Below are 283567 nucleotides of genomic sequence, written 5' to 3'. Positions count from 1 at the left end.
CTGCACTTCCTGGTGTCTACTGCCAGTCCATGGCTCTGCTCCGAGGGCATCCCCTGTGGTGTTTTTTTTCCCCAGGCCTTTTTCTCAGAGATCCACCCCTTTTTTTTCCAAAACAGGCTGTTTCCCCTAATAGCAAGTGCCCAGCAGCCAGCAGCTGACGGCTCAGTTGCTTTGCCTTATGCACAAAACTTTCCACTTGTGCTTTTCATCTTCCCGGTGGAGGAAGCGCCTGCTCTCCCCGGCCTCTTGCCTGCAGAAGCGTGCGGGAAACGTCTGCCCTCCTGTGTTCAAAGTCCCCTCCAAAGAGAAGCCAGGGGTGCACTGACCTCATGGAGTAAATGTTTTCCATGACGTCTCCTTCGGACATCTCCTCTCGGGCTCTGTACCTATAGCTGAGCCGGCTACAGGTTTGCAGCCAGCTCTGCTGGTGCAGGGCTAAATTCTGCCCTCTCCTTGTTTCCTTACATGTCCCCATACAGAGTCACCACCTGAAGGCTTCAGTGACCTCCCTGGACCCCCCTCCAGGGACTGTGCTGGCCAACGAGGCATCCCACGGACCAGTGCTGCTCCCTGGAGACACCGGATCCTTGCTGTGATGGTTTCTCCAACACTTCCCCTCTCCTGCTCACAGCTCTAACATGCCTGTGGTCATGAACTGCTGCCAAGCCAGCTGGAAACTGGAACCAGCAGCCTTGGAGCAGGCGCGAAGCATCCGTGGGCCTGAGGTGGGATGCAGGGAGGTTGTTCTGAAGTTGGGAACAACTTGTCACCAGGCAAAGAGGAGAGACACTTATTGACTCCGTATCCTTGCTGCTCACCCAGCTGAATGAGAAGAGGAGCATGATCCAGCAGGTGTTTTCCACATCCAGCCTCTCACTGTTTGTGCTGTACAGAGTTCTCCCTCCTGACAGTGTTCTTCTCAAGGAGACAGTCACATCTGGCACTGATCCCCAGAGGGTCTTGGCAGCTGGATTTGCAGCACAGGTGCTGCAGAGCCCAGGGCTCCTCATGGTCAAGGTCTGTTTTACTTGCAACCATGAAAAATCGGTGTCTTTCCCCCACCACTGGCTTGCTAAGACAAGATGCTGTGGTCATTCTCCTGCTGGGGCTTTTCAAACCACGTGCTAAGTCCCAGCTCCAGTGCAGTCTCCTGAGGGGGACTGGGGCATTTCATGGATTGGATTCCTTAGGACTAGATCCCTCTCACCGCCCCTCTTGTGGAACAGCGAGAGAAAAGACAATATGCTGTCAGAAATAATGCCAAGCATATGGCACACAGCAGGAGGTGTCAAAAGATGCTCCCTTCAACCTCACAGGCAGCCATGTGCCTTCTGCATTAGCCATGTAGAGAAAATTACTCAAGCAATTTGATGTGGGCATTTTATAGCCCTTTATTTCTGGGGGCAGGTTTCACCTACAGCAAAGGTGCCTCTGCAAGTGAGGCAAGGAGAACAGCTATGCCTGTTCTCTGGCAGCTCCTCCCCATTTTGTATAAGAGATACCAGTTTTTCCCAATTCTGCATGGGAGAAGTGCCATTCTTACCTACAGGGTTGTTAGTGCTAGAGTTAGAATGAATATTAAATATCTATTAACCTGGGTGGTTCTTTTTTTTTGTCTTTTTAGCAATATTTTTTTGTTTTAAAAGGCTCTCTTTTTGGCAGACAGGGAAGTGTCCTACACTTTCTCCACAGCTTGCCTGGTGGTAGCTTCACAGGAATGCTGAAGGATGCATTGGAGTGCTTGGCTGGACTAGGGCTGGACCAGCCTGTGATTCCATACATTATTCTGCACCTGCTGCAGAGCAAGTCATGGATCTCCTCCCTTCACCCCATGCTCCTGAAGAAATGTGTGTGTCCAGTGAGGTTCCCAGCACTCCCCTGTAGCTGTGAGCCACAGAAGCATTGAATGTGCAGGGTGCATTTACAGGTGAGCTGTAAAAGAGGGTGAGCTCTGAAGATGCACGTGTCAATGGCACATTTCTGCACCTGTTTTTGTCTGCTCCTTGGAGAAGACATGTATCTTGCCTCTTCAACAAGTGCTGTACTCCTCTGTGCAAAACCCAGAGGTGGATATCTGTTCCTGGGAGGATGCAAAGGCACATCCCACCTGAAGGTGACAGCTCAGTGTTGGGGAAATGATTCTCTGCTGGAAGTGCCTGCCTGTTGGACACAGCAGAATTTTGGAGGGGGTGGGTGTTGCATCATATACTGGAGGTTGACTTCTAGCTGGATGTATAAATCTTGGCCTTCCCAAGGCCTGGGTCTTCCCTGGGACTGCTGCTCTGTCTCCTTGCATTTCTGGGGAGAGGAAACTGTGGCTCACCTCTCCACAAGCACAAATTAGTTGGGTTTTGTTGCTTTGTGGGTTAGGGTTTTTTTTTTTTTACTTTTTTTGGGGTTTTGCATGTTCAGTTTGAACAATAAAACATCTGTTCCTGAGGCCAGCAGCTGGACCAAAATGAAATGACGTTAGCATCAATTATCCTCCGGGATGGGGAGGCTGGCGGGAGAATGGTGCAGATTTCCTTAACGCTGAATAGCAGATGAGAACAACAGCTTGGCTCAGTGGCTCGTGTTCCCATGTTCCCAGAGAGCCTCCAAACAACCCACCTGCTCAAGCCCTCATGTTGGTGCCACTGCTCTGGGTACCACAATCCGCTGTGGGGTGAGCTGGGGAGATGCTTTTGCAACAGTTGGGGAATAAACCCCATTTTTAGTGGAAGGGCTTATGGATACCGAGGTGGCAAAGATTTTTCTGAACACACCAAGCATCAAAGTGATTTTTTTTCTGTGAGCACCCTCCTCCTGCGGGGCCAGCACGAAAAGAGGCCCCAGTGGGGACATCTCCTATGGTGGGTGCAGGCACCCAGCCTGGAGCAGAGCTGGGGTTCACAGAGGGATGGGATGATGCAGAATCACATTCCCTGCGTACAGAAAGGGGCTATTAGCAGGGAGAAAGGGGGGAGCGATGGAGCACAATGGCTGTGATTTGTTGGCAGTCGCCGACCTACAGTCCCTGGCAGCACCTCAAAGCAGCTGTGAAGTGCCAGTCGGTGGCGATGCTTCAGCGCGTGATGTGGGGCGCCTGACCCTGGCATAAGGCTGGGACACGGGCTGGGACACGGGCTGGGACACGGGCTGGGACATGGGCTGCCCGCTGGGGAGGGCACTGACCCGGCTTCTCCTCCCTGGATGAATCCCAAGCGTGTTTGTGACAGGCCAAGTGCTCCAGACACATGGTGGCTTGGGTACCATCCTGTCCCATCCAGAACACGCTCACTAAAGGCAGGTTATTTCCCTGCATCCCAGTAGCACAGAGAAAACTGTGACTGTGGGAAAACTGAAGAAAATTATCAGGCAGAAGCGTTTTTATGAGCGAACTGCTTTGTACCTGCGCAGCCAGATGCCTGAATAACTTAATGCAGGCTTCAGGAAATAATTTCAGCTGCTGCAATTTTAAATCCTCTAAAATAGCTTTCCTGTTCCCTGGAGAGCTGTGAATTTTTTAGGCCTGACAGCTTCCAGCACCCCGCAGGTGAGGTAGAGCTGCTCAGTGGGGCAGGACCTGGGGAAAGTGGGGCTTATGGGGCTCACGTGATGCTCGTCATAATTTTTTGGAAGGAAAATGAACGTTTGGGGTGAGCAGCAGGAGAGAATGCGCTCATTTGGGAATAACAGCTTGCTCCAAAAATCCAAAAGAATCAAGCACCCATTTTGTTTGGCTTCTTTCTTGAATGTCATGGGTACCACCATAGGGCAGCGTGTCAGTGATGGGCTGTGTGCCGGTGTCCTGGCTCTGTCCTGGTACATCAGCACTCCTGGGTACACTCCAGCACTGCTGATCATGTGGGAGCATCACCCACATATCATAGAATGGTTTGGGTTGAAAAGGACCTTAGAGATCATCTCATTCCCATCCCCTGCCCTGGGGAAGGGACACCTTCCACTAGACCAGGTTGCTCCAAGCCCTGTCCAACCTGGCCTTGGACACTTCCAGGGATCCAGGGGCAGCCACAGCTTCTCTGGGCAACCTGTGCCAGGGCCTCCCCACCCTCACAGGGAAGAATTTCTTCCTAATATCTAGTCTAAGCCTGCCCTCTGTCAGGTTGAAGCCATTATCCCTTGTCCACACGACCCAGCAAAGACACTGCTGATATAAACCTCGTGCTTTCTTGCCTGAGCCATTTTACTCTAATCCCTTATTGCCTTTGGCCTCTAGCCTTGGTTGTATCAACACTGGGCCAGAACTATCCCAGGTGTCATGTCTGATGTGCATCACCTCTCTGCTCCCAGACTGGGCTCTGCAGGCACTCCTGCCCTGGCCTCTCCTACCAGAAATGGAGTCCAGCTGGGAAAATCCCCAAAACTTCACTCAGAAGAGACTTGGCAGAATTAGAAGCAAAAGTAAAGGAAGCTTTGGTTTATAAAAAAAAAAAAGAAAAATAGATCACTTTGTCCCAAAGCAACTGAACTCAGCCCAGTATGTCTATTTTTCATTACTTTTTGTACTGTACTCCAGCCTGTTTTCCCAAGCTTTACAAAAGCAAGTGGATTCTCATTCTGTTTTCCTGTCCCATCCTTCAGTAACATGCTGAACTAGCTGGTAGGTCTGGCAAAGGCATTAATTCCTCCCAACATTCAGGTCTCTCTGGCTGTACGAAAATAGGTGCCAGTGCTGGAGGTTGGGTTGATCTCTAGCAGTGAGGAAAAGGCTTGTTGGGTCCTTGGTTTCCCAGAAATTCCCGTCTGGCAGGAATTAATCAGCTGAGCATTGGGCAGCCAGGGAGGTGCACATGGCAGCATGGATGGGAAAGGGATGAGGATGGTTAAATCCACTGGCAATTGATTTAACAAGAAAAGCTTTCTTCTCCCCCCAGGGCTGGATTAGGGAAGAGTTTGTCAACCAGACACAAAACCTGGTAATCCCTTTGCATTGGGGTGAGGTGGGCTATGCTGAGAGCATGTGTGATGGGGCTGCCTTGACTCCAGGCACCTCTTTCCCCCTCAGCCTGGCAGCAGAAACAGTTTGGGAAGATCCTCTAGTGCATCAGGATCCAGATGTATGGAGCCAAAATAAAGGCCAAGGTCCCTGCACCTTGCCTGATCCACCTGAGGTCTCTCCCTTTCTCTTTTCCTCCAGTTTGCAGTGGCCTGCTTTTCCCAGCCTTCTTGGTAATCCTAAGGAATAGGAGGCAGATGCCTAAATGTCTCCTGAGGAGCTGGATTTTAATCCCTCCCTGTAGCACTGCTCTGGCTCCCTGTAAGCCATCACACCTCTGCAAGGACTGAGCCTCCCATGCATCACCCTTCCCTACCCAGGGCAAAATGTGCCCTCAGGAGGACGAGGTGATTGGAAACAGGGGTTTGTGACACCAGGCAAGCTGGGATACACATCAGCTGCCTATAGATCATCACCTGGAGAAAGCTTTGGAGGGCTGAATGGGAGAGAAAACGTTGAACAAGGCTCAGGAGGATTACAATCTGTGTGCAGTGCAGTTGAATGCCAAGGAAAAAGGAGGTGGGATAGGGGAAGAAGGGAGGAAAGCAAGGCAGTGGCAGCATTCTGTGCACCACACAACATCTGAGACATGAGTGGGATGCCCTGTGTGGGCAGTGACCAGGCAAGGGGTGCACAGCTCTGCCTTGTCCCAGAGGTTCTGTGGGATGGCTCTGGAGCTCTTCCTGCTGCCAGGGTAGGGCACAGCCTCAGTCCAGGGCTAAAACTGTCATAATCACATCTGCATCCCACCTCGGTGGGGGTTTGAGCTCTGCTGGGCTCTCATTCAGCCCTGCTCACCCAGAGGCTGCTTCCACCCCCAACCCAGGGCCAGAATCGCTGCCTGGGTAGCTCGGGATGAAGGAATGGGGGGCTCTTTGCTTCTGGGGCAGGGAGCTTTCCTACCCCCAGACCTTCCACTCCTTCATTTCAACACACTCACCCACCTCTGGTTTGTTTGCACAGCTCAAAATGTTCCGAGCATTATCAGTGTTTGCACTTTTGCCACTGTTTGTGCTGGTTGCATTTTAAAGGCAATAAAGTCAAGCTTTGTTTGCGTAGAAGGAAACTGTATTTTTTCTCCTCAATGCGCCAGAGCTCGCCCTAAAACATGACACCAACCACCCCTGTAAGCCCTGGGCCTGCTTGTACTCCCGAGGATGATGTTCCTGGGGGAAAAGGGCCTCGATGTGTGCAAACACACCAGGCTCACGCTGTGCATCAGCCCATGGCTCTGCCGGCCGAGTTTGAGCCTCGTGGGGTGGAGGGCAGCCAAGGTCAACATTCCCCCCTTTCACCTTTCGATGAAGCTGGTGCCAAGGTATCCTGGATCATACAGACCCAGCAGGCCCTTTTCCAAGTGAACTGGCATAAAGCCACTTCACCCCCACTGAGTCCTGGGGCTTATGGGAGCAGCACAGGAGCCGGGTGCTGCTGATGACGTGGGGTCCCACCAGTGCAGGGAGGTGACCTCTTGTATGCCCAGCCACCCACAGCTGTCCCCACACACTGACACCACCTCCCATGTGCTGTCTGCGACAGGCTGTCCCCATCCAGAGGTTAAACATTAACAGGCTGGGGCCAGCACAAGGCCAGGGGAGTCTCTGGAGTGGCTTGGGGAAGGGTGTTATTTCTAGAGAAAGCAATGCTAATAAAGTGCCCTCCACTGTGCTGTCCAGTGACCCACTCTCCCATCTGGCTGCTCCTCCATCCCTGCTCACAGAAAGTCTTCTTCCATCATCCTCCTCTGTTCCCTGTTTGCTTTCTCCACCTCCTGGAGTCTGAGCTGCCCAGCACATCACTCCATGGGCAGGATATCACACACCCTGCCTGAGGCTGACCTGGCTGGAGATGCTGCTGGGGTGCCTGCTCACCCTCTCAGGGCGATGCCAACTCCACCACTGCCCCACTGAGCCCTTGGTACTGCTCCAGCACCCTCGTGATGGGGCAGAGCCCATGGCAAACCCTGTTCTCCACACCTTGGTGGCCAGAGGGTGACCACAGCTGTGTGTTTTTCCTGGAAGGGCAACAATGCTCCTTGCAACCTATCCCTCGATCAAGGCATCCTATCCTATCCACGCAAGGCATTTTCCCCACCCCTGGGGCACATATCACCTCTTGAAAGAGTACCCACGATGGCTCAGCACCAGGAACACGCTGTAAACAAGGTGCCTGTCAGCCCCTGACTCTGCAGGGACACCTGGGGCTGCCAGGGGCCAGGAAAGGCACAAACCTCACAGCAGTAAGTGGGGTTTAAGCTGGCAAAAAAAAAAAAAAGAAGGTATGTGGCAAAGGCAAAGCTGTCTCTGGGCTGGAAATAATGGCTCGCCATAACCCAAAATGTGGGTTCTGGGCTGTGTGGCAGCTAACCCTGCCCTCTCCTGGACACCACCTCGCTGACAGTCAGCCCCCTTTGGAAAATGTCTTGGATTTTTAAATGCTCCCCCTGATAAAACAGCCTTAGCTGTTTTAGGGGTGCAGCTCACACGAGTCTGCTGGGCCAGGGAAGGATGGTGGCATGGAATCATAGAATCATGGAATAGTTTGGTCTAGAAGGGACCTTAAAGACCATCTAGTTCCAACCAGGGAAAGGCCATCATTTGGTGCATCCTGATGCCTCCTTGGCAAGTAATCACCAATGGCTCCCTGCATTTCCCATTTTATTCGTGGGGACCATTTTCCAGAGCAGGAGTGAGTGGCTGCAGTCTGCCACGTTGTGTCCATGTGTCTCCATCTCGAAAAAGGGAGATAGTGCAAAGCAGAGTGAGGCTGTGGCAAAGCCTGGCTGCCTGCAAACCCAGTGCTGTGGCCTCTCAGTCATGCTGAGGGGGGTGTCTGGCAAGCTTGCCCTGGGGAGGAGGCACCTGCTGCAGCTGGAATCCACAGGTCTGGAAAGCATCCCGGGACGTGCCTGGTGCCGCCTGCTCCCACCCAGTGTGGGCTGAGCCATGCAGGTGGGCACAGGGCACATGCTGGGGAACTCATCCTCACCCAGCACAGCCTTGGCTGCGGCTCCTATTCTCCTGTTTCCATTCTGCCCCTCTGGAGAACGGAAAATTCTGGAGAATGGAGAATTTCCATCTCTCCCCCATCTCCTGCAACTGCAAACAGCTCTCCCCTGCTCGCAGTCCAGCCTGGCATTCCTCGGAGTCATCCAGGCCCAGCAGTGCTTTTTCCTAAGAAACTGTGATGCCAGCATGTAGCAGGCACTGCAGTGTGGTGAGAACAACTCATGGGTCTAATCCTGCCTTAGCCCAAACCCAGGGTCTGTGGCATGAGGTGCTTGGGCAGGAGACACAATCCAATCTGTGTATTGCATCCCAAACCCTGCAGAGCACAGGGTAACATGAACATACCCACAGTGCTAACTGCTGCCTGTAATCCCAGCATTATGTTTTACTGCTTGTTATATCCTGGTACACTCCCAGCTCCATTCCCTACCCCAGGCCAAACCAGAGCACAGCAGGCTTTGGGATCCTCCTAATTAAATGCTATTATTATTGTTTTTACATCACATTTTTTAATGCAATTTAAAACCAGCCTCCAAACACACCCAGCATGTCCCTGGGGATTAGAGCAGAGAGCCTGAAAAACTGCCACTGGGATTACTCTGAATACCCCAACACCTTCGCTTGGGATGGGTATAAAGAAAGGGCCCATTTTGTGGTGCATCTGGAGGTGCTGGGGTCCATCCTGCAGTCCCTGCTCACCCCAGACAGAGCTGCTGTCTGCAGCATCCATCAAAACACAGGCACCTCTTTGGGAATAGCCCTATTTCATCCCCGGGTCTGGAGCTGCTTATGAAATTATCAGGGCCAGACGAATGGTAATTGTTGTTCCTGCACTCCAGGCACCTTGCAGGAGACAAATCTCTGACCCAATAATTGTATTTCTTTGCCTTCCTCCCTCCTTGGCTTCAAATACATGGGCTTAAAATGGTTCCAGATCTCTGAAGAGCTGCTGTTGAGAGATTAGAGGAAAGGAGAGGCAGAGGGCAGCAGAAGGTTCTCCCAGTCCATGGGACCCATGAACCCAGGTGCCTACAAGATGCTGCAAGGAACCCCATATGCTCATGCTCTCCCCTCCTGTCCACTTCCAAGACAGACCAGAAACAAGAGGGTCTGCTGAGGTCAGGGAGGTGGGACTGGAGAAAACCTCTCACCAGCTCTTACTGCTCTTCTGCAAACCTTTTCTGCCCGTAGCTTTCTTTCTCTATTTGACCTTACCAGGTCTGATTTTAGTGGATATTTCTGCCTTTTGCGTGGCCCAGTACTCAGAATAATTTGGGAGGATGCTTGGTCCATACAGACATCTCCATGGATGATATAAATGCAGGGTTAAGAGGTATATAAGAGAGAAGTGGGGGGATTTGCTTTATACTCCCACTGTGGTCTGTGGGGCACCAGGAGTAGGAATTTAGGATCTGCTTAATACAGGATTCCAGGTTTCTAAAAGGCTTTTCAGGTTGTCTTGTGCACAGCCTCACCTTTTGAGCTCAGCTCCTCAAATGATGAATGTTTTAGAAAACACTTCTCTAAAAGGAAAAAAAAAAATCCATATGTTGATATCTCCTACACGGCAGCCGATGGACACGGGCACCAGTTTTCAGCTCAGAAAGTCCATCAGGGTGGGTCTCTGCTCCCTCTTCCTCCACGTGACAAAAATTATTGAGATTCTTCTCCTCTAGCAGCCAGCCAGCGATCCTGTGCTGCATGGGCCGAGGAGCAGATGCAGCCCTGGCAGGCAGTCAGAAAAACACCAAGTGAGCAAGTTTTTCTGCTGCCTCTCGCATCTACACCATTCCTCAGTGCTTGAGAGTGCGTGGTGTAATCAGCCTCCATTTGTTTGCATAGATTCAGTTCCAGAAGAGATGGGAACAGAAGCTACAGTAAAGTCTGCTCCTGCTGCTGGGGAGAAAATAGGGATGGGAAAGGTGCAGTTATTACCATCTCCTTGAGCCTTCCTTGTTAAGCATTTCATAACTGAGATACCCCAAATAAAGCCTTGCAGGTGCCAAATGGCAAAGGTGCCCCTCAATAGACTCGTTACTGTGAAACCACAGACGTTTGCTATGATCTCAGTATCCATGAGCTCAGCCTGCTCCTCTGGCTGATTTACTTCCCCAGCTAAAATATATCACCCTTCCCGACTTCCCATCAGCTGAAGAAGGGAAAGCAAGCTGCATGTGCCTTTATACAGAGCACTACACCCCAAACAGCCTGGGAACATTGGTGAGGCTGTTGGACACCAACCTCATTCCCCCAAAACACAGACTGAGTTATGAAGGATCACAAAGTAAAAGATTTCTTTCTTGGAATGGAAAAAAACCCCAAACAACACTTGCACTAGCGATGAGGAAATGCTTGAAGAAAAACGTATTTTTTATTTTTGGATGATTTATGCAGTTCCCTTGGTAACTGAGGTGATGGAGAGTGTTGGTGTGACCCAGGCACCCAAGGCACAGTGCAAATATTGCAGGACAGAACATGGAGGGTGCCTCAACTCTTACCTTTGCACATGGCTGATTCATGCCCTGTACCACTGTGCTGGTGAGGACTGACTCTTTGAGATAACTCCTCCTCATCAGGCCAAGGACAGCACAGGGGGTTTGCTCATCCTCCCACTTCAGCCATGCAACCTGCCCCGCACAGCCGCCCTGCTCGGACAGGCTCGGCACGCCAAAAGCGAGTTGTTGGCAAACAAACACAGACAATTTCCTCATCTCCAAGTGATTTATCTGCTGAAGGAAAAGCTAAGCTCAGCCTTGACGTCCTGCTTTTTATTCTACTCGGTTTCCCAGCCAGGCGAGCCGGGGCCCGTGGAGTTCAGTGAGTGTGGCCGAGGTCAGACCACAAATCAGGGCTCCGTCAGCCCCGGCGCGCAGGAGCCTCCTGGCCAGGGGCCCCTGCAACTGATTTATCTGCTGCCTGCTGTTTCCTTATTTTTAGTGCATGTCCTGGAGTTCCTTATTACTCACAAAGAGCTTATTTGGAACTCCCTGTCCCCAGGGATGGTCCCTGCCATGCACTGTGCAGGATGCCCAGGGTCTCCAAGCAGTGGGAGGTGCCTTTGTGCATCCCACTGCCATCTGTAAGCAGCCAGACACTGAAGAAAGAGCTGAGTTTTCCCTTGCTGGGATTGTGGTTTTGGGGCAGCATGGTGGGTGCTGAGTTAGCGGGGGCTCTGTGAGTCTCCCCACGTGTCCTGGGGCTGCAGTGAGAAGGGACAAGCTCCACATGCCTGTATGACCAAGGTCTTTACCTCAGCCATGACACAGCCTGAGCCTTCAGGTGATTCATTTCACCTACCCTTGCTTCCAGGCAACAGATTCATGTTTGGGGCAGGGACTGCTCAGCACTGATACAGCTCTGGCCATGCACTAACACCTAAAAGCAGCACCACAGCTCATAACACTGTGATGATCCAAGTACAGCTCCAGCACAGCCTCTGCATGGGAACACAGCTAATTTTAGCACATCGGAAAGTGCAGTGTGGTTGCACAGCCAAAATCAGATGCAGCTAAATAGATCCTGGTGGAGGGGGCTCATTTGCTTAATACTCTTCAATATTCATCATCCTTAAGTCCAGCTTAAGTCCAGGAGCTTTGCTCTGTGTGCCCTCAGGGGCATCCTTTGGACTCAAAGAAGATGGACACAAAGAAGATGGTGTCCTGACAAGCAAGGACTGTGCAAAGTGGAAGTCAACATTTAGCTGGGTGTTGATCCCTGCCTGCTGCTCACTGTGTTTGAATCACTATCTTGGGGGAATTATTCTCCAGGCCCACACAAACACCCTGAATATGGATCAGGAAGAGCAGAGGGGTTGCCTCACTCCCTCCATGGGCAGAAAGGCTGGCATCCAGTGTCTGGGACACAGGCTGTGGGACTGGACTTTGGCCAGCTTCTGGAAGGTGTTTACTGCTGCCATAATAATGGCAGCTCAGCAGCTGGCACCTTCCCACAGAGCCAGCACCCCTGTGTGCCAGGCTGGGGGGGGACAGGGACCCCAATGGGCAGAGCCTGCAGTGGGGAAGGTGGAGAGGCAGACAACCCAGGTTGTCTGAAGACAACCCAGAAATTACAAGCAGATTTAAAGATGTCTTTTCTCAGGACACTGATGGCTGTGTGAACTGCCCCCTCTTCAGGCAGAAGGGTTTAAGGTCGTGTCCCTGGGCCTGTTCCCCCAAATCAGAAGAGTTCAGTACACAGCACTGCTATCAAATACAAGTTGAGGTGCAGGGAGGTGGGGTTTTCTATTTGCAGTGTCAAATGCTGCCCTGCAGCCAAAAGGCACCACGACCCCCTGGAAGTGCTGGCACCAATGGGTGATGTCCATCAAGGATTTCTAGGTCCAGGACTATAATTCAGCAGATTAGCTGAGCATGGATGGGGAATCACAGGGATCACAGGAGGAGATGTGGCCATGGAACAGCCCGGTTCCTAGAGAGGTTCGTGATGAATTTGCTGTGCCACCTTTGGGTATGGACTCAGCTCCCATGTTGGGGCGCAGAGGTTGCTCCATACCTATTGAGGGCATGGTCTGTGTCTGGTGGTCATTGGAGACTGATCTCTCTCTGCAGCCACTGTGCCCTGTCACGTCACCAGTCGGACTTGTTAACTGCCTGGGAGCTGCACAAAATGCTCAGCTGGTGCCTCCCTGGCATGATCCACCCACCCCTTGGGTTTTATGCTGGGAAGCTGTTTCTTCCCTTTATACAGACTGCCCAAGCAGAGATTCCTACACCAGGGATCAGATGACACCAGGAGGGGGACAAAGGGGTTGCATCCTTCTTTTCCTGCAAGGATCGCAGGCTTGTAGCCACAGAGGAACCTCCAGCAGAGGCTCCTTTCCGTGCGGAATTTCTCCTTTGTCACTTTTCTCCCTCTAAATATTCCTACTTGACCCTTTCTGTTGGATTAGTTGGTGTTAAGGCTTCAAGAGCCTATGAGGAAACATCACCTTTCGTCTGAGAAGGAGTGACAGGCCCTAAGAACTCACAGCCCAGTAACACTGACACGGAGTGAACAGATTTAGGATGTAGGAGATGCCTTTTCTGCCCATGGCTCCCTCCTCCTTTTATAATTCAGCTTCTCCCTTATGGCCCACCCTCAGCAGTGTCACCAGACAGGAGCAGGCAATGGCCACCCTTTGCTGGGCCTGAGGGTGGAGATCAGCAAAGAAGAGCTGGGTTCTCACGTGTGGATTGTGTGCGGATCAAGGGCCATCCGTTTGGAGCTGATGTCAGTGAGGAATCATGAGGAAGGTAAGTGTCACCTGCTTCTCCAGCAGCTGGAGACTGACCTGGACGTTGTCAGTGGGGTCCAGTCTCCCCCAGGCATTGCCCACGGGCAAGAGGTCTGGGCACAACTGGGAATGAATGGGGACCAGGGAGACTCAGGGGTTTTGGCAGACCTATCTGTGTAGGTTACTGCAAGCTTCCAGGAAAGAGGAGCACGGTGGGTAGAGCTGTAGGGCATGGACATTTCTCATTTGCAGCAAAAACCCCACATTTTCCCTTTTTTACTGCTGTAGGAAACTTCATTTGGAAGAAAATATTAGAGCACATTGCCCGGATGGCTCTGCAGGACATGGAAAACAAGGAGGAGGGATGGGAGCAGCAGGGAAGAGAGGGCAGAGCAGAAGAAAACCTCACCCCAAGCAGAACAGTGCAAGGGCTGGGGGGAAACTTGCTGTATGCCATTTGCCAGAGTAATGTCTGCAGTCCTGGAAACAAGGGCTGGATCCTGGAAATGCTGCTGGAAGAGAAGATGTACCATAAATTTTGACTGTAAGGCAACCCTGAAGAGGTAATAAATACGTATGCACACACATCCCCATGCCAACCTTCACACCTCTTCCCATTTTGACACCCAGACATAGTATCTGACCTCTGGGATCAATCCTCTATCACCACAGGCCCCATCTGAGTCCTGTCCAATGTGTCATTCTCAAAGTTCACCCTCCTGTTAATCTTATTTCCCTCTTTGATCCTCCTGCCCCGCCCAGGCTGGTTCCTGTCCGAGTGTCCAGGGCAAAAGGTGGCAATCAGGAGGGCATGGGAATCCTGAGGCGAATGGCAGTGATTTACAGCTCAGACTGCAGTGGCTCTGAGTTCAGGAGGGTGGCTGGAATGGGCAAAGAAATGGGCAGCATGAGATACCAGCCTACCACTAAATAATTTCCTTCTGACTAGGCACGTCCTGTACTCTGTAAATCCTTCTTCCAAAGGATTTAATAAATCCCATGCTTTTCCCATCCCCCCCAAACCAGACAGTCCTGTGTATAAGATGGGTCCATCTCTCCATGTCCTCTGCAGCCCACAGCAAATGGATGAGAGCTCATCCCAGCATCATCCCGGTGGGTCCATTGTGCCATTAGCCAAGGAGGAGCTGAGACCTGTCCTGGGAAGGTCACTGCAGCAAATCAAGGGGATGGAGATGGGGAGAGCCACTTCTCTGGCTCCTGAGTTGCTTTTCAAGTGAACTGGGAGGCAGATGAGAAGCCAAAGCGATAAAGGCACAGTGGATACCACACACACCTTTGCTCCCGTCTTGCTTCCAGTTCCTGGAGGCAAATGGTCTGGTTGACACTGATGGGATCACTCTCTGCTGATCAACTTCTCTTGAATCCCCTTAGCCCATAAATAAGAGCCAGCATCACAGCATGGCCAGCAGCTCCCAAGATGAAGGGGCAGAGCTGACATCCTTATTCCAACCGGGTTTTTGCCTGCTTTGGAAGGGAAGAGACGTGAGTGGCTCTGTTGCCCATGTGCACTGAACGGGGAGGCTGAGCAATGCCACGGGATGCTGGTGGCCTCAGTGATGCCCCTTAAAATCCTGAGCAAAATGGATGCCCTTCAGGGCACTAGCAGCAGCAGGCAGGGTTTAACACAGGCAGTGCTGCTTCTGCTGCTCTCTCCTTGCTGCTGCCTTGCCTTGAACAGATTTCAAAGCTTTTGTCACCCCCCAAAAAAAAGAGTGACAAAGACTCAGCCCTGGAAGAGGGACTACAGCTAAAAGAGCAGATGCTGTTTAGCTCCTCTGTGCTGGGGGATGGCTGGGAAGAGGAGGCCAAGGAAATGAGGGTGTATTTCATGTTGTCTTTGCTATTTGGTGCGATGCCAGAGTACTCGGCAGTGGAGGAGGAGGGGAAGAGTATCTTTGCTCCAAAGAAAACTTAGTCCTTCTTCGAGGGAAGTCTCCTCTGAGATTTGAAAAGTGAAAGGAAGGCCACCCTTGATGCTCTAGACCAGTCACTGCCCTGCAGTAGGTACAGCTGGGATCACTGGCAGTGGGGGGGAATTACCATAGCCCCAGGGCCATGCCACAGCTAACACCCTTCTAAACATGTTTTTCCTCCTATAACCCTGATTGGGGTGTCCCTCTCTTGCCCACTCCCTGCCTGCCCTTTCCCATTCTCTTGGCATAAAAGGCTGAGCTACAGCTAAGGTAGCCTCTGCCCTGGCTGCCTCATGAATATGGGGCTGTCCTGTACAAGGAGGACCCTCATCCTACTGCAAAACCCATCCATATACCTGACCTGAACCTGAGTCAGAAAGAGAATGAGCCTCCCCTCTCTCTTTTCTTTGAACTAGAGCAAAACCAGCCCATTTCCTACCCCTGCAGCTCTTGCAACACCCAATATGAAATCCAGCTCTTGAGCTGTTAGTTTGGCAGATGTTTTCTACAGCAAGCCATACACGTCTGTGTCCTACACTGTGGTATCATAGAGGATATCCTATATAATGTACTTGCACCCCACTTCTCACTCCAGCCTGAGTGAGCAGGTGCCTGGGAGGACCAGTTTTTCCAGTGAATGCCATAACCAGCCCGGGGGCAGGCAGCACCTGCCCTCTCCCTGGCTCTGCACCCGTGGGTGAACAGAGCAGTGTGTTTGCTGAATGAACCTCTGTCCTGCCTATGATTGAGTCTACCTTAAGACTGTACCTGTCCTTCACCTGTCTGAAACCAGCCCTCCTCCCAGCTCCACTCTCCAACCTGTCCTCACTGGCAGGGCCCTGGCTGCTCTTCTGCCACCATGTGGGCATCGTGTCCAAGGGTGTCATTCAGAAGGGTTGTATAAAGCCTGGGGCTATGAATCTTCCAGGACTCCTCATCTGGCTGTGTGCTGGAGGTGTGCAGAGCCAGGAAGCAATGGTGTTGCTGGTTATCCATGCAAGATTTGTGGGTTTGGGGCAGATACTCTGTGTCCTGGTACAACTCAGTGGAGTCAATGAGAGGAGGAGATGTGGTGAAACAGATGAGGGCAGAGGGACACAGGACAAAGACACCCTGAAGGCTTTTTAAGAAATGACACCTATTTATGGACAGCCCTCAACGGCGCTGCCTGTCCCATCCCTGCGGAGGGGAGATCCCATGGGGCTGAGCTAGTCCAGCTCGCCTGGCAGTGTCTTTGCCCTTGGGAGCTGTAATTCCTGGTGTTTCCCGCAGGCAGCTGCAGCACAGTCCCTGCCCAGCTCCAGCAGCTGTTGCAGGAGAGCTGCCATGGGACGTCCCGAGCTGCTCCATGCCCCTGGGCCCCGGCTTTCCTCACCCTACGCAAACAGTTTGTGCAAGAAGCCCTGGGCTGAGCCTCTCCCTGGGGTGGAGCACCACCAGCACACACAGGAACATGGTGCCCTTGCCAGCTCTCCCAGCCACCCCCCGACGACTGGCACAACTCGTACAGCATTCCCGGGACATCTGCAGCCCCGCACAAGCTCTGTCCCTGTGGTTTACCCAACACTCTGCCTGCAGGATACAGCCTGTCCCCTCTCCTACAGGCACTAGCTTACAGCAGGCAGATGTTTTCTCCTCAGCCATTTAGGACCCCAAAAGCCAGGCAGATGTTTGTCCATCCTCCCTTCACAACACCCAAAATAACCAGGAGAGTGTGGCATACCTCTGGAGGTGGCTGAAAAATGTTGGGATGTCATGACAACCCCCTCTGGATGGTAGGATTGCTGGCAGCAGTTTCCCCGCAAGACATAAGGTGTGTAGTGACCTGGTCTTCTGCTTTCCACCCTTTGCAATAGGGCCACTACCTTCAAATCCTCAACTTACTGAGATTCCATGTGGTTGCTTCAAGCCACAATGCAACGTCCTGGGCTGAGGCTTCAGCAGGATGCAAATCAGCAGAGTACAGAACCATAGAATCATTTAAGTAAGAAAAGACCTCTAAGATCACGGAGTCCAACCATTAACCCAGCACTGCCAAGCCCACCATTAAACCATGTCTCATAGTGCCACATCTACATATCTTTTAAATAAACCCAGGTATGATAAGTCCTCCACTTCCCTGGGCAGCCTGTCCACTGGCATCACTGCCAAGGACACTGCAGAGCTCCTACAGCTCCACAGAAGAGCAGCCATGAGCTGGCCTCCACCTCTCATTGAGCTCTGCTGCATCTCAGCACAACTCTGCATCCAAGCAGACAACATGGGACATGTTATCCTGCCTGTCCCACTGGTCCTGGGTCCAACCACCCATTCCTTATGTAAGGCACTGGACATCCCTGACACTTCTGTGCTCTAAGTGTGTCTTACACCTTGGCAAGCCCATCCTGAGGTGCTGCCCCAGGAACATGCTAGGAAAGACCAAAATCTGATTTATTATTTTGCACCCGGTCACCCTAAGCTCTTGCTCTGTGGCTCCTGAGCCTCAGGGACCTGCAAAAGCCCTGATGGAGGGAGGAGGCACAGGGACCGGCAGCTCCCCTGCAAAGCATCCCCTAAAATCCATCATGTTCAGTGTTTTCATCCCTGCACATACCCCAGCCCCTTCCTGGGGAGTTTCGGAGGGCAGCAGGCAACCACTACCAACCATTCCCAGTGCTTCAGGACCACTGGAATCACACCAGCTTGGCCTCTGCTCTGCAAACACAGCAGCTGCTGCAAGAACCGGCAGAGAGGAGGAAAAACAGCAAAACAAAGAGGAGGGGGAAAACCAAACCCCTCGGAGCAGGCAGGAAAGGCTGAAGAGATCTGCTTGGACCCAGGGAGGACGAAGCCCTGCTTTTCCTGCGCTAGCCCCCTCCTTTCTCCTTCGTCCCACCTCTGAAAAACCGCTGATCTGCCCGTGATAAGGAACAAGGCTCCCCCTTGAGCAGCGATGAAATCTCATCTCATGTTTTTGAGGGTGTTCTGCGCTACTGGGAAAGGACGGGAGCTGCCTCCAAGCTCCAACCCACGCCTCCCCTCCGGCCCCGCGTTAAAAAACAAGCGGCTCCGGAGGAAGAAGGGGAGAAGGCAAAACATGCCGTTCCCGCAGCTCCAGCAGCTCCTGCCCCTCGCATCTCCGCGGCGGAGGCCCTGGCTCGCTGGCAGCGCTGGGATTGGCCGGGGGTGGGTGGGAAAGGGAGCCCAGTTTGGTGTTACTGGGCAGACTTGGAGATTTTGGGGGGGGGATGAAGGGAGGGGGACACAGGCACACGCGCCTGCGTCGGGAGGGGAGCGTGCACAGGGCTTGTTTTGTGATGCTGGATTCCAGTTCGCCTCCGCCGGCGCGCTGGGACACGGCGTCAGCTGCTTTCTGTCTCATGCTGCTCTTTGGGCGACAGCGATAGGGGAGAGCAGGGATGGCGGGGGGGGTCTCTCTGGCGCTGGGTTGGTGCTGGGCTACGCGGTGCCCGCCTGAATGTCCCCATTGTGCTGCCAGGGAGGGAGCAGGAAGCGCTGGCATCGCCCCTCTGCGCGCCTTGGCACCTCCCCGGCACCCTGCCAGGACCAGAGACCCCGGGAAAGGGCCAGCGGCTGTGCCCCCAGGGGGGTATTTGTGGGGGGAGGGAGAGGAAATAGGAGGGGAAAGAGAAGTTTTAAAATAAAAATATATTAAAAAAAACCCCAAACAAACAAACAGGGTCTGGAAGTAGAAAATGTCCCCATGCAGAAAGAGGACTGAAAGGAAAGGGAAAAATGCGGCCAACCCCTTTGTCTGCTGCACTTGAGCAGTAAAAGTGGCATTTTTCTAGGGGGACAGTAAAAAAAAAAACACTTGCCACTGCCCCCAAATGCTAATTTCATCCCAGGTGGCTGGCCCAGCACAGGGCTAAACTAATCCCAGCAGAATGTTTCACCCCAGCCTTGAAGCCCAGTCCCTGTGCTTTACTGCTGGGGATGTCCCCATTTCCCAGCCCCATCTACCCAAAATGCCCCATCTTCCTCCCTGCCTGCAGGATGGGTGCTGGGCAGAGGCACCCTGGGCATCTACACCCATCCCAGCCACATGCAGGTGTAGCTTGGGTTCACCTGGATGATGTCTCGTCCATCACCAGCACGGGCTGAGAAATTCCAAAGCTGCTCAGCGCTTCCACACAGCTTGACAGTACGAAATTAAACCCAAAAGCAGGAGAAAAAAACTTAAATTGCAGCAGAAAATTAATTCTTTTTTTCCCTTTTTCCTTAAAACATGTGAAAGTAAATTGATTTATTCAGGCTAGTGTCCAAGAGAAAAAGTAAACCCCTGTGCCAGATGCCCACTCCATCCTTCTCCATGAGGGTCTGAGGTGCTTCTGGAAAAAGTCTGAAGGAAAGGTTTAGGAGTCATTGCTCAGTGCATGGAACCAAGAGGGGCAAGTGGGAAAGAAGCAAAAGCCCCCTCCAAATTACCTTAACAATCTTAGAAAATAAACAGGAATTTTGGAGTAACATTTTGAAGAGCATCTACGTGCCCTGGTGTCTTGTAGGTTGGTAGGACTCTTGTGGTGGACTTCAGGTGACAAGCTGTGGGGCTAACACCTGCTCAGTTTTTTATAATTATTAATTTTTCTTGCTCATTAGTGTGCAAATCAGAAAGTTCATCACCCTGTCCTGAACAGAGGGAATATCAATAGGCCCACAGGGCTGGCTACCATGAAAGCAAGTAGGACTTGCTCCACACAGACAACCAGGAAACCCATCCTGGTTCCAGTTTCTTGGTGCTTGTCATGTGATGTTTGCATTACTGAATGCACTTTGACATGAGGAGGATCACTCCCTCTGTCACTAGAGTAGCACCTGTGGTTACAGCATTAGCAGGGAACACCACGCACCAAACAACGTGCCCGTTTGTCCAGAGCCCAGCGCATCACCAGCAAGCACGTGGAGGGCAAGTTCCACCCAGGGGACACCGACCAGACCCCACCACATCCCACCAAGTGGGTATCTCACCCTCCAAAGACTTTGCTTATCCATGCCACCATCATGAATATACTGCAGGTCTGCCTTGGCCACCCGGCACCTTCCTGGTCACCAGCTGAGAGAAAATGGGGTAGGAGGCAGCAGCTTGGAGGCCAGTCTGAAGATGCAGCCCTGGGTACCTCTGAAAGCCAAGCGAAGCCCCACATAAAAGGGTTTGGAGAGCCACACTCATTAGAGAAGGGAGTGAGGTGTTTTTCACTTGTAGATGTGAGCTTCCATTCATGGTTCCTCATTAGGACTCAAAAAACCTGTGGACCTATCCCAACTTTTGGTTGGCAGTATCTGCACTCCTATCAGCTTGGAACTGTCCATTGGGCAGGTCACTCAAGGGAAAAAAAAACCATAAAGCCCACACAATTATAAACCAAGTCCTTCCTTGCGTTCAGTCTCAGCTCAGTGGGTGCTCTCCTAGGCTGACCCAAGTCACTGACCTGGCCCTTCCGCCCTCTTCCCATTCACTCCACAGTCTGGCCAAAGCCAATACCAAGGGATTTTAATTAAAACTTCTTTCCAACCACAACGGTGGGCATTTTGTCTGTTAATTGCAGAACACACAGCCTCTCAGCAAACTGAGTGGCTGTCCAGTTGGCCAGTGCACCCTTTCCAAGAGTTGGGAACATTAGTATGGAGCACAAGAAAGGTCTTTCATAGTAAGGACACGTACAAAACAAGAGGTGAATGATGATGATCATCATCATTAGGAGACAAAAATGAGAAGAACATCTTCTTCTGCTGGGTAAGGGTGGAAACTGGGCTGAGAGCCCACCTCTGCCATGTTGAAAAAAACAAAATGGAAGAAGAACACATCCTGATCCCACAACAAATTCACCTGTGGTGCAGCCAGGACAGTTGATTTGCTTTGTACTCACTCCACTCAACATTTTCTAGGGAAGGAGGATCAGATTTCTCTCTGCTGTTCTAGTGGAGGTCTTGGAGGCTCTTGCCCTGAGGGTTTTAAGGTCAATGGAGAGGCCTCATCCTCTGAGTCCTCTAAGGGTGCATCTACTTTTGCATGACAGTATTCAGGCAGTGGCTCACAGGCACTGTGAGATCAATAGACAGACAGAAGCCCTTCTCTGGTAGCTCCATAAAATGCAAAGTCCTATCTTATCACACGTTTTTGCTTCTCAAGCTCAAAGACATTGTGTTTTACACTGCTGAGCTTCATATCTTCCTTTTGCTCTTGGTCATCCAACTCTCTTTTTATAACACCTGTAACTTACTTACTGTATCAGCTTACTGTTGATACCCCCTCAGCTCTGCCTCGTTCACACATCTCAATGTTTCTCTTCTACTTTTTTTGGGTCATTCACAGAAGCATAAAACAAGACAGGCCCTGAGGCAGACATCTGTAGCTTCAGGGAAAACCTTCCCTTCTGCCTGACAGTTCCCCTTGCAACAGCAGCCACGGCCACCTGACAAGCAGCCAGTCCAGACCCACCTTCATCCCATCCTCCAAACACATACAGATCATTTCATTCTTCAAAATCCATTGGAGATCTTGCAGCCTTCCCTGAAGGAGAACAGTTTGGCTCCTTCATTGCAGTCCAACCTTCCACAGCAAGGACAGACATCCTCTGCAGAAGAAAGGCTCTGGTGGGGATGTCAGAGATGTCTAGGCCAGGCTGGATGGGGCACTGAGCAACCTCGTCTAGTGGGAGGTGTCCCTGCCCACGGCAGGGGGATTGTACTAGATGATCGTTAAGGTCCCTTCCAGCCCAAACCATTCTGAGATTCTAGGAGAGGAAATCTTCTAGCTATGGAATTTCTCTCTGAAAACAACCCAAGGCACACACACAGTAGGCTTGGGCTGTTTGTTGCTACAGCACCCAGCTCGTACAGCACAGAGAAATCCCATAAGACCCTTGCCAGGAAAGAGCATAACACAACTCCCTATAACAGCCCACCTGGGCTGGACACCACCCAGCTGCCAAAACCACCTCCCTCGGGCCATCCAGTCATTAGGCTGATTATAATTACCTGCCAAGTTAATTGAACCCTTTTCCTAGGGAGAAGGAACTCAGAGATGCTGAGCACATCTGGGAAGCTACTGGCAAATAGAGGGATATTTTTATAAGCTGTACTCAGTGCCTTAAATCAAGAGAGCAGAGCAAAAAGCTGCGGTGTATATCTAAAACATGCTGCTCTTGCTCCTCATGAGCACAATTCACTTGGCAGACAGGAAAACCACAGCTTTGCCTTTGAGCTCTGCAAGGGCTGTAGCTTCAAGGGGGACATGATTTCAAGGGTGTCACATTGGTTTGCTTGCTCAGAGTTTAAGCCTGGCTTTGCCTATAAGAGAGAAGCACAGAAAAATGATATGTTCTTTAGCAACAGCACAAAAAAAAATTCACCTTGAAGATAGAAAGGCCCCTGCTCTCCATTCTTAGGCATGGCATATGCTTCAGGAAGCCATAATTTGGTCTTTCTACCCTAAAATCATTGCCAGCTTTGCCCTGGAAAACAATCCCAGTGTATTTGTAATTGAAAGATGTTGGCTGGAGGGTGAAAACAAGCTGGTAATGAAAGTTTTCACTTTCAAATGCTACAGCTTTGCTATTTGGAAACTTTCTCCATTTCATGTTCTCCTTTCCAGCCAATTCACATTTTTGTTTCAATCTTTACAGGCCCAGCCAGGCACTTGTGTGTGGAGCTGTTGTTAGTGTGTCATGGATAGCAACACATACCTAAGGGAAGGAGTCAACATTTGCTGGAAACGGGCCTGGCTGAACTCCCTTTCCCCCTCCCTCATCCAAATGGCCCCCAGCTTTGGAAAAGTTTGCCTCCAACTCTGAACTCGCTTGGCCTCAACTGCTATAAATAGTCGGAACAAAACCTCCCGGGCCAAATGCCCCAAGTGTTTAGAAAGCTTTGATCCTGTGCTGCTTTTGAGAGCTTGAGCCTTTTCAGCTCGTGCAGCTGGAGCCCATATTGCTGCTCAGAGCAGGGGCAGGGAGAGCTGGACCCCAGGCTGGGAAGGGGTGTGTGTCAAGCCCTGTGTACACCCCATGTGCAGACCCTCCTGACTCTCCCATGGTAATCCAGCATCAGTGCAAGAGCAGAGGACAGGGTGTAAGGATTGGAGCCATGATACTGGCCTCGAGTCCAAGAATCTTCCATTACCTTCCAAGAAGGCTGCAGAAGGACTCTGGACAAGGGCATGGAGTGACAGGACATGGGGGAATGGCTTTTAACTGACAGAGAACAGAGTTAGATTAGACATTAGGAAGAAAATCTTCCCTGAGAGGGTGGTGAGGCACTGGCACAGGTTGCTCAGAGAAGCTGTTGCTGCTCCATTCCTGGAAGTTTTCAGAGCCAGGTTGGACAGGGCTTGGAGTAATGTGGTCTAGTGGAAGGTGTCCCTGCCTATGGCAGGGATTGAACTAAGTGATCTTTAAGGTCCCTTCCAACCCAAACTATTCTATGATTCTATAAATGCCTTTGAGGAGAGCCATCCCTTGGCTGGTGCTGGTAAGCAAACCCTCCTCCTCCTCCTCACTCCTGTCACCGTGTGTGCTTTCTGTCTCTGTTGTCCTGCGGGTTGAGGGCACTTTGCCTCTCCATCCCTCCCTCTGGCTGTGCCTGGTCCTTGTGCCTTGGCACTGCTCGCCTTGGCCAGAGACAGAAGTGGAAAGGCACAAACATCAGGGGGAAAAAACCAAAAACCAAAACAAAACAGAAAAAGGGCTGCTCTTGCAGTATTTCCAACCCATCAAGCCCAGAGTGGGAATCCTGTGAGAAAGACAGCTCTCACAAAACCCCAGGCCAAGAGGTTTGGATAAGCAGTCCCAGGGTTTGCATCCTCCCTGCCACCAAGATCACAAGGGTTTTGGAAGAACACAGCTTGGGCACTTGCAGGGGTGCTCAGCAGCTACCAACCAGCAGCCAGAGCAGGTACCAGACACTGCTCCTCAGGGCAGCACCTGCCTTTCCTACCTCTGCATTTCCAAGGGGTTAACGTGTATGTGACTCAGAGTCCCCAGATCCCAGCCAGGAAAACAGCTTTCTGCCCAGATGGCTTTTCCCCTGCCACAGCTCTTCCTTTTGGGAGCAGAAGTTGGCAGTGCCATTGCACACAGCAGCACAAGGAGCGTGGCAGGGCTGGGGTGGGGCAGCTCAGGATAACTCACCAGCCTGGACTAGAGGGGACCTCACTGCCCACCATGGCTGGCAGAACAGACAACCAGGACAGAGGTGCAGCACCAAACCATCCTCCCTTGGTGTTCTTTTAGCAGCAGTAGTGTTTTGCTACATCCTTGCACTTGGCCAATGCTTTTCCCCAACCAAGCGATTCGTTACAGGACACTTTGTTCCAAAGCAAATCCCACTCAAAAGTCTCGAAGTGTTCCGAACCCCAGCCGCAATCGTTTGCCCCTCTGCCTTCTCACCTTACCCTGCAACAGGCTGGTGGTGGTGAAATTGTGGTTCTGTGGAAATTTAGGGGAGCTGGCATGAGTTCAGGTTGATGTGTCTCTGAGGAGCCAGCTTAGCTAATACTGCGTTGGGAAAGGGCTGAGGTCAGCCCCATCGCCCTCTGTCACTGTCAGGGTTCTAGTATGGGGGCAAGACAGCCTGGAAATTATTCCTTAAGAGAAGTGATAAATAAATCAGCCCAGTTTTGGAACCCTCAGATAGAGTCCATTGCAGAGGAACAGAGTTTGACCCCCTCCTTGTCCCGCTGCATCCCATGGTGGGCCAGACAGGGCTTGATCCTGCTGCCCGGGAGTCTGCCTTGTGGGGCAGCTGGGCAGGTGACACCCAGCCCAAACAGTGGCCACACAGTGTCTAGCCTGGTGTCACTTCTGGAGAGCCCATCCTGGGCTCTCCAAGGTCATGGGACTTGCTGCCTGAGTCCTGTCAGAGAGCTTTGCCTCCTTTTTCCTGCTCACCGATGCCAGGGGGCAACCCTCACCCAGCCACAAAAACGGCTGCAGCACCCAGGAACCCCCCTGGGTGGGCTCCCTTAATCTCCTGCATTCCAGGCCATGTCACCCTGGAAGGGGTGGCTGCTCCCCAGGCAGCAGACGGGGGGGACAGGCTGTCCCCCGGGGGGTTTGGCAGCACACTGCCTCCGAGGCGAGGGCTGGCTCGGGGCTTTGTTTTATGTCCTGTTTATCCTGCCGAGAGAAACAGAGGAGTTCAGTGTGCAGGAATCTCGCGTCCTTGCCCCGCTCCCCCGCCGCATGAAAGCTGCTGAGCAAACAGGAGAAAATCAAAGGCGATTGCGCCCCGCTGGGTTTCCGCACCGCCGGCCCCGCTGCCAGCTCTTACATAAGCCCTCGGCTCGGCCCGGTGCTGCGCTCGGGGCTTTTTTTCTTGTAAACCAAGCAGCTGCCCCAGCACAGCCCCTCCGGGACCCTGAAGTTCTGCCACCCCCTCTGCCAGTCGGTGAACAGCTCTCTCCTGCCTCCTCTTGCCAGCCTGCTGGTTTGTTTTTTTTTTTTATCCTTGTCAAATAAGATGTAAGACCTGGGCAGCCTCTCCATACGCAGCCGTGCTACATTCAGCAGTTTGTTGGCATTGCAGGACATGGGCGGTGGGTGACAGCCAAGCCAGGATGTCCCCACAGTCCCCAGACTCAGCAGAACACCACGAGCTGCCACCATTGAACGTCTTCAAACTGAAAAAGAGTAGGTTTAGATTAGACAGACAGAAAAAATTCTTCCCTTTGAGGGTGGTGAGGCCCTGGCACAGGCTGCCCAGAGAAGCTGTGGCTGTCCCTTCTCTGGAATTGTCCAAGGCCAGCTTGGATGGGGCTTGGAGCAACTTGGTCTAGTGGAAGGTATCCCTGCCTATGGCAAGGAAACTAGATGGGCTTTCATGTCCCTTCCAACCCAAACCATTCTGGGATTCCATAATTGATCTCATCACACCCCTTTCAAGGCTGAGCACTGGGTCATATCACCTGCTGGGGAAAGGAGATGCTTTGGCCCAAATATCAGCTCCATAACATGAAACCTCACCTCCCTCTGCTTTGCTCCCAGAGCATCACAGGTTTGTCACCACTGGCACAGGTGTGTGTCTTCTCCACCAAGCACAGCCTGAAGCACCAGGACAAACTGTCCCTGCTTTCTTGTCTTGATCCTGTGATCTTTGGCTGTCGAGCAGTCCCCAGGCATTAAGGGTGTCCCCAGACATGTGCCCTGCATGGCTTATGAGGATTCATTTCCCCAGCTCTCCTGGGCATGCTCTCAAGGCTCCTTCCCCCCAAACCATTCCCCCAGCCCTGTGGGGCACCCCAGGAGCAGCTCCTCAGACCATCCTGGACCTGCCATCCATCACTCTCCAGCAACATGCTATCATCCTCTACCATGCAAAAGTGTTCTTACTTCCTACATCTTTTAACTGTTTAATATTTTCTAATTAAAAGCAATTTTAAAAAGTCCAAAAAAAAATAATTTCCTGAGTTTCACCACCATTTAAACCTAACAGCACAGCAGTCCTGTTTACCTGCATGCTCCCCGAGCCCCCAGTAGGGAACTCCTCACTTTCCTGCATGCACAACAGCAGAGGAATTAAATCAAATTAACTCACACTTGGAGCTGTGGCAGGATTGGGCAAATCCTGGCTTGGCTATCTCACTTTAGACTACATCTTGCAAACAGAAGGGCTGGAAACAATTTTGCTTTAATTGCTTTTTAAAATGCAGCCAGCAGATGGTTTGGTAACCTGAATTCATGACTCTTTCCACAGCTCCAGGCTGCTGGCTGGGAAACCAAACCCAAGAACAAGCCAGGTAGTGAGGGATCCATCCTGCCTGTTTTACTGAAGTGCTGGTCATGATGCCCAAGACAGGGCTGTCTGGGCTGGCCAAGAGGGACAATTTGCAAGTGCACCACAGCCAGTGGCATCAGGGCCACCATGCTCAGAAGCACCCTGATAAGCCTGGAGAGCCCATGAGTATATAACATGGTCCACAGTTTCCCTGGAGAGTATGGCATGGTCTCTCTGTGGCACAGGGGACAGGCCCTGGCCACATGTCCTTTGACCCCGGGGGCTCTTCCCATGAACCCGTGCCCAAGAGCATCCTAACTGCTCCTGAAAGGTTCATGAATCAGGCAGGCAGAGTCCTTTTCTTTTTGGCTCTTGCTCTGACCCACTGTGTGACTTCCCACTAGTACCTTCACCTCTCCGTGGCAGTCACAGGATTTCTGGGCCAGTGACCATGATGTCTCCATGCCTGTCAAACTGGGAACAGGGACTGCCAGGGCTACACACCAGTTGCAGACCTGTGCACTACAGCAGGGTTTGAACACACCCAGGCTGACCCTCCTGACCCGAGTGGTTTATCCTTCACGGGCTAGTCCCCACCTCTGCAGGAACACCCAGGTGTTCCACATCCCACAGTACCCAGCCACAGGGCTCTGCCCCAAAACCAGCCAGAGAGGAACTAAGTCCATCCCGAGAACCTTGCAAACGTCTCGTGAAGCCGGCTTGTTTTTCTCTTACCAAGTAATTTGAAATTCTTGGAAGGCAATCAGGAAAGTACAAAGTATTCCAGCTCAGGACAGCCTGGGACTCATTCCTTAGAGGCACAATGGTTGTTTACTCAATCACTCATACATTAATATCTACAAATTCATGAGTTCAATTGTAAACAAGAAGTACTGGCTTTACAGTGGTGTCTATTTAACAATAGTGGTTCCAGCTTGAATGCTGATTTTGTTGTTATGGTTCTTCTAATCTGGCTATCAGAGGGTCGAGATCTTGCAAAATTATGGGAAATATTTCAAGCCCATTTATTTCTGGTTTTGAAATGCATCCCTCTGAAACCCAAGGCCAAAGAAAGACTATTTCAAATCAACATCGAAGAGCACAGGCAGGGAGAAGAGCTGTTTGTGCCAGCACTGTCCTCTGGCTAAAGAATAAATGAGGGAAAATGTCGGCCGTGGATATGTTTGTGCTGGAAATCTGTAGAAGATTGAGAGGGAAGGTTCCCAAGACAGTCTCCTAAGGGGACCAACAGAACAAAAAATATCCCAAACCAACCATTTTCCAAGACAAAGAACAATTGGCTTCTGGAAGCACTTGTACTAGTGGGTTGCGTATGAGCAGGTCTCATCTGCACTCATCAGCTCAAGGACTGTAAGCCCAAAAGTCCAGGACTCTTCACAACACTCCATCTGTGGAAAGCCTCTGAAACTTCATCCCAAGAGAAACCTGGCAAGACCAGCTCCCTCTCCCAGAAGGATCTGTGGGGGACGAGTATCCTCAGTCAGTTTGCAGACACCATCAAGTTGCGGGGGAGTGTTGACGTGCAGGGGTGTAGGAAGGCTCTGCAGAGGGATCAGGATAGACTGGATCAATGGGTAAAGGCTGCTGGTATGAGATTCAACAAGGCCAAGTGCTGGATCTTGCACTTGGGTCCCAACAACCCCCAGCAGCGCTACAGGCTTGGGGTAGAGTGGCTGGAAAGTTGCCTGGTGAGACCAGGACCAGGGGGTGCTGGTTGACAGTGGCTGAACAAGATCCAGCACGTGCTTAGGTGACCAAAAAGGCCAATTTAACCTGGCCTGGATCAGCAATAGTGTGGCCAGCAGGACCACGGCAGCGACTGTCCCCCTGTTCTGGGCACTTCTGAGGCAACTCAAATCCTGTGTCCTGTTCTGGGCACCTCACTACAAGAAGGACATTGAGGTGCTGGAGTGTATCTAGAGAGGGGCAACTGAGCTGGGAGAGGGTCTGGAGGACAAGTCCTATGAGGAACAGCTGAGGGAGCTAGGGGGACTCATCTTGGAGAAAAGGAGGCTCAGGAGGGACCTTCTCACTCTCTACAACTCCCTGAAAGGAGGTTGTAGCCAAGTGGGGGATTAGTCTCTTCTAAGTAATAAGGAATAGGACAAGAAGAAATAGCCTCAAGCTGCACCAAGGGAAGTTTAGGGTGAGTATTGGGAAAAATTTCTTCATCAAAAGAGTTGTCAGGGATTAAAACAGGCTGCCCAGGGAAGTGGTGGCATCACCATCCCCGGAGGTATTTAAAAGACGTGTAGATGTGGCACCTGGGCACATGGTTTAGTGGTGGCCTTGGCAGTGCTGGGTTAACGGTTGGACCTGACAATCTTAAAGGTCTTTTCCATCTGAAATGATTCTGTGATTCCATCTGCAGGATCAACATGGTCCAGAGCTCATTGGAGCTTACCTTTCCTTCCCTGTTTACTGACTGGCACTGCCACAGGCCCTTCATATGTCAGGTCTGTGCAGCCTCAAGCTCCCCAGCTGGTCCTTCCTACAGACATCTCTCCCTTTTGGGTCTGATGCTTTGCCACAGGGAGTGAGCTGATACCCTGGCTGTGGGCTCCAGGAGGTTCACCAGGACATTCATGGCTAGGCTGGCATCACTTCCCAGCTCCTGTACAGTCCTACATGCACACGCTGCTGTTTCAGGCATTATCATGCCAGGGAAGATGGTTTTAGCTCAGCCTTCTCACCTCTTCTGAGCAACAGTGACTTGTTTAGGTAGCCTAAGCAGGATGAAATCCACCCTCCTGCTTGCAGAGTCAGAGCAGATCAGTCAGCTTCATCCCAGTGCTTTCTCACACTTAGGCAGAGCTCAGACACCTCCACACAAGCCCTTGCTCTAAGTGGGTGAGGAGAGACAAGTCAGAGAGCACTTTCCTGGATGATTAGGGCTTGTGTGAATCCCCAATGGGTTGTTCTGGGGACAGAGCCTCAGGAGCAGCAGACTGCAGGCTAATCTCAAGAAAACCACTCAGGAAGAGGAGGGAGGTTTCCTGAACAGGAGGTTCATGTATTTTTATCTTTGCTGCTGTCAAAGGGCAATAGCTGAGATTGCAGTGTCTTGGAAAGCCTCCATGAAAGCTATCTCCCGAGGACATCAACAAATCTGGAAAACCACCTTCACTCTCTTGATAAAGGTTTCAGCCAACAACTGCACTCCAAGGCACGTTTCCAGGCAGCAGTCACTTCTACTGGCTAGAAATGCATCAGCCTATGTTTCAGCGAAACCTTTGGCTTGCTCAACCCACAGGTACGTCCTGGAGGTGCACAAGCCTGCTCTCCTGTTGGAGTTCACACTGCTCCAGCTGTGACTTCTGCCTTGCAGGAACCAGCCAGACAGGTGGAGGTTAGAGGGTGGTCACCCAAGTGCTGACAACTCACTATCCAAGGGCAAGAGCTCTCAAAGAAGCCCTGATTTAAACCAGTGAAGAAATCCAAGAGGAAACACTCCAGTATTCAATCACTTTCCCTTCTTGCCCCATCAAAGACAGCAGGACATGCTGACATCCAAGAAAACCCACGAGCCTTTGATCTTTACTGCTGCCTCTGCAGCCAGAGACCCGCACTGAGGAAAAGTCACTACTGCATAAAACCTGCTGTGCTACAGCAATGCAAGAGGGAGCATCTGGCTCCCTGTTCACTCCACTAAGCAGCTACTTCCACAGGCGTCATGGGAACGTCCACTCTGGGACATTTATCTCTATGTTTGCACACAAATACTCTCCTTGGAGGAGCCCAAAACCTGTCCAAACAGCCCACCTCACCAAGGAGGAAACCATCTGCACCAAACCAGCTCAGACCACGCTGATGCCACTCAGGTTGGTAAATATCTGTTAAATAGCCACCTATAAATATAAATATCCACCTCAGGCTACGGGGGGAAAGGCTCCTTCTGATCCTGCATGGGCTGGGGGTACTATCTTGCAGATTGGGCAGGGTGGGAGCTCCTCCCTGACCACCTGCAGGGACTACAGTGGAGCACAAAGCCTTTATGGCTTTGCCTGCCCAGATCCCCAGCTCTCGCCCATCCTGCCTGTCAGCCAGTCCACCCCAGAAGGCAGCTCCCTGTTTGTCTTGGATGACCTCCTGCCAGACCAGAGCTTCCCACAGCACAGCTCTTCTGTGCTACCCGGGAGTGGATTTCCTGCCGTTTGATCTAAATTTTCCCATCGTTTCACCAAGTGCCTCCTGATTTCCTTCATCAGAACCAATCTTTCCATCAGGGAGGCGGCCCTGCAGCCCGGGGCTCTTTGGCAGGGAGCTGGGGGAGAGGTTTGGTGGTCAGCGAGTAAACACTGCTGGTTCATGGCTGGAGCTGGAACAGTGGAAAGGACCTTCCCTCCTTTCCCAGGTGGATCAAGCATGAACATGCAGTGCCCTCTGCTGATCTGGCCACTGAGGGAGATGCTGGAAGGAGCAGCATCCAGGGCTCAGCAGCTTTGCAACCCTCCGAAGGGGCAGCCAAGCCTCCAGCCTCCCTGCAGGCAAGAGAGGGACAGCACATTCCTCTCTGCTGATGATCTGCCATTTATCACAGCTCTTGAGCAGGTGTTTGAGAAGCTGAGCTGGTAGGAGAGGCCCAGGTGGGTTCCATCAGCTAACTCTACACCTGAAGGGTATAACTACACCTAAAGAAGCCAGGACATCTAGGGCAGGTTGCCCAGAGAAGCTGTGAATGTCCCATCCCTGAAGGTGTTCCAGGCCAGATTGGATGGGGCTTGGAGCAACCTGGTCTAGTAGGTTGGGGTCAGGGGTTGAAACTAGATGACCTTTAAGGTCCCTTCCAACCCAAACCAGTCTAGGATTCTATGATCTTCCCTACTCTCTGCAGTGCCACTCACTATGCTGAGCAATGCTGTCCTCCCCCAAGCAATGGGGAGGGGGGACAGCCTGGCAAGATGGGCACAGCATTAAGGGACAAGGAGCCACTGTGGGAGACAAAATAATGCTCCCTTTCCCCTTGACCTGAGGCTCCCTCTCCCAAAAGAAATGGGCTGCTTCATCTTGAAAAAGTGGAGGGAAGCAGACACATGGGGTGGACAGGCTGGTGATCCAAACTGTCCCAGGGAGTGGAAAACTCTTTCCAGGAATTGTACAAATCAGGTGTGAAATGGAGACATCACCCATACCAGGACCTCAGTGAGTTACTGCTCTTGCTACAGAAGCCTTCGTGGGAACACAAAGACAGAAATTATTTAACCAAAGGCCCAGAAATGTCCCTGGCAATGTTCCTGTTTGCAGGACTGGAGGCAAGGCTAGTTGTAGCCCAGCATCATTAGCTGCAAGTCCAGTATCAGTGGATTTAGCAGCTGCAAGGAGTGTTAGGTCTGCAAGTGCCTCTGCCCAACTCTTCTGAGCCAGCCAGGAGAACTGCAGAGTGAAGGCAGCTCCAAACTTGGGAAGAAAGAACATCCAGAGCCCCTGGATCCCCACCATTGCATCAAAGCAAACCTGCAGTTGCTCCTGAAGCTGCATCCAGCCATGGGCTGGCAGGACACCCACAGCTCAAAGCAGCTCACACTGGAAGGAACCACTTTGTTTTTCTTTTCCTCCCTCCTGCTAAAACCCTCCCCAGTTCACTTGAGAGTGAAAAACTTTGAGTGACGTTTAAAGACCTCAATACAGGCAGCAAAGTCCATTCCTGGTTAATAAGATTCTCTTTAGGAGATAAGTCTAATTTGCATCTAGGGAGTGATAGGGGTTTATAACTGCTGGGAGCAACCTGAGCCCCAGCAGGTTTACGTGGCACAAGCAATCTCCAGCCTGATAGTCATCTCCTGGACTGAAATCAGCTCTTTCCCCTGACTGCAAAGACTGCACATTCCTTATCTCCACTGCCAGGGAAGGTCCCTGCTAAGATGCAGTGCATTCAAGTTTTGATGGCATTCCCCTCGCCACTAATTTTTCCAGGACTTCTAGGTGATCAGGACACAAAGCAAGTGAAAAAGGATCTGGCTCAGTTTGTACTGGATTCCAAGGCAGGGTTTCCTTCCTCCTTGTTTCTAGCCATGGCTCTTCAAGCACTGCCAGTCCCCCCCTTCTCCGGGTACCCACATCCCCTCTCTGCTGTCGGTCTCCACTTGTTACAAACCACACTTGACATCCCCTGGGACAGAGGGGACCTCTGCACCTTCATACTGTGCCTCTGTCTCCTTGGAGCTCCTCCAGCTGAGACAAGTGACTCAGCTTAGAGCTGATGCGTGAAGTCAAGTCTCTCCTGGAAACCAAAGCATAATTCCAGAGGGGAGGAGCACATGAAACCACACACAGCATCAACACAGACGCCAGACTGCAAACCTCAGTGGCTCTCTCGGGACCTCTTGTCCAGTCTGACTTCTTTCTCATGAGCACTGTTTGTGATGTTTCATGGATGTATCAGCCCAAGACACTCCTCCTTCCCCCAAAACACAGCTGCCCTGCAGCAGAGCCCGTCTGCTGTCTAACTGATGACAACAGTCAGAAATTATATGCTTTAGGTAAAGGTAAAAAGAATACAGGGCCACACAAATTCTTCTGAGGAAGAAATTAAGCTCAGGCCACACAGACCTGATGCCTTCTGGCACAGAGCCTAAATTTTCCTAAGGAGCATCCCAAGCCCAGCGCCTTCCAATGTACTCACATCCTTTAGCACAGAGCCAGGGATACAGCTGAGAGTTGGTGAGAAGGGCACCACGAGGACACAGTGTGGTGTCCATGACCCACGTACTCTTTTGCTAACCCACCTCTAGCCCACGTGTGCTGAGAATGCACAGCCAGTGTCTCTCTAACTGCACCTCATCAGGAGATACCTGGCTGGGATGATAGGCTCCCCTCTGCACACTGTACCTTTGTGTTATCTCACATCCACTCTAAAGTGCTGACAGAAGAAATGCTGAATCAGGAGTGCTCAGATGGAAGAAATTAATTTGGTTTTTAGCACCAGTATGGCCCTATACTGATTTGAGGCGTTGCTGCTTGGGGAGCAGAGGATGTGAGATTCAGTGCCTGGCGCCCTGAGGAACAGCTTTTTTCCAAACCACAATGAAATGTCCTGGATTTGGGAAATGGGGAGGCCAAGGGGACCCACAGTACCCTTTTTGACAACTCAAAATTATTTCTTAGTACCTTCTGGCCTCTTGTTCACAGGCCTGTGATGAGGTGCCTTGGCTGCTGACGGCACTTGCAGTGGCAGCACTCAGAGCTCCCACCTGCACCCAGGGCCAAGGCCAGCCCTGTTTTCTGTACCACTGGTGCAGTCACCAGTAAGTTGTTACCTTGGAGAAGTCAACAAAACCCACAGCCACTCTTCAGGAGCGTGCCCCAAGCAGGCAAACAGCTCCTGTTTCCCTGAGCTCAGCAGCCCTGCCTGATAAAAAATGGGATGGAGCTGCTCGGAGAAAAGGAGAAGAGAACGTTTCCAGTGCTGGCTCTGCTCCCATCGGATAGAGAGTGCATGGCACAAAGTCCTGGAAGTATGGCTCTGGGGTGGCCCCGGGACATCACCAAGCCAGGCAACCACAGAGAACAGCCCAGCTCTCCATCCCACTGGGGCGCTGTGAGGCACAGGAGCAGTCCTTGAACTTGGGGAAGAGCTGTGGCCATCCAGGCCTCCTCCGCCTGGAAAATGCCCACTGGCACCACAGAGAGTTGGGGAGAGGAGGCACAACACCCTGCCAAAGCCCATGTCCCAGCCTTTCCAAGGCTCAGCTGTGGGAGCAGCTTCACCCCCCTGCTGAAAAACAACAGCTAACCAAATCCATGCTGTCCCCAGTACCCATTCACAGGTGCTGCTCCCTGCCTCAGTTTCCCCAGCTGTCAAAATCATCCTACACCAAGGCCTGGAAAGAGCTATTTTACATCTGAAGCTACTCCAGCTGTGACCAGGATGGTGTGGGCAGCCCCAGAGGAGCCTCTGGCAGGCAGAATGGAGGGCAGCAGGCAGAAAGGGGTGCCCCTGCCTGCCCCCTCGCTCACCTCTCCTGTCTGGGTCCTCCGTGGGGAACAGGGAGCTGCACAAACCCGGGGCCAAGGAGCATCTCCACCAGACACCCAATGCGTCCTGAAACCCTCTGGCTTGTCTAAAGGAGCTGGACCCACTGCCACGAGGGGGTCTCGTGTGTCCCCTGTCCCCAGGCTGTCAGCACAGCAAACATCCACCTACATCCCCGCGGTTCTGGCAGGGCGACATTGCCATCTGCTGCCTGCTGCTCGGCAGGACACGCCAGCCTGCCTCTGCCACCACGCATGGCCCTCCTCCAGCCATCCCTGGGGGGATGGACGACTGTCCCTGCGGGGACCCTCCAGCACCGAGTGCCACAGGCGCTGGGGCAGCAACCAGGCCACCACCTCCACACTGAGCTCACAGCTCCAGCCCAGCAGCAAGGAGCACAAGGCAGCTGTGCTTCATCCCACCACACACCTCTGGGTCTATCCTGCTCCAGGGTGTGAGGTTGGTATGCTCATTTGTGGCTAATGAACATGCAGCCACCCAGCAGCACAGGGATGGCAGAGCAGAGTCCCAAACCAGGGTCATGTTCCCTGCTTTCATAGCCACAGAACTATAGTTCTATGATTATGGAACATAGTTTGGGTTGAAAGGGATATTTTAAACGTCATCTAGTCCAACGCCCCTGCAATAAGCAGGGACCTCTTCAACGAGATCAGGTTGCTCAGAGCCCTGTGCAACCTGACCTTGAACATTCCCAGAGATGGGGCAGCCACCACCTTCCTGGGCAACCTGTGTCAGTGTTTTCCCCCCCTCACAAGCACCAGTTTTAACTGTTCTGAGCTGCTGTGTGACAAGCCCTGGCACTGAGTGCTGCCCTCAGCCCTGCTGGTGACTCACCCACCAAATGGGAACACACACCTCCGGCTCTTGTGCTTCGGGTTCTTCATCTGGAAACATAAAGATGGTATTTTTTAGCTCACAGCCACACCAAGAGATGTTCACTTATTTTAAACTTGAAAGTACCTACATACTGTTTCTACTGCTCAAGATAGGAGATGCCATCAAAGGGAGGAGAAAAGTAGTAATTATCTGTAGTTCAAAAGTTTAGCCTTCAGAGAAGGAATTGGGTTTCCAGCTATACTAGTCAAATGCTTTTAAGCTGATCTTTTCCAAGAGGCTGTGTAGTTTATAATTGAGATTACCCACCTGAGACAGGTTTCCACATCTGGCTTGGATTTATAGGACAGACCACCTGGACAAACACTGATGGCTGGACAGGTCACTTGGCTGCACACCTTGGTACTGGTGTGCATGTGGCCACGATGGACAGGCTGAATGAGTGAAATCAGGCCTGCCTGAGAGAAAAATCACCTTTTCCTCCCCCCATCAGGTCTGGCACTGAGATTTGCTGTGCCGTTCCTAAATATTGAGGTATTATTTCCTACATTTTCCACCCATGTGGCCTCAGACTTGCAGCCTGCCCAGTCACTCCCCCAGATCCCAGTCTCCCCAGTTACTGGGAATGTGCCACAATTCCATTGTAGCTGTGGCACAGACCCCCAGGAGCTGGTCTCAGACATCCCCTAAAAGCAGCACATCCGTGCCAGCAGTGCTCAGGAAAGCTGTCTCAGCTGCCTTGTCCTGACAGCCCATGGGACTGGGGGTCTCCCAAGACAGCCCCAGGGAAACCCTGGATGTCTCCTCCTCTGAGCCTGTAATTTGGGCTTCTACCTGCCTTTGTACCTTTGACAGCTCCTGCAATGAGCCTGGGAGCAACTTAGACAGGGTATTATTTGGATTTCCTCCCACTGTTACTTCTCTGTGGGCAGGCAACATGGTGTTTACCCCATAACCTAATTCTGGTTACCACGGAAAATACCAGGCAGATTTCAGAGCAGTCCAGGGACCGCAAGGAAAAAAGGAAGGACTTTACAAAGAAAAATAATTTTAAAAAGCACTTACCCGCACGCTATAGATTTTGTGACATCTTTTTCTTCTTAAATCTTTTTCTCACCCAGGTCTTATGACTTTGTGCTTTCTTATTATATACAGCACCTCTCAAGGCTTTTCCTTGGCTGCGTGTTCAGCCCAGAGCTCTGCTGCAGGGAGAACCAACCCAGGAAAACGTGTTACTCACAGACCCAAGCAGGGAGGACAGTTTATTTTACCCTGTTTCAAAAGACTGAAGGGGAGAACAATATTAATAAAAATTACCTTTTTTCTTCTGCAGCATTTCTTTTTTGTCCGTGAAGGAGGTGGGCATGGGGAGGGACCTCCCCCCCATGCCCCCAGTACCCCCAAAACATGCAGCACAGCTGGAGAGGGATCAGCAATGCCGGGGTCACCAAGGGAGCACACTAACCCAGCACTACTTTTGGGAACTCGTGTTGGAGAGAGGGCTCCAGCCCTTCTCCCTGCTCTCTTTATAGCTTGTCAAGGGCCTCAGCTGGTCCCCATGATGATGCTCCTCTCACCATAACAAGATGAACCTGTGTCTGTCTCCTGCAGGTCTCTTCCCATGGCTTTCTCTTGCCCTCTGGTTTTTAAAGCGTGCCCATTTTATACTCAGTGACAGGCTTCAAGTCGTAGAATCATAGAGCCATAGAATTGTTAAGGTTGTAAAAGCCCTTTAAAATCATCCAGTCCAACCATTAACCCAGCACCCACCACTAAACCATGTCCCCAGGGGCCACAGCTACACATATTTTAAATCCCTCCAGGGTGATTCTGTCACTTCCCTGGGCAGCCTGTTCCAGTGCTTGACAACCCTTGGGTTTTTCCTAAAATCCAACTCAAACGTCCCCTGCCCTATTATTTCCCCACCCCAAGCTAAACCCCTCCACTTTGTAGAGATGCTGCCAAGACCCAGCGAACACTTTTTGCCGGTGTGCTGGGGTTGGGTCCAGTGCAACAGGAGGTTACATGGGAATAAAACCATTTGGAGGAGGATTTCAGGCTACTGTGAACAGGGATCCTTCATTTACATCACATCCAGGCAATAAATAATGGTTTCAGCCCCTTGGAGAGCAACAGTCCCCCCGCTGAAGCAGCGGCTCACGGGCGCTCACGGACGCTGTCACTCAGCAGTGACCTCCTGGCCCAGTTGGCTCCAACTTCAGAGAGAAATGGATTTGCACGTCTCTGGTTTCCTGTGGCGTCACAACATTGATTCCTTTATTGGATCTAAAGCCGTTTCCAAGGCATGTGCTCTCATCTACTGCATGCAAGTTATCCAAGAGAGGAAAACCAGAGGAAATGAGCACCTGGGGAGGAGGCAGTGGGATGGTGACAGCTTTGTCAGGCATTCACCTGGTCACTGGTGCTGTGCTCTGGGCCATTTTAAGATGCTCCAAGTGCGGCCCAGGGGTAATTACCCCTTCTCACATGCTCTCCCAGTCCCTGGCATTAGGATCATACTCCCATCTTTTCAGGTGTAAAGTCCTGGTCAGCAATGCTGAAGGCTAAAGGCTGCTCTGTAGTGTTTTTGCCGAATTATTACCTGTTGCCAGGGGTTTGGGGGATTTAATTTCTGCTAATCCCAAATAAAACAACTGTAGGGCGAGAGTCCTCAGTGCCGAGATTGCCCATGAAGTGAGTCAGCTCAAAATAAGGGGAAAGGTTCGATCCTGATGCCGGAGAGGAGACAGAAATCCCCCCTGTGAGGAAAGGAAAGCTAAGCAGCATGTGCGAGACAGGCAGTAAGGGAAGCAGGGAGGAAATATCCCTGCAGGAAAGCTCACACAGTGGAGAGAGACAGAAACACACGTGCTGGACTAGTGAGGAGGGAGAAACTGCTTTCACAGTGGCCAAGGACTGACCGACCAAGGACTGACCAGACAGTGACAAACACATCTTGAATGGGAATAAAACCAAGGATTTATCACAAGGTACCGGAGATGAAAGTCACAGCATGAAGTCCTGTGAGGAAAGTGGAGGAAAAGTACTTGAGAGCTCTGCTGGGGCTCTCTCCAGCAGAAGTGGAAATAGTATCTAAAAGCCAGGAGCAGGCAAAGGCCTCCTGGTAGGTGTGGTGGGAGGCACAACTCAAGCAGACAGCTGGTGCTCTCCATCACCAGCAGGGAGGAGGGTGGGAAAGGGCTCAGGCAGGTAGAGCAGCCCTCTTGTACTTCCCAGGCTGCTCTCTTTGATGCAGGCACCAAAGTTGGGATGAGGAAAGAGGTCCCAGCTTCAAAGGCTCTGCAGCTGCTCTGCTGGACACAAAAAGGTGACCCGGACACCCACACACTTGCACGGGATGCTCTGCTCTCCTACACAGGAGCCTGGGGGCTGCTCCTGCCAGGCTGGCTACCCACCCGTGCTCACCCATCAGGGTGAGGGGGGATACTAGTAAATCCAGAGAGGAATTGAGCATCCAAAGAGGTATTTGCTGCACCTCTTGTTGGGGAGAGGAATGGGGCTTCTCCACTTCTCCGCTGGGGTTTGCAATCAGATTTGCCTTCCTGAGAAGCAACTGCTCAGATGCCCTCCTTCTCCAGCATGGGGAGCAGGCACACACTGCTCTTCAGACTCCTCACACATCCTGAGTTCCCTGGGCAATGTTACACATTCGCACAGGAGCGGGGCAGAGCCTGCTGACCTGCTTGCAAAACTGCAAAGAGCACCGGTGAAAATAAAACTGTCGTAGGCCAGCTCTCAGCACTGCATGTCCCAGAGACAGCAAACCCACTGGGTGCTGGCTGCACCTGGCTCGAGGTCAGGGTCTGATTTTAACTCTCTTTAAGTGGTAGAAATGTGCCTGCACTGCTGTGTCTGTGCCCAGGGGCAGGAAGCAGCTTGGCCTGCCCACATGCTCTGCCAACAGCTCGCAGGGCATCTGCTCTGCTGAGCCAGCCTAGTGGGATGCCAGGCGGCTTTCCCACCTTTCCCATCACAGCTCCAAGGTGTTGTTCTTAGATTCTCACCCTCTTGCTATTTTTATTTCTCTAGAAATGCTCTGTGTGGCCAGGTGACCTTTATTAAGATTGTATTTTTTTATACTGCATGACTCTGCGTCTCTGCTGGGCCCTCCAGGAATGGAAGCAGCAGCTCCTGCTTGCCTGGTATTGGAACATTTGAGCTCCTCAGCCATCAAGAGAAACAGCCGCTGGATCTGAAACCTGGCAAAGCCCCAGGGCCTCTGTAATTAATAACTTCTGCATTTTGTTTCCTGGTAGTTCTGTATTTTAAAAAGCAGGAAAATAGTTAACAGAGTGCAGAAAATAAAAATCCATGCTTTCAAATAAGCACTGTAGCCATTAGAGGGATCAAGAGCATCATATCTAAGCATAAATCAATGTGACCAAAGACAAAACCAGCTACATTAAGAAACAGCTGCCCAGTTGCTCTGCTCCTCATGCCTGTCATCCCCTCCTGCTCTAAAATCCGGGTTCCCTACAGCAATGGCCCTGGGAGTGGAGGAGCTTTAGAGGCATCCCTGCCTGATGCAAGTGAGGAGAATGGTAAGCCTGAAGCACCCCAAATGCACACAAACAAAAGCCCAAACGCTCCTGTGCTGCCAGTGAGACAAGCACTGCAAAACACACAACCTTTTCACACAGAGCATGCTGGATACAGTAATTATAGGCAAAATAATTGCACCCCTTGCTTTCCCCTCGGTAGAGCCCCTTTCCAAAGCAGAAGTGCAGAGTATTTCTACAGCAATAACCTGCTTTCTGAGCCCAAGAGCAGTTGGTAAAAATGGCGTCTCTCAGGTATCTGATAGTTGAGGCAATTAAAAGAGAATTAAACTGACATTTCTAACTTGCAGTGCAAGAGGGATGTGCAGTGGTGAAATAATTAAGAGCTACTGCTGGGAACATACTGTTTTCACCTGTCTGCTGCGAAGAACAAAAGGTCAAGAAGCATTTTTGGCTTTTTATTTTTGTCTTCCTTTTTCGGTAATTAGTGTCTAGTTACTGCTGCATCCCCAAATGCCAGAGCCCAAGGGTTTTCCAAATGACGAGAGAGGTATTTAGTGGTCGGTACCTGGTTTATCCAGCCTCACTTGGTGACAAGCCCCATTTTGCAAGTCAGATTTCCCTGCTCAAGTGACGCATGTGAAGGGCTCAGAGCTTCATTTTCTGGTTTATGAAATTGGTTTGAAACGTCTTTCCAGCACCTGCCTGGGAGCAGCTCCACAGTGGATCTGCAGTCCCATCCCATGCTGTCCTCCTGTCCAGCATCATTTGCTTCCCCACCAGTCACACTGGTGCAGCAGCTGCATCTGAGCCTATTGGGAAGGGAAGGTGATTCTCTGGATAGCAACCCACCTTGGAGCATCCTTGTGCAGGCAGGGCTCGACACTGCGGGGACTCCCAGCTGTTTTTCACAACTCCATGAACACAGAAAGATTCACCCCCCCCCACCTGAGTGTCCCATGGGAGCAGAGGTGGGTCTGAAAGATGAGGGGACACAGCAGATGTACCTCTTCAGTGCAGCAAGGGCCCCAGTGTGTGTGAGAAAACAGAAATCACTTTCCACCTTTCCCATTAGCTAAAAGAAAAAAGTGATATTTATTTACTGGATGCCAATCCGATCAGGATCCAAGTCTCAGCATGTTTTTCACATGAAATTCATGCCTGTAGACACAACCCCAAGTCATCCTTGCCCTCACCATCATCTCCACCAGCCATGTTTGGCTTATGCTTCAGCCCATCACCCCAGGGTACCCCTGCCTCTGGCCCTTCCTTCCACCTCTCCTGCTCTGCCAACCCAACTCCAGGTTCATTTGCAGGAGACAGCTACAGTTTAGGAATGTTTCTGATGTTTTCCCAAGTCAGAGTATCCCAGGATTTTAGTCTCTCTCATGCAGAGTGAACCTGAGCACACCCTGGGCTTGTGTTTACCACTGACCTTCCAGAAGGGAGAACAGGGCTCTGTGTGGTTTTAGGACAAGCACCCCTTCCCTCTCAAGGTGAGCAGGTGAGGGATGAAACCCAGAGTAGTGTGCTTCTCCAGAGTCGGTATCATTCTGCCTCAGCCTGTCCCATCTCTTGCCCTGTCCAATCTCCTGCATGCAAGCTCTTCCAGGAAGGATTTGAGGACCAATCTGGAAGAATACTGAAGGTACATGCCTGGCTGACTCCATCCTTTCCTCTGCCAGGGGTGGCAGTCACGTTTTATAGGTCACTGTATCTTGCAAAGGAGTTAATGGAAGTTTCTTTGAAGAAGTTCAACACACTTGTCCCAGAAGCCATCACATTTTAATTACTCCTTTCACACATCCAAGCACTTTATATGCGAGTCAACCTTCCAGGCAAGTGTCTTTTTAATAACCTTTTAGTTAAGCCAAGTGGTTCTCATTTCACCATCCATTTCCTCTCCCCATATAACAGACCTTCATTCAAAATACTTTCACCATTATCCTATAGGTACAAATTCCACCAACTGCTAACATCGAAAAGCAGAATAACTGGATTTTCTCAATTACTGCAACTGCCTAAGCAGAACAGTCACACAACATAAAGATGTGCATAGTGGTGCAGTTTAATTGGATATTAAAACCCCCTGCAGCAAGAGCATTGCATACCCAAGGGAGAAGCAGGATGCTGAACGGGGGAGGCTGTAGATGACAACTTCAAAATGGGTTTAGAAGATGAGCGTGGAAACTTATTGCATGAAAGCTTCTAGAACAGCTTTGTCACCTCACTGTCTGCCCTCTCTCTCTCTCCAGGTCACTTCAGAAGGTGTTGGACATCACAGTCCCCACAGAACAGCACTGTTGACCTCTCTCTGCAGATGTCTTACCCACAGTCAGCCAGGATTCTTGTCATGCAAAGATCTTTCCTCTTAGAGAGGCTAAGCAGCCCTCAGATAAGACTGAGCTGTTGCTAAGGGGCCCCAGCAAAAGCCCTTTGGAAACCTAAAACGGTAGTGGAACTTCCTGCCTGGAGGGGAGTTTGGAGAAGTCTCAGTCCCACTATAGTGAATGCACATGGTACACAGGGTCCAGCCACCCCAGCATTACAAAAGTACACAGACAACAGAACACATCCTCAGAAGCAGGATGCAGATCAGTTCCCCCATCTGGAGGTTTCTTTGAGGAATTAAATAAAAATGACCCATCAGTGATGCCAGGAGAATTAGTCTCCAATTCATAATCTAGTTAAAGTTTTGCTGCAGACAGTGGTTCAGCTTGATCTGAGCCAAGGACCTCACATCAAGCACAGCAGGACCCTCAGCTGTGTGACACCTGCTCAGCTCTCGCACAGGTGGAAGGTGCTGAACAGCCATCATTATTTTTTACTCCATGGAATAAGCAAACGAATGGCACAACTAGTATTTTATATTAAATAGCCTGGTAGTAAATGCAAAGGTACGTTACCCTGAAGCTTTACCTTCACTCTGCTGCACAACTTCCTACTGAAAAGGCAGAAAGCACTGGAAAGGAATTAGTGAAATTATGGCAGCTGGCAGGCGAAAAGGAAGCTGATATGGAAAGGAAATTCAGGCTGCAAATTAAGGACAAACTGGATGCTTCTACCACAGTGGTTAACAGCAGATAAAAAAGTCATTATAAAGTTTCAAAGTTAAAACCCCACTGCCATAACTGAGGCAATACCAACCTCTTTGGAAGTTACAGCCTTGGAGTATTTGGCAGCACCTGAATCTGCCAGGCTAGCTTGTAAGGAAACTTTTATTCACTAACCATCTAAATCAAAGTGAAGAGTCAAGCAGACACTTCAGTAGCACTCAGACACATCACAGAACGCAAAACAAGGTTTTGTTATGGGAAGCTTCCTTATGTGTGAAAACATTTAAATTAAGGAGATTCCCATGCGACGAGTAGCAAAGGTGGCTTAAATTTGGTCTTTTGCTCTTTGAATTTTGTGTTCTCAAATGCTTCTTAGCACAATACTCAGCTGGATAGAGTGCATGGTTCCATTAGAGACATAAATGCATTCCAATCCTTCATGCCAAGAGCATGCATCACCATAGCCAAAATAAAGCTTTTCCCATTATTAACAGACATTCAACTCATCATATAAAAGTGCATAAAGTATCGGTACTCCCTTACATAATACCACTTGTGAAATACAGCTGGTAACTGTTGCATTTATTAAGGAAGTGGTTTGTAGGTTTTTTTGTTTTGTTTTTTTTTTTTTTAAATAACCAACATGATATTCCCCCTCCAAATAGAAAAAATGTACTGGAAAGAAAAACTCAGCAAAATACAAGGACAGAAGGGATAGAGGGACAATTCTGGACTGTTTTGACTTAGCAAAGACCTGCAACAACAGATCTCCAAACCCAGTGCCAGAGAGCCATCACATTCAAGAGGCCAGGGCCAATTTATCCAGTGACTGAGGCTGTGGAGAGAAGTCTCACAGCCTGTGCATCCTTGCACAAAGCTCAAGCTGATGCATGGTCAGTCCAGCAAATTGAGACAGCATGAGCACATGTGAGTGATTTCAGTCTCCCCACGTGCAGTAATTTCATTACTCAGTGGTAATTAGGTAATTTGTTCATACAAAGCAGTTCAAAGCCAGTCAGTGCAACCTCTACCAGTACGAGTTCCAGAGATCCCTGTGACGCAGCATTCCCCGCTGGAGCAGCGGGTCTGGACCGGGCAGAGCGCTCGCCGTGGGTGCCTTCTCCAGCCCAACAGAGCAGACCTCGCTCAGGTGAGAAGCAACCGAGGAGACCGCAGCCACAAATGAGCCAAGAATTAAGGTTTGTCCAGTTTGTGTGTGCGCTCGTGCCTCCGCAGGGTCCCCGACTCAGTGAAGGAATGCCCGCAGTAACCGCAGGAGTAGGGCTTCTCTCCCGTGTGGATGCGGTGGTGGCGCTGGAGCGACGCCAGCCGGGTGAACGTCCCCCCGCACTCCTCGCAGTAGAAGGGGCGCGCCCCGGAGTGAGTCTGCTGGTGCCTCTTCAGCCTGAGCAGCTGGACAAACGCCATGCCACACTCCTGGCACTTGTAGGGCTTGTCTTCCCGGTGGATCACCTTGTGTTTGGAAAGCAGGTTGGGCTTGTCGAAGCCTTTGCCGCACGTCGGGCAGGTGTAAGGTTTATAGTCGTCTTCCTCGGGCTTCTGGTTTTCCGCGCAAGGCCGATCGCTGTACTCAACAGCGTGCTGGTTACGGTGCACGACGGACCAGGGGTTCCTGGCCATGCCGTTTCCCAGGATCACCATGGAGCGCTCGATCTTGTGCACGTTGCGCAGGTGCCTCCAGACGTCGGCCGTGCGGATGAAGCCCTTGTCACACTCTGGGCATTTGTGCGGCCTGTCGCTGGAATGGATGAGCTTGTGCATCCGCAGGTTTGCCGCGCGGAAGAACTCTTTGGCGCAGGTGGGACAGCGGTAGGAGTTTTCCACGAGGTGAGTTCGCCTGTGCTCCTGCAGCTCGCTCGTACCCTGGAAAGAGGAACCACACTTCTTGCACCGATACGGCAAAGCTTCCTCGGAGACAGGCTCCAGGTCCTCTGCAAACATGTCACCAAGAATGGTATTTTCGTTACCATCGTGGAGTCTTCCCCGTGGTTTCCTGGAGCAGTCAGAGGAACTGTGCTCTAAATCTTTTTCTTCACACCGCAGGTCAAAGTTGGTATCGGAAGGGACAAACACCCCAGCTGGACTCGCACCTTCTTTCTGGTAGTAGGTCTCACAGGTTTCTTTATCTTCACACTGCAGCTCTGCAGGAAGCTCCTGCTTACCTGAAGGTCCAGCAGAGTTGCAAAGAGGACTGAACATCTGTGAGTAATTCATGTCTACCTCTTTCTGGATGCTAAGTGTGTGGCCTTCCTGCTTAGTTGTCTTTCTGGAATAATTTGAATGCTTCTCACCTGTGTCACAAATGTTATTCCCAGAGCCCCAGTCCACACTCACATCCATCTTCTGAGGCAAACGCTGTGTTCACCTGCAGCTCATCAATGATGTGCACACCCAGAGCTTTGGGCCATTCATGGTAAGGGCATCTCATTTTCAGCTCTCTTTAAAGTCCTCCCTAGACAATAAAACACCTGTTTCATCAGTGATTCTTCTGATATTAACGTGAGATAAATATATAACACTAAAGGTAATTTTCTTATTATAAGAATGGGACAGACTACGGATAGTAGGAGAAACAGAATCATCTACTATTAGATATGTAGAAAACATACATTCAGCATATGAAACACAGACTATATTTAATGAAGTTAAATCCTCTATCATCATCCAGCCTTAACTATAAACATAAATTGATAATTTCCAATTTAAATTCATGTAAAGATAAAAAATCATAGAATCTCAGAATGGTTTGGGTTGGAAAGGACCTTAAAGCTCATCTTATTCCAACCCCCTGCCATGGGAAGGGACACCTTCCACTAGACCTGGTTGCTCAGAGCCCTGTCCAACCTGGCCCTGAACACTTCCAGGGATGGGGCAACCACAGCTTCTCTGGGCAACCTGTGCCAGGGCCTCACCACCTGCATCATAGGGAAGAATTTCTTTCTAACATCTAATCTAAATCTCTCCTCTTTTAGTTTGAAAACCTTCCCCCTTGCCCTGTCACTATCTACCCGTGTGAAAAGTTGCTCTCCCTCTTTTCCATAAACTCCCTTCAAGTACTGGAAGGCCGGGTAAGACATCTCCGAATACAACCATATATAGGTAAGAACACACATATATAAAAACATACACATTTCAGTATTTGCACGCATATATAAATATAAAACTTGCCTATTTACTTTCAGAAGGCTTACCAAGGACAGTTACCAGGGCAGTAGAGCGATGTGCATCCAGAGAAAGGTCTTATTCACATCTCAGAAAGGCCGGCTTCATCAGCCACACAAGCCGCGCTTTCTTCTGCTGCGATACAGAAAACAATCTGGATTAGTCCTCGTTAGTCACTGCCTGGAACAGCGTGGCTCGACTCACCCCCCAACTTCAGACATTTCCTTTAATTTAATAAGGAGCTGGGTAACAGGAGTATTCCTCACCCTCCAGCCCTCTAACTGACCTGCTGCTGCCTTTGGGGAAGGAAAACTTTCCAAGGGATGCTGGCGCTGCGTGGCTTAAGAGAACTCCGTAACCATGGCCGTGCGGTCCCTGCAGCGGGGGAGGGGGATGTTCAAACCGCGATGTAGGCTGAAAAATAATAATAAATATACGTATAAAAAAGAAAGGGATTTATTGTTCCCGGCAGCACGAACTCCCAACTTTTGCCCGCTCCGATGCCCCGTTCCCCCCGCCCTACCTGGGGGGCTCCCGGTCCCCGCGCATCCCCCGCGCATCCCCCGCGCCGGCGGTCCCGGCGCAGCGGCGGCTCGGCCGTGCCCGCAGCGGCCGCGGCTGCAGCGGCGGGGCGGGACCGGGCGGACAGCGCGGCCCCTCCCCGGCGACAACGACAGCGACAGCCCTCGCTCCCGGCTCAGCTCCGCCGCCCCGTTCAAATCCTGCGACCGCGATTCCTTCCCGGCCGCCCCGGCGGAGCGGTTCTGGGAACCCCCGGTGCTCCGGGAGCCTGTTCATAGAATCATGGAATGGTTCCTTGAAGATCGTCTCCTTCCAAACCCCTGCTATGGGCAGGGACATCTTCCGCTAGATCGAGTTCCAACCTGGCCTTGAACACCTCCAGGGATGGGGCAGCCACAGCTTCTCTGGGCAACCTGTGCCAGGGCCTCGCCACCCCCATAGTAAAGAATCGTTTGCTAATATGTAACCTAAACCTACTCTTTTTCAGTCTGAAGCCATTTCCTTTTGTCCTGTTGTTAACATGCTCTCGTAAATAGTCTTGTTCTATCTTTCCCATAAGTTCTCTTCAAGTACTGGAAGGCTACAGTTACGTCATGCCAAAACCTTATATTTTCCAGGTTGATGAATCCCAGTTCTCTCAGCCTTTCCTCATAGCAGAGGTGCTCCATCCCTGTGATGAACTCCAGGAATATATAAGGACATGCACCAATATCCACAGCCAAGCATGTTTGTGTGGGGCACAGATGATGAATGGCCAATTTTTAAAAATCCAAACTGTGGTTTATTACAACTACCAAGGATTTCTTATTGCACTGAAGGTTTAGCAGGACTGGAAGGTGGTGAGTAATCTTCCTCCATGTCCAGCTGTCCAACCTTTGCGAGGCTTCTCTGGAATCACCTGAGCGTTCCTCACCTGTGTGACAACTGTCAGCACCAGAAACTAAGCCTGCCTCCTCTCTGTGGTATCATACAGTGCTTATTTGTTTGTAAATGTGGAGACAGGCAGTACAAATTCCCATGCCCTCTCATGTCTGGCTTCTTTCATGTCAGCTTCCTTGGAAAAGAAACAAGAATTTCATTATCTGCCAGGCAAAGTTAGTATTTAATCTGTCAGTTTAATTGAAAATACTTCAGTAGTGATAAATAATGCAGAACACTCCAAATGATGTCTCATGGGTTAGATCAAAGAACCAGGGCAGTGCCAGTCAGTGCATTGTGTCTTCTGTTGTTGATCTGAGATGAGACAGAAAAGGGCTTCTGTGGCAAGGTAATAAAACCAGCACGTACACACCCCAACACTCAGACTGACAAAAGTGTCAACACACTCATCAAATTCATGAGCACAGTCCCAAACCTCGCCTCTGACTTTCGGTAACAAAGAACAGGCCTCTCTGCTAATGTTTCCCCATTAACCTAAAATGACAAACAAAATTCAGAGATCTTACTATACTGGTCCTCAGACAAACATACTCAGCTCTATCAAGTTCCACATATTTTAATTTTTCCTCCTGGTATTAGAGTATTTAAATGTACTCTGCCTTCCCTTTCATATGTTGCCTCTGCAAGCACATGTTTTTGTTAAATTCCACGTTCTAAGACTTTCCCATCAGCTGTAATCCTCAAGGAGAAGGCAGAAAAATAAGAGAATCACCCATTTCATTACAATATATGATTCCTATTAAAATTACATTATTGGTGCTTTGTGCCTGTCCTAGATTTATATTCCCAGTGCACATATATGGATGCCAAATCCTTTTTATTTATGCCACCTCACTGTCATGTGTTTTGAAGAGTCTGTCAGGACAGACGAGGACCTGTAATCAATTTGTCAGCTAGATCTACTTTGGAGTAATTTCTTAAATTTTTTCCCCATTAAATTCACTAAAACATGCAAACTTGCTTGCTGTCACAATGGGAGTGTAATATATTTTATGCAGGGTTTAACATCCCAACCCATCAAATTTGAATTTTTTATTGGCCACAGAGTTTTCTGACATCTGGCTACTTTGTTTTAGGACTGTCATAAGCACTTTAAAACATCTGAGAGCTTCAGACTCTTTTACATAGAACAACCAAAAAAAACCCCCTAAGTAGGAGCTGAATTCAGAGAGGCTTAAGTGATATTTGGCTGAAGGTTGAGATTTTAACTCCCCAGGGGAAAGCTGGGCTCCCTTTAGCCCACTGAACTCTGGTGACAGACTTGCAATAGCTGTTAGAGACTCTGAATTTTGAAAGAATACCAGCACAGAACCCTAGGAGTGCCGTTAAAAGAAAGTTCAGGATCTCCAATGCTGTGCTCTCTAAAATCACCTGGAGCAAGGAATCGTTTTGCTATCCTAGCCAGCTCCACCCTGGTTATCCTAACATGCTTTTTCCTGTGGTGCTTGCCAGGATCTTCTACATCTCTGGGTCTCAGTCAGTGGGCACCTCAGGAGTGAGGCTTTTGGAAGAAAGATTGAGAAAACAAGTTCTAACTACAGTTACAAAATCTAGAGTCAAGCTCTAAAGACCATGGAACAACTAACAGGAAAAAAAAAAACTACGCAAGGACCGTAAAAAGCAGGCTGGTCATGCTTTAGTTTCCCAAACTTGCATTTTCCTGGCAGATATTGATGCAGACTCTCAGCAAATTTCTATGCAAAAACCACTGTCTGATTCTGTCAGCTCAACTCCCACAGCTCAATTCAAGGGCTGGAGATACAAGACTCTAAAGGAACCTGCAGGGCAGTAACTTCTGGTGCGGGGCAGAAGGTGATTGTGCAAGAATGGCCACACTCTGTGGCTTCCTGCCACGACTGGCCATGGGTTTGGAGATTTGTCTGCTGCCTGCACCTTACACGTGCTTAGTTTCGAAAATGCACAGGTGAGCTTGTTAATGAATTAAAGGGGAAATCTTCACCTGCTGAGCAGTTCTCTGTACTCACTGGTTTTTGTTGTAACTCCTGGATTTCTAGGTTGGCTCAGAAAAGCATTTGATAATCCGTTTGATAATCTATTCAGCACAAAGGATTTTTTAACGCAGCACCCGATTAAGCGTAAATACTAAGTTTTTAGCGGTGCCCCAGGAAAATACAAACTCTCGGTGAGTTCTTTTTCTTCTTCGTTTTCACAACCGGGGAGGCGGGACCAGATGACCAACCGTGGTCCCTTCCAACGTGAACCACTCTGTGATTAAAAAGGAAACAAAACGAGCAGCTCTGACTGCACTGGGAACACCCCAAAACATCCCAACCTGTCCCACCTTCGCCCTTCGCTCCTCCCAGAGCTGTCTCGCAGTATTGGCGTCACCAAGGGCTGGGATCAGCCCCTGTCACACCCTCCCTGTGACAGACACAGCCAGAGATCAGCCCCTGTCACACCCCCTGTGACTGCCATAGCCAGAGATCAGCCCCTGTCACACCCCCTGTGACTGCCATAGCCAGAGATCAGCCCCTGTCACACCCCCTGTGACAGACACAGTCAGGGATCAGCCCCTGTCACACCCTCTCTGTGACAGACACAGCCAGGGATCAGCCCCTGTCACATCCCCTGTGAGAGACACAGCCAGGGATCAGCCCCTGTCACACCCCCTTGACCGGTCCCTCACACCCCCGTGACTGACACAGCCTCTTTTCACACTCTCACGGGACTGCCATTCCCGGAGACCATTCCCGGTGCATCCCCGGCATCACTGACACAGCTGGGGGCTGGCCCCTGTCACCCCTCCATTGTGACTGACACAGTCTGGGACCTCCCTCGTCACATCTCCAATTTGACTGACACCACCAGGGACCTCCCCTCTCGCACCTCCAGTGTGACTGACACCACCAGGGACCTCCCCTGTCACACCTCCAGTGTGACTGACACAGGCAGGGACCACCTCTGTCACACCCCCAGGTGACTGACACAGCCAGAGGCCAGCCCCCCTCACCTGCTCAGTGGGAATGACACCCAGACACCGGTCCCTGTTATTCCCCCAGTTTGACTGACACAGCCAGACACCAGTTCCCATCAAACCTCCAGTGTGACTGACACAGATGGGGACCGCCCCTGCCACACCCCCAGTGTGACTGACACCAGCAGGGACCGCCTCTGTCACACCCCCAGCGCGAGTAACACTGCCCACATCACACCCCTAATGTGACTGACACGGGCAGGGACCGTCCCATCACCCCCCACAGTGTGACTGACACCGTCAGAGATCGTGACTGACACAGGCAGCGACCACCCCATCACCCCCCCAGTGTGACTGACACCAGTCACACCCCCAGTGTGACTGACACCAGCAGGGATCGCCCCTGTCACACCCCCAGTGTGACTGACACCAGCAGGGATCGCCCCTGTCACACACCCAGCGTGGCTGACACTGGCAGGGACCAGCCTTGTCACTCTCCCAGCGTGACTGAGACTCGGAGGCAGCGCTGCTGTCACACACACCTGCATGACTGTCACAGGCAGAGACCAACCCCTGCTCCAACCCCCAGCATGACTGACGTGCTGAGACCACCCCTGTGTCCCCTGGCTCATCGCGCTCCCATGAAGCTGACACAGCCACTGCAGCCATGGAACACATCTTGTCAGAGCATAAAAACCTGCAAAATTAATAAAAGTGCCCCATCTCTGCTATGTGTTCAAGCCCACCTGCTCAATCCCTCTCCAAAACACACCTGGAAGGTGTATTTTGGGATGGAAAGGGTGCTTGTCTGCTGGAGGTCTTTAAATTAAACACTTAAATGTCCACAGACTCCTTAGATACCGGGTGAAAATCATTGACATCCAGCTGTAGCGGGGTTAGGGATGCTGAGGCATGGGGTGACACAGCTCCCTCTCCTGCACCTCATCCCAATTCCACGCTGATAACTTACATCCCAGCTTCTCTTTTTTTTTTTTTTTATCCCCCCAAAAGTCTCTCATAGTTTCAACAAGCTCCTAATTGAAAGTAACGGCATCTGGGAGACTGAACACCCTCCTGGGTCATCAGTTCCACCAGTTTATCAGCACGGCCTTCGTCCCGGTTAACGTGATGAAATATTCCAGCTGCGTGTTAACACACCCTTTTGACACAGCTCAGGAATGCCTGGATACAGCGTGGGGATCCAACAGCAGAGGCCACGTCCCCACGCCACGGTGTGCCACGCTTGTGGCACTCTGTGATTTCTTCTCCAGCCAGCTGAGCTGCCCCCAGATAGCGGAGAAATGACTGCACGGGAGAGCGTGAGCGCGCCGTGTATGCGAGCAATCCCCTGGATATACAGGAGATAGGGGAGAAGCCTTTGGATCCAGGACTCTTTGCTAAATCGAGTCGGGGGAATGATGCCTGTGCTATGCAGATGAGCTGTCATATTGTCTCCCACACAAGACCGTCTCCAAAGGAACCTACACCTACTGCAATTATCCTGCAGCATATGGACATTTATAGGTCAACCTGGAAAAAAAAAAAAGTGAGAGTAATGGTTGTCCAAAAAAAGCAGGAACCCAGATGATTTTCCAGTGTTATTTTGGAAAATGTGGACGTGGAGCAGGATAAATTATACATACCTGAGAGCCATTAGAAAATGTCAGATTGCCTCTAAAACGCATTAGAAGGGGAAAAAAAGCCTCTGGCTTTCTTGTGAAAGAGGAGCATGCAGTATTTAAATAAGATTCCCTAATAAAAATCAGCACTGGAATGAATTTGCCAGTTTATTCCAACCGTCTCTTGTGGTGGGGACAGTCTGGGGTTGCGTCCTGACAGCCAGAAACATCATCAGGCTGAAACTCCTGCTGACAGAAGAGCTGCATTTTCATTGCGGGAGCAACCATGATGGATAATCCAGGAGCTCCTCCCGTAATGATTTCAGAGCAAACCCAGAATATTTGTTACCCTTCTCTAAATTGAGCTGGAAAAAAATAATAACTTCTGGTGCCAACTCTATGAAAACAACACATGTGTCTTGACAGCAGAGCACTGGATGATTTAAAAATGAAGACCAACCAACAAATGCAATATTCTGGGTGTTGGGGGAGGAAGAGGACTGGCAAATCCTGAAGTCTGTTTGCATTTCCAAACTCTCAGCATTCACCTCCAGCACGTACCTGTCACATCCCCCACTTTTATGCACCATCCTCAGTATATTTTTCCAAAGATTCAGCCTCTGAAAAGAACCAAACCCTCTGTTGACTGATGCTTCTGCTGGAGAGATGAGATTTCTATAATTAGCATCAGAGAGAATTTGGGGAGGGATCTGTTTATTTTGGTTTGGGTTTGTTTTGGGTTTGTTTGGGGTTTTTTTTTGTAAATTTGGATGTTGCACATTTTAAAACAAAAACATTTGCCTTAAAACATCAGCACATCATTTCATAATTGCAGAGTGGAGATGAGGAGCACGTCAGTAGTTGAAAAAACATTAAATTTGCAGGAAGTGATTGAAGCGTTTGCACAGAAGGGGGCAAATGGAGATAAGACAGGCAGCCTGCTTGCATTTGGCTGTGGGAAACTAGTACAGCAGAGACTTATCCTCTACAAGGGAAGTAAGAGGGGGGGAAATGGTTGCAGAACTGTGCTGGGAACCACATTCACAAAATTCACATCATTCAAGGGGTAGAAACCGTCTTCCCTGAATATTTTATGAGCAGCCCAATATTTTGCAATGACCAAGGTGCTGGTCTTTGCACATTTGGCTTGTTTTTGGTTTACTTTACCATAATCTTCAAGAAGGGTCAAGGCATAAAAATCATAGAATCATAGAACAGTTTGGGTTGGAAGAGACCTTAAAAACCATCTAGACCAACCCCTCTGCAGGGACACCTTCCACTAGACCAGGTTGTTCAAAACCACACCCAACCTGGCCTTGACTGCTTCCAGGAATGGGGCTTTCCAGGCTGAACTGTTCCAGCAAAATCCTTTTGCACTGCCCACAGCCACATTACTGCACAAAAAGGACACCCAAATTATATTAAAGATACAAATAGCTCAGCAAAGCCCCTCTAACCTGTCAGGCACAAAAGGTCTGGTTTGATTTGCATTTCGCAGCCTTCCTGACCTGAACTATAACAAGCACAGGATCATCTTCTCACACCAGGGAGAGATCACAAAACACTTACCTGAAATAGGGGCATCTATTCTCCATCTGGTAGGAAAACAAGCTTAACATTTAAGTCTGTCTGCAAGGTGGGAGCAAATGAAGTCCTGAATGTCTGCATGAAGGAACAAGAGCATAATAAAACTGAACAGGTAATTGCTGATACATTATCTGGAGACAAAGGCTAACACCAGGAGACCAAGCTTAAAAATAACTGATAGCCAAAGCACAGCTCCAGTGCAGAGTGTGGTAACAGGCAATCTCATCCTTGACACCTCTGTATCTACTTTTTTTTGAAACTCTGCACTTATTCAGATTAAAAAACCCCACTTGCATGAATCCAGCTAATGTTATTCATGTCATTTTGCACACAGATAATCTACAAGTGCCTCTGTTACCACATGGAAAGTAAACCTTATTTTGTATAAAACAATTGACTTGCCCAGTAAAATATAGGTTTTCCTACGTTTTTTTCCCAGAGAACTGAAACTCGAGCTAATGAATCAGAAAATGCGAAACGATCTGAAAACACCTGGAAAAAGGAGATTAAAATAGTTATCTGTGTTCAGCTGACGAATCTATTGGTTGTCTGTCCCAGATTTAATTAGAGAAAACCCAAAAGATTGACTAGCTCAGCACAAAATTCCTGACCCGAGCCAATTTCATATTTGACAGGATAAAATACTGCTACTCAGAAAAGCTAGAAGAACAACACCTACGATGTGTGCATGCTGATGAGCTTTCAGAGGGGAAATGGCTTTACAAACCCAGCCCTGTGTTGAGGAAACATATTCGAGAGATTCAACAAGTGCAAGGAGTAACCAGTGCCTTTGGGCACCCAGGATTGCCTTGGGGTGTGATTCTGGCTGCTCTATCCTTTTGGGTGGCTTTTAAACTGAAGGATCAGGGGCAGCACAGAGCAGCCAACATAATCAAAGCCACTGTCGCAGGTAATAACTTCAAGATTCCCAAACCACTTATAAGTACGTGATACTCATATAAAAATTAATGACCCATTGACTGCAAACAGCAAAGTACAAGGCAAAAACACATTTGTTGATATATCTATTTGCCATTTGCTGCCTGTCCTCACGCTAAAAGTGTTTCTGGTTATGGTTACTGTTAATTGCTTTTTATCTAACAGTGGAGCTAAGAGGCTTCAGCTGAGATGAGGTTTCGCACTGTTAGGCAATTACACAAACATCCAGATGCACAAAAATTCCCTGGTTTGTAATCTGGATGAGGCAGAACACAGTGACTTATCTCGGGCCTAAAGAGGTTTCTGATCTGGAAAGAAAACAAGTTCTGACTGACCAAGGAAGCATCTAGGAAGGTGAAAAAAATGACTCACCGCCTCCTTGAGCTTCACCTGTTACAGCTCACAGATTAAAAATTCAGCCACGGCTGCTTGAATTTTAACTCATCAACAGGAACACACAGAAGCATCGTGTTTTCAAACACTCCACGTCTTCTGAAGACATTCCTCCTAAGGAGGGCTTCCTTGTGCGGTGTCATTATCTCCGACAGATCTGCTTTGGAAATTTCCTCTCGGGGCTCCTCCAAGTTGACAAGTGAATTCTCTGCATCAGAAATATTTGTTCAGAGGCTGCCAGGCTCATCAGTCACTTCCCGGCGAAGGAGGCGGTCCAGGGGGGATTCTGCTCTTCCCCTTCCCATTGCCCCTGCAAAAATGACATTATTGAGGAGACAATGAGTACAGCCACATGCCTGTGCCACTTGCCTCTCTGGGACACTGCTCTATTTCTCTGTGTCAGGGCTAGAAACAACCCTGCTGCCTCGTCCTGACTCTCACAGCCAAATCACAGCATGCCAAAAGCAAGAGAGTAACCTGGGCTGGCCCGAGCAGGACCTCCAGCCTTTTGGGCACCCTCCTGCTCTGGAGGGCTGAAACATCCCTGCTGGCTGTTATCCACCAACACAGAGCTAATTATCTGGGACCCATCCAGGCAGAGAGGGAACACAGACATCCCAGCATGGGATTGTTTAACATGCACCTTTGGACGGATGGCAATTCTTCATGGAGTGTACGAGTGATTTATGGCGTCTCCGTGTAGCATTGTGGGTGGATGAGGAAGGGATGGCTGGATCTCAGGCAGCATCTAGACTAGTGGGTTACCAAAGGCCTCAGATGGCTCTTGACTTACCTAATGTAGAGTTCCTTCCTACAGCTTGACTGCCCATTCATCATTCATCATTAACAAAGCACTTCGGTGTCTTATCTCGGAACAGGGAGATTTCTTGTGTACACATAAATCAACCTCTCTCTAGCTAGGAAGCTCAGTTTTCACCTAGCCAGCCCTTTCTGAAAGTGAAGTCTGTACCACAAGAAGGAAAAATACCCTCCCCTTTTCATTCTCAAACATGGTACAGAACCATCCTTTCCCTTTCAAATACTATTCGCTTATTTTCACCCCTTGCTCACTAATTATGAAAATGATTTTGCCTACACAGAGACAAGCCAAGTACAGTGTAGCTCCTTCTTGATTCTTTTTTTCATCTTCCATGTTTTTGTCACTAGTGAAGGTTTGATTTCACCTTTTTGAAAGATTTGTCCTGATTATTCCACTTATAAGTTGCTGCTGCTCTCCTGCACATCGGAAACCAGATGAGCCCAGTGGTGAACATGTCAGGTTTTGAAAGGTGTCACAGGAGAAAAAGTGTTATTAGTTCATCCTGCTAACAAAGGTGTCATGATGGATTTTCAGCCTCACCGTTACTGCTGTATCTACGGTTTCTGAAGCCAAAAGACGAAGAGTCATTAATTAACAAAAGAAGCTGGGAGATAATCTCGTGATTAAGTTATTGGAGTGGGACCTGGGTTGATTTCTCAGTCCTGGGCTGGTTGCTATGTGATATTATTCAAAGCACTGCATGGAGACGGGTGTGGAAGGCTGGCAGTGCCAGCTCCCCATAGGCTGCCGGCACTGTGGGCAGGGGCTGCTGAACAGCACATTCCTCATTATTGCCAGCTGGAGTCACTTCTGCTGGGAGACAATTGGAAATAACTCCCCAACTCTAAATGCACTTCACGTTCTGCAACTGCCCTTTGCTCAATCTTGCTATTTTTCCAGAATTTCCTGTGATTGACTTAAATCACTCCTTTTAATGCTTTTTTTTTTTTAAACTCCCTTTCTTCTGTTTCCTAGTGAATGTCTTTACCTTCTGTCTGTTGCAAATGTGAACAGTTTTAATTAGGTGCTGTTGAAATGTCTTTTGCAGTTTGGCATCCTGTTTGGTTTCATTCCTCTCGTTCTCTTTGCAGTTCTGTTCCTTCCCACGTTGCTTATGTTTTCTTGTTTGTGGAAGCTTTTCTTTATATGTATAATTTAATCATGCTGAACTTCAATTTCATCTCTAATAAGTATAAATAGGGAAAAGGGCATCTGAAGCCCATCTCTCCAGATGCTCCTTAAATAGTTGTCTTTTCCTCTAGAGTGCCCCTCAAATGTTAGAGGTTTCCAGCTGAACTCAAGGACAAAGCACTCAGCTCAATGGATTTGTTGTGTTTTCAAAGCATATCCTTAAATGACATCATTTTTTTTGTACAGCTTTAGGCTGTACAGACTGAGACTACACCTTCGACTGAGGTCCAGAACAGCAGAGACCTGCTCAAGAAATCCAACAAAGAACAAAACCCCAGGGTGGGTACCATTAATCCAGTTTCTCATCCCTTCTTTTTCCTGCTCCAGGGTTGAACTACTGGATTTTGCTTTTGCTCAAGTTATCCTTTTTGCGTCAGCAGCAAATCTACATGGTCTTCTTTCCCTGTGGATCTGCTATTGGTGTCTCATTACTCCATCCTCAGTGCTCTAATCTGTGGGCACTGGATATCACAAAGTCATTTTTTCTGTATTAACCAGATCACTGTTGATCGAGTTACATCCAGCTTATTTGGGGAAGTCAGTAATTTCAATTAAGCTGCATTATGTATTTACTTCTAGTTATATAAGAGAAGACAGACTTTCCCTTTTATTTTTCCTGATCTCCAACAGCAGTATTACAAAAATAATGAAAAATAGGGATGAAATGAATGACAGAGATCTAAAAGCTCTCTCTTGTTGTTAGGGAACACAAGGGCATGGTCATCTACACCTAAATCCACTCCAAAGACAGAATTTTGACAGGCTCCACACACAACCTTTTCAGATGCAGCCTCTGCAATCTCTCCCACGATCTGCTCTAGCATTTACCTTGTACCTATCATGACCATGTTTTCTTTCCCTCCTCTGTAATGCTCAAACTGCATCTGTTTTGCTATTGTTTAAGCCTACTGATTCTCCCACCCAGGAGCAGGATTTTTACAAACGTGCAGCCTGTTGTCAGATCTCCCTGAGAAGCTGTGGATGCCCCATCCCTGGAGTATCCAAGGCCAGGCTGGATAGGACATTGAGCAACCTGGTTTAGTGTTAGGTGCCTGTGTCCATGGCAGAGGGGTTGGAACTACACGATCTTTAAGATCCCTTCTAACCCAAACCATTCTGTGTTTCTACAATTCCCTCTTTCCACTGCTGACCTGGGCCTGTCCCTGTAGAGAAGTGGCGCTCTCTGAGCAGCTGAAGTCAACCCCACCAAAAGAAGGTATTTGAGAAGCAAGGATTAGCAAGATGAAATTTATGAGAAGCGGATAAATTAATAGGGACACATCCTCACCATTCATTTTGCTGAGATTTGACATAAGCCAGTGAGCCATCGCCCGCTATCGCGTTATCGGGGACAACTGCCTTGCTGCAGGGAAATCATTTAGCCAGGCGTGGAAGAAGAGAGGATTAGGCAGGAGAAGACTTGGTGTGTGATGAATGGGATTTACAGGCAAACCTGCACCCTGCACAGTCGCTGCCTCCATCCACGGGAAGGGGACACATACAGAGCTGAGCTCATCTCTGCAGCACTTTGTCCTGGTGTTGATTCTCGTAGAAAAGGTGAAGGACGCTGCCAGTCTCCTCTTTGTGCTTTGGGGTTTCAACAAAACCTTTTGAAGGTGCTCTGGGGTGGGATACGTGGCTTTATCCTGACCTTGGGAAGTGCAGAGGGTTGTCCCTTCTTGCAGACCTTCTCTGTGGGAGCACACCAGCAGGGCTGTCCACAGCTAACTTGGTGCAGCGATTCCATCTCTGCATGGAATTAAACCAGGACTCTCTCTCTGGAACTGAACCAGGAATTCTGGTTAAATGCTTTTCAGCACATATAAAGATATTATTTTTTTACTTTTGTGTCATGAAATAAGGACACAGAAACAAATCAGTATCCTGTAGCATTTTCCACAGTGAATAGCACTTAATTCACTCAGTGCTCCTAGTTCAATCCCAAGGGGATACCAGTTGAATTTGATTCCCTTCTTCTCTTAACCACTTGCTGGAAAAGCTACAGCCCTGCACTGCAAGCCCAGAGGTCTGTTCTGGGCCCACAGCAAAAGCCCCAAACTATTAACAAGTGATCTTTCAGCTGCAGCAGATTAAATCGGTACCCTAAAAATCAATTCCTTCAGCCACATTTTTCAGGCTTTCCTAAGACACTTTGAAGGATTTAGAGCCCTGATCTAAATTGTGACTTCAGTCCTTTTTTCCAAAACCTGTACATATCCTTTTTAATTCCAGCTCCATCCGGAGACAAGAAGGGCCAAAACACCAGCAAAGGCTCTGGGGTTGAGATGGCTCAGCCAGGAGAGAAAGACTTTCCAAGAAACCTTTCTTAGCACAGTTTCCTGCTCAGATTTTAACCCCAGCATTGAAGTGACCTCCAAAATTATCCAGCATGCTGTTTACCTAGTGGAGGCTCTGACACACTGTAGGTTTGCTTATGCTTAATTTAAGTAGGAGAAGCCCTGTGTAGCTTGGCTCTGACAAGCACCATGACATTTTCTTTCTACAAGGGGAAACCTCAAAGATGCTCATGACTGATAAGGTCTGACTGTTTCCATGGTTCACATTTACAAAAGAAATAGGTTAAAATATCTACACAGCTACTTGAGAAGAAAAAAAAAAAAAGGCCTTTTTACCCTGTAGAGTGGAAACCCTGGCTTCAAAATTAAGGCAGCTAAAATCACTAGTTGCTTTTCAAAATGCTGGCCAAACAGCTGCTGTTTGACGTTTGTGTGTGCAAAGTTACTGTACAAAAAAAGGAAAGAGGAGAGACGTGTTTGGAAGCACAGTGGTAGCTGCATGCAGAAGAAAACACATGGCTCCTTCCAGCCTGGATTGTGTCATTGGATCGTGGAGCTGAAGGCATTGCATCCAACATGCTCATTGGCTATCAAAAAAACCCACTCAGGGTAAAGCAGGTCATTGGTGTTAATGCTGCCAGTGGGATCATCCTGGCTGCACTGCTGAGCTGCACCAGCTTTGGGTCACCCCACGTGCCTCCCATCAGCGCAGAAAAGCTCCAGAGAGGGTGCTGCATAATATGGAGGCTTTTTTTTTTTGGTCCTGGGTCAAAGCCAGGACTCCTCTAAGCCCTTACAGCGAGTCTGTTCAGTGTCACCACGTCTGCAGGACCGAGCTCACTCGTGGTGGCAGAGATGCTCCATCTGGGAGGGCTGTAAGGAAATCAGCAGCCAGAGCAGAGAAGAGAAGGATGCCAGCAGCGTTAGTGTAACGTCCAGGGAATCCTTATAGATGGAGATGACATGGTTAGATGAGTTCAGAGTAGGACTGCAGATTGAGTGCATGGCTCTGAGCTAATGAAAGCACAGCCTATGTGTCAAGAGGACCACATTGCAGCGTCAGCAATCAGCTCATTTCTGCTGGTCAAGGTAATGGGAATGGTGGGGCAGCAGTGCCAGAGCAAGAGACACTCTGAGGAATGGTGACAGATGATTTCAGGAGGCCCTTGAAAATAATGTTAAGGTACTAGAAGCAGGAGAGAGGTGTGGATTAAGCTACAAAACCTGACCTGGTGGATCAAATCCCTTCTTCATCATAGTAGAAAGTCCCACAGTCACCAAGATGTTCAGCTACGATGCAACAAGATTGAAAGGTGTTTAATTAGAATGAAAGATGGGGAAAAAAAATAAGAGACTAAACGCTTTAAATGAATGGACAGCAAAGCTCAGCAAGCACAGCCTCTAAAACTACACATGGGATAGAAAACAGGTGCTGCTGAACTGGCAGTGGGAGAAAAGCAGAAAGGAATGTGTGACAGACATCCCAGCCATTCCATCAGTACCTGGAGTCAGGCTTCTCCTGCTACTTGCTCCTGAGACGTGAGGTCTATTCTCTGGGAACGGGAAGCTTGTCCTGGCTATGGCAGCAGGGTGAGGATGTCCAGCTCTCCCTCCCATTCCTTCAAAGTTATCCCTGACTGCCAGCTAGAAACCAGACACCACAAACTCCTCAGCTTATTCACCTTCATCAATATTTTAATAGATACTGGGTTTTACTGTAAGAGACATCACTTCTTGTTAATTTGAGCACTGGAATGGCACTGGCAGGCAGAATACCTTGGCTCCAAACAAACCCTGAGGGGGAAAGGGAAATATATTCCTAAGAACAACAATTGGAAAGAATCTAATTCAATAATATATTTTGTTTGCTATCATTCTGGCACCAGCAGTCATCTTCCTGTTATTTTTAGGTTCTGATGACGCTAACAGGTTTTGTTGGCTTTTTTTCTTTCTTTATGGGGTTTTATTTTTGCTGTTATGCAAAAAAATCCCAAGGAGAAAATTTCCATAGTTTAATCACACTGAATAAAATTGCAATTATTTCTGGAATTTACGACTTTGTGCCTCTAGATCTTCAGCAAAATTTATGCAGAGTTTTCTGGAGTCTAGAGAGGAGGATAAGGACTTTTGGTTGGCTTTTGGGGAAGGAGAGAGGGATGGGACGAGGACAGAAAACAAACACATATTTACCTAGTGAGAGACTAACAGGGTTTTAGATGAAGCATGTTACACAACCCAAGAGGCAGAATTTGTGTTTAGGAATATAAAACAAACATCAAAATCATCTTGTTTCATGTGTCAGCCTCTTTCTTTGTGTTTTTCTTTCGAAGGGATTAGTCACGGAAATATTTATTTGGGATATTAGCTATACAAACCAGGCACCAAATATTATGAATTTCTGGCCCAGTATTGTTTGCGCTTTCCGCTAAAGTCGTGAAATTCTTGATCTGTAAAAGAAGTCTGTTTTGAAGAGTTTTTCCCCATGATTGCCTCTGCTTTGTGCATCACGAAGACTTATTTTTTTGTACACCAAGTGCCTCGACAGCGGGGTGGGGATTGCAAATCCAGACTAAGTCAGGAGAGCCCCCAGGAGAGCGAGGGCGAGAGCAAGAGTCGCGGCATCAGCTGTGTGGCCCTGAACCCAGGGTACCAGGACAGGGAAGAGGTGTACCTGCTGAACCCCAAACCCCTTACCTTTATCCTGAATTCAGGAGCTGTCACGGGCAGACACAGTCAGTTGATCCTGGCGGGGCCGTGCGGTTCCTGAACTGTGTTACCTGATGCTCACCGAGGTGCAAAGGGATGCTCACCAAGCACACCTGCAGCTCAGGGACACAGTCCAGCTGAGACCCCTCCATCCTGTTTCCAGTTCATGCAGACTTTGTATTCTTCAGAGAAAAAACCCTCTTCTCGTGTTTCATTGGAGCAAGCAGGGAGGGGTTTCACTGAACATCCCCGTCTCTTCCCAGGACTGCCTGGCCAAATGAAAAGCAAGAGGGAAGCAAAGATCATCAGATGATCCTCCTGGGAGATGTGTGGCCCACGGTGACAAATTCCTGACCTGAAAGAGATATTGTTGTTCCAGGGCTGGCCAAAATGAGAGTTAACCAAACCCTTACAAATTTGTACTTAGGGACAGCAGGACCCATATCCCTTCACTGCATTTACTGACAGGCTTGAGGCATTTTCTGTTCTTGCTTGAGCACTTGGGATAAAGAAACATTGGTTATAAAACCTCTTGGCTATGAGGAATAAGATACAAACTATAAATCCCCGTTTTCAGTATTTTTTTTCAGCTTAGATGTCACTTCTGGGCTCTGAGTTATACAAGGTCCCATATTTTTCAATGTTTAATAACTGGTGAATTCTTTCTGGGTTTGGGTTTCAGGGTTTTTTAAATTATTATTTTATTCTTACAATTACAAAAGGTATTTGCAAAACATTTGTTTTTTTTCCCAGATATCTTCTGGCTGCTTTCAAGCTGAATTTTGGCAGTCGGCACACATTTCTTATTCAACAACAGACACAAATTCTGCACTTTAAAACTTATGGTGGGTACAGGCCCAAGAGATTTTTTTTTTGTCCTTTTCTTTCAAATCTGCATTAAAATCACATATGATTTTTGTTTTGTTTTCTTTTTAAAGCAAAAGCTACAGCAGAAAACCTGAGCGTGTGTATTCACAGCAGCCCATCAGCCACATACTGCCCAGGCAGCTCTTGTAGAAAGGGTTTTATCAAAAATAAAATCATGGAAGCTGATGAATTTTACAGTGGGATGTTTTAATATTGGGGAATCAGATTGCCCTGGATGCAGAACAGAAGTGAGGACGTGTGGTTTTCTGTACCTCTTCAGCACTGGTCCCAAGCCAGCCCACACCATCTCTGCCTGGTGCTTTTCCTGTTGGGGTTTGATGATGGTGAAGGATTTGGAAGAGGGACGTTCATTAGCATTGCCAGAGGGGAACCCCTTGGCTGATCCTGCTCCCTCCAGCCTTTTGCATCCATCACCTATTTCCCTGGAGAAAGGTACATCAGAGAGGAGGGAAATGCACACATCTAATTTTAACTTTGAAGTGGGGGAAATGGTGGCGGATTTTTTTCCTGGAGCTCCTTCTTATTCTCCCCCCTCCCTCCTAATCCCAAATATCTTTGCAGACTTTTTAAAACCTGGTTGGTTTGAATATGCACAGGCTTCTTAAGTGTTTGCTCGGGCCAGTGCCTTTGGGTAGTTTTTTGAAAAACATGAGAAATTAACATTTGAAAAGGTATTCCCACACACTCTGAGCAGGAAACAGTGGCTTCCTTCTCCACCCACTGTATCACTAAGCAGCTTGGAGATAAATAATGGAGACTTTCATGGCCATTGTGGTTAAAAACCATCACCCGAGCTGGGATAATCTCTCAAGCCTGTCTTTGCTGAGCAGGGAAATTAAACAGCACCTAGATATCTCTGTGCTGTCTCAGCCATTGCAGGCAGTCGCCCACAGAACTCTGCTTAAAAGAGGATGAAATGGGAGATCACGGAATCATAGAATGGTTTGGATGGGAAGGCACCTTGGAGATCATTTAGTTCCCACCCTCCTGCCCTGGGCAGGGACACCTTCCACTAGATCTGGTTGCTCCAAGCCCCATCCAATCTGGCCTTGGACACTTCCAGGGATGGGGCAGCCACAGCTTCTCGGGGCAGCCTGTGCCAGGACCTCACCACCTTCACAGTAATGATTTTTTTCCCTAATATCTAATCTAAATCTTCTGTCTTTCAATTTGAACCCATTCCCCCTTGTCCTGTCACTACATGCTCTTTTAAGTAGTCTTGCCCCATCTTTCCTGTAAGATCCCTTCAGGTACTAGAAGGCTGCAACTGGTCACCCCGAAGCCTCCTCTTTTCCAGGTTTAACAATCCCAATTCTCTCAGCCTTAATGGAGTAAGATGGAATAAGACAAGAAAGCCATGTTCAGAAACACTCACCTTTAAACCAGTGCTGGCCCTGCCAGATCTCTGTTGCTGGACACCACAACAGCCACTGGGCACTCGGTGAGGCTGGAGAAGATGCTCTGGTTCCTTTTTACCTGTCCTTGGGTTCAGACAGACAACCAAGTTATTGGCAGTTTAAAGCAGCTCCTAGCATCTATATGGGCAGGTTGAACCTGGTGGGGGCAGAGCAGCTTGTTTAAATCACGGTCGCTTAGGGTATCATCATATGAAGATGTCAGGCTTGGGTCTAGGACCCAAGTTAGTATCTGTCCCCAGACTCTATGTCTGGTGCTGACAGACCACCTTGCTTTGGGGTAGCACAGGGAAGGGACCAAAGGCCCTTGCAGGAGGGACATATCTTGAGATGCAAAGCTTGGGAAAGGGTCATGAGAAAGTGTTCTTGATCAAAAGCCAGGAAATATTTTAGGTGGCCTACTGCACCAAACGTGGAGGCAAAATTTAGATGGCTAGAGCACAATATCTGGAAGGCAAAGCTCTCCTGAAGGGCACACTTCAATGCAGTTGTAACCAGGAAACTGTGAGCAGCACCTTCACACACAAAAAAAAAAAGAGGGAAAAAAAAAAAGAAGGAAAAAAAACCAGACCCAATTTGCCATCCAGGCCTCAGTGTTTTCTCGCCCATTTTTGCATGTGCACCAATCTGCCAAGCCAGATGTACAAATGAGCTGTGTGGGCAAACAGGCACTCATATGAGCAAACATCGCCTTGACGTGTGTGCTCTCGTGGGCACGGAATCAGGCAGTGCACAGGGGAGGGAGCAGAAGTGGGGCTGGGGGAGGGCTGACCCCTATCCTTGGGTATAAAACCGCTTTCTCTGCTCCCTGACACCAGCAGACCATGACAACCAAGGTCAACAAGGCTCAGCACTGCTGCAGGACCTCCTTCCAACCAGTTTCCCCGGCAGGTTGAACCATCCCACCTTGCTGACACGGCTCCCACGCCGACCGTGAAAGCTGTGCTCGTCTGAATCACATCCAAGGTGATGTGATCAGCTTGGATGTGAAATGAATCACAGCAAGGTGCTTACCTCATCTCACAGATGAATTCCTGTCTTCCCCAGGCTAAGAGAGGACACCCAAAGGAAGCAGGAAAGTGCTGTACCACCCTAATATGACTCGCAACACTATTTATCTTCTACTATCTATGAATAACCTTGTCTAAGCCATTGAAATGAGAAGTAATGCATTTGCCACACAAGCTATTCAGGAGCACTACAACGGATGAGCAGGTAATTAACCAGCATCCCAATCCTGATAATCACGTATTGTAGTTCCAGCAGAACAACAAAGACTCTGTAACAATGACTCCTTTTGGAAGGAATCACAATTAACATTATAGACCGAAACTCTGTTCTTAAAGCAAATAAAATCTTCGCAGAAAAGGGAGTGTTTTCCACGCTCAGTGCCCTCAGAGCACCCAGAGCTGATGATCTCCAAATGTCAGACCTGACAGCTGAGCAGCACTTGGGCTGTGCCTCTTGGTAGAGTGGGGCAGGGAACAGGTGAGATGGAGTTCACCTGGAGCAAGTGTCAACTGCAGGGTGGCTGCATGGCTGGTTTGGGCTGAACACAAAGAATAACTTATAGAAAACCAGGGGTGGGAGAGGGGCCTCTTAAAGCACATGCTTCCATCCTTCCATCCTCCAGGGGCCCGTGGCTCCTTAATGGTGGGCTTGGCAGTGTTGAGTCGATGGTTGGACTCAGTTCCAACATAACGGGTAGCAGGATCAGCTTTCAATGAGGAGAGGACACCAGCTCCTGCTCAGGGTGGAAGACCTTCATTCCAGACCCAAAGAGCGAGTTGCCACCACGGATTCGTCTTTGTGTCGAAGGTCAATTACATCTGCCTCAGGGCCCAGCTCACTCCCACTGGGTGGAAAACAGAAATAGCTTAGAATGTCCAAAAAAAACCACCCCAGGATCTGAGCATTAGTCTACTGCAATGCTTTGGATTTAGTAGCCCCCGCAGCCAGCGCAGCCCCTGTAAAGGCCCAGGGTGGCTGAATATCAAGGGCGACTCTCAGCAGAAGGAGCTGACAAACGCAGCTCCCTCCTGCAGCTCTGAGCACGCTTTGGTGCACTGCTCCGTCTGATGCAGAGGATGCCAATCTGGCACTAAATTCCTCCTTTTAAATATTCCTCTCTCAGCTCTTAAAACGTCCCCCTCCCTACCCAAAATAAACAAACAAGTTAGAAAGCTCACGAGCCTGGGAACCGGCTGCAGGCAGGAAGCTCTGCGAGATGACGGAGCTCCAGCGTCCCACGAAGGCGGGGGTTTGTGCATCCTTCTGTCTCCTGGTGGTTTCCGGCCCCTCTGCGTCACACCCCACAGCTCCCGCTCCCCCCACACCACAGCGAACACGGAGGCAGCTCACATGGACCCCGGGGCAATGTCACAGTGGGTGCTGTCAGGACACCGGGAGAGGACTGGTGCTGGGTGACCTTCAGGAGACCCAGGGTGCTGTAGGGCTGTTGGTTCACTGGGGAGATGTGAAATCTGCGTTATTAACTCGGCACAAGAGTGATGTACCCCCATTCAACACCACAGTGCTCCCCTCCTTCCAACTGGGACAGGAATAATGGAATGGTTTGGGTTGGAAGGGACCTTAAAGGCCATTTAGTTCCAAGGCGACTGGAAGAAGGGCCGTGTAAGCCAGGCATCAAGTCCTAATCAAAATCAAGGGAGCCAAGAAGATCTAAGCAGCTAAGGCTGCTCCCATTTGTGCCAAGGGCTGAGGCAGCTGAATCATCTCTTCCTACCTAAACCTCATCTGCCCTTTGTAGGTTTCTGCCCCCCCTCCTTCCTCGACAGCAACAAAGCAAAGTGAAAAACAGAGGCTTTATAACAAACAGTACCTGTTTCCATAGAGATTTGCTTAGGAAATTACATGAGACAAAGATGGAAGTTAGCAAGGAAAATGCAAGGGCTTGTCCTTGTGCATCAAAGAAATGTCTCACCCACCTGCAGCACTCAGCAGCCTCCACTCTCCTGGATGGGGATAAGTGTGTGGCAAGACCCCCAGCCCACTCACAGGACACAGGAGCTGCTGTCCTCTGCCACAGCGGATCTTCTGGCAGGTCCTGGCATCCCTATGAGGATATTCCCAGCCAACCCCCTCCAGAGCTCAGTGCTAAATGAGAGGAGCCTGGCTGTAAAATGGCAAGGGGAAGAAAGGCAGAAACAACATCTTCTTAAGGGAGAGGATGAAAGTATGAGGCAGAAAACTGAGAGGGGGGCAGGTAGCACAGGGCCTGTCCCTCTGGGAGACTCAATATCTCACCCCACCACTGCAGCATTGCCTTGCAGCACAGCAGCTGCTGGGAGAAACATTCCTGCAACCTTCTCAGTGCTGAGCGATGCTCGGCCTGTGATTCCCTAGCCTCCTTTGCTTTTCCATGTGGGACAGGCCAGTGTGACCCAGCACTGGTAGCTGCCTCTGCCCAGATCTCCCCTTGTAGGGAGAGATGAGGGTCTTGCCCATCTCTTCTCACATGCTCGACTCAAGTCAGGCCAAAATCAGCCCGGGTACGCTACTGACACCAACACCCCTGGAGCTGCTGCTTCTGTTTAATAAGGGACACAACAGAAGTTTATTCAACCCCACCAAATCCAGGATTTTCTTGTTCTCCTGGCAAAGCGTGATGCCTCGGGAGGAGATAAAAGCATGGATGAAATTAGATTCTCTCCTGTTCGCCTTTAATCAGCTCTCTGAGAAAACGGGCTCTGTAGGAAATTGTTGCAAACACTTAATTATTTCCTTAGCTTTCCAGAGAAAGGAAAGAGTTTCAAGACAGGCAGGGCACGGAAAAAAAGAAAGAAGTGAGAAGAAGATGGAGCATCCACAGCTTCTCTGGACAACCTGTGCCAGTGTCTCACCAGTCTCACAGGAAAGAATTTCTTTCGATTATCTAATCTAACCCTGCCCTCTATCAATGTGAAGCCATTTCCCCTTGTCCTGTCACTCCATGCCCTTGTTAAAGTTCCCTGTCCAGCTCTTTTGGAGCCCCTTGAGGCACTGGAAGGCAGTCTAAGGTCTTCCCAGAGCCTTCTCTTCTTCAGGCTGAACAACCCCAACTATTTGAGCCTGTCTTCATAGGAGAGGTGCTCCCACCCTCTGAGCATCTTTGTGGCACTCCGAAGATGGATTTTATTGCCACACTTGGCTGCATGGAGTCTCTCACACGTGTACTGGGCTAATCCATGAACGAAGGTGGAGCTGCCTCCTAACAGTCCACCCCCGGAGAGAAGTGGCCATTTTTACACAACAGGGATATATGACTGGCAAAGAAATGTCTCAGCTAAAGAAATCCATGGATTCACAAGAAGAAAACAACAGCAGTCTGGTGAGGGACACTATTTTTGCTGCACAGGGAAAGGCACCGTCTGGGGGCAAATGAACCTTCTCCTCGAAGAGCAGCAATGACTCAGCTCCACCAGCCAGGAAAAACCACCAGACAGAGCCAGGCACTTTCTCAGCACAGGAAAACCCTGCTGGGGAGGGGGCAGGAGGCGGCTGCCACTTGTATCCAGCCTCTGCGAGGCACACGGGGAAGAGAAGCCAAGCATCCTCCTGCGCCTCCCATCCGGTGGGTCAGCCTTCGGTGTCGCAGCACCAACCCTCTCCTGGCCACCCTGGAGCCCTTGATGTCACTTTGATCCCACTGCTCCTGACAGACGGAGCGGTAGTCAGGGTAAGCCCAAGTGCTACTGCTGCCCTCCGACAAGTGTGTTCACAGGCACACACCACCCACGGAAAGGGAGGACAGTGGCATTGCAGCTTTTCCCAACAGGGCTGGGAAATCGAAATGCGAGCAAGATTATTTGGTACCATCTTAGCTGAGCACATGGAGGAATCATCTGGCTTTTACATTCCTGCAGAACACGAGATGCTCTCCACTGGCAGGGCCTTCCAGCTGCCTCTGCATAGCCTCTGCTTAAAAAGGAAAAAAAATTCATCCACCCTTGGCTCTGTTTGCAGGATCAGTGCCCGAGCAGGCACACAGCAACAGATACCTGCAGAGTGACAGAGCACTGCTGCAGAACGGCGAGGACAAGCCACGCTGCACATCCCCGCAGGCTTACGATGCCCACACAGGACAGCGGTGGCATCACAGGGAGCAGAGCAGAAACTCAGCCACTTGGTCCTCCAGGCAGCAGCTGGTATTCCCAGGGGATGAGAGCCAGGATCCTGGTTCATCTATCCATGACAGTCCTAGTACTCAGCAGACACATGAGGACAGCTGGGAGTGCAGCAGAGCGAAGGGAAGAAGGAGCAGCTTTCATTTAAGAAACACAGACATTGTGTTTGCTTGAATGGTTCAGCTGAAGTGTCCAAAGCCCAGTAGGACCCACAGCTGGATGAGCAGGCTGTCAGCAAGCTCTGTGACTCAGCCCAGAGAGCTCCTCTTCCTGACTCAGCGATGAAAGATCCATCAGGGTTCCCATGGGAGAGGCACTTATGAGACACTCATGTTTGTGACTGCTGCTGGAGACCTGCGAAAATGCCAGAATCCCTTTGTACAGGGGATCCTTGCGCCCTGCTGCTCCATGAAGCCCCTGCTGAGCGAGCTCCTACAGCCACTGGAGCATCCTGAGTCACCTTTTTCAGCCTCAGAGCCATTACCACAGAGCCTCTTCTGCTGACAAACTTCTGCGTGACTTTCTGACTGGGCATCCTGAGACTGTGACACCCCAGATTTCACCAAGTCACAGAGCACAGGCTGATTGCTGGGTGCACTCAGACTTTCTGCGGGAAGATTTTTAGATTCCGTCAAAATCTCTGCGGCCCTGCTGCGCCCCAAGAAGCATCGCCCCAGCCAACACGAGGCACCGGCAGCCAAGCAGGCATGCAAGCAGCCAGTCTGCAGGGAGCCAGCCCTGTGCCAGGCGAGCTCAATCTGTGGTGGGCAGGCAAGGCAGGCAACCACTGCCTGCATGGCAAGCAAGCTGCCTGCAAGCATCTGCTCTCACCAAAGACACGCTGCTCTCTGCACCGCTGAGACCTCGTGCCATCGGGCAACTCGTGCCCAGAGCCAGAGCTGGGATGCTCAGGACTCGATAACCACCTCTAGTAAAGTCTCCTTCTTCCATCAGTGAAGCTATTTGTGCCACCATAAAGCAGGATTTGCTTCTTCCACCCCGAGCTGACACATTTCAGGGAGCAAAGGCTGTCTCCTCCTGTGCGCCCAGATGGCATCGTCCCCAGGAGCCCCATCCCCACTGAGAGGCAGGCTGTTACTGCAGCACACAGCACCAGCGAGCCCAGGGCTTCTTGACAGCCTCAGAGCAGCACTGAGAGAGTTTTTGGTGCAAGAGTGACAGCACCTTGCAGATATCTCACATTCCGTCCCTGGAAATGTTCAAGGCCAGGTTGGATAGAGCTTGGAGCAACCTGGTCTAATGGAAGGTGTGCCTGCCCATGGCAGGGGGGTTGGAACGAGACGATCTTTGAGGTCTGTTTCAACCTAAACCATTCTGTGATCTGTCACCATGACCACATGAGCATCACAGCTCTATGAATGAGAGTGAAGGGGCAGCTGTTAGGCTGCAGCTCCCTCCTTTTAGTTTCTCTAGGAGCAGTTCATCCTCACATTCCTGGGGACTCTGTTTCTTAGGATGTGTCTGCATGGGTCACCACCAGCCCTGCTTCTCTCTCCCCTCCCTTTTGATTTTGCCCTCCCTTCCTTCTTACACCCATCACCCATGTTGTTGCACAGTGACATTTAATCCTGTGTTGCAGCCCATTCAACCAGGAACCGAAGAAGTCAAGCCAAGCTGAGGTTTGGATTTATAGACCAAAACCCACTAAAAAAATCCCTCCAGCTGGTCCACTCCCCCATTCCCAATCCACTTCTTGCAACCATCACTGCTGAGATAACACCAGGAGAGCTATTGAGTCTGACAGCTGCCCAGACTGCCCCAGTATAACAGCAATATAGAAACTCATGGCCATTTAGTGCATCCACTGCTGAGTACACCACAGGACCCAGGGTTCTGCCAGAGCCCTGGAAATGCAAATTAAAACATGGCTGTTCAAGGGAGAATTTGCTATTCCCATGTCCTAAAGAGAGATAAATTTCACGGAGCCACATTTCACATCTGTCCCCACATGCCACAGCATCAGGCACAAAGCACAGGAATAGACATGAGATAAAATTCCAGCTGCATCTTGAAATAAATCTGACTGCAGTTTTACCACTCACCTCTCAGCTGTCCCCTTGGTCCTGCTGTAGCCTCTCCCACTTCTCCGACTGCCAGGAAGGGTGATGGACACTGCCAGGGTGTGACCCTGTTCACAGTAAATCCTTTCTCTGGGGGAGCAGGAGAAAATGGTGAGGACCAGGGGAAGCTGAGAGGGAGGAGGATGCCAAGGAGGGTCCCCCTGGCAAAAAGAAGCTCTCCCTCCTCTCCACAGCACATCTTTGTCAGTGACCCATGGCACTGACACCGGGGTGGGAAGGTTGGTGGCTTGGCCACCAGCATTACTACATGACCTCTTGGCTTTACGACATCAGGACAAGGCTCCATGACATAGGACCAGGCAACATCAGGCCTGTGCAGTCCAGGTACCTCATGGGAACATCACTGCCATCCTCTGTGCCTGTCTTCATGAGGATGCCAACAGCCCGTGGCCTGGCTTCCTCTCCAGCAGGACCCAGCCTGCAGGTGCCGGGTCTCGCTCCTGCATTTCTGTGCACACGGGAGCCCTGGCTTTGCTTTGGGCTTCTGGAGGCTCTTATGATCTACAGAGAAATGGGAATTTATGGATAAACACAAACACTAAATAAGCTCCCTCTGCCAAAGCTCCTGATTTATATTCAAGCTCTCATGACAGGCGTTTGTCAGGAACAGAGGATACAGTGTTCTCCGTCTGCAGCACGTCTCCGTATGGCAGTGCTAGCAAAATCAACTTGTTCTACTCAGGGCTGTGAAATTCAGCCTGGGAGGTCTGTCTAGTCCTCCTGACCTCCAATTTCCCAGCTAAAATAAGTTTTTATTGCTGGGAGAAGAGCCAGACTCCCTCCCAGCACTGCTGGAGCCTCTCCGCTGACCCAGCCTGTGGGACAGCATCCTCCCAGCTCCCTTGTGCCAGCAGTGGTGCACAGGAGTGACAGAGCCACCCCCCTTCACTGTGAGCCAAGGGAAGGGGCAGAATATGGAAAAAAAAGCCTGATTTCTTGGCCTGATTCAGTCAGGAGATGATTGTCAAACACTACTTACCCACTTCCTTCCCAGACTGAAACCTGACCTGTTCTCATGGCTTGTAATAACATCTCCGAGTTAATTCACTGGAGTCATTTGTGTGCCAAAATAAGGCTTAACCTCTTCCCCTTGGCACAGAGGCTGGTCTGAGGGGCAAGTAAGAGCCCTGGGGGCAATGGGGGCAGCAGCTCAGCCCCACCAAGCACAGCCCTGACTGAAAGCCTCCTGATCCCCAACCCAGCAGAGCAAAAAAGGGTTGCTGCAGGGAGAAAGTGTAAGAAACATGATTAAAGCACTTAGCAAACACCACCTCCTGCCAAGACCAGAGGAGCAATGCCCAACCCAGTAGGAACTGTTATTCTCAGCCCTGTGATCTCATGCCTCAGTTTCCCCACCTGTAAGCAGGACTGGACTTGGGGACAGTGGAAGCCTGTGCTGGCCTAAGGGCAGCAGTAACCAGCTACAACTCCCCCAGGAGAAGGGCAGGGAGATCCCCTCAACCTCCTCACTGCTATTTCAGAGGTGGCTTATAGGCCACACCTGGGCACTGCAGTAAGCCCACCCTGCTCAGGTGGGGATGGGCATCTGAGCTTGGAGCTGGCACCAAGTCCTCAGCTGAGCATCTCACAGGAATCCCAGGGAAATGCTTGATGCCAGCAGCTCTACCTCCAAATGATCAGGGTCTGGGAACAGCTAATCCCAGCAGGGGCTGCAGATTTTATCCACAAAATCTCCTTCCACAGTTTCCTGCAGCACATTTGCTTTGGCTGAACGTTTCTAAGGGGTCCCTCCAGCACAGGGCAGGGGTGGAGACAGAGGTTCTGAGGGCAGCAGCAGTTTTACAGCCAGAGGTGACAAGGCAAAAGGCCTTTTCCCTGAGAGCTGCTGGGCTCTCCAGCACCCAGGGAGGCTTTCCTGACGGGATGCTCCCGGGCACAGTGCGGAGGAAGGCCGGCCTTGCTCAGAAACATCCCACCGGGTGTGTTTAAACACCCACCAGCCTCTCACAGACAGCGGGAAGGAGCCGACTGTGTAAAACATCAAATCGCTGTCGTTAGCACAGGCTGAAAAACCCGCTCGAGGAGCTGATGCAGGGAAAAAAAGGAGCTAAGACAAGGAGAGAGTGGTGGCACATGTGACTGATAATCCCATCTGCCCGTTTCTCTCTCAGCCATAGGTCTTCATCCCTGCTGGCGCCGCTGAGATGTTGCAGGCGCGGAAGAGCAGGGTGGGAATATTTCCCTCTTCCCAAATCAACACCGGGCAAAGCAGGGATTTGCCAACATTCATCACAAAAATGCCCCCAAGAAGCAAAGAGGAGCGGGTGGGCTTTTTCTGCTTGACTTGCACCCTTCCTTGCTCTCCTTCCCTGCTGCCTGACCCACTGGAACATCTTCCATCCCTAAGTGATCACTGAGACCTGGGGATGAGGATGTTTGTCCTTGCAGAGGGGTGATCCATCCTCCGTGGGACATGCATGGCTGGAGACACCAGGCATGTGGGGACCACAGCAAAGCCCCTGTTCCCAGAGCTGGTGTGGACAGCCCAGGCTGTGGGTGGCAGACTGGCTGTGACCCAAGGCTGTGTCCTTGAGAGGATGCAAGGATTCATGGCTTGTCCCATTGCCTCCCCCCCATCACACCCTCTCTGCTCTCACTTCTGCTGCAGAAAGCAGCTGTAGCTATTCCTGCTGGGAGGTGTAAGACGAGGCTTTGCCAAGGGGCAGGGGAGGCTTTGCTAATTCACAGCTCCTTCGCACAGCTCGCGCTGGTTTCCTAATGTGCTCCTGGCTGTTAAGGAGGTGAGACTTGCTGATACAGCACAATATCACATGCTGGAGGAAGAAGGGCTCAAGCTGGGACAGGTCCTTAAAAAATTATGGCTGTGTAAATGGGGTCCACCTTTTGATCAGTGAGAAGAACCTAAAAAAAAAAAAGCTTGATTGCACTTTTTTTCTCCCTAGAGTAAACTAGCAATGAAATAAAGATATTTGCAGGCCCCTGTCAACACTTCAGAGACCAATGGAGTGGGCAGCTGGGAGTTGTTGCTCTGGCTGATGGTCCTGCACGCTCCATCCCTTGCCCAGAGGACCCAGAGATGTGACACTGTTGTCTGAAACCCAGATACCATAGGATTAACCTTTGATGGGAAATATAACCTTGGATTTATTTTCTTCTCTGCTCTTCCCCTTTTGGAAAGCAGAAAAAAAACCCCTCACATCATTCACGATGGTCATGATGTAGATCTGTGAAAATCAATCTGAAAATCACATCATCTATGGCAGATTGCTCCATAAATTGACTGACTGAGTCCCAGGGGAGCATGTGTGGGAGGGAGAGAGAGTCTAGCTTAGGCCTGGCTTTACAAAAGAGCTATCCATTCTTAAACCTTATCCACAATCCCCTCTCCCTTGCACCCCAAGCATCACCACCACCTCTGCTGAAGCCTGCTGGAACAGCCTGCAAGGTGTGTTGCACCCACGCCAGGGTCTCTACAGCAGCTCCCTCGTGCATTGAAACGCTGCAGAGACACCCAGCTCAGCCCTGCCATGGCTTTGGGCTGAGCACATCGGGTGATTTTGGGTGATCTTGGCTGCAAATTGCCACTGCTGCGTTTCTACCCACTCGCTCAGCTCCCCCAGCACCCCACTGCCCGCTGCCAGGGACACCTGGAGAGCCCTGTTTTGGGGAGAGGGGAAGAAGAGCAATTAACACTTTTGGCATTCATTTAGAAGCCAGAATTGTGTTGATCTGTTGTTTTTTTTTTTTTAATTATCCACACGGAAATAGCAAAAGCAAATGAACAGTGGGCTCTTTCCTGCTCAGTTGCATTTAACCAGGAAATGGGATTGTGGGTACCAAGACAAGACCATGGGAAAGGCAGAGGTGAGACCAGCCCTGCCCATCCTCTTCCTCCCTGCTCCCTGTTAAAGCTGAAGGTGACACTAAACAGCTCCCAAGAACCTTGTGGGAGACATCATGTACCAGCTGGCTCTCCTGTGCACTTGTAGGGACCAGTTTCCAGGGAAGTCCACGGTATTTCACCTGCTTGACAGACTCCTTGCTCGCGGAGTCTGACAAATACAGCCAATGTAGATGTGCAGCACTACATCACTGAGCAGGGCAGATCATTGTCAAGAGACATAAATAAATGAAAAGAAGAAAAAATAGAGGTGCTGAGCCAGGCCAGGATGTTCCAGCCCTTCAGGGAGGACAACCCTTGCGAGCACATCCCACTAACTTCGAAAGCCACGCTGGTTCTGGAAAGGAGTGGAGCCTGTATGTGCTTGTTTGTCAGGGTGATGCTCACCTGTGGGGTGATGCTCACCCATGGAGGGATGCTGACCTATGGGGGAACGCTCGCCCATGGGGGGGATGCTCACTCGGGGAACTGCCGGTGCTGCCAGCCTGTGAGCCAGCAGCTCCACGTGGCTCCCAGCATGAGTAAGCACCAGCCCCACTTCAGAGCCCACACACATCCTTGGCACTGTGAAAACGTGCTTGTAAGTGCCACTGGAGGAACGAAAGGGAAGGAGGGGGATGAAAGCCACCCCAGCATTTCCCCTCTGAGCCATCAGCTGTGCCCCCTATCAGGAACAAATCCCTGCCCGCTCATCCTTGAACATATGGATTTTAAACACCTCACTGGGACTGAAAGAAGGAAGACAAAAGGTTTCATCCTTTCAAGACCCTGTCCCCTCCTGTTGTCCTTTCCACCCCCACAGGACTTGAGTTTGACTCCAGCATCTTCACATCCAAGTTTCCCTTGTTTTGTCAGAGGAGGGAGCATGGTCATCACCAGGCATTTGACTGAGGGTGTGTTTGAGTCCCAAGGACCAGAGCCTGACTTCTCTTACAAACTCCCAGAGGTGGACAATTGCTGACAGCCTTTAGGGAAGAGCCAGTGCCCACAGAGCTACAGATGCACCCACTGCCACGGGCCTCCATTTGGCATTGCAGGAGGAAAGCAGGGCAGAGACAGAGAGAAAAAAATCTAATAAGATGAGGCTTCTTCCCAGGAAGGGTCTTTTCCCAGGAAAAAGAGCCAGGTTATGGGGGGATGATCTGCAGCAGTCCCAGAAAAAGGACTATTCACATCCTCCAGGTACCTGGATGCAAGACAAGCCATACACAACATTCTCTGCAATGCTGGTACCAAGGGGAGGGACTGATTCCACATCCCGGGAGCCCATGAGCTGCCTGGGCAGCTCTGCCTGGGACCTGGGGCTGGAAGGGTCCTGGAGCACCCAGGGTGAGGTGAGGGGAGCACACACAGGCCAGGCTTTTGGGTTTCTAGTGAACCTGTCCCCCACAGCTCTGCAAGCGCCGGCGAGGAGGAGCAGCCCCAGCACTTCTGGCAGCCACACACCAGCAGCATCTGTTTCTGGGGTACTTTTGTTCCCAATTTATCCCCTGTCTCCTGGAGCTATTATAAGCAGGTACAATCTGCATTGCCATTGTTATTCAGATGATGTACAGATAATTTTAACCTTTCTGTTCCATTTGTCAAGGGGCTTTTTTTAGCCTCTGCGCCTGCCAGGCAGAGTGCTGGCTCTCCGGCAGCGGAGGCTCCCCATTTTGCAGCATCAGATTCCCTTGCTAGGGTGAAGCTCTGTCTCTCTGCATTGCTCATGGGCATCTTCATAGCCCCAGATATTCTGAGGGTTTGGGGGAAATGTGGTAGAGGTGGTTAAGCACTCAACTAGCTATATCCATCACTCTTCCTGGTACCAGCCTCCCAAGTAGGGCTCCATGGGATGTCCATCAGAGACACCTGCATACTCCATCCTGCTTTCAAAGCCTTTGGAGCAGCTCATACTGAAGACAATCACTTCAAAGAATGTCATTGCAGGATTCATGGCTCACACAGGAGGAGGTCCTCTCCTCAAACTGCTTCCAGCACCAGTGCAAAGCCCTCATCACCACCCCACAGAGCCTTTCCTACAGTCACAAGTGCAGAAAATTTTCTTGGCTATAAAGTGGGAACTTACTTCCCAGCCTGAAAAAATGCTGGGCTGTCACTGCATCCATCGCCTCAGGAAGTGCTCTCAAAGCTGGGCCATCTCCTGGAACTGTACACTTCCCACTGAAAACATGCTTTTCATCACTTCATGAGCCAAAGAACTGAAAACTAAGCCTGTCAGCATTTGGGTTTCTGGTGACCCAATAGACAGAATAGAAAAAAGGGAAAGATGCACAAAGCAAAGAGCAAGACAAAGCCAATTCTTACAGGTCATGACATTTGGGCTTAGTCCAAGTTGGCACCCCAAAGAGAGGGACTGCAGCACATGGGAAACACACAGGATAAAGCTCATCTCAAAGTGGTCCAGACAAACAAGGTGACTGCTTTCAGCCTTCCCTGAGCTCTATTTGGCACCCTCCTGTCACTGGGAAGAAAAGGAGTCCTGCTGAAAAGCCATAAACCATCCCTGTCACCTGCGCTCAGCCTGGAGGCTGCCACAGGCTGCTGCCTCACCTCTGACTGCCTGAGAACTTTCTGTGCTTTAAACGGCTCTGCAAAAAAGAAATATAAAACATGATTTCAGCATCTTTGCTTGACAACTCACCCATGAGCTTTGGACCAGGCAACAGCATCAGCATCCACTTGACGTCTCCTGGGCGCAGGCGTGGAGAGGTGGCCAAGCTGTTTGAATTCCCCAAAGCAGCGGATCCCAGCAGGGTTTCCAAGCCCTCAGTTTCCAGGCTGATGGTCCCTTGCATTTCTTCAGCAATAAAATATCATCATGATGTTCTTGGCTTCCCCTGGAGGTTTGCTGTGGTGCCGGTGTTCACAGTTCCTCAAGCTCCTGGTCTTGGACCCCCAAGATGCCCAGTGCCCCCCAGCTGGCATGTCTGGAAGCAGCCAGGCACAAGCCACAGCTCCCCCAGGATACCAACCCTTTCTCAAAGATCCTCCCTGCTTCTCTTCTTCACAGCTCCCCACCCTCCTTGGGGACATAAGGATGCCCACCCTGGGTAACACCCCATCCCATGTTGATGGGACTGCCAGCACAGGCTGTGTGCCACCCCTTCCCTGCCTTGGGGACCTTTTGCAGAGGTTCATCATCTCACCCAGAGTCCCCATGACCCCACCAGCATGGGGGGGTGCCAATGAGACAGGGTCTGCAGTGGTTCTTTACAACAAGGTTTTATTTTTCTTTCCTTTTGACAAAAAACATTGAAGTTGTACATTGTTTTCAATTGGTTCAGTTCCCTGTTTGGGTCCGAACGAGCATGTTATGTTACAACATCCCACCCCCGAGCCTGGGAGTGAAGGCAGAGCATCTCCCACCCACCCTCCCACAGCCCCAGGAGCCACCAGCCCCACACCTGGGGGGCTCTGCTGTCTGAGGCCTCATGGCAGAAGAGGAGGATGGTGCTGGGACAACCAGCCTGGAAGGGACAGCAGGGCCCTGTGCTCATCTCCCCACAAACCCACCACAATCTCCACCCAGGAGCTTTGCAGGGCTTTGAGTCCAGTCCCAGCACCGAACTGGGAACCAGTTGCATGCTACTGGTGAACTCCTGCCTGGGCAGGGGCATGTCCTATGCAGGGAGAGGTTGAAATACATCCCCCGCTTCTCATCCTCCCTCCCATGGTCAAGCATGGCCAGCAGCCACAGAAGGCGAGGGCATTGGCAGGTCCTTGGTGTCCAGGAGGAGAAGGGAATGTCCAGAAAGCCACAGATAAGAGATTGTACCACAGCAAAGCGAGTCCAGAGCCTTGGAAAGCAAGGCACAGGCTGCAATGGCGTCTTGGGGCCAGTTTTCCTTCCCCCTCAGCCCAGTCCTTTCCGTGGTTCTCCTGGGGGTTGTTTTTGGTTTCAGAGACATGTTTCGGAGGTGCCGCCTTGTCCTCGTGGGTCCCTGCCTGTCCTCCCACCATGGGAGCAGGACTGTGGCTGCTTCAGGAGACACAGAAGCAGGGCGTTTTTTGGGCCCTTTCAGGGTAAGAAGGGGCTCTGTTTTGTTTCACACAGTTTTTGTACGTTAGTTAAACGCGGGGCTGACATGCCAAGAAGTTCAGGTTTGGACACTGCAGCCCAGTGCCACCAGGGGTTGTGCCCCAGCCTGTACCACCACTGTAGAGCATCACCATACACTGCTCACCGGCCTCACTCCGGGGCTGAGGAAAGAAAAACGCTCAAAGCCTGAAATCCGTATGAAACGTGCCCCCGCTTTGAGAGCATCACTCCCTTCCTCCCACCCGCCAGGCACAGACACAAAAAGCCGCCTCCTCCCCTCCCCGCGGGCTGTTACTCAGAGCCCGGTGCATTGTCAGACACCTTTCTGCATTTAGAAGGAGACGATACCACCACCTATATTTAGAGCAGGTACGGCATCGCCTCCCCCGGCCCTCGGCACCACCACGGCCCCGGTCCCGGATCCCACGCAATCCCACACTGCCCGTCAGACCCGGCTCCCCCAAATGCCGGCACAGGGAGCAATGCTCCCACAGCTTCAGGCTGAAGCCATGAACTGCTCAGGGATGGCTGGAAGGGGACAGGTGATGCCTACGCCCCCAGCCAGCACCAGGGACCTTCCCCACAGCTGAATGGGGCATGGTTTGTCCCCAAATACCAAGATGGGGGATGCAGGATCTGAGCCAGAGGAATGGAAAGGGCTTCCTGGGGAATTTTTTGATCCTTTGGCAGGTGGTAGTGTCTGTTTGGGAAGCACAGGGTGAGCAGGGACAGCAGAGGTGCCACCCACTAGCAGGAACCAACAGAGGCAGGAGCAGCTTTGGGCCCCATAAGCGAACCTTCAGTACACAGAGGGCAGTTTGACCACTAGAAGGAAGGATTTTGGTCCATGCCCAAGCCCTGGAGTAGGCAGCCTTTGGAAGTGGTGGGACTTGCTTCTCACAAAGCAGAGCTCCATCAGAGGAGCTCACAAAGCAATCAGGGCAGGGACTGATCTGCACATGCAGGAGGGGGGCACTTTGTGCCCATAGCATCTTTCAGTCAGGAGAAGACATGAGTTATCCAGGACCAAAGCAAACCTTGGCCAGAGCCACTGCTCTATGGAAGAACAGCCCCAAGGACTCACACCACAACAACCTGCAGCACAGCACAGCCATGAGCAGGAGGAAGGGCAGGACGAGGGCTGCACTGCCTCCCCCTGCCCATCTCCACAAACACGGTCACGCCTGATCCAAACGCACCGACCAGCCCCTGGCCCACAGAGCAAGCCCTTCCTGAGGCTCCAAAGGCACAGCACCCTCTGGATCCCCAGGACCATGCTCAGGCTGACGAGAGACACAACTCATAGCAGAAACACGCCACTGATCACCAGGGCGAGCCACACATCACCACAAGGCCACCAGCACCTCCCCGGGCTGGCAGGCACAGCATCGCACCCACAGCCGAGGGTGTGCATGGATCCTTAAGAGCTGACAGCACATAATTATCAGCTAAGTTAATGACCAACACTGGAAGGTGGCCAAGGTGGTCCTGTTCTGCACTTTCAGTGTTTGCAGGAGGGGTGAGCCACCCTGCTCACCCCCCAGGCCATGCTCCTCTCTCAAAGTTCCACTAGCTCTCAGACACCCACCTGCTCCGGCACTGGGGCCATGGGGTTTGCAAACCCAGCCCCCTCATTTGGCAGCCCCTCTCTCCAAAGGAGGTGCTAGGCCCCAGGAATGGGCAGGAGCCATGGCTGCAGGGGAAACTGAGGCAGGGGTGGTGCCAAAGTCGGGCTCCTCTCCCAGGAGGACAGACCTTAAGGCACCATCATGCATGCACACCATCTTCACTCCCCTGCAGACATGGATATCTTCTTTCCCTGGGAAAACACAGCAAAGAGGCCTCTGAGAGGTTTGCTGTCACCATCTTGGCAGCGCTGGTGCCAAGCGAGCTGTACCCCCAGAAACAACCCCGTCCTCAACCCTTGGGCATCCCACTCCTGCAGGCACTGCCGGCAGCTGAGTTGCCCAAGGACCCTTTGCCACAGCCATCTCTAATGGAGAAAATGCAATTCCCACCACTGGAAGTGCCAGGAGCAGGGTGACATTCCCAATGCTCTGCTACAGAGATGGGTGCACAGCAGCCCCCTGGGGAGGCTTGGTCCTGCCCCCACCAAAGGGGGTGCAGGCAGCAAAAGCCCCAAGGGGCTCCCCAGCATTGTCAGGTGACTTAAACAAATCCATGTATGTGTATATCTTTATATATACAGCATATAAATATATATACACACACACCCACCCGTATATACACACACAGGCACACCTAGAGTTCTCCGTATATAAATAAATATATGTCGGTGGGAGACAGTATACATTCGGCAGCACTGAGTCCCCCGCCCCAGTACAAACCAGTTGGCTTCAGTTTTGCCCCCACTGGCAGACAGAGTTGCTCTGGTCTGTCTGGTGCACTCTTATCCCCTGCACCTCGCCATCACACCTTGCCCCTTTTCCCGGCAGGCTGAGACCCCCAGGGAGGGTAATTCAAAGCCACAGCAGCACAAGCCCAAGCAATAGAGCAAAGGGGGTCCCTGGTACCCCCTCGCTGGGGCTCTCTGGCCTTGGGGAGCAGAAAACCATCAGGATGAGCCTTCCCGGGGGTCCCACTCGGGGCAGGGAGCTGGGCTGCGGCTGGGGGGGCTCCCCCTTGCCCCCCAGCGCGCACACCCGGCCGGGCCACTCCACCGCCCATTAAATGCTTCTCTGTGCAGAAAAAAAAGTGATAGTAATAAATGAAACTCGACAGATTTTAATTTTTTTTTTTTTGCACAAAGACTTTCTTTTTTTCTTTTTTCTCCTTTTTTTTTTTTTTTTTATCCCCCCCTCCGTTCCGGTCGGTTTTGATTTTCTCCTTTTTTTTTTTTTTTTCCCCCTGCATTTGGTTTCGGTTTAAGTTTCATTCCCAGGCGTGGCAAAGAGCATGCATTGGAGAGGGGGGGGGGGCGAGGGCGGGGGGGGTGGTTGGGGGGGCAAAGAAGGAGGGGTTGGGGCAGCCGAGATGGGGTGCGGGGAGGGCAGCTTCTAGCACTTGTCGTCTTCCTCGGTGTCGCTGAGCACGTCGATGCTGGCCCCGCACATCACGCCCTGCCCTGCCCCTCGCCTCCGCCGCCGGTAGTGCCCGTTGGGCATTTGCCAGCTGTGCCGCAGCGGCGGCGCCGAGCCGATGGTGTTGGAGCGGCCGAGGCTGGTGGCGACGGCCGCCTCGAAGGTGAGCGTCTCCTCCTCACCGCAGTCTGAGGCGTGCGAGTCGTCGTGCAGGGCCAGGTAGGGCTCCGAGATGTAGCGCTGCGGGGTGGACTGCCGGCTCTGCTTCCCCGCCGGGGAGCTGGAAGACTCGGTCAGGCCGGCGGTGTTGGGATCCAGGGTGGAGGAGAGGAGCGGGGAGCCCCCCTCGCTCTCCTCGGCGGGCGGCGAGGCGTCCCCGGCGTGCCGGAGCATGGAGGCGTAGGACAGGAGGGGACGCGGCTTGGGGGGTACCGGCGGGAGCTGGCGGCGGCCTCGCCGGGGGGTGCTGGTGTCCGAGATGGAGGGGATGGAGCTTTCGCTCAGGGAGCCCATTCCCTGCAACGCACCGAGACGCGCCGGGGAATACAGAGGATACAGAGGCAACAGGCAGCACCGTGCACACGTTTCCACCCCCCGCCCCGAGCCTGGGCTTCCCGAAGAATCCTCCCTCTCGGATGGGGGCCCCGCTGTGCCTTTGCCTGCCCCATCCCTGCCTCGGGATCTGCTCCAGGGATGAGGATGATGCCTGCTGAGGGCAAACCTCATCGGGGTCTGCAGCTTCCTCACAAGGGGCAGGCACCAATCTCTGACCAGAGATAGGATCGGAAGGAACAGCATTAAGGTGTGTCAGGGGAGATTTAAGTTGGGTATTAGGAAATGGTTCTTCCCCAGGAAGGTGGCTGGACACTGGAATAGGCTCCCCAAGGAAGTGCTCACAGCACCAAGCCTGACAGAGCTCAAGGAGCATTTGGACAATGCTCTCAGTACACGGTGGGACTCCATGGCCAGGAGTTGGACTCAATGACCCTTGTGGGTCCCTTCCAACTCAGGATATTCTATGATTCTATGCTCTTGGTGGTCAAAAGCAAAAAGCACCCACAGACCCGCTGCAGAAAGAGCTGACGGCTCGCCAGCTGCTGCATCTCCGTGGGCTTCAAGCTGACTCAAGCACTGGCAGCTCCAGGCTTGTGTAGCTGGGACACCTTGACCTTGGCAGGGAGCGGATGCCATAGCAGTGAGAGGACCAGTGTGAGATCCACCCCTCTTCCCAAATGCTCTGCAGGGTGCCCAAGCAGCCCCAACCTGCTCAGCTCACAGGGGACACGGAGATGCCACCATAAGGAGGAGAGACAGTGCAGAGCTCCCACAGTGAGGGGCTTGTCTTCCCAGTTTTGGCTAGGAGCTTTTTTTGTGCTTCCCTTTGTGCTTAGGGATGGGTTCTGTCACTCACCTGCCTGCTGGGCGTCTGTGACCTGCCCTCGCTGGGTGACCGGGACTCGCGCCGCCGCTCCGGCGACTCGTCCTGTGCCTGGGGACTCCTCTCCTCGGAGTTGCAGCGGGAGATGTCGGGGGACAGCAAGTGCTTGCGCTCTTTGGATCGGCCCCGCTCCCTGCCCGAGCGGTGCCCCTCGGACCGGTGGCCTGCGGGACATCCACATCAGTCCACACCATCCCCTTTGCAGGAGCAGGGAACGCTCACGCTGGAGGTTTTTTGGGGGATCTGATGTGGAATGGGGCCACCTGCCCTTGCTCACCCGAGTCAGCGTTGAGGCGCCGGGCGGACAGCTGGAGCGAGGAGTGGTAGCTGCGCCGGCGGGACTTGTAGGTGTTCTCGCTGCTGCGCTCCATGGAGAACTCATCCAGCCAGGAGCTGTTGGGGCGCTTGTCCCGGATGGTGGAAAACGATCGCCGCATCGAGCTGGTGTCTGTCACCACCTGCAAGCAACCCCGGCCAGCCGGGGAGGGGATTAGCACCAGGCAGGGCTGGGGACCACGGCGGCCAAGAATTACCAGTTCACCCCCATCACTGGAATCACCAGCCCTGCAGGATGGGGAGATTTAGGGTGGGGAGCAGCCAGCCTGAGCACAGCCCCTCCATATGATCTCTGCACCAATCAGGGGTGGCAGGAAAGTGGGGTTCAGCCTTGGTGCTCGTGGGCTCCCCTTCCCCAGCCAGCTGGACCCGTTCTGCACAAGCCAAGCCGGCTGCCCCAATTCAAGCCAAGGTGCTGAGTGCTGGGGGGGGGAAGGTGGTCAGCAACATCTCCCCCAGGCATGGTGATGTGGAGGGTACCAGACCATTTTCCCCAAGGCTGTCTCAGCATTCCTCCCCGCCTGGAAAACAGGGTCAAGTGGAGCAAACATTGAAGAAATTATTGACAGAGAGGAGATTGTCCAGTGCCACCAATTTTCCACACCTCTCCCCACTCTTCCTTTATTCCTACATCCTCATCCCTTTTCCCCTGCACTCATTCCCTCTCTCCCCACTGATGCTGTTGTTTTATCTTTCCTTTCCTTTTCTTTCTCTATCCCCTCCTTCTAGCTTGTGTTCTCACCATCATGGAGGAAACATCAGCCCCTTCCATATTTCCTTTGCTTTATTCTAGCAGGTCTTTGCCTCTGCAGCCTCAGGCCATTCTTCGTCTCATCTCCTTTCCTCTCACCTTTTTTGCTCCCATCCCCTCCTTCTAATCATCTCCTCTGCTGCTGAATGGTCAAGAAAGCCCATGAGGCTTCCTCGTCACACCACCCCAAAGTGCCAAAATGTGCCACACTGCCACCAACGCCAGGATCCAGTGCCTGCACCAGCACCTCTGGGAGAAAGCAGACCCAGAGATTTCACAGCAACACCGAACCCCATAAAAGCATCAGTTTCTTGGTGGAGGCTGAGCACAAGACATAACAACAGAGAAACCGGGCAGACAAATGAGGAGGTGAGATGTGGCCTGAGTTCCTCTGGACAGACCATGAAGAACATGTGTTGGGACAATGGGAAAGGACGGAAAATGCATTTCATCACCTGTGAGATCATCTGACAGCTGGGCTGGGAATCCTCAAACCTCAGCCAGTGCCCGGAGCCGGAGGAAAGGAGAGGTGTCCCACTGTGAGGAGACCCTCCCGGCACGGTCCTGCTCCACCATGGACCTCCCCCATGAGCCAGGAGATCGATTCCCCAGGCTGCTCTCTGCTGCCAGTGTCCCCCATGTAGGGGAACAGCAGCTCTCCTACTTGTGCAGCACCCCAGAGAAAGGGAGATGCTCCAGTATCGGGGTGTGGGGAAGCCACGGGGCTCAGCACAGAGAGAAGCCCCAGTGTTACCTGGCAGGCTTTGAATGGACCCAGCACCCCTGGGGGCTTTGTTTGGTTTTACCTGGGGATCCACAGTGAGACGAGGCATGGAGGAGGCCCTCCCAGAGACAGCGTGGTCCTGAGTGTCCACGGGAAGGTAGCTGCCACGGTTAGAGGGCTGCACTCTTTGAAACTCCCTAACCTCTGGCTCCTGGAAACAAACACACAGCCAAGCTCTTGGGATGGGGTTGGAGCAGGGCAGTGCGCTGCTTCTGCCCTGCTGGCAGGGGACAACCCTGCTTGCTCAACCAGGGGCAGAATTTAAGTGGGCCAAAAATGGGTGGTGAGACACCGGCACAGGTTGTCCAGAAAGGTGTGGATGCCCCATCCCTGGAAACACCCAAAGGCAGGTTGGACAGGGCTCTGAGTAACCTGAGCAAGTTGAACTTGCAGGGGGGTTGGAACTAGGTGAGCTTTAAAAGTCCCTTCCAACCTGAACTATCCTATGATTCTATGAAAAACAGAGTCTAAGACTTTATAATTCATCATGTTGCCATCAAAAAATAATCTCCAGTTCACAATCCATTGCAGGTGAGCTTTGATGTGGTGCTTCAGGCTTGCCTGATGGCCAGCTCACCTTGTACCTCTTTCAGTGACAGTGGTAACCCTGCCTGGATCTGGTGATGGCTTGACTTCCTACACTTGAACTCCTTCTTTTGCCACGAGGGGACAAATTTATGGGATTTTCTCTCTGACCATGCTTTAAAGGCTTCCTGGACACATCCTCATTAAAAGAACACATGCTGCCTACAGCACACTGCTTTATTCCCAGCTGAGAGGAGCCTTTGTACAGGATAAGGAGACGGGCAGGCAGTTAACTCTGGAGAGATCTGCTAGTAGGTGACTTAATTGGGAGGGGGAGAGTCTCATCTGCCACTTTCCCATGTGGTGGGGGTGGCTGGGGCAGGGGTACACAGCTCACACAGAGTGCTACAGACCCCGGGGACACGGACTGGGCTGGAGATGCACAGTGGTACAACACTGCATCCGACAGCGTCGGGTGGTGCACGAGGGCACACACAGACATGGAGAGATATATATAGATATGTATATATATACACACACAGACAGACAGGCCGGCATGTGTGTGGGGCCGGAGGGGTGTGCTCCCCTTGGAAACAGTCTGACAGCTTGGTTTGGGACTGGGGACACCAGCACTGACAACAAAATGAACATGAACCCGAAAACATCAGATACCATCACTCAGCATGGGGTAACCCACTGAAATGAGCGCTCAGTGGAAAAAAGAGCAGCCTGTGAAGAGAAGGACATTTTACTGCAGGACATCGGACTATGGTCACAGCTCTCGCCCCAAAAGCACTTGCTGCTGCCTGACCCCACTGGCCAGGGCTGGTCCAGGGATGGCTGTGTCCCCAGTGCCAGAGGCAAGGGGCAGAGCACACGTGGGGACATTCATCCCGTGCTTTGGATCTGTGTATGACCCAGCAGCTGCCTTCCCTGTGCCGTGCCCACTCCCCACACCTCCCCGTGCCCACCAGCATCCACACCAGGACTGCAGGTGAGCGCCCGTCAGGCAGTGGGTGACTTTACCAGAGACTCGTGCTCCTGGAACTGCTCTTGGGCTGGATCCATGCAGGCCAGCTGGAAGATCTCCTGTGGTGAGAGCGGGCTCAGCGAGGGGAACCCACTTCGGCTGCTCCTGCAAAGACAGCCCAGCTTCAGGGAGGCCACAAGCCAGGTGCTGCCATCGCTGGGCATCACCCCTCCAGTGGCTCAGAGCTGGGGAGCCCCCATGCTTGCCACCCAGGCCGTCAAGACCCCCAGGACAAACATCACGTTCTGTGGAGGGCTGGAGTGGTGCCAAGGCAGGAGAGGACACCAGTGCCTCGGGTCCCCCAGCAGCAGTGGGGACATACCAAGTTCAGTGCCAGCAATTCCCATCATCTCATTCCCACCAGCCTGGGTGCTGGGATGCCCCACTGACCCTGCACCATCCAGGGACTCACTGCTCAACTGCTCCCAGGGTTCAGGTCCATCCCAGACCCTCCTAGGTAGAAGTGCTGGCACTTGGTGCTGGGATGGTCCTGCAGCAAGAACGTCCATGCAGACCCTCGGCCATCCCTCTTTGCCACCTCTGCTGCTGTTGGTGATGCTGAGGCACACTGTCTACCTGGAATCCTGCAAAAGCTTTGTGCCCAGGACTGGGTTTTCCCTGCTCCCAGCAGCAATTTAACCCTCTGTGCATCCCAGTGCCAGCTCCAAGAACAAAACAAGCGCGGCAGGAACAGAAAAGAGCCAGGACTACCTCTCTTCTCAGGGCAGTACTCACAGGCCTGAGAGGGTGTCCTGCTGGAGGTACGGCAGAGCCTTTGCGTTGGAGATGATTTCCTGCGGCAAGGAGGACGGCTCCATGCGCTGGAACATGGGGGCATTTTTCTGTATTGAAGAGAGGAAGAGACTGAGCCTGTGGTAAATGTAAATGGACATCCAGCACTTCACCAACCGAGCTCCCACCACTTGGGAAGGGGACATCATGCTGTGAGGGACCGAGGATACCAAGGCACATACACGTGCCCTGCAGTCACCAAACCCCAACCTGTACCACCATCTTCATCCCCCAGCTGCATCCCACGCAGGTTGGCTGGGAGGTGGTGGGAAGCAGCAAGAGGGATCTGCCCACCTCATGCCCTCACCGAGCCTCACCTGCTCCTCCAGCTGCTGCCGCTGCTTCTTCGCTTTGCTCTGCTTGTAGTAATCCATGATCATCATGGCTGCATATATTTTCCCAACAGTCAGGTCAGAGGCTGAGAGCATAACAGGGAACAAAGTGGGAATGCTTGTGTTGTAACAGAAACAGCAGGTTTGAAGGCATCAGCATGGACCTCAGGAAGAGCCCTGCTGTGGGATACCCTGGTGACCCTCGGACCTCAGGAAGAGCCCTGCTGTGGGATACCCTGGTGACCCTTGGACCTCAGGAAGAGCCCTGCTGTGGGATACCCTGGTGACCCTCAGACTCTGCTCGCTGCTCCAAAAGAGAGAGCGCTGAACACCCAGACACTCCTCATAGAGATAAAATGAATGCAGATGGCTTGAAATCATCACCCTAAGCCACCAAGGCACACACCCTCATCACGTCATCAGATGTAACAGCACAAGTGATGCGCATCCTCCCTCCCTGATATGCTCCAGAGATGATTTACAGGACACTCTGGGTTTGGCGGGAGTAGATCCCTGCAAACTGGGTGATTTTTTAAGAGAGTTCCCAAGCAGCCAAGCAGATCAAGGCAGAAGCCAGCCTGTAGCAATGAACCCTTTCCCTACTTCTCCCCTAGCTGGGGATGGGTCTGAACAGTCCCCACCTCCCTGTGGGAAGAAGTTGCTGTGAGGATGATGGGAATTTGAAAGCAATGACAGCCCCCCCAGAGACTCACTTTTTGGCATGGGTACCAACAGGTCAAGCATCTTCTGGGACAGGTGAGGCCAAATGGTCAGGATCTCCTTTTGAAGCTCAGAGTCCAACTGCTGCCAATCTGCACCACCTAGAACAACGGGGGGGAAAATGGCCCACACACATCAAGACGTGGCACCAGGGTCCAACTAATCCCCCCTCTCCCAGCCTGAAGGGAGGCTCACAAGCAGCAACCAGCTCTCTGGGCTGGGAGGGCCATCTTGCATCAGCAAGCCTGGTCTCCTGCTCTCACAGGGAAACTTTCAACAATCCCTTCCATATGTGCCTCCATCTCCCCATCCCCTGCCCTCCCACTCAAAGCTGCCACCTTCAAGCTTGCCTTGGGTCCGTCTCTGCAGCTCCAATCCTACTCCTGCCCACACACACCTGCTGCTGCCCCACTTTCCTGGTGAGTGGATCATGTGCTGGTGAAAGAGCAGCTCCACTTGGTAAATCTTTAAATGCTTAGTGAGGCTGTGCATGGAGAGCAGAGCTCTCTGGCCAGTGGTGAAGAGGGTTGCTGAGCTTAGGAAGACCCAGGCTCATCAGGAGCTGTCGACACGGATCAACCAGAGGTACTCAAGCCCAGGGCAACTCGAGTGAGCTGCAGGAGACCAAGGTTCAAACCTCTGCTTTATCTCAAGGGGCTTGAACCCATCATTTCAACATTCAAGGAGTTGTCTGAGGACTGGGCTTTGGCTGATATCTTGCCCTGGGTTGGGTTTTCTTCCAATAGCTGAGCTGTTCCCAGGAGATGTGTTATTGAAAATGCCATGTTTCTGCAGGAAGTTTTTGATCTGATGAATCACAGCCTTTCCAGTAACAACAACAAAGAAGGTTTTCCTGCTCTGAACGTTTTATCTTCCCTGAGAGAGAGATTTCTTTCCCCACAGCCTTCGGAAGCCAAGGACATTTCCCCCCCCCTTGGTTTTGTTTTGCACATGGGGAGGAAGGGGAATTATCTATCTCCTCCATTACACAGTGGACATCAAGCTGGTTTTACCCTCTAGAAACAGCTTTAAGCGAAAAATTGGCCACCTCTTCCCTAAAGAAATACATTTTTTTAGAGATAGTGGCAAAAATTTGCCCGTTCAAGGTAATTGCTGTCATCCATATGCCAGCTCGCCCAGAGAAGCTGTGGATGCCCCATCCCTGGAAGCGCTCAAGGCCAGGTTGGATGAGGCTTGGAGCAACTGGTCTAGTGGAAGGTATCAGGGGTTGGAACAAGATGGATCTTGTTCCATCTTTAAGGATCCTTCCAACACAAACCACTGTGACAGGACGACAGTCACCCTGCAGCCCTCCTGGCTCTGTCCCCTCTCTCTGCCACCGACGCTACCTTTGGCAATTTTGATGTCCAAGGCCGTGCGTATCAGCGCCATCAAGGTGGAGGTGAAATGGACCGTCATGTCCTCGGCCACGGGCATGTTCATCAGCACCAGTCTCTGCGCAAGAGAGAGAAGAAAACAGCGGACGGAAAACAATATCGAAAAACACATCGACCAGGCTGGAGGAAAAGAAATTAAACATTAAACAAAAGGGAAAGAAAAAATAAAAATTAAAAAAAAAAAAATAAAAAGCAACAAAGAGTGTCAAAACAGCACAGCCAAAAAAGAAGGGCAAGGATCACCCCGCCAACCCACCCACCCACCCACCCCCGGCTCCTTCCACCCCAGGACACCGGCTCACTGCCTTCCAGGGCTCCTCCTGCACCCCAGGAATGGCCCCTGAGCCCCCCTCCCCATGGCACCGGGGCTGCCACAGCACCTCCCGGCACTTTTGGGAAGACACACCTGATCCATCAGGGATGCAGGCATGTGGGATGTGCGGGAAGGGGAGAGGGGGCTCAGGTTTCCGTTCCCAGGTGGTTTGGCTTTCCAGCTCTCAACCCTTCCCACCTGGGGCAGGGGAGAGGAGGGTCCCTAACCTTCAGGGACTTCAGATTGGCTGGATTCCTCTAGCATGCTACATCCTGGCGCTCCCTTTTTGCGTCTTTCAGAGATGAAGTTTGCCAGCACATGCAGGGGGTCCAAATTATCCAGGGGTGGGGAAGGGAAGGGAGGGTAGAAAAAGTGCAGAAGGAAAGAGAAAAGGGCAACCAAGGCAGGTTAGACACGCCATGCTCCTTCCCCACCCTGGGCAGGCGGGGTGCAAACCGAAGTGACCAGATCCACTTTCCCGAGAGTATATTTTGCTTTGTGAATACCTTGGGTCATCCCTTCCCTGCCCATTTCTTTTCTTTTTCACATGGATTCTCATGTCCTTTCCCTGTCTTCAAGCCTCCCTTTTTCTCCTGGAAAAGTGTGATGGTGGATGTATGCTTGTGTGAACAAACAAATGAGAGCTGGAGAGGGTGGAAGCGTGTTTGGAATTGTGCAGGAATCCCCTTGCGCTAGCCCTGTACACTGCTGAAAGGGCTGTGGGCAGCAGCCCATGGCCAATAAAAGCTTCCATTTGCTCCACAGCTGGACAACAAATCACTCCAAAGCTCTCGGTCTTGTCCTGGCAGATAATGCCCTCAGCAAAGCCATGCAGCTCCCACCCCACGTCCTTCAGGGCTTCCTGTGCTCCTGCTCCATGCCTGCACAGCTGGGAACACGCTGTGCCGGTGCCAGGAGCTGATTGAGAGCCACCACCCCAGGGGGGAAAACTCAGAGGCACCTTTGGAAGGCACCTGGCTTTGCCTTGCACAAGCCATCCTTGGGATAGCCCGTGCCAGTGCACCTGGCTCCTCACACACAGCAGAGCTGCTTCTATGGGGTTTGTCCCTGCTGCCCACCTGCCTCCCATCTCCATAGGCTTTCTGTGCTGGCTGGGATGAGGGTGGTTCCAAACCCCGGGGGATGAGCTCAGTTCAGCGAGCTCCTAAGGACATCTCACTCTCCTAACTGTACTACAGGGCTGCTCCTCACCTCATCCCCTGCAACCCTCCCACTTCCACACTACTGCTCATCCTGCCCCTCCTCTTCCACTGGGGTCTTCCATCCCCGGGGCTCTGAGTGACCACGGCAGTGCCACGTGCGTGGGCAGTGGAGAGCAGCCAACGTGGCCAGGGCTCTTCTGAGAACACCAGGCTCCCCAGGGGCAAGCTAAACACATGTTGGGACTCCCCAGCACCTCCCCGGCTCCCCCAGTCCCACCTCCCGCAGGTCCCTTGAGCCCCAGCTCCTGCTCAGCTCTGACCCCCGTAGAAGGAAGGGTTGATCTACCTTATAGGCCACTTTGGAAGGACATCTCTTGCCGAGGCCTAGCGGTGGTGACATAAGAGTCAGCATTTCATACATCTCAGTGTAATGGATTCGGCCACTGCTCATGGAGGGGGAAGGGGAGGGAGGGAGATGCAGAGAGAGAGGAGGCATTCCCAGAGAGCAGAAAAACGTACAAACGAAAAATAGTACAGGAAAACAGGAGAGAAAAAAAACAAACGGACAAACAGGAAAAGAACAGGAAACCCGTTAATCAAGGCAAATCATACATGAGAGACTGTCCTGATGTGGATTTATAGCACTGCTCACACAGACCCAGGAATGCTGGCAGAAAGCAACTCACCCCTCTCCTCTCTACTGCTGGCCTCAAGTACCTGTCTCGCTACCATGCTGGGGCTCCTCCTCTGGTCTCAAACCCTTTCCTAAAGCCCTCCAGCAGCCCCCACCTTGTCCCACAGGTTCCAGGGCTGTGTGCGAGTGGTATAAATCAGATACACGGCACTCGAGCCATGGGTTATTTGAGGTCTCGGTGGTTTGCACCGCAGTGCTCTGTGGCCTCCGTAGCGTCTTCCCTCCCGGGGGGGGGGCCTGGGTATTGCTTTGCGTGGCCACCTAACCCATAGCCGGAAGGCTGTGTATCCCCAGCTCGTGGGGTCTATGCAATTGGGAGGCAGCATCTTGCATAGAAGGCAGTGGGCCAGGGTCACTTGTCAAAGGAAGATGCCCAGTTGCTTCCGTCTGGCTCTGCGGATGGACCACTTTCCCACCATGCACCAGTGCAAAAGGCATGCTGAAGTCGGCTGAAAAAACAAAACCGGGAGGAAAAGTTGTACATGCCATGCTCCCGCCCTGGCTCTCTCCCACATGCGGCTGCAAGTTCCACCAGGTTGGAGTTTAAAGAGTCTCAGCAGAGGCAGCTGTTTGGGCCTTCCAACATTGGGGTTCGTTTGGGTTTCCCAAGGGAGGCAGGTATGGCAGGCCCCCACCTCGCGCTCCTCTGCTCCATGAGGACCTGCCTAGGACTGCTGCAGTGAGGAATGCTACTAACAACAGGCCACCCGGTGATGCCTTGAGCCCTCTGCCAGGCTGAGATATTTGGGCTGTGTCTCCCTCTCTCTGCACATCCACATTTCCCAGGGATCCTGGGCTCGGCCACCTCTTCTTCCCCTTGTGCCAGGCTTCTGTCCTGCACTGCAAGGTTCAGGATGCTTAATGGGCAGGGGCAACCTCACAGTGACAAAGGCATGAACCCTTACAGCTGGGCTGGGAGGATGCTGCTGGAGAGGAGCCCACCTCAGCCAGGGTGGCCTGGGAGAGAGGGCACTGCTGAAAAATTAAGCACCTCCACAAGATCTTTGCTTCTTCCCTAGAACGTGCTCAGAGCAGTGTGGAAGAGGGAGAAGATATCTCCTCAGGGAGTACCTGTGGTCTGGAAGCAGACTCCTGCCCAAAGAAGTCCCACCAAGATAAGTTCTGACAGTTCAAATGTGAAGCAGAGATGGTGATGTCCCTCAACAGGAGCTGTTTGAGGTACAGGCATAGAACAGGCTGGACCATCCCCTTTGAGACCTAACATACCTAAGTGGGTGGAAAAGAGGATTGATAACAACACTACAGAACATTAAGTGGGATGATCAAGAGGAAATATCCAGATCCAGGAGTCTGTAAGCAGCGCCTTGGCGGAGCTGGATATGCACTGACTCAAGGTGTCTGAAGATGAGATGACTTGGAAATTTTCGTGCATTAATTTAGTGCTAAAAGGAAGCAAGACAGTGATCTTCCACCCACCCTTCCTGGTAGGGGGGATTTTAGGGTACCCAGCACATGACAGGCACTGTCTTTCATACTGAGGTTCTCTGCACAACGAAGGAGGAATAGATTCCTGTGACAGGAGTTCTGCATCAGTGACCAAGAAGGACTGCACGAGAACTGCACTTTGCTGCTCCTCACAGCAGACACCTTAAAGCTTTCTGAGCAGCACAGCTGTGCCCAGAAACTACTTCCCCATGGAGTGAAGCACTGGCAGGCACATGGAATGACATCCATCTGAACAGGAAGGCTCCAAACAGCTGATCCAAGCACAGGAACATCCTTGATGTGAGAGCTGACCCATCTACCCATGTCTGGACGGAGATGTGACCCATGGCTACAGCACAAGGTGGCCTGTAAAACCAGCAGGGACTAATGGCTTAGTCCTGGTCCTCAGAGAACCCTGTGAGTGATAGAGGAGGAAATCCGGGGGACCTCTCTCCTCCTGTGGTTAGGAAATAAGTACTGTGCCATAGCAGGCCGTTAGGAAAAGCAAGGGATGTGAGAGTAGATTCAGGAATAGGTGATGTCCACAGGAACATCATCTGTGGAGCATTCTCCCAGCAGGCAGGGCAGGCTCACTGAACTGAAAGGAGTGCAAGTTGGGTTGGCATTTTGGGATCTGACAAGATGCAACAACCACGTGGGTTTTCTTTCATCAGTTGCCTTTTGGGAATTGCTCCAGGGCAGTCAGAATCCCTGAAAAGCTCTTGTGTCCTTGAAAGCCCTTCAAGCACAGTGAGGAGGAGACCAAGGTAACACAAGGAAGAGATGGGGATGGTCTCCCTCACATGACGACAGAAGCTGTTCTCAGTACCCTTGGCTTCCACCTCACCTTGAGTTTATCCACCTGCACTGTTCTGCCCATCCACAGTCAGCAGAAATCCCAGATTGCTCCAGAGCTCCCTCTTCCTAGGAAGCATTACAGGTACCCCTTTAAGCACCAGGTGATCCAGCTTAGGAGAGCAGTGTCTGCCAGTGGAGCCCTGTTGATAACGAGAAAGACTAACAACTCCTCCCAAAGGTGTCTTCTGTCTGCAGGAACCTGGGCAAGTGTCCTCAGCAAAGGTGCCATCCTTTGCCAGGGATGCAACAGACAAGAGTGGAAAGACTTCAAGGAGCTCTTCCTGGAGCAGATGAGCCATCTGAGATTCTTGCAAGAAATTTCCTGTCCCTAAATACCTCTTTCTAATGACTGAGCATCCAGGCCTTGTCTTGCTTGCTCTGCTTTGCCTCTTTGGTGGTGCATCATCCCCACATCCAGATGTTGAGGGTGACAGACCTGTTCCAGGGATGCTGAGTGAAAGAAGCTTTTCTGATGTTTCGAGAAGGATGTGGCAACTGCACTATGCTGCACCAAGGAATCCTCTTCTTCTGCAGAGCCAAGATCAAAGGCCAGAGGCATCTGAGCTTCCCTCGCACATCTCAGATGCTATGAGGGATGCAGAAGGAAGAGCAAGTTCTACGATTCATTCTTTCGTGCCATGGCATAGGTCATGGCACTTCAGGGAAAGTGGCAGGTACAGGATTTTGCTCAGCTGCCATCCCAAAGTAAAATTAAAAAAAAAAAGGTGCAAGTCAGTGAGACACATGGAGACCAAATCACTGCTGTGGACTCATGGCCAGCAGCTGGGAGCTTGGCTCAAGATAAGGGAGAGGAGCTGTTGAGCTCCAGAGATGTGCCCTGGTGTCACCACCTCCCAGGCAGATCCAGCAACCCGTGGGCAAGACTAGCAAAAGCCCTGCTCCCCAGACACATGGCTGGTTGTCCTCCAAAGTGCCACACTTGAGAAAGGGTCTGTTGGGTACAGCACAGCATCCCCCAGGGAGAGGGGTCACCCTGGCCTCCCCATCCTCCCCCCAGCCCTCACTCCCCAAAACAACAGCGAAGTCCCCAACATCCTCCAGCCTTCGCTCCCCCGCTTCCCTCCCCAGGAGCAAACCACATCTAAGCCCCACAAAAAACTCCCTGTCCCATGTAAGGCACTTTGAGAAGCCGAGCAGGGATGGTGGCATTTGGCCTGGCACCCTTCGGGGCTCTCTGCACCGGTGGAACTGGGGTGGGGGGCTGGCTGGGGGACGCAAATTGTCAAAACCCACCCCAGGAGGCTCTGAGCCCCCCCCCAGCCCCGCTCATGCCTCCCCTCGAGGGGAACAGCTGCTGGCTCTGGGAGGCAGTGGACCTCTTTAAACTCGAAGGAAAGCAACGTCAGGGTTCCCTGGGGAGGCGCGGTGGCGGTGGAGCGGGGGGGAAGGAGGGGTGGATGGTGCGTCCCGTGGCCAGGTTGTGGCGGAGGACTGGGAGGCAAACCTTGCACGCCACCCTGTAGGGGCAGTTCTCTCCTAGGCCCAGAGGAGGCGAGATCACCCGTACTAATTTGTACATATCCTTATACGAGATCCTGCCGCTGCAAAGGAAGCACAGGTGGGTTAATAGGACACTGAGAGGGAGGAGGGGAGGATGGAGAGCTTAACCGGGGGATGTTGGGGCCATCTGTGGGGCAAGACCCCCAGGAGCACACGGCTCTTCTCCTTGTGGCTCTGTCAGACCCAGAGAGGGGAAAGCTGTGAGCATCAGCTACTGTCTTCTCTACCATGAGAGTCAGCTCATATCTCCTCACACTGTCCCATCTTCACCCTGGAGAAGGACAGTTCTGGTGGTGAACACCACTCCATCACCCTTCCTCATCGTGCCCCTGACCCCTATGCTTGGTGGGAGAGGGCTGGGATTTTAGACAGGATGAGCCTGCAGCTTGGGTGGGTTCTCGCCACCACAAGCCCTTCCGATGGAGTTGTGTCCCATCACATCAGCAGAGACCCTGCCATCACACAGCCAACTCTCTGGGCCTCACAAGGTCCCAGGGAAGTTGGCAGCTGAGCCACTTGACTCCAATATCTGGGGAACCTGAGATGGGGAGAGATAATGTGACCAGCTGGTGGCTGTGGCACTAGCACCTGGGTCTCTCACGGTCCAGTACTGTGCTCCGACCACCAGACCATGCTCTGCCAAGGGTACACATTATTAGAAGCAAACCTTCCCCTGCACACACCCCTTCTTGCCCACAGAAGCACATCTCCCCAGACCCGGTGCAGTTGTCGCAGGATACGGCCTGTATCCTCCTGCACCGCTGAAATATCGAAGCAGTTGTGGCAGAGAGCTGGCAGGAGAGGGTGCAGGGGCCGTTGGATGCTGAGCCTCCCACTCTACTCCAGACCAGAGCCCTTTGGGAAGCAGGACCCTGTGGGGTGGAAGTGCTGAGGTGCAGCGTGCTGCAGCCTCCCGGGCATCCTTGGACAAGCTTGGAGGGAAACCACGCGAGGAGGCAAAGAACAGCATTACCACCCTACCCAGTGCCTTCGCCTCTGGTTTTCTCCTTGCTCGTCTCCCATCCCCTCCCCATTGCATGGAGAACCCAACCAGAACCCAACTATCTGGACAAAATTCATCCCTGAGCCCCTCTGGAGTTGGGTGTTCCCCCCATGAGACCTTCGTGGGATGGTCCCGGTGTCAGGAAGCAGAAGTGCTGCCCCACTCAGGCACTGGGACCCGTTTGGATGTACTCACCCGTTCCTCACCCAGCACTGGAGGCCAGGGCTGCCCCGGCAGGCCCTGCACCACCAGCTCCTGTGCATGTCCCCTAACCACTGGCTACATACTATGACAAAAGAGCACAGCTTGCTCAGAAATCAGAGGGGCACATGGCTCAGACAGAACAGCCCAGACATGCTTTTACTGTGACTCTCCTGGAGAATGAGGCCACAAATATGGGGGGCAGAAGTGAATGAAGTGCCTGGTGCGAAGAAACCCTTCCCAAGAGTCATGGTGAGATGCCCCACCCTGAGCAGCTGGGTGTTTCACTGCTCTCACCTGCTCTCCTTTCTCTAGGTGCAGCTGGTATTAGGCATAAAAAAATATCTTGGCTGTGGCTGGTCTTTTGAGGGGCAGGACATTAACAGCGGAGGCAAAGAGTCTCCAAAGGGAGCACGTGTGTTTGCCAAGGGCTCTCCAGCTAAGATCACCCACACTCTGCAGCAGCAGTGGTAGGTCATGGCTCCGAAGAGACTGTCCCTGGGCTGAGGGGGGAAGGAAGGGGCCACATAAGGCACCCTTGTGGTGTTGGGGCCGAGTGAAGGGCAAACATGCTCCCAGAGCTGCCAAGGGCTCCCCATTGCACTAGGGATGCTTGAGACCACCCTAGGAGGAGGAGGAGTGGACAGCAAGCCCCCTGTAGTAGCAGCAGCAAGAGCAGAGCCAAAGTCTGGCCACCCACGGTATGTACAGCCACTGTGAGCCCATCCTGTTGCTGGGAACAGGCTGCTGCCTGCAAACAGGAGCCCTGCTCACCGGGGTCCTCATCAGCAAGGGCAGAAATGCAGGAAACAAAGTCCTCCCATCCCTAGAGGGGTGGGCTGGCCAGCATGGGAACACAGTTCCCCGAACAAGGTCCTCCCCAGGTGGCTTGGCAGGAGCTCAGCAGACCCCCAGCATCTCTCCATGGCTGGGAACAATCCCTGCTTGGCCCTGCTCTGATGTGGAGCTGTGGGTGCTGGGGACCAAGGGATGGAGCCAATCTCAGGGCAGAGGTACCCAGATGGTGCACAGGGAAAGGGAAGGAGGCTGAGAGGGATCTGCCCACTTGGGTAGGGAGCAGAGGAAGAGCAGGAACCTCCAGCTCTCAGGATAAACACCATGGCAAACCGTGAACATCACCCAAGATGCCTGTGGCACCAGCCATTGTAGGAACCACCTTCTGCCCTTGGGTGATAGCAGACCACCCCTGACCATCCCAGGCATCACTGATAGTTCCAGTAGTAGAACACAGAGACTCTTATTTAAAACCAGCTCTGAGAGGTTGCTCAGGAGAGAAGGAGCTGGCTACATACCACGCTGCTCTGTCATACTCTGCCCAGATCCGGACAAACTCATCTAGATGGTGAGGTCCCAGGATGGAGGAATCCCTTGTCAGGTACTCAAAATTGTCCATGATGACTGCCACGAACAGGTTGAGCATCTAAATGGAAGGGAAAAAAGCAGAGAGAAAGGAAAGTGGGGGGAGAGGGAGCAAAGGGAAGGGAGAGAGAAGGAAGAGTGATTGTGGGAAGATGATGGAGATGACCCTGTGGCTGGGGTGCTGATGAGGGGGATCCCCAGGGCTCTTGGGGGAAGATACTAACCAGGAAGGAGCAGAAGAAGATGAAGGAGACGAAGTAAACGTAGGCCAGGTCGGTTCCACAGCGCTCATTCTCGCTCTGCCCGGATGTTGCCGTCGTGTCTGGCTCGCAGCCTTTGCCCTCCAGGCAGGACAGCATGATCTCCTGCCATGCCTCTCCTGTGGCACTCCTGTGCCCAACATAGCCATTCTCAGCAGCTCATGGTGGCACCGGATGGAGTCGGGGCAGGATGCCCCTGGGAGAAATCTCACAACCCCCTGCCCAAATTTAACACCTCTGGCATGTTCCATGGCTGCTTACCTGAAGAGGAGCATGAGGGAGCCCAGGAAGCTGCGGAAGTTGTTGTGTCGGTTGATGTGGCTTTCCTCATCTAGTTTGATATTGCCAAAAACCTACAGGAGGGAGAAAAATAGCTCAGCTCTTCAGGCAAGAACTCTTCTGCCAGGGAAGCAGCTTCACATTCACATTCCCATGCCTGAAAACATTCAAGGCCAAGATGGACAGGGCTCTAACCTAGTTGAAGATGTCATTGCCATGGGATTGGACAAGATGACCTTTACAGTCCCTTCCAACCCAAACCATCTAAGACTCTGGTTCTACAAAAAGCACCCCAGCAAACACAGGCTGGTGCACAGCCAGCGCACCAAGGAGCTGGCGCCAAGCAGCCATTGGGGAAGGACTCTCCTCTCCTTGGCAGGGATTTACAGTGGGTGGCAAAGGCTGCGAGAGGCTGAGCTACCATGGAAACAGGAGCACAGAGGACCTGGGATCAACCGAGTCCAACCGCTCCACATCCACCCCTCTGCTGCGCTACAAGCGGCCTCTGAGCACGGCACAGCACCCGGCACCTCTGAGCGCACTGGAGGGGCAGGGACAAAGTCCCACCGCTGCGGGCAGGGGCTGGGTCGTGGTCCTGGGAACTCCCAGGAGCTTTTCCCTCGGTGGACAAATGGTCTGTGACGCTGGAGTCAGGCACAGCAGTGCAAACGTGGCAGGGAAGGGCTCAGGGAGGGTGGGACAGACAGACTGCTAAGCCGCCACGGCCAGCCAGACACTTGGCACTACCATTCCCAGGGCCAAGAGAGGCAACAAAGCCACAAACATGGACAATATTGTAATAATGACCCACAGCCAAGGCCATGGAAAGACATAACGAACATTCATAAAGTGCCTCAAACAGGAAAAATGTGCTGTTATTACTGTTAAATATTTATTCCCCTTTCCCTGAACCTAAAAATACACTAGCTGCAGAGTATTTTTTCCCTGTACAGGTTTTTTGGAATGTGTAATTGTAGAATATTTTCTGCCTCCAGCTATTTTGCTCAAATAACGCCCACAGACTTTACTGCTTGGGGATTTGTTCACAATGGTGTTAAGAAAAAAAAATAAAATAAATCAAATACTACCACATGGCGGGGGGGGGGGAGGGGGGGGCTGAGTCAGATGGCGGCTGTTTAGCACGGAGAACACCTGGAGCTGGTGCCGAGATGTGTAGGGCAGAGCAGCAAAAACCAGCCACGGGACTCTCGGGGCGGGAGAGAGGGGGTGGAAGATCCTAAACACCAGCGCTGCCAAAAATCTGCCCGTCCTGGCAGCGCATGTCAGGCATTAGGTACTGCAGCAGCTCATCAGGCAGCTCCACAACCCAAGTGTTCGTCGTCAAAGGTGCTTTGTCAGATCCTCAGCGTGGGATTTAGTCACCGCAGAAAGTGAGGCGGCCCCGCGGCACGTGCAGAGCTGAGCATTTTAGCTCACGTGCTTCTTATTTACCAGTTGGAGCCTGGAAAGCTGCTGTCTCCTCATGCTCTGCAGCCCTCCCACCAGTTGGTGGGTCATCACAGGGCTCTAAGCAGGACTGCCCAAGCAGTGGCACAGCTACAACATAAAGCCTTTGCGGAGGGATGAAGTGGACAATTGGGCTGCAGGGATCACTGCTGTGATCCAGTCGTTCAGATGGGAAAGACAGAAGGCTGCTCACCTGGTCCCTCAGGCACGAAATCAGTCCCTGGGGGCTGTCTAGTCAGAGATTTAGTAGTTGCTAAACAAAGAGGTGGGGATTTGCCAGCAGCCACTACACAGGATGCCTAACTGAGTCTGCAAGGCCACATGTTTAAAGGTCCAAGTTGGGAAGGCAGCTGCAGAGCAAGACTGAACAAGCCCATGGCAGTTTCCCCAGGGCACGTGGCTCTGCAGCTCCCTAACAAGCTGTTCCACCCTAAGGACCTTCTCAGACACCGTGACCAAGTGAGGCAATGACAGGCAGGCACAAGGCTCGCTCCTGTGTGTACTGCTGAGGACATGCCGGTGCAGGCTGTCCATGCCAGAGGGATGTCTGTGCTCACCTGCATCCCAATGATGGCATAGATGAAGAAAAGCATGGCGATCAGGAGGCAGACATAGGGGAGCGCCTGCAAGAGAAGCAGATGAGTCATCCCATCATTTATCACACGTCCAGCTCCAGAGGAGTACACAAAGCACAGTGGGCAGGTAAGCTGTGCCCATCCATCTCTCCTACGAGCCAACAAGACCTTGGGAACAGCCTGCACTTGGGAGCAGCACCACATCACTGTGGCCTGGGTGGAGATCACGGCACGTGAGACTTACCTTGAAGGACTGCACAAATGTCCAGAGGAGGATGCGGATGGTGTAACCCTGGCGGAGAAGCTTGATCAGCCGAGCAGCCCGGAAAAGCTTCAGGAAGCTCATGTTGAAACTGCTGGTGTTCACCAGCTGGGAGGAGATGAGAGAGTCAGAGGGAGGTGGGAACCCCCAGGGCCATGCTACACCCTGCTGCTCCCAGCCCCTGCCTCACCTTGGTGTCTGTCAGGATGATCTCCGTAATGCTGCCGATGACGGTGATGAAATCAAAGATGTTCCAGGTGTCCCGGAAATAATTCTGCAAAAGGAAGGAAAGAGGGAATGTGGATTTGAGCTCAGGGATGGCAGGTCTGAAAGGCACTGGGCCACAGGCCAAAGCTGCTCATGGACAACCACGGAGACCTTGCAGCCCATTTGTATGCAGCCAGGGTCCGGAATACCGTCCTTTGTCTGAGACAGTGGCAGACCTGAGCATGTCTGCAGCAAGCACCTTCTCCTGGGAGATGATTCATACATCCAACAGGCCACCCTAGCAAATGGGAGCAGGAAAAGTAGCCACAGACAGTCTAGGTCAGGCTGTAACAGCTCATCATGCCAGCTCTCACAGCCAGGAGGCTGCTTTGCCCTCCTCTTCATGGGCACCTGGACCCACCTCAGCCCTGCTGTTTGTGCAGCAGCTGGTGCAAGACCAAACGTGGCTGGTGAGACTGGGAGCAAGGAGGGTGGCTAGGAACCCTGCTGCTAGTGGACCTTATCTCCCATAAGCAGGAAAGCATAGGTGGAGGCAAGGCAGTCCATGGTTTCAAATCTTAAGTGAGCAGCTGGGGACTTGAGGACAGTGAATCAGGCAAGAAAGTTTCACTGATTCTCAGATCTGATCCAAATGATACAGCCCAAGGGCAGCAGTGCATCTCCTGACCCTCTGGGGACAAGGGACCACAGCCACCAGCACATGCAGCAGTTGGCCTAAACAGAGCCATGGTACAGCACATACATGGTCCAGGCACCAGAGTACAGCAGAAACAAGGCAAGAAGTAAAGCAGCAGTGTGGCTTCACCCAGCAGCATCCATCAGTAGGAAATGCAAGGAGAACCAAAGGAGCAAATCCACCCCAAAAGCAGCTCTCAGGCCAAGATCCAAAATAAGCAGCAAGAACTCCACATTATTAACACCTTCCCCCTGTGATCTGTGTGCTGCCAAAGTCCAAATTAACACCCTTGTAAAGAACAGGAGCAGCCACTTACCAGGAAGCCAAAAGCGATGATCTTGAGGACGCACTCCAAGGAAAACACCATGGTAAAGGCAATGTTCAGGTACTTCAGGGCCAGCTCATAGGTGTATGGAGCAGAGTAGTACTGATGGAAACAGAGAGACATTGCTAGCCAGGAGGGGGCCTGCCAGCCCTGACAGGCTGATAGACCTGATGTGGTCATGTTTATTGCTCTGGCTGCACCAAGACTTGCTTTCTTTCTCCACCCAGGACAAATCTGTAGTGGTCCATGTTCCTTGCCCTGGGGGGTCTCAAGAACACCTCCTCCTTACTTCTCTACCCCTCTCCCAGGAAAGCTGCCACTCCTTCTAAACAGGAGGCAGACAGTAAATTCAGATCTGTCTCCACTAGTTAAGAGGTCCAGATAGTTTGGGACATCTCACTTAGAAAAGATGTCACCTCCAGTTTGGGGCATGTGGTGTTTCAAGTGCCTATGCCAAGGGAACACATGCTCAGACTCTGCCTCAAAGCATCTCCACGACCAAAACACACTCCGGTCTCACCCTGATTAATCCTCCTTCTCCCCACTGCTCCAATCAGGACGGGCTCACTCTGACTGGCTCACCTTCATCATCAGCACCACGGTGTTCAGCGCTATCATGGCCATGATGGTGTACTCGAAGGACGGGGACACCACGAAGTGCCAGACGCGGTACTGGAAGGTGTGTCGGTTCTGGGGCATGTACCGCGTCAGGGGCTTGGCACTGATGGCAAAGTCAATGCAGGCCCTCTGGAATAAAACAATGTGCATCACAACCTGGCTGATGGAGACACGGGGGACAGTGGCTGCCACATTTCTTTCCTTCACGATCTGAGAAGGCACGTGGCCTGCGGGTTTCCTACACCTTTTCAATACCTGGGGAGCTCCAAGTTCCCCAAACTGCAAAAAACCCATGGAAGCATCTTCTTCCCCCCTTCCAGACTGTACCTCGTTCTTCTCCAGACTGCACTCCTCCATCATTTTGTCTCCTTGCTCTTGGAACGTAATGATGATGAGAGCCACGAAAATGTTGACAAAGAAGAAAGGGAAGACCACAAAATAGACGACATAAAAAATGGACATCTCCATGCGGTTGCTGCGGCTGGGCCCACGGTCCTCCTCCGTCACGTCCACCGAATGCTGCAGCACCCTGTGGGCAGACAGGTGAAGAAAAGCAACCAGAGGTAGGTCCTTCAGGGCTGCCACCACGTGGCACTTCCAATGGGACTCGCTCTGTACAGCCAGCTCTGTCTGTCCCCCTCTTGTGCAATGACAAGGTAAAGCTCTGTCCTAATCTGCTTTCAAGACCTTTCCAAGTAGCTACAGCTTGTTTTACGGTGTTTTGACTGTGCCTCTGATGGAAAATGGATTTTCCTGTGGTCTACACACAGAGAATAATACTGCCCAAGCTCACATGACCATGTACAGAGGTCTATTCCTATGGTCATCTCTAATATTGACCTAAAATGTATCACAGGGCCATAGAGAAGAAAGGATTATCTGTTATTCACTCCTTAAGGAAGAAGCTAACTCCAGCTACGGCCCCAGCCTCACAGGAGAGCTAAAAGCCCTTTTGTCTTGATATAATTTCTCATTGTTCCTCTCCTCCTTCCTGCCCAGCAGTTCCTCTCTCAGTCCCACCTGGGATCCAATGGGGATGTGATCACCCCCATTCAAGGGGACAGACAGAGAAGAATACTCACTGGGGCCAACCCTCGCCGGTGGAGACTGTGAACAGGGTGAGCAAAGCCCAGATGATATTGTCGTAGTGAAACTCATGGCGTTTCCATTCCCGGCATTTCACCTCCATCTTGTTCTTCTCATGGTCCACGTAGTTCCCTCTGCAAGGTTGGGAGAGAGCGATGACCTTGTTTTTTACACTGCCAGACTAAAGGATGGTGGGTGTAAACCCTGAGGGAAGCGTGTGTGTGCAGTGAGGGGCACCTCTCCTCCTGCAGGGATGGAGGGAGAAATGGGAAGAAGCTGGATAACAACCGTGAGGAAGCAGAGAAGGGGAAGGAAAAACAGAAGAGAGAAGGAGGAAAGAGCAGGGCCAAAATAAGGGTCTCTGCATCCCATGGAAGGATATACAGTGCTGACACAGCAATGGGGCAGGGCTCATCTCATGCCATCCAACCCAAGAGATACAGACAAGAGCGAGTCATGACCAAGGACTTAACTGGGAACCACAGCAGACATTACCCAGAGGTGTCAAGCAGCATCAACAGGGAACCTACATGCAGTCCTTCTGTGTGTCCTTAGAGCTGTCAGTGCAGTAGAAAAACTTCCCCTTGAAGAGCTGGACAGCAATAACAGCAAAGATGAACATGAAGAGCTTGTAGACAATGAGGATGTTGAAGACGTTCTTGAGGGATGTCACGACGCAGTCAAAGACGGCCTGCAGGAGAGGGCAGAGCTCACCTTGGGGAAACCACAGTCCTGGCAAAGGGCAGGACCAAAACCAAGCTGTCATGTGGAAAGGCATTTCCCACTCCTGGTGGGGAAAGGAGGAAAAAAGCTGGGCCTTCTCCCAGGCAAAAAGCTATTTTATAAAGGAGGTTAACACCAGAGTACCCACAGCACACATGTACGCCCCATGCAGCCCCCAGAGCAGCACCGGGGATGGATGTTTGTATCCTCAGTGTTCTCTGCAACCAAGGTAGCAGACCAGACAGGGGACCATCCTAATGATGCAATTAGCAGCACTCAGGACTAATAAGTAAACACTTTGTTGTTTTGCATTACCCCAAATAACAAGGCAGAGCAAATACCTCTGCCTGCAGCAGCAGCACCTCCCTTAGTGCTCTCAGCCCTAGTTCTCATAGCACTTCATGTGAAAAACATCCATATCCCTGTTACATGGTGGAGACAGGTATTTCCAGAAATTAATTGACATGGGCTGAATCCATCCAGTGATCAGGGAGAAAAGCTGGGGTCAAACCCCATGTTATTGTTTTTCATTCATCAGACAATTAACCACATGTAAATAAAAAACAGGGCTGCCTCGGTCTCTTTCTCCTTTCTGTCTCTATACCCCATCAACTAAGGTAAGGAAATCCATAACCCTGCCTGTGCCACAGGAATAATCCCACTACTGAGATAGGAAATATCCCTCCAGTGCAACACCATGGCAGCATAGCACACAAAACCCCAAGTCCTTTGCAAGCTGCTCCAGAGAGAAAGACCATAAACTCCAGAAAGAGATTTGAGCTCTCCAAACCCAGGACAATCTACTTTTCAGGACAGCATCTGGGTTTTGCTGCCTTGCACCCACTCAAGCCCCACTGGCAGAGGAACTACCTCTGACACCTTGCAGAGGTCCGGGCTTGCTTTCAATAACTCATTGCATCTCCAGATATAAAGCAGCCCGAAGGGTGCTGTGGTTGAAAACAGGGCTCCTAAAGCACACCCAAAGCTTTGAAAACAACTTGTTCACCACCCACGAGCAAATCGATGTGCATGGTCCCCTGACCCACCATTCCATGCAGGAGAAGAAGACAGGTGTAAGGCAGGAGATGGGAGTTGTTACCTTCAGCTTGGGCAGTCGCTTGATGGTTTTCAGAGGCCTCAAGACCCGCAGCACACGGAGAGACTTGATGGTCTTGATATCCCGGCCCTTGTTGGTCCTACCACGTCGGAGGGAGGCACACACACCCAAAAATGGAACGGAGAGACAATAACCCTGTAGACCTGGATGCTCTGGGGGTTTAAACTGCTGACAACACACCCCCCCCCTCAGCACGTGTGAAGGTGGGAACAGGAGGGGCACAAACGTGCGACTGCTGAGTGCTCAGCCCACCTAAACACATCTCCTCCAACACCCGCACTGACAGCTGGCAGAGATGAAAAATGAAACAGTGCTCTCCTCCTCGGGATTAGCACCTTTCCCCTTCACCAGGGAGCAGTGACCTTACCAAACCCCTCTGTGTGGGAAGCCTGGGCTGGGGCAGGCAATGCCAGACTTTCAGGGTAAAGGCAGTACAAGGAGCTCCCCTACTACAGGCATGTGCCTTTTGCAGGTGGGGCTCGCACAAGACCCCCACCATTGCAAATTGTCTTCTACCATTACTACTAGTTGCAAGAAATTAATAATAAAATGAGGGAGATGTACTCAATGGGATCTACATTGCCAGAGAAACTGTGGATGCCCCATCCCTGGAGGTATTCTAGGCAAGGCAGGATGGGGCCCTGAGTAACCTGGTCTAGTAGAGGTGTTCCTGCCCAAGGCAGCAGGGTTGGACCCTTGGAAGGGTCTCTAAGGTCTCCACAGATTGGGGCTGCACTTGCCTCCACCCAAAGTCAGCTGAGGCAGAGCTTACTGGTAGAATTACTGAGGAAAGCGCACTCATGACCCTCATTTCTTGAATAGGATGATTATTCCCAACCATAATACCAGGGGTTTTTTCTTATGTTTTCACTGCCCATGGACTAGATCTCAGGATGGAGCAGAGATCCTGGTGAAGGTGGCACAGCTTGGATCCACCAGGCACCCTCGAAAAACATCAAGGAAATGACTTGCAACAACAGATGCTCCCAATTACACGGCTCCTCTGCTAGGGTTAATGCAACAGGGAGCACAATAATGGGCTTAATCGTTAAGAGATGTAAACAAAACCACTAATTAATAGCCCTCCCTGGGAGCACAGCCCCACACATGCATGGGAAGCAACTGTACAAACAGCCCTGGGACTCACTTTACACCTCCTGGTTCCTGTTTTGCTCATTATCAGGGGCCTGGGCATCTGACTCAGGGCTGGGCCGAGGATCTGGGGGCAGTGCTCAGCTGGTGCAAGCTGCCACCAAGGACAGCTCAACTGCAGTGATTAACATCTACTAAGGAGGGATCTCTTCAGACCTCAGGGGTGCCTGCACAGCAATGTACTGCAGTCTCTGCAAATGCAGCTAAGGGTCAGCACTGGTACTGGACAGACCAACATCCATCTGCACCCGTCCCCCTGTGCTCCCCAGATCACCATCCCACAATATCCAAACCACCATAGTTACCCCAAAGCATTCCTGTCGGCGATCCAGCCCAGCAGCCACCAAACAGCACCAGCAGAGAGAGGGAAAAAGAGAGAAAAGAGGAAGAAGGTAAGAAAAGCATCAGGGAAGCTGCACAGCAACAACTGCAGCCTCTCAGGTACGGGGACCCTGTGGCAGCTGTCCATCACTCCATGCTTAGGTTGAAAGGCATGATGAGTAGACCACGCTGTGTCCTTCAGGATGGGGCATATTTCCAGGGAGAGACTCATCCAGCAAGCCAGGAGATCCTGCCCTCCCTGCTGGAGGTGTTGGGCTGGGGGCACATAGCAAAAGCTCTGCTGCAAGAGAAACCTGTAGAGAGCAGGACACTGGGCAACAGCAGGTGGGTTCATGGTCCTCCTTAGCCAAGAGTTGAGGGGGGGACCTCAAGAGTCAGCCCCAACCAGCCAAAGGTAAGTGCTTCCAAGGGAACCTACCTTCGAAGCCACAATAGTTCCCATCCAAATTCTGCCAAATCACCTCCATCGAGAAATCCACTGATAAAGAGCCTGAACTGCAGTACAGAATCTCCTGCAACCCAGCAGGACACTCACTTGTACAAGCCAAGGTGGGCTACAAGGTCCTTAGTTGTAACTAAACCTCTGTCCCTGTTTGAGCTGAGTCCCTGCCACGTGCACACAGAGCACTCAGCGCTGCAGGCAAAGCCTACAGGTAAAACATTTCTTAAAACACATAAAAGTAACCCCAGACCCTGGCTGCATGTTAGTCCAACAGGTGGAAGGTCTGTTGAAAAGGGGATAGTTTAACTTAGCAGCACTTCTCTAGTGGGACCTCTGTCCTGACCAGCCTCACACCAGGTTATTTTGCAGTATGTAGGCGTCCCTCTTTCTTCCAGACACTGATGTCAACTGGCAGAAGGAGATGCTGCTCTGCAAGGAAAGAGGCACCTCTGCTGGGCACCTGCCCTTGCTCACCAGGTAAGATGAGGGCTACACACTGACCACTGACCACTCAACCTCCCCACCACCTCTGGGCAGCTGTGCAGAGCCACGAGCAAGTACCACTCCAATGCACAGTGCCTCCTCAGAGGGTGCCACAGGAGGCATAAGTGAGCAGGGTCTTTAGTTATGGTTCTGGTTATTCCAGCTAACTGAATTTGAACTCTTTGGAGATTTACAGCTTTTTTATTCAGGCTGTGTATGGATTGATGTATTAGCTTTCCATGTGGAGAGCTATGGATGAGCCGAGACGGCCTCTTGCTCAGGATGCACAGGCTCTAAGGGAGGAATGGACAAGCCATGATGGCACAGGAAGAGATGGCTTTATGGGTGGGCTCTTGCTTACTGGTGATTTGGATGGGGCACCAACAGTCAGCAGATGATGTTGGAACCCCCGGACCAGCTCAAAGACCTCCTGGTGTGCCCACAGTCACACAGGACCCCTGTGGGAAAACCAAACCATAGAGGGGAGGCAAAATGGGGCAGAAAATCTCCACGGCACATCCCAGCACTTCTACTGGGAAGTGCTGGACTCAGTCACCAGCTGCTCTCATCCAGGTAATCGCCGCAGCCACTCCATGGCCATCACTGCCGACCCAGCACCATGGAGGAGAGGAGAGGGAGTACAAGAAGGAGGACAATCACCCCACCCCGGACCCACATCAGAGAGCTCATGGAGGGACAAAAAAAGGAGATGGATTTAAACATCACCACCAGAGTTTTCCTGTCAAGACCAGGAGGGAGGGTGGGAAGGAGAGTGTCAGGCTGGGACACGTAGACCTGGTGAACATCCTGCAGCTCCCGGAGGTGTCGCAGTGATGGGCTGCCAAGAGGAGAGGCAGGTGTTCTTATAAATGCTTTATAATGTATAAACCCATCGGAAATCACCGTGGATCCTTTGTTCCCCTCACTCCCAAAGCCATGAGATCATCTCCTCCAGCGGGAGCCACCGTTGGAGGCAGGGAGATGGACAATCCTGCAGGTTTACATTATAAAGAGCCCCCGTCCACAACACAAGCAACTCAGTATCTACCCAGCTACGGCTACAAGAGTGAGCAGGCAACATCAATGCTTGTTGCAAACGGATGTGGAGATGCCAGGGCCTTCTCCATGGGAAGGGGTTCTGTGCCACAGCCCATGGCGGTGATCACCCTCGAGAATTCAGCTGCCCCATGCCCAGAGGGAATGTCCTTCCCTCCGGAGCATGGGTGGAGGCAGGCAGGTGACAAGCAGGGCTGGAAGGAACACGGCAGCTTCCCCACATGCTCAGTGCTGGACCCTGCTAGCTCCCAGGGCAATCCCAGGAGTTGTGCCACCTTTGTGGGGCGGGGGAAAGGGGACAGCAAACACAGATTACTGTACTGTTAGCACTGGTGAGGACATTCATCCACCCAGGAGCAGGCTGAGCCATCAACCTATGCTCCTTCAGCCATCAACCTATGCTCCTTCAGCCATCAAAAGTCCTGATGGAAGGAAAAGGCTCCCTTGTCCTCCACTAAAGATCCTCAAACTATTCAGTGCATCTTCAGGCAGGTGATGCCCTTGAGCCCTGCCAGACATGCTCTGAGGGGCTGCCCTGGCAGAGGAGGGATCAGCCAGATCCCAAAGATGCCTGATCCACCCTTGTGGTGGGGCCCAGGTGGCCTCCCGGGGGCTCAGAGCATTGTCCCCAGCCAGCAAACTTGCCCCATGCCCCTTACCCATGCCAGGGTCTGCAGTCATCCCTCTGCCCTGCCCAGGGGCTGGTTCATCCCCGGGCTGTGTGAGCTGAATTCTCCCATGCTCTTCCCGAGGAGAGAGCAGGGGCTGAAAGCACCGGGCAAGGAATGGTGTGAGGAGGGTGAGGAAGGCAAAAGCAACGAGCCAGGGAGGGTGCAAGTGGGCGAGAACCAGGAGAAGGAGCTGCCGCCCAGTCTGGGGTGAGATGGGAGGGACGGATTACGGGCTGTAATCCATCGAGCGACCTCGGGGCTCCGACACAGCCGCCCCGAGAGCCTCGCACGGTACCTGAGCTGTGGACAAGGACAAGGCTCCAGTCTGCGTGGCTGCCAGGCCCTCCCCTCTCACCAGCACTAACGCCACCGCCGCCAGTGTCAGAGGCACAAAGAGAGAACAACAGCGTGACAAAGGAGCCCGAGTCTCTCCTCTCTTCTCCTCTCCCTCCTCAGGCACTAGCAGGGCACCACAGCAGCCCTGGGGCCTGCGAGCATCACCTTGGCACCACACATCCCTCCCTGTGCTGCATCACCTGCCCCAACCAGCAGCACACAGGAGGGCAGAGCAGCATGAAACTCATCCCTGGGTGCTCCTCCCCTCCAGGGCACAGGCACCACAGACATCCCAGTACCTGCAGGTGCCACAAGCTCCGTTCCAGAGCCCAACCACAAGGTGATGCTCAGCAAGGACACACAGCACCCTGCCCCCGTGGTGGTGCTGCGGAGGCTGCTGGCACAAACCCCACCAGCCACATCCCCATCCCTGCAGGGCTCCAGAGCAACACTCCCCCTCAGAGCAGAGGAAAAGTCATCAGCCAGGAGGAACCATTTCCAGCACAAACATGTTCAGAGGGCAGCTCCACCCTGCTGGCTACTGCTTCTGCTGTCTCTGTGCACCCCAAGACGCATAGCAGGTGTATAGCTCCAGCTCTGCCACCCTTATGTTTTCTCCCCTCTCTAACAGCCCCTTCTGCTCTGTTTCAAATCTACTTTCACCGTCAACCTCTTCCTAGCACTGCCAGCTCGCCTTGCCTTGCTCCCTGCCTGCTTGCTCACCACCATTTGACAAACAAGGAGAAATAACATCTCTGCAGCAGCCCTACACCACTGCCAGGAGCCATCCCAGCAGCAGAGCAGAAGGGTGCAGAGAAATAAAAAAAACAAAGTCAGGGTCTAGTAACCATAAGACAGCTGCACTCTTTTCCCACCACAGCCAAGGGAAGGCAGGGAGCTGACAAGGATGGCGGCCACTTACGCCAAGGCAAAAGCCACCAGTGCTCCCACCACAACGATGAAATCCAGGATGTTCCAGAGGTCTCGGAAGTAGGAGCCATCCTGCAGGATCAAGCCTTGATCAATCATCTGGAGGGGAGAAACAGAGAGAAAAACAGGCAAGGGATGAGCAGCTCAGACATCAAGTGGAAGCAGCCACTGGCAGGACAAGCTGGGGGACAGGGACATTGCTGGGGAGTAGCAGACTCATCCCTGTGTCCTGGGTATAGGTCAAGGAGCATATTTGTGTGGAAGCCTGGAGGCTGATAAAACTGGTGCTGAGCACTCTGGACTCCCATTGCTGAGAACCAAACTTTAGGGTCTCTGCCACCAAGATTTAGGACCAGAACTGAAAAACTGAGCTACTTCCCATCCCCTGCAAGGATGCTGCCAGTCTAAGCACCCACAGCCTGCAAGGGCTCTTACCTTGATAACCATCTCAAAGGTGAAGACGCCAGTGAAGACATAGTCAAAATACCTCAGGACCTGCAGAGAGAGGTCACGGGTGCTCTGCAGCCGCTGCCAAGCAAACAGGCCCACTTGTACCCACCCAGAACCCACTACCACTCCACACCGTGGCTCGCCTGGCTCAGGTGCAGACAGAGGGTTGGTTTCCTTGCCCCAAACCCAGCCTGTTCCCTAAGAGTTCAGTACAGTCATAAACCCAGCCTGTGTAGGCAGGAGGGAATAATTTCCTGTGCATGGCGCAAGTGGCTTGGGACTCATGCTGTGAGCTGGAACTGTGTGTCTCCACGCCAGTGCCTGTGAACACCAGCATCTAAAGTAGTTTAAGCTACTCTACTGCTGACAAGGTGCCCTGGTCTGCAGCCCGGGCTCTAAACCCCTCGTGTGGGAAGCTGGGGTTTACAAAGGAAGGTGATAAGGAAGAAGCCAGACTCCATGGCACAGTGCAGGTGCTGCCACCAGCTGCCCTGATTCCCTGTCCCACACGTGCCCCACCACAGAAGCTAAAATTCTACAGGACCTCTGCCTGCACTGCCCTGCGGGACCCGGGGAGCGGGAGAGGGTTGCAATCACTTTGTTGCGGTCGGAGTTGGTGAGGACGGGATCCTCGGCCGCCAGGGCGATGCTGCTGGCGGCGATCACCAGGAGGATGCACATCTCGAAGTAGCGCAGGTTCACGATGTAGTGGCAGGCCCTCCGCACCCTGTGGGGACACAGCCCGACACCCCGACCCGTGAGCCCCCGGCAGGCCCCAGCCACGGCCCACGCGCAAAACCCACCCCACGTCACCGCCTTCCAGGGCGGAAAGATGGGCAGCAAAGTCTGAGGAGCAAGAGAAGGGAGCCCAGGGTGAATTTGGGCTTGCTGACCCCTTTGCTTGGCTGTCCCATCCAACCAGACACCCCACAACCAGGCAGGGAAAGTCTCTGAGAAATTGGGGTGCTTATTCTTCCAGGCTGTTGGAGCTGGAGAAGAGCTACAGGGGAGTATAAAACTGCAGATAAATACAACAAGTAATGAATAAAAATCCCAACTAGCCATCAGCAGTTGGGAGAGAGAGCCAAGAGTGTGGTTGGCACAGAGGGAGAGCGTTGTGGGGCCTGGGGAACACCACAGCTGGTTATCAAGACTGTTTGGGAGATATTCAGACTCCCTCCCACGGGGATTCCCTGTTTTTGGTGATGTCAAGGGGTCTTTCCCCTTGCAGCCCTCCCCAACCCTGGGGCTCCTGTGATCCAAAAAATGTCTCACGGGTTGGTGGTGCTGAAGATGAACATGGAGCTGTGCGGCACCATCGCTTTGCCTGTCTCGCTTTTTTCCTTCTTCCGCTTCTTCTTCTCCATTTCCTCCTCATCCTCTTTGGTCTCGGCCTCCTTTAAGGGGCTGGCTTCACCATCTGTCTTGTTGCTAACTGCAGGAAAGCGAGAGCCTTTGCCCGGCCTTGCACCCAGACAGCACCCTGGGGTGTCCCTGCCACATGCAGGCACATGCAAACCCCCTGACTCCCACTTTAAATCCCTGTGCTGTTATGGGGAGAGGGACCCCCCCTCTCAGATGGAAATAAAAAGAGACGAGCTGCTGGGATGAAGCAGATGAAATGGGGTTTAACAAGGTCAGTTTTCACCATGCTGTTTAATTAATAACACTGTTTAAAGCAGTTCACCTTGACAGCGAGAATGCTGTTAAGGTGTTTGAGAGGCAGCAAGCTGGTGGAGGCTGTGCACGTGTCAGGAAAAACAGGGAATGCGAGTGTTTTGCCCAGGCGGAGAGGAAGGGGGAATGAGGAATCAGATGAAGGGGTGGATGGGAAGAAGGTGAGGAAGGGACATGGTCCGCAGGGGGTGGTGGCACATCAGCATTACATTTGGGGCTCCCCTGCGAAACTGGGGTGCTGGAGGGAGGTGCTGCAAGGAGCAGCAAAGAAATCCCCCCCTCCAGTTGATGGATGTGGACAGGAAAAGCCATGCAAGCGGCTTTCCATCCCCACAGGGTCCCCGAGGGCTGGGACAGGGGCTCAGGAAAGAGAGATGGGTCCTCACTCTGTACCACAGCGGAGTCGTGGACATCGATCATGATGGTGGTGCTCTCCGTGGCCTTCTCGGTGTTGGGGGTGATGGAGGAGAGGTCGGGCTCGCTCCGGCTGACGGTGCGACTGCCCTGCAGCAGTGCCTGCTCGCTGGTGTCCGGGCTGCTGCAGTCCTGCTCCGTCAGGTTGCCTGTCTTACCCCCGTGGGGCTCGGGGGCTGCATGTGGGGGGCTCCCCTTCTTGGCAGTCCCAATCAGATCAGCATCGCCGGCAGGGACCCCGTTTGTCCTGCAGGAGGGATGTGAGAGAAAACAAGGTGTGAGAGGATAGGGAGAGAGGATGAGGAGCTGTGAGAATGGCAAGATGCCCTCCCCAGTTACCAACCTGATGGACTCTCCGCTCGCCTCTGGCTCCCCCTGAATCAGCGCCTCGGCTGCGGCCACGTCCCCACGCCGGTCCCCATCCTGTGCTGCCTCCATGGTGCTGGCCTCCTCCAGACCCATCTCCTGGCTGGCCGAGCGGCTCCCCAAGATGCCAGCTTGCTCCTTCCCCTCCATCCGGGCTCTGCGGTGCCGGCTGCGCCGCTGGCTCTGCCTCATCCTGGCCCTATCCTCGACGCTGCCGCCTGCCCCGTCCTGCTCGCCCGGCTCACAGTTCCCATGGCATGATTTCTGCTGCCACATATCCTTGTCCCGCTTGGCCCGGGGCGATGGGCTCCTCCTGTCCTCACCGCCGCCGGGGTTGGCTCCCGGGACGGGCTGCTCCGGTCCCTCAGCCAGCGGCCGCTCGCCCTTGCCCTGCTCCTCGGCGCATTTCTCCAGGGTGACGCCATCCCCTGGTTTCTTCCTGCGGAAGATGCTGGCGTGGGGGTTGATGAGGGGCGGCTCGTCCTTGTTGATGCCCTCCTGGCTGGACATCTGCATGTGCCGGCGCAGCTGGCTGGTGCGCTGCTCCCACACCGACATGTGGTGCCGCCGCCGCCGCTCCCGCCTGCGACGGGGCACAGCAAGGGGTCAGCATCCTGGCTGACCCCACCTCCCACCAGGTGAAGCACCCGCCCCGGATTTAATCTGGGAATCCCAGGGAGAGGGAAATGCCACCACCAGGGTTACAGGCTGTGCTAAGACTTCGTCAGCATCCCTCTGGTGCTGGCAGGGGCTGGAAACAGGGCTGAGACTGTACTTCTGGCCCCTTCAGAAGGCATCGGGCTGATGGATGACCAGCCCCAGCAGCCTCACTGCTGCCCTGAAGCTTTCTTGTCCAGCTTCTAGGAGCAGACAGCACCCTGGCTTGCCCCACCCCAGACAGGCAGGGACCACCTTCCTCTTGTGTGATTGCCTGGAGCCACCTTAAATATGGGCCAAGCCCTCTCGCTGCATACAGGGACCCTTTTTTGCCTCTCGCCAGCACATCCCGGGTAGGAAGTCTGCCCCGAGGCTTGAGGAGCAGCAATTTTGACTGTCTGTAGGGGAAGGAGCTGTACTGGGCTTCTCTGCGTGGAGGACTAGGCTATGCCACGAAAACCTTAGCAGTGTCGTAAGTTCGCCGGCAAACGCCCTGGAGCAGACAGACGTGCCCTTCCCGACACACCTAAGGCACAGGGAAACACCCACGAGCACATACACCGCTCACACACCGCGCACGGCACATCCACGGGCGGCGACACGCACGTACGGCACAGCACCACACACGGGGGGTCCGGCACACACCCAACCACACGCACGCACGGACGGGGTGCACGGGAGCACACGGATACAGGCACACACGCGGCCACCCCCTCCCCGCCCTGCCGAGGAGGCCGGAGGGGAGCGGGGTGTGCCCCGGCCCCACGGACGCACAGACAGCACAGGAGCCACAGACGGACACGCGCCCCCGCGGCCCACATACAGGTGGCTGCTGCGTGGCTCCCACATCGACATGTGGTGTCTCCTCCGCCTGTCTCTTCTGGGGAGGAAAAATAAACGGGTTCAATCCCCCTCTTCGCCCCTCCTTCCACTCCTGTGGGCAGGGCAGAGAGGCGTCCCCCCACCCCGGGCAGCCAGCACCTCTTTGCCGAGCGGCTGCTGGGCAGTGAGTCCTTGCGTGTGCACAGTGAAGTCCCACTTGCACAACAGCAGTGGGCTGCCCACAATCCCACTGACACGCTGTGATCCATTCCGTGGGGGCCACGGAGCCCTCCCCACACCACGCAAGGGGAGAGCAGTCCTTCAGAAGCCTTCATACGTCCTTGGATATTTAACAGCTGCTTCAAACTGCTCCAAATTCACTTTTCCCAAGAAAAACGTGGCAATTGGAAAGAGGAAGGATTGCATCAGGCCAGCCCCAAGCTGCTCAGAGCTGTCACCATGCTGCCCTAGGACTACCGAGGGGAACATGAAGCTCCCCAGCAAATGCAAGGCACAAGCCCAGGGTGAGATGCCACAGAGCTCCTGTCACTTGAGCAGCCCCCACACAGAGAAGATTAACAGGGCTGGCAGTGTCCTTGACCCCCACCAGCAGTTGGGGAGATTCCAGGCTTTAACCTTCATATCAACACAGAAAAGATTCAGATAAGCACAGCTCCAAGCAAACTGCCCCAAGCAGATGCAATCATAGAATCACAGAATCCCTGAAGTTGGAATGGATCTACAAGGATCGTTGAGTCCAACCCTTGACACTGCACAAGACAACCCCAAGAATCACACCACGTGCCTGAGAGCATTGTCCAAATGCTTCTTGAGCTCTGGCAGGCTCAAGACCACTCCCTAAGAGTTTAAAGACATTCCCCGTTGTCCTACCACTTGTCAAAAAAAACACATTGTCAAAAGTCCCTCTCCAGCTCTCTTACAGCCCCTTTAGGTACTGGAAGGTGCTTTAAGGTCTCCCTGGAGCTTCCTCTTCTCCAGGCTGAACAACCTTAACTCTCTCGGCCTGTCCCCACAGGGGAGGCGCTCTGGTCACGCTGGTCCTTACAGCATGTGAACAGCCCAGCGCCACGCTCACAGCAGGGATCGAGTTGCAGGCACCCGCCACCGTCCCCACAGCAAGTGCCCGAGCCCCCGAACGCATCCGCGCACCACGCTGGGCACCAGCACATGACAGCACCCGCACGCGTCCATCTGGCCACCCACTCGCCAAACGGCCCCGCGCCATCTGCACGTACGAACACAACACCCCGACCGGCACCGCGGCCGCCCGCGCCAGCCCGGCCATGTGGGAGCGCTCATCCCGTGGGAGCACTTATCCCGTGGGAGTGTTCGTCCCCGCGCGCCGCCGGACCCCTCTGCAGAGGCAGGAATGCTGTACCGACCTGCCCGCGCTGGGTACCCACCGAGGAGTGAAGCCATCCGTGCCTGTGCACACTCAAAGGCAGAGGCCAGCTCTGCTCTGGCTTGTCCCTTGCTGTGCCGTCGCCACTGTCCCTCCCTGGCTGCTGGCATCAGTGCAGCACCACCAAAAGCACATCAGAGCCGATGCTCGCAACACACCCCACCACGGCATCACACTACCTGCCCCAAACCCTATCCATCCTCATGAGTGGGAGGAGCTGGAAAAAAAAGACCTGTGAATGTCAATACCTCTCATTTCAATGCCATGAGAACAATAAAGGAAAGGTTAGAGAATGTTTTCCCAACCAGTTCTACCTCACAATGACCAGAAAGCTTTATCAGGGATGTGCAGTGTGGGCAAATCCTTTACTGCCCTAATATATTCCATCTCCCCCTCTTCCTCTCTTCTATCTGTCCATTCTTTATTCTTTCCTACAGCCTAAATCCCTCTATTTCCTCACTTTATCCAACACATTCCCATTGGTAGCCAGAAACAGTCAGGACATACAGATTCCACCATCTTTCCCATTATCCCCCCAGGTACTTGGCCAGACACAGATTTATTACGAACATCCCATCACCCCCAAAACAAGGTGAAATCTGTGGCTGCTGGGAGGGCAGGCAGGGCTCACAAGTACCCCTGGTTCCTGATCCCCCTAAAACCATGAGTGGGGAGACCATCAGATCCCACCACTGCCAAACCAGGGAGGGGGCTGTTGCCAATGCTGCCTCCGACCCCCCCAGATCAGCACTGAAAACAGCAGTTTCTCTCAGCAAATCTGCAAGAGATTCTGCCGTGTACGAGCTTGGCTGGGTTTCAAAGCATAACGAAACCTTAAAATTCCCTGGGAAGGGATTCTATAAAAAAAAAAAAAAAAAAAAAAAGGGGAGAAAAAAAATAATCCCTTCAGCTGTACTGAAATGTACTGTTTTGGGAAACAAATCAAAACGCCTCGTTCCAATGTTGACTTTGAAAGTTTTATGTGATTTAGACCATATGACACTGCAAAATAAAGAGAAAAAAGGCATCTAGAAAGGAAAAAACAGAATTTTCTCCTGCTGAAACACAGAGACAAGGCTCCTTAACACCATGCTGCAGGTTTACGTAGTTTGAGGCTTTTTCTCCTTGCTCAAATCAAATTTCTGTACAATCAAATGTTGTTTCACAAACCTGCTCCATCTCTCCTAAGTGCATTCACTCCCAAGGAAGGAGCCTGGGGGAGATTTGTGACAGTGCTGCTCCCTTCTCCCCCAGCCCTGGCTGCTCTCTTGCAGCTCTGCCACAAAGAAATGCTCCCCAGGAACAAATATCACCTCTCCTCAAGAATAGCTTGAGATACCTTCCTCCTCCCCAGCCTCCTTGCCCACCCTTAGCATCAGCCCTGAGCGTTTGAGCTCATATTTGGGGCAGAAAACCCTTTTTAGCATATTTCTGCCATGCCCAAGCACTGGGCCTGCTGCTTGGGGTAGGGTCTGGCAACTTAAGGTCCTCCAGGGTGACCTGGTCCCTGAGCTGCCACCTCTCCAAAGGCACTGCTGCTCATGGGGAGCACAGTCCTAGATCTCAATCCATCCATCCATCCATCCATCCTCAGGAAGACACCCAGAGAGGGTCACCCCATGCAGGGACCTCTTTTTTTTTTTGTGGAAGCCCCCACAACTAGCCATACCGGCTCTGCTGCAGCTCTGTGCCCTTCTCAGAAGCCTGGCTGGGCTCAGGGGTTCACTGGGGTAGCAGTGGTGGTGGGAAGGGGGTCACTCACTCGATAGCTGGCATGTTTGGGGCAGACATGGGGCTGACTTCTTTGGCTTTCTGAAGGGCGTGCTTCTGGTTAAAGGCCTCCTCTTCCTCCTGCTCATCCTGCAGAGAAAAGAGGGGCATTGCTTAGTGGGATGATGGGATTTCAAGGGAAGGTGCAGCCATGCGAAGGATCTGCAGGGCTACCCTACATGCCAAAGCATGAGGGACAAAGGGGGGGGGGGCCTGTATTTCCAGAAACAGCCTTTATTTTCGTTGTGCTGTAGGGATGCAACTTCCCCACTACACCAGATCTTACTGAAGGCGTGAGCTCTACTTAAATAAGTGAACCCAGCCCACTCCAGGCAAGAGCTAGAACAGCCCCAGACAGCGTAGACAAGCTCAGCCCTCCCTTCTTCACAGCCACAGGGGCTACACAGGCATCCCCCTAACAGAGTGGGAGGTAAGGCATCCATGAATGACCCCGGCAGAGACCGGATTGATTTAATGAGTATGGTTGTGTCTCCGGAGCAAAAAATGTCATTAGGAGTCATTAGCGAGCATTCAGCCTTTTCAGAAACTCAGCACTCTCCTAATTGATGCTGCTGGCACTCCGTGGGGCTCTCCCATCCCTCTCACCCCAGAGGCAGCCAGCAGCCCCTGGAAGTGCCATCTGCACCCACTGTGGGAGGACAGGGACCCCCCCCAAGCACCCCTCAGGCAAACCAGCACCATGCTCCATTTCGGGTCAGATTTACACCAGCGCAGAAGCCTTGCAGTGAGCCCCAAGGACATGAATAACAGGCATGGGCTCTACAAAAATCTGGTCCCCACGGGATCACTGGTCTGCTCCAAAGAGCGGCAATGACCATTGCAGCTCTCTCCTATTCACAGTTATCCAGATGGTGCTCCAACAATTTAGCATTCCCCAAATATTTCCCAGCATGGTCTTAAAAACAGGTAAGCCCAAGAACCTTCTTAAGCACCAGTCTAAATTGCATCCTAAATCACATTCACCGCCCTGCGGGCAGATGGGGATTAAATACTGACACCACTGGAAAGTGCTTCCCACTCCACATCTCCAGAGTGCTCCAGAAAATAACAGTCCCCACACCGGATCCCATCTGACAGACGAGGGTTATCTCAATCTGACTGGAAGCAAACAGAACTGGGGAGCTTAAATGGAGAAACAGTTAAAGCCACACTTGAAGTGTGGGTGTTCCTGAAGAGATCAGCAGGTTTAAGCACTTTCCTAAATCAAAGTCTAAATGCCTTTGCCCCCACTCCCTTCACAAAAGAAGGAAAAGGAGCAGCAGGAAGGTACCTTGGTGAGTTCCTGGGCGTTGGCCAGGTTGTCCACGGCAATGGCCAAGAAGACGTTCAGCAGAGTATCTGTGAGCAGCTAAGGATGCACAAGCCGTGTGTTAAGGACATGCCTGTCTGCAGCTACCAAGGGAGGGTGGCCCTGATGGCTCCTAGTCAGCACAGCGAGGAGCAGCCAAAGGCATAAACTCCTCACTCATCCCATTTAAACAGCCCTCAGTGCACCTCCAGACAGCTGCTCCTCTGCACTTGGGCTACCCAGCACTGCCATGTGTGTGGTGGGTCTTTCCCAGTTGGGAGAGAAGGAAGGAGTAGTGGGTAGGGAGGGGAATGCTCCTAGAGAGTGTGATAAGGTGGGGTTGTCACCACTCAAAGCACAGCAGCCATGTGGATACAGTTTCCAAACAAGGTGAGGACGATGAAGTAGATGGAGGACCACATCCCTGAGCGAACGCCTCCCTGGGAGCGGATGCCATTGTACATCACCTCGTTCCAGTCCTCACCAGTCAGGATCTGCAGGAAAGCAACACAGCAGCTCTGTCACCTGCACCTTCTTGTCACCTGGATCTCTCCCACCAATACACAGGAGCCAAGTACAGAGACCCTGTGCAGTGGATAACCCAGCTCCTGAGCATCAGCACCTGAGGGAGATCACACTGGACATTGCTGAGGATTCACATCTCCTCAGAAGAGTTTTGAAACTCTTCATTTTCTGTAACAGAGGTGGAAGAGTTTCCATCTCTTGCCATCCACTTTGTTACACAGGAGAGGGAGGAAGCAAGTTATATCCTAACAGCTGATAGAGGGGAGCCTGTTTGGTTTAAAGAGCCCCTTCCAGCCATGGGGGAGTGAGTCCCAAGTCCTTTCAGTTGTGTTCCCTTGCAGTCCAGCTCCTACCTGAAACACTGTCATGATGGCCGCAGGGAAAGTGTCGAAGTTGGCTGATGGAGTCCCATCCATGAAGTTAAACCTGGAAAGGGGAACCGGAACATAAACGGGATGAAATACCAAGGTCAACAAACCCCTGACTGCTATGCTATCAGCTCTCTTGTGCTTAGGAGGGCCTTTCCCCAGTCCAAAAAAGGTCTCCTGAATATTTGGTGCGAGAAACCAAAAAGTCTCCTGGCTAGAAGGACCCCCACAGCCCAAAGGCAACCTCCGAGCAGGGACTTTTGTGTGGGAGAAGTACCACTGTTAGGAGCAGACTGAGGGGGAGGGCTTACAGTCTTCCTGGGCACCTAAAGAGGGTGTCATCACTTGGTTTTAACATCAAGAAATTCCTATTCCTCAGACTTGAAACAACCTACCTGCCTCCAAACAGCTGCATTCCCAGCAGGGCAAAGACCACAATGAAGAGGAAGAGAAGGAAGAGAAGACTGATAATAGACTTCATGGAGCTCATCAGGGAGACCACCAAATTTCTCAGGGATGCCCAGTACCTAAAGAAGAGAGACACTGCTGGAGCACTCACAGTGATGCTGACCTCACCAGCAGGAGAGCAGGAGTGACTGGATCTGGGCTGCAGCCCCAGTCTGAGATGGAGACTGACAGGTTCTGATGGTTGGTACGCACTTGGTTATTTTAAATATCCGTAGGAGACGAAGGGCTCGCAGGACACTGATCCCAAAAGAGGTTCCTGGTCTGAATATAGCCCAAACCACTTCAAAGATGCTTCCCACTGTGACCTGAGAAACAGACACAGCCACAAGTCAAAGACAGGCTCAGGACAGGCTGTTGCAGGAAAACACGATGTGCCTAAAGATGAGGCATCCACCACCCTGCCCAAGACCTGGTGTATCAGGATGGCACAGGGAGGCTGCCCCAGAAGAAAGGGCTCCCCTGCCCACTGTGAGGGCCATCCCATTCTCCTCCTTGGTGCCTTATGTTGCATCTCCCCCCACACCCACAGCATCTCCAGGCCTGCTTACCCCACAGTCAAAGCAGTTGAAGGAAGAATGGAAATAAAGGCGTGGCCCCATCCCGTACATCTTTAAGGACATCTCCAGCAGGAAAAGCCCAAGAAACAGGAACTCTGCATAGTCTAAAAGAGAAAACCCAAACATGCTACCCTGGGGACAGTGCATGCACCCACCTGTCACCATACAGCACACCACAGAAATGGGACAAGTCAAGGACCACACTGTATCCTCAGGATCTCAGAGTCTGGGATGAGGGAAGCTTGTCTGTGAGGAGCTAAATTGTACGTAACAGAGCATCAACCCCATGGCTTAATTCTTCAGGGTAGATACACCTGTGTCCCAGGGGTTTGGGAGGACCAGGGATGGCCAGCGCAGAGCAGAGCAGCTCTTCAGCATGATTTGACAGTGGTTGAGGCATTTGCAAAGGCATCAACCACATGACACCATAGGGGAATATTAGCAACCTGGATTTAAATCATTGCACGGCTGGAACTTGGCCAGAGAAACCAAGCCGAACAGCCAAGAGCCAGTGAAAAGCTTCTCCAGCTATTTCCTGAACGTTTAGCAGGCAAGAACCTGGCTCTTCCCCTTGTCCAGAAGATGCTTCTCACTACGACCAGCTGCCGTACCACACCACGGTGTGCTGGGATCCCGGCAGGCCCGAGCACACCATTGCAGATTTGGGTAGACATGGTGGTTGATAGGGACATTTTCAAGGTAAGAATAACAAGCAGCACTACTGCAGCAGCAGCAGCAGCTCAGGAGTAACACACGACTGCCGTGGGGCTGACCACACTGCTCTGCACTTTGTCCATGCTAGGATAGGCATAGGCATCGTGCCTTTGAGATCTGACCTTGTACCATGGCCCATGGGCTGAGGGGTGCTCCTGTAACTGGAAGCTTGGAATGCCCATGCCATGCTCTGCACCAAAATTTTGACTCCATGACCAGTCTCGTCCCTGCAAACTCACACCTTTCAGCAATTGCTTGTGGGCATTCAAAGACGTGTCTCCAGCAAGATTTCCATCACCACTGGTCACAATTTTAGAATAAATCCCACCAAGACCCACAGTCTATTTCTGTCTGTTGGCAAACGCATCGGACCTGAAGGACACGAGGCCGGTACAACCCTTCCACATTTGGTCACAGGACTGAGACAGCCCTTAGTGGCCACAGGGCCAAGGGCAAAGCTAAATTCCGTGGCTGTACACACTCCTTTGTTATCAACAGTGAATGTAATTCAGGTTATTCCCCACCCAGCTCCATACCAGCATGGTTCTGGTGGGGTTCATCCCCACGTGCCCTGAGGCAAGGAGCAAGGGTGTGCTGCAACCTCCAGCTACCAGAGACAAGAAGGTTTTGCCCACCCAGGCAAGCTCCTACACCTACACAAAGCCCAGGGACTCACAGAGGAAGTGGGTGAGCCAGGCTGGCTGGTTGTGATGGACGATGGCCACACAGGCAGTGTTGAGAGCCACCAGGCTCAGGACGATCCAGTAGAAGACCTGGGATTTCACCATGTGGCGAACAGAGATGCGCAGGAGTCGCTCCTTGTGTCGTAAGTAGGAGGCACTGTCCATTCTGGCACCTTTGAGGCCAGACTGACTCAAGGGGTTACCTAAAGGAAAAGAGGGGGGATAAGGAGTTGGGTGCTTCAGTCAAGGTGAGAGAAGGACTCGGATGCTCCAGCCTTCCCTGCAACATGAGACAGGACAGGCGGCTCACGGACATTGCTCTTAAGGGACACAACTTATCCAAATGGTTATTAAGTGGTACAGGTGACAGCAGCCGAACTAGCAGAGAGGGCTGATCTGTGACAGCCTCCACGTGATGGGTGTGACTCTGGCAACTCAATAAGCTGGCAGAGGTTTTGGGGAAGCAAGCTGCAAACTGCACTGACCCAAGGTTGGATGAAGAGGTCTTCTCTGTGCCAGCCTCCGCTCACCCACGGAGGAGATGTCGACACAGTGCTCGTCACTCGAGCTCATGGCATCTGTCCGGTTCCTTTTGATGGTGGCTCGCCTGAGCACTGGGAAGGGAAGAGGAATGGGTGTTGGACAGTGGCAAAATTCTGCCAGCAGCCAGCTCATTAACCAGGACCTGGTGACCAGTGCTTAGGTCTGGCAAGAGGGGTTAAGCTCAGGGGTTAAGCTGTCAATCCACCTCCCCACACCCCCCTCATAGGCTGCAGATTCCACTGAGGCACCCCCAGACCTCCTGTTTCAACTAGGCAGGCAGAAAGAAAAGTAGGCAGATTTTAAGGGCGTTGCTTGTCTTACCGTCTAAGGCTGAGGTCCCAGAATTTTTGTTCTCTTCAGCCAGCATGACTTCCTCTATGCAAAACACACAGTTCAGCATCAGGAGATGAGACACCATCAGACATCACTGCCTTGTACCTAATCACCTTTCCCAGCCCAGAGGCTGGCTCTAGGTTGCAAACTCTTATCAAGTATTGTTTAGGAGGGTAGCAAGTGGCAGCTACCACACACTGGGTCAGAAAGAAAAATTACTTGTAATCGTCCCTTCTCCCTCCACTGTCATTAACCTCACCATGAAGCTGAACATTGTAGTCAGGTCAGGGGCTCTACAACTCAACCCAGGGCCAAAACTAAGGCCTGGGGCTCAGGGCTCATTTCAAGATACCCATATTTTACAAGTCTGAATGCTAGATGAAAGTGTAAATCTTCCCTTCACAGAGCTCAACGCACTGACCTGATTCCTATGAGGAGCAAGCAAGGACATGGGCTGTGGCAACACCCACAGGCTGTCACACTTGGCTGGGTGTCAGCAGGAAGCCTGGAACCTCCACCACCCCAAGCCCTTGCTCAGGTCCACGAACCCCAAGGCAGGAACCAGTAAGTGCATCCCCTCCAGACAGCTCCAGGAGGAAATTTAACTGGAAAACCAGTCTCACCACTCACTGCTCTACATTCCCACTGCCCACCACTGCAGGGGACTCCAGCAAACGTCAAGAGAAAGGAAACCACTGCAGAGCAAAGCTGACAGCCGTGTTGTTCACAGCCTCCCCTGGAGATGTAGCAAGCCTCGTGTTCAGAACCTGACAGTTTCATGCCACAGAACAAGAGGTTTCATCAGCGGTTGGTGATGTCCTTGTTTGCAGCCTGGCCGGGCCGTCACACCGAGCTCACCCAACATCACCACGGGAGCACCTGAGCCACTTCAGGGTTGCAATGGATGTCGCTCAGCGATTCCCTTCCAGCCCTGCCACCCCACACGACCGGCAGTCTGTGGTGCCTGTAGTGCCCTCAGAGCCCCCCGGCCCACCAGCCTTTACCCGCTTTGTCTATCCATGCCCGGTATCCGTTGAGCTCCCGCTCGATCTGCTGCTGGCGCCGCAGCTTCATGAAGGCTCGGCGGTTCTCCACTCGCTCGCGCTCTTTGGCAAACTCCCTGGGGAAGGGCAGAAGGGAGTGGTGAGAGCAGGTCCGAGGGGCAGCAGGATGTGCAGGGGGCTGGAGAACCACGGGGATGGCAGGGACCAAGGGTTTGCCAAGGTGATTGCTGGGGAGATGCACAGCCATCCCTGGCCAAAGCACGGCCAGGGGATGGGTGAATGATCAGGGGGAGAAAAGGAGGCGTGGATGGACATGAGCAAACCCCCTGCTTGACTGTTGAGTCCTGCATGCCCCAGCTGGGAGCTGCCACCATTTAGGGAGGATGCTCCCAGTGCCACCCAACTCCAGAACAGGCTCAGCTTCTGTGTGTCCCTTCAGGGAATAAAAACCAGGCAGTGCAAAGAGACAGTGAGGGGATGGAGCAGGGCAGGTCATGTCCCCTGCCTTTACCTCCTCCTCTGAATTCCTTTTCTTCCCAGTTTCTCATTGGATTATTTTCCCAGGACTTGAGACATCCCTGTTGTCCTCCTCTGGATTTCAGTGTCTCACAAGAACTGTCCAGGTGTGATGACCAGCCCAGAAGAGGACAACAGCTTGGGGCATCTCTGCAGTGGGCAGGAGGTCAGGCAGGAAGTCAGGAGCTCCGTGCAGACCAGGGCATATCAAACACTGAGCAACACCGGCCAGAACTAATGCTGTGCCTGCTGCAGCCTCCAACATACGTGGTGCACAGGGGCAGTAGCAACCATGTGCTCACATGCACCCCTAAGCACACAGATAAACACACTCCTCAGTACACAAGACAGGATTTCACCTATAGCCCAGCCCAAAGCTGTGTGATAAGACACCCCCATTCGCAAAGTACATCAAACACAAACAGAAAAATGGAAATACTTGGCAGGGAACACAGGAGTGGCAATGCAGGCAATCTCCACTCACACCAGGGGCCGTATGTAAGATGATATGGCCAGACCTGCTTCTAGGAGGTCCCACAGCCCATGTTTGCACACACCATATACCTGGGGTACCTTGACCCGAAAGTTACACCTCCACTGATGGTCACATTTGCACACAGGGAGCATCCCTAATACCAGACATCCCCTCAGCACACCCTTCCTTCCTTGCCACATCATCAGGGGAGTCACAATCTGTTGGCTGCAGCTCCCTGTTCCAGCCCCAAGTCCCAGCATCCACAGAACTCTAGCCCATGCCCTCATTCCCCCTCCTGGTCCCAGGGTGCCCTGAAGGAAGCATGATTACAAAGAACAAATGGCACTGTTCTCTCTGGAAGATGAACATCTCTCTCCCCAGAGACTAGCAGCAATCTCAAGCCTCGAAAAATAAAATATGTTCGAAAGAATTGAAAGGATTGGTCTGTCTGCTGCAGTGAGAGTTCAAGTGCATTACCCCAGCTGAGCTATTACACCCCTGACGCCGTGTGGGCTCTCACATGTGTGTGTGTGTGCATGTGTTTGTGTGGAAAGCCCTGAATGTTCCCTGCAATCTCTTGTTTAAGGTCCCCAGACAATTCAAGCGTTTTTAATTCCACCCCAGGAAGGTGAAGTTTCCTGCCGCTCTGGCATTAAGCACCAAATGGCTCTCCCCCTCCAGCACTGGCTTTCAGACTGAAATGAAACTTTCTTCCCAGGGCAGGGAAGGGGAAGAGAACAAAAGGCAAGGAAGAGAAAAGCAGCCTAAGTGAAGGCAAGGAGGGTGGGAGGAGATGGGGGAGAAGGAAGGAGCTCCCACAGCCAACAGCACTTCCAGTTTTGGGTATGCCATGCCAAAAACCCTCCTTGCCCTATCTGGAGGAAAGGCAGGAGCATTTGGCTGTGCTATCATTCCTCAGTAGCCTTTGTTTGCAAATTTGGGATGTCAAAAAATGAGAAGATGCCATTTGCAGTCTGAGTTAGTGGGGAAGTTCCTGTCTTCCTCTGGTTTGGTCCTCTGGTCCTCCCAAGGCCTGAACCTCTGCCCCACAGGCCATAACCCCATGTCAGCCAGCACCTTGGCAGCACTTTTCCCAGCCAGACCCTGTCCATATAGAATCCTAGAATGATTTGGACTGGAAGAGATCTTAAAGACCATCTCATTCCTTGCCATAGGCAGGGAAACATTCCACTAGACCAGGATGCTTCAAGCCCCCTCCAACCAGGCCTTGAACACTTCCAGGGGTGGGGCAGCCACAGCTTCTCTGAGCAACCTGTGCCAGAGCCTCACCACCCTCACAGGGAAGAATTTCTTCCTAATATCTGACCTAACCCTGCCCTCTATCAGTTTGAAGTCATTCCCCCATGTCCTGTCACTCCAGGCCCTAGTCAAAAATCCCTTCTCCAAATCTCTTGTGGCCCTTTAGGCACCAGAAGGGGCTCTAAGATCTCCCCCAGAGCCTTTTCCACTCCAGGCTGAACAACCCCAGCTCTCTCAGTTTGCCTGCAACTGGGAGCACTTGGTAAGCTTCCCCTGCTTTACACCAGCTGGGAATCAGGCCACTCTGCCACCTCCTGCTTTGCCATCCCTGTCTTCCAGCTCCTCCTCTGCTGAGGCTGGTGCCTCTTCTTGCTGCACGGCGAGAGAAGCCACCCAGCTGAGCCTCAAGTCACCTTTTGCTGAAGAAGGCAATGGGAGCACCTTTTCCAGAGCCCACCTCATCAAGCATTTTCCCCCCTACCCAACCATTTGCCCACAGAGCACTACTTTGCAGGGAGCTGGTGCCACACGCCTTCAGGGACAAGGTCCGTGCAGCTGCGGCAGCGTCTCAGAGGGAGTCGCTTCCCACACACTTGATCCCTAATGGATCTTAATTGCTTTTGTCCATTAGAAGCAGGAAGAGGTGGCAGAAAGGGGAGGGGGAAAAAAAAAAAAAAAGTTAATCTCAACTTAATGAATTATTACATTTCAGAGAGACACGTTACCGAGCAGGGCAGCAGCGGGGGCTGGTGACATCTGAGAGTGGGTAGGCGATGCTGACAGATCAAGGATTGCTCAGAGCCAATTTGCAGCAGCGGGTAGAGATAATACTGTGTGTGAGTGAGAACAGGGCCAGCAATGGTGACTGACAGCCGCTTGGGAAGGCTCCAAGTCACAGGCAGGGCAGCATCCCATCACCAAGAGAGCAGGTTCCTGCCTCCCATTGAAGGGCTCTGCTCCCGGTGTGTTTGGGTTACATTGCCAGGGATGGCCCAGTTTTGCCTCACAAAGAACCCAGGGCTTGCTGCCCCACGGGGTCCCTGCAAGGGGGTTCAAGGGAGCCCAGCAGATTGCACAGTCTCCACCAGCAACACCTCTGCTTGTCCACCTGGGTCTCCAGGCCCTAAATCCTGATGGCTCCAGCATGAAAACATCCACCCATGATGGCTGAGCTCCACACGTGCCAATCCTGTGTCACTGCAGCCCTTCTCTGCCCACTCTCATGAAGCTGAAGGTGCTCACAGAGCTTTAGAGGTCAGAGTGCTGAGGGTCATGGTGGGATCTGGGGAGCAGTGTGTGCCATCTGTCCTCCTGCACACAAGGGCACCATCCATCCACACACCATGCCCAGCCTGCCGGGGTGATCAGAGCACAGATGGTTTGCTCCTCCTCTGCCTGCAAATTCTCCTCTACAGCCTTGGCGTTCCCCTCATGCAGCCTGGGAGCATCTCTGCCCCTGCTAGGAGACCTTAGGGGACACCACCATGCTCAGCCACCTTCATCTCCACGTCCCCACATCCTCCCCCACACCAGGGCAGTGATGGTTTTACTGCAATGTTGTGTTCTGCTCTAACTGGAGAGCTCAGGTCGGGTTTTAATGGGAGAACCACGCATGTGGAAGCATCTAGCTTGAAAATGGCTCCCCTTTTTTGAAAAAAAAAAAAAAAAACCAAAACAATAAAAACAAACACTAAAACACAAGAAAACAGAAAAACTCTCAACCAATCAACCACAAAAAAAACAACCAAAAACCAGCTAAGAAAAAAGAATATCATAGATACTGCAATCCACTTTTCTACTTTTTGGACCATCTTTGAGTCCAGAGCAGGTATATAGTGCTGGTCACCTCAATATTGTGGGCTCCATGCTTCGAAACAACAAGCCAACTATCTTCAAACCCATCGATTCACCACCCTTTGCAACCATTAAAGTTTCTTCCAGCAAACCAGGTACCAAACAGGTCTTAAAACCACATAAGGCAGCAGAAAGGACGGGATGGGAAGCAAAAAAATACTGGATTACACACTGAGGTGAGACAGCAGTACTATGCTGCTATGAAAAAAAAACCCCAAATATAATGGCATGCATACCAAGGAAGACCATCTGTAAGACATCAGGTAATACTGCTGCTCTCCTCAGGTCTCAGCTCATGGCTCCACTTCAGGTTTGAGCACCACAGTCTGAGGGAAAACTGCCTTCGAGACTCCAGGAGGGTGTCAGAGAAGGTTATGGGACAGAACTGACAACAGACGGTGTGGGAAACACAGCTGAGACAGTTGCAAACCAGGGGGATCAGATGGTATTTACCCAAGAGGTGTAAAGGAACTGAAGTAAGAGTGTTGAACTGACTGTGCAGTCTGTAACCTGGAGCTTCAACTCAAACAGACGGTGACAAGCAGCACAGCAAAACTGGCACTGCAGACCAGGATTACTGCACTGAACCGACAGCAAGGGCAGGAGCAGGGTGCCCAAAAGGTGCAAAAGCCTCTGCAAAGGGAAGATGTGCTTCGTAGACCTGCTTTGTAGGAGGAAATAAGTTTTTTGGCTACGGAAAATTGCTTGATTTAAGTTCACTTGAACTGCCAGAAGTCGGAGAAGATTCAAGGCCAGGCTGGATGGGGCTCTGAGCAACCTGGTCTAGTGGAAGGTGTCTCTGTCCATGGCAGGGGGGTTGGAATGAGAACATCTTTAAGGTCCCTTCCAACCCAGGCTGTTCTGTTATTCTCTGAATCAACAAGGATAACTGTAAGGTCTTGCACACAGGACAACATAATCCAGGAGGGCAGCACAGCCTAGGATCTACCCAGCTGGGAAGCAGCTCTGTGGAAAGGGGCCCGTGGGTCCCAGTGACAAGCTCAGTGCAAACAAAGAGTGTGCTGCTGCAGCAAAGGAAGCCAGCAGGATGCTGGGCTGCATCAATGAGGGCATCACCAGCAGATAAGAGGGCCACCAACATTCCGGTTGTAGACTCCCAATTTCAACATTTTTCCAAGGGTAACAACGCTGAGGTTTGTATTGCTGTCCCCATTGCCCAGAGAACTCCGTGTGCAATGATGCAGCAAATGCAGCAATAGGACAGTCAGCTCATGCTGCAAGGAAGCTGCAGAAGGGTGGTGGAGGGTCTGGAAGCCCCACCAGCCAGAAGCAGAGTTGGAAGCTCTAGATTGCATTTCACTCTTATCAGGCAGGGTTGGCATGAGCAGCACAGCTTCACTGCTTCAAGAGCCCCGGGCTTTGTTCACAATCACTCCCACTGGTTCATGCAGTGCTGGAAAAACATCACTCCTCCCCTTCCCTCCTATGCTCCAGTTTTTATCCTCTTTAAGCAGAGAACAGTTTTACAGTCACCCTTTGCAAGCAACAGTGATCTGCAGATGAAAGGTGCATGGTCGGTACAGCAGGTGAGTTACAGCACGGGGAAAAAAAATAACCAGTTTCCAACATTTCACCATGTTAACTTCCCAGGAGCTTCCAAGCACTCTAATTGAAGCCTTCAACACACAGATACAATGAATTCAGAACCAGCCATCAAGTGTGAAACCTGCAATGCAACTACTAGATGTGCCAGTCCACTGCTGCAAACCAAACACCAGCCTATGATGCACAAAGGACAGATAATTCTATGGATGTCATTTGGGGTGTCCCGTCAGCTTCACCCAACAGCAGTGCCCAGCACCACCTTACAAGGGTAGAGCTGATCCTGGAGGAACTGGGCATCTCCAAAGCCACCCACCAAGTCAAAGAGCTGCAGCCATGGCCATTCTATTGCTGTCATCAACCAGGATCACAGAAATTACAATAATCTGCAACAAACAACTCCAAAAGCAATCTATAAGCACAAATATCTGCCTAGTGCTTTATCAAGAGGACCAAAAAACTGAGCTTTTCACCCGCAGTCTGCAGAACACGGGCAATCCACAGAGCAGGTTTGCAAGGAGGCACGAACAAGAGCAATTTTGAAGCAATTGAGACACGCTGGCAAATAATTTGCCAGGAGAAATCAAAGGGGAAAGTCACCGAGTCATCTTTTTGTTGTGGATTTTTTTTTTTTTAAATCTCGTCCAGCTGGCTGTAAGAGGAGTCATTATTCCCCTGTAACACTGGAGGATATGGCACACCAGACACGCACGTCCCTTGTCAGGCAGCTTGTTTGCATAGGGCTTGGAGGCCCTCTGCAGCAAGATGGTACAGCAGAGCATGGCAAAGAGGCTCTCATTGAATATGGATGCCCACCTGCCTGCTGAATTGAGATGAAGGTCTCAGAGGCTCCTTTGCTTCACTCATGTTCAAATACCACGTCGATGACAAAGAGCCTCCCCAGAACAAAGTGACGAGCGTGGACGTTTCTCGCCAAATGTGGCCCAACCAACGTGCAGCCCATGGGGGTGCCGTGGGACCTGGCAGGAGGCATCACAGCCCACCCTCCTCGTCACACCCACACCTCCACTCAAAAGTGGCTTCAACCAGTGAGCCCCCAAACACACAACAAGCGCAGACATTTCACATCTCATCCGGGCCGCTCCCAGAGATCCTACAACCAGCAAAGCGAAAAAACAACACGACGCTTCCAAGCTTTCAAGTTTCCAACTAAGTATTTCTTGGGCATAGAAGCACAGAGTTATTAAGGTTGGAAAAGCCCTCTAAGATCCTCAAATCCAGCACCACCCTGTTCACCACTAAACTGTCCCCAGGTGCCATATCCATGTGTGTTTCGAATGCTTCCAGGGATGGTGATTCCACCACTACCCCAGGGCAGCCTGTTCCAACGCCTGACCACCCTTTCAGCAAAGAAATTTGTTTGTTGACACCTTGTTCTCAAGTCATGATCCCCACACAAGCCTTCCTGCGTTGTGGCAACGTGTCTCCCCACATCCCCCTCCATGAACTGCCTACCTCCAAGGTACTAATCCTCTTCCCAGTGTTTTTCACTTCAAACCATCTGATCCTGCTCAAATGCATGGGGGCCCAGATTTTTGTGGAGAGTCAGTGAAAAGAAGTCCATCTCCATCGAAAATGTACACTTGTTCCCTCAACACCTTTATTATTAATTGCTATAAAACTTAATTTTATTCATCGTTCGTTATGCCTCCAAATTGGATGGGAAAAAAATTCAAATTAAGCAAAGTGAAAAGATTTCAGAGATGGTACAGAAGGCTCCTGAAGGAACTGAAGAAAACTCTCCGGAGACTGGGAATGTAGTGCTAACCCAACCTGAAAGAAAGATCTTAAGACAAAGAAATCTTGCCAAATTGATCCTTTAATTATAACATTAGTCGTTTCTTTCAAAGGCTTAGTGCAAGAGCTGGGGGTGGGGGGCAGAAAAGACTTAAAGGGAGAAAAGACTTAACATCACCAGGATGAGTGGAAGCAATTAGGAGGATTTAAATTACTCTCTTGTTTAGTACAAGGCAGATGGATTTCACTTTTATTGCCATTGTGCTCGACTTCTTCCTCTGTGATCAACTTCCAAAGGTCTTCTCCTTGGCTGGCCTGAGGATCCAGCCTTCCCAGGTCAGGCAGCATCCACTGTGCACCCACTCAGCTGTTGTTGAAGACCACAAATACCAGCGATTATAGCAACGTTGTTACCCTGGAAAGGGGCTGGAAGTACGAGACTGGATAGGGGAATGGAGTCTACCAGCCCTCAACAGGAGGATGATGCTGCAATGGATGGAGGAGGGTGACTGCAAACCAGATCTGCAGAAGTTGGGGAAAGAGAGGTGGAAAAGAGTGAGAATGTAGCCTGTCTGGTATTGGGAACTCTGCATGAGTTCTCAGTGCTATTCCTCCAAGCATGACTTTTTTTAATCTTCGCTCTTTCACCCTCTTGCTCCCAGGGACAAACTAGACATAAACCATCTTCTTGCCAGGAGTGGCAGAGCAGGCAGGGGGTCCACAGTGGCTGGGAGAGGACCAGTGGTGAGCTGTGGTCACTTCTGGGGTGGCATTACTGCTGCTGGAAGCAGGGATAGGAGACAGCACAGCTCTCATCATGTCTCTGCTGCTCTGGAGACACAGTCTGAACACACATATCCAAATTGTTTTACGCGACGAACAGCTGAGGAGAAAAAAACCAAACCAAAACTCAGCAATTTCACTAAAAAAAGGAGAGGAAATCTTTGCAAATCTCCAGCACGGGGCATGTGCAACTTCTCAGGCCACAAGACAGCATCAAGCAATACTTGATATGAGTCTCAGCATCTTCCCGAGCTCCCAAATGCACCAGCTGCCACATGGCAGAAAACAGGGCATTTCAATGGATGCTCCATCCTCGCTCGCTCCCACTGACTCTCTTCTGCCAGGATTATTTCAGTAGCTTGTGTAGCTTTAAAAGCTGAGCAGTCACATCTCCTTGGGCTTTGTACCTGCTCTCAAAGAGGAACAGGGCCAAGTTTTTTTTTTTTCTTCTTTCCTGCTTTCAGTTAGAATTAATTGATCTGTAATTGCACCCATAGAGGGGGAAAGTTAATAGACACAGTAATAAATGCCAAAGCCACAGAAGAACTTGCTCTCCAAGCCCCTGCCTGGAGCAGCTCCATCTCCTCTTAATAGCGTCGCACGCAATTCCAGTGCATGTGTGCCTGTTAGTATTTAGGGAGAGAAATCGAGGAGCCTTGGTATGATGATTTCTTTTCCTCTCCCACATACTTTGTGCTTAAGGAGCAGATGGATCCAGGCTGTTTACATCACGGAGGTCATGCCTCAGCTTAACAGTTGGGGAACTGACTGTTGGGAGGGATGCTCATCGCAACCAGAAGATTGCTAAATCTGGGCTCCAGCAAGCTTCTGCTGGTGGCAAATTAAACATACAAATGTCCTCCTGCAGCCTCTTTGCATTCGGGACCTACCCCGGATGTTTGACTGTTGCCCCAAAGAAAACCCCTGCCAAGATGAGGTGAGGGCAGAGGCAGCTCTGCAGCAGCTCCTGAGCGTGAACTTGGAGAAGAAGTCTGGAAGTCCCGAGCAGACCTTGTTATTCACTGAAGCAGATGGAGCAGTTTGCAAGCAACACAGGTCCAGACCTCTGGAAGCAGGTTACCAGGGCTCAGCGCTCACCAGTGTGCCCCATGTTAACTGAGTGACCATGATTTCAGCCAGCTGGGAACAGTCTGTCTCCCTCTAAAGCAGTGACGTAATGCCAGGGAAGGAATTCCTTTGAGTGGAGGTGTAGCTTATTCCCAAAGTGACCATCTCCTCTCAGCTCAGCCCAGCCGCAGGGCACACCGGTGTATCCAGACCCTGCCTGTTCATCCAGCTCAGAGCTGAGCAATGGAAAGGTCACCCTTCCCCTCCTGCAGCAGAGCCAAGTGCTCTCTTCCAGCACAAGAGGATTGCGGTAAGTGTTAAAAACAATAAAAACTAAGCAAACAGAGCAAGGAACAAAGCTCTTCTTGCTGTGCTCAAGAACATTCATTGTTTGCCTGCAGAAGTACCTTCTCCTGCCGGCAGCAGCTTCGGATGCTTCACCCCCACTGAGGTACTGCATCCACGGAGCTGCAGAGGATGTGGCCGTGTCACACACGGTGGCCTTGCTATCGAGTGGCAGAGCCCAGCTCGCCACCTCCGCTCACCTCGCTCAGCCCTCCGGGAAGCTGAGCAGTCCTGCTTTTCCCTAGATATCTGGCACGCCACGAGAGCATCTCCATTGCCAATTAGGCCACCCACCCACTTGCATCCTTCCCCAATACAAACCCTATTAGCAATAAACAAACAGTCGAAATGCCAGCCAGTGCCTGGGAAGAGCCCTAGACAACTGCATCCAATTCAGCGGGTATGGAAACAGCTGCCTTGTGCAGGCCCGGTGCAGGAAAGCACCAAGATGGACCAGGGCATGGCCAGGCATCCCATGAGCCCCCCTCTGGTCCTCTGGCCAGTGTCTGGCTTGCAGGCCAGAGCAGTGCTGCCTTGCTGTGCCCCCAAGCTGCTCACCAGAACCAAAAGCCCCCAAGTCCACACAACACACTACACTGACACAATTCAACATTCTAACAAGGGGGTTTCCCAGCTACCTAGCCCTGAGCTTCCTAACTTTCCTTCTTTAGGCTTTTGCAGGAAAGCTCCTGCTTGACACTTACACCCAGTTGGACTTTGCTCAAATGCCCAAGCTGGATGTGACATAAGAAATACGAAAGCCACCCAACACTGCTTGGATATCTTAATCCCCCATAAGAATTCCCTCCCTGCAAGGCAATGTGAAGCCTTTCCTGTAGCCTGTCCCCAAAGACCCTGGACTCAGACCCCAGAATGAGATTTAGGGAAATTCAACCCACCAACAGACTCTGAAGAAGCCCAAACTGTTGCTCCAGAAATTCCTGAAACCACCACCATCACACCTGAACTCACAAGACAGGGACAGAAATGACCAGGGCCATTCTCTACCTTGATCCCTTCATCTAAGGGCTTTCCACCTGGCCAAAACAGTGTTACAAAAGCTTTTGTTTTTTGGCACGGTGAGAAATTAGCTAAAAAGTTACCTGCTTCAGTAAGGGCAGAGGAGCCCACGTCCCCTTCCCATTGCAGGAGAGGACATGTTCTCCCCATGCACCAACCCCTGCCAGCGGTTGAGGATGTGCTGATGCAACCACAGTTCATTGTCATGGAGACAAGACTTTTTCTCTCTAAACCCAGTTTAATGGCTTGGATTAAAACCGCCTTTCCCCTGGGAAGTGCAGAACAGGAACAGCTGCATTGTCCCTACGTCTCTGGCTTGTCCACATGCACCCCAGGCACTCCTACTCTCACCAGTGTGCATCCCCCACCAGCGCTGGGCACATCTCCCTGGGCACAGCCTGCACAGCATGGACGTGCCCTGAATCACTCCCCAGACCCACCCCAACCCATGCCCACCATATTCCATCAGCCAGCAAATCCACACCCCACTACAAACCCATCCTGGACTCAAATGCATTTCCGTAAGACCTGCCCCATGTCTCTCCCCTCTGGCAGGTCCCAAGCAGCCAGATCCCCACTGACCATCGATTACAAGTGACCAAAACCACGAGCTCTTCAGCCACGCAAAACAGCAAGAAAGCATCATCAAGGCTGCCCCTTTCCCAGCTCCCAGGAAGAGAGAGCCAAGCATAGCCAGGGAACAATCCCTTGCTGGGGTCCTGGGGGACACAGCAGTACCAGGGGCCATCCTGGGGGCTCTGAAACATGCAATGGGCACAGCCCAGAGGGAAAGGACCACGTCTCACTTACCCTGACAGCACTCCCAGGACAAGGTTGAGGACAAAGAAGGATCCAATGATGATGAGGGGGATGAAGTACAGCCAGTTCCAGGTGGCTCCTAAGGCATCATTGGTCTGGAGGGGAAAGAAAAAACATGTGTGATGTTACCTTCAATAGCAGCAACACGTGGTGGCGATTCTCCTTCCAGGCTGACCACACTGGGCTCCTCAGGATAACGTGGCCATGCCTGTCAAGACTTGGTGGGCACCCTACAGAGGAACTCCCCACCAGCAGAGCCCTGATGCCCCTCAGCATCCTGCCCCAGCCATACTCCCCCCAGTCTCCAGCCCTCACAGGCCAAGACTGCTTTCCTCCACCTCATCTGCCCACCCCTGCAAGGACACGGGCTGTTAAGGCAATGGTGTAGTCAGAAGTGCAGGGTCCTGCAGCCCAAAATCAGTGTGTTGAGGGCAAGAGGGCCACCCTGAGCACGCTTTCCCCAGCAGCTTGACCCAGTGCTCCCCTGCACATCCCACCAAGACGGGGTGAAGCAGCCCCAGAGCAGCAGTGCCTGCTGAGCACAGATTTACAAGGTACCATAAGACCAGAGAAGCTGGTGTCTAAAGAAGGGGTAGCCAATGTTTGTCCTTTAATGCACAGTTGGATACCTTCAAATGGCCATTTTGCTGCTGGCATCATTATTAATTCCTCACAGACACCCTCCCACCCTGGGTTCCTTACCCCAAATCCGAGGAGCTGAGATCAGAGGGGAGCTCTAACTGCAGGGTACAGCCCGACGGCTATAACAGCTCCTGACGAGCCCTGCTCAATACCTCCAGACATTAATTCACCCAGGGTTTTAATAAAGCAGTGCCCCTCTGTCCCTGTTTCCCAGGCCCCATTTGTCCTCCGGTGTCAGGCACGGTGCACATGACGCCGGGCTGGAGGGTGATGCGGCAGAACGTGACTGTCTGGGGGAGGTGGTATCAATCTTGTTGCGATGAAAGACTCTTTCTCTTTTCTCTCTCTTCCCCCCTCCTCTCCCTGTGCTAATTAAGCCCTCATCTTCATCTGAGTCATTGGCACCACGTCTCCCGGTCAGCCAGTGCAGGAGCTCAGGCGAGGCTCTGCAAGAGAAGTGTGTCTCCAAGGGGGAAAGAAAGCCACCATGCTGGAGTCTTCCTCCAGCGACTGAGGCACCAGTGTGAACTTCAGCTGGGTGTCCCCAGCACACTGACACTGATTCCAATGAAGGACTGGTAACACCAGCGTGCCCCAATGCACTGGGAGGAGGATGCTGTAGGTAGACCTCAGTGACAAGGCTGGGGAAAGCATCTGGAAGGACTCACTGCCCTCCTCTTTTGGCACCAAGGAAACCACACACATCTTCCCAAGATCTTGCACTTTCAAGAGCCCCAGTTCACCTCCAGCCCCTTTCTTCAGAGCAATGGGAAAAGCAAGTGCAGGGAGGAAGGAATGATGCACAAGAATCCCATGCATTCAGTGTTCGTCACAGCCCTCCAGAGACACTCAGGCCACTCTGCTCTGCTCTAACAGCACCACTGGCCATGGCATTAGTCTTCAAGGCACCATGTAGCCCTCAGCTCAAGCTTGGCTGGGCTTCAGCTCCCTGCCGAGGTGCCTCTGTGTACCTGCCACCCATGCTAGGATTGCTCGCATTTGAAACAGGCTCCCACCTAAAAATCACAGGCTTTCCCAGAGGTCCTCATTATGGAGAATGGAAAACAGATGAGCTCCTTTCCTATAGGAGAATGAGACAAGGAAAAGCTGAGGCAGGGGCTTGGCAGGATCCCAACAGGACAGGCTGTCTGCAATCCTGACCTCTATGTTCATTTGGGCACCCAGATCCCACGGAGGTGGAGGCAAAGGGGATTAGAGAGCTTTTTAAGGAGGTTTTGGAGGTTACATGTCCAGCACCACTAGCAGCCAGCAGCTCCAGGAGGGACACTTCTGAGGCAAAGGAGGGGATGGTCATGGACCCACACACTTAAGGACACACCACTGGCCACAGCGAGCTCAGGGAGGGTCCCAGCCACCCAGGCTGATGCCAGCAGCCCCAGGAACAGCACTGCCCCCAGCAGCCTCCTGGCTGGTGCCAGCTTTGCTGGGATCCCCCACCCCAAAATAAAATTTCCCGGGGGACATCCCAACGCTCCCTACAAACCCAGGAGCTGGTGATGCCCAGTCAGGATGCAATGGCTCCAGACTGTCACCTGGTACATGCTCAACCACTCTGACTGCCAAAAGCTAAGTATCCCCACTGGAAGGCTCCTCAGGCGGATGCTCCAGTGGCTGCTATAATTCTCAGCCTAAATTTATTTGTGGTCATTTTATATACCACTCTATTCTTTTGCCAGCATTGGCCTTGGGCTGAAATAGCTCTTTTCCTTCCCATTTCCCATCCTGATCTATTTATAGACAGCAATCATGGCCATCTCCAGCCTCTGCTTTGCTAGCCAAAGCAAGGTTCTTCCAGTTCTCTCTTGCACAACTGGCTCTCCTGCCCTATTTACCAAGTAGCCCCTTCCCTCCTCCTGTCCAGGCTCAGTCCATCTTCCCTGGACACAGGAGATCTGAGTGAGTGATTCGATGGGTCCCACTCCATCCCTTCATGATGCTACAGAGATTTTGCCATCCCGCCTTCAATCTTCTCTCCTCCTCCACGGCACTGCTGCCCTGTGGTCACCTCATGGTCACCCTGATGTCACCCACACTCATCCTCTCCTCCTCCACACTGCTGCTTCCCAATCAGCAAGACCTAAGCTCCAAGGAGATATCTCTGCTGCTCCTCAACAAGCACATGGCTTTCCATTTCTCACTGCATCCCACATCTCTTCCTCCAGCCCTCAAATGCCTCCAGCCCAGAGTAGCAGTCTCCATCCCTCCACCTCCAGGAAGCCACTCGATGCTGGAAGCAGGAAAGCCCATGACTCATCCCCAAGGACTCCACTGGTTGCTGACATCCTCTGTATCCCCTCAACACCACTCAGGATCATCCCAGTACTACTTGCTTTCCTGCTCCTCATCCCCTTCCCCTCTTCTCTGCTTCATTAACACTCTCCCATAGCAAAAGCTTTACTACAAAGAGCAGCTCTACAACATTTCCAGGCCTCTGATGCCAGGTTAGCCCGGAGTGACCTACCTTTGGCAAACCCATGATTCATTTTCCTCTCCTGCCTTCCAAATCTGTTCCGAAATGGCATGCGATCGAGGTCAGGCTTACAGTCCTATTCCTGCCTGCCTTACTTTTCTTTCCCTCCTCCCCCCACTTTTAAATATAGGCATCGCATTCGCTATTCTCCAGTCAGATGGTGCCTCCCCCAACTCGATGGAGTTGTTAAAAATACTTGTTACCAGACCTGCCATTTCATGTGCCAGCTCCCTCCAAGCATGGGGGGGAGGCCATCCCGAGGGCCTGGCTGATGGGTGCCATGGTCTCCGTGTTTGGTTTCCACGTTGGCCATGCTCACGGATGCGTCCTCGTTCCCGCTATCCAGCCTTTTGTTGCTTTGTGTTGACCAAAAGTTGGGGTGAAATATCCATCCATGCCCAAATGTCCCCAGACATCGTTTCACTGTGCCTTGCTTCCATCTGCAGAGGTGGGGAACTGCTCACTGCTCCTTTGAGCATCCTCCATGAGGTCTGTGTCAACATGACCTTTGGTGGCTCTCACAGCATTTCCCAACTAATTTTAGCACCAAGAAGTAGTTGTCTTGACTGAGCAGCCCCTTTTCCCATTCTTTTGGGGCATCATTTGCTCTTAATATCCCTCTGTAGGCAGTGGTTCATCACCTTGGTCCACTGTGCCTTCCCACATTGTTTTTCCCCCTTTGCTGAAGGTACCAGGATGTTGTCATGTGCAGAATTCAGGACAGACACAGGGAGTTTAATCCCCAAATTACACCAATGCTGTAACTCCTTTAATGAAGAAACTCCTGGTTCCTGCCCCAGCTCTCAGTGCAGCAGGCCAAGTCCCAACACTCATTCAAGCTCTTGGGGAAATGTAGGAGCTGCCCGATCTTTGCTGCTTCTTCCCTTTCCTTTAAGACAACCACCTTCTCATTATGCACCCCACCAGCCTAAACCAGCACCTCTCAAACGCTCCCGTGGCCACCAGACCAAAAAAAAAATTTTCTGCTGCTTCCAGGCACACCTCAGACACCAACACAACCAGCATGAGCTTGTCACAGCTTCTTCCCCAAGGGACCACACACCCAAGGGTGTTTCCCATACCAAGGTTTTGGTGGAGACTCCCAGCCTGAGATAAACCACCACACTCACATCTTGGCACAACCAATTCTGCTGCCAGCAAAACCCTCTGAGCCTATAAATGACACTACCAGGGTGTAGGAGCAGGATCCTCACGAGGAAACAGAGCCAGCACAGTGGACCCCAACCCAGAGCAGGAACCCCCACCAACCTCTGCTTCTCAACCCCCCAAGCACCAGCTTATTCTTTAGGCAGCTCTTGTGTTGTTGTGGGTTTTTTGGTGGTTTTTTGGTCTTTTCCAAAGGGCAGGAAAAGGCCCAGGGAGCTGCAAAAGCAGGTCTCACTCAGGGGGCCAGAAATCTAAAGAAATCTAAATATATGCTCAAGTCGAATGCAAAGCACAAGCGCGCAGCCCACACGTACCCTCCCTCGGGCTGCGGCGCATGGGAAACTTTAGGATTTCTTTGCTACAGGGGAAGGGGAGGGGAAAAAAAAACCCTCAATAAACTCCTCAGTCTCTCCTAGCTAAAAATAAACAGGGAGCATGTACTGTCTGTGCAGGGTGCCTTAGTGGCCACTCATTGCTCACTAGCGCAGTGAGGGGAACTGGGGATCCAGGGTCCGGGCACCCAGCTCATCTGGGGAGCAGCAGGACACAGGGAGCCACTGGGTTTCATTCACACAGAGATTACAGAATCCTAGAACATTCTGGGTTGGAAGGAACATTAAAGATCACTTAGTTCCAAGCCCTCTGCCATGGGCAGGGACACCTTCCACTATCCCAGAGTGCCCAGAGCCCCATCCAACCTGGCCTTGAGCACTTCCAGGGACGGGGCAGCCACAGCTTCTCTGGGCAACCTGTGCCAGTGTCTCACTACCCTCACAGGGAAGAATTTATAATGTAAATCTAATCTCTTTCAGTTTAAAGCCATTCCCCTTTGCCCTATCAAGATCCATCCTCATTGATTCTCCAGTGTCTCATAACAGGGTTGGGTTCCCACTTGAGGCTTTCCTTAAGGGGCAGGGGAGTCTTCTGCCTTTTCCCAGCAGATGTGTCCTGGAGACCTCCACATCCAGCGTGACCAACACCAGCAGCACACCCTGATGCAATGCCTTGTACACAGTCAGGTCCCCTCTCAAAATCCATCTGCATGAGGAAAAAGCTTCTGTGTTTCTGTTCAAATCTGGACTGAAACAGCACATAATTAGACTGGGGTAATGCACATTCATTACTGTATGGACTGGCTGTGGTGTGCTCAGAGGATATGGCACCTACAGGGAGGTTGGAGGGAAGCTATGGGATCTCCAGCAGCATAGGTGGCAGCACCCTGTTCTTGTGGCTGTTCTCTGCCAGGAATTTCCTGCCCCACAGAGAGCTCCCATAGGGAACCACAGTTCTGACTGCATTGCCGGGCAGTGATAGGGTGACCAAACTGTCCCAACCACCGTGGCTGGGTAGGATGGGTCTGTCAGTCCACACTGGTTGCAATCCTAGTGAGGGGGTTTGATGGGGAAAGCCAGGACCTCAAGGGGCTTTTTGCCTTGGGCACTGTGCCTGCCTTCACCAGCCTTTCTCAGGTGCTTGCAGAGTGAGACAGCGGGTGTGAAACCAACACAGTTTCCATGGTTTGTACACCAAACCCTTGGTTCAGCAACTCCTGATGGTCTTTGTCTGGTGGTGACACCCAGCACGCCCCTGCCATGGCTGATGGCATCCCCTCAGCATCACCTCTGCAGCCCCCAACATGCTCCTCCCTGCAAATGACAACTGCATCCAGCTGAGACCAACACACAGGTCAGCAGCAACAGCCTCAAAATCTCCATAACCCAGCAAAAAGGGGAGAAAAATAACTAAAAAAATACCTTATAACAGATTCCTTGGCCTAACCAGTTCCCTCCAGACCTTGACACCCACTGCTGCTCTCCCCAGTACTGCTGCTCTCCCCAGTACAGTAACAGATCTCTTTCTTCCCTTTAATAGTGGTAATTTAATCTCCTGCATGCAGGGCCATGCTTCACTCCCCCGCCAGCCCTGCCTGGGATCCATCAGCGACCCCGGCACTGGACAAGATCTGAATGGAAATGTTTTGCTTTTCCAAATCAGGTTAATGAGGAAATTGGTACATTTCCTCTGCAAGGCCAGGACTGACCCGTGGCAGGACATATCCTGCGCTTGTAACAGCCCCGGGATGCTCTTGGATGCCCAGGGCAAGCAAGAGTCCTGGCAGAAGGGGACACAAAGATCAGCACAGCCCATGTCATGTGGGCGTGCTTTTGTTTGTGCACGTGCAGGGAAGGAGTGGGGAAACAGGAAAAAAAACCCACAACATATTTCATTTTTCCCTTTTCTAAATGGAATGCAAAAAATGCATTGCTCAAAGCATTACTGAAAATCAAGCGTTCAAAATATTTGAGATAGGTATGAAGACCAGTTTTGGTTCTGTTCTTGCCAACCCACCAAGAAATTGCACCCAGACGCCCCAGCATTGATCTCCAAACCTTGTCTCCATGTGTGCCTCCTCCTCTGCCTCTCTCCGTGATCCCTCACCTACCCCCACTTTTGCTCCCAAATCCCCCCCTTCCGCTTGTCCAGACCCCTCCTGCACCTTCCCCAGCACCCTCCTAAGTGCCCCACAGGCAGGATGAATTTTTCCTGATGGAGCATTTGCAAAGCTTCACAGCCTTCATTAGACCCCTCTCTTAGCTAAGGCAGTGCCAGTGTTTCCAGTGCAGATCCACATGCCAGTGCCACTGCCCCTTCAGCTGGACTCAGACCCTGGATGCTGCAGCAGGGCACGGCTTCCATGGGATCAGCTTTGGGGCTGTTTTCCCATAGGTTATTTCCAGCCTGGATCCCTGCTTTGTTTTGGGCACATTTTAAGTCCAGAGAAGCAGCTCAGGCCTCATGATATGCTGTCCCAAAATATGATTTTCATGGTTGTATGACATTCTTAGATGCAGGAACATCCCCAACTCCAGCTGCAAGGCTTTGGGGCAACAGACCCATGCACAACCTCACTCATGGACCCCCATAACCCAGTCCTGATGCACAGTAGCACATTGACCAAGAACCACGAAAACAGCTTTCCAACACCTCACCAACACAATTTCCAGCACCAAACCTGCTAATGGACTTACAAGTCCTGGGCTTAAAAAAGACGAACAATGGGGGACCAGACGGCACTGAAACCCCCTTCCACCTCCTATCCTTGAGCCTGGAGCTGCTGGGGAGTGCCAGAGCATCCGTGCTGGAGCACTGGTGCTTCCACCAGCCCCTCAGCTCCTCCAGTGCTGCCAGGAGCGAGACTTTCCCGCGCGGGCAGGGAGCAGGGTGTGGGCAGGGAGCTTTTGATAGAACATGCCTGAAAGCTGGGATCCAGCAGACACAGTTTGTTTCTTGCTGTGTCATTTCAGCACATACACACACAGAGAGGGAAAAAGGGGATAAAAAAAAAAAAAAGGTAGGAACATTTGGCAAGCTGGTGAGGGTCTGGCTTTGCTAAGTGCGGAGAAAGAGTTGTTTTTTCCAAAGGGGGGAGAGGGGAGAGCAGGCTGGCTGCTGCACATGTGCCTGGCAGGGACGGGCTCCAGCACGGGCACCAACTGGAGCCATTTGGGGAGAAACAGCTCACTTTGTTAAGTTAGGAAGCGTTTGAACCTTCGAGGTGGAATTTGACATCTCCTCTCTTAACTCCTCTTTAATTTCACCATATTTAAAACACTCAGCGTTTAACATTTTGGAGGAAGGAGGAGGAAGGGGCTCTGTCCTGCGGTGCCACGAGTGTGGGGGACTTTTTGGCAGCCCCTGCTCCCCCCAGCACAGAGCCCATCCCGCTGTTCCCGCACGGCCGGGAGCCGCCAGGAATAGCTGCAGAGGCATTACGGGCTGTGCTCGCTGCCGAGCTGCTCAGAGCTCTGGGTGCTGATTAAATTTTCATACCTCCCCGACAGGATATTTTGTGTGTGCTGTGTTTTAATTTAAAACACATAAGAAGGGACTCCTGTTCCCTTTCCAACCGTTCCGGCTTGAGAGCCTGGCGTCCTCCCAGGGCACAGAGGGCTAAAAAGCCAAGTGGTTTCCCTCTTTTGCCATCCCTCCCACCTCCCCTGCTCTCCAGCCTCTCTTCCTCCTCCTCTTCCTTTCCCCAGAGATCATCTCTAGCCAGCACTGCTCCTTGCTGGGAGAACTGTTATCCATCACACTCCCAGAATCCATGGTACCCAAAGAGGCAGCAGGGCAGGCTCAGCCCCCAGCTCTGGGATCACTGCCCTACTGAGCTCCTCCCGTGCTCTGCCCATCACCATGGTGTGAGGACAGGAGCTGTTTTGGGGATCTTTGCATCACAAGCCCTTGCTGCAGAAACCCTGCAACCCTTGCAAATGGTTGGCGCTGCTGTAGCTCCTGCCCTGGGACCAGGTATCCCAGGAAACAGATATCAATGTCCAGAGGAACTGCAGCAGCTCCTGGAAACGCTGGGGTTCAGGTTTCCCAGTTCATGTCAGGTGTGAGCAAACTCCAAAAAGAGGAAAATCCTCTCTGGCGAGGTCACTGATTTTGCTGTCTCCTTGCTGCTCCATGGAAAGGCAGGCAATGTCCTCACTCCGAAAGGCAAAAGGAGGAACCTACCCAGATCTGCATGATTCTCAGTTCCCACTCACACTGTTCACACAAAGGTGCTTCAGGGAGAGCAACTGAGTGCTGAGTAACCCAAGGGACAACTGTGACACCCTAGGAATTTGTGCCAACATGCAAATTTTGTACACACACACATGGAAAAATAACTGTTTTGCAACAGATTCCTCCTCTGGCCTCCTCCAGGGTCGACAAGGGCAAAGTCAAGCCCCGCTCCCCTTTCTGATCCATGTGCTCCAGCATGGCCAGTGAGATAACACACCTCTCTTTCCCAGCACCCCAAATCAGGGCTGCCTGAACAGTCTCTGTTTCAAAAAGGATGGATGTGTCACCACATTTGAAAACCAGGCTCCAGCAGACCTCAGAAGATCTTCAGTACTTAAAGGGGGCTTGTAAGGAAAATGAGGACAAATATTTTAGGAGGGCGTGTTGTGATAGGACAAGGGGTAGCAGTTTTAAATAGAAGGAGAGTCAATTTAAATTAGATATAAGGAAGGATTTTTATACAGTGAGAGTGATGAGGCCCTGGCACAGGATGCCCAGAGAAGCTGTGGCTGCCCCTGGATCCCTGTAAGTGTCCAAGGCCAGGTTGGACAGGACTTGGAGCAGCCTGGTCCAGTGGATGGTGTCCCTGCCCGTGGTAGGGGGTGGGAACCAGATGATCTTTAAAAGGACCCTTCCAACCCAAACCTCTCTGTGATCCTGTGATCTCAGGTTTGGTCCTTCACAAACAAAACCAGCCTCGTGCCCACCAACACGAAACCTCAACTTCTGCAGGCAGCGAGATTCATCAAAACCCTTCTGCACCCCACTTACAGAGGAGATGCCAAACACTGGGATGTCCTCCCCTCACACCCTCCTGGCCCCAGCACCTCCAGCATGCTGTGAGCACATGGTGGTTGAGTCACACTTGCTGCAAACCCCCGTCCTTGCAGCGGCTCCCGTTTTACAGCCGCTCTTGCAGCGTCTCAGCTGCCGTCTCTGCACACACAGCTCACACTTCACACCTAACCAGCGCCTCTGCAGCCGCCTGGCTCTCTGCAGCAGCTGTTCAGCTCTGCATGGGGATAGGAGACCTACAGCTCTGCCCACCACCACTGCATTTTGGTAGGTGTTTTGGAAGCTGCCAAGGACTTGGTGTTCTTTCCCCCAGAAAACACTCTCCTCCTGCTGCAAAAGCTCCTGACACTCAGCCCTGGCATCTCCTAAGGCTCCCTGTACAGTTTTGCCCTCGTGCTTCCCTGTGGTCCCAATCCCTGGTGCCACAAGAGGAGGAGGAGTGCAAGCTGACAGCCAGATCCATGCAGGAAAACGTGCAACAGGAATCATAGAATTACAGAACTGTTTAGTTTGCAGAGGTCCCTTAAGATCATTCAGTCCAGCCATTAACCCAGCATGCTGTGTTCACCATTAAACCACGTCCTCAAATCCCTTTCAAATCCCTTCAGAGATGGTGACTCCACCACTTCCCTGGGCAGTCTGCTCCAATGCTTGACAACATTTTTGGAGAAGGAATTTTTCCTGATACACAATCTAGACCCCCCCCGGTTCAACTTGAAACCATTTCTTCTCATCCTGTCACCCAGCAGAAGAGCCATACCCCCAGCTGGCTATGCCCCCCTATCAGGGAGTTGTAGAGAGTGAGAAGGTCCCCCTGAGCCTCCTTTTCTCCAGACTGAGCTGCCCCTGCAAAGTCCCATCAGCTGCTCCTTATCTGACTTGTGCTCCAGACCTGCTCTAGGAGGGGCAGGCAGCCCTGGGTTCCCTGGCTGCATGTCTCCATGTTGGCATTGCTCCCACAGCTATAAACACCAGCTTTCTCCTCACACTTGTGTTGCCAGTTGTCCAAACACTAAATCCCAGCCAGGGGCTGTGGTGCCCAGAACTGGTGTGACTGGAGAGCACAGAGCAGTGCTCTGGGCAAAGGAGCACACGAGCCTGGCAGGGCTGTCCCCTCTCCCTGCAGAGCCCACCTGCCCACAGCCCCAGCACGTCCTTGCCACAAGTGTTTTTCTTCCCATCTCAGTTCCTGGCAGCGTGGGGGGGGAAAGGAAAGTGGCAGATCCCATCAAGCCAGGCTCCTCCTCGCTACCTGCAAGCACAGCAGCTGAGCAATTCCAAATGGGAAGGCAAATAAACAATTGCAGTGAATAAATAAAGCCTCCCGAGCCGGCGTTCTGGAGGAAATATTGATTTCAAACTCCTGTCCAGTTTGCTTTCTGGGACCTCGGGAGCTGGGCTGGGCATCCAAAGCCACCAGCATCACCGTGTGCCTGTGATGTGTCAGGCCAGTCCCATGGCACACAGTGGCAGCCCCTCACCAGCCCCACCACCCCCACAGAATCACCATTTCATGACAAAACTGCAACCCAGCCCCTGCCCCATGCCAGCACGGCTGCAGAGGCGGAGAATTAGGACAGTGAGCCTCTTTGCCAGCACTGTATTTCCCTCTGGTCCCTACAGAAATCAGGTTTGGTCTCAAGCCAGCCCAGGGAAGGGGCATATGCTCCAGTATAAGAAGAAAAGCAAAATATTCCTTAGCCCATTTCAGACCACAGAGGCAGCTACAAAGCCAAAACTCCCCTCTAAAGGAAATCAGTGTCCACCAGGCTCCTGGAGACAGGAGCTGGGAAAGCTATAACACCCCCTCAATCTGAGGCTTTTTCTTCTATTTTTAACCCATACTGTGATTTCTACCTTCATAGAGGCAAGGCTGATGAAAAGAAGGCAAAAAGCAAACACATAGATGAAACAACACACGTGGAAAGTACCATGGGGCTGATTAGCTTTTCGTGATGCTGCCTACAAATTCCGGGAGCTACGCTCCTAGAGCCGGTAAAATTGTGGAAAAATGGATCTTAAAATCATGATACAGTTACACAGGGGAATATTATAGTAAGCAATTTCTTTGAGAGGTTGCTAAAGTGGTTTTCCTGCCATCTCCCTCTCCCCTGCAGTGTTAATCTGCAAGGACACAGCCTCCCATTGCTTTACCCCAGTGGGAAAACAGAGTCCCCCACCGAGCCCCCCAGACCTGGGGCATGTGCTGGGCAAGGTCCATGCTGGTTAGCAGCAGGAGCCCGCTCTGGTTCGCTCCAAGTGATGAAGTTGTTGGCAGAGTACTCCTGTGTTTCCCAGCCCTCTTCCTGCATCCCCCCAGGGATCACATCTCCCCACGGGCCTCTCTCATTTTTTATTAAAAAAAAAAAAAAAAAAAAAAAAAAAAAAAAAAAAGGCAGAAATCCATTTTTCTTTCTCCAAGCAGCAAAAGGACAGAGCACCCATAACCTCTGCACTCTGAGAGACAGCCTGTGTCCCTGGGGAGGGCAGGAGGTACTGCCCAGTAGTGCCAGGAACATCATCCCTTGCCACCCCCCAAAGTGAATCAGCAGCATTTTACCATACCAAGGCCCAAATCCTCATTCAATTATAAGCCAAGGAAGATCCCTAATCCTTTCCATTATAGGTCAGTAATAGCTGGTTCTTTGCAGAGGAGCGGGAAAGGGAGGCACCTTATTTATGGTCCCAGCCATCGGCAACACAGTGACAGAGCACGTTTGCCCAGCATTGCAACTGGTGCCGGGAAGGTTACTTGGATACCAGGGCTGTGGCTGCCCCAGGGGCTCTAGAGAGACCCCAGTTTATCAGTTGTGCTGGTAAACAGGGTAGGGTAGGTCCTGTGGAGCATAGTTTTCAGTGCTCCAGCATCTCCCATCCTTACCCTCCAGTAAGACCCAGCTGATGAATCAGTAAATATCAGACACTGAACTGATCAGTTCCAGCCTTCCCAGCAAGGACATCCCAAGCAACAGGAGACCAGACTAACTCAAACAAACCCTTGAAGTGGATCAGACCACAAATTGCCTGTCTGTGTAGTTCACCATCTCCTCACACACCGCCACTGGGGCTATAGCACAGGGAGCGCTGCTGCTAATTGCTGCAGGCACCAAAGGATGAGAAGGAGGAGACACGGGGAGCCCTGATGGGAGCAGTTGTGCAGAGAGACAGTCATTAACACAAGAACAAGGTGCAGGGAAGGTTGCTGGCACCAGCCACAGGCAGGTACGGGCTGTGTATGGCAGAGGGAGCAGGCAGCAGCTGCCCAGGGCACTGGAAAATCACCTTCCCTGCTCCACTCCATTATGCCTGGGCAATAGGTGCTGTAGTTAAGTCTCTAATCCCATTGACACACCAGAAGCAGACAAGAAATCGACTTTTTTCGGTCTGAACACTCAGGTGGTTCAATCCTGCTTAATTCCCCCACTGAAGCAGCGGGATTCTGACACCGCCATCTCCTTTAGGAAGAAGAAAACCAAATGCTCATGGTAAGGTCAAGTCTTTGCCATGAACTCTCTCTTTCCTACTCCAGTCTAGGTTTCACAATCCATCTGTCCACACACACCATCCTGCACCCCCAGAAGTACCCTGGGATGGACTGAGTGGAAGGAAGGGACCTAACACCGGCAGCCTGGTACCTTGGCCTACCTTGGGGTTAAAAAGCAGCCTTTCCATCAATGACAGAGCCACCACTGAGCCACGTTTCCCCATCACATGCCATCCAATTTGCCTCCCGCAGAGCAATGCCACTCTACAAAACTCCGGGCGTTATGGGAACCAGGGTATAAAAACATTCCCGGTGCAATGACGCCAAAATTGATGCTGAAATTAGGCTGGGAACAGAACAGGCACGGTTGCTTCAAGCCCACAAACTCAAACATACTTATATGGCCACTCGCCCACAACGATGTTGCACTTTGTGATTGCCTGCAGTTTTTTTTTTCTGCTTCCAGCTTTGCCCTCAAGTCACTCTCTGGGCACCCCAAGAGTTTGGCCATCAGCAACTTCAAGCAGCTGCAAACCACAGTAACCCAGCCCAGACATTCCCTGCTCCATCAGCACAAATATCAAAGATCCCAGCTCCCTGTTGGACACTGAAATGTCCTGGACCCCCCAGGGCAGGGGGTCCAAGCCTAGCTCCAGGGTTTTCCCAGGCCACCATGGGGATGCAGGCACATCTGCTGCCTGGTGTACAGGGAGAGCACATGTGCAGTGCCCAGAAAACATGTCCCCTCTCATGGAGCTGCCCTGGGGAGCACAGGAGGAGTAAGATGGAAGGAAGGATGCCTCCTCAGGGACAGCCCTCAAGCAGGAGGATTGTTGCAGCCCAAGCTCACATTGCTCTCTGCAATGGGCAGCACACTACCCAGAGTTGGGGACCAATCCCTTAGAGCTCCCTTTGTCTGGAGGAATGTAACACATGCCTCTATCCACCATCTCCTGCCCAAATGGGAAGGACCAACTCCATTCCCATCACAAAGGAAACTCAGGATCTTACAGGTTTCCAGCACACAGAAATGCTGCCTCCAGCTCCCCCACCCCTATGCCCAGCTGCCCAAAGAGACCCCAGAGCAACTCTACTCACATTGTACAGGACTGTGGTCCACCCTTCCATGGTGATGCACTGGAAGACGGTCAACACAGCAAAGAGGATGTTGTCGAACTGCGTGATCCCGTCGTTGGGACCGATCCACTCCCGGCACTCGTAGCCTGGGGGGCAACCCTGCACCCCACATGGATGGGGAGGGTCCAGCTCCTCTAGTTCACCTGAGAGCACACAGCGGGGAGGCAAAGGAGGCAGAGGTAAGGGAGAGGTAGGAGACAGCTCTTCCCAGCTTTTTACCACCCAAAGGATGCAAAGTGGGTGCAGAGCCCTTCTCCTCACCTGAATTGTTTGTGTAGCAGGCTCGGTGCAGCTTCCCACTGTAGAACTCCAGGCCAATGATAGCAAACATGAGGATAGCAAAAAAGAGCAGCAAGCCAATCTGGAGAAGAGGCACCATGGCCTTCATGATGGATTTCAAGACAATCTGCAAGCCTGGGAGAGGAAAGAAAGGCACAGCTCAAAACAGTGATGCAAACCCACTACCTGAAGCACGTCTGTGTCATATTTGGCAAGAGGAGGACAGTGAGCAGAGAGGAAGGACAGTCATCCTCAGAGAGATGCAAGAAGCTAACAGAGCCCGGAGGATCCCTTTAGGCAGGAGGACTATGGACAAAAGCACCATCCCAAGGGAATGAGGGCCAGGCCACAGAGGAAGGCTCCAGGAGGGGTTGTTTTTGGAGCTGGTCCCCACTCTAGTGTCCTAGCTGTCCTTGTCCCACCGGAACTTGGTGGGACATGACTAGTGCAGCTCCATCCCCCTCACTGCCCACAAGGCACAGATCCAGCACACTGTCCTGCTGGTGCCCAGGGCAGGAGGGATGGAAAGACTGGAGCGAACAGTAGCCTAGTTTCTTTATTTATCCCCATGTCAACAGATGAAATCTTGCAACAACAAAAAAAAAAAAAAAAAAAAGTAATCTCCCCTGAATAAACCCCAGTCCTGAAAGGATCCACCCACTGCCTTCTGGTCAGAGAAGCAGAGCTGCCAGCAGGTTCCACCAAGCCCAGCCTTGTGCCAGTACAGGGAGGGCTGGGCAGGGGGCAATGCCACCTGGGGACACCAAATGCTGCCACCCTAGAGTTCCCACTACATCAGGAGGTTTGTCCCCTCTTCCTTGATTTCACCCCTCTCCCTCTGAAGGACATCAGGGACAGATGCAGACACCCTGAGAGGAGGACCAGGAGCATCCAACTTACTGGGAATGCCCGAGACGAGCTTCAGAGGCCTGAGCACGCGCACGGCCCGCAGCGTCCGCAGGTCCACGTGGGTGTTGAAGTGTGTCCCAGCAGTGGCGAGGATGCTGTGGGCAGACAGGGAGAGAGAGCAGAGTTATCCCAGGCAACGCCCTCGGCCAGCTCAGTGCCAAAAGCCACGTTCTCGTGCCAGGCTGGGTGAAGACACAGGGAAGACCGTGCCCCTGGGCAGGTACAGAGATTCAACAACCCTCCCAAAGGCCCATACATCAGTCAGCCCCATTTGATGCTGGCACCAAAGCTCATGGGCCACTGCGATCACCCAAAGTGACCCAGGGGCCCCCTCAGCCCCAGCAGTCCCCCACTGATGCCCCCCACATGCCAGGATGGCTGGGGACAGCCCCACATCACCCGTGCTGTACAACTGCACTCAGGGGTCTCAACACCGCCGACATCGTGCTCGTCCTGGCTGTGAGGGGTTAACCTCCCTTCCAGGCAGGTGGCACGTGGAGCAGAGATGGGGCCCTAGAAATGTGGGTCACTCCCCTGATGGTCACCCATGTTCCCCTGGCAGCACCTCCAGCCGTTAGCTGCCCTGGCTTTTTCCACACATGGAGCTTCCTTAGAGTCCCACCTCTGGGATTGCCGAGAAGGAGCTGAGAACCTCACGTACATTCAAAAATCTATAGTAATGAAAGTTTGATGACCTTGGAAGGCAACTGGCAAGCACAGGAAGAACTCCAGAGATTTTCTTTTAAAACAAAGATTTTTTTTTCAAGCCCATCTCCAGAAAACAAATTGGGGCAGGAGGGGGGTGGTACATACTGAGTCTGGCAGTGGAAACACTCAGGGCCCCTGTACCTGCTCTTGGAACCGGAAAGCTGTGCCTTAGGGGTACTAGCAGAACCCTCTCCCATCCAGGTTTGGTCTCCAGGTGCTGGGTGAGGAGGAGGAGGAGGGAAGATGCAGTAGAGCAGCAGGAGATGGGAGAGGAGGGGATGGGGAGGAGAACGGGACAGAGGGAGGCAGCAACCTCAGGGTTGTTTGCAGCAATCCAAAAACCCAGGGAAATTGGGTCATTGTTCCACTAATTCATCTAATTACAGGCCAGAGCAGCTCTCTGGCGCGCTGAGCAATTAGCACTCTTTCTCTCCCCCTCTCCCCGAGGTACGGCAGGTACGAACCTGTCCCTCCAGAAAGGCGGCTGGGTTTCCTAGGATACCCTGGCAGCAGAAACGCTCTCACATCTGCAAACCAGGTTGTTTCAGCTCCTTTTCCCAGTCTCATCTTCCTCCCTGCCCCAGCACAAGGGGTCAGCTGCAAAGCCTGGCCTCAGCAGCAGCTGGGATGCATCACCCACAACTCCCTGTGTATCACACTGCTCATCCCATACATATACAGGGATCTTTTACCCTTCATGGCACTTTCCCTTTCCCCTGAGCCCTTTCAACACAATCTCCCTGCCCCAGCCCATGACCAGCCCCCCCCTACCCACAGGGCTGATGGGAGAGCAGAAAAGGGACTTAATTAAGTCAGAAGCACCCAGGGGGCTGGGGAGAGCTGCACTGTTAAATTGGTTGTAAGATCAAAATCAATAAGTATGATAAAGCACGGCCACTCAGCAGCATGAGGGAAAGAGAAGAGCACCGTCACTTTTATCCCTTTCACACAACCTGCCAGTGAGAGCAGGGTAACTCAGCACTCCTCAAAATGCCAGCGTAGAGGACACGCCGTGCCAACGTCATGCTGGAGACCTCGAGACCCTTCTTCAGCTTTTGCTCCCCACGTCCCAACACCTGGTGTGCCACCAAACCTCCCAAAGGGGCACGTGCAGCCCCTGCTCTGACTCCAGCCAGGACTGAGCATCTCCAGGAGGCCAGGGATGCCCCTGGGCTGGACACAGGCTCCAGCCCTTCTCCTGAGGGCTTGCCAATGCAAGCCCAGCTGGAAGGCTCCTGGCAGCAGAGCAGGGTGGGGATCGACAGCTCTCTCCTCTCACCACAGATCAGCACGAGCCGTGGTCCTACCCGGCCGGATAGAGTGATGGAGGTGGAGCCATCACCTCTCCCAGCTCCACCAGCACACATCCCCTCCCCAGGGCCAGAGCAGCACCTGGGAGCGCCCTGGCTGCAAAGTCCTCCGCTAACCCAGATTTGTTTGAAGGGCTCCGGAGCCGTCGCGCTCCAGGCAAAGTTCAGGCGATTCCAGGGCACTACTTCCCAGCGCTCTAAATTAGCTGCTAAGAATGGGACTCCTCTGTGGCAAGGTGACATGCTCCTTGTCCTCGCTGGGGGACAAGGGACATCACGAGCTGTTTCAGGAGGAGGCTTGGACAGATCACCAGAGCAAGGCGGTTGCACTCAGACCTGTCTCCTGACTGATGACAAAAGCAGGACCCAGCACAACGAAATAGGTGCCTGCACATCCTTCTGCAGGCACAGCCACGGCTCACAATGACAGCGGATGGCACTGGGAGCACACACTGCTGGACCTGCTCCCAGCAAACCCCGCCATCCCAGAGCCTCCCAGCAGGGTCTGAGCAGCCCTGGCACCACCTTTACACTGGAAAAAAGCTAATCAAGCTTCCAGGCACACGAACCTGGCTGCTGACTGCTTTTCCCAAGCCCTTCCACGGCTCTAAGTAACAGACACAACCTCTCCCCAATAACCAGGCTTTGCTGGTACACACAGACACCACCATCACATTACTGCTAATAATGAATACAACATTCAGAACACACCTTGCTGCTTCAGACTTCAGCATTGCACCACCTGTCAATTATTATTAACCCTTATTATTAACCCTCTAATAACACCTACTGTTAAATTTTTTTTTAAACTGTATCACCCAATTAAGGTTTGTTATAGCTCCTGAGGATGCACAGCTCAGAGATGGGATCGGGCTGTGACAGACCTTTATGCTGATACAGGGTGGCAGCTCCGGTATCTGTAGAACAATTTAAACCCTTTTCGATCGCTTACAATATCCACGTCTGATGTGCTAATAATTATTCTTTATTTTTAGGCAAGGACCCAAACTAAAATTACATCTCACCATCCAAGTTATTTGAAAAAAGCTGCCAGATTTAGGCTAAAAAAATCCCAATGATCTCATACTTTTCATCATATGTACCGGAGGAAAAAAGAAGGGGAGAAAAAAAAAAGTGAAGGCGTTTTTATAGGTCACCCAGGCAAAGGGGTTAGTTTTACTTCTTCGGAGAAAAGGGGGAAGAGAGACTTCAGGTGGAGAAAAGAGCAGAGAGGAGCTTTTGGAAGGATGCAAATGAGAGAAGAGGCAGGATGGGAAATATATGCTAATCCCCCCAAAGTATAATTGAATAGTGAGCAATCATCGGCAGACAAAAACACGCTTTCAGGGGAGGAAAAAAAAAATAATAATCCGATGCTTTGTGTTTGCAAGCAGGATGATTATTTTATTTTATTTATTTTCGAGGTTCCTGCTGGGGCTGACACACCTGCAGGCTTTGGGGCCGGCTGCCGGCACAGCCACGCTCAGCCCTCGGCACCGCTCCAGCTCCCAGCAGCTGAGCAGAACACACGCCCTCGCCTCCAGCAGAAGACCTGCACCTATGGATTTCTTCACCCAGGGGTGCAAAAAAAGGTAAAAAGAAAGAATACTCGTGTTTTAAACGACTCCCTGGTCTTCAGGACTGCGCAGAATAAACTACGAGTGAAGCTCGATGACCCTGCCTACACAAAGTCATCACTGAACTCAGGCACTGTCCCACAGTACAGCACCCATTGGGCCTCCTCTGCCTGTGCCAGGGGATGTTCACTGCTGGGCTCCCATCCCCACCAGCCCAGCCCAGCCCAGTCCACCAGCAGCCCTCAGGTATAGCACACACAGCTCAGGGCATGCTGAAAAGGGCTTCACACCAGGGACCCCAAGCAAAGGCTGAACACCCAAATGATCAGATTGGCCCTCGATTCATCCCCCCACCCCAAACTGAGTATCCCTCAACCATCTCCCTCAGGGACCACTGCTGAGGCACACACAGACAAGCTGTCCCAGCAAAGGGTGTGCGGGGTAGAGAGGGGGATTGGCTGAGGCAGACTAATCTCAGCCCAAAATCTGGGGCAGGGAGGGTGCTGGCTGGCTGGCTGACGTGCAAATTAATATTTATAATTAAGTGGAAAGGCCCCTGAAGGCTTGCACTGCCACCTGACTCTGCAGGGGAGACTACTTCATAATTAATACACTGGTCAAACAGCTCACAGAAAGTAAGTTACCTGATGAATTTACCCCATTCTTGCCCTGTTCTGAGGGTGAATCAATCCCTCCCCTCTCTGCAGACAACACCATACATAGCAGGATGTTCTCAACACTCTTGGGTCCAAACCTGGCTCAAGGCAGGGTCAGTGGGATCAGGTCACCCACCCTGAGGATGCTCCAGCAGAGTGCAGTGACTCTGCTTTGGGGATACCAAGGGACGGGGATACCAAGGGACAGGGACACCAAGTTCAAGTCCTGCCCTCAGCACAGTTCAGAGCAACGTCAAAGCCTCCATCACCTCAGCCTGCTCTTTCTGGGTTTCGGGGCCATGACACAAGTGGATTGCCCTGGTGCAAAGCTGCTGCTCCCACCCTTCCCAGCAGCTTTGAGGGCCCTGAACTGGACACCAGCAACTCCCTGCAAGGTGTGACGAGGCTGAATGACAAAATCTGCCTTCACCAGCCTTTGATGTGGGGGATGAAATAATTCCTCAAGGCCACCTCTCCCTGGAACAGCCCTCAGGATTTGGTGCATGAGGGAGTATCCTTCTCTGGACCCTGAGAGCTGCCTCCCTCCTGCCTCTGGTCCCTGCATTGCTTCTTGGCGGATATAGGATTTGGCAGGGAGAGATGATGCTGGTAAAACTGCATTTGCACATACAGGACCTGGTGGAAACTTAAAGTCATTGACAGGAGGCAGGAGAGCCCATCCTGCAAGAGAAATATAGTACAGACAAGCATGTACCACAGCAGGACCTGTCTGAACTCCTCTCTCCTGCCAAGGGAGAGGCCCAAGATCCCAGGGACATGCAGGGGTGCAGGGACATGCACCTGGGTGATCTCACCTCCCCACATGAGGATGTGGGGGAAATAACCCACTGTCCTTTCCCTCAAGCCAGGCTTCTACCCTCCAACTCGACTCCCAGAGCGAGGTCCATGGTAGCACAAAGAAACAGGGACTTTGCCCAAGGCTTTATCCCCACAGGAAGAACAGGAGCTTCACCTCAGACCAGGATGTCCGGGTGCAGAAGGGGATCACAGGGGTTGGAGGGGTGCCTATGAGGGGAGGCAATGCCCCCGGGGACGAGCAGCCACGTGGGAGGGACTGACTCACTCTGCGGCTGCAGGAAACCAACCGCCGGGGAAGAGGAGCCGGGAAGGATGGAGCAAAGCATGTGAGCAGCACGCGGGATGGATCCTGCACTGGGGGAAGGCAGGATGCCTGTCTCCCCCAAAGCCAGAGCCACAGGGGCTCTGGGGTCTGCCCAGGGGTCCCCCCACTAACCATCTCCAGCAGTGTGAAGCCTTTTCCCTCATCACCCACCCTCTCCCCCCTCAGCGAGCTGGGGAAATGTTGCAGCCCTTTGTAGAGGTGCTGGTGTCGGGCACGTCCCACTGCCGTGGCATATGGCACATGAAACATTCACAAAGCTGGGAAATCAATTATTCATCCAAATGAAAGACAAAACACCTTACTAATTGTCCTGGAAGGAAAGAGCTGGGGAAGGGGTGGGAGATGGGGCAGGCATCATTCATGACAGGAAACAAAGTAAAGAGAAGAAAAAAAGTCCTGTCTGGTGTGATCAAAGCATTGCTCAGCTTTTGGACCCCGGGGTTGTCTCTTTACTACAGGACAACACTCCTTGCAATGGTTGAGGCTCCAATGGGATAACCACATCAGGATGCTGCCCTTGTACTCTGATTTAGTGCTTCTTCTCCAAGCCTCATATCCACTCCCCCAAGCTTCCTTGCCTAGAATTGCACTATATTCCCTTGGTTAGGAAAACACATGTGTGGGTGCTGGGGGAAGAGCCTGTTCCCAGCCCAGGTGTGGCAAGTTTGTGCTCTCACACATGCTTGGTATGCAAGGCACACTGCTGGGGGCCAGCACCCCAAACCATGAGGGGATGCAGCATATGAATATTCCCAGACAGATCTGCTGCCAGCCCCTGTTCCCCCTCCAATTCTGGAACTCCAAGATCAAGAAGACCACCTGAACACACAGAATTTGCACAAGGTGTACTAAATACCAGGAGGCAAAGCATCCCTGCCTGTGCCATGGAGGAGGATCAGGAGGAAGTGTGAAAAGGAACTTTCCAGGACAGTCATCCCAAAATCCAGGCAGCACCACAAGGAGCAAAAATGCCCTCCTCATCCCTGGGCTCACCTTGCAGCCCTGCAGCGTGGCAGGAAGCAACCTCCTTGGAAACGCTCTGCCCTGCTTCACACCAGCCACATCAGGAAATCAGGGCACAGGTACGTGCAGGATTTCCCTGGGAGGTCAGAGGGAGGGGCCTGGCTCACAGCTGCCACTTGGCTTTGCAGGGAGAGGACACTGGTCTTTGGGACAGGACTTGGAAGAGCCAAGCTTTCCTCCTCCAGCACAGGCTGGTGCCCATCCGGTTGGCTCCGGGCTTGCTAAGGGCATGGTAAGCACTGCCAGCAATCTTTCAGTCCTGCCCTTCCTTGGCCACGCTCCACCCCACAAAATCCTTTAATGGAAACCACCGTGCCCAAGGGCTTCACAAAAGGCACCCAGGTGCAGCAGCTGTTATTAAACCCTCTGAAAAACCCTGACACCAGCTCTTCCTTTTAGTGACCCCAGTGTATTTATTCTGGTTTTACAGCAGCTGCTTCCCCGGCTCCCGAGCAGCACAACTTCACAAGGGCCCTTTGATTCCCATTTTGCTTTTTTTCCCCATTGTTAGCAGTGTTCCCCCACTCCTTCACCACTCACATGTTATTGTATTACTGCTATAAAAAAAGCCAATGTTGCGATGATGCTCAGGCACTGGAGTGTGTGAAGCACACACCCACCTGGATATTTGCAGAGGGAGTTTAACCCTTCTTATTCCACGAGCACCTTCAAATACAGTGTAGCACAAAGCAGGCAACTGCAGGGTCCTTGTTCTCTCTTCCTAATGGCACCCAGGGAGCAGGGAGCTAATGCTACAGTTCCTGATGGCTGAAGCTCCTTCAACCTCACCCTCTCAGGACCACCAATTAAGAGGTCACCAACCTCCCACTGCCCTTTCTGACCCATTTTCTCCTTTTTTGGTCCTGGTCACACTGCGTTAAGCAGGTCACAAGTCCAGCTTCAGCACCTGGCCAGCTCTGGTCCATGCACAGACAAGGTGAGCATCCCCAGTCCCCAGGGGAAACACAGATGTTCCCCACCCTGGCTCTGCCTCAGAACGAGTAAAGGTATTTTATGCACACTTTCAGATAAAATTATTTTTAGCTGGGGGAGAACAGGCTGTTTTTTCAGGCAGCAATGAAGATTTGGAAACCACAGGTTATAAACAGAGCAGGTTTACAAATGTGACTATTAGTTCCCCGGTGGAAGCTTTAGCATCAGGGAGCTTTAGGTGGGCGTTGATTTCCACTGAGATGAAAAAAACTGGATTTATTGACACAAGAAGCAAACACAGGTTGAACCCTAGTCAGTGCCATCCATTCCTACAGAGGGTCCCAGGAGGCTGTTCGCAGGAGAAGCCCCTCATTAGGCTAATTTACACCAGGGAGAGCATGCAGAAAATCCCACTTCTCATGGAAATCCTAATGTGGTGTCTGGGATCATGATGCCACCTACACTAAGGACCTCTCCCATTAGATATATGGCAAAAAATAAGTCCAAAAAGGAAGAGTAATATCCTGCATCACACTTGGAGGGACAAGGGCCAGAGAGCATGATGCTGGGTCCCTCTGGTATGGATCCTGGAGTGGTTTCTGCTCACACAGATATCCTCTCTGGTCCATCAGCCTCCCAAACGGGTCAGCACATCCCGAGGCAAGCGGGCAACCCTACACCTCTGATGCTCACAACATCCCCTCCACCACACCACTGCCTCTTGGTAAGCGACAAGAACATCCCCAAGAAGTACTTCCCACAAATCTCTGTCCAGACACTCGCATATTCATCAAGTGGAAAGTTTTAGTCCGCAGAGACGATCCCGAACCCGCTGGTGGCCCGCACACATCCCCCGTGCAGGCTTCACCACCCGCCTTACGCAACCGACACAGAACGAACCGCCAAGTGCAAATCTTCTCCCACAAGCTGTTTGCAAGTCATTTGCCAGCCAAGGATTATTTGCTGCAGAAATTTGCCAATAATTCAGCAGATCAAACAGGCAAGAGTTTCTTGCAAGGGAGGCGCAGCCATGGCACCAAGGAACAGCAGCTTTGTCGGCACCACACAGCAAAAGCAAGAGCTGAACAGCACAGAGGAGCCCAACGACCTGGTCCAGCTGATCCCAGTGACCCCATCCTCCCCAAAACCAGTCCAGGATGAAAATCTGTGTGTTGCCTCCTCCACCCATCACAAGCACAGATTTTGCCCTGAAAGGTCAGTGAGGCCATGCCAGCAGGCACCAGCATTGATGGAATGAAGCCAGCAGATAACCAGGGGTTTCTTGGGAAGGGTTTCCACTCCGCTGGAGGAAACATCAGGACGCAAGGCAGGTGATGGTGGTGAAGCAGATGCTGGAGGGCTCTGCCCCAAAACCAGCAGTGCCAGGAGGACCCAGGTACCTCCTGTCAAGGCGGCCGACACGGAGCTCACAGCCCTTCATGGACAATTGATTCCCTGGCACGGGGCCCGGCCCGGCGCGGCACTGAAAGGAGCTGGCGAGGCTTTTGCGAGTAATTGCCGAGCGCTGACTCAGCACCGGCTCGGTTACAGTCAGCTCACCCCGAGCCGCGGGGAGGGCGGGGACGGGTCCACAGCAAACTCCCCCCTCCCAGCCCAGTGCTTCCCCTTGGCCCACGCCCCAAAGGATGCCCGGGCCGGGAGACGGCCAAAGGGCATTTCCCATCCACCCGCCCGCTTCCTGCGCGCTCAGCCCTGCACCGCAGCTGCACGGTGAGGCTGAGAGCCCCTCTTGTTGCTACCAGGGGCGACACGTGTCCCGTGCTGTCCCCAGAGGCGTGACCAGCGATTTGAGCAACTTTTCCCAGCCCAGGAGCCACAGAGTCCTTCCCAGGAGTCACTCGGCAGGGGCAGGAGAGCAGCAGCTTCCTGTGCGACTGCACCACCCGCAGGTAGCCGGTTTGCTGCCCCCACCAGAGGCATCACCCCACCACCAGCACACCCTGCCTTCTCAGGCAGACGTGGTCCCACACCCCAGCGAGGCCATCCAGGTCCCAGCTGGACAAAGGGAGTCAAAATGTCCCAGACCACGTTCTCCTCAAGACTCTTCTCAAGCAGTCTCAACCTGCACCTCTCCACCATGGACAAGCAGCACCCATCACCACACCCCTGGCAGCACCAGGCTCAGCATCCAAATTTCCTCCTCTGAACACCCAAAAGGGAGTCACATCCCATGTGGTGCCACCACCTTGCAAGCCACGAGACAGGACTGTGCAGCAAACAGCTCTGTAGAGACTCCAAGCATCTCACCTGGCTCCTGTGCCTCAGTTTCCCCCACAACTCTGCCACTGGCTCTGCACCCAACAAAGCCCACGAAGTGCTCGGAGACCCACACAAACCATCCGTTTGTACACATCAAACCAGCTCCTCTGAACGTGACGTTTCCATCAGCACGCAAAAAGAAATAGGCACAACCCCAGCACCGCTTTCCTGGAGCCCCTTGGTGGCTGCAGGTACCCACCTGCCCTGCACACAGCGAGGGGAGTCACCTCGGGAGGCTTTTGCTCAAGCCATTGCCACTGTCAGCTAACACAAGCCCAAATGCCCCTGCTTATTCCTGTCACCAGCACAGCCCATCACACTGCAAGCAGGACTCAAATCTGGGCCATGTCCCTGGCAGGTGACACCACCAGTGACACACGAGCAGCACCCGTGAAGCTCTGTGTGCTGCCACCCCCAGCATCACTGCTGCATGCTGGCATGCTGAGCAGGCATCACCTGGGAACGTGACCCCACCCAGACCTCATTCCCAAGCCCCCAGCACCAGGCCAACCCTAGAAAGTGCTTCAAAAGGCAAAAGGACAAGAGATTTTCCTCCTTCCCACGCAGTGTCTGAACAAAACCTCTCCCAGAACACATCCAGTTGCTTATCATGCCATTCTCCTCATCTTCACCTCACCCCGTGCCCAGATGAGTCACAGACATCAGGACACCAATTGAGGAAAGCGAGACATGGTGCCCTCAGAGCCAGCCATCCTAGCCTGATGGGGACCCTTGTCCCACCCTTAGCTACCCACACAGCAAATCCAACACAGGAGCCTCCAGCACAAGGAATTGTCCTCCCCTTCCTCCAAGCTGGGATGAAGAACCACCACAAACAACAGCAAACCAGGGCCTTGCCCCACATCCTGCAGCTCATGTCCCCACCAGGACGAGCCCCCATGCCCGGCTGCCCAACCAACCCCCCAGCCCCACCCCACTCACCCGCTGAGGACCACGATGAAGTCCATGACGTTCCAGCCGTTGCGCAGGTACGAGCCCTTGTGGAAAACGAACCCCAGAGCCACGATCTTAATCCCAGCCTCAAAGCAGAATATCCCAATGAAGTAAGGCTCCGTCTTCTCCTGCCGGAGGGAAGTCAGTGATGCAGTGAGAGGGGGGAACTGAGCAAACACAGCACCAGGTGTTTCACATTGGCCCAACTCATGCCCCATCCCACTTTCCCCAGCCCCATCCTCTCCTCTGGGAGCTTTTCCAGCCCTTCCTCAGCCACATCAACCTTGGAGAAAAAAAGATGGTGGCTATAAGCCACCCACGGTTGCCCAGTCCTTCCCCACCCCATTTTTGAAGGGCTTAAGCCTTCCTGAACCCTCTCCATAGAGGAGGAATACGTTGCAGCAGCCCCAGAAAGGCCAGAGGATCTGGTCTCAGAGGAAACCTCCTGCCCTACCACCCTGAAACCAAAAGCCTGGCAGGGCTGAATATCTCCCCTTAGCTGATGCCTCTGCTCACCCACCAGCCCACCCAATGCAGGGATGGACACAGGGTACTTACTAATCTCCGTGACATGGGTGTCTTGTCATCCTCAGGGAGGTGCTGCTCGAGGGCCAGCACGATGCAGTTGGCAATGATGGTCGCCAGGATCATGTACTCAAAGGGAGTGGAGGGGAGTTAAGGAGCAGAGAAGAGGTGGATGACATTCCCAACCCACCAGCCCTCCCTGCATTTCACCTGCTCCTTAGACACCACCACCACTCTCCCCAGCGGAACATGCACACACACACAGCCTGGCTTTCACCTCCTGCTGCTCCCAGGCAGGTGGTTGAAGCCCACCTTGGTGTTGTTTGGAAATGGGAGGGGTGACAAGAGAACTGAGAGCCCCCAAGACCTTCCTCGCCTCATCACCTCCCTCCTGAGCTCATGTGTCATTAACCAACAGCCTTTGCTGGGCTGGGAACTCCCCTGGGAGAGAGATGGTGCTTGTAATGGTAGCCCAGAAGATGGGCACAAGTCTGAAGAGGGACAGCCAGGCTCTGATCAGGTGGGCTTTGTCTGGAAGAGGGTTTCTATGGTCCCTGGCAGTGTTAGGGAGGCTCTCCCTGGTATGATACATTGCTGGCCAGGGCTGCTTTCCTTCTCTTTTCATTACAAAGCAACAGGAGATGGGGGTCAGGGCTTGGAGAGGGAAGGTGTCACAGGCTATCAGCAGCCCTGGTCCTAAAGCATCCCCATGAGAGGGACCACCTGCACTGCCTGGGTAGGATGAGGCAACCCTTGCAGGTCCTGGGAATCTGACCTGGATCCATCCTCCCTGTGCTGGCAAGGTGGACATGCCCTTGCCAAGCACCCTTGGGCAGCAGGATGAGCCCAGGGGGCACTGGGAGCTGCAGAGCACGTGGCTGAGCTTTCACAGCTCAAGACACTGATGGCAGCTGAGGCTGAGCTTCAGTTCAGGCAAGGTGGAAACTCCCTGTGGAAACATCCCAGCTCAGCCACAGCTCAGCAAGACTCCAAGGGGTAGCAGCACCTTGTCAACAGGGCCTGGTTGGACACTTAAAAGCTTCCTAAATCCTACAGACATGTCTAGGTATTACACACCCTTCTCCAGGAGCAACCCTGAGCCTGGACAAGAGGCAGCAGGTGCTGGCTTCTGAGGACCTGAGTGGGAGGGGAAGGAAAGGGCACGATGACACCCAGGAAAGCACCCCAAACTCAGCTCCCTCCTGCCTTTTTTTGATTCATGGGCTCAAGGCAGGGACAGGGAGCTCCCTCCTCCTGCCTGGCCCAGTGCCGAGCCCTGAAAACAAAGCACTTCCAAGTGACAGGACGGCCATATCTTTCCAACTTCCCATCCATCTTTCCCACATCTTCGCAATAAAAACCCTGTTGTCCTCAATAACAAAACGTGGAGCGATTCATCAGCAGGCAGCACACCCCTGCTCCACTCCCTCCATGCCAAAAACCCACAGCTCAATTACTGTCACCACTGGCATCAGCAGCCACCCCGGGAGGGGACTGCCACCTTCCCAGAGCTTGTCTCTGTGGAAAGAGGATGTGATCCCACCAGGGATGGATTTGCCTGTAAAGAAATCATCCACACTCCCACCATCCCAAGCCAGCACAGAGAACAGCCCCCTGGCTGAGCCTTTCCCCACCACACCAGGCTTCTCCAGACCCAGTACCTTCAGGTTCACAGCTCTCAGACCAGGCGGTGCCCAATGCCCGTGACATCAACCCCGGGAAAAGGGGTGATTTTGTCTTTTGCAACATTGCCTTTTGGCCACTAACTACAGTGTAATGCTTTAAACCAGTGGCCCTGAGCCCATGGACAAGAGAAGATACCCCAGTGCTGGCCACAAGCACGGAAAACAGGGAACCATGAAGTGACCCTGGCAGGAGTGACACTGCAGCAGCTAGCAGGGTGGGAGCAGGGATGGGCATCAGCAGGTCCCCAGAGAGCTGACCAGGAAGCACAGCCAAGGAGAGCCGGCAGGAACTGGGAGGTATTTAGCCCAGCAGGAAGAAGAGCCAGGAAAGATTCAGCCAAGGCATTTAAAAGGCCACTCAGTGAAATTAATGGTCGCTAAGTTAGAGGCAAACCCAAAGAGAGATGCTGCAGAGCTCACTGCTGCCGGCTCGCACCACGCTGCCAGCCAGGCACGAAGCATGAGCAGCTCCCTGTGCCTGGAGAGGGGGAGGCCAAACCCCAAAAGTTTTCCTCTGAGGATTAACACAAGTGGGGAGTTCACAGCATGGTTCCTGCGAAAGCCACGTCCCCTCCCTGCCTCCCACCCCGGCCACACGCTCCAGCCGACGGGCAGACCGCGGCGCTTGGCCCCGAGCCACCAGCCTGTTTGGGATCTTTTTGTATCATTTTCCTGAAAGTCTGCGAGCAATTAGCACCGGCTTAAAAGGAAAACAGCGCGTTAGTGGGGCGGCGCAGCCAGCTCCCCAGGCACCAGGCACATTTGCCTAGATGAGAAGTGTGGGAACCGCTCGGCGAGTCCGTCTGTCCGCCCCGGCACGGCTAAACCCGCCAAGCATCCTGCACTCCTCCCCACCACAGCCACTGCTCCCATGGGGGAAACACCCAGGTGGGAAAACCCAACTTCTCCAAAAGCAGCAGTGCCTGGGGGGCTCAGGACCACCTCTAGTGGCTCAGCTCGCCCCTATGTTTCCTTGAGGGCCCCAACATCTGGTTCAAGCGCACAGAGACAGTGCACACCTACCCCAGCACAGAATCACATCCCTGCTCCACCCTCCAGCAAGTGCATGGCATGTGGGTGAGGAGATATCACAGAATCAAGGAATGTTTGGGATTGGAAGAATCTTAAAGACCATCTCATTCCAATCCCCCTGCTGTGGGCAGGGACACCTCTCACTAGACCACATTGCTCAGAGCCCCATCCAACCTGGCCGAGTCTGAAAGGGCAATTGCTTCCCTAAGCACTGACCTAAGCATGAGGTCACTGCCAAAAGTGACTCTCCAAACCCCCATGGCCCACTTTTCCAAGGAGCTGAGCCTGGGTTATCACATCCAGAGCTGTGTGAGAGCTGCAAGACATCAACCCTGTGGAAATCAGCTCCCATAGCTCCAGCTGTACCAGGTTTTGAGAGGCCAAGGGTAAGAAAAACCTCCCAAGGGACAGCAGGAACATCTGGCTGAACCAAGGGATATTTTATCCCCACACTTCATGTCTGTCAAACAAGCATCCTCCCAGCTCAGGGCTGGAGCCCACCAGACAATGCTCCGTCACTGCTTTGTTTTCTCTCACATTAGATGTCTAATTACACAACCTTCCAGCCATCCAAAATGCAGAGTAGCCCTAGCCTCCCTCCAAGCCTGGTAACAAAAGCCCATCTCTCTCCAGCCTTCTCCTACTCCTCCTTCGTCTGGTTTCTCCTGGAAGATCATTACGGAGCCGATAAAAATAGGTTTTCTTATTGATTTATCTCCTTTACCCAATGCTCTCTCCCCTGAACCGTTGACTTGTTTCCTTAGCAACTCGGCCGATCCCTGTGCACGCCACACCTGCAGCTCCATGCTTCCCATCCAAAGCCTTTGAGGTGGGAACAGTGACCCCAGGCCATATAGGCATCTCCCCAAGCCATGACCCAGACCACCTGAAGCAGGCACTAACACCAAGACTGGAGTTGGAGCACCCTGGTGGGTCTGTCAGGGAGATGTTCGGCCACCAGCAGATCCTTTCCTCCAGCTACGACCTTCCTCTTCACCTTCCTCCCCAGAGGAACTGCCTCCCCCAAACCGGCCTGCCCAGGACATCTGTATTGCTAAGGCAGGGAGTGTTCCCAGCTCCCATCCCCAAAGATAGATTTATGGAGCTGATGGTACATTGATGCAATCTCCACAAGAGGCTGGGTACGAGACAAATCCCTCCCCGGATGCGGGCAAGGGATGGGAGCTATGGAGAGCTCCACTCCATCCCTCCATTTCTCAGTGCCTTCTCCCACTCCTGGGCAGGCAAGTGGGGAAGCAGCAGAAGATCCAGAGGAGTGAGGTCACGGGAGCCTTGGGGAATCCTACTTCCAAGTGCCAGCAAGAAGAGCAGGAGCAATTTAACCCCTTAATCTGCATCATCCAGCTCAATTCCAACACCTCGTAGAAACTCATGTCTCCATTTCCCCACCTCTCCCCAGGCTTTCCCAAGGACCTGCTGCTCTGAGGGGCTTTCCCTGCTTCCCAGATGTCAGTGAGAATGAGCTTCAGTTTCTACACACGTGAACTTCATCTTCCTGGTCCCAACCCCAGCACTGCTGCCTGTCCCACACAGACATGGCGAGACAGGAAGAAAAACCCATCTCTTCAACACCCCCCTCCCTAGGACCCCAATGCCCCTCCTCTCAGCTCCACACCCCAGCAGGAAAGAGAGCACCTCCTCTCCAAGGCTGTTTTCACAGAATCACAGAACGGTTTGGATTGGAAGGGACATTAAAGATCATCTCATTCAAATCCCCTGTCGTGGGCAGGGACATCTACTAGACCAAGTTGCTCAGAGCCCCATCCAACCTGGTCTTGAACACTTCCAGGGATGGGGAGTCCACAACCTCTCTGGGAAAGAGAGGTTTTTTGTTTCCAGGAAAAAACAGAAGTGCCAAGTAGAGCAAAGCCTCTGAGTAGTCCTAATTCAACTCTGGGATTCCCCAGCCCCACAACACTTCCCTGGCTTGTCCCTGAGGACAAAAGGGATCTTCCCCCACCTACAAGACTATCCAGTGCCTTCAAGCAGCCGTAGAGCTGTGACCCCTCATGGCTGTCCCTATCCCTGCATCCCACCACCCATAACTCCCAGCCCATCTGTGCTGTGCTCGGGGTTGACAGAAACCAGACCCCAAATCCTCCCACTACCCTTTAAACACGAGCCAGCTCCTATGGGCCTGTTACACACAGGGTCAGGAGAGCGAGCATAGGCTTGAGGTTGTGCTTGTGTCCCTGCACAGCTAGCAGGGAGCACCCAGCCTGCCTAAATCCCACTGCACAGACATGCTCACTCTCTGCAGTCACAGACATTGCTGTTTATGACTCCAAAATGTGCTGGTTTGGTTTCCATCAGGGGTTAAACAGAAGGCAGTGACAGCCAGGAGTCCAACGGGGCAGAGCTGCCCACACTGCTACTGCTCCTGTAAGGATTCAGGATGTGGGATGCGGGGTCTGCCTGACACGTGCAAACAGCTCCATGGAGAAGCGTCTCCTTCTCCCCCACCTCACCCTGGAAATCAAATCTCTCTCCTCTCCTCCTCCTTTTCTTTTTTTTTTTTTTTAAACAAAAAAGAACCACATCATGTGATTTTCCTGCCTTAACATCAGTTTTTTAACTTTGGTTGCCACAGCAACAGGATGCAACTCGGCGTCACCATGACAACAGCTGCCTCTGTTTAAATTCACCATCTGACAGGCAGCCTCGCTCTCCCCGGCTGTCAAAAAGATGGACCTGCCATTACACCTACTCGCCCCTCCCAAAAGAAAAAAAAAATCTAAAATCTGATGAATGAAGGACACAGAAAACAGCCTGGGAGGGGAAAAAAAAAAAAATAATAAAAAATACGTTCTTGGGGAGCGCAAAGGAGTGGAGCTGCCCAAGGATGGCACGACATGGCGCAGCTCTTCCCCAGGGAAAGCAAGACCTGCTGGAATCTTGGCTGGGGAAAAGCAAAGGTACAGAAGATGCTTGGCCAGGTGACACTGCCAGGGTCCCTGAGGGGCACTGCCCACACAGTGTCAGGTCTAAGCGAGACTCATCACGAGCAAAACAATTCAGGCACACACGGGCGTGCTTCCCACGGAACAAAATCCCCATGACTGTTGGATTGGGAATGCACCCTGGGGCCCTGCAGGCACTCGGGCTGCTCTTGGCCAGCCCAACATCAGATTTGGTCCTCCAAGGGGCCGAGATAGGAGAAACCTCTCACCACAGGGAACTAGATCCTGATGGACATCCCTCTTCCCTGCCGAACTCAGGGACAGGTGGAGTGGCCAGGGTGTGCCTGCAGAAAGATGCTGTCCTTGGGGACGCAGCCAGAGCCACACAATGTCATCTGGCCTTTCTGAGGCGGGAGAGGGATCTTATCCAGGTCAAATGTGATTAGGTAGATGAGGAACGGAGCAGATATGGATGAGCTGCAGCCCATCTCGTGTGCTAACTGAATTGCAGCTTTCCAGGCAGCCAAACAAATGAAATCAGGGCGAAAGGCCTGGCCATCAGCAGGAGGAGAGCAGGCAGGACGAGGCTGTGTTTCTCAAGGAGAAGAGGAGGAGATGTTCCTACAGCCAAAACAGCAGCTGCCTCACATTCTGGGAAGGATGGGCTAAAAGAGCAGCTCCAGTGGAGGTAATGCACTGGGCTTCCAAGCAAGGAAGTCAGGAAAGACCTGCCTCCCCATGGAGCTGCATCCCAATCCCTGTTGCTCCTGTTTCTCCTCCTTCCCCTCCATGCATCATCCCTATTTACACTGGGAAGCCAAACTGCAGAGGCTGCTGGTTATAATTACACAGTTACCCAGCAGATATCCAGGCCTGAATCACCAGATATTTTTAGCCCTATTACCTAGTCAACTGGAGCTGGATGAAGAAGAGCCTTCACTCCTCCCTGCGCTCCACTCCAGCCCCCTTGGTTGTCCTCGGTGCTGTGCCCACTCCAACCCACGGCACAGGGACTGGCCCATCACCCTCCCAAAGCCTGCAGCTCTCACTGACCATGGCCAAGATCCAACGCTCACCTCCCCAGACTACCCTCATCCAGGAGCAATGCCATGGGCTGCAGGCCAGGCAGCTGAGGTTTTCCTGGCCCTACCAAAAGGCATCGGCTGCCTGTGCCAGGCTACAGCTACAAAGACAGGAACAACTTGCCAGGCCAAGCTAACCAAAACTCATCACTAAGAGGCCTTGCCCATTCTCAAGCCCTCAAAACTCCAGTGGTACAGAAGAACTCCAGGGTGGATGAGTTTCTAGGAAAGAGATGGCAGCCAGGAGGAGGACTGGCAGGAATGCTCAGCTCTCGCACCTGGAGCACGCCCATTCCCAGCACTCACATGGGAATATGTCACTTACTTCTGGAAAAAAAAAATATAAAATGAGCCCATCTCCCTCATGCATTGCAAATTCCAGGAGAGAATAATGCCGGGGAGTTTTTGTCGCGTGGTCGTGGAGCTCCAGTCTCTAGGAGACAGCGGCTGCCTGGAGATGAGACATCACACCGGCACGGGACCCCAGCCCACACTGGGAGTGCCAGGCCAGCAGCAGCACCCCAGCTCCTTCTCGCTTTAAAGGAGAGCCGAAGGGGCGAGGGCCCTCCCACACCCCGCTGAAAAAGCACATGAATAATTTGGCACATTCTGGAAAAGCAGGCAGCCAGCCGGGCCGCTGCCCTGCAGGGCTCCGCGCTGAGCCGCCACGTCCCCGTCCTCGCCGCCGCACCAACGCTCCTGCAGCCACCGCTGCAGGAGGGGCAGATTTAGGGATGCTACAGGGAATTCAGGGCCCCTCTAAGCTGGCCCTGCACGCCCAGGTCACGCCCTCAAGCCTGGACACATTGCAGTTCCCCAACCAGGACGAGTTCCTGCTTTGCAGAGGTTTGACCTGACATGTCGGAGCTGCAAAGGGACATTTCCCAAGCGAGGCTCAGCAGGGTGGGTGACCTGTCCTGCATCCCTGTGCCTTACCAGAGGCCTTTCCCCGAGGTACCTGTTGCACCAAACCAAAGCACTGCTGCCTGGCACCAGGGAAAGCCCTCCCATGCCCGCTGGAGGAGCCGGTAACTCAACCAACAAGTTGCGGGGAGAGAAAGCGGGAGAGGCGAGAGCTGCATGGAATGACTGCTGCAGAACATGGCACAGGGAGGGTCCTACAGCCAAAGCTTGGCCACGCTGAAGTTTTCAGGCTCAGGTCCTCCATGGGGACAAATCCCAGGAGGGGTCTCAGGGGGCAGCAGGGCACTGAGCCCAGGCTGATGAGGGGATGAGTGCTGCGGTGCTGGGCACCGGCCAAGGCGCCCGGGGGCACCCACAGGGAGGGTGGGAGGAGAGAAAAGTGCGTGGGGATGTATGAAAGGATGGAGGAGCCGGGGGAGCAGGGGGGATATCTGCACCCACCACCCAGCCCTACGAGGGGGGGGGGATAAAATCACAGATCCCCGTGCCAGCTTCTCCAAAAGGGCCACGGGGCACAGACAGAGGTTTTCAGCATCCTTCCCTCTGCCGCAGGGAGGGGGCAGCCAGTTCCCAGAGCTGCCGTGGGGGGCCGGGGGCTGCAGGGCGAGGATGGCTGTGCCCCTGCCAGGAGTGATCTGCAGCAAAGAGAGCACACACAGGAGCGACAGGGCCGCCACCCAGCAGCAACTGGAGATTCATGGGCTCCCAGGGAGCTGTCCCCAACGGGATGGGTGGCTCCACGTGGGGTGGAGTGACAAAACTCCAGCAAGGCATCAAGGCACACAGGAAAGGCCACGACACCACCACCACCACCCCCTCCCCAGGCACACGCACAGAGCGTCCCAAAGCACACAGGGTTAAACTGGGATCAGAGCACCCCTGCTCACCAGCATGGAGGGCTAACAAATCCAAGCCTGAAGAAGGGCTGGGGGACTCCCTGCAGGGAGAAAGAGCTCAGCTCCCGTCAGGCACAGAGCAGAGGACAGGAGGGGAAGCAGCAACAGGGCGAGGAGAGCATCCCCGGGGGACGGGGCACCCCTCTCCGTACGCCTTACCTGCCGTTAGTGCCACACGCACGTGTCCTGGGCGGCCACCGAGGCAAATCCAGGGAGCAAGGGGGGGCTCGCAGGGGGAGCAGAAAGGATATGGCCAGTCAATGAGCTTCTTGGCATATTTCCTGACTATGTTCTCTTCCCCAAAGAGGAAGAGCGATCTGTTGACGGTGAAGCAGTTCTGCCGGACGGGGATGGGGTTGTACAGAGCCATAGTCCGGGCTCTCTGCGCTTTGGTTTGCTTGAAGGCTCCCGGGCTCCCTCCTGCAGGGGCAGGAGCTCCTTGCCGGCTCCGGTTCTGGTCGGAGCCCCCATCTCCAGAGCCCAGCCTGCCAGCCACTGCCTCCCCAAAGCGAGCCATCCTGGAAGAAAACACACAGGTGAGCCAAAGCAGCAGCACCGAGGCGGCGGGGGGGTGGGAGAGAAGAGGGAGGGGGTTGCGGGGCGCAGTCCCAACCACAGCCCCCTCCTCCTCTCCGGGTGATGCTCAGCTCCGTCTCTCCTCCATCCCTCCAGGAGAGCAGGGACTCGCGTGGAGGAGAAGCGGCAAGGCACGGCACCGGCTCAGTGCCTCCGGCACGGCATGAGGGGCACCCCGCTGCTTCCAGCCCCCCCCGGAACGGCCACTCGGGCAGCAGGGAGGGCAGCGAGCCCTCCTTCCTGCTCGCCAGAGGCCGCAGCGGCTCAGTCCCTAAGCACCTTTCACCACGAAGCAAGGGGTTAAACCCAGCCACATCCTTCCCACCGCTCTGCCTGCAAGCCCAAACCAGCCCCTTTTAACCCCCCCCCCGCTTCAAGGCAAGCAGAGATCAGGCAAGGAAAGGGCTGAGATCCAAGTCCTTCTATCCACCCGATCGCAAAGGAAGACAATTCGGTACAGCACCCAGCGCAGCAGCCGAGGCCGGGGGAACAGGTTGCAGCGTGGTCCGGCTCAGTTGGAGCCAAGTGTCCAACTCCTTCCTCCCGACTCCATCTTCAGCATCCTGTGGGAGCCCGACCACCCATCTGCTGGCTCCCCAGGGCGGCGGGCAGGGATGGAGGGCAGAGCCCCCAGGCAGGCACCAGGGATGCTCAGCCCTTCGCTGCCAGGGCAGGAGCGCGTAAGGCGGCGTCGGCTTCCCGCAGGAGCCGGGCTACGAAATTAAAGGCTGCCGCGCCTCTGCAGCTCGGGGACAGCTCGCTTTAATGAAGTCAGTGGCAACACAGGCGCACACAAGCGCACACACACGCACAACACGCCCGGCTCGCTCCCTCGCTCCATCCAGTGCGTTCTTTTGGCAAGCACGGGAGCTGCCGCAAAGGAAAATCAGAGTCGAGGGGTGGGTCTGAAGGGAACAAAGGCAATGGGGGAGCCCTCACCCTGCCAGAAGCACCCCTCCCGCCCCGGCTGCAGTGGGCTTTCCAGCACACGGGTGCTCCTAGGTGAGTGGCTAAACTGGGGGGCAAAGGAGGCTCCCCTGCCTGCAGCCTCCCCACCGCATCTCAGCCCGCACCGAGAATCTCTCCGGCCACATGCACTGTCGTGTCCCGTCCCACCCCCCCGCCCCGATCCCTGGGACACTTCGAGGCTCCCGGCTCCCCGCCGGAGCCGCCCCGTCGCCAGCGGGTGCCCGGGGAGAGCCCTCCTGCTCACTAGCATACAGATCAGCCTTCTTTACATCCCTCCCCCCCACCTCGGTATTTTCTGTTTGACACATGATGTTGGCCAGAAGCAGCAGCAGCTCATCGGAGAGGTGTAAACAGCCCGGGCTGGATCTGTCCCTGCAGCAGCTGCCACGGGGAGGGGGGGGCTCTGACCCTGCTCCCCACCCAGCCAACCCATTATGGGCAGAGGACTGTGGACGCTGCTGGTGCTGCATGTGCCAAGGTCACCCAGGGGTGCCCAGGGTCCCCTGGGCTGGGCTGTGCCCTGGTGCAGGGACTACCTTGCCCACTCACCTTTGGGGAACCCTCCCCTGCCCTCCTGGCACCCACGGGGTACACCCACAGATCCGCAGGGACATCCCCAAGTCCTCTGTACCCACCAGGCAGGGCACAGCCTCGTTGCTCAGCACACCCTGGGAGCTGTTCACACACAGGATCCCCCACCCCTCCCACTGAACCCCGAGGTCAAAGAGCTCCCCAGGGCCTTCGACACTTGCTGCCTGCCTTTGCCTCAAGCAGAGCACCCAGAGCTCCAGCTGGTGTCACAAGACACCCTGTGTCCCCACAATGCTCTTCCCCTGTCCACACCACCACCACCAAAGTGCTCTGCAAACACAGTGGCTGCTGCCCTATCCCTCACACCTGCTGTGGGGCAGCCAGGAACACCTGAGGCATTTAAATTTAAAAAAAAAAAAAAAATCAAGCCCTTAATAACATAAATTGTTAACTCATTTGGGCAAGGGCTTCTCCCTCGGTGCAGCCTGGCAGCACTTCACCAGGCACTTCTCCACCCTGCAGGCACTACTGTGACCAAAGGGCCACAGGGTGTGCTTTTTGTCCCAGGCTCTCATGGGTGCATTGCCAGGAGGCCTTGGGCTGACAGGGTGAGGAAGGGGAAGGATCAGGTCCTCCTCAGCAAGATAACAGAGGAATGTTTGCAAAACAGACTGTGGGATCATTGCCCCAGACACGCACCAAGACCCCACCAGCTCACCACAATGCCTATCTGCTGCATCCCTATTGACTCTGTGCCTCCAATTAGCCTTATAACCAAAATGGGTGTCATTTTGGGGGGTTTCAGCAAGTCCCCAGCTACATCACCACTACGCTGCAGCACAGAGTAGAGCAGGGGTGGGCAGATTCCTCCCAAAACACTTCCCAGGCCACCAGCCAGCCAGAGTGACCCTGGGCTTCCCTTCCACTAACAGCAGGCAGTGAGGTGGCCACACCAGTTACCAGCTAATTACAGTCCCTTCAGTTCAGTCAAGATACTGCCCTAAACAAATCAATTATAATTTGTGGCTCATCCCCTTTTCCTCCTCCTCCCCACCACCAACGCAGCATCAGGAGCGATGCCACTCTTCGCACCTTTCAACCCTGTAAGTCACTGTTAATTAAACCTGAGCCTGGGCCGATAGCCAGGAGCAGATCCTCAGCCTTGCAGAGCTCCTGCTTTGGCTCTTCCCGGCCCCCCCAAGGCTTCTCCAACCCTCTAAACCTGCACTGCAAGACCCCACCCAGCCTAAATGCTCAGGCTGTGTGTGGTACCCAGAGGTTGAGGAGAATGGACCCAGCACTGCCTCTGCATCCCCTGCCTGGCTCAGAGCAAGGGGCTGAGGGGGAGGAAGGCAGCCTCCCTCCTCCTGGCCCCTCAAAGCAGGAATACACACCTTACCTGGACACTTCTGCTGGGGCAGTGGGCTATTCCCTCAACCTGGGGTTCACCCTTACCTCTGCATTTGCTGCTGCAGAGCAGAGCACAGGACGGCCCTGATGGGAGCCTCTCTCCTGCTCAGACAGTGCTAAAGGATGGGATATTTATGAGAAAGCAGCTCCTTAAGAGAAGATTGAAAGCCAAAAGGAAAAAAAAAAAAGTCTCCAGCTATGCCAAGAGATGCAAGCTCGGTTTCCCAGGATGTTTATTGCTGTTCTCATCTTGACCCTCACCCAGCACACTGGGATCCGATCCGTGAGTCAGGAAGAAGGGTGGCTGATGCCCGCATGATTCAACACGGCACAGGGATCCAGAGCCAGATATAGGGGGCTGTTTGGGTTTTTGTGAATGAAGGAAATCCAAGAAGAGAGGGGAACAGGCGGTGCCAGGACAGGAAGGCGCTTGAGATGCGCTTGGTTTTGCGGAGACAGGCTAACACTCCTCCGGTCTGGAGCACAAGGCTGATGAGGGGGCTGGGGGTGTTCAGGCTGGAGAAAAGGAGGCTCAGGAGGGACCTTCCCGCTCTCTACAGCTAGCCAGGTGGGGGTTGGTCTCTTCTCTCAGGCAACAAGCGGGCAGGACAAGAGGAAATGGCTTCAAGTTGCACCAGGGCAGGTTCAGATGGGATATTGGAGAAAAAATATCTTCACCAAAAGGGTTGTCAAGCCCTGGAACAAGCTGCCCAGGGAAGTGGTGGAGTCACCATCCATGGAGGGATTTGTAAGACATATAGATACGGCACCTGGGGACATGGCTGAGTGGTGGGCTTGTCAGTGCTGGGTTAACAGTTGGACTTAATGAGCTTAGAGGTTTTTTCCAACCTAAATGATTCCATGGTTCTATGATTCTCACGTTGATATCGCCATCCAAGCCTTCTCCTTGCTTTTCCCCCACCACTCCCAGCCATGCCACCACCCCTGCAGGGCAGAGCATCACCAGAGACACGGGGCTGCCCCTTCCCGGGTGAGCCCGAGACCCCCCATCAACCCCCCCGCCCGTGGCGGGGCCGCTGCCGCCGCTCCGGCATTGCCATCTAGTGGCAGCTGTCCCCTCCCTGCATCCCCCAGCCTCAGACAGCAGCCAGGGCTTCGTCTGGGCTCCCCCCGCATGACCCCCTTCCCGAAGGATGCTCAGAAGCAGAAGCAAACCCCCCACGCAGTTACCGCACAGCCCCCTGGAGCAGCCTCTGGCTCAGCCCAGGCACCCCGAAGTCTCCCACTTGTGCATTCCTGGGTACAGGCACCCAAAAAACTGGGAAATAACATTATCCTCTGCCAAGCCCCGGGTTGCTCAGAAAGCCAAAAGCTACTCCTCTGCTCGGGGAAAGCATCGGGCAAGTCCCTGAAGATATTCGGAGTTGGGGGTGTTCAGCCTGGGGAAGAGAAGGCTCCAGTGAGACCTTAGAGCCCCTTCCAGTGCCTAAAGGGGCTCCAAGAGAGCTGGAGGGGACTATGGACAAGGGCCTGGAGTGACAGGAAAAGGGGAAATGGCTTCAAAATGACAGAGGGCAAAGTTAGATTAGATATTAGGAAGAAATTCTTCCCTATGAGGGTGGGGAGGCCCTGGCACAGGTTGCCCAGAGAAGCTGTGGCTGCCCCATCCCTGGAAGTATCCAAGGCCAGGTTGGATGGAGCTTGGAGCAGCCTGGTCTAGTGGAAGGTGTCCCTGCCCATGGCAAGGGTTTGGAGCTAAATCATCTTTAAGGTACCTTCAACACCAAACCATTCTGTGATTCTAATGCAGCCCAGGCAGGGTCTAGAAAGGGGGGAGAAGCTCTTCTTCCATGACTGATATTCTCAGGAGCTGTGATGGACTGCACTCATCTTAGAAAGTGGCTTTTGGCAACCTTATTTGAATTTATTTTTGAAATATGGCTATGCTGGGGGAAAAAAAAAAAAAGGATCAAATGAGAATCATCTACAGTGGTGCTCTGGCCAAATTTCAAATTGGGACTGAGTAGCTGTGACTCAGAAGCACGTTTATAACCATGCAGGAATGCAAGGATTTTTTCCAGGAACAGATTCATTACCTGCTGGATTAGGAAGATGATGTTCTCCCCATTTGCAAAGGGTAAATTCTGCTGAGCTAAGCACAAAATTCCCAGGCTGGTGCAGCTCACCCAGGGATGTGGGGGGAGAAGGTCCAAGCAGCTCCAGGATGGCATCTCCAGAGGAGGGCACCACACCAGCATCTGCCTGATGTTCATTTGTGCAGATATTGGCAGCTGTGGCACAGGCCAGGACAGCCCTGTTGGCGTCTCTCCTGCCAACAAAGCCCCAGGCTGAGCACAGCAGAGGCTCTGGGCCACCCCAGAGCAAGGCAACCCTCACCCAAACTGGGGGGGGGGGTCCCTCTCTGCCATCTGCTCACTCTTTTCCCCAACAACCTCACCCGCCTCACAGCACTGCCCATCTCAGGACATGCCTTCCTCAGCACTCAGAGAGATGAGCAACATCACCTTCACAACCCCCAGGACACGTTCCCAACACCAACCCACAGGGCTGACTTTGCAGGGTCAGCACTTCTGTTTATTCACAGAGCAATCAGACAGCTGGAAGAACTAGTGAAAGCCAACAAATCTCACACCAAGCTAGAGACTCTGCCTCCAGATTTAAGTGACTGCCACTACTACACCAACCCCTCCTGGTCACTGGGCTGCAGCAGCCACACCAAGTGTCACACAGCAGCAGCAGGAGGAAAACTTAAATCTGCTTGAAGCTGAAAGTGTAATTGGCTGCCATAAAACACCCCCCTGTTCACAGACACTGCTGGTTTTAATTACCAAGGCCCATGAGTCCAACATCCAGCTTTGGCATCTTTAAAATCAATAGGAAAACAATCTTGTAAAAGCTCTCTTTGCTGGGGTGGGGCAATAACCTTCTGGAAACTAAGATTTTGGTCGTCATACAGCCCCAGCAACCAGCTCTTGCAAGTGGTGGTGGTGCAGAAGGAGCAGCTCTCACCCAGCCCTCCTCCTGCAGACCCTTCCCAAGACCCCAGCGCAGCACACCTTGCATTCCCACCCCAGGGATCCCTTTTCCTAACCCCTCTGCAAGTGACTGCTTAAGAGAACCCAGCCTGGAACATCTTTGGCCCCATTTTTTAAGGTGCCTGCAAGTTCTCAGCTGCCAAGCAGAACACAACACAAACCTAAAGCAAAATGCCACATAAACACAAATGTAGCTCCCACCAGGTCCCACTCGAGGTTCCCAAACCCACAATGTCCCACCACACCCCAGCAGGGCCCACCAGCCTCCAGCTTCTTTAGGGGTAAGATGTCAGGACTGATGGCATGCATCAGCCATGGCATCCTAGGGAGCTCCAGGCAGAGCCTGCAGGAAACTCTGAGAGCCTCCACCCTTTTTCCTCCTCCCCTACATGCAGATGCTTCCCAGTGGCTGATCTGTTGTGACATTCTTTTGTGCAAGCAAAGGTGTCTCTGCAAGTCAGGTGGGATGTCAGAACAGGGATCAGGAGCTGTGTATAATCTGCTTTTTATCCTTCCCCAAGTGTTCTTCAGCACGAGGCAGGCATGGCAAGATGCCAGCACCACAGCCTAGCACCAGGTCCTGATCAGATGGCCCAAGACCCACAGTGCCCTGGGATCACATACACTCCAAGCTAAACTCCTCACATACCTCCTGAAGCCAGAAAAGTGCCCAAACATACCACAGAGCCTTCAAGTTGGCTGTGCCCCCACACTGCATTGCTGTGGGACTGGAATTGCTCATATATCAGCACTACTGATAAAGCAGAAGGATATTGCACCTTGGATCAAAGGGGGATTCAGCAACCAAATCATGGAATCATAGAACAGTTTGGGTGGGAAGGGACCTTTAATGTCATCTAGTCCAAACCCCTGCCAAGTACAGAGACATCTTCAACCTGATCAGGTTGCTCAGAGCCTTGTTCAACCTGGTCTTGAAATGATGTCAGTCTGGAAGAGCTGAGAGAGGCTTAAAGGACAGCCAAGAAACCTGGGCATTTACGGGGACACTCCAGGGATGTGCATCCAGCACCACAAAACTGGTTTTGGTGCTTGGTCTCACTCTGCCACTGTGAAGCTCAGTGCCTGCACTCATCCACCTCCCACAGGTTGCTCAGGGCTTTGTACTCCCCAAAAACACCAAACCCCACACCAACAGCCCCATTTCTGGGTGCACATGCCACCTGAATAAGCACAAGGGTGTCTGCTGACACCTCAAGCAGAGGCAGGTGAGACCCCATAACCCCTAAACCACCACAGATGAGGGACAGCATTACTTGGCCCCAGTGCTGGCTGCAGTGATGCCACACAGCAGGGAAGGATCTTGTCACTGCCTGCTCTCCCATTTCTTACCTAAACACCCCATTCAAGCGTTCCTGGTGACACAGCTCTCCTTGGTCTAACTCTCTGCCTTAGGCCAGGAGGTTTTATGGCTCAACTGAAGAGCCCTGAAATAATCACCCATTAGTAAAATTGCCTGGAGTGCCCTGCTGCTTTATTTAGCCTTGAGAGTTGGGCTTTAATTAGCACTTCCAGTTGCATCCTGTCTGCTCTGGGCAGGCATGCAGCAATCCCACCTCTCAGAACAGTTATCCGCCTTCTCCTGCTCTTCCATCAGATTAAAGTAAATTTCCTTCCCTGCTTCCAACTCCCAAATCCTTCTACACAACCTCTCCCCTCAGCCAAAAGCTGTGGAGCATCCCAGCCTCATACTAACCAAGCTGGCAGGAGGTGAGATCACACTTCTCCATCCTCCTCCATCTCAGATGGGTCCAGTTTTGGGCAATGCATTTCTAGAGGGGCCCCCGCGAGAGGATCCAATGGGGGAAATAATATGAATATTTGAAATTTACCCTGCCCAAAAGACCAAGACTGGGCAGAATGGATAAAGGGAGACCACAGGAAGGAGGAAGAGAAAGAGCCCAGCCCCAGAAGGATATTCCCCTTCTTGCCACCCAAGACCTGCAAGAGCCAAACACCAAGCTGCCAAACTTGGTGTGTGGGAACAAGATCAGAAAAAACATCCCCAGGGCCATCCATAAACAGCCAGCAAAAGAAAACTTATTTCTAGCCTGTCAAAAGGTTGGAGAGGGATTCTGAAATGTATTTTTTCAAGTGCTACACTACCCAAAGCAGAATAAATCCCTCTTTCTCCTTCAGCATCCTCATGACCCCTCTGGCACAGCAGCGTTAGCTTCTGTCAAAGCCAGCAGATTTTCTTCTCCCTTAGATCTCCTCTTCGCCCCCACAAGAGGCAGGTCCATGCCTGAGGACCATCCCATGCTTTCTCTGATCCTCTGCCTGCCCTGCAAGGCTCAAGTCAGACAAACACAGCAAAACACACGGTACCAGCGAGTGGAATGACAGAGGAGCCTCCTTTCTGCCTTTGGGCTGTAAATACCCCTGGAAACAAAAAGGAAGCCAGAGCAGAAACCCATCAACTCCATCCCCAACCTAATGAAGCCAAACTCACAGTCTCAGCTTTCTTCAAAGCAACCTGCTGGCAATCAGGGTGGCTTTGACAAAATTACATTGTCAGGACAAACGCCAGGAGAAGACGGAGCTGTTGAAAAATTTTTTCCACCAAGTCTGAACTGGCAGTGAGCAGCTGATGCTCAAGACAGCCAGAGAAGCCCCATCCCTGGAGCGCAGCCAGGAAGGAGATGCTGCTCCCATCTTCCAAACCTGTGAAAGAGAAAAGGCCAAAGAGCAAAACCTCTCTCCGAAAGCTACTCAGTGCTGGGAGGTGCGAAGAAACCGTCCCCCTTGCTGCATCAGCAGGGACTCATCAGCTCAGCAGCCTCTGCGGAGGCAAACACCCTCACCCAGCCCCAGCAGAACACGGCTTCCATGGTTCCTCAATGGGAAAAAGTCCACTGAAGAATTTTTAGGCCTATTCCCACTCGAGCGAATGCACGGACAAGAGTTACAGCACATCAGATACCGGGTTTACTTTTCGGGAGCTGCAGCGGGAGAAAAGTGACCCCCGTGAAGTTTTTCTGACGACAAATAAAGGACTTGTGGTTTGTATCAGAGCCCATGGAGACATCATGTGTTATGTTACAGCATCATCCACCACGGTGCCATGCTGCAAGCTTGCAGGAAAGCTACGTCCCACCAAACAACCCTCAGGCAGCTGGTTAGAATCAGCCACGAAAGATGAGACAACACCAGCTCTTTCAGGTGCGTTTTGGGAAGGACAATACCACGCTGACCTCCTTCCCCACAGCTGGGGATAAGCACCAGTCCATTTTCCCCAGTTAAAAAGCAAGATCCTTGCCGAGGTGCGTAGCACCAGCCCAAAAGCAGCCAAACAACAGAAACATGACATTTTTTTGATGACCCACACACACGTAATCCTGTGCTGAAGGATCAGAGCGGCCTTTCCCATGGAGCATGAAAAAGGTAAGTGGAGACAAGAAGAGCATCTCTCCTCTGTTTTTCTAAGAAAGGTCTCAATGTTTCACAAGCCACTTTGGGAAATCAAGAGTCACCTTTTGAAAGCTGCTTTAGTACAATTTCGGGGACCTTCCCAGCCTTTTACAGAATCCTAGAATGGTTTGTGTTGGAAGGATCCTTAAAGATCATCTCATCCCAACCCCCTGCCACAGGCAGGGCCACCTGTCACTATCCCAGGTTGCTCCCAGCCTGGCCTTGAACACTTCCAGGAATGGGACATCCACAGCTTCTCTGGGCAACCTGTGCCAGGGCCTCACCATCCTCTCAGTCAAGAAAATGCCATTTGGGGCACGTGTAATTAGACATGCACTGTGCTTTAAAATGCAAAATGTTGAGTTACCTTAAAAATAAACAATTGTCTGATTGGACTAGATATCTCCTGAGGTCCCTGAATTCCACTCTGAATTAACTTATTACCTCACCATCTCTGAAATACAAATAGTATGGGGGGGCAGGGTGTACTACACCTTAGAAACAGAGTAATAAATAACATCAGCTGTACACAGTGGAGAGGCTGGAAAACACCTCTCCCACAAACATCTCCCAGCCAGCAGACAGCCCCCCTCATCAGGATCACATAGGGTTGCCTGGGAGAGGGGAAGAGGCTGAATTATTCCATGGGAGGGAAAGGATGAGGGTGCAAACGAGCACTGAATATCAGAAGTTTCACCGCTTGCACACTGCACTGAACCATGCTCGCAGATGCTCTAACCAGAGGCTGCTAAAGCAGAGGGCTGTGCTGCCATCCAGAGGGATTTCAGCAGCCTGGAGTTCAGCTTCATGGCAAACACCAAGCCCTGCACCTGTGGAAGAACAACCTGGCTGGGGAGGAGCTTGGCAGGGAAAGCTTCGAGAGACCTCGTGGACACTGAGCTGACTCCGAGCCAGCCACGTGCTCTTCCAAAAAGGGGCCAACAGCCTCCTGGGTTGTGTTAGGCAAAGCCAGTGGGTTCAGGAGGTGACCCATCCCCTTTGTGCAGCCCTGGTGAGGTACATCCAGATTTCTGTGCCCCCAGGACAGGAGACACAGACTTACTGGAGCAAATCCAGCAAAGGTGACTAAGGGAGAGAAGCTGGGAGAGCTGGGACTGCTCAACCTGGCTGGAAGAGGCTCAAAACAGATCTGATCAATGCATAAAATACCTGACAGTGCAAGAAGGCAGAGCCAGGCTCCTCTCTGTGGCACCCAGTGACTGGACAAGAGGCAATGGGCACAAACAGCAATAAAACAAACTCTGCTTATACATAGGAATAAACTTTTTCAGTGTGAGGGGTCAGTTTGGGTCAAGCTGCCCATAGAGGTTTGGAGTCTCCAGTCTTGGAGATACTCAAAACCCATCTGGACACAATCCTGGGCAGTCTGCCCTAGGTGGCCCTGCCTCCCAGAAATTCAGCATTTCTGAGCCATGGCCAGGCCAAGGGGGAAGCTCCCTCCGAAGGCTTGTTCCTGAGAAACACAACCAGCCACGGTATGGTGCACAGCTTCAACGTTGCCCCAAGATGTGCTAATAAAGCTTCTCAACACCTGCAGCTGAGATTCCAGCGAGGGAAGTAGGAGCTGCCAGGACGTGGCCGCAAAACACGAGGCAGCAGCTCCTGAGCAGAGGCATCTGCTGGGAGCCACCTTGTCTTCCACATTCAGCAGCCAGCTCCTAAGGAGCCCAGCTCCCTGGAAGAGTGGGCTCTGCTGTGCAGGAAGGCTGGGACTGTCCCTGAAGTGTCCACCTCCCTGGCAGCCCTTGGGAGGCTTTGCAGCCACCTGAATTCATTCAGAGAGGGAATTCCTCCAGGGTGTGCCAGAAACCCAGACTTTGAGGCAGTTCAGTGAAAGATGCTGCTATTTCCGTGCTGTTGCCAGGATATTCAGTGGAACTCAGGTTCATCCCAGGTCAGAAAAGGAACTCTTCCCCAGGTATCCAAACCTTGGTCTGCACTAAAGGGAAGCAGGGAGAGCACAGGGAAGTCCAGGTCAGATACTTTTGGGAGGCATGCTTCCCTGCTGCTCAAGGCCAAGTTACCATGACAAAAGCCCTATTTCAGTGTCCCCATTCTCAGGTTTAGCATATCCACAGTCCTTTCTACCACCTGTATTACTCCTTGTGCAGGGTAAAACGTAAGCAGAGAGAATCACCTTAACCAAGGCACTCATTAGGCTTTCAGAGAGGTTAATTGCTTTGCCCCGGGTTGCAGAGGACTCGCATAGGAATCGTGGGTACAGCTACATGAAGGATGCTCCCAGCTACATAACCCCAGGATCACCTGCCACCAACATCTCAGGGTTTTCACCTGCAGAGCCCCCGCAGCTCCTGAGCTGCCCCAACATTTCTGTCCAGCCCTCCCAAGCTCCTGGACACATGGCAGCAGAAGTCTGAACAGGAGCCCATGGTGGAGAAGACATGGCCAAGCTGCCTCTGACAGTTACTGACACTGCAAAAGTGCTGGAGGAAGAAAGTCATGTACCCACCCCCCAGGGCAGGGTCGGGAGGGAGACCTGAGGAGGGGTGACAGGCACTGGACACTGGTGTCAGAGCTGAGACCTGGATGGGATGCTGGGACACCTTCTCCCTTCCCCGGCAGCACACAAGGGGAGCAAGGGCTGCTGTTCCACAGATCCTCTCAACACTGATGCTGCAGCCAAGGGCCAGCACCCTCCTCCAACTCCTTGCCCCCAGAACAACACAGAGCAGCCCCCACAGAGCCCACTCGGGTGGGAGCAGGGCTGCTGCCCACAGCACAGCAGCTACACCCACTACATCAAACACCTCTCCCAAACCATGCCACAAAGCTACCTCACGTCAGTGGCAACAACCCAGAGCCACCTAGGGCTTGTCCCTTCCCTGCAGAGCCAAGGAGGGACAGGGTAGTGAGAGCTGAAACAGCTGCCAAAACAGCCCCAGCGCCCAGGGGCATTTCCCAGACAAGAGGCAGTGCCATCCCATGCACACTCCTGCCCTCTCCCCACCGCTGCAGCCAATTAAACCCAGATGGTGCTGGGGAATATGCTGGGAAGCATCGATTGAGCTGCCAGCCCAACACACACCAAGGGGGCCCTTTGTCTCATTCAGCATGAGTAAAAAAAAAAAAAATAAAGATTTAAAAAAAAAAAAAAAGCCAGCTTCATTTGTAATCTGGGATGCAGAGCGTGCACATAACCAGACAGAGGCTGCCAAGTCATAAAAAGCCACTGAGATCTGTCAGCAACACCCTGTGCGTTTTCAGCTTGTTCTGTTCTCTCCCTGCTTCCCATAAAACGGCACAAAGGCAGAGCTGCAGTAACAACACGCTCCAGCCCAAAAGGCTCCCCATGGTCTGCACTGCAGGTACGGATCCGAGGGAGCAGCAGGAAGCTCTCCTATCCTGCAGCTCCGTGAACCAGGTCGTACCCTGCAAGGGAGACCTCACAGACTCGTGGCATCAGAGGCATTAACTCAAAACAGGAGATCACTTCTAATTACCTTATTCTTTAGGATCACTGTCCTATGCTGTGGGCAGAGGGCATCTCTTCCCTGGGACACTGAAACCTGCCACCCATCACTCACGTACTCCAGTGCTGAATTACAGCATCCCACCTTCACACTGTACCACCATCCTGGTGATTTCCCTCCAGCCTCCTCTGTTCCCATGCTCCCTGCCCGGCATCCGGGAATCAGGCTTTTCCACGCATCCTTGTTGCAGGTATCATTCCAAAATGAGAGCACAGCTTGCATTCCCCAAATATCATAAGCTAAGCTTAACAAATTCCCACGCGCACTTGGTTTGTGGCCATGCAAAAGCAGGTTTGGGTCCTGTCCGCTTCCAATTCAGCTTGAAGGTTCTCTGGGATGTTCCCTGTGTGGCTCTGCCTGTCCTTACCATCAGCTAAGGAAGCAGCTGCTCAGCCCGGAGAAGCCACAGGAGGTTCCCCGTTTGCTTGTTTTGACGAGGAGCTTCTCTTTTGAGCTGTCTCTAAGCCAAACATTACCCAAATGATGCTGCCAGACATACAGAGCAAAGACAGCAGCGATTCAGCCATGACCACTCCATGCAGCAGCACACCCAGCCTTGGAGCACGGCAGACCTCTCCACATACTTCCATCCCAGCACCTAAACAGAGGGATGGAGGGTGAGGCGTCAGGCTGGGACTCTGGAAAACAGGGTTTAGCGTTTGCCTTAGGCTCAAATCCCTCAGACAAGAACCAGGTGGGCTGGTACATGCACCTTTCACCATAAAGTTAAAGCCTCCCACAGAGCCACTGCTCCACAGGCACTTAGACAGTGTTTGCTGTTCTCTGCCTCAGCTTACTCATGGAAAAAAAATAAATAAAAAAAAAATACAGCAGAAAAGAGAATTTTATCCTTCCTATTCTTATTCCACTTATGGGGTTGTTTCACTGGGAAAAGGCAGCAGAGGTGGAGTCTTGGTAAGGGTTGGACCTGCCAATGCTAGTAGAAAAAAACCTTTGCTTCTCTTCCCTCACTGCAACTCAGATCAAGAGCAGCTAAACACCAACATCTGGCTGCACACCAGGAATGCCACATCTGCAAAGACAGAGAGCTAATCCAGGGGAGCAGAGGTCTCGTGCAGCAGCAGAGAGGCACATGTTGCACTCTCTCCCTGTGCCCACCACACCACAGACCACCCAGCCAGAGCTGGCAAACAGGAGCACAAGGAGACCTCCTGCAAATATCCAGCCATTTTCCACATTCTTCATGTTCCATTTAATGCCCACTGCCAGTGGGGAAAACACCCCCCCCCCATTGCTCAGCAGAGCCAGACCGCCCAGGCGAGAGCCCCCAGGGTGATTCAAGGCATGTGAGATGAGCCCTTCTGAAAATTAAATCACAAGAAAATTGCATTATTACTAATAAAATTACGCACAAGGAAATTAATTTGCTTTTTCTCCCCCACATGCTATCCATCTTTTTTCCCAGAGAGCATCCATGGTGCTAGGGTTACCAGCTCTGCACACCAGTCTGGGCTTTGGCAAAGCTTTTGGGGAAAACCTCACTGGTTTATCCTAGAAAGACTGGTTTGGGTTGGAAGGGACCATAAAGACCATCTCATTCCAACTCCCTGCCATGGGCTGGGACACCTTCCGCCAGACCAGGTTGCTCAGAGCCCCGTCCAACCTAGTTTTGGACACTTCCAGGGATGGGGCAGCCACAGCTTCTCTGAGCAACCTGGGCCAGGGCCTCACCACCCTCACAGGGAAGAATTTTTCCTAGTCTTAAACCCGTTCACTTTCAGTTTAAAGCCATTCTCCCTTGTTCTGTCACTACATGCCCTTAATCAGAAGTCCCTCTCCTGGCGTTTATGAGTCTGATGTTAAAGCAGGAGCCTCTGGCATGTGGTTTTTGCAGGCTGAGGGGGGTACCAGGGCACCTAAGTTTGGGAAAGGAACAGATCAAGCTCCCTGGTGCTCAGCAACTTCCCAAGAAGGGACCTGGCAGAGACAGGCAGTGGGGCTCTCAGGTCCTCAGTGGCACATGAGGACCAAAGCCCAAGAGCTGCCATCAGTGCCAGAGCCCAGTGTCCAGCCCACACCAGAGGCTTCCCACAAAACCACCATGAAGTGGGATGAGATGACAAACCCAAGCATCCAGGAGCTGGGAAATGCAAAGTTTGGACCCTACCAGCCTGGGGAAACATCCTATTAACCACATCGGGATGGCAACAGCCGGCACGGCCGCCCGTGTATTCCCAATGTGTTAAAGACAGAAATACTGGGCTTTGTGTTTGAGTTACTGCTGGATGGAGCAACTGAGGGCGGCCAAAGGGGCACATCCCACGCAGTGTGAGCGGGAAGGGCTCCGGCTTCATCTCCCTGCCACCAAAGAGAGCTGTAGGATCCAGGCAGTTAATTAGCGAGCAGCCGTTCTAGGGACTCACTCCGCCAGCCGACAATTAACGAGGCCATCCCTCTGCTTCCTGCCCGGCCATGATTTATTCATCTGGCATCCCCGGTGGGATGCAAAAGATAATAACAAGGCACCGAGTGCTTGCCGAGCCCATATGTCAATTTATTTTCCCAGTGCGGGACTGCCTGAGTCACCGGCCAGGAGGTTCCCTGGGCACACAGGGATGAGCAAGGAGCTGAAAGGGCCAGGGAGAGCCTGCCTCAACACTGGGCTGCTCTCCAAAAAAAGCAGGAGCAGCCTCAGTGTTATCACAAGCTGTTTTATCATGGAAGCCATCCCAAAGAAACCTTACCAGCTTCACACTGACCTGGATCTCGCCAAAGCAACGTGCCACATCTAATTAATACAGGGGCTCCCAACTCCTTCGGGTGTTTTATTAAACATTATTCCCCAGATGAAGTGCCTAAGGCAGGGAGCTGCTCTGGACCAGTGACACTGGAGCAGGATGTGCTGCAACAGCTTCTCCCAAGCAATTCTGCTGAGCAGACACAGGGAGGGGGAGCTTGTAATTTAAATGCAGGACTGAAGCACATGGCTGCAGCCTTGGTCACACAGTGAGTGCCAGGTGGGAGAGACTAATCCAGGACTTGGAGCCGGGGTTTTCTCACAGCACCAAGGCAAACTATGGGAATAACTTAATTAAAGGAAAACAGTAAGTAAAACCAGTGGGTTCTAGCTCTGCCAAGCACTTCTCTTCTGTTTTGTCAAGTTTGTTAATGTCTCCAACTTGCTCTGACTCAGACTTGAACACTTTTTGGAGTTAAATACAAACCATAGAATCATTTGGGTTGGAAAAGACATCTAAGAACATCAAGGCAACCCAGCAATGCCAAGTCCCACTAAACCATGTCCCCAAGTGACGCATCTGTACAATGCCCTCGCAGCAGGGCTCGAGCCACAGCAAAAGCAGGACCCCAAACGCATCCAAAGCTCACTCGGCATCCAAGGAAAACTGTCTTGAGAACTTCCAAGTTTCCTCTACGTCCCTCAAACCACCTCACAACTTAGGGGACCTCCACCCAAAGTGCGCCGTTTCCGTGGAATGCCACCCTCCAGCTTGGAGCTGAGCAGCCCAGCTCAGGAGGAATAGGAGATGGAGCACAGCGGGTCGCAGCTGCACCACAGGGATGATGCCACCAACATGACACCCCCCAGACTCTCCCACCAGCCCCAAAGAGGACAGGGAACGCTCCCACTCCCCCCGGCTGCCCACCTGGGCTGGGGGCTCTCCGGTACTTACTCCCACTCCTTCCTCCGCGCCTGTGGCGTGCTCTGCATCTTGTGTGCCTCGTGTGCCTTGATAATGTCCCTCTGCTCGATCAGCCCGCCCCGCCGGCGCTTGATGACGTCCGGGCTCACGGGCACGTACTGGCCCAGCCCCAGGTCGAAGGCGCTGCCGGTGTCCGCGTCGGCATCCCGGGAGCGGGGCTCGTAGAGGGCGTCAAAGCTGGCAGCCCTCGAGACCAGGGCCTCGGCCAGGCCCTCGGGCTCCAGCAGGTTGCAGGACTGGGTGGTTTGCATCAAGCCGAGCCGGTGCTTTCGCCACGTCTCCTCCTCGGGCAGGGCCAGGACGTAGCGGGGGGAGGCGCCGTCCAGCTCAGCCCCCCTGCCCGGCGTGCCCATGGAGCACGTGCCAAATCCCAGCATCTTGGGTGCTGTTGCGGCTCATCACTCTGGAGGGGAACAAGACAGAGAGGACAGGCTCAGGGGTTTGCTCTGTTTGCACCACAATTCCCTCCCTTCCCCCCACGTCAACCAAAAGTCCCAGTTCTCCAAGGTTTGTTGGATTAGACTGTCTCCAACCAGGCACAGCACACACATCACTGGGCCCCCAAGGTTAGGGCAAGGGGTACCACTGCCTGTCTTGGTGCTCTCTTCATCTCTCCCAAACTGGGCACCCCTGCACCTCTTGAACCTGCAGCTAGTTCTCTGACCCTGCAGCCAGCTCTCCCTGGAGCAGCAGAGCTTCCCGTAGATGAATCACAGCAAAATTACAGGGGAGGAGCCTTGGGACACCCAGGTCAGATCACCCCTGCACTCCTTCCATTTGGTTGGGTTCTCTCTATGGGGCATGCCTGGCTGGATCATCCATATCCCACTCCAGCCCCACATTCATGGGATGACAGACAGGCAGAGACAGGAAGCACTTCATGAAGCTGGATGTGGAAATATCACTGTGACTTTGAGTCAGGAGCTACACATGGGAGCAAAAGGCACAGGAACACTGTCAGGAACACCTTGCCATGTAATTCTCCTTTGCTAAGCAAAGTAGATGATGCCCTATAGACAGGAGATGCTTGTGTCTGAGAATCTACCCAAAGCCTTGTCATGGTGAAACACTGTATTCTCACTTTGGAATTGCTCCAGGAAGGCCTTTGCTCCATCAGTCCCTGAGATTCCTCTCCCAGTGTTTGCCTGTGATGGAGGTGAAAGAAGGGACAAGGGAGCTGAGGCTGTTGCCCCCTTCTTAACTACATCCCTGATACAGGAGAAAATAACCCAGCAAGGAAAAGGAGGATTTAAATCCCCCAATAATGCAGCAAACTGAGCACATCATCACTTTAACCCCTCCTCCAGAACAAACAGGGAGGTGAAAACAGAGGTTGGGATAAAGGCTGGGAAACAGCACACCAGGAGAAAAAATAATAGAGAAAAAGAAAAATCAACAGTAACTGAGGGGACAACATAGAGCATGGCCCTTCATCCTCATCAAAATAAGCCTGACATCTCCCTGCTGCAGGGGAAGGAATGGACAGCCCAGAGGAGCATCCTATCTCCTTCAGGTCTGTGGTGATGCACTGTAAATAGAATGTATCTAAAATCATCCCCAAATTTAAACCTGCCCAGCCCAAGGGATACTCAGCCCTTGGCAAGCTCTCCAGAAAGGAAAAGGCAACTGCCAGCAAGAGCCTCAGCAAATTAATTAGCACATTGATAAGATGAGTTGGCTGCTCCCACTGAAAGCTATAAACAGATCCTTCACTCCACTACTTTGCTTACCCATGCGACTTTTTTTAGGAGCATTAATTACTTTTTCAAGTCAGTTCTGGACACCTTTATAAGATCTCATTTTCCCCAACTTCTGCTTTTCCTTTTCATCTCGCTGTGCTCGTTTTCAACCCTCCCTTGCTAAAGTTTAACTCCTTGTTTTACTCCAGGTTTCCTTGAGGCTTTTTTTCTTTTGTATTTCTGTTTTGGGTGGGTTTGTTTATTTATTTTTTTTCTGTAGCTGGTGAGATTTTTGTTTTGGTTTTTTGTTTGGTTAGTGTTGTTTTGGTTTTACTTTTTTTTTTTTTTTTTTTCAAAGAACTGTTCTTCTGAGGCCCTGTTCCTTTCCTAAACATTTCCTTGGCAAGGACAGGAGGCGTTCAGGCACACCAAGCATGAACACTCCAGGTTTCAGCGATGCTGTGGCTGCAGCAGAGCCCTGAGGACAATTAGCCAAGAGCAAATGAGGACACAACCCAAGGGCAGGTCCAGCATCCACATAGAGAGTGGCTCTCCTGATGCCTACCAGTGCACCTCCCACCAGGCTGGCTGCTCCAGGGACACTGGTGACTCCCAGGCTTGGACACAAGCAGGAAAGCTCGAGCAGAGACCTCAAACGAAACACTGAGAAAGTTTGAGGAAATAAATAGAAATAATTAGCTTTGCCTCCGCCTCAGCAAACAGGGCTCACGCTGCCAGCGGAACAAGCCACGTTCCCTCTGGAGAAGTGACAAGGAGAGAAGGGAGGATGCCAGAACATTTTGTGAAGGGAAGCTGACGAGGCTTATGTGCTAACGAGGGTGCTCGCGGGGTACCGAGCACCCGGCACCGGGGCATCCGCCCGTCCTCTGGCCTCTGGTCCCCTCCTTACACGGAAAACAAACACGCTTTATTTCCACACTAAATCTGAATTGGTGGGGAATAAAACACCACGTTCGCTCATCACGTAATTCGGCTTCTGCGCTGTTTAAATGCCAGCCCTGCCTCTGTCAGCGGGAAACAACTCGGTATGTGCAGGAAATGGACCGTGGACAGAGCTGGGACCACGGAGGCAGCCAGCAGCCCAACTTCCGTGCTGGGTTTGCTTAATAACATATAGCTTGAGTGCACATCATAGGATGGCCTGGGTTGCAAAAGACCTTGAAGATCATCTCATTCCAAGCCCTCCGCCATGGATTCCTTTTACTAGACCAGGTTGTTCAGAGCTCCATCTAACCTGGCCGTGAACACTTCCAGGGGTGAGGCAGCCACAATTTCTCTGGGCAATGTATGCCAGTGGCTCACCACCCTCACAGGGAAGAATTCTTTCCCAATATCTAATCTAAATATACTCTCTTTTCAGTTTGAAGCCATTCTCCCCTTTGTCCTGTCACTCCATGCCTCTATAAATAGACTGTATCCATCTTTCTAATAGGCTCCCTTCAGGTATTGGTGCCTCTGAGCCCTTCCAGCTGCAAATCAGTCTTTTCCTGGGAATAAACCTAGGCTGCCACACAGCTCCCTGGTAACAGCTGGACAGAATATGGCTTCACAGCTCCATTAATGACAGTTACTAGTTAAAAAAGCAAAGGAACATAGCATATCCACCTGTACGACCCCCCCTATAGTCCCACATGTGGCTTCCCACAGGTGACCCCAGCTCATACTTGTTGTCCATATCCCTGGTGGCACGACTGGGATGCAGTAAGAGCATAGGACAGACCTGCACAGGACTCCAAGCAGCCTCTGCCACCCCAACCTCCACAGGACAGGGGGACATTACTGCCCAGCAATGGTACATTTGATGTACCATTGATACAGGAGAGCTAAGGAACCGCTGTGCTGTGACACATTGCAGGCTTTCAACACCTGAAAATGAAGTCTCTACAGGCTCTTATCTCCCAGACTTCAGTCTCAAAGTAATAAAAGTCAGGAAATTTACTGTTTGCTCCTGCTGCGGAGAAATCATCCGGATAAAACCATGGCCACGGGGCCAAACTGAATTAGAGAGGGGATATTCACCTGCAAACACATGGGCACTTGTGCTTTCACCTGCACGGTTGCTGGGAGCAGAATGACACTCCCAGCTCAGCCCAGGGCATATCTGAGGACACAAACCACCCAGCTGTGTTGACACAGCTGGAGCTCAGCCCATCTAATGGGGATCTCATTAGAGAGACTGCATCCAGCATCCCTCCAGCCCCTCCTGCACAGGATTGCCATGGCCAAACAGGGACAGAATAGTGAGCAGCTCTGGCCCCTCAGTCTGTACATCAGTGTGGGCTGAAACGGGACACAAGCACCCAAAGGCAGCATCCCACCCCACAAATCACTGAGAAGAGCCTTTTCAAGCACCAGAGCACATGTGATGGAAGAAAAAACAAACAGATCGTCTCTGCAGCATCCTCAAGAGATGCTACACACTGCCAAGAGACCCAGCCCCGTTATCCCAACCCCAGCCACGTGCCACAGCCAAGGAATGCAGCCCCAGCAGGCAGGAGGCCCTGGAATCTCACAACATACTTCATTTTTTTTCCTCTAGCAGCTGATTAACTAATAAAGAGCTGCTGTGAGAAGTGGGTTCCCAGCAGCACCACTGACCTACAAAGAGGAAATTCCTTTTAGGGGTTTTCTCTGCCTGTGTTTGTGTTACAATGGCAGCAATCATGTCTTTAGCCAAGTAACTGTGTATTACCATAATAAGTACACTCAGCACTTAAGGCACTGGGTGAGCTCTTTGCTTCCTTTATCTGAATAAACTTCACCAAAACCATTAGAGTTAAAGCAGAAAGGCTTAATGCTGTGCTGGTCCAGGGGGGGCTGATCTTCCCCAGGCAGCACAAGGGTCCAGCACCACAATGCTGAGCTCCAGCACTGCCATGAGCCCCGGGCGAGCAGGGAGGCAGGGATCCCTCCCTGGAGAGGGAGTAATGGACAAGCCCTGGCTACTGTATATTCAACAGGCAACAAAGCTGCTGGAGTCCTCCAACCATGGTCCAGCACCCCAGCAGGCTTCCTTGGGGATTTGGGGGATGATTTTGACAGCAGCACCAGAGCAAGACGCTGTTAAATATATATATAGAATTTATAAGATATTGTGTATATATATAAAATATAAACCTACATGAGAGCATCTGGGATGCTGCTCCCAAGCATCTTGGGGACACCCCAAGCCAGGCAGGGGTTTTCTGCTTCACCAGCCCACAGGACATGTCTCCTTCCCAAACTTGGCTGTTCTCCCTGGGAACTCACATGCTTAGATATCCTGGCCTAGGTTCCATCCTTCTGGGGGCACAGGGACGCTCCAGATCCATCCCCTGCTGCCCCTTCCCTCCGACTCACTAACCTGCTTCTCCCAGGCCACGGGGGCCACTTGATTTTCAAGATGATCAAATGCCATCTGCCTCTCTGTGCTCAGCCACGCTTGCCCTGAGCTGCTAATTATTAGTCCTTGCTCAAGGGGAGGAGGAGAGCTCACGCAGAGTGGATCAGGAGAGCACTAAAGCTCGGAGTGCTCAGAAGAATTTCAGCGTGGGGCCCTTCCAAACAGAGACAGATGGGCTGCGAGAGCGGCTGATTCATCCTCGTGGCCTTTTCCTCTCCTGCCACGTGCACTTCCCCTCACAGTGGCATGGATGCCGTGGTGGGTGAGCACTGCTTGGGTCAGCTCCGGACTCCCCCCCCAGGTCCTGCAGCTTTTCTGGCTGGGTCTGTGCAGGGCACTGGCTGCAGGAGCCAGCTGGAGAGGGTGTTTTTTTCAGTTGAGTCATTTGATACCGAGGAAAAATTTGTTGGATCAAACCCTCCTCTCACAGCCCCCGCCACTGGCAGGTTTGCAGCAGCTCTGCTGGGAAGGATGGATCCCAGCATCCTTGGTACCCATGAGAGCCAGGGCTGCATCCTGTGCTTGGGAGCTTTGTATGACAACAGGAACAGAGAGACACTTAAGCAAGGTGGGGAAGAAAGCAAGAAAGGAGACATTTACAGGCAAAGGCTCCTTGCACAGACTTAGTCCTACATTCAGCAGAAGGGGGAGGTGAGAGGATCAGGTCAAATGTCCCAACACAGGAAAGCCAGGGAAGGCAGCACCTCATGCACCAGCATGTTCAGGGCAGAGGGACACGCTGAAATCAGAGACAGACCACTTGGCTCATTTCTTAAGAAACATTCATCACTCGTTCATATCTAAAACTCACTATTTCTTGGGCCTTCACAGCTCCAAAACAACACAACAAAGACCCCTGGAACACCTACAAAGATCAGATAGAGGAAAGAGCACAGCTTAGAATACCCAGGGGCTGCTTCAGACTGGGAGATGCTCTGGTACCAGACGTCAGACAACCTTTTGTCTGGGAAACAGCTTTTGTTCTGCCATGCCAGGGTTTTTACAGCTGGAGTGACGCTCCAGCAGCAGAGCCCACTCCTCAGGACTCGGCACTGCTTCCTGGGAAAAGCTGCACTGAGTCCAGATGGAGCCAGGCTGCTGCTCAGGCCCCATCCCAACAAGGAGGCATCTCTGAGTCCAGCAAGACCTCAGTGAGTGTAAGGGCTCACCTGTGCCAGCAGTGGGGTAGCACAGCCCTGGATACAAGAGCCCTCCTTCAGAGCACCACTCCCAGGGGGATCAGCTTTAGGAATATCAAAACATGACATTATCTCTTCTCTCCTCTAAGATCAACTGTTAAACAACCCCATTATTATTTATATAAATAAATGTACATCAAATAAATCAGCCCTCCATCTCCATCACGGAGAGTTGGGAGAGACAGAGACTACCAGGCAGTGAGTCCCAGCCCTGGGGACACTTTCAGTGCGTGGGGAGGCCTGGCACTGCTGGGGTGGCACTGGGAGACAGGGCTCTATCTGGCCTGACACAGGGGTAGCACAAGGCATGGACAGCAGGGTGTCACAGTGATTGGGAACACCCATCCTGACAAACAACCCAATGCCCAAATTTCTTCCAGCAGCACCTTTGAGACAGTCTCATCTCATCACCTCTTCCTGCATCCCTCGCTGCAGGGCAGGCAGGTGTCTCTGCAGCTCAAGGCAACGCACCCCTCATCACACATCCATCACGTCTACAACCTGCCACCCCCCAATTCCAGCCCCACACTAGTAACCCAGATCCCTGGGAAGGCAGAGGAAATGCAGACAGACAGACCTGAGGGGGTGTGTTCCATCAGCCGTGGGCAGGGATGGGGGACGTGGGACAATGCCTGGCACAGCTCAGTGTTCCCCTTCAAGCTCTTCCATCCAGCAGGGCCAAGGGGAGAGGTATTGCTCCAGTGGGAACCGCTCTGCAAACAGCACGGACCAAGCTTGGCAACAGAAATAACCCAGGATGGAAAAGCAAGCGTGATTTGTGCAACAGCAGCATCCAGAACCCAGCAGTGCTTTAAGCTGTACGTAGCCAGGGAGCGCGTCCTTCGGAGTTTGCTTTCCAAAGAAGGGCAGAGCCAGGACTTCTTAAGATAATTTCCAGGCCACCCTCCAGGAATTAACTCTGCTCCTGCACAAGAGCATAGGCTGTCACCCCTATGGAGCTACACTGCCCTTCTCCCTCTACTCCCACAACAAGGAGGTTCTCCTTGGAAAAGCCCAACCACCCTTCTGACTGCTTGTCATTCCCCAAAATGCAGAGCAGGCAGCCAGAGACAACGTAAAGCACACCTCTGGAAACTGCCCCCAGCTCATGGTCCTTAAAACTGTCCCCTCACCCACCCATGGGCAGGGGGAGAGTGACATCTCCATGTCCCAGCCCACCATTCCCTAAATATTTGGTGATCCAAGAGCCAGTGCACACGGGCAGTCATGGACAGAGCCCCACCACCTCGAGGAAAACCTGAATTTACACTTCATTTAGCACACAGCAGCAGCAGTGCTGGCTCTGCACGTCACACCTCGGCTGCTCCTGCACCCAAGGAATGGGAAGATGGGAAGTAGTGCTGCCAAGCCTGGTAACTCAGCCTGAGCTGGCACATTTCAAAAGGGGACAAGTGGCCCCAAGTGACATCAGGGTTCAGCATCAGTCCCCATCTGCCTCAGTCCAAAAGCAGCTGAAGAATTGCCAAGGTATAGAGAGGAACAGGAGTTGCCAGCACGAGCCAGGATGTGTTAGAAGTTGCTGTGCAACAGAGAAAGAAAATGCTTTTAAAAATAAATAGAGCAGATTCTGGGATGCACTGCTGGCAGAAGGCAGCCATCCCTGGCTCCTCGCTCCAGAGCACCTGAAATACAGCAGCAGCAGAAGAAAGGGCCGAGAACAAGGCATTGCTGCTGATGTAGGACATCAGAAACCCAGGTCAGCTTGAAAACAGAGATGTAAAGAGGATTTGATGTAGATAGAGAAGGAAAAACATGGAGCCACGCATGAAGCACTCAGCTCTTCTGGGCACTGCCCTGGGAAAAGTTTGTACCCCCATGTCAAGGCAGGCTGAACATACGTGGCCCCAAGATCATAGAATTGTGGAATGGGTTGGTTGGAAAGCACTTGAAAGCTGATTTGGTTCCAATACCACTTGCCATGGTCAGGGACACCTTCCACCAGAGCAGGTTGCTCAGAGCCCCATCCAGCCTGGCCTTGAACACTTACATGGATGGGGCAGCCACAGCTTCTCTGGGCAACCTGTTCCAGTGTCTCACCACCTCAGTTTCTTCCCACCAGCTAATCTAACCTGCCCTCTGTCAGTTTGAAGCCATTTCCCCTTGTCCTGTCAACTCCAGGCCCTTGTTGAAAGCCCCTCTCAAGCCCTCTTGTAGCCCCTTCAGGCACTGGAAAGGGCTCTAAGGTCTCCCCAGAGTCTTCCCCTCTCCAGATTGAACCCCAGCTCTCTCAGACAGTTTTCATAGGAGAGGTGGCCATGAGACCCAGGAGCTGCTCAGTCTGGGCTCCCAAGAGGGTTGTCCTGGGTCTGAGCAGCACTCCATGCATCACCAGCACACGTCCCAGTTCTGGCTTCATGCTCCAGCTTTCAGCTTCTCCAAAAACACCTGTGTTAGCCAGGAGCTGCCTGCTGGGATGTGGCAGGAAGGTCTCACACACACAGCTTGGACTACAGCAATGCAGGAGGATGGCATCCTGTGGCCACAAAATTAATGTTTAACCTGGCAAAGCCAGGGAGAAAAAGTTCTCATTTCCAGCAGTGCCTTCACTGAGGTGACTCACAAACCACATCGTGTGTCATTGCTTAATAGACCCGCAAAGGTAATTTTACCATCATGCAAACATCAGATTCCTGGCACAAGGAGTCACAGCACCCCTGAGAGGGTAAAACAAAGGGATGCTGTAAAGGTGAGAGACAGCAGGCTTTATTCTTCTTTGACTTCTGTTCCCATTATGTAGAAAGACTCAGCAAAAAGGTCTTCTTGTTTGTGCAAAAATGAAGACAATCTCTTGCGCAAATTGCAGGTGAAGAAGGGAAGGGGATAGAGAATAAGTCTACCCTGCCATGCTGGGGGAAGAAATTCTTCCCTGTGAGGGTTGTGAGGCCCTGGCACAGGTAGCCCAGAGAGGCTGTGGATGTCCCATTCCTGGAAATGTTCAAGGCCAGGCTGGATGGAGCTCAGAGCAACCTGGTGACCCTGCCCATAGCAGGGGGAGTGGAACAAGATGATCTTTAAGGTCCCTTCCAACCCAAACCATTCCAGTATCATATGAAGATCATGCTATCCCAGCAGCTACAGCCACAAGGACAGGGCAGAGCCCCAAATCACTGGTAAACAGACCAAAACCTTCCTGATTCCACCTCAAAGGAGGAAAAACAGTTTTCCTTTTGCTCCTTCATGCAGGTCTTCAATAACCAGTCCCTGTTCACCTTACACACTGCAGAGAACTGACTGGATTTGCTTTATCTTATCCTTTTACCTTATCCTGGCTTGAGCAGGGTTGGGACAAATGGATAACAAAAAGGAATTTCTTGCCTGTTAACATCACAGATGCACAAATCAGGCCCTGAGGACCTTTCAGCAAGCAACCAGCTTCCCTGCTGATTAGGAAAGCATGTCCCAGGACACTCGGCTGCTCAGGGGCAAAAGCCTGGACCAGCCACTCTCCTTCCTCCCATTCCACACCTGTCCCTGTCATCCTCAGCCACTCCAAGCTGCCACACCCCCCCCCCCGAGCTCATCCTCCAAGGCCAGTTTCTCCCTGGGGAGACAGGAGCAAAACAAATAAATGTTACTGTAGAGCTAAAAAGAACATTTCAGCAATCCTGCTTTTTTCCACCAGGACTAATAACCTGGCTCAGCAAGCACCGAGTCCTCACCTCCCACCCAACGCACACACTCCCAGGAAGTCTCAGAGGCCTCTCTCCTGCCCAGGGGAGATCACCAAGACCCTCAGGAAAGCTTGCCTGCTTTCTTCTGGCTCCCAAAGACAGCTATACTAGTGGACTAAGGACTGGTGGGCTAAGCCAGACTAGGCATGAACACAATCACTTCGCTAAGATGCCAAGAGATGGGTTTGAGCTTCTGGAAACCCTCCAGGCAAGAGGACAGGCACAAAGCATGGCATCTTTAGGCACTGCTCTTTTGGATAATACCCAGTTGGACCCCAGCCACTGTGAGTGGTCTCCTCTCCCTCCAGCAACACAGGAATGCCCCTAAATCCCAGTGCCAATTCCCCCTCCAAACCACAGCCGCAGCGGTGCTGATCGCTCACTGTCTGCCTTGCTTCCTTACAGCCAGTAATTCCAGCACCTCCCTTTGGACCAAAGCCACTGCCTTGTCGTTGGGTTCCCTCTCCTCCTCAAAATGTTTCTTCTTACCAGGAGAGCTCATCCAGCTCTGCTTTCCCTTCTTTTATCCGTTTGCTACAATTGCTGGCATCGAGCCCCGATTGCCTTCCCTCCTTCTCCTCTTTATTTGTGGCACTATTTCATCTCTGCTGTTTCATCCCTCTGAAGCACGTTTCACGGAATAATTTACACCAAAGCAACCTTCCTGCCAGATAGCTGCTTTGTGGGACACTTAAGCACGGTGAAAATGAGCTCAAATTAAGGATGAGACTAATTCACAGAGAAGAGGAGGGCAGGCACAGCTGAGAATAACAGCCAAGCCCCAATCTCCAAGCTCTGTGCTGCTGATAGCTGGAGCCTGGGAAGATCCAGGAGGAAAAGAGCAACATACATCCCACAAAATATAAATAATGGTGTGAGAAATAAGATGCACACCAGTCCAGCCCAGCATCCTCCACAGTCCTGGTTGAGCAGTCAGTCCAGGCATGGAGCTAGAAGGAGCTTTGCTCCAACCCAAGCCGACTGCTCCACTCATCAGCCCCATCTCCCTACTGAAATGATGCCCAAAGGCTCGATTAGCTCATGACAATTTACTCATGAAATTGTCCCTTTCACAGCAGCACGTGCTCTTGGACTTCACCACATTTCCGAACATCAGCGCTCACGCGGCGACGACACGCAAACGGCTACTCATCAGTGGCACCTCCATCCATCCCTCTCCGTCTCCAGGAAGGCAGACAAGGCTCCTCCACAGGCAACACACAGCTCTTTTTACACTGGGGAACTGCCATCTGTAATTTTTAGACACCTCGAGGATGGCTGAGGACCGGCAGTGCGAGACTGACAGCGTATGTCACTCAGCCTGCAGACACCTGGGGGGTTCTCCTCCAGCATGGCACAGCCATCCGGCACTGCCAGGTTATCCAGCACGGCCCCCTCACTCACCACCAGCCCTGTGCCTGCTCACACTGGACACCAGCAGAGCCCATTTGCTTCCAGACCTTTGGCAACTCATAAATGGGCAGTGCTATTTCTGGCAGCATCACTCCCCCTCTCTCTCCTCTTGCCCACTCGCTCCTTCCTAAATAGTTTAACGCCACTGATTTTCCCCTGCCAGCCATCCACCGTCTGCCAGCAGGCTTTGGAGCACCGGCAAGATGTTTGAGCAAGCTGGAGAGAACCAAGGAATCATCCCTCACAGTCCCCACCCCCCCACCCCCCCCCACATACCTACAAGTGGCAGCAACCAAAATTCATCCCTCTCAGGAGGGTACCACACTGACACATCCACCCTTTCCCACGCTGGCAGGCACTGATACATGATTCCCATCCAGCATTTCAGGTTTAAACCAGGTCATTTTCTTGCTTTAAACCTTGTTTGTGTGTTAGCTGCCAACTGAACCATTTGTGAGGGCTCCAGTCTTCCTCCAGTGCTTCTTGGTCTGTCTAGGGCACCTTAAAATTCCACCACGGTAGCACAGAATCACCATTCGGGAATACAACATTCATGTCTGCTTGGATTTTACACCCTTCTTCCTGTCTGAAATGGACTGGACAACCCCTACTAACAGGGTCAGCAATTTGTCACAGTCCCAAGCTGAAAACAGAAGGTGCTCAAAGCCTGCAAGCACCCAGATGGGATCCTCCATCTCAGAGGGCACACGGCACAGGGTCCACAGGAGCCAGCACTGCAGCCAGGACCAGGGCTCTCCAGGAAAACTGAGGCTTCCCCTAAAACAGTGGCTGCCAGGGCCAAGCCTCCTCCAGCTCCAAGAGCTGCTCCCAGGCTCTGCCCCAGAGCTACACAACACTGTCACCTGGCCTTGAACACTTCTAGGAGTGAAGCAGCCATGGGTCCAGGAAAATAGGTGAAGGCAACTGGTCTGTCCTGGTCCTTTCTCTTGCCTAAAGTCTCAGAGTGAAACAACTCCAGGATTCTGACAGGGAGAAAGCAGGCTTTGTGTCCAGCACTTTGTTGTTCCCTCCTCCCCTGCCCCTTCCCATTCTTGGACACAATCCCTTAATGAGGAAGCACCAGGTGGACGCTAAGACATAAGCCTGCCCCATCTCCTCCAAAAACACCCTTGAGCCAGAGCACTGGGCACCCTTAGGCTAAGACTAGCCCTACACATGAACCATCCCCTTTGCCAGCCAAATACAGACCAGAGCAGACCCCTCACATATGACCCACCTCCCAGATGCATCCTGCACCACCTTGGGATGTCTCTCCATCCATCCCCAGCCTTGCACACACAGACTGTGTCTTGGTTCATTTCCACCATGCTCTGGTTTATTTTGCACAGAAAACCTGGCCCCAGAAATTCAGCAGCAACGCTTGTTAACACCAGCAAGTACCCAAAGAAGGTGTCAAGCTGCCTGCAAAGAGCTTCCCAAGCTGTCAGCATCCCTGTGGTGTCGGGAGGCAAGGCTGGGATTCTAGGCACAAGACTCAACACAGCCCTCAGCATCCAAGTTACACCTTGGAGGCAAGAACAGTCCACAGCGTTTTTAGGCTCTTTCCAGCCACTTTGGATCTCCAAAATGTTGAATCACCCATAGCTTGGAATGGATGCAAGAGCAAACCCAGGTATTCACCTCACTTCCAAGAGCAAGGGGGGTTCCACACTGCCCAGCGAACAGCCAGGAGCCAAGTCGACATCCCTGGGTCAAGCTCCCTCCCCCTACAATCTTCCCCATTCTGTCTGAAAATCCAAGTGAGCAACACAGATGAGGACCAGAGCACGACTATGGTGCACTGCTCGGTCCAGATGTGGCCCAGCACATCTGGAGCCCTGGAAGCAGCACTACAAGACACCGGCCCCACTGCCCAGCCTGACCCTCCAAATAAGCTTTGAACCAAGGATGCTACACACCAAGCAATGCATCCTCTAAAAGGAGGTTTGGGTGCTTCCCACACCCCACAGGAGCTGTAACACGAGGCCAATGCAGAGTGTTTCCAAAAATCCCAGCCTGCCGCGGAGCCCCGCGCACGTACAGCCTGCTTGAAACGGCTAACGGATTGCATTTATTCCAAGCCTGCTACTTCCATATGCCAGGGGGAAAAAATAAGAAAAAAAGATAAAAAAAAAAGAAAAGCCCAAAACCAAAGCAGCGATGATAAATTTCTAAAGCTACTGTAGCAAGGGAGAAAAAAAAACAAAAAACAAAAAAACCCACAAAACCCATAGTAGAAGCAGCCTCGTGGCATCTCCCAGAAACTCCCCTGTGCTGTGAATGCCAAATTATTAAGTGAAAAGGAAGGAGGGGGGGGGGAAAAAAAGCCCACACTTCCATAACAGATTGGTATTGTGTACAAAAGGACAACAATAACCACGGTCTCTCTCACTGCTGCTGCCGTATTCAGCATCCACTGCAGCAGCTTGTTGTTTGAGAAGCAAAGCCTGCGCCTTCATCTCCAGGTCTGAAGGAAGACACGGAAACACAGGCTGCCTTGGGAGAGTGGGAAGAGTCCAGACACCAGGCTGTGATCTAAAAGCACTTAACCAGGAGTGGCAGGAGGGACAAGAGTTCACCCTAAACCCAACAGAACTGGCCCAATTTCACCCTTGTTGCTTGGCTTTCCCCGGGGCGATGCCCAGGGATGCTCAGAGCTCAGACAGCTCCCGTGCAAAGTGTCACAGAGGTGTCTGGCAGTGAACAAGGGGCTCAGTCCCCCAGTCAAACCCGCACAGAGCTCCTCAGCAATCCCAGGGCCAGTTCTGACCCAGCCATAAGCTTTCCATCCAGGAAAGCCTCAGGCAACAAGCCCCTCACCCCCCCCCCCGACCCTCACAGCAGCTGCACAGTGCCAGCACGCTCACAGGGTGCAGGAGGGGAAGCTGAGTGTGCTCATCTTGGGCTGCACCACCCACAGCTATGGCAGCTCCTTCCGTGGCTCACCCGACCACCGTGGTGTCCTGGGACCCTGCACCAGCCGTCACACCGGAACCAATTAGTCCCCTCTGGATCCAAAGCGATCCTTGTTAAAAACAGGCTCCACACCTCTGACTCTCCCAGCTCACACGGGCATCATCACCTTGGCCCCATCGTGCCTAATGCCAGTGGCAGGTGACAAACACCTTATCTCACGCTGGGGAGGGAGAAAACCCCCAGCAGCCCAGGAAGGAACAAGTGGGCAGGAGGCCTGCAGCATTTTGGCTGGAGCAAGCTCTCCTTCCTCTTCCCTGTAGGATTTCTCCATGCATTTTGCCAGCGTGCACCATCCCAGGCTGGGAGAGGGTTATGGTGGTGCCGCCCACCACCTTGCTCCTTCCTATCTGCAGCATCCAAATAAGTCCAGCCCCAGCGCAGGGATGCTCTGGATGAAGCTCAGCCCTCTCCACATCCTGCCACAGAGCTAAGAACGTGGAGCCATCCCAATCCGCTGCAAATCTAGGGATCCTGCAAATCTAATGATATTTTGGTTATTTATGAAACCCTGGGGTCTGGAGGCAGGAAACCAGGGAAAATTCAGCTCACTCCAGAGGAAGGACTGGCCCAGCCCAACGCACCATGCTGCGGAGATGCAATCCTGGCTCAGAACTAAACGAGCAGCAGTGCCTGACAATTCCCAAAGCGCCCCCAGCCACTGAGACTTCAGGGAAAACACACATCAAGCAAGCTGCTGATTTACTGAAGAGCCCAGAAAACAAGCATGGTGTGGAAAACCATCAAGCTTGGAGAAAAGATGAGAAGTACAATTGTTTGGCATTAAGAAGATGAAATAAAGGAAACAGCACCTTCAACCCCATCAAGCATCACTGAGAGGCCTCCAGAATAAAGTGTTCCCCAGCCAAAACAGGACTAGACTAGAAGTCCCTCCCAGCCCTCCCTCCCTGGCAACAGAGTTTCAGAAAACAGACAGACTTGAAAAAGTTAGGACAAAAAGGGCCAATGTTGTTTAGCTCGTTTTTTAGATCACAAGCTAAAAGCATTACATGTTTCTATACCCCAACGTGATGTTTATATCTCCTTGGCCGGAGGAAACAGCAGGATACAGCAGCCCAGAGCCTGCAGCATTCAACCCTTGAATCCACAAACCTACAGACCCCTCCAAAAAAAGGGGGAGAAAAGGGATTAAAAACCCAAACAAAGACATCTAAGGCAACCGGCACACAAGGAGACCTTTTCAAGTCACTCATACCCTCCAGCCCTTTGGAAACACATTAAACGCTCTGGGACAGCTTTTATATATTGTGCTGGGAACCACGAAGGGCTGGAGGGAGGTGATTTGTCTTCTCCTCACAGTGATGCACAGCAATAGCCACCGGCAGCCCGGGGGATTTCCCAGCAGCGGCACAGGACATGCAGGAAGGCACCGGCATCACACAGGCAGCACCTGTGCCTTTGGACCACATCCACTCGGTCCAGTCTCAGCTAGAGGGGCCCCACATCAAGGCAGGGGATGGGAAGGTCCTTCCCACCCCATCGTGCCACTGTGAGTAAGACCATCACAGCAAAGCAACATCCCCTAGGCTGGAAGCATTTCCCAATGCAATTCCGTTAAGCAACAATAATACTGATGTGCTACAAGGGCAAGAGATGGGGTGATCAATTCCTGGTGTGGGGTACTCGTATTTTCTAATGGCAAGAATCCAATATCACCTGAAAGGAAGATCTGTCAAGCCTCAGTACTTACTCTGTAGCTCCAGGAGCCACATTCCACTTATTTTCCAAGTCTAGTCTCCTCTAATATATTAAAAAAAAGCCCACCTGAATTACTAAGGGAACTGATGAATAACAGAGTGAGATGAAAACACTGTAAGTTGCTCTCTTCATTCTATCCAACCTGATTTTTTAAAGCATTTAAATTCACTCACTTCGAGTGCTCCTGCTGCTGGGCACTCAAACCACAGTGCAAGCCTTTATTAATAAAATACATATTTGATCCATCAGAGCAGCTTCAGCTTTTTTTCTCATTGCCTCAGCCCAGCTCTCTTCCATGGGCACTGCAGGTAGGACACTCCCCTGAGGATGACAAGGCTGGACTATGACACATACATGTACAGTCTCCCCCTTTTCCAAACACGGAGAAACATGCAGCAGCATCCCAGAGCCCCCTCCCATGTCCACGTTCCCCCGTGGCAGGAGGAGCACAGCACTGCTGAGAACTGACCCTGCTCCTTGCTTCAGTGCAGGAGTGACAGTGGGAATTGCCCCCATCCTCAGCGCCCTGCATGCCATTCCCTGAGGCGTGAAGCACCCCCGCAGCACCCACACCCCTAGCAGCAGGCAACACTTTCAAGATGCCAAGGTGAAAGCATCACACTCTCCTCCATCACCTGCACTCCTGGGAGAAGCTGCTTTGGAGATTCACAGCACGGGATCTCCCCATCTCATTACCCAACGCCTCTTCTGAAAATCCGGGCCAAGAAATCCGCTTGTTTTCGAGCACCAGCGGGATGGGTGCCTGAGCCTGCTCTCCAGGAGCAGCTCCACAGCCCCGGCAGCAGTTCCTGTTCCTGCCAGGGAAAGCATCCCATGCCTGTGGCTCACTTCCCAGGGTGAGCTGCACGGCACGGATGATGGGAGCAGGAGAAGAGGAAGATCACATGCAAGAGCTTTACAAATTAAAAACAAAGAGCCTATGTCAGCCTTTGGGGAAGAGGCTGACAAAATTAAAACATTAATTCAGCTTTTGCTCCAAGCAAGCTCTAGTCACCCAAAAATCCCAACAATGGATAGCACCGGGTCTGAGCCCAGCTCTGAGTCACAGCCCCATCCCCAGGCACACAAAAGCCCTCTCCACCACCCCATCAACCCCTCTCCGGGGCAGAAGCTGTAAAACCACCTTCCTCCAGAGGGAATCACAGGGAAAACAAGCTCCAGCTCTCAAGGAGCAAAGAGAAAATTAAATACCTGGAATAACAAGTAGGAAATAGGTGACAGCTCCGGGGCTAATAAACCCTCCAAGCGACACTAACAGCTTTCTGCATGAGCAAAACAGATAAAGTGACTAAAACAAAGTCACGACAGTCACAGGCAAGTCGAGTGAGACATGAAAACAACTGAGTAAGTTTTGGCAGCTGGCTGGAAACAGGCACTGGAACAGAAAGCAGGCAGAGCATCCCTGCTGCCCGGCTCCACAGCCAGCTGTAAAACTTGGCCACGCAGTGCTGGGAGAAGAACAACGTCACTCCAAAGGTCTGACACAAGAACCTGGACCATAACTCAGTGGGAGAACGATAAAATCCTGCACCAGAGTGGGAAATTCTCTCTCTGAGACCTTTAATAACACACACAAGGGCTCACAGCCCAGAGTGTGGGGAGGTGGCTGGGTACGGGGCAGGAGAAACCTGCTGAGCAAAGAGTGTAGGCTCCAGGAGTTGCTGGGGGAAAAAACTGCAAAGAAGGGGAGGGGAGAAGAAAAAATTCAGTTTATCTGGTGGAAAATGTCTACTTCAACACAGCAGACACGCTTCATTTCAATTCTGCTTTTTATATCACATCCACCAGAGGAAAAACAGCACCAGATTTAAGAGATGGCTTTCAAACCTAAAGCCTCCAAACCTTCAACTTCCTATTCCAACATGCAACATCATATTTGGCCATTTTTGAAGATTCTACTCTCTCCTCACCCCTCTGACTGATTCTCATGAATTTGCCTGGTGCAAACCAGCTTCAATCCATAAAGGCATTTCGACTTCAACCAAACTGCTGCCTCTGAGGCTGGTGACACTTCTGTGCATGGTTACCAGACCACACCCTGGTCCATCATGCAGGATGCCCTTGGACTCCCTGGATCACCACACTGCACCATGAGGAGCTGTTTTCCTCCTCTCCTTGCTCAGCATCAGCCCAACACACAAGAAGGCATTTCTGGGTAACCCTCATCCCGTGGGACACTGGTAAGTGTTCCAAGACCCAGCAGCACTTTTGATGCCCCAGGAGCCACAGAGGGGATGGTCCTGGGACAGTTTCAGGGGTGACAACTCTGGGAAAAGTCAGGCTGGAAGGGGAAGCAGCCTCTCCCAGAGCTCAGCACCCAGGGAAAGGGAGCAGGAGAGGGTTTACAAGAGAACAGGCAGTAGGTTGGGGTTAAGTTATAGGATACAAGATCAGTGGGGTCAGAAGCAGGTTGGAAGGGGAGAGAGGAGCTGCAGAGACAGGTATGAAGGTAAATGTGGATGAAGCAACGCTCTCCTACCAGGACCAGCTTCCCACAGCCACTGGGTTCCATCAGCACAGGATCACTGCACCCATCCAACCCCAGGGCAGCTGAGAAGGGAGCAAGGCTGACATCCAACCCATTCCTGCTGACTGTCCATCCCAACACTTGACCCTAGAGATAGTCCAGCTGCTCCAGGGCAAGGAAAAGGGCTGGAAAGGCAGGCAGGGCTGCACCACAGTCAGCCCTGGCAGAGAGACCGGGGACCTGGAGCATCCTCCAGGGAAGCATCAGGCACTAAAGATGGAGTAGGGAAGCAGGAATATCACTGAACAGAGAGCAAAGAGGACCAGGAGAAAGGCACATAAAGGATCCATAAATCCCCACGCAGATGTGGAAGAGCCACATGAGCGCTGTCTCACCAGAAGACAATGGTGAAAGCAGCAGCCACCATACACCAGCAGAGAGCAAGAGATCACCCCAGTCCCCTTTTCCTCCTCCTCCTCCCAGGAATCTGCCACCCTGGCAAAACCTGCCCAGCTTTTGCATTCCTGCAAACCTCAGCTCTAAAAATAGCACTTGGTGCAAGTGACACATTTCGAGCGGAGCCGGCAAGTGGCAGCCCACAGAACCAGACTCACTTCGCATTGGGGATGTGTTTTGTAAACAGGGCTTTTTTAAGGTTGCTTAGTAAGCCATGATCAAACATCCAAAGCCACCATCTGATGGGGCAGAACCGAAGGGGGTACCCAATGAGAGGGAAAAATTCCCACTGAGGAGGACAGGTGGGGAAAACTCAAGGGCTGGACCCCGTTTCCCAACACGTCCCACTCACACTTTTAAGATTTTTAAGACGGAGTTTCTCACCCTGTATCTTCTTGTAGGAGGGGTCCCAGCTCCAGCCATAACCACAGCACCAATACTCCCCTCACCAGCTGCTTCCAGAGAGAAAATTCCCCAATTTATAGGGAAAGCAGAGGTGCAGTGATGGCCAGAGAGACCACCCTGCTACTGGGGGGCTGCGCACCACCTCCTGACCCCCCAGGTAAGCAGGGTGTGATCCTTCCCTGGCTGCTGCAGCCACTCCCCCGAGGGTCCAGGATGAGTGGCAGAGCAGGAGGAAGAGTCACCCAACCTGTTGCTCAGTTAATCACAGTAATTAGCCACCATCTTGAGCGACTCCCATTAGTTACAGCCTGATTTTCTCAGGCACAGTCAGTGCACGAGGTTTCAATCAAAACTCATCACACAGCCAACTTGAAAGTACCACCCTGGCACACCATAGGGCTCATCCAGGACACAAGAACATATACAAGAGGTGCTCCTTTCCTTGAAGGACCCAGTTTAGTTAATTTTAAACCAGGTATGATTTCCCAGCCCTACTTGGGAAGCCTCAGCAAGCACACAGTGGCTTTGGAGAACAGATGCTGGAGGGCAGGAGAGGTTTGCATTTTTCCCATCCAATGCCAGGACTGGATCCATGCCCCGAGTGCAGACAAGATGGAATTTCTCTCTGGAGCAATGACCACATGCTCCCATTATCCCACCTTCCCCCCTAGACCCACATCCCACAGCAAGCAGCTTCCTGCACCCTGCCCAGGTTTTTGGGAGCAGGATCACTGCCTGCACCCTCTCAGGGCTCTTTGCTAATAGTGCCAGGTTGCACAGAGCCCCCCACCCTCCAGCACTGACCTCTAAAAATCACACATGATGCCTCAGAGCACCAAACAGGCTGCCCAGCACAGACCAATTTGCTAAAAACACTCACACTGGTCCCAGTTGGAGGGCACAAAGCAGATGTTACCCCAGGGTAACAAGGGGTTAAAGCCCACCTTCTGCCTGCAGCTTGGAAAAAAAAAAAAACAAGGCAAGAGGAATGTAAATGCTTTGCTGAACCAGAAGGCTTCACAAAAATATTAGCCACAGCTTAATGGGTGCTCTCTGGGGATGTGCTCGCAGGGGTAAGGCTCAGCACCACCCAAGCCTGCCTACACCCCTGCGCTTTGAGGCACCTTTCCAGCTGGTTTGTGCTTATTTATAGGCAGCAGTCCTCAGAGGATAATGAGAGGAGATAAAGCTCAACCCCTTCCCCTTGACAACTTTGAGCTTTCTGCTGCCTTTTCTTCAGAAATCAGGCTCTGCCATCTCTAGCATCTTGCCAGTGCTGGGAGACAGGCTGTACACCAGGAGCTCGGTGCATTTTTAACAGGATCCCCCATTGCCTGCTTGCTAAATGAAAGGAAATAAGAGTGTTTTGTCACTAAAGAAATAGAACAATAAACCTGAGCCAGGCTGGGGAGCACAGATGCTTGTGGAGGGCACACTGGGCAGCAGGGCTCAGTGCCTCCGCAGGGAATGGGTGTTTCAGTACCCGAACTGCTTTGTTTAAACAACAGCCTGGAAAACCCAATATTTGATTTAAATCCACAAGAGGCGGCCTCTGAGGCAGGGAGCATGTATCCCAGCGTGAAAAACACTAAAGATAATGCCTCTCTGCTGAAGAGGAGAAAAACAACCCTTCTGAGTCAATAACTAACACAGCTGGACATGGTTGGAGGGTCCCCTTGGCCTTGGAATGGGATTCAAGGGGAGAACCCCACCCAGCAAAGCTGGGGGGGACCCAGCCCCTCTTTTTTCAGATGCCATGTCACATCATCACAGGGGAATTGTGAAATAATCGATGCCAGGGAACCTCTGACCTCACCTGCTGCTCAGAGCAAAGCTGGGATGATGCCAGAGGTATTGGAAAAGGGAGAAAGCCCAAAATCTTCACCCACCCCCCCCAACCCCCTGGCTCCCACCTGCCCTGCTCATTTATCAGCCTGACAGAGCTCAGCAGCCTCTCCCCAGGCACGAGGGCTCACGCCTGTGACTAATGGTGTGTTTTGACATCCCTGAAATACTCCAGCACTTCATTTCAGCCGCGGGGAGCAGGAAGGAAGGAGGGGACATGCTGGTGGGGAGCCGGCACTGGGAGGGAAGGGCAGGAAGAGCTTTTGCAAGAGCAACAGGCAGGGATAAAGCAAAGCAGCATGGAAAAGACGCGGGAGATAGCCAAGGGGCGGGTTGGGATCTGGAAGGCACCTGGGAAGCCTATCTGATCTCCCCTGCTCCTTGCCTGTGACTTCTCTGGAGCTGCAAGGCACTGGATTTATTTATCGCCTCTCCTCCTAAACACGCTGCTTGAGTGGGGACACAGGGGTGCACCACTAAACCCCAGCAAGCCTGTACCTGGTGGTGAGGGATGCAGGATCACCTGGACCCCATCCTCCTCCTTTGGACTCTCTCCAGCAGAGCCAGGAAGGTGACAAACAGAGATCCCTGGGGAGGGTAATTAACGAGCATCTTCCCTGTGTTAGAAACAGTCACCTCCGCCCCCCGGGGAGCCAGCAGAGACACAGCCCCAGTGTCTGGCAGGAGAGCAAAGAGCATCCCAGCCACCAGCCGAGCTGCTGGCCAGGACCATCTGCCAACCAGCGGCACCGGGGAGAGGAGCAGCCGAAGCCATGGGGGGGAAACTGGCTCTTTTCCTGACAGCTCTTGCTCGTCACCAGATGCTCACACTGGGGCTCAGACAGTCCTGCTGCACCCCAGCAGGCTGGGGAGAGGGAAGAGAGCAGGCTGGACGGGGCTCCACACCAGCACACATAGTCCCCAGAGAGAGAGAGAGGTGGAGAGTGGAACAGCCTTGGGAAAATTTGCCCAAACTGTGCCCTGCCCCGAGGAAAGTGGCTCAGAACACCACCAGACTCACCCAAATCTAGCGAGCAGAGCCCCCTTAACACCAAGGCAGAAGAGCCATCCCCCAGACTGTGTCACCCTGGTGTTCACCCATCCATTCCAGCCATGAGCATCCTCAGTGGCACCCATGGGTCAACCCAAGCACAGGATGCAGGAAGTGAGCAGAAACTCCAGCTGCCATCACCAGAGTGCCACTCGCAGAAGTTTCCTTGGGTCACTGTGAGCAAGGAGCCCAGCTGGCAGCAGTAGTGATGTTGGGGGACAGTTTGGGGGGACTGTTTTCTCTTTTCAGCTGTCACTAAAGTCATCAGTGTGGCTGTGTGTGAGTGATTCACACCAGTGTATGAAAAGTCTGTGAGTCACACACTGGATGCAGTGGGTGGGTGCATTGACTCAGCCACGCTGGGGATGGGGCACAGGGGGCTGCAGCCTCACACGGCCACGGGGACAGCCCTGTTCACACGGGGTCAAAGGCACCACTGCCAGGAGGTGCCACACACACGCTCAGACCCCCACCAGAGCCCTCAGCACCATGGGTGAACCCAAGGGAGACTGTGCCTCAGCATCAGCCTGTCACCTGTCCAAAATAGCTGCCAAGGTGCAGTGGGGACAGGCCACGCTCTCCCTCAGCCTTTCACTGGGAAAAGGTTTACACTGCCCTGTGTGACAGCAGAGGAGAAGGAAACCTCTGGGCATTCAGAGGACACAAATGCATCCCAAGCTACAGAGAACAAACTTTCCAGGTACTCCAGGAATACCAAGGAGTGAGGAAACTCAGCCAGGCAGCAGCAGAGACCAGAGGGGAGCTCAGTCCTAGGGGACAGCCTGATGCCACCACCACCTCCCAGTCCTATAGTTCCTATATCTAGTCCCCACGTACAGGAGAGCTCAGCCCAGCAGCACAGAGACCTGCAGTGCTGCATAAACACTGTGGGGAGAGGGAGCTGAAGGCAACCCCTCCAAAACACACTCCCATTTGGATGGCACTTGGTCTCCAGGTACTCAATGGGTGGCAGCCGTGCCCCAGCCTTGCCAAGGCTGCCAGCAGCAGCAGCCAAGGCTGCAAACGTGTGGCTCATCTCGCCGACAGCGCCTTCCATAACGCTGTGCCTCATCTGCCAAACAACCCCAGCCATGGATCTGGACCAGCTGAGAGTGTCACCACATCCCACGGCATCCTGAGTCCAGAAGCCCCCACCTGCAGCACAGACCAAGCCCAGGGAGCGGCATGAGATCACCCACGTGGGGGGGATGTGGCCCATGGAGGAGAGCAGGGTGGTCCGGGGTACAAGTGACACTTTCTCTGGGATCATTGAGGAAGAGTTATCCCTGGCCCTGCTCCAGGTGTGCAAAGAGGCAGCAGGAGCCACGAGCACCAAAACACACATGCTCTGCAATGCAAGAGCAGCCAGGAGAGCTGGAGGAACCAGACAAACAAACCCTGATTTAGGGGACCACTCATTCATCACAGCCACAAATAGCACCCAGGTAGGGACCAAACTCAGGAGCAGCACCCAGACCCATGGAATGTGGGGACTGGGTACAGGGAGATGACACAAAACAAAGCACTGGGTGCCCAGGGCAGGAAGGGGAAAGGAGAAAAGACATCCTGCACATTTGGGAAGCCTGAGGCTGGCAGAGGAGGAGGACCGGCACTGAAGGAGACCACTGTTGTCCTGCATCCCAGCGAGGGCTCCCAAGAGCACCCAAGGCAGGGAAAGACAGGGGGTTGACACCCCAATCCGGCTTCATCCACCCACCCACGGGGGCACGAGGCTGGGCAGCCCCTCGGAACGGGCCCACACACACAAGCTCCTTCCCGAGGGTGGTGGGACCCCCGGGATCCCCAGCCCCCCAAACCACCTTAAACACAGAGCCAGGGCTCCCTTCGCACAAACTTTATGAGAGCCGATCCCCGCGTCCCAGAAGCCTGGGGAATGAGAAAAACCAGGAGCCGGGCTTCAAACTTGGGGTGCCGTCCCAAAGCGCTGCTGGAGCCCCCCGCCTCCCCCCCAGTCACAACCCACCTCTGGCCGCTGGCTGCCGCCGGCTCCTTCCCCCGCGCTCCATCCCCGGAGCCCCGCGCATCCCGGCGAGCAGGAGAGACAGAAGGGAGGGGAGGAGGTGTCCACCGGGAATCGCTCAGAGAGAGGAGGAGGAGGAGGAGGAGGATGGAGACAGCCCCAACTGCTGTCTCCCGGCCGTCCCCAACAGGTAGCAGCGAGCGGGGGGGGGGGACACACACGATGTCCCCACGGACTTTGGGAGAGCCAGCGGGAGCTGCTGCCCAGGGCCACCATCCCGCTGGGCATCGCTTACCTGGGGAGAGAGGCATGGATCCGGCCGGGGGTTATTCCAGAGACATGATTTGTAATGGAAAAGGGAGGAAAAGAGCCGCGGGGAGGGAGGGGAAAAAAAGGGAGGGAGGGAGAGACGAGAGGAGCGGGGAAGGAGGGAAAGGGGGAGGGGGGATAAAACGAAAAAAAAAAAAAAAAAAAAAAAAAGAAAAAGAAAAAAGGGGAGAAAATAGAGACAGCTAAAATCTGTCTCCTGCCCACACAGTGGAAAAGAAATTTCTGACAATCGGAGGAAGGGAACTCGCACATAAACCAGAGGAGGCAGACGGGGGATAACAAAGGAGGGAACGAGCCCAGACAAAACACAGCGGCAACTGTTCGGGCACACACCCCCTTGCACACACACCCCGGGTTAAGGACGGGGCACACAGCCTCCTCTCTGCCCACACAGGTCACCCTGGGACCAGCCACCTGCCCAGCAGCAGCAGCCAGAAACCTGCACCCCGACTGGCTTGACCCCACAACTGGGGCTGGGACTGCTGGCGAAGGACCCCCCACATTGCCCCACCAGCCCGTGTTGGTGCTCCCCAACCCCTGTTTCGCAGCCCGGGTCCCCTTTCTGCACACACCAGGGTATGGCGACCTTAACAACCAGCCAAAACAACGGCAGCTGTGGGGACCAGGAACATGGATGCACATGCCTCCCTCCAGACCAGCCAGCAGTTGATCCCATGGCATCTGAGAGCTGCCGGTAGGCAGGAGTTGCATTCCAGGTCTCCTCCTAAATCACTTTTTCAGCCCAGTTTGCAGAGGTGCATCCCCACTGCTTCTCTGCTTGGGCTCTATTTTGCTTTCCCAGGCAGCATCCACGGAAAACTGGACCTGAAAGCACAAGGTGGAGAAGCTAGAGCTGATTCAGGCTCTCTGCACTTCAGTCACACTGTCACAGTGATGCTGCTGGTCCAAGGCAGCACACAGTTCTTCTTATACTGCCCCTTAGCACGGGCAGAGAGGAGAAACCCTGGCATGGCACAGCTCAGCATGAGCCCAGCTGCTTTGCACAGAAGCCCCTGAAGACTTGGCACTGCTGGCTTCTCCGGGAGACCACCCACTGCAGCCTCGGCCAGGGGGTCGTTTGGGTGGGCAGGATGTCCCCACACTCCAACGCCCCTCAAGCTTCTTCCTTCTACCAACTGCAAAGCATCCCAGCAAACCTGTGCTGCTTGGCAGCATCCAGCACTTCTGAAGCTCCCAGGGCTGGACACAAAGGCTGTCCCAAAGCTGCCCCTTACCCTTACACTGAGCCCAGGCGTGTGCTGCTGCGTGATACACAACCCCTGCCAGGGCACACACCTCACCTGCATGGGCAGGCAGCGCCACAGGTGCACATCACCCAGAGCCAGGACACCAGGTTACATTCCTTTTGCTTTGCCAGGACACTGCAGTGCCTCACTGGCATCCCTGGGGCTGGGAAAGCAGCAGAGTTAGACACCCAGCCACCCCCTCACAGGGATGCCCGCTTGGTGACATGCAGCCTGGGTGCTGTCTCTTTAAAACCTTCATCCCTAAATCTGAATGAAGCTAAGGGAAGAAAATCCTAGAGATGAGTGTTTCATTTAGAAGTCTCCTCTAGTGCTCCCATTCATTCATGCTCCTGCCCCAGCACGCTCCTGCCAGCACCTCAGGGAGGAGGTACAAAGGAAAATCCACAAACATCCATCCTCTCTGGGATGGATAGAAATCCCTCTGCCAGGACACTGCACAGCAAAATCCAGCCCAAGCAAGGCCACCCTGGAATGTACAGAAGGGTACAAATGCTGCCAGAGGGTCCACTCGTGTCAGCAACCCCATTCCTCACTGTTTGTCCCATGTTCCTACAAGCTGGCACTGCTGCTCCCTGTGAGGGGGCATCCCTCCAGCTCCCCAGAGAAGGGGCTTTCACACCATCTCACACACAGTCCTCCAAATCCGTCCCTCCATGGCCTCCCTGCAACTGGGACATCCGAGGGTGGGAGCCAGCCTGAACACTCCAAGACCCCTTTCTCAGTGACAAGCCCAGGGTCTGCATTTAAACATACGTATGTGCCGTTACTCGGGGACCAGCGATGCCTCGGATTCAGATGTCTCCATGGTTACCTGCTCACGGTGGGAGCTGGGGGTAATCAAACTCTAGGGGTTCACCACTCACGGCCCATCTCCCTCTACCCAGCCCCACAGCTCCACACAGCCCTTCTGCCTTCCCAGCGAGGCTGCTCCCAGCTCCCCGCTAGTGCAGCAGGAGGGGGAGGAGCAGAGAGGTTCTCCCCTAGAACACGTTACGAGGATAATTTTGTCGGCTCCGTGGATGGTTAGACACGAATGCAGATCAGCTTCCTCATCCCGAAAGAAAAGACAATCCCGATCGGCGCAGAGACGAAGCTGAGCATCTCCTCCCACCACCCAGGAATGAAATATGGAGAGACGGGACCAGGAGCAGCACTGGCATCCCAGTGCTGAGCTGCTGTCATCTCAGGGGACTGAAGAGTAGCAGCAGTGCCCACCCGCCCACAGTATTCCCAGTGGGCTTGCAGGAGCTTCCCTCGCCCCTGCAAGTGTCCAAAGGAAAGGTGAGTGCCTGGGATGCAGGTTATCAGCCCGAGGTGGTGGCTGGAGAGGGAGCCAAAAAAAGCACTGCAAAGCCCAGCTAGACAGAAACAAGCATCTTTTACATCCATGAGCGTTCAACCTCGCGCAACCCCGAACTTTGTGGAAGCGCCTGCAGACACCTGAGCTTCTTGTCCAAACCCAGCACCACTTGGACTTGATCCATGTTCTCTGCTGGCAGGCTAACCTCTTATTCCCATACAGCAGCACTGTGTAGAGTAACCTCAAGGACCTCCCGCTTTTTAATCCTGCTTTCCTTTCACGCAGCACAAAATCCTAGCTAGCTTCCCTCCTCCTCCTTCCCACACGTACAGCCACAAACACTTCAGGCATGGACTAACAGAAGGCAGTTCAGAGGGCAGTAAAAAGAGGAATCAAAGGGCAGCAAAACAATCTATTCAGAAAAAGAGGCCAAAATAACTTGATTTATCTAGTCTGGAAATCAGAAGGCAGAAGAGGCTTGACAGCAGTCCTCAATTATGGAAAAGGTTGCTGCAAAGGGTGTGGGAATAAATTGTACTGCATCCCCACAGGGAACAGGACAAGGAGTAATGGGCTGTAAATTGTACATGACACACTAGAAACAACACCTCAGTAGCAAAAACTATTTAAGCTCTGGGATAGACAACTGGGAAGCTGCTGGGATTTGAGAGCAGGCGAGACAGTGATGAGGTGGTCTGGATGAAGCACCTGCCTTTTTGAGACTGGGAAAGGGACCCCCTTGCAAGGTATGCTTCTGCCCTGGGATTTTAGCACTTAGTGCCTGGTTCAAGCTAAATATGCACTGATTTCTGCCAAGCACGAGTGGACCAACAGCATTTTTTGGGGGTGATGGAGACCACACCATTCCCAGCCCTGCACTGTACCCCCCCAGGTTATTCTGCCTTCACCTTCTGCAGTGCCCATGGCATTACAGGTACAACAGCATCTCAATCTGCTCTCCCTGGCACAGGCTCAGGGCTGTTCTGGGACAAGAGAGCACCCAGCTTTGTCCCATGTCTGTCTGTCCTGTGCTTAGGACCCACAGCACATCAGGTACCACCATGCAGGTACCACTTCCCATTCCAGGGGAGCTGCAGCAGGAGGGCATCACCCACCCTCCCCTTCCCAGGAGGAATTAACGGTGGGGTACAACTCCTCACTCCCCCCTGGGTCATCAGTATCTATAAAGTTGATCAGTCTGGATCAGAAAGTTCAGAACCTTGTTTTGTTAGTCTCCTACCTCTTGAGTTCCACGCTCATCTCTTTGATCTGTGTCTTTTTCTACCAAATAAGCACGTGGGTATTTTAAATGGGGCTAAAGAGACACGAGATGAAGCCCAGGCCAGATGGAAGCATCTTGAAAAACAAAGAAGCCCCACGTTTTCAGCAAAGCTGGAAGTGCCCATACGTGAGCTGCCAAGTTGTCTGCTGGTCACATCGAGTGGGAAGAGCTGGAAAGACCCTCCAGGAAACCATGGACCTCCATGGGGAAAAAGTGCTGGTCTCCTAGAGAGGAGATTGCAATTGCCATAGGGAAGAGGAATTGGGTAAAGGTTGCCGTGTGATTTTCCACGCCTGGTGAATTCTCAGAAACCTGTGAAACTGCTGTGGGGTAAAAACAGCACCTTCCAGGAAATGCCACATGGTCTCATCAATGTTTGCTCCTGAGGACCTGCTTGTGCCAAACTACCTGCTCCTGTTTAACAACAAGAGAGCCCATGGAACCTGATGCATCTTTAATATTTACTCTTGCAATAATATGAACGCTGCAACAAGCGCAGAGGAGAAAAAGAAGTACTAAATCTCAGGATGTTTATGTAAAGTGAGACTAAACTTTCCCAAAGCAGGAACTCTTCCAAAACCAGACAATCCTCCTTGGAAAAAACCAGAAACTTCCAAGGCTGCATTACAAAAGGAAAATAGCAGAGTGCAGTGGGAGACAGACAAAAGCACGGATCTTTCTCTTTTGGGACCACACTTCTGGCCAGCTGAATCACAAGGAAGCTGCACCTTGGATGAGAATGATCAAGAAACACCAAATTTGTGTTAAAAAAAAAAAATTAAAATCGGCATCACCCATCAGCTACTGTAGACTGCAAGAAAAAAAAAAAAAAAAATCAGCAAATTTCCCTCTGAATGCTCGGGCCAATATTTGTCAATTAGGTTATGACCAGACAGGCAGCAGTTCCAGCCTGAGCACAGAGGAGATGCCTTTGCCCTGCCTGTTGCTCCACCTCAGACCCGTAGTTTATATTCCAGTTATAAGACAAGTGCTGCTCTTGACTTCCAAGCTCCCATCTTTTAGCTGAAGCACGTATTTTCCTGGCATTTGTTCTGCTTCAGTACCCAGGGTATAACTATGCCTCTCGTGTTTAAAGTGTCTCTGCCATCTGAAAAGCACACAGGGACCTGTACACTTCCTTTGCTCGTCTGTGACTGCAGGTGTCTGGATTTCAGCACAGAAACATTTTTACCCACTTCCTCACCCTCCCCTCCGTGCCTGACTCAAATCTGAGCCATTTCTCAGGGTCTGTCTCACAGCCCAGTCAACATGGAGGGAACCAGTGCCAAAAAACCATTTCTTTCTGATCTGATTGTTTGTTTTCCTGCCTTTCCAGTTTGGGATTTTTGACAGGGAGCCATGTGAAACCAACTGCTCATTGTTTACTGGGAAGCCTGCGGCTGCGTTTTAGTCATTTCAATCGCAAAGAGACCCGAGGAGATGATGGAAAGTCAATTAGCTCCCTGCAATAACTCATGCTGGCAAAGCTCCTTGGTGTCCACACATGGGGAAAAGCCAACCCAAACAAGTGCACTGGGTGCTGGACCAGGTCAAGGATGCTTTTGCTATGCTGCCCACTTACCTCCTCACCTGCTCCCACAGCACTGCACCAGCCAAGGTACCTCCCCAAATCCACCCCTGCTCCATATCCAAAGGTGCAGCTGATCAGGAGGGTTTGGAGGGAGGCAAAACAGCGCCAGAGTCCCTGGGAGGGCAGCCCAGCATCACTGCTCCCAACTCCATCATCTGGATGGCATCTTCCCATCTCCCCCAAAAAGCATGCCATGCTCCTCATCCTTGGGCAGGATGGGCAAATCCTCATCCTAAAATGCTTGTAGCAAGCCAAGAGACAGATCAAGTCACATCCCTGTGACAGTTCAAATATACCAGGTCCCTGGCCACATGGCACTTTTCCCAACAAACCTTTAATCATGCTTTTTGAATCTGCTCCAAGCCAACTTCTCAGCATTCCCCCTGGTTGCAGACCAGAACAGGGCGTGTTATCCCAAGAAAATAAGTACAAGAAGTAGCGTTAAAATGTGTGTATTTTTATTAATATGTACATGCTGGCTGCTCCTCCCCAACCCCAGGGCTCATCCAGGTGGGTTTCAGGCAGGGCTTGGTGGATTTTCCAAAGCAGTCACTACTCCTCTCCAGCCACTGCTTCCCACCCTGAGTACTGCATGGGGAAGGTGTCCAGGTTACCAAGCACCCAGCAGCAGCATTTTGGTCTCCTGTCCTCTTTGTTACACGCTGCTACTCCATCAGCTGCAGCTTTGTTGTTTTTCACGTTATTCAAGTATTATTGAATTATTAAAAACAGTAGTAATGAGCACAGCTTAGGGCTAAGTCTGAAATGCTTCTAGAAAAAAAAACATCTCGTAATGTTCCTCCACTTACTGAAATGGACCAGAAAACTTTTTACCCACTTCAAGTTCTCCTAATATAATTCCTGTTCAAGTCAAGCATAACTCCTAAACCATTGCTTTTATATGTTATCTTTGTGATGTTATGAGCAACACCAAGTTATTTCATTATGGCTCATTTTCTGGGGCTCCCAACATGGACTTGTTTGAGCAAGATGATCCCTTCCAACCCAAACCATCTTATGATTTTCCACGACCACCTGTTTTTTGAGGCGAGTTACAGCTTCCTTCAGTTCATCAGCAATCCTCACTTGTCCTCAAAATCTGCATGGTGCCAACCACCACTAGCAGAAAACCTTAGCCAGTCCTGCTGAAGTTCTTGACTCAACATTGTTCATTCCTGCCTTCATAAAACATTTACCTTCAGCAGATGAAGCAGGGGTGAGGGTCAGTATCTTCAGCTGTAGTAAATAGCGAGTTTACCATCATCTGTTATGAACACAATCTGGTTTCACCTCAAAAAAAGTCAACATTTAACAGTTCTGCCTTCTCTGATCTAAGTTTGTAGGGTTGCAGAGGATGGACAGTGCCTTTTGGAGACCATGGCAAGATCTGGGCAACCTGCAGCATTCACTGTCCTATCTGCCTTCACCTTCCCAAATCTTTCCAGTCCTGGCCTGGGAAGAAGCAGCAGTCGGGCACAGTCAGACCCTCACCCCAAATTCCAGAACAGGAAACCACACAAAGCTCAAAAGCCACATGATAACCCCTGTGCCAAACACATCCACCCCCACACCTGAAGCTCAGCAGCCCCAAGAATTTTCACAGGCTGTGCCACTCATTTGGGATGTCCTGGGGCTTGGCAACTCGAGCCTAATTCACCTGCTTTGATCAAGAGGAGCTTAGCACAGAGTATCACAGAATCATTTATGTAGGAAAGACCTACAAGATCATCAAGCCCAAAGAAATCCATCCTTTCTACCCACTTCAATATCCAGAAACAAACTGGGTTTTATTTCTCAAGCCTTTAACCAAGGGATTTACCAGGACACACTGGCTCACAGGTCAAGCCATGGATTTGAAGCCAAATGGCTGCAAAATGACCTTAACACTGCAGTGGAGGTGACTACACAGCCACCACGCCAGATCCTTAGGGAACCCCCACGCTGCCAGCCTGCCCCAGCTTTATATGAAAGCACCAAAGAGATAAAGACCCTCTGAGCAAAGCTGAGAGCAGGTGATAGGTCTCCCCAGGGAGCCCCAGTGATGTTTCCATGGGGGATAATCCTGCCCAGGGAACACAGAGGCACGCACCACGCCAGGCAGCCGGCATCCCCAGGGCTGCTCAGGCTTTGAGGCACAGTTCCAACACATGATAAACAACAATATTAGTGAAAATAATGTCTAAACAGATCCAAACAGGATCCTCTTGCCAGCAGGCAGGGAGAGCTTCTCACTGCAGGAGGCACCCAGAGATGTATACAAGGGAAACAGCTTCTAATGCTCAACAGCTTTTTTTGGCATCTCTCTCCTCCTGGTGCAGCTCATCTCAATCCCAGTCCCTGAGCAGTCTCTCCTCTACACAAAACAGACCCTTCCCCTCCCCATTGTACTCCTGCTGGGACAGTCAGGACTTGTGTGGATGCACATTCACATACTGCCTGTATAGAGAGGTACCTTGCAAAGTCTCCACTCTATGGAACGCTATATCCCAGCCCTGGAAGTGTTCCAGGCCAGGTTGGATGGAGCTTTGAGCAACCTGGTCTAGTGGAAGGTGTCCCTGCCCAGGGCAAGGGGTTGGAACCAGACAGTCTTTAAGGTCCCTACCAACCCAAACTGTTCTATGATTCCCACCCCTGCCTAGAGGGAAATTCCTATTTTAGCCTCAAGGACCCCAGCTTTAGGTAAACCAGACACAGGCCCCATAAAGAGAAATCCTACATGCCTCCCCTCTGCTTGGCATGCAGCACTGCCTGGGGACAGGGCGCTGGAATAGGGGTGAGTTTGGTCACCCAGCAGACAGGAGCATGGATGGGAGTGATGCCTGAGGATCCACGGCACCAAAGAGGGAGCATTCCCAGGGCTGCCTGCAGAGCCACAGCCATGTTCCCAGTGCTTCCATCTGATCCCCAAGCTGCTCACCTTAAACCAGCACATATCCTAAGCCACAGCTATCATATCCTGCTCTTATCCCTGTGCTTGCTGGAGCTATTTACAAGGGGTGTTAAAGCATTACAGGAGCAGCTGTCAGCAGCTGTATTTTATGAGAGCTGGGATCTCCAAGCCAGCTCTTATCAGCTTTAATACAGCTCTCCCAGTCTGTCTGTCAGTAGAAATGAGGTTTCAAGGGGTCTTTGAGGAACTTTGGATCCAGACAATTCAGCTAAATCCAGGGGAAGCTGGTAACCACTGAGGGAAAACATCAGCCTGCGGCTGTAATGGCACATAGGAAAGCACCACAGCTTTCCTCAGCTAGTGTGCAAGCCCATGTTCCAAGGATCCCAGTGGCCAGCAGGATGTTGGGATGTATTATCAGGGCAGCCCAGGGCCAGTTGGGACTTCCTCTAGGACAAACCCAGAGTGACAGAAGTCCAGATTTAAAGCTGACTGTGCCAAGGGAGAACCTGTGGTCCCAAAACTACATGAAAAATGAAGATTATAAGAAGTCTGGGGAAATAAAGAAACGATGGATGCCAACATGTACCAGCTTTGAGCACAGCCTGTTACCCAGCTGATGGAGAGCAGAAGCTACTGCACTATTTTTAAAATGTGGAAATTCAGGTCTGGAATGAGCAATGGGATAAGGGGAAAAGAAATTGCTCTCAAGAGCTGAGCTGAGTCTCTGCTCTCAGCTCCCTTTCTTCTGCAGCCTCCTGGGCCACAGGCCCTGTTGGGTTCACCCTGACCCACCTCACCTGGGCAGGACTTCAGAAAGCTTCTCCATATGTCCCTTGGGTCTCACCTTAGGGCTGCCTGCACTGCCTCGTATGGAAATGATACTCCAGAAGAAGAGCTGATGCTTTGCTCTGAGAAAGGCAGGGAGAAGCTTCAGTTTTTCATCCCAGGATTTCAGAAGATTCAGCTCCACTTGTTTTGCTCTACTTTGGGCAGTTTCAGATGAAGGCAGTGAGGAGCTGAGGGAATAGTTGCTGGGAAACTGTTCAGGGACCCTGGCTGGAGGAGTACCTGCAGGCACAGGGCTGGCAGTACCCAAGCAGCACAGGCTGGCACGAGCCACAGGCTCATGGATTCAGATACATCATCCACTTAGTCCCAGCCCAGATAGTTGCAAATCAGATCCTTATTTAGGATGCCGATGCTAATCAGAAAAGCACATCTGCTATGCAAGCAGGACTGGATGTCACAGCCTGCTGGAACCCGTTAAAGGTTTTGTGGAGGTGGTTTCCTCTCAAATCAGTCCAGTACTGAGGTGCATTTGCTTCCCCTTGGGCTGCAGGAGCCTGGACCAGCTCCTCCTCTCTGTCTTTTCTCTAGAGTGGATGTAGAGCTCAGCAGTGGGCACTAGATCCCTATCCTTTGGGATAGGGAGGGCTCACTGCCCCCAGTAACATCAGTTTTTGTCATTCTACAGACTAGAGACAATACTGTTACCCTGTAAATGCTCACATTTCTCCTACCTGCCCCTGGGAACACGTTAGAGAGCCTGTAATGAGTTTTGCTCTTCTGACAGTGTCTGCACTGCAACCCTTGGAAATTTTACTGGCTAATCCCAGTCTTGCACAGAGACATACAGCAGCCCAGGCTAAGCACAAAAGGGGGGATCTAGGAAGCAGTTACAAGCTCCTTGAAAAGAAAATACCCTTTTCTACATTAAAAAAAGCCTCTCCTTACACTGTCTTGCTGGGTACACTGTACTATATAATGCTCTCAGGCACACAGTGGGATTCTTGGGGTTGTCCTGTGCAGGGCCTGAAGTTGAACACTGTGATCCTTGTGGGTCCCTTCCAACTCAGGATATTCTATGATCCTATAAAACGGATGTTTTGCACGAGATTGATCTCTTCCATTTCATTATGTGCACACACATCCCTGCTACAAAACTGCCCACTGAGCAGAGCTGCCTCGTGTGAGGACATCCCAGGGCTTCAGCCCAACTTGAGGGGTTTCTGGCCCCCCACCAAAGCCCAGCACAACCCACCTCCAGCCTGTTGCCACCGCAGCACATCACCTGCTGCCTGCAGGAGAAAAATGCCTTTCATTTCTGGCCAGCTCTGCTCAGTGGCAAACTAGTTCAGCACAGACAGCAGATGGTTAAATGAATGTTTGCCCCACAAGGCACAGCTTTAATGGGCTTTATCGAGCTCTGTCCCTTTCCCCCAGTGCCCAATATGGGGATTATGAAGAGCACATCCCTCATTCCTCTTGCTCTGAATCCTCCTGTTACACAGCTGGGGTGCAGCTGCTGTCCTGCTGCCAACCCCCAGGGGGACCTTGGCTACAACTGCTACAGCTCCGAAATACAAATCTTGGATGTTTAGGGCAATAGATGATCCAGGTGTTTGTCACGGGCCCAACAGATGTGATGGAAAAAGCCAAGGAGGCCTCATATGTAGCAGAAACATCCGGGGATGGAGAGCAATTTATAGCAATGCAGTTCATATCATGTCCCCCCAGGGAATCACCTCCCCTCTTTGCTGCCCATTTCTTGACAGAAATAAGGAGGAGAGCTCAGTGCAGCCCCTGCTCAGCCAGCAGAGCTATTCCCCCACCCTATGATCCGGTTTCCCTGCAGATGAAGGATGCTCATCCTTCTCCTCACTGCACCTCCCACTCCAAGCTAAGCAGCAGCAGCACATGTGGGACACTGATCTCAGCTGGGGCTTCCAAATGCTGCCATGGAGCACTAATAAAATGGGATAATAGGAACTGCAGGGTGAATTAAACATATGAATCACTTCCTCTCCTGGCTTTTCCTGCTCCTGTTGTTTCTCTTATCCCATCGGATAAAGCCCACTGAGAACAACCATTTCCTTCCCCCCCCACAATGACCACCAAGGGGGGTACTTTTTCTCTCTTCATTTTCAGCTGACACCCACAGAGCTCTGCTAATGCTCCCAAGACTTCCTCCATCACACGGCAAAGCAGCCCCCTTGGGTGGCTTTAGCAGGAGCCAGACCCCTCTACCTCCCACGAAGCAGCTCCAGCCCCCACCCAAACCTCACCTGCCTCTCCTGCTACAGCCTTGGGCTCTCTCCATCTCCTACACACAGCCCATGCTCTACGTGCAGCTTTCAGCTCCGTGTCCCTGCAGGGTGGGTGCACAGGCATCCCAAGACCTGTCAGCACATTACAGCTCTCCCTGGAGGAGGCTGGGCACAGCTGCCATGAGCCCCCAAGGGCAACAGAAGGCCCACTGCTTTGGGAAAAAGATTTTTCAAGCCCCAAAGGACCGTTTACCCCCTCCACCCGCCGGGCTCACCCCCAGCCTGGCATCAGGGTATCGCCAGCACAGCAAAGGACAGCTTCAGAACCCCAACGTGGCTCGTTTGCAGAGAACACTGTGGCTCTGCTGCCATCTCCCCCACCCTGGGAGCAATCCTGCTAGCAGAGGCTGTTGCTAGACCAGCCTGTAATTAAGACCAGCAGAGAAGATTAGCTCAGCCAGCCCTGGGGGGCTTCATCCCCCACACACCGACGGCACATGGCAACATCATGCTCCCGTCCCCAGCTCCCTTCCATTTACCTCGGCTGCAATATCGACTGCTCAAGCACTAATTACTCCCTGCAAGGAGATGCTGCCAGAGAAACGAGCCAAGCGGGACACCTCAGAACAGCAGAACACCCGGCAGGCACAGACAGTGACAGGTCACCTTGCTCCAGCTGAAAGGCAGATGGGTGCAGCCATCACCACCCAAAGTCCCATTAAAAGCCTCTGCCCACAGACTGGGGATGTAGCACAGCAGGAGAAGGTTTCCACACCAGCTTTCCCTCCCACTTTGGGACTCCTGGGCTGTCGCTCCTCACTCTCCCAACAAGAGAAAAGGTGCAGAGTAAGGCAGAGCTTGCAAAAGCCCTAAGCCAGGCTCTGGTGGGACCAGGAAGAACCAAGGGTGCAAAGCCCTTTTGTGTCATCAGGGACCAAGACCACTCCAAGTGTGCAGGAGTCCACAAGAGACAGACCCTTCCTCACCTCAATATCAGACACTGCCTTAGGTACCACCCCCAGGGACATATTTGTTACCTGCCGGGGGGGGGGGGGGGTCTTCACTGCAAACCTAGGAGGGCACTAAAGGGTTTGTGATGGCAGTGAAGCTGCAAAGTCCCTGTCACAGCATCACTCAGGCAGAGAACAGGGACAAGCCACCAGGTAAGCCTCCCTCACACTGATGGTGCTGCCAGAAGAGATCCAGCTCTGGGCTGTGCCAAGCATTTCAGGTCACTTCAATGCATCTGGGAGTGGATGGTTTCAGCTCTGGGAGCGCTCCAAAACACAACTGTGAATTTCCGAACTGAATAATCACCTTTTATTTGCCATCTGAGACAGCTGAGTGTTGAAGCACTGCAATTTTCTGATGGGGAAAACTGTTTTGTCAGCTGAAGGAAGACTAAATTGGTGCAGTCTGAATTTTCATCCACCTCCCCTAAACATGTGCTTCTCCCCAGCTCCTCCTGTGCCCACCATGAAGCAGTCTGCAAGCTTCCAGCACCTCAGGTGCTAAGCACAATAATTTCTGCCCTGATCCATAAACAGCTATGTCAAAAATATTCCCAACTTCTCAGTTACAAAGGGGGTTCACGCACAGCACCAGAAGAACCAGGCATCGCCTGCATCTTCAAGAAAGGTCCAAGTAACAACAGAACAGTTTCATTACAGCGACAAGAACAGATTTAATCACAAACGGAGGATTTTACAAGTCCCTGGGAGAACCCACAAGACACACACCAATGCTTCTGCATTGGGAGTGCCTCCCCAAGCTGCAGGTGGCTTACAGGAAGAATTCCAAGAATCCCAGCTCCGTGGGAGACAGGGAGGAGCAGACCAGGACATCAGGCCAATGGCTGACTGCAGAGCTCCCAGCCATGGTGAGAATGAAAAGAGCAGCAACGGGGTGAGAGGTAGGAGCTCTGTTGTCTCCATTGCAACAAACATCAACAAAACCAGCCCTGAATTTATACCCAAGGACAATGAAATTAGAACAGTAGACAGATCTTCTCTTTTATGTTTTTTGTTTTAGGTACAGATGCAATTAACCTGCGGGATTCATCACCACGCAGCTAATTGAGAGCAAGGACTCGAGGGAGCTGCAAACAGAACAAGCTACACAGCAAAGAGCATCCATACTGTCTGGGAGTGGGATAAAATGTCCCTGAGGGTGGTTTTCATGGGGGTGTCTGAGAGAGCTGCTGCCCAGGGACTCAGGCATCCCTGCCAAGGGCTTGGGCTGGGTGCTGTAACGTCAGAACGGAGGGAAACCGGGAAGATGTTACTTATGGTTGGGGCCCTCCCAGCCAGGGAAGGTTATGCTGACGTTTGGGACCAGGAAAGACCAAGCCTTTTCTTCACAGCTGTTCTCATTTTGAGTCCATTTCCACCACTCTGCAGTGTAAGCAGACCTTATCATACCTGCAAGCAGGAGCCTGCATCCCAAAACAGCCAGTGTCTCTCAGGGGAGCAGCTGCACTCTGGGCACTGGGTTTCCAGTCCAACACCAATGTTCCCAGTGCATGCACATGCAATTAGCTGCTGGAGACCCTGCCTAGCCCAGGGGTGCTCCCCAGAGGGCTGGTGGACTGGAAGGCCACCCTGGCAAATCCTTGCGTGGGCTTTCCAAATATCAATGTATCAAGAAAAGCAACATTAGAAAAAAAAGTAACTAAAATTGCCCTCATGGGGCAATCTGGTTTCTGCTCCAGCAGGGAGGTGTGTTGCACAGGTCCCCTTCCCTCAGACCTGCCTTTGGGGGTCAGTGGATCCATTCAGCCCTTCTCAGCCCTCTCCTTTCTTTGCCCAGGGATCATCAGGCAAACCCCAAACCTGCCACCTCTCAGCATTCCTGAGGAGCTCCACAAGCAAGACAGTCCCAGTCTTCTCAGCCCTATGTGGGCCATTGCCTCCCAACTCTCAGAGCCTGCAAGCACGATGGCAGAGCACGAAGACAAGCTCATTTTTATTTAATACACCCCCCCAGTCTTCTCTTTCCAGACTTTTTCACCACCTGAGCTCAGAATTAGCTGGATTTTTTTAAGTATCCACAGCACCCTGCAGCAAGGATCACCACTGCTCCCCACAGCTCCATGTATATGGCCCCTGCTCCTTCCAGCTGAAGCCCCTTAGATCTCACATCAGAATCCAAAATCAATTCCCACCCCCCTCTCTGGGTCACTGGTATTATATAGCAAAGCAGCCTCAGTTACCCCCCCAGACCTCCCTCTCCTCAGAAAGTACTCAGCATGTAAGATAATGAGAGGAGGAATCTCCAGCAGCACAGTCCAGGGGGAGAAGAGACACATCCCCAACCTCCTCCACCTGCCAAAAAGAGTTAGGATGGACTATACAGCCCTGCTGATCCCTCTCCAAGAGGATTTTCCAAGAGCAATTTCCAGGCAGTGCAGCAGCTAATAATGCTGATTACCATCTCCCAGCTACCTGGCGGGCTAAATGTCCCAGGCCATTCCTCAAGGTGCCAAGTTCCTTGGAACAGAGCTCTCCCCAGGGATCTGCAGAGCAGAGAGAAGCCAGCAGTGACAGCGGCTGGAAGAGGCTGTTTTACAGCTTGAGCAAAGCAAGGAGAAAAATCATTCCTCTCAGCCACCTCATTCTACACCCAGGAGATTTTTATTTTTATGACTTTGGAGATGGCAGAGTGTAATTTATTGATCAAAGGTGTTGCTGAAAAATTAAAGTGAACACTGCATCTGGATGCTCACAGAGGTACAGCTCTCCAGGGTGGGAAAATGCCAGGGTCTGGAAGGGGAGAGGTGCAGGGAGACCGCAGAGCACCCAAGCTCCTGGATTGCAAAGAGACAGGTCTGAGAGCACAATGCCAGGAGATGGCTTTGGGGACATTTCTAGAAAGGAAAAAAAAAAAACAGGTGGGACATCCCATATGGCTGTGGGGTGCTCAGGCACAGCAGGAGCAGAGGGGACACCATTACAGGGCATGAACATCTATGCTGACCTAAACTTTGCACTGGTCCATCACAAACACCTGGCTGCAGACCACTTCTGTTTAGAAAAGGTCAAGGAGAAGATGACAAAAAGACAGCAAACCCATGCTCTGGTGTCAGCAGAGCAAAACCTTTACTCTAAGCTCATCCTTCCCTGAGCTCAGCCCCCAGCCTGGCAGAAAGGGCCAACAACACCCACCAACAACACTGAGAACTGACAACTCACTGCATAAACCCTACATGATGCAACTCCACCATAAGGACCCTTCCAAGGGGAAAGAGTTCCCCAGATCACACCATGCCCCAGACCCTCCACACTGCACGGCCAGGAGCAGCTCAGAGGTGAGTTTGGGGCAGGTGATGTTGAGCAGAAGTCAAGGATTTCTTCACCCCAAGTGACCATGCATGTGATGAGGCTCAGCACAGCAAGGAAAGCCTCCAGGAAGTGTTGAGTTCAGCTGTTGTGAGATAATGATGAGAGGAAAAAAAAAAAAAAAAAGCCTGTGCAATGGACCAAAATCCCTTTAGGAGGGACTGGGGCCAGCAAGCACCCCTGGGTCACCGCCAGCACTGCCTGCCCAGGGATACCCAGCTCTCCAGCCTCCTCTGGAGCAGCTCGCTGTGGGCAGGAGCCCCATCTGCCGGCTTGGCCACAGAGGATGCACTTCCCAGCTCTGCAGGGTGAGAGGACATCACCAAGGCAAACGGCAGCCAGGGGCCATCGCTGCTGCGGGACTCCCCTAGCTCTGAGCAAAATGCCTGCAGTGGGTACAGGGGGAAACAAAGGCACATCCAGCCCTGCTCCCCTTCCACATCACACCAGAAACCAGCCTCACCTGGCCACCAAAGTCTTGCCCAACAACCCACCTGCAAACACTACCTGCTCTCAATCAGTCACAGCAAGGCTGCAGATTGCTTTCCTCCTCACACACGCCAGCACAGAAACACATCCATTCTTCACCCAGATACACAAGTAATATTGTACCCGTCACCTCCAACAGGGTGTCAGTCAGCCCCCAGAGCCCAAGGAACAAGCCCCTGCTGACACCAGCAGAGAAGGTGGGCTGGGAAAGCCAAGAGGCTGATATCAGGAGCATAAACTCTAAATATTTACACAGTCTGCCATCAGCCCTCAGGCAAGGAGGTGGCAACTCTACAATTTAAACGCAGCCAGAATAACAATTTTTGTGCAGCTAAAAGTACAAGGAAAATTACCTAAACATACCCAACATGGGAAAATAAACTTGGTCAGGACAAAGGGAACTGAGTGCTTAAGCAGTGAACAGAAAAGGCTTGGCTCCTGAGGGTTCAGTGGAGTTTAGTGGTCACGAGGTATTGGTGCCCCCAAAACACAAGGGCACCCCTCACCCACTGCCATAACAGGGCCAGGATCGGGATGGGAGAGTACGGGAGAGTACCCAGCCCTGTCAGCCGCACCAAATGGATCCCCTGGTGGAAAATACCCCCTTCCCTGGGTGCTGCAGGAGAGCAAGGAGGACAGATGCTGAGGCAGAGGGCAGCATTTGATGTCAGCAGGATGCAATCACTCAGGCTGGAATTAAACCAGGACTCAGGAGTTAGAAAAGAGCCATGTGCACAAGGTGACCACTAAATGGTGCCTCAAAATAAAAGGCAAATAATCCCTTAAAGCTACTTTCTTGCTGTCCCAGGCACTTAAACATTATATCTGACCAGGCAAAAGACACAGCTCCAGCAGCACAGCACAGTACATGGGAAAAAAACCCAGAGTTCAGCACAAAACCCACCAGCCCCATAACCTATGCTTTCCAAGATCAAACCTTACCTAAGCTCCTCAGCAGATGCTGCTGCAGTCTGATCCATGCTCCCTGCTTTCACACACCAGGCAGGTCCAAGAGGGAACCTCAGACGAGCAGGACAGGACAGCCCAACCTCTCCCCCAAAAGCCAAACTAGGAACTGAGAGCCCTGAGCTGAGCTTAAATATAGCCCTTGGCATAGGGTGTGGCTGGAATGCCCAGGTGAGACTAGTTGGGACCCAGCCTTGCAGGCGAAGCAATAGCTCCTCTCTGCAGGACTAAAGAGCCAAACAGGCTGTATTGCATTAGGGGAAAAGGTTTCCCTGAAGCAGGTGAGTCAAGTTTGTGAGGGACCAGAGATGCTGAGTGATAGGACATTGCTCATACCTGCTGGGGGCAACCCAGCTGCCAGCTGTTAACTTTGATGCTCCCGGGTGAGCCAAGATACACTGCAGTAAATAACGTGTCACCTTGGACAGTGATGGCTCAAGGGACAGGACAGGGACCCTGCCAGGGCATGCAGAGTAACACAAAGCCACCCATCATCCCATCCATGCAGGAACCTTGCGCTCCCAGAAGGAATTGCATTGACTTCTGTAGGAAGGCAGGGAAGTTGCTGCAAAGCAGGGACTCATCCTGCTGTCTTCCCCTCTGCCAGCCAGCATGTCTGCCCCAGCAAGGCTGGGGTTTGCTGGTGTTTATGCAGTACCTTGGCTTGGTCTCTTTTATGTCAGGCCACCCCGTGACAGGCTGACACCATCCACTGTTGGCCCCAGGGAATTATCCATGCCAAGGCTGCAATGATGTGCACAGGGTCTGGAGCAGGTCCAGGCAGCACCAGCCCTGGAGCAGGCACCTGCTGTCCCACCCCAGCATCACAGATCCCAGTGACAGATGCTACAGCCTGGGGGTGTGTTGTCGTGTCCTTACAAGTGGTGGCCCATAAGGAAAGCCAAAGTTGCAACCATTCCTTCTCATTTCGTTTTGAGGGATCCAGGTGCCAAGCACCTCCTAACAGAGCCAGGAGAGCAGGTTCAGCAGCTCGCTGGGGAAACCTGTGAATCCCCACGGGATAAAACACAGCCACACAGCACTGACGAGCATATAGGGACTTCAGGGGTGCGATGGTACATTTGGGTCTGTCCCACATCCTCTCAGGATGGGGCCATGGGACCCCAGGGGATCATGTCCCAGGGAGCAGACTGTGTCTCCCTGGGAAGCAGCAGCATATTGCAGCAGCCAGAATTTCCCTGGCAAGCTACTGCCGACTTCCACAAGAGGGCTTTGCTGTACAAGGAAACAAAACGAGCTTACATCTACAACCTGCTTCCAGTTAGGTCCTGACTTTTCCCCACATCTCACCCAGGGCTTAGCAGGCACCAGCGGGACACAGTCACCAAGGATTACACCCAAAGGTGACATTCATATGCTATAGTGACAGCACTGAAAAGTCACCTGTTGTGTTACTGAAGCCTCTCTTTCCCAGATGAGCTGTATCCCAGGGTGGCCACAGCTGAGCCCAACTTTCCCAAGGGACTCTGGCACTAAACCTGGCCCCAACACACAGACACAGCCTTCAGCACCCACTTGCACAACAAGCTGGCCACTGCGTTTTGGGAGGCTCCAGGCTGTCACCCACAATTCCTCCCACCAGAGCCGAGCGCTTTGAAGCACATCTGATGATGGATGGGCAGTGCCCTTGTTCCCACGCACACATCCCTGGAGATAAGTGCCTGCTGGGCTGCCACCGTGGGAACTGCAGGGCAGAGGAGGAGCAGGAGGGAGGTGAGAGAAAGATGAGTCTTCTGCCCCTGGCATGGCCAGAGGAACTCACCTTGATTTCCATGCGCACTCATGCTGGTCTTTAGCAGGAGCCGTGAATCACGGTGCAGGTGCGTGTAGGGACAAGTCGCAGGCCACTGGCTCCAGGAAATGACAGCAGCACATTGCACCTGGCCTGGCCAGCCCTGAGCGTGTCCTTACAGACACAAACCCTTTATCTGAACAGATGCATCGATGCATCCTTTTTTGGTAGCGCCGCCTTAGCTGAAGACCTCCCAGATCGCTGAACGTCAAACATGTCCCCAAAACAGTGGGGTTTGGGGGAGGGCAGCCCCTTAATCCCCTGGGGGTTGAGTCCCGTGAGGGCGAAGTCTGGCTCATCCCTCGCCAGGCGATCTCCGGGCTGCCTTGGGGGCCAGAGCCACACACCACCTCTCAAGGTCACTTCCAGCCTCCTACACTCCTGATGTAACGAGAAGCGACGCGTGGCCGGGCAGGCCGGGAGCCGAGGGGGGGGACGCGGAGGATGCTTGTGCCAACTGGCTGCTTCCCCCCAGGGCTGTGCTCCGAAAAGAGCACGGAGTGAGCCACGGCTGAGCACACAGCCACACTCCCTACTGCCTCCTGGCACTTGAGAGCTTCCCCACCCAGGGAAGACACAGCCAGCTCTGCACGGCTGTGCCAGCCGGACTTCTGCAGCTCCAGAGGCTGCCACAGGCACAAAACTGGGAGTGCCAGGCCTCCACTGTGAGCGGAGTGGGAAGGAGCAGGCTGTGGACTGGGAGTGTGAGGCAGTGCAGTGACCTGGGATGGGACTGACCTTGCCACCACGGCAGGCTTGGGATCAGAGCCCCGCTCCACGCTCAGCTCACTGGGTGGCACACGCTGCCTTACAGCCATTCTCCCTTCCCCGGGACGGCTGTGGGGACATGAGAGGTGGCTCCTTCCTCCTGCCACTTGTCACCCTGTTTATTTTTAACAGCCCTCCCTCCTGCCTGGATACGACCCCCTTGAGGAGTGTCTGCTGGTGCTCTCCCAGCACCAGCCAGCCCCGTGCCACCGCTCTGAGCCCAGAGTGGCTGGTCCCTCCCCACCTGGCCACTGACCAGGGACATCACGTCACACTCTCCTGAGCTGAAGGCAAACGCTCACTCCTTTGCTGTTTCCAGGAAGGGAATTTCAGTGCAGGGAGCACTGCCAGGGCCAAAGGGAGACAAGGTCATGCGGGAGGCATGCGTCACCCCAGCCACCTCCTTGCAGATTGGCCCGGCACAAAATTCACCCATTCCCCCTGGAAAACCTCAACAAGGATAAGGGTGGGAGAAATGCACCCTGCAGTGGGCTCACCAGTGCTGTCCTTTAGAGACAGCCACACTCTGAGAAGGGATGGGAGAACAGTGCCATGAATATCCAATAGAGCTCCCTCCGGCCAGTGTTTACATCCCTCTGGCTTTAATTCCATTAATAGAAAAGCCACAGGGCAGGGCCCAGCGTAGAAGGAAGTGGCACAGGCTGTCTGGCAATGGGTGCTGTCACCAGACCTTGCCGAGTGCCAGAGCTGGGAAGGGCAGTGTGGCCCCAACAGCCACTCACAGGCTAAATCCCAGCTTGAAAACACCAGCGAGTGTTTTGCAACTCTCTCTGGCCAGCCATGCCACACCACAGAGGAGGGAATCACAGAATCATAGAACAGTTTGGGTTGGAAGGGACCTTGACCCCCCTGCCATGGGCAGGGACACCTTCCACTAGAACAGGTTGCTCCAAGTCCCATCTGATGTGGCCTTGAACACTTCCAGGGATGGGGCAGCCACAGCTTCTCTAGGCAACCTTCTCCAAAGAACAGGAAGGAAAGTCCAGGTTCCCTCCCCTGTCTGTCCTTCCGTCCCCCCTTGCCTTCCCACGGGAGTTGTGCCTTCCTCCGGATGTGACTCCTCCCAGCCTCTCTGCCATGTCAGGGACTCAAGGAGTCAAATATTCCCACTGGAGCACACAAGGCTGCAAAGGGGCAGTGGCCAGCTCTACCCTCCCCTGCATCTTGCCCTGGGGTTTGTCAATGTGCTCAGCCCTGGGTTTGGGGCAATATTGGGGTCCGGGGGTTTTGCTCTCACCCCAGAGAGGAGAGGATATCCCATTGCCCCTTGTATGTTTCCCATCACCACAGGACTGCGAGTGCTTGTTGATGTTGCACTCTGACTCCTGTAAAACACTGCCCTGGGCCAATTCTGGGTGAAAAACCACATGAATTCTTCCTGCCTTGAAAAACAGCAGCCCCATTGCCATGGAGACATAACACTGCTCTGCTCCCATAGCCCCCTTTACCCGGTCGAGGAAAGGCAGGGATGCCTGGTAGCCCCAGCACTGCACCACAGGGCAAACCTGCCTCCTGCCCTGGCTCCTGGCTTGGCACTTCCATCGCCACACACTCCCACCACCGGATGGAGGGAGCTGGGATGGAGCACCACGTGCGCTGGCAAAGCCCACCTGCCTGCACTGCTCCGTGCCCAGGTTTGCGAGAGTAAATATAAGGAACTGAGTGGGACATGGCTGGAACAGCCACTTCCTCCCCTTTTTTCCTAGTGATGCTCCACCACACTCCAGCTGGGACCCCAGCTCCACAAGGGATAGCCCAGGGGAAACCGCTGCTGCTGTGCCACACTGCCAGCATCCTCCTGTTTGTTCCAGAAAGGGAGCAGGGCACCATGTCATGCCAGACCCCCCCAGCCCAGGGCTGAAGGGAGCAGGCATCCACATGACTCCCATAGACCAAGCCTGGGGCACTACTGGGGCTCTCCCCTCTGCATCCCACTCTAGATAGGGCTCCCACTCTGCATCCCACATGCTCCCTGCTTCCTGCCCTCGTTCCCCTTTCCTGCCTCTCCCAGCCCACCCTCCAGATTTCCGAGCCAGCCGTGTCCTTCCTGCCCTTTGCAGGGCAGGGCCGGCGTGTCCCATCCGCCCAGCCGGCCGTCTGCTTCTCCATTTCCCTCCCTGTTCTCCATTCCCCGCGCCTCCCTCCGGCTTCCCCCCGCTCCGCCTGACCCAGGACCGGAGGACTCCACTGGCAGGGTGAAGCCTCGGGCTTGCCAAAGCAAACAGCGCAGGAGGAGGAGGATGAGGGCGGCTGAGGCCGGAGCAGGCAAAGGGCAGAGTCCACCAGCAAACCCTGCGGCTGCTCCGGGGTGGGGAGGTTCCTTCCCCTCGCTTTCTAAATGCTCTGGGTTGGCTCTGGGCACCCTGGAGCTCGGCAGGCAGCGGGTGCCGGAGGCAATGTCTTGCCTGAGCAGAGCCCGGGGATGCTGAGTGGCACCTTGGGCAGCTGAGCACCCTTTGTGCCGTCCCTCGGTGGGTCTGGGGTGGGGGCTGAGTTTCACGGGGTGCTGGAAGCTTAAAGGCAAAGCAGCCCCAGGGCTGGAGTCTCCTGCAAGCAATTTATAGTGAGGTCTTTTCCTCCCGCTCTGCTCGCTGCCAGGAAAAGCAGCAGGAAAATATTTCCCTGGGAATTGTTTTTGTTCCTTCCTCTGTGTCTGTACGCATGAAGCTCTCCTCCGCCTTGGACATGCCTCAACCTGTCCCGAGGCTCAGATTAATCCCCTGCACCACCAGGGACGACAGCTGAGGTCAGACACTGTCAGCAGAGGCAAAGAGGAGGAGGAGGAGGAGGAGGAGGAGGAGGAGACCTTCCCCCTAGGAAACCACATACGTTCCCAGCCAAAGCAGCGAGCAGGAACAACAGGCAGCCCTGCCTGTTTCTCCCGAGCAGGAGGTCACCCTGCAACACAGCAGCACACTGGAGCATCCCACAGGAGAAGGAGAGCTCGCTGCTGGCAGTGCCAGAGCAGCACAGCAGAGCCTAAAGCCTGGCCTCAGTGTAAGGCTGGTCTGAGCTGGGGTAGCTGCAGGCAAATGCATCTGCAGCCAGGCAGGTCACAGCATGTCAGTGCCTTTTTGGGCATGCAGGTGCCCAAAAACAGGTCAGTGGCAACCAGTACCTCCATTTCTCCACGGGCCTGGGAAAGGTCTGGATGGCATCCTTGGGAAAGAGAAAATGGATGAGCTGTCTCCTTCGGCTGCACCAGAGGACCGAGTGCTGCAGGCTGGGCTGGGCCAGAAGAGCCAGTCCAGCTGCCTGCAGGCAGGTCTCAGCACCCCACTGCCCATAGGAAGGTGGGGAAATTGGGATGGAGGGAGAGGGCATCCACCACAAAGCCAGTCCTTTGGTGTGCAAAGCACTCAACACTACCTCAGAGCAACTGGGAGGAGAGCTCAGCTCCAGTAAATGATGCTCCTCAGCCCCTGCCCGGGCAGTTTACCTCCCTTTCCTCCTGCTTTTCCCTTTGCCTCGCCTGAGTGCTTGGGAAATACAGGATGACTATTTGCCTGCAGCTCTAAGCCCTTCCCTCCCCCTCTCCCCAGGCTCCATCACCAATAAATCACCCCGCTGAGAGAGAGGGCCAGAGGAAACCAGAGGCACAAAACCTCAAACAGAGCCCTTTTTTCCCCCCTGCTCTCCCAAGCAGCTCTGCATTTCATTAGGCAGCCAGGCCAGCCCTCGCCCAGCTGGGGAGAAGGAGGGGAGGGGAGGGGGGCCCCGCAGGGTTTGCATGTCGGGAGCAGAAATCACAACCAGAAGACCAGGAGAAGGGAGTTGTTTGTGTTTGTCGCCGCATCCCAGCGCCTGCCTGGCCCCTGACCCTGCCTCCGGGAAAAGTGCTGGCCTGGAATAGCTCTCCCCCATTGAGGTCCCTCCGTGCCAAGGCAGCCCTGGGCACCTTCCAGCCAGCTTCTCCACACTCCAGTCACCCTCTCACGGTGCCGACCCCACTCTCTGCCCCACTCCAGCCTCACAAAGGCTTAGATACTCTTTGGAAGAAGCCCTGGGATTTTCTGCAAGCCTCAGCCCTGCCAGGAAACTTCACCGCCTTCCCTCGCTCCCTGGGCTGGAGCACCCTGCCCAGGAAAACACCGAGCCTCTTCCTGCCCAGGGAGAGCAGCAAGGACAAGCCCCTGCTCTGCTGCAAGAAGCCCCCAGCCCTCTGGGGACCGGGGTCCCTCCACCCACCCTAAATATATATTGGCAGTGTGTCACCAGCGAGTACAGTACATTGGAGACAGATGTGAGTCCCACGGAGGCACGAAGGTTTGGGGGATCCAGGCATGCCTCTCCTCAGCCTTTGGAGCTATCATTTCAGCACACAGTACTGTGCCACAGTACTCCTGCACCCCTCCTTGCCAAAAAAAAAAAACCCTGTCCTGCGGATTAGCCTTTGGCAAAGCATCCCTCCGGGGCTCCCCTGGCAGGGAGAAGTTCCAGCAGGCACACAGCCCCCAGGGACGCTCCAGTACCCCCGGGCTGCCCATGGCTCCCCAGGCAGGGAGAGGCCCCAGCAGGCACACAGCCCTGCTGCTGGCCTGCCTCCCACCTCCCTCCCAGCAGCCTGCCGGATTCCTGAGCACTGACACAGGATGCTGCAGCAATGAGTGTGCACGGCCTTCCTCCCCTTCCCCTGCCCCAGGAGAGGAGGGATGGGCAGGTGATGCCGGGTTGCATTAGGCCAGGAGGGAGCAAGAGCAGAGGGAGTGAAACACGGAGCCTCCTGCGAGCCCCTCGCTGCTGTCACCTCCCAGCCCCGCGGGCTTCCCCCAGCCTCTGCTGGCACCTGGCCCGGGCCAGACACCTTTACAGGTCGGGATGATTCACACCCTTAGCACTTCCCTATTGGCGAGAGCAGGTTTTAAATCATTCCCTCTCCCCAGAAGATATCCCGGTGAGAGCCACAGCTCACCCGCCCAGAGCTGCAACCAGGGATCACTCCTGGATGATTACAGCAGGAGAAAAGTGAAAGCCTGCTGTTTGCCCTCCTTCCCAAGCATCACCCTGGCAGCACAGCTGCCACGGTCCCGTCTCTCTCTGCCCCTCCCACGGCTTCTATCCCACCCTCCGGCTGTGCTAAGGGATTTTCCCAGCACCTCTGCTCTCCCAAGGGATCTGACCTGAACTGGGGGAAGGGCAGCAGCCCGGGAGAGCGCTTCCAACAGCTCGTTGCTATTCTGGGAAGGTGAGGATCCTGCCATCTTCCCATTAAGTCATATCCTCCTCGACCCCGTGAGGCAGTTTCCATAGGAGTCACTCTCTCTTCCAAGTGATGGAAGTTTTTATTTTTATCTGGCTTATTTACGCACTTCTCTTCCCTCCTTCAGCACTGGCCTGGGCAGTGAGTTTGGGTCATTAGCCTCCCCTGGAGCTCATTCCCCAGTCCTTGCTCAGCTGTCCCATCTGTCACCCTCACCTCTGCAGCGATCTAAAGGCAGCACCGTGAGCAGAAGGAACAGTCTAGGGATTGAGGCAGCATGATGGAACAGATGAAACAAGGAGAACAGACCCCATTTAGGTGCAAGTGATTACGGGAATTTAAAAACAAAAAAAGACACTGGGTGAGGAAAAAGAACAAAACAGAGCAGAATAATTGATTTCAGAAGTAACACAGTGCTGTTATTATGGGTCTTTTTTGATTTGAGGCTCATTTGCTGCAGACCCCTCTGTAACGAGCCAATGGCAGTATCCTGTGTCCATTATTTTTTTCCAGCCCCCTCGGCCGCAGCAGCCTGAAGCTCCCCAGGGACACACACGTCCCAGGGAGCAAACCCCACACGTCATAAAAACACAGCCACAGGAGCAAGCGAGGCGTATGTCAGCACAGCAGATGGAGCTGGGCCGGGTCTTTCGGGGACACGGCTCTGTGACCATCAGCCGGGGAGTGAGAACTCACTCACCTCAGGTAGCTCCACAGGAGGTCACACCAGCCTGAGGGAAATGCGTGGGCATCTCTGGGCAGTCTCTGCCCTGCTTTCAGAGGCCAGCAGCAATTAAGCTGTTGCACAACTCTTCTCTGGAAGATCGAATAGATAGGAGCGCTGCTGGTGTTCTGTGCCAGAGGGAGGTTGGGTCTTGTCTGCGCAGGGACACCACGGACACACCAACCAACAGGACCAGATGATCTTCCAGGGGTTGGATGCCCAGAAAACCTTTAGAAATGCCAAGATCAGGAGTCTCCCCATCCCATTTCAGGACTTGGGAGCTGGGCAAAACCACCCACTTCCATGGAGATGCTGTCGGTGGACAAGGACCAGGACTGAAACCTGCTCCCCCTGGCCTTGGAGGGAAACTCTGCTGGTACAGGACCAGGAAGTTCTTTCCATCCTCCAGCCCAGCTTCTGACCCTCAGAGCACAGTGTTTCATGAGGGAGCAGGAGAGCTTGGGGTATAATTCTCTGTAGCCACACTCCTTCTCCTCATGCTCTCCTTTTACTGGAGAGATCCTGAGGTGACCTCCTTTCCCTTGGTGGGGGTCTTTGACTGTGAGGTTCTCCTGCACAAGTGAAGCAGGGACAGTCCCTTCCCATCACCTCCCAAAGGTCACCGAGTGAAAACAAATGTCTCATCACACACCATTTCCTTGTGTTGTCTACCAAACTAAAATTGTGTGTCACCATTAAGTGCAATTATCAAGAAAATTAAGATAGCACGACTTTTGCTTTTACCTAAGAATTGAGCTACTAAATTGTACACAAAGTAATAGAGGTCTCTCTCAAAGCCACCCCACACCAGGCAGCTTCTCCACTATCACAGATTCTCCCCCCATTACCCAAGCACCAAGCCCGATGTCTCCAGTTTTCACAGAAACAAGGTCTAAAACCCCCACCCTACAAGCCCAGTGCCGCCCATTTGGGACAGCACTGCTCCCCACATGCCTATTCCAGCATAGAGAAAGCTGGGACCAGAGACCTTCATGCTGGTCATCCCTCATTTCTCACCCAAGGCAGGCTCCCAAGGTTCAGTCAAATGTCCCAGGCTGCATTTCACAGCACACAAACATCTTTGACTTGCTAGAGATGCAATCCTCAGTTGAAAAGTTCATTAATTAGGAGCGGAGAAGCCTCTAGTGAATCTCTCAGCAAGAAGCAGGGAAAAAAAAAAAATCCCCCACAATTCAGTCTAATTACAACGCCTTGGGGCGCTCCAGTCACTGTGAAGCCGAGGCCAAACTTTTCTCCCCACCCCTAAGAGCAGGAACTTTAACCCAGTTATAGTTTTACTGATAATGAAAGAGAAAAAAAAAAAAACCTCCTGGTATTTATCATTTGAACTATTCTGCAAGTAACAGCAAGGAGGAGGCACTGAAAAATGTTTCTGGCAGAGCAGTAGCTGTGTCCAACTGGGACAAATCCACTCACACAACCCCAATCCAGACCTTTGAGCAGGCAACGCTGGAGTCCTCAGCCCAGCAGTGCCACAGGCCTGGTCAGACTGTGCCCAGCTGCTCCTCGGGGATTTAGCAACCGCTTTCCACCCACAGACAGTGACTTCACACATTAGGTACTTTCAGAGCAAGACCTCAAATGCCACGGCAGCTCCAGCCCCGGGAAGAGACTGTAGCTGGAAGTAGTGGCAGCACCTCGAAGACCCTGGGAAGGACTCCAGGCACCCTGACAGAAGTTCCCTTTCTTTCCCAGCTCCCAGAGGATCTGGACTCCAACCCACCCCAAGCCTCTGGCGAGGCAGGGTGGATCCAGCCACAGACATGCAAAACCACACCCCGGCTGCTGCCTGCCCTCCTCCCCCCGCCCCGAGCCAGCGGGACACAAACAGGAACTAGGCTTATACAGTTGAAAATATTTAATACGTGTTGTACACGTAGAATTACATTTTATACAAAACATGATACATCACTGAAGGAGAACACTGTACAAAAATCCCTACGGGAGCCCCAAGCCTTTATACAACAAAGACCGGGAGTTACCAAGCCTAACAAACAGGCTCAAGGACTTTCCGTCAGAGCGTCTGTAAACTTCGTTTCTCTCAATAAAACACTTTTAAAAAGCACCATGTAATAGTTCTGACCTAAAACCTTTCCAAAATAGAGACTTTTATTTAATAAACTTAACACTTTCCAAGCTTAAAATACCACCCGGCGGGGGCGCCCCCGGGGTCGGCGGCAGCCAAGGAGCCTCCCCCGGGCGCCGCGGAGGGCGGCGGCCCGGCCGGGAAGGGGAATTCCGGGAGGGCAGGGCCGGGGGCGCTCCCAGGGCGGGTGCCGGCAACCAGGACCCGGCGGGGAACAGGGAAGTGCTGCCGCCGCTGCCCCGCGGTCTTTCCCGTGCGGCGAGGCAGGGCGCCGGAGCTCCCCGGCGCTGGGTGGGTGGGTGGGTGTCACCTCCGGGCCCCCCGTCCCGCGGCGGAGGGCCAAGTCTCTGCGGCCGGAACATCAGAAGGCCACGATGGCCGTGCTCCAGGGGTTGAGGGTCCGCAGCACCGGCTCATCGCAGCAGATCTGTCCCGTCTCGGCCGCCGCCTCGGCGGGCGCCGTGCCCGCCGCCGCCTCGCCGCCGTCCAGGGGCGGCCGCCGTCGGCCCTTGGGCTCCTTACTGAGCAGTCCCGAGAAGCTGGAGCCGAAGATGCTGATGAGGCTGGCCACGTTGCTCGTCTCCATGTCCTCCTGCTCGCCCGGCGGCGAGGGCGGCGGCGGTGGCGGCTCCTCTTCCTCGCGGCGGGGCTTCTTCACCGGGGATCCCGCCTGGCCGCGCTCGCCGGCGCTCCGCTTGCGGGGGCAGTGCGGCGGCGGGGGGGCCCCGGCGCAGCCCCCGCGGTTCTCCTCGCCGCAGCAACAGCGCCGCGGCCGGGGGCCCTGGCAGTCCCTGCCCGCCTCGTCCTGCGGGGGCGGCGGCGGCGGCTCGGCCGCCCAGGCAGCGGTGCGGGGCGCCGGCTCCTCCTCGGGGGGCCGCGCGGCGGCGGCGGCGGGGGGCGGCTCGGGCGGGCAGCCCGGCTCGCTCAGGTAGACCTGCCGGGCGCTGCGCAGCACCAGCGACACCAGGAGGTTCTTGTGCAGCTTGAGGCCGCCGCGCTGGCCCCGCGCGCTGTAGATCTTGCCCAGCGAGATGCTGACGATGCGGTGCGCCTCCAGCTTGAACTCCATGGGGGAAACCGGGTGGGCGATGGGGGGGTTGGTTTCCGCGCCGGCCGAGGTGGTCGGGGGTTGATCCGCAGCACAACCCAGCACCGCTCGCCGCCCCTTCGCGCCGCAGACTGAGCGAGCCCACGCGCCCGCGCGCCTTTTATACCGCCCCCGCCTCGGCCAATCAGGGCGCGCCGCCGGCCGCTCCAACCGCCGGCTGGCCCCCGCGCGCGCGCGCCGGCCAATGGCAGCGCGGGGCAGCGCGTTCGAAAGCTCGCCCCGCGGAGAGGGCGCTTAAAGCGGCAACGCCGGCGGGCGGTGGGGCCCACACCCGCGGCGGCACCCCCAGCTTTCGCTGAACCCCGCACGGGCTCGGCCAGAGCGACCGGCGGCCGTGGGGGTTTCGGCCGCAGCGGCTGAAACGCTCCTGCGAAAAAAAAAAAAAAAAGAAAAAAATAAAAACAAACCTGTTTTGTCGGGTTAGAAAGGTTTCCCGCAATTTCAGCCCGTCTCTGACATCTTGTCGTGTTAGAGAATGAACTGGTGTTGGTGTTGGCTGGAGGGGGAAATGTGTCTTTTAGTATTTCAAGGAAAATCTGCCCTGACATGGAGCAGAAAGCCATCCCTGCCCAGCTGCCAGGCGGAATTCTGCTCCAGGGGTCTGGCAGCGAAGCTTGCAGAAAGCCCAGGGTAGAAGAGGTTGATTCACAAAGTGGCTACAAGGGAGGATTGGGGAGGATAACAGGCCATCAGCATCTCCAGGGGTGATGGGGATCATGACAGACTGGAGCACTTTATTTGGGAACTGAAACCTCACTTGGTTGTAGCTGTGAGGGCTGGTGGCAGGACCAGCCTGGTGGCTGGGGAACACAGGGAACAACACAGTTACCCCCAGACACAGCTCCAGGCACCAGAGAATCCTCTAAAAAAGCCTGGAGGGTATTTCAGGGCTTGGAGTGGGGACCCTCCTTCATCCACCGGGAGTAACCACCACTTGCAAGAAGAGAAGTGAAAGGGCCCAAAATTAAGGAAGTTCAATGTGCCGCCCCTGAGAATCAGTTTCTGTTCCCAGTGACACATGACAACTCACTTTGATCCCTTTTTTCCCAGGGGATTAAACCATAGACTCCCCCAAAGGAAAGCCACAGCCTGTCATGGTGTTTTACCAGCAGGATCTGCCACCATGTCCTGGTTTGCTGGAAGGACAAGAGGGCGGCTGTCACAGTGGTAACAAAAAACAGGTGAAGATTCAGGCACACCAAAACAGAGTTGACATAACAAGAGCCTTCTCCCCAGAAAAAAATCCCACACTCAGACCAAATGCATGTTTTCCTCCTGCTCAAGCATAGCTTGAGGAAAACCTCAAATGACACTCTCTGGGTGTGGGATACAACAGCAGGTCAACCTGGGGTTTGACATCTCAAAATGCCCACCTCCTCCACCAAACCTGCCACGCTGTCTGAAACGACTAGACCAGAGCATTCCCAACCACACAGCCAAAACACTGTCCAAAACAGCTGGTCCCAGCTTTCCCCCTGCCCACACCAGGGCGAGCCTCTCCCGACCGCAGGGAGCAGGGCTGTCCCCTCCACACCCGGCGTGGGAGGCCGAAGGGATGCGAGTCCCAGTGGTGGGAACCAAGGGATCCCAGACCCGCCAAACCTGCTCCCCGCACCTCGGAGGGCCGGCAACACCCTGGCCTAAGCCCTCGGGTCAGTCTAACCAGCCAGGGCAGGTCTGGGCTCAGATGTTTGGGACTGCAGTCACGGCTCCTGGCCCGCAGCCGGCACGTCTGCTTGCCACCCATGTCCCCTCAGTGACACAATGTTCTGCCGTGCTGCTGGAAAGAGGCTTGTACATCAGCAGGTGTGTTGCCCTGGGACTGCTGTTTGCAGGATCTGGGCACCTGCATCCTCAAGCAGAGGTGATCTGGGTCAGAAGGATAAAGTCAGGTTTGATCCGTCTCAGCCACATATATCCCAGCTCAGATGCTGGATGAAGAGCAGCAGTGCAAAGTCATCACACCGGCTGGAAAAAGCCGCGTGCAGGTGGAGGAGACGTAGCGTGGGAGCTCTGCTGGGTGAAGGTGCCTGGATCCGAGTGGATTGACCTGTTCTGCTGCTCACCACCTCACCCCGATGGCATGAGGCACCATTTCTCTCCAGTCACTGCACTTTGGCTACCTACTCTGCCTAGGAACAGGCGGGCCGGCATCCTCTCCCTGCCTTGGCCCAGGATTAGCAGGATGGGGATGGGTACCGAGTGGTCCCTCATTCCCCTCAGTGCTCATACAGAGAGCCAGCAGGGAGGAGCAGAGGTGCAGGATGTCAGACAAGCAGCGCTTGTACCCACTACCACCAGTTTCACCCACCAGCACCGTGCCTGTCTGTCAGGCACAACCCCCAGCACATTATTCCCAGGGCACAAAAGCCTTGACATATGCCTTGCCCCTGCCCTTTGCAAAGAGGTGGAGTGGTGATTTTCTTTCCCTGGAGGAGAACCAAGGAAGGGAAAGGGGGGAGAGGACAAGCAGCAGCACAGGCAGAGGCAGCCCCGGCAGCGAGCAGGCAGCCGGTTGAAGCCTGGCGGTATTTTGGTGGCAGCCCTGCCGCTCCCTCCCAGGCTGATGTCATGCTTTAGTAAGTTTGAGGCAGTCACATGGCTGCTTCTGAGGTCAGTGCCTGGGGTGGCTTTGTCTGCCTGCCTGCTCTGAGCTCCTGCCTGCCCTGGGCTCCTGCCTGCACCCGGAGCGGCCTCGCTGGCAGGTGATCCCGCTGGGGTTGCCCTCCGAACAGGGCACCCCTGTGATACCCACGGCTTGGCATCCTCGTGATTCCCACAGCTGGGCACGGCGTGGGAGCCGTTGCCTCGGTGGGACCAGCATCCCGGGCGGTTGGATGCACCTCGTGTCCATCCATCTGCCCGCAGGAGGGGCACTGCCCCCCATCCTGCCGGGTCAGGGGGGGATACGGGAGAAGGAGGCGGAGGGAAGGGTGTGACGGGCGCTCTAATCTCCTCATGTGATCCAAGCGGGCTGGAAAGGGGTTTGACGAACAATTAACAATCCTCCGGCTCAGCTGCTGTTTCCCGAAATAGCTCTGGCAGGAGGAGGAGGAGGGCGGACGGGCTGGCTGGCAGACAAAGGTGGCCTCTCCGCCAGCAAGCTGCGGCCGGCAGAGCCTGCAGAGGAGGCAGCCCCGGAGGCCGAGCAGCGGGGAGCCCACGGCCCCACCTGGAAAGGAAAACAAAGCGAGATAAAAGCAGCTCGAGGGAGGAAGCAGCTTGTGGTACAAATAATAATTGCAGAGGGCTGCGCGCACACCACCGGGTGTTTTCGGAGGCGTTTAAAGTCGCCTTCGACGGCGAGCAGAGGAGGTCGGCGCCGGGAAGCTCGCTGGGGGTTCGTGCGGTTGCATCTTGGCCGGGAGCAGCGTGGGATGCCGGGGCTGCATCCACAGCCGGCTGCCTGCATCCCCAGCTCTGGCGGCACCGTGGTTCTCCCGTCCCCCGTCCCCCCCCCCCCCAGCCCCATCCCACGCGGCGGCAGCGTGGCTGGAGACCGTCCTGGCACGGCCATCTGGTGCACAGCACGGCCACCCCGACCTGCAGCCGTGGGATGCGGATGTGGTTAGCGAGATCCTGTTCCGACAGCGGCGCCTGTCCCCCTCCCCACACACCCCCCACCAGCCCCTCCCTGTCACCAAATGTGTGGCCCAGGCCCCAGGGGGAAGCCATATGCAGTAAAGAGGTGGAAAACCCTCCTGGTAGAATGGACAGTGAAATTAAGGTCTCCTCAAAGCACAGGTTGAACTCATCCATCACTTCCCTTGGCTGTCTCAGCACCACTGCAGTGCATCGGCCCCTCTCTCTTCAATTCGGACCAGGATTTGTGCGTTAGACCCTTCCTGGGAAGAGGTTGGGAACAAATCAACCAGATATTCCTCACTAAAAGTAGGGTTGGGGCTACAGCCTTTGCACCAGCAGCTGCCTGCAGCAAAAACAGAGCTTCAGGACAGCCAAAGCCCCAGGGAGATCCAGGCACATCCCCAGCGATTGCTGACGTAAACGAAACAGGACAGGGAGGAACATTTCCAAATGGGAATCCATCCACAGCTTGAGTTCATTTCTGGATGGGAATAAACATCTGAATTGTGAGAGACCCATGCAGCGCTCAGGAGGTGGAGGAGGAGGGTTGTTGTGGTTGGGTTTTTTTCCAGAAATATCGATGATTCGCATGGATGCGGTCTGGACCTGCCGCAATCGGATATCGGTAACTAATCCCCCAGGGCTCCCAACTGCTCTGGTTTATCCCTGCTTGGAGATAAGGTCAGAAGAGCTGGGAAACATCCCAAAACACAGCCAAGAGTACCGACCACTATCGCTGTTGAATGAAAACCAAACACAAGCGAAACAAACACAAACAAATCGATACAGACCTAAACCCAAAGGACAGGAAGCAGCTCTGTCACCTACCCCGAAACCACTGTGAGGTGTGAGCCTGCAGCACAGCCATGTACTAGAAAGCAAAGGGTTTTTCCGGAGTTAAAAACCCCTTCCCATCGACAGAGATTATAGTGTTGATACCCCAGGCAGGCAGGACTCTCTCCTATGCATCTTTGGTTTTTTTCCCAGTGACCTGGGATTCCCCCTTTTCCCCCTACATTAATGATTTAAAATTTCCCTTGCCTCGCTCTGAGACACAGGCTTGGGATTTCCCTCCCGTCCTCTGGAGACTTGTGACTCGGAGCCCTTGCCCAGCAGATATCCTGCTACTCCTCCTGCAACCTCTCCAAACACAAAGGGGGAAAAAAAACCCCACTCCCAGCTATCAGCTTCTTCAGGCAGCCGTTTCCCTTGGAAAAATATGGCCCCATATCTTTCAGTGGCTTATGGAACTGGTTTGGGTTTCCTGGGGAAAAAAATGCATTTATTTGTCCGGGGTTTCCTATCAGACAACCCTTCTATTGTAGTCCACCTTCCTGTATGTTTTTTTCCCTCTCTGATACGCCTGCAATGGGTCCTGTCCCGTTTCCAAAGGCTGCCTTGTGTCCAGGGGGAAAAGAAGCAGGACAGCTCTGGGATGCAGCCCAGCAGATGATCCTCTGGCTTCCCAGCCCAGCCGGTGGTTTTCACTGGAGTGATTTGCTCCCGAGCAAACTCTGTGCTGGAGAAGGCGGCAGCCTCGGCGGCTGGGGTTAAACATCCCCAATTAATCACGAGAACTCCGCGCAGAGCCAGCTGCAGTCACAGTTCAGCAATCCACAGGGTACATCCTCTGCCCAGAGGAGTCTCAGCCTAATTATTTTTTTTTTCTCTCTCCCTGTATCTCAATGTCACCTTCCTTGTAGCCATCGGGCAAATGACAACCACAGCCCTCTGCACGCCCCAGAGTGCAGATGTGTCCTCTGTGCGACTGCTTCCCGCTTGGGCCTGATGGGGAGGCTGCACAATGATGCTCTGGAGCCACGGAGCTGTTTGTTATCCTAGGAGAGGCTGCCCGCTCCACTTCCCGCTTCCTTCAAGGACCCCCAGGGGGATCAGGGTCTTTGGGACTTGCCAGAAAATCACACCACAGAATAGCAACCACCACCGAGAGCAGCAAGAGCAGAGCAGATCCTCTCCAAGGGCAGAGCAGATCCTCTCTGTCGAATCCCTCCTCCCACCATCAAGGAGAACTGCAAAATAAAACATCTGTGTCTGCCAGCAGGCATTGACTGCCTCTGTTCCTGCTGATCTGTGCCCCTTCCCTCTTGTAAGGACCTTCCTCCAGCTGCCTCATCCTTCACCTGGTTTGTGGGGAGCCTGGAATCCTGGAGAGGTCATCCATGGACACAGGGATAACAAGAAAGATTATAGGGAAAGGCTGCTGGAGAAAAGTTCCTTCCAATTTCACTCACCCCTATAAGTAACAAGCACTCCAGCAGTCCAGCACCTCACTAGTCCTGCAATTTAACAACCCTTTTTTGGATCCAGGTACGGTCTCAGCATCCCTGGCATCCCATGGCAGGCAGGGATTCACCCTGCAGAAAGCAGTGCCACCTTTCCCCAATTTCATTTCCCCTTTTCACCTTCATTAAATAACCGATTGCTCATGCACTGCAAAGAGGAAAATTAATTTTCTCCAAAACAACCCTTATTCTGAACAGTCTCCCTGCATCCTAACATGAATTATCACGTTGCATTTACTCATTTGTGCCGTGTTTGATGGCATTTTTACTGCTTTTGTCCAGATGCCCTGTCAGTCTGTGCTGCACACAGGCCTGGCACTGTTAGGAACCCAGCTGAGAGTATGGCTGTGGCATGGAACCAGCTCTGCTAGACAGCGAGAGCCCACGAGAGACAGCACCCAGGAGAAGCTTTGGTCAGGCTTCTCTCCTTCCTAGACAACTGCAAGGCTAAGGAGACCTGCTCTATCAGCTCCACCTGGAGCATCCAGCATCCAAGCCTTCTTGGCAAGGAGCAGTCACCTCTCATCATCTTGTTTCTTCTTTTAACACCTCGGAGCTGCCCCCGTAGGTCACCGTGTCACAGGCTGGGCCTCGTGTCATCTGTTCCCTTTGTGCCTCTCAGTGAAACCTCCAAGGATTTGTGAAAAATTAGGTTCAGGACAAACACAGAGAGGCCACGAGTGGGTAGGATTTGATGAAAACCCTCAGGATTTGATGTAAACCCTCACTGTCCACCACACCCCTGAATATTTAGCTACAGACCAGTGTTTTGTATCATTATCACTGTCTTAATCCTCTTAAAAATCACCACTGAAAATTTTCAATTTTCACTGAAAATGCAAACAAGGACGAAAAACACCAAAGCGTCTGAAACTCTTTATCACTTCTTCTTTTAGCTGTAAAACTTTTTCAGGGGGGAGGGGGGAAGTCCCCTCTACTTTCATAAATCCAAATTCAAACCAATGCAGCTTTTCCCCAAGAGGAAAAGCCACCAAACACATATTCTTCGCACCAGGCTGGTATGGGATCACACACACACACCTCCCTGTGCATGTACACACACGCCACAAAGATTTTCCTGATAAAAGTTCCAGGGAGCCCAACTCTTTCCTGCAGACAGCTGGGATTTTGATGAGTTGGCACTTTTTGGTGCAGAAGTGTTTCATCAGATCTTTCCTGACCAGTTCTGCAGCTGTGTGCCGTGCACCCAGCGCTCCTCTCCCAGGAGGAATAGGTTAGCTGAGCATTCTGAAAAGCTCCTGAAACTCTCCTCGCTGCTTCCGAGCCCAAAATCAGAGCTTCCCACAAGGAACATGCCCTCCTTCTAAAAAATACGTAGCTGCACAGTTGGAGTGGCTTTCAGGCAAAAATCTAAATAATTTACTACATCACATAAATTAATTTCCAGCATCAAAGACCAGGTTGTCTTTTTTTATTCCTGGAAAGTTTGCAACTTCCCTAAATTTCAGTAAATAAACCACCTTACCTTCAGCCCTCAACAGCTCTGTGAAGCTGTACACTTTTTCACAAATGGACTCGATGATCTTAGAGGTCTTTTCCAACCTAAATGATTCTGTAAAAAAAGAAATCGTTTTCAATTAAGTGAATAAAGTACTCACATAATTTATTAAAGGATTTCTGAAATTCTTAACTACTAACTCTAAGAGGCTACGGGAGCTTTTCCCTTTTTCATTTCCAATGCAATGAATGTTTCAGGTGATGCACATGCAGAAGTCATGGGAGGATCATGAGGCTTTGGGGAGTGTAAGGCCTTTGGGGGACAGGGACAGACAAACTGGCCCAGTGACTCCTTGGCACTCTGTTTGTTCCTGGAGGGAACCTCCCATGCTCAGCACACGTTTGGCAGGGACATCCCAAAACCTGCCAGCGTGGGAAAACCATCCAAGATGAGGCAAGGAAGGGCCAGCAAACACCAGCCCTAAAGCTGCCACCTATTGCACCACACCTGGTGTGGGGCTGGCCGGAGCAGGAGGAGTATTTCTCACCCCCTAAAACTTGCAGAAACCGGTTCAACATGTGCCACAGCCTTCCCACCCCACACCGGTGAGGAAAACTGCTGGGATTGCAAAAGCCAGGTATCCAGTTCCCATGCTGAGGAGGCACCTCTGCCAGTGGGGTTTGTGCCCATTCCCTCAGTGAACTGGCACTGCCTTTGCTCAGCATGCTGGACCACTGCCATGTTTGGGAAGCGCAGGCAGGGGTGTGCACTTCGGTCAAAATGCAGGGCAGTCCTCCTGGCCAAGCCTCTGCAAAATCAATCGTTGTGCCAGACTGTCCCATGGGAGTGAGGCAGGGACATCCCTTTGCAGAGGGGTCTCTGCTGTGTGGATGTGGATGGGCACATCCCCCAGCACTGCAGGCTCCATTCCCCTCCTGCCAGCTGCTCCAAGCCCAGGGCTACCTGTGCTCGCAGCTGTCAGAGCCCAGAGATTTAGGAGAGGTGGGAATGAGGGAGGGAGGGATCCTCACCCTGGGATGGACAAAAGCCAAGTGGTACAGGGCTGTTCTAACCCCAAACAAGGCAGGAGGAAGGAAGCAGTGCCTGTGCCCTCCCAGGGAAGGAAGGGCAGCAGGAGCCGAGCAGACTGCCTGTAGCTCCCTCCTTTTTCCTCCCACACTGGCTGGGAACACGGGCTGGATGAGCTGCTCCTCCTGGGAATGGGGACCCCAGCCCAAGGGCAGGATGGGACCCCACAGTGCCAAGACTCCGGCACGTAGGGTGAGAGGGATGTGGGGCCTCAGAATGCTGCAGGGAGAGCTGTTGGAGCTTCCCTGTGGCTGGAAGTTTCCCCTCCTTCTTGGCAAGTGCATATTACTCATTTTATCAGCTAGGATAGCAAATTAACAAGGAGTGAGAAAGGTACCTCCAATGCAGGGTACAGAATAGAAATGAGCAATAGGTGGAGGAAAACCTTTCAGCAGGAGATCCCTGTGCCTGTGCAGAGCAGGCAAATGGTTGGGAACCCTTCTTTTTCTGGATTATCTCCACGCTTGGGCACAGGTTTTTGTGACGTGACCGATGAACCTGGGTGAAGAGGCTGGCTGGCTGGCTTGTATGAGGTTTGTAAGACTGCAAATCCTGCGAGGGAGAAAAAAGTTACTGTCCTGGCTTTGGCATAAAGCACAAAATGTCCTCCACACAAAATAGTCTGGCATGGACAATACAGCTGCTAACTCCAGGTGTGTGAGGAGATGGTGGTTGAACTCCTTACCTCACTTCCTCTCTTCACTAAGAAGGCTGCTTTTTGTTCTTCTTTTTTTTTTTTTTTTAATTAACCTTATAAATCCACATAACACAAGGAATAGGACATACACCGCCTTCTGCGCTGTCTTGCTGGTGGCACAGTGATGGCGGTGATTCAGTCTGGGCACTGTTGTGGGAAGGCACTAGGTAGGAATATGGAACCACCTCTGTCATGATAGGGCTGCTGAGACTCGGGCATCCAGGGAAGTGATCCCACCCCTCTACTCAGCCCTGGCAAGGCCACATTTGGAGTACCGTGAGCAGTTCTGGACTCCACAGTATAAGAGAGACATGGAGCTCCTGGAGCAGGTCCAGTGGAGAGCTACTGAGTTGGTCAAGGGTCTGGAGAATCTCGCTTAGGAGGAAAGGCTGAAGGAGCTGGGCCTGTTCAGCCTGGAGAAGAGGTGACCGAGAGAGGACCTCATCAATGACTGTATCTGAAGGGAGGGGTCAGAGGATGGACCGGGCTCTGCTCAGTGGTGCTGATTCATAGGGCAAGAGGCCACGGGCAGACACTGATCCACAAGAAATTCCACCTCACCACGAGGAAGAACTTCTTTACTGTGCACTGGAACAGAGACTAGGGAGGGTGTGGAGTCTCCCTCACCGAAGATATGCCAGAACCGCCTGGACACAATCCTGTGCCATGTGCTCTCGGATGACCCTGCTTGAGCAGGGAGGTGGGACCAGATGACCCGGAGTGGTCCCTTCCCGCCTGACCGATTGTGTATGTGATTACGCGGCTGTGAGGAACCCCGGGACGAACTGCGGGATCTTCCCTGGCACAGCCGGGGCCGCTCCACGATCCCGCCGGGACCGCCCCCCGCGCGCCATGGCGGAATGACGTCACCAGACCACGCCCCTATAGGCGGTGCTGCGGGGGGCGTGTCCTGATGGAGGCGTGACGGGGGCGGGGCCTGACGGGGGCGGGGCCTGTGGGCGGCCGTGGCGTGAGGCGGCGGCAGCGCCATGTCGATGGAGGACCCCTTCTTCGTGGTGAAGGGGTGAGTGCCGCCCGCGGGGGGCTCCGGGGCACGGCCGGGGCGACGGGGAAGGGGCCGCGGGCGCTCCCGGGCGGGGAGCGGGCAGGCGCGGCCGCCCCGCAGCGCGGGAGGCCCGCGGAGAGGGGAGCGATCGGCGGGCAGGGGTCTCTGTGTGGGGGGGAAAATGGCGGCCGGGCCCCCCCGCGCTGCCGAGGGGCTGAGTGTGGGCACCGCGGGGGTCCGGCGGTGGCGGCCGGGCACGGGAGGCGCCGGGGGCAGGCGGGCAGGGGTCGGGCCGCGGCTGGGCCTCCCCGCGCTCCGCGGGGGCACCCCGGCCCTGGCTGCAGGTGCGGCCCCGCGGGCAGCGGGCACCGCGGGCTGGCGGCTCGGGGCTGGGAGCCCCGGGGGACTGCGGTGTCCCTGGGGGAAGGGGGAGAGGAGCGGGGACCAGGCTGTGGGACGGACAATGGCCGTGAGAGGAAGCGAGCGGAGAGGAGACGGAACCCAGGCAAACACAAAGGTGGTCAAAGGGAAAATTATTCTTAATAGGGTAAAAGCCGCTCGGTTGGAGCTGCTGGAGAGAGTCCAGCAGAGGCCACAAAGATGATTTGGGGTCTGGGGCATCCCTCTAATGAGGAGAGACTGCAGGAGCTGGGCCTGTTTAGTCTGGAGAAGAGAAGGCTGAGAGGGGATCTCATCAATTCACATAAATATCTCAAAGGTGGGTGCCAAGAGGCTGGTGCCAGACTCTGTTCAGTGGTGCCCAGCAGCAGGATGAGGAGCAATGGCCATGAACTCAAAGACAGTAAGTTCCACCTCAATATAAGGAAGAACTTCTTTACATTGAGGGTGGCAGAGCCCTGGAATAGGCTGCCCAGGGGAGTCGTGGAGTCTCCTTCTCTGGAGACATTGCAAACCCACCTGGACACATCCTGTGTCACCTGCTTCAGGTGATCGTGCCTTGGCAGGGAGGTTGGACTGGATGATCTCCAGAGGTCCCAACTCCAGCTGTTTTGTGATTCTGGGAAAGCACTGCAGTCTCAAAACACAGCCCCGGGGCCACCTTCAGCTTTGGCTGGGGGATGGTCTGCTCCATGTCACAATATAACAGCACCGAGGAGCAGCAGAGAAGTTCATAGGGGGGTGATGGGGAGTGCAGGAGGTGTGGGAAGGGATGCTGGTGCAGCCAGGGAAAGTGAGTCCCTCTGCCAGGTTGAAACAGTGCTAAGGGGAAAAAATAGGAGTTGCCATGGGTGGGGAGCAAATGTCCTGTCAGACTTTCCAGAGAGATTCCTGCGGCATTTGGGGAAGGGCAGGGAGGGGAGAGGGGATGTGCTGCCGCTCCCAGAGTTAATTATTACCTGGCAGGTCTGAGGGGCTGGTGGTTGTGGAGCCAACCAGAGTTGCATTTAGCTTGCTTTCCTGGTGTCTGTAACTCTTCCCGTCGGAGGACATCCAGCTCTGCTTTACATTCCTGCTTCTGAGTACTTCCACAAGTGTGTTCAGGTGAAAAAAAAAAACAAAACACCACCACAAAACCAAAAGCACTGCTGGCAAGTAGAGTAGGGAATGAAGTTTTCCAGATCCTCAGTGTGGGTTGCTGACTTTAGGGCACTCGATGTGGCAGACTCGGAGCCGTGGGCGTGCGGGAAGAGGAGGGGCACGCACTGAGGCGCTGAGAGCTGCAGCTCAGATAGCAGTTTGAGGACTTCAGGCCCTGGTGTAACAGTGAGAGCTGCAGTCCTGGCACCCCTGCAGGGTGTGGGCTCATCTCATCTGTCCTGAGCTTCTCCTGGTGTTAGCCTGCTTTCCTTCACCGGGGTGAAACACCTGCATCTGACATGGATGCTGTGTGCAAGCTCATGGTGGCCACCTTTCACACCAGCACAGTCTGGTCTCAACTTCATCCCAAGTCCCTGAGTTCACAGCTCAGGATCCCAGAGTTTGTAAATACAGATAACCACACTGAGGGCCCACCACCCAAATTTACAAACCTGCTTGCCCCAGAGCAGTGCTGTCAGCAAAGTCTTCCCCTGCTGTGAATGCACTCGTCTCCAAAAGAGCTTAGAGCAGCAGAAAAAACTTGTGTTCCCTAAGCCAGCATAGTAGGGCTGTGTATTTTTTTAAATGCTGAATTAAAATAAACAGTGCTGCACTCAACAGTCTGCCTGGCTGTGTTGTGGGGACAGTTCCTGTAACTCTGTGTGCCCTTGGGGTATCTTACACGGGTAGTCAAGAGCCTTCAGAGGAAAACTGTTGAGAGGAATGCAAAACATGGATTGCCAAAGAGCTGCCTCTTTCAGACCCTCTGCCCTGGCTTGCCCGTGTGACACTTCCCCTGAAGAAATAGGTCTCTTCATTAATAGCTGTAAGTTGTTGCTGCTCAGTACCTTGTGCTGCAGCAAGAGACAGGATTGTCCAGGAGGTAGGGCAAATCCTTATTTTACAAACCAAACTAGTTGTTTGAAGGAAAGATGTTTGGGAGGAAGCCGTAGCTTCCCTGCTCAGCTGGACACGGGACTGTCCCAGTGTCACTGCTGCGGGGCAGCTGATGATAATTCCTTGGCTTCTCTTCACTCACCCCGGCTGCAGGGAGGTGCAGAAAGCCGTGAACACTGCCCAGGGGCTCTTCCAGAGGTGGACAGAGCTCTTGCAGGATCCCTCCATCGCCACAAGAGAAGAAATCGACTGGACCACAAATGAGCTCAGGAACAACCTGCGGAGCATCGAGTGGGACCTGGAAGACCTGGATGAAACCATTAATATCCTTTCTGTGGTCCTTTGGAGGTAGGGGCTTGTGGTTCCCAAGCTGTACTAAATCCCCAAGTACCAGTGCTTGCCATTTTTTGCAGAAATCAGGACTGTTTGGGATTGAATTTAACATTTACATTAGCTCTTCTCAAACTGCAGATGAAAAATTAAGGCAAGGATTTTCCCCTTGCTTTTTTGTTTCCCTTTTTACAAGGTATATTCTAAGATGCTTTGTTCTAGAAAGCCTATTGTGTTGTATGAATCTGGATTTCTGCGGAGTCAGTCATACCCTAGGCTGGCTTCCAGAAATACTCCTTTTCCCTTGTGTTCATCTGAGCGCTCCTGAAAGCGCTGCACAGCATCACAGAACCAAAAAAAAAAAACATGGAAAGGAGGAACCTACCGCTGGTGCACGGTACATTCCTGCCATGCCTGTTCTTCCGTCCAGTGTTCTGTACTTCGCTAATCAAATTTTGGGAACGGGCACAGAACAATGGCCACTTGGCACGCTGGGGGTTTTGTGTGTCCGTGTGTGCACCCAACACCACTTCCGGGGACTCCTTGACTCGCTGCCCACGCATTGTTGAGGCAAACCCGCGGAAATTCAACCTCGATGCGACGGAGCTGGGCATCAGGAAAGCCTTCATCACCAGCACACGGCAGGTGGTCAGGGTAAGGAATGTGGGCTTGGGGCCAGAGCCTGGGGAAGGTAGAGGGGTTAAAAAAAGATGGTTAAAAAAGGCAAACTTGGGAGCAGAGAATAAACCTGCTACCTGCTCTGTGCCAGACTTCCCCCTCTTCCCCGTGCGCTCCCGCCTGGGGCTGCCCAGGTGGGTTTGGGAGTGCGGGTGTCTCGTGGCATTCCCTCCTTTTCTGCTGCTGTCCCCGGGAGTCTTCACACCTCTCTTACAACAGTGAGCCTGGGAATGTGTAGTAACTGGGGGGGAAGAGTAAAGACCCCGCTGTGATGCAGGGGAGGCTGAAGCCTCCCTTCAGAGTTTAGGGAAATCACAACTGTCCTGACCACTTGTAGCACTAGTTTTCAAAAATAGGGAGACCACTTTAAACACTGGCAGATGGTTAAAGCCTGGCGTTATTGACGTGGTGACTTCAACTTCCTACCCCTGAAAAATAGTCCAAGCAACCACTAGATTTATTTTTAACTCAAGGAGGATTTTTTTTTTAGTTTAAGATCACACTTCAGAAGCAAAAAGGGGATTTTAACAACTTGGTAGCAATAAAAAGAGAAGAAATGTCTTCCCCAAAGCCTCACTGCCTGGTAACAAGCTGCTAGTTAGGAAGTTTTCTCTCTATTAATAGCTGCACTGAGTTTCTGCTGCCCCTCATGACTCTGATGTTCCTGCTCCACAGAATGCACTGCTGTGGCTGGCAGCAGGCTTGTAACCCCACCTGCAGTCCTGCGGTCTGGGTGCAGTTCCTAAGGCTTACCTGGGAACTGATCCCGAAACCTCGCTGGCCCCAGGCAGCAGGCATGTGCTCACTGCCTTGCCCCTGCTGTGGTCCACTCCCAAACAGGCAGGATCAGGCAGGTCTGCTCTCTGGTCCTCTTTACCTGGCTGAAAACTGCTGGCTAATGGCTTTTGGAGCGATGTCTCCTACTGGTAAATGAAGCTGGTTAGTGGCAATGTGCAGCTGACTTCCAGTTTTCGGGGAGGAATTCGTGATGTGCAGCAGCACATGCATTATTAGCCAGTGAGAAGTAACCAATGGGATCTGGTGCTCTTGAGTGATGAGTTGCACATCTCTGAACAGTAAAACACACCTGAATGCTCTGATGACATCAGAACTGTGCTGGTGGATCAGCCTCTGCCAGATCGTGTTGACTACTTGCTAACCTATAAAAACTAGACTATGTTATGTTGAGATGGGGAGCCTTCTGTGGTTAGTGACCTTCTGCAGGAATTCCACAGCAAAAATTAATTGGTAAGGAGAAAACCTAGGCACAGACAGAGAGGTTGGCCACACGACAGGAAACCTACCTCATCCTATGCAATATAAAACCTGGGAACAAAGCACAGGGGTTTACAGGCTTCCAAGGCCTTAACAAACATTACTCTTCCTTACGCTCTATCAATGGGAATATTAGTTTATTGTACAAATCAAAGTGTTTCTGGTTGTAGTAGAGCAAAATGAGCAGTAAATAAGGAATATTATCAAAACATCCCATTGCCATTGGTTTTAGCATTAGTAGAACAATATGAACTGCAATGAAACTTTCTACGATATCTTTCCAGACTCTTCAAAACTGTACATTCTCAAAGAAAACCTCCCTTCCCTTGCTGGGTACAGACAGCCCTGTAACACCCTGGAACTGCCTGTCACCTCAAATCCAGTGCTCACATGCTGCTTCTTTTGTTGAACAAACAGGATATGAAGGATCAGATGTCGAACTCCTCCATGCAAGCGCTGGCTGAAAGAAAAAACAGGCAGGTGAGAGCCAGAAACAGGCAATATATATCTGTTACAATGTATATCCTGTCTGTAGTTGATTCCCTTACAAACCTTTGTTCTGGGAAGGGGTTTGCACGTGGGGGCCGAGCTGTATGTTTGAGCTGGGTCTGCTTGGCTGACCTGGGAGAGCTGGTTCTCACAGGCACGTTGGTGCCACCCTTTTCCAAGCCTGTCTCTCAAAGCAGTAAGTCAGCACTCGCCATCTCTCTGTGTCTTCAGATCTAGTTGTGTACAACTGTCACCGTTGCATCATCCCTTGGAAAGGGAAATCTCCCTCCTCCTCCTCGGGGGGAGCCGCCTCAGAATCCATGTCAGTGAATGTAATCCTGCTCTCTGCTGGATTTAGGAGCCAAGATGGTGCAATATCCTTTTGCACAGCTGCCTCCCATAATAGCCATGTGAGAAGATGGAAGAAGCTCAAGGAATCTTGAGTTGTCTGCGCTTGTAATCTAAGGCACAGAACTAGATGCAGCTTGTGTTCCTTCCTGGCTGACAGGGAGGCTGTAAGGAGATCCCAGAGTTGACTTCCAGAGCCATCTCAGTAAAGCTGGTGTGCACAGTTCACTTGTCTGTTCTGCATCAGCCTTACCACCTGTGGCAAAAACAACAAACTGCAACAAGCCACTGAGAAGCAGAGAGCTGGTTCCTGAGCTTGTCACAGGGCTAATTGATGTGCTTAGCAAACACTCGAGGCAGCAAAGTCCCTGGCACCCTTGCTCAAACAAGCCTGTAGCTTTCCCTGGGATTTGTTGCTTCCTTTTGCACAAGGTTCCTGCTGGCCGTGGGAGACCATATGGCCCAGCTCACATGGCGACATCTGGTCAGGAAAACTGACTTCCCCTTGCTGCCTTCCTCTCCCTTCCCAGCCCCTCGCCTTCCCTCCAGCCCAGAAGGCTCATGCTGGGCTGCAGGGGCTGCTGGACTCCATGTCTGAGAACATAGAGACCGTCTAGTTTTCAACCTGACAGAGCAACCTGGCTGTTGTCTTGCTTTCCTTCACAAATACTCAGTCATCCCCTCCTGCCCACGAGCAGGGGCTGCAGGATGGTCTTGTTACAAGTCAGCCTTGCCTCCACACTGGTGGGCACAGCTCCCTACCTCATCCCTACTGCTGCAGGGTGCAGCTCCTCACCTGCAGGTGCATTGTCCAGCATCTGTTGCTTGTGTTACTCCACTTCCAGGGACCAGACATACTCAGCTGGCTCTGCACAAGCTTTCCTCTGTCCAGGTCGTAGGGCAGGGAGCAAGTGTAACCTGGTAAGCTGGCAGCTGAAGCGCCTGCTGGAGGGCAGCCTGGATCATAGAACATAAGCATACAGCACTGCTTTGGTTATATTGCACTATCTTACTGTCAGCTCAACTGGTTAAGTACTTTATCCAGACCCTCTTAAGCCCCTGTCATTAGCAGCACAGCGCTCAGTTCGAGCTGTACATCTGTTAACACAATATATCCAGATACTTCCCAGCTCACAGCACACAGTGCTGTGCCTTTTGAGCAGGCCTTTGCTAGGCCTTTGTGCTGCGCAGACCTCCTGCCATACTCCAGCTCTCCTGCTGCTGGAGAGGCATATCTGCAATACGAGGCTGCAGAGACTTACCAGGCTGGCATTTTGGCATTGTATTGGTTTAGTCCATGACAGCAGTTTGGCTGAGTAGCAGCAGGAGGAAAGGGATGCTCTGTGTGTGTGTGTGTGTGTGTGTGTGTGTGTGTGTGTGTACAGGAGTGTTGCCTTGTCTGCCTTCCCACTACACCCTGCAGATGGGCTGTGAGCAGACACAAGGGTGTTGCTAAGGGCTCTCTGCATCTGTTTAGGCACTCCTGGGAGACAGTGGGAGTCAGAGTTGGAGCTCTGGACCTGACAAATACAGCCGTCTGGACCGGGAGCTGCAATTAGCAAATTCACACTTCATCGAGGAGCAGCAAGCGCAACAACAGGTAAGGCAGCTGGCACCGTGTGGAATAAATAGCTTTGCTGCCAAATGGGTGCCAGGGGATGAGGTACAGGCAGTGAGAGCCAAAAAAAATCCAGTCCTTGGCTGGTCTGGATCCAGGAGTCTGACAGTCATCTTCTTTGCTTGTGGCATGTATCTTTGCCTGTATTTCCTGTACAGCACAGCTTCGGATGCATCTTGGCACTGAGCTTTTAACCTTTGAGGCATGAGGCTTCTGCTCTGTTTAGAAGGCAGTCACCATGATCTGGAATATGTAGCGTGCTGAGCTGTAATAGTACAAGGACTGCTGAAATCCTTGGAAGAGTAGAAATGTTGCAAACAGAAAAGAACCCGTTTCTCTTATGCAACTTCCCCTGGTTAAAAAGTGTTTGCTGTTGTTGTTGTGCATCTCCCTCGGAACAGGCTGGGAGCAGGAGCACGCGCCTGCTTCCTTTTCCTGCCTTTGTCACCGTGAGATTAGTGAGAAAGCCTGAGCTTTGGGAGAACCCCTGGCGAGGCACTTCCCAGCTGACACTTCCCAGCTGACAGGGGAGTTTGCCTGGAGAAGTGCCCAGGCCGGGCACAGACCATGTGCAGCAGCCCAGCCAACTACAGGCCTTTACTCAGGCAGCTTCTCAGAGGTGGCAAACTGCTAAATCTCCTGACCTGTGACGCCTCCCCAGCTTCCAGAAGTGTTTTACCTACTGACTCTAGGAAGATAAATAGATTCAGAAATAGGTAACTAGGGTAAATCTAATCCTTAGCATGACTCTGTCCTGAAAATGACTTAAAACATCAGCAGACTTATTCCTTTGGCACATGGAGCCAGGCTGGCTATTTTTAGCTGTAGAAGCTGCAACAGCCTCTTACTTGCATTAACCCCTTGTTAGCTGCAGCATGTTCCAGGTTGCATTTCCCAGGCACAGCATCAGCATGGCTCCCAGATGTCCTCTGCTGTACTTGCTTACCTTGCCAAGGTTTTGATGACCAGTTCCTGTGGCTTCCCACAGTCGTTTTAGCTGTGGGTGCGTTGTGGCTGAGCTGAGGCCGGATTTGCAGGGATGTCTGGAGGCTGCAGCCTGCTGTGCCATGGGGATGCCATGCCACAGAGGCTTTCCTATGGCTGTCACCTCTCCAGCATTTCTTAGGAACACGGTCCTCATTCCTGGTGGCTTAAGTCTGAGCCCAGGCCTCACAGCTGATGTTGGCTGAGCAGCAAGTGCCTGTCCACTGGATCAGCTGGTTCCAGCCCAGCTGCAGGAGGCAGACCTGTAACTGCCCGTTTCCCTTCTCTCTGGCCCCAGTTGATTGTGGAGCAGCAAGATGAGCAGTTGGAGCTGGTCTCTGGCAGCATCGGGGTGCTGAAGAACATGTCCCAGCGCATTGGCGGGGAGCTGGAGGAGCAAGCAGTGTAAGTGTGGGATGTGGCAACAAAAACCCGGTATGGGGTTGGCTGCAACACAGCTGGAGGTCCTCAAACACCTCTCTCTGCCCCTGTTAGGGCCTTGAATTTACTGGTCCCTCAGGCAGCCTTTGGAAAGCATTTTGTACTGTAACCTGCAAGGATCCAGCTACAGCCTCCTTCATTTGAAAGCCTGCACCTAGGGCAGGCTTAGCTGCCAGCTTACCTTTCCTCCTCTTTTCTTTGCACATGCTCCCCCTCAGGCAGCCAGCAGACAAATAAGAGAGGGAGGTGCCGTGTAAGGGGGGATACTGAGCACTTCCCCACTCCGCAGGGTTTTGCGCTGATAACTGCTGGAGCTGGGAGCTCTCAGCTCTGCCTTGCCGCCCTGAAACACACAACACAGAGGTGCTCTTCATCATTAAAGCTAAAAATAGCCCTCACCCACGCAAAGGGTTAAAGGGCAGCTCACAAAGTCATTTGCATCCACCCATTTACATATAAATTAGATTTCTCCCCCAGTTCTTGTCCTTTGCAAACAAGTTCCCAGTTGTGCAGGCTAACAGCAGTGCTTCCAGAGAGGCCTGAAGGGTTCATACCTAAAAACCCTCCTTGTTTGGCTGGTAGGAGTCTGGAGGGCCTTGTCACTTGTGACGTGGTGTCATCTTTGATGGAGAGGGGGGGACTTTAAACCCACCCCCTGTGTGAAGTCCTGCAGTGTGAGAGTCCTCTGCTCTCACAGAAGAGGTCAGTGTGGTATGTCTGTTTTCAGATAATCACACAAGCCATCGGTGCTTGCTAGACTAGCACACAACTACCACAGAGAGGTTTTTACAACTCTTCCTTTCTCCCCACTGAATGAAGGTTTAACAAGTGCCCTAGAAATCCAGATTGAAGGAAGCTGCCCTTTTAAACACATTAAGCTTTAAAGTCCCACTGTCTGGAGACAATTGGATTTGTACCTTGATTCTGGATGTGCAGTGGCATTGATAAAGCATGGGTTCAGGAAGGCTTTGAGATTCATTGCAGTTGCTGGGTGGAAGAAGTAGAGCGGTAACTTCCACGCAGAGCTTAAAAAGCACCTTCAAAGCAATTGCAGATCTCATTCCCGCTTGATACATGACTGAAACAAGATTTTAGCTTCCACTGCAAGCCTTGAACAAGAAAAGAGATTTAAAGTCCAAGCTGGCACCTAGATCTAACTAGTCCCTGCTAATCACAGATTATAAATGAGACTTTCCTCTTGTAAGGAGGAAAGCCCCCCCCTCACCTTGCAGATGCATGAGAGCTCAGCCCCAAACACACAGTAGGGATCAGTCTGACAGGAGTCCCAAATTACTTCCTGCTTCCCACCAAAGCGGAGCTGCTGCTTCAGCAGGTTTTTTCTCCCCTTGGGTGCTTCCAGGAGATTGAGGCATGCTCATTTTCTCTGCCAAAGTGTGATACTCTGATCCCATCAATGTTTTGATCAGTGTGTGTGAGCGCACTGCGAAATCCCAAAGGGTTGTGCCACCTGCTGACCAGTGTCCTGCTTCTGTGTCCCCAGGATGCTGGATGACTTCTCCCACGAGTTAGACAGCACTCAGTCGCAGCTTGATAACGTCATGAAGAAGCTCGCCAAAGTGTCTCACATGACGAGTGGTAGGTCCTGGGAAGTGGGATCCAGTCCTGGAAAGGCAGGGATAAGCCCTCAGATCTTCAGGCTGGGACACTGTGTGCTCCCACCCACCCAGCAGAGGGGAGGGAGCAGCTCTCAGTGCTTGAACAAGGGGGAAGACTTCCAAGCCCGGCAGCTGCCTTTGTTTTATTTACAGATGCCTTTCTATTTATGCCGCTACTGCTGGGAAAATCCCCCTCTGGCTGGTAGGAGGGGAAGCTCTGCAGCCTCCTGCTCTGCTGCAGTTTCCCGTGCTGCCAGTGGAACAAAAGCTGTCAAGGTGCCATTAACCCTGGTCACTGTGTGGCCTCCCCCACACCGGAATGCCTGCGGCAAGCCCCTTCCCAAATCCCACCTGCCCTCGGGCTGCTGGCGCCTGCAGGCCTGTCGTTGATCAGATCATCTGGTGGAGGAAAGGGCTGAATTCTGTGCTGAACCCAGAGAAAAGTCCTTATAAGGCTGTGCCTGAAGCCGGTGGGCTGGCGGAGTGCCATGGGCAGAGCAAACAGGAAGCCCGGCGTGCCTGCCGGGAAGTCCCCCGCCGCCAGCTCGCCTCTCCCAGCGCTGGCAGAGTGCCTGGCGTCACCTCCTCCAGTACCCCTCTCCTGTGGGTGCTCAGGTACCTTGTGGAGGCAGCAGCCAACCAGGAGGAGAAGCATTCCTGCTGTGCAGGATTAGGCTGTCCAGGGGATTTATGAGGTGGTGGGAATACAGCCCTAGAGAGACCGCTTGGAGTGCTGACAGTGCACTTTGGGTCACCAGTAGCCCAGCAGCAGCACAACTGCTGGCAAACCTTGTGTATCTGCCCTTTCCTCTGGGAAAACCCATGAATCATTGCAGAGTGTTTCCGAGTATTGTGAAAAGAGCATTTCTGCTGGCATCTCATACCAGGGCCGACCAGGAGGGCTCTTCCCAGGGTAGCTGCTGAGCCCAGGAGTTGGGGGGTGCCAGCACCCTGTTCCCACTGCTGCACCATTGTCTCACAGGGGCAGACAGCAGCTCTCAGAGGCAATGCAGTGTTGAGCCAGGGAAGTGTAAAGATGTCCAGGGAAACCTTATTCCTGGGCCTCTCCTAAGGGGAGCTGCCACAAGCTCTTCCTGGCAGAGCTCTTCAGGGCAGCTTTCACCAGATCCCTTCTTGTTCCTCTAGCAAACAGATTACTCCATGAATGAACAGCGAACATGGCAGCTCTCTGCTTGTTCTTTCCAATTGTTTTTGAACCAGCTTATCAAATCTGTTTGAACTTAGTTGGGGAGAAACCTCAGAATTCCCACAGCTGTTCCCGAAACCCGATGTATCCTGGAGGAGAAAGGCTGTGGCGTTGTATCTTGCAGTAAGGCATGCTCCCACAGGAACTGCTGTTTTGGCTTGTTATGGCTTTAAGCTTCTTATGGCTTTGAGCTCCTAGCAGTACAACAAAGGAAAGTGCTCCCCCAATTTTCCTTCCCCACTGTAGCAGGAAGACTGATGCTTCCTTTTCCTTCCAGATCGACGGCAGTGGTGTGCAATTATCGTACTCTTCATCATCTTGCTGGTGGTGCTCATCCTGTTCCTTGTCCTGTGATGGACTGAACTTCCTTGGACGCCCCCTCCCCGCCCCCTCGCCCCGGCAGCACGGGGAAATGAAACTCTCACTGTTTCCGTCCGCCCACAGAGATCCCCGGCAAGAAAACCCGCACCCAGCTCTCACCATCCTCCTCCGAGGACTGCGGCTCGGCTTTGCCGGCGTCTCACTTGGCTCCGGGGAGAGGGGCTGGAGGACTGGAGCTGCCTCCTCCCCTGGTGCAGTGTGATCTGGACCTGAGCTCCAGGTCTGGACCCGGGGAGCTGGAGGAGGACTCAAGCCGTGCGTGTCCACCCGGTGCAGGTAGGAGCTGGTCGCGGCGGTCCCGAGCTGCCTGCGGTGGAATGCGGACACAGAGCAGCGAGCCCTGGGGAGGACGGGACAGGGAGGAGGAATTAATGAATTCACTGAGCATTACAAACCGCGCCGCCACCGCCAGCCACGAGCATTACCAGGCAGCGGGAGGCCCGGCCACACTCCCCCTGCCCCACGCCGCCTCCCCCCTGCCGCGGGCCAGCTCTGTGCCGCCGACTCACCGCTCAGAGAGCACGTTGAGTCCGCAGCAGAGCCTTCCCACCCTCCACACCTGGGCAGAAGGCAGAGCCGGAGGGTCTCGTGTCCTGCCATCGGCCACCCGGTCACCGTTAGACACCCCAGAGCTTTAAACTTGGGTTGCTGCACGCCAAGCACTGGCAATCAGCGGTGAGCTGGAGAGGGAGTGTCTTAAAGCTTTTAAAATTGCCTCCCTCATTATGCAGCCTCTGAAGCTCGTTGACTGATGCTTTCCTTGCCCTTGTATAACTGAGTCACTGCTTCTGTTTAACAGCTGCTTCCCTTTGGCAAGTGATTTGTCAGGTCTAAAATAACTTATTTTTTTTAAGGAAAAAAAAAACTGAAGATTTTTTTGATGACCGAGCCATGTTCTCTCTGCGGGTGCACGACATGCATGATCAGAGGAACAGTGCTCAGTGATGTATTTTAAGTGCATATGAACTTGTAAATATGATGTTTTAATTTTTCCCAACCATTATTTTTTGGACACCTCCATTTTAAGCAACCAAAAGGCTGGAGATTCAAAGCTATATCATGTTCCCGTATTCCTTCCCAGTCCTTTTGTTACCTCCAAGTTGTTTGTCACTTGAGTTGTCTCAGCAGTGTCAGGTAGCCGGGTTGTCTCCCTCGTACAGGGAATGTGGAGTAGCCAGGTGGGCAATACCAAAATGTGGCAAAGAAAGCTCACCTGGGCAAGTGTCACTGGGGAGGAACAGGCAGGCACAGGGGTCATGCTGCAAGCACTGATAATGGGATGTGGGGTGACCCTTCAGGAAAGCAAAAACGGTTTCTTACTCCAGTCTGCTCCCATATTTAAGCTGCAAACATGAAAAGACTCAGGACAGCCTGGCTTATGGCTCCCAGATGGGCTGGGGGAGGAAGTTAATTGGCACTGACACAAAGACTTCTGCTGAAATTGCAAATCGCCCCCAAAATCGTCCTCCCAGCCTTGGAAGCTCGCCGCCGGATGGCTTTACCTCCAGGACTGAACACTCCTCCCCACCGGGTTTGTGGCTCCCTCCAAGGTCTGTGTGCCCCCTGTCCCCACCGCTGGATGCACAGCTGGTGGCACCGTGCCTTCCGCAGCCGGGTGCCGGATGGGGGCCCAGCCGAGCTGCCCTGCGCCCACCCGGGTGCTCTCGCCGTTAACGCACACGCGGTGCCCTCGGTGCCCACCCGCACTCCTCATTTCACAGTGGCTCCTTATCCTTGCAGAGCATCCCGTTTCCTTTGGTTACGCTGCAAGGAATAGGGGTGTCTGCTTTCCAGGGCTGGCTATCGCAGTGTCTGCACCGCTCTCCTCGGGCTTATACCTCTCCAAGAGCAGGTTCCCGGGAGCGTGAGTCTGGCCATGGAGCTGGGCTCGCTGCCGGACGGTGTTTGCACACCTCCGATCCCTGCATTGTTGTCGGTGTGGTTGTGCATCCTCTGGGAATGACTCCTGTGCAGGACTGCTCCTTCAGTAGTCCAGGGGGTGGCCCAGCTTCTGGAATCACTGCACACCACCCAACTGTCTCTGGTCCCTTTTCCTGTGTATATTTGCTTTTCTGTCGCTGGTGGTGCCCCTCCCGTTAACACTAAATAAAGGTGCAGCAAGTGCAGATCTCCAGTCCTCACCTGACTCTTGCTCCAGGACAAGCAGAGGGTCCTGTGGCACTAGGGAGTGGGGAAAACTCTCACCAGCATCTGCTGGGCATCACCCTCCTGGCTTTTGAGGCACTGCAGGTTTTGGGGTCCCCTCTGCACTGTGGGCAGCTGTGCTCAGATGTTGGGGATGCTGCAGGCAGGTGTGCCCAGATGTGGGACACCACCATGCAGAGGGCAGCCATTGCTGCCATGCCACCTCTGTCTGCTGGAGAGACACATTTTGGCACGAGTTTCCCCTTCCATGGCTGGAAAAAAGAACTCAAACTCTCCAAGACTGAGGTCCTCCCCACCCCCAGCAGCGCCATGGGAAAACAGGCACCCACCCCCGGCCCATGCCAGCAAGCAGAACCCCAGCCCCTCCATGCCAGCCGCAAGCCAAGGGCAGTATTTCATTATTCCAGAGATATATTTTTGGGTTTCAGTTTGAAATAATTTAAAAGAACCCCACCAGCCTGTGGGTGCAGGTTGGCAGCACTAGCAAGGAGCCCCCTGTCTCCTGGGGTCACAGAGATGGGGCATCCCCACACTGGTCACCTCAGTGCCCGGCAGGACAGACCTGCCTGGCTCTGTCAGGGCTGGGCTGTTCCCTGTCCCCACACTTGGGGCAGCTTCTGGAGACACTGGACACTGTCTGGGGGGGGTCCTTAATCCTGGTCTGTCTCCAGGGGGGGCTGGAAAAGCCGCCTGCCCCCACTGCAGTGGTGAGCCAAGTACTGCACCGGAGCAGGGCAGGTCCTGGTGCCATGAGGCAGCTTGGTCCACGCTGTGCCATCCTGCAGCATCCTGGGACATCGTTGGGATTTCATTCTCCTCACGCTGAGCTTTGCAGGAGCCGTGCCAGGGCTACCGTGGTGGCGGGCGGTGCCGGAGCACACGGAGGGACAGGGTGTCCGCCTGGAGCAGCAGCTCACGGATGCGGGGCAGCCCCAGCCCCGACACGGCCGCGCCGTTGACCTGCAGGATCTCGTCCCCCACGCCCAGGAGCCCCGCGTACAGCTTGGCCGTGCCGGCATCCGCCATCTCCTGCACGTACACGCCTGTGGAGAGGGATGGGGTGGGTGAGACCCCACCCTGCCCCTCGCAGCCTGGGTGCCCAGGGGCTGCACAGCAACTGACTCATGATAAACGGCCTTTGGGACAGGCTGCGTGTCCCAAGCCATGGACTGATGGACACGGGATTGTGCGTGGCTGAAGCCACGCGTGGCAGCATCCCCCCATCCACTGCCACCCCTCTGGGGCTCAGCGGGGATGAAGCAGTCCCCTCCACCCATCCCCAAGCTCGCTCCTGGGAGGGATGAGAGCCACCATGGAGGGACCGTGTGTGCAGTGCCAAAGCTTTGGGATGATCCCTCTGTACCTGTGTCGGGCCGGCCGTGCCCAGAGGTGACAGAGAACCCAAAGGCGCCGTTGGGGGGTCGCTGCAGCTCCAGCTGGCTGGTGCCATCAGGGAACACCTCCACCACGCGTCCCACCGCGCGCAGCCGGCCGGGTGCCCCAATGTCCTCCACGCTCAGCGAGCGCCGCGGCCCCGAGCCCCCCTTCCTGTGGGGAGAGGGGAGATGGGGTGAGTGGGGACACAGGAAGCTTCTGGGGACCAGAGGATGGGGCCCCCAGCTGCACTGAGCCACCACATGTGGCTCAGCACCCAGCAACAGCCTTCCTGGGCACAGTGGGGATGTGCTGGGCCCCATCCTACCTGTCGGCTGTGGTCTGGGGCAGGAGGTAGGCGCTGGCACGGGGTGCTTTGCCCAGGAGGGGATGCAGGCTCTGGATCGAGGAGGCTTTTTGGGGCTGGCAGAAGGGTGACACCTGGGGAAAAGCACCTGGCTGAGATGAGGACAGTCACACTCACTGTGCAGCACTGCAGCGCTTCACCCACCGATGTGCTGAAGGAGCAGGGGTCACTGGGGCATCCCACCCCCTGGGAGCACTCCCAACCCACCACTGAGGAGGGAGGAGCCAGTGTCCCCAGCCTGGGCCAGGATACCCGCCTAAGGAGCAGCATTTCCCAGGGAGGCACCTTCCTGCTCACCTGGCTGGGACACATGACCCACAACTGCAAAACAAATTACTCCCGACTCCCCACCCCAAAACACTCCCCTGCAGTTCCTCCTTCCCCATTCCACTCCCCCGTTGGCTCTCAGCTTTTCAAACCCAGCAGGTTTGAGGTGGCACATGCCCCCACACCCCACCAGGACCACCATGCCCAGGAATGCTCCACCCCAGCCTAGCGGGATGCCCGTCTCCCCACAGGCACACCCTGCGTGGGGTGATGTCCAAGCTCACCAGCTGCAGGGACTGCAGGGAGGGCGACTTCTTCATGCCAGGGCCCCCCGAGGGGGAGCTGCCGGGGGCTGGGAGCTGCTCCATGCTGTAGCAGCGGAAGCGGCCCAGGCGCTCCTTGGTGCTCTGGCTCAGGCTGCACAGGAGCTTCTTCAGCCCCGACGCTGAAGCGCTGCTGCCCTTGCGGCTCGCTGGCCGCCCCGGCTCCCTGGGTGGAGAGGGATGATGGTCACCCACCGTGTGTCTGTCTGGGGGGCAACAGGACTGGCAGCTGCCTCAAGGCTGGGGGCACATCCTGCACCAGCCTCTGCAGCCTTGAGAGCCAAAATTGAGGTGCACGGTGAGATCAGGGTGCAGCCGCCTCCCCACAGCAGTGACCCAGCATGCACAAGTTTGTCACCATCCGAAGCAATCCCTCCCTGTTTTCCCCATAATTTCAGGGGTTTAACATCTCTCAAACCTCCCCTGCTCTCTGGCCCAAGGGGTCACATCCTGCCAAGGGGCTCAAAGGACCCAGCACTGCCTCCAAACCCTCCTGCCAGGCTGAGACACACAGTGCCGGGCACAGGGCAGCAGGATCACTCTTGGGGAGCCCCAAGGCTGCTGATCTTCCCCAAAGGGGAGAACGTGACACTGAACAAAACACCTCCATCACATTTGCTGTAACACCCTTGGCAGAACCAGCTGTGGAGCAAAAATGCAGCTCCCCCAAACCCACACTAACACACTCCCAAACCCACACCCATACATGGGCGCACTGTCACCCTCATATTGTGGTTTCTGGGAGGTTTTGGGGACTGAAGGGTCGAGTCCCACTGGGAAGCCTCAGGGGGCTCAGCATAGTGGCATCCTGCAACGCCCAGGAGGGGTGCTTGGGGCTGCACGGTGCAGAACGCCATGGCCCCTCACACTCACCCATGTGCTGCGCTCCCAGCCGGGTGCTGCTGCTGCTGCTGCTGCTGCACTCCAGGTGTCCCAGCACCTTCCCCGGGGGGATGAGCAGCCTCCTGGGGCACGGGTGTGGCAGGGCCAGCGGTGGGGTGTGACACTGCCCCTGTAATCACAGCGAGACAGTCACATGCCGGCTTTGTTGGGGACCCCCCATCACCCCCTGCACGGGTCTCTTACCTCTGCCTGCCCCCGGGGCATCCTGCCCGTGGGTGTTGTTGCAGTTGTTGGTGGACAAGGCACGGAGGGGGCTCCCCGGGAGCCATCTGGGACTGCAGGGACTTCTCCGCCCCTCTGTGCCCCCAGGCTGGGGGGAGGCAGCGCTGCCAGCATTCCGCTCTGGGCCTTGGGATCCTTGGCTCGATGCACGGCGGCTGCCACTGGAGAAGAGGGCTTTCCTGCAAGGCACCTGGGAGCAGGCCTTCTTGATGGGGGGGGGAGCAGGGAGGTGGGTGCCTGGAATGGGGGTGCTGCTCCTCAGCTGAGAGGAAGGGTCCAGGCTCTCACTGGGCTGCTGTGGGGGATGAGTGGTGCTCCCCACCCCCTTGCTGCCCCCCAGATACCGATGTGGTTCCCCATCCTCCCGGCTGCTGGCTCTCCTCGGCGGCGGGGGGCAAACAGCCCCTGTTTGGTTTTTGGCACCACCTGAGATCCCCCCGTCCTCTGCGTGGGAGCCACCACTGGCCACACAGGTCCCCTTCCTGGCCCTCGTCTCCGGCGGTGGGGTGGCACGGGGGGCTCTGTGCCCACGAGTCCGGGGGTCCCGGTGCCCCCGCAGGTGGGGGCTGCGGGGTCCTGCCTCCTCACTGTCCGTCCGGCAGCCGTCGGAGGTGTCGGTGCTCTCCAGGGCCGAGTCCACCTCATCAATGTAGGTGACGTCCCCGATGTACGTCTCCTTGATCTTCTCAGTGTGGATGCGCTGCCGGGAGGGGAGGATCCACAGTGGGGACCCTCCGGGGCCCAGGGGCCTGATTTTGGGCTCTGTCTGGGCAGCGTTCGGCCCCCTGCTATCCCCCGGGATGCTTCTTTGTGCCGCAGGGCTGCTTTGGGCCGCATCGGCGGCAGCTTGTGCGTCCGTGCCCCGGCCGGGGGCAGCACCGAGGAAGGAGCCGCAGGCGCTGCACTTGCCCCCGGCCACGAGGTCGCCGCTCCGGGCTCTGGGCTGGCCAGCCCCGTCCCCCGGCTGCCTGCTGCCGGCTGGCTCCGGCGAGGAGAGCGCCGAGCCCAGCGCCCGCCGGTGCCGCAGCTGCAGCCGCTCCAGGTACCGCACCTCGGCGTCGCGGGCCGACTCGTCCTCGAAGCGGACGCGGGATGGGGACGGTCCCCGCGGCCGCCGCGGCCGCCCGCAGCTCGACTCCCCGCTGGACGAGTCGCTCAGGCTCCCGCCGTCCCGCGGGGCCACGCTCGGCCTCCCGCTGGGCTCCCTGCCGTGGGGACAGACAGACGGACACGGGAAAGCTGCAAGGCCTGCCCGGCTCCCTTGGGAAAGCAGGGCGGGAGGGGGAAAACCCAGCGCAGAGGATGGGGCAAGGAGGAAAGTTCACCCGATGCTCCCTGGCTGTGTACAGTCCTGCTCCCGCTCCAGCCTAAAGCTGGAATCTGGAGAGGCTGCGGCACTATCCCGCTGCCACAGCCCAGCCTCCATCACCCTTCCCCTGCCCCTAGGTGTGTGGTTAATCATTCCGGGAACACCACATTGCACATGACCCAGCACACACGGTGAGATGCCGCTTTGGTTCAGCCTCCAGCAGCGAGTCTGCCCCGGGAAAACACGTCCCATCAGCTGTGAGACGCCATCCTCCTGCCATTAATGCCTCCGTGTGACCATAAAACACCATTTAACTAAACACCCCCCAAATACTGTGCTACGAAGAGGTCAGGCAGGGGATGCTCCTGCATCCAGGGTCAGAGGCTGCACCGAGCACCCAGTGGGTCAGACCCCGGCTCCACACGCGTGCCTGCACATGTATGAGTGCACTCCACACAGGCAACTGCATCTCTGTATGTGTCCCAAACCCAGCTGCAGCCCTGGGAACACCGTAGAGGAGGCAGGGGAGGGGCAGGCAGGGTGGTGGCACTGACCTGGGGTGCGGGAGGGCGGTGGGGAGGAGGAGGATGTCGTGGCTGGCGCGCAGGGGGTTCGTCCGAGCCTTCATGCGGGCGCGCTGCAGCAGCTGCTTGGCCTGCTCGTGCCGCGGGCTCAGCTCGAGCTCCTGCCCAGGGACAAAGGCCCTGCGGCCCCGCAGCGGGGAGGGGGATTAGGAAAAAATAACAGGGATTAGACGTGGTTTAACAGTGACGACGAGGCTGCTCTGCCCAGGGAAAACGGGGCTCGGCCGCCATTCGTGGGCGGGCTGGCAGCCGCGCCGGGGGACGCCCTGGCGGGTGCCCTTTTCCCCCCCCAGTGACAGGTGATGCCCTGGGGGGAGGCTCAGCACCCACAGCTCGGGTATGGGCAGCACTTTATGCCATGGGCATCCCAGAGATGGACAGGGAAACTGAGGCAGACGCTGCTTCCCATCCCCACCACTGTAAATCCCACAGCGATGGGGAGGCAGGTAAGTTTGGGATGACCCCCTGACCCAGCTGCCTTCCCTTCCTTGCAGGGGGTCTTCCCCTGCACTCTCAGTGCTGCCAGCTGCAGGGTGGGGTCCTATCAGCTTTCCCTGCTCCAGCACTGCCTTCCCGGTTGGCCATGGCCCTAATCCTCCTGATTAAAATAATCAGCTCAGGCAGTTGCTTTGGGAAGCCTGGCCTTAACCTCTTCAGGGCAGGAGGGTGGGCGCACACTGGCCTGTCTGTGCAGCACCATGGGGGGTCCAGGCTGTCCCCAGGGTTTGGCTGCCCCTACTCACAGGAGGTGCAGCATCCCTGGCTCTGCCTTGCACCCCCCATCATTGATCCAGCCACCCAAGAGGAATAGAACCACCATCCTGGGGGCCTCTCCCCACTCACTCTCTTCCCCCGTGCAGCCCCCAGTCCCTCACGCCGCTGCCCAGCTCACCTGCCCATCCCACCTCCTTATTTTTAGTCCATACCTCAAAGGTTTATCATTAGTCCAACAAGATTACACATGCCTACCTGCCTCAATCTTCTTAAGCACCTGGAGCAAATTTCTGTCCCATCATCTTCCCCAGCTCCCTTCCCGCCCAGGGGTCCTGACTGGGGTCCCCTGTGCTCAGACACCTCATGGATACCCAGCTCCTGCCCCAGCTTGCACCGAAGCATCGCTGGAGCCCGGCCACGCTCCTCCACCAGCTGCCACGCTGGGGGGCTGCCCCACAGCCCTTCCCCAGAGCTGCTTCATGGGATGTATTTAAAACACAAGAGGGAAAGAGGGAAACCTCCATCTCTGCCATGCTGGGACTGACCTACCTGCAGCCCTCAGCATCCTGCAGTGAGACCCCCGAGTCCCAGTCGCCGTCACTCGCCGGCATCTCTGAAATGCAAGACAGAGAAAGGCATCAGCCTGGCTGGATGGCGGCCCCCACCCTGGCCCCCCTTGACAGCACCCCTCGCTTACCCCATCTCAACACCCTCTGCAGGGCTCTCCCAGATGCTTGGCTCTGGGAGACCCCAGAAGAACAGGATATGGGGTAACAGCACGTGGCATTGGGTGGGACTGTTGGGGGGGACCATGGGGTCATTGGGGCAGATGCTGTCAAAGGAGAAATTAATTCCCTTTTCTGGTGGCAGCTTCCAAAGGGACAGTAATGCCCACAGAGGGCTCCAAAAGGTGGGTTTCTTGCTCTTAGTAGTGAAATTCTTCACCAGAAAGGGACCGGCAGCACCCAGAACATCTTATTGGTATCCCCTACATCCCAAGAAAGGGGATGGGGCAGCCCCAGGATGTGAAGGAACAAAGAGTTGCACCCACACCATGGGAGGCTGGAGGATGCCAGTGAGGACCCCACTTTGCCCCAAAGCCTTTCCCTCCCACACCCCCCAGCTCTCCTGAAACAGCTGCCACCTTCCCAAAATACACACCCGGAGCAGCAAGGCCCAGCACCTCCTGCAGCAGCCGCCGGTTCCTCTCCACCCGCTCGGACAACGAGAGCCTCTCCCAGCCCTCTGCTGCAGGGGGGGACACAGAGGGACCCCCCCGGTCCCACGGCGCAGTTCGTGCCTCTTCATCCCGGGAGTGTCTCTCACGGAGGGAGGCAGAGCGCCGAGACCTGCTGCCCTTGTCCTGCAGGAGCTCGGTGCCTCCCAGCACATCCGCCCTGTGTGCCGGCACCCGCCAGAGCCCCGGGGTGCCAGGGCGGGGTGCCGGGGCTGGGGGGCTGCCATCCACAGGCTCCCCACCATCCAGCAGCCCATCCGTCAGGTAGGTTCGGAGCTGAGCCTGTGGCTCCACCGCTGCCACATCCACCCCCGGCTTCCCCCGCCGGGGCCGGGGTTTCTTGGGCGAGGAGCGCTCGGGGGTGGCTGCGGGGGTCCCCGGCCGGCCTCCCCCCCGCTTTTCCTTCAGTGCCTTCACCTTGCTTTCCAGGACGGTGTGGGAGCCATGGGCGGCCTCGGGGCGCTCCAGCGGGGTCCGGCTGCCACTCTGGCTGTGCTGCCTGGGGGGCCGCGGCACATGCCGTGCCTCAGCGGGAGAGCTCCCCTCCATGAGTCCTGCAGAGAGAAAAGCCAGGGGAGGGTGGGTGGGTGACCCCCACACCGCCCTTGCCCTCCAGAGCACCCCACCTGTGCCTCCACAAAGGGCATCACCCACCTGCCCTAGGCTCTGCAGAGATGGGGATACCTGTGATGGGGGGAAAATGCCTGCAATGGCACCAGAGTGTGCTCGGGGAGGAGGGGGATAGGGAGGTGGCACAGCACGAGGCCGCCCAGCCACCCACCCGGAACACTGACACCGTGCCGGCATCGCTGGGGAGCGGGGGGAACGGGGGAGCAGCGGCGGAGCAATGGGGAGCGGTGGTTCCCCGAAGCAGGTGGCCAAAGGCTGAGCTGCAGTCCGGGTGCCCGCCCACGCTGCTTCAGGCGCCCTGGGGCACCCAGCAAAATGCCCCGGAGGGAACCGGTACTTCCTGAGACAAACAGGGGCCCCAAAACTCCCCAGAACAGAAATCCCTCCCGGCTACAACTCGCCGAAGGTGCCGCCAGACAGACGCCACCCTCTGCTCCGCCCCGGCCCCCGAGGTCACACGTGGCACTGGTCCTGCGCCGGCCTCGTGGTCCCGGTGGCACCCAGGTGCCAATGCCCTCCTGCGCCCCGCTGGGAGCATCCTGTCCTCACTGGAACCCCTGGAGGAGCCTCCCCCGCGGCCAGGACTAAAGGAGCATCCCCATGACACCCCCCGGGCCCCATCGCCCCCCGGCTCCCCGCAGCCCTGCGCAGAGTGGGACGGGGTCGCGGGCGGGAGGCGAGGGCTGTTCCTTACCCCCGGAGCAGCATCGGGAGTGGGCTGGGAAGAGGGAGAAGAAAGCGGAAGAAGGGAAGGAAGCAGGGGAGGGAAAAAAAAGAAATTAAAAAAAAAAAAACTAAGGACAAACCAGCAAATCCCGGCCCCTCCAGCCGAGCCCGAGCTCAGCCGCTTGGCTGGGCTGTGGGGCCGTGGCTGGCCCTGCCTCCCGCCCCGGCCGCCTCCTCCTCCTCCTCCTCTGCGGGACATGGGGGGAGAGGAGCCGGGGCACTCGGCCAAACCCGGCCCGTCCCCGCTCCGGCGGCCGGGTGGCCCCGAAGGGCGATGCCACTGCGGCCACGCGACACGTCAGGGACAGAAGGGGCGACCCAACACCCCGCGTTGCCACCGAGGGGACCCCACAGGAGAGGAATCCAACACCCCGGGACGGAGGGATCCCAGCTGCCTTGGCCCGCTCTCAGGAATGTCCTTTGTCTGGGCTGCGGGCTGAGGAGGCGGCGGGAGCAAACCCAGCCCACCTCCCCGGGCGCTGGGTGCCAAGGGGTCTGTCTGTCCCGCACTGGTGGCTGGGGCTTCCAGAGGCTCCAAAAAGAGGGGGAGGGTGGTCCCGCGGGGTGGGGGTGTTTTCTTCAACAACCCTCTCCAACAGCAAAGCCTGCCGGCTGCCGGCACCCTCCTGTGAGCATCACACGTTTGCAGCTGTGCTAAACATTCCTGCTTTCCTGGAGGCCAAATCCTGCCTGGCCCCAGGGCGAGGCAGGGCCAGCCGAGCCTCTCCAGGCGGGAGCATGGTGGGAGCCGAGCTCGGTGCATCCACATATCATCACCCCTAGATCCAGCATGTGACACACACCCGCTCCCCACGTCCCAAACCCCCCCATGCCCCCTCCGAGACCCTGCCAGTCGAGACGAGGGTCCCGGGTGGGCAGTGCTTACCTGGAGGTGCCAGACCTGCCGTCCCTGGAGGGCAGGAGGGGCGCTGTGGGGGCCATGGGCATCCCGGCCCCGCTCCGGCTGCTGCTTTAAGCTGTGGCTTCTGATATTCGTGATTGGTTTCATAATCCCGATCAAAAGGAAATCACCAGGATTATGAAATTGTTTTAATCCTCCTGGCTCTGGCCGCGCCGGCCCCTGCCAGCACGAGCAGCAAGAAATCACTCTTATCTTCTTAAAACGTCCCCAGCCACCCCTGTGGCCCTGTAGCCCTCCATCGTGGCCAAACGTGAGAGCAAGGGCTTCCTTTCCCTGTGGGGGTGACAGCCAGGATGACTCCTTGCTCCACGGGGGACAGACCAAGCGTCTTCCCTCGGCTGCTCCCAGGCAGGAGGGGCCGTCTGACAGTTTTATGTGGAAGAGCCCAAGGCACAGAGACCGTCCTCACCCTGCACCCCAGCGCTGGGGTCCAACCTCCCCTGTGATGCCAGGACCCATCCTTACCTCCACGCCATTCCAGAAAGGGATCTTGGCTCTTCTGCCCGGGCTGAGGAGGTGAAACACATCCGGGAGTTGTCCCCATCCAGCTGGGGACAAACCAACCTCCCGCTGAGGTGCCAAAGCAAGAGCAGGCGAACTCCTGCCACCAGCCAGGCTCTTGCCACCAGCCAGGCAGTGCCAGGAGGGAGCTGCAGCCGGGATTAAATCTCTGGGAAGCGGCCGGCGAGAGCAGCAACAGGCTTAGAGTGATTTCAAGGCACTGGGCTCTCTTCTGGAGGAAGATTGATTGCAAGAGACGATGAAGAGATTTAAGGAGCAAAATGAAGAGCAGAGACCCCAGACAACCCAGGGCTGAGCTGCTCAGCCTCTGGTCACCCACTGTGCTGGCAGGAAAACATCTTGGGTTGGAGACAAGCTGGAGAGAGACAAGCAAAGGCTTCCAGAAGGACCAGGAGCCTTTGTCTGGTGCAGCAAAGTCTGGGCAGGAGGTTTTCTCCAGCATCAGCCCCTGGCGCGTTGCAATTGAGCCCTGGGCACCTTCCTGTGAGCCCCTCCTGCCCACCTCCAACCCCTCCTCAGACATCTCTCTCCTCCAAGCACCTCCACCTCCTCCCAGGACATGGATGTTCCCCACTTCCCGCCACCAGTAACATCCCACAGCTCCCAAAGGCACAAGAGCAGCGTTGCCACGGAGCAGTGGGAGCCAATGCTCCATGGGTGGATGCAGCACAGGGGTGGGAAGACACACACACAGACCAGGGACAAAAGAGCCATCAGATCATTGGAAAACAAAGAGCTTGTAATAATGAAAAAAGGACAGATTTCGTAACCAATCACTTTTTCCTTTGAAAAAACACAATCACAGTAACTTTGCTTTATACAACCACCTAGAAACTATGAAACAGTATCACATTGTGCAGTATTTTTTTTTTTTAAACCTACTTATCAAGAAGGGAATTCCACACTTCAAAAATTATATCCATTTGGGGGAGGAAGGAGGAGACAGCTAATAGCGCAGTCACAGATACATCATGAGTCCAAGCAAGCGGCAATTCTTTGTCCTCACCTTTTCCACTGAGCCAAAAAAGAAGAGTGGAGAAGGGGATAGCAAAAGAGAAAGGAGGAGGGAAGAAAGAAAGCACCCACAGAGGACTAATCACACTCCATAATTACTTTTGACATCTACAGGGCTTCATAGAAAGATCATTTAGACCAACACAGCGGGGAGGGGGAGGGGAAGGCGGCAGTGGGACCCAGGGGGAACTGTGGCATTCCACCCTGGGCCCCTTCCAAACGCCGATCCTTCGCCAGGAGGACCTACGGGATGGAGAGGTCATCACAAGTTCTACCAGGATGCCGAATTTCTCCTCTGGAGTGAAGAGTTTGCAATTTGGTTTCTAGAGCTCGAGGGAGCGTCAGGCAGGGTCGGTGCCTCTTGCCCACCGTGGCACAGCTGTGCCAGGGCCACAGCGGGCTCCGACTCCCACCAGGAACAGGACTGGGGCATCAGCATCTGGGTACACTCCATGTTGCTGTCCCTTTCCTCCCCTTTCCCTGCAGCCTGGATGCTGCAGCAGGGACCAAAGAACCTCAGGGATGCTGACACACCCGTTTAACCCTGTGGTGGCAGGTGACAGCTCACCCCAGGGCACGGAATTTGGGATGGTGTCATGTAAAGGAGGCAAGGGTTGATGAGGTGACAGCCACTGAGCCCAGCCGTGACTGCTGCAGAGGTACCGTAGGGATTTTCCACTCTTCCCCCAGGAGCCCCAGCCCCTCTTTTCCAAGGAGACAAAACAATCCAATCGCCTTCTGGAATAAAAATATAAATTAAAAAAAAAAATGCTTAAGGCAGAAGATCATCTTCCCCCTGCGAGTGCAAAGCAGAAGGGTGGAGGAGAGGAGGGAGGGCACGGAGCCAGGATGTGGTGTGTGAGCAAAGTGGCTTTTGTGTTCCCAACTGGAGCCAAGCCGTGTCCCAGTCCCAGGACACATCCCAGCGTGATGGCCCAACACTGGGGACACAACCCCCAAAGCCTGGAGCACACACCACGTCCCAGCGAGCGATGCACGGCAGCATCCCTGCAGGACAAGGCCAAATCCACTCGTGGTGCAAAACACAGGCCAAGTTCAAAGGCTTCACACCGTCTCCTTTGTCAATGGAAGGTAAAATACCCAGGGATTGTTACCTCCTGAACCAGGAACATGCTTTCCCTCCCTGTCTGCCACACTGCAGCAGTGGCTGAGTGCTGGCATGGAGGCAGAACAAGCAGCACGAGAAGTTTTTAGGGAAGTGGGAGCAGCAGCATCCAACTCTGCTGAGATTTCCACAAGAGATCTCCCCCAGTCCAAGATGTTCATGATAAAGGCTGCAGCCCTTCATCCCCTTTCATTGGACAAACAGCAAAGACACCAACAGAATGATGAAGGCTTGGAAAGGCATCGGATGAGCACCAGCTGACTTTGGGAACACACCTGGATGTGAGAGGTAGGAGCTTATCGGGTACACAGAGGCTGCAGCCGTGAGCACTGCAAATGCATTTCTTTTAAAATGTGGTGGGACAGCATCAGTTCCTGCTGATGGAACAGCTCCTGCTCCTGCTTGCTGAGTCTGCAGATCCCAAACCTGCCCCACTGTCCCCTCAGGAGCGCACCCATGGCCCATGGCACCACCCTGTCCAAGCCCAGGGAGACCATCCCAAAGCCATGCAGGGAACCCCGGCCAGCAAATAAACTGGATGCTGCAACACCTAACCCCCTGCAATTCAAAAATCCCTGGAGGAGCAGCAGGATGGAAAGTGACAGGGAATCAGCATGGAGAAGCAAGTTCAAAGGGCATCTCCTCCCCTCAGACTGGACCATCCTAAAGGTTTCACCAGACCAAAGCAGCTCCACACCACCACAGCCTCTGAAAGCCACTGAATTGTGAGGTGAAGCAGAACCCAACGCAAAAAAGCCACAGCACAGACCTGCCTCAGCTTCCACTTCCCATCCAGCTGTATCCCAACAACTGAAGTGCTGGATAAAACTCCCCCAGATCCTTTTAACTCTGCTCTCCCTCCTTCTGGACTGCCACCCTGCTGCTCTCCCTCCAAGCACCCATTAGCAAAGCCTGGCTTAGGAAACGAAGCCACCCCGGGAATGGCCCCTCTCCCCTCATTCCTGCTGCTCTCCCAAGGAGCAACGGGGCTATTTTCTCTCACCATCTGCTTTGCTTCATTAGGTCTCCCTTTATTGGCCAGATGTTCTTGTAGACTCGGAGCCATCCCGGCTTTAGTGCTCGCTCTCAGGAGGAATCTGCACGCCTGACTTCTCGGAAATCTCTGGGAGGGAGGGAACAGGCAGACAGAGGGCTGGGAGCTAGGAGCCTTTAAAAGCCACACTTCTGGGAATTCAGGCTGCTTTCCCCCCGAGACAGCATCTTCACTGCCAAAAGGGATGATGTTTTATTTTAGGAGATCATGTTTTCTAGCTGCAGCACACCACCTCCCTTTTTTATTTTTCCTTACTTCTCATGCCAGCAAAGACAGAGAAAAAGGGAAGGGAAAGAGCAGAGCAGATGGACAGGCTGAATTCTCGTTCCCTGTAAAGATCTGGGTAAAGTACAGAGTAAGAATTTAATCACTTGCACCCTGACCCTGCCCACCAGGTTGGGAAGCGGAAGGTCGGACGGAGCAGCAGCAGGACAGACAGATGGACACAGGCCACCCTGCCATGCCCTGCTCTCCCCAGCCCAGCTGAGGAAGGCAGAGTGCTCCCAGGGGACTGGCATCACTTCCAAATCACAGAACCATGAAATGGTTTGGGTTGGAAGGGCCTTTAAAGACCACATAAGCTCCAACCCCCTGCCTTGGCCAGGGACACCTTCCACTAGACCAAATTGCTCACAGTGTCTCTCTGTATTTTTAACTCCCCTCTGAAAGGACAAGTTACTAGTAAAGCTCCATTTCTTTGTACAAAAACCCACTCGCTTAAGTAACACCAGTGGTGTTACTTGATTTTAATTAATCCAAATAATTTTGGATTGCCCCCCTCCTGGTGCAGCTGCCCTCCCCTAATGCCCCCATACCCATGGCAGGTATGGCTGCACTCCCCCACCGCTGGAAACACCTACGTGAGGTTTGGACACAGCACCAACTGCTGAAACGTAAATTAGGAACCCCCAATAATTTAAGGGGCTTTATATCTCAGACTCCACTTCAATACAAACAGGAATGCTCTGTTTCAGTACAATCAACAGACCTAAGGGAGTTAGTTAAATACAGGAAAACAGGCTCCTGGGCACTGAGAGCAGGGGGGACAGCACGACCCCTACTCGTCCAGCTGTCCTCCTACCAGAGCAGCCTGACACAGGGGGAGACGAGAGCACCACAACTGAGTTTTAATCTATTTCCAATTAAATGGAGAGAACCAAGTTTCCCTCTTCAGTTCCTCTGGGCAAGAGGCACAGCAGGCAAACGGAGGAAACGCAACGCACCGGCCGTGGGAGAAGCCACGCTAACAGCTAATTAAAAAAGCCAACCACCAAACAGCAACTGAACAGAGATTCCTGCAATTCCATCACCCAAACCAGAGGCAGGTCACCAGACAGGCATCAACACAAGGATCCTACTCCAGGAGTTTCACTCCTCCCTTGCAGACCCACAGAGATCATGGTATGCCAGGGGAAGGACAGCAGGACTCTGCGGGCCTCCGTGTTTCCCATTCTACAGAAGGAGAGACCAATGAGACCATCAAATTCCCATCACTCTTCCAACATAATTTGCTCAGCAATACAGCTGTCCTTCACCCAAGTCTGCTCAACAGTATCCCCCTTTCCAGCTGGAATAACAAGATGAGGCAAGGAGTAGGAGCAACAGCCGAGCCGCAGGGGCAGCTCACTGGGATAGCAAACAGCAGCTTTTTGCCAAACCAGAAGCCACAGGAAGAGCCTTTTTCAATCTCACCTTCCCTATCAGGTGGGCAACACCACAGTCCTTTCCATGCTCCCTGAAACACTCCACCACTCCCAAATCCCAGCCTGCTGAACCTCCTCCCCCCTGTCCCACACCTCCTCACCTTGTCCCCTTTGCTGTGCTGAGCTGCTGCAGAACACCCAAAAAGCTCTCTGCTCAGACTGGGATGCCCTCATGCCATCTAAGGATCGCTAAGGCTTTGAAAAGTGCTTTTTGATCCGGAGGATGAAGTTTTGAAGCCTTTTTTTGCCCAGCGTTTTGCGCTGTTGGTGGGAACCAACTCTCCTTTCCTTAGGACCACCTTAAGATCATCTGCACTACTGTCACACAGCTGCATGGAAAAGTTGGCCTTGAACTGGCACAAGAGACATGCCCAGATGCAGTAGCAGCAACTAAAAAAAAAAAAAATATCAGAAGGAGAAACTTTGGTTTAAAATAAAATTGAAAAGAAAGAAAGAGAGAGAAGGTACAC

At 53.2% G+C, this 283567-nt stretch overlaps 5 protein-coding genes and 3 long non-coding RNA genes across 17 annotated transcripts; 1 reads left to right on the top strand and 7 right to left on the bottom strand.

Annotated features, from left to right (window-relative positions):
- Nucleotides 1-25684: 25684 nt before the first annotated feature.
- On the bottom strand, nt 25685-37166 carry LOC120323808. The gene is made up of 4 exons (XR_005564676.1): nt 37052-37166; nt 36800-36936; nt 35756-35784; nt 25685-25792 (listed from the first exon to the last, which is right to left on the bottom strand). It is a non-coding gene; the product is annotated as an uncharacterized LOC120323808 (long non-coding RNA).
- Nucleotides 37167-41330: 4164 nt separating this feature from the next.
- LOC113998197 (zinc finger protein 675-like) lies at nt 41331-47056 on the bottom strand. Of its 3 annotated transcripts, none has more exons than XM_027740677.2 (4): nt 47017-47056; nt 46780-46907; nt 46523-46628; nt 41331-45783 (listed from the first exon to the last, which is right to left on the bottom strand). In XM_027740677.2, exon 4 carries the CDS (start codon nt 45669-45671, stop codon nt 44505-44507), a length of 1167 nt encoding a protein of 388 aa, XP_027596478.2. In that variant the 5' UTR covers nt 45672-45783; nt 46523-46628; nt 46780-46907; nt 47017-47056; the 3' UTR covers nt 41331-44504. The 3 variants fall into 3 exon arrangements, with proteins under 3 accessions (XP_027596478.2, XP_027596480.2, XP_027596479.2); XM_027740679.2 differs by having other exon boundaries at nt 46536-46628; XM_027740678.2 differs by having other exon boundaries at nt 46523-46625.
- A 5756-nt stretch (nt 47057-52812) lies between these two features.
- On the bottom strand, nt 52813-55657 carry LOC120323805. Its single transcript, XR_005564672.1, has 3 exons — nt 55407-55657; nt 54078-54170; nt 52813-53166 (listed from the first exon to the last, which is right to left on the bottom strand). It is a non-coding gene; the product is annotated as an uncharacterized LOC120323805 (long non-coding RNA).
- A 23569-nt stretch (nt 55658-79226) lies between these two features.
- Nucleotides 79227-197402, bottom strand: CACNA1E (calcium voltage-gated channel subunit alpha1 E). 8 transcript variants are annotated; one of them, XM_027740558.2, is made up of 50 exons: nt 197303-197402; nt 190415-190847; nt 173569-173835; nt 164811-164916; nt 164241-164380; nt 153659-153762; nt 152741-152893; nt 152441-152622; nt 138186-138289; nt 126734-126849; nt 125718-125771; nt 125339-125467; nt 124847-125056; nt 123448-123560; nt 123092-123204; nt 122827-122958; nt 122417-122489; nt 121915-122032; nt 121521-121588; nt 120222-120319; nt 117038-117094; nt 115535-116140; nt 115164-115438; nt 114376-114535; nt 113698-113827; nt 113086-113145; nt 112643-112749; nt 108696-108707; nt 107221-107317; nt 105929-106089; nt 105395-105532; nt 104640-104841; nt 104277-104441; nt 103686-103796; nt 102656-102739; nt 102448-102573; nt 102186-102251; nt 100144-100235; nt 99847-100012; nt 99556-99683; nt 96983-97079; nt 90996-91101; nt 89640-89747; nt 88912-89012; nt 88538-88644; nt 87799-87907; nt 86270-86398; nt 84654-84834; nt 84350-84540; nt 79227-83454 (listed from the first exon to the last, which is right to left on the bottom strand). In XM_027740558.2, the coding sequence occupies exons 2-50, from the start codon at nt 190819-190821 to the stop codon at nt 82915-82917; spliced, it is 7299 nt and encodes a 2432-aa protein (XP_027596359.2). In that variant the 5' UTR covers nt 190822-190847; nt 197303-197402; the 3' UTR covers nt 79227-82914. The 8 variants fall into 8 exon arrangements, with proteins under 8 accessions (XP_027596359.2, XP_027596362.2, XP_039240109.1 ...); XM_027740557.2 differs by lacking the exon at nt 96983-97079 and adding an exon at nt 92866-92962 and having other exon boundaries at nt 82915-83454; nt 197303-197401; XM_027740561.2 differs by lacking the exon at nt 86270-86398.
- Nucleotides 197403-242641: 45239 nt separating this feature from the next.
- On the bottom strand, nt 242642-244119 carry IER5 (immediate early response 5). The gene has a single exon (XM_027740633.2). It carries the CDS (start codon nt 243951-243953, stop codon nt 243246-243248), a length of 708 nt encoding a protein of 235 aa, XP_027596434.1. The 5' UTR covers nt 243954-244119; the 3' UTR covers nt 242642-243245.
- A 4235-nt stretch (nt 244120-248354) lies between these two features.
- Nucleotides 248355-257299, bottom strand: LOC120323771. Its single transcript, XR_005564600.1, has 4 exons — nt 256710-257299; nt 255490-255845; nt 251367-251453; nt 248355-249607 (listed from the first exon to the last, which is right to left on the bottom strand). It is a non-coding gene; the product is annotated as an uncharacterized LOC120323771 (long non-coding RNA).
- STX6 (syntaxin 6) lies at nt 254053-268068 on the top strand. Its single transcript, XM_027740649.2, has 8 exons — nt 254053-254149; nt 256721-256890; nt 257457-257551; nt 259268-259330; nt 261165-261287; nt 262588-262694; nt 264232-264326; nt 265831-268068. The coding sequence occupies exons 1-8, from the start codon at nt 254115-254117 to the stop codon at nt 265905-265907; spliced, it is 765 nt and encodes a 254-aa protein (XP_027596450.1). The 5' UTR covers nt 254053-254114; the 3' UTR covers nt 265908-268068.
- A 349-nt stretch (nt 268069-268417) lies between these two features.
- On the bottom strand, nt 268418-276554 carry KIAA1614 (KIAA1614 ortholog). The gene is made up of 9 exons (XM_039384163.1): nt 275325-276554; nt 274713-274776; nt 273420-273569; nt 271518-272761; nt 271305-271443; nt 270393-270597; nt 269803-269915; nt 269464-269648; nt 268418-269143 (listed from the first exon to the last, which is right to left on the bottom strand). Exons 1-9 carry the CDS (start codon nt 276205-276207, stop codon nt 268950-268952), a joined length of 3177 nt encoding a protein of 1058 aa, XP_039240097.1. The 5' UTR covers nt 276208-276554; the 3' UTR covers nt 268418-268949.
- Nucleotides 276555-283567: the final 7013 nt, after the last annotated feature.

The sequence above is a fragment of the Pipra filicauda genome, unplaced genomic scaffold (assembly GCF_003945595.2).
Source record: "Pipra filicauda isolate LSUMZ 115617 unplaced genomic scaffold, ASM394559v2 scaffold114_size2234877_pilon, whole genome shotgun sequence".
Taxonomy (NCBI): Eukaryota; Metazoa; Chordata; class Aves; order Passeriformes; family Pipridae; genus Pipra; species Pipra filicauda.
Note: the sequence above shows the minus strand (reverse complement) of the source record. Positions and strands in the feature narration are given on the sequence as shown.

Coding starts and splice junctions, on each gene's coding strand:
- LOC113998197 (XM_027740677.2), bottom strand. CDS start 45,671: ATGGATGTGAGTGTGGACTGGGGCTCTGGGAATAACATTTGTGACACA.
- CACNA1E (XM_027740558.2), bottom strand. CDS start 190,821: ATGCTGGGATTTGGCACGTGCTCCATGGGCACGCCGGGCAGGGGGGCT. Junction 153,763..164,240: donor TTCATCGTGGTCCTCAGCGG/GTGAGTGGGGTG, acceptor GTCTGCCCACAG/CATCCTCGCCACTGCTGGGA. Junction 123,205..123,447: donor TCAACTGCTTTGACTGTGGG/GTAAGCAGGCCT, acceptor TCTGTTTCTCAG/GTCACAGTGGGAAGCATCTT.
- IER5 (XM_027740633.2), bottom strand. CDS start 243,953: ATGGAGTTCAAGCTGGAGGCGCACCGCATCGTCAGCATCTCGCTGGGC.
- STX6 (XM_027740649.2), top strand. CDS start 254,115: ATGTCGATGGAGGACCCCTTCTTCGTGGTGAAGGG. Junction 254,150..256,720: donor CCCTTCTTCGTGGTGAAGGG/GTGAGTGCCGCC, acceptor CCCCGGCTGCAG/GGAGGTGCAGAAAGCCGTGA. Junction 261,288..262,587: donor AGCAGCAAGCGCAACAACAG/GTAAGGCAGCTG, acceptor CTCTGGCCCCAG/TTGATTGTGGAGCAGCAAGA.
- KIAA1614 (XM_039384163.1), bottom strand. CDS start 276,207: ATGCCGGCACGGTGTCAGTGTTCCGGGTGGGTGGCTGGGCGGCCTCGT. Junction 271,444..271,517: donor TGCCCCGGGGGCAGGCAGAG/GTAAGAGACCCG, acceptor CTGTGATTACAG/GGGCAGTGTCACACCCCACC. Junction 269,916..270,392: donor CCCTGCAGTCCCTGCAGCTG/GTGAGCTTGGAC, acceptor GCTTTTCCCCAG/GTGTCACCCTTCTGCCAGCC.